Raw genomic sequence first — 278,703 nt, forward strand, 5'->3', positions numbered from 1 at the left:
GTTACAGATTGTTGGACTTCAGTATACGCCATATCTTAGACTGTGAAATGTCTAATCGTTGAGAGATACGTCGTGTGCTGGTACCCGGGCTACGTTGAACAGCATCCATAATATCCTCTTCATCGTCTTCACGTATCGAGCGCTCGACTGATCATGAACGCTAGGTAGAGAACCTGTCTCCCGTAACTTCCGAAATACTCCACTAATGGTTCGCGCATTCGGAATACTCCGAGTGGGATGACATACACGATATTCGTCAACTGCAGCCATAGCATTATCATCACATTTGACATAAATGAACACCATAGCGGCGTATTCCTCTGTCGTAAATTTTAAATGCATCCCTATTTGAAAAACAGACAACAAACTACAACAGTTACTACGTGGTTTCACTTAAATACATTGTCGTTATTATTTTCTTCCACTGAACATTACAGAAAACTAGCTCGTTTCAACGTTAGAAAAAGACTGAAACTATTCACTAATGACTGCCAACCATTACGTAAACGTTTCTACATTCTTAATGAAAAGTAAAGAAATTTGCTTGTATGATAATCTTTGCTTCTCTGGATGTTCTGGGAAACTACTGCAGATACACGTCTGGGACTTGTTTTATTAGATTCACCAGGCCATTAAAAACAAAATAAATGGAAATCGTGCTTTCACCTCGTACAGTTTTGCGATGGCCTCATATTAGCAAAGTTGCTAAATTTCAGGCAAAATCTTTTATTATCCGTAACTCCGTAACTAAGCATTTGTGGACCTATGTTTATGTGAACTTTTTTTCTTTAGATTTGCTTGTAGAATAACATATTAAAATATTTGAATATCTTCGTGAATCTCCCCGTATTCTCAGACATATCGTAAAAGTAGTAGCTTACTCACTCACCATCACTCATCATTGCAAAACTACTGATATGCGAGCGAAGCAGCGGGTGACAGCTAGTACCATATAAAGACATGTTATAATTTAATAGTGTTACCAAAAATCTTGAAAAACTCTTAACCAATTTACTTTCAATTTTTACACGATAGCGTAATAACGTTTCTGACGGACATACGCTACAAATTTTTATAATACGCGTGGTATCTAAGGATATGTACACTACATAAATGGGAATGGCTGTTAGCAAAAATTCTTGATCAATTTACTTCAAATTTTTATACTATACTGTAATAATCATACAGACACACATAGTCTACATATTTCTGTTATATATGGCATTTAAAAATATATATTTTCTAGTAAAAGAGAAACATCATTAGCAAAAATGTCGAAAAGTTCTTGCGCAACTAACGTCATATATTTACACGATACTTTAATAAACGCTCGTACTGATATAGACTACATATTTTAAATATTTGTGGAATGTATTACATATTAGAGCTGTAGAAAACCGTATGTATCCGGTACTGAGTAACGAATACTTTGGCTGATTCGAAGTACCGAATCGTTACTCATAAATACATTTCGTTACTCGTTAAAGTACTCCGCGTTCGGCTCGTATCGCTCGGTTCTGCGCAAACGTTTGCGGAAGATTTAAGGACGCACGCCCCTATGCGCAGTAGTTACTATTTAGAGAATATAGTTATTGTATAAGCCTTGTTGTCGTGCAAATTTAGTTTCATTAATACTGTTTTTGGAAGTAGATATCCTGTGTTAATATTTATTCTGAGGTGAGTAATTTGTATAGACCTTCTTCACGAATTTGACGTGAGTCACTCTATAATTTGGATGGTTACAGTTAAAGAATATTTTCGATCTTACTTCTTGGTCCGTGTTTGCGGGATTAATCCACGATGATCTGCAGTTTCGCCACCTTTAATGCAATCACACGTTTTTTTAAAAATTTTTTACCAGCAAATGTTTCAGTTTAATGGTTACTATTTGTTTTTTGGTCTCGTAATTGGGGTCCTACTTTGAAATAAAGCTCAATATGTTTTTTAGTTGATTGAATCATTGACATTATTTTCACTTCACTAATCAGTTATTTAAAATACATACGTTGTATCTTGCATTTGTAAAACATCGTTTTTAGCTTATACTTGCTTTTAAAGACGAATCTGCTTACGAGTTCGCCAAAAGCTCATTAAAAACTGAATTGGAAACAAATATTCATTCAAGAACACCACTTGAAACAGAGTTGCCCGAGTCTGCATCGATCATTCCTTCTGACAAAGCCGATCATGGTGGCCGTGCGGTTCTAGGCGCTGCAGTCCGGAATCGCGGGACTGCTACGGTCGCAGGTTCGAATCCTGCTTCGGGCATGGATGTGTGTGATGTCCTTAGGTTAGTTAGGTTTAAGTAGTTCTAAGTTCTAGGGGTCTGATGACCTAAGATGTTAAGTCCCATAGTGCTCAGAGCCATTTGAACCTTTTGACAAAGAGGACTCAATTTGGAAAGAATTTGATACTAAGGCAACGTCAAGCTCTACGACATCAGGTGTTACCAGCATAATTTCAATGAGGCAATATATGTAAGGAAAGTTATTAAGTAGGCATGAGTTTCCTTAAAAATGGCGGCAGGCGCCAACACTTCTCTATCCTGAGCTGTCATGCTTAGCACAAAAATATTTATCTGTTATGGCTACTTCAGTAGCGTCAGAAAGAACATTCTCGAAGTCAGGCCAAATATTGTCTGATAGGCGGAGTTCCCTGAAGCCGAAATCCATGTAAAAAATTTTATTTTTAAATTTGAACCAAAGGTTTCTGTAAGACATTTCTCAGTACATTTTCTGTCTGTTGTATAGGCTACATATTATGTTGATTATTGCACCGTTATTTTTCTGCTAGTGCATTTGCAACAAATTGTCTTTAGCTGTCACATTAAATAATTCAAGATTTACTGGTTTTTGTTTTTATTCAGTTGTTAAACCCGCTTCAAACTGATTCAAGTACAAAAAATACACCAAAGTAACAAAATGTAATCTTATGAACGCGACTGGACTCCATACGGGTTATACGATACCGTCGGTAACGAAAGTAACGAGTAACGATACGTTTGTAACGAATATTATTGTCTGTAGTAACGAATACATGAAATGGAAATGAAGTCCCATGCTTCTTTACAGAGCGTAGGGGTACACATTTTCTCGTTACTTTCACAGCTCTATTACATACGATAAAGAAGCTAGTTGGCAATAGCCTCGAAAAGTTGTTCAGAGTTTAATTATTAGTACACTGATATACATTCAAACTCACATCGCATAGACGTATTTTTAAACTATAATGTACAGGTTTTCTGTTAAGACAGATTCCGAGAAATAAAACGCTGTGGTGTGCGGTGAAAATCTGCAGTTTCGTTTTCTTTCTTAGTCAGTTCCAGCTCTCTCTCTCTCTTTCTCTGTTTTGTTTTCTTCCTTTCCGTCGGATTCACAGAAAAAAATGTATTTATGGACTTATGGGCTTAGAATTAGAATATTGCCAACTACAGAATTTGAATCGTCCGAAACGTGTAATGACTGAAGACACGTAAAAGTCACATAGCTCTGAGAACACTGAACTGAAGCAGATTCGACATTAACAACTGATCCAACACACTGAATGTGAGAAGGCGCGTCGTGGTACAAGGGAACAAAATAAACGTTACATTTCATTGCCAATTACGAGAAATAGGACTTGAAGCGCCTGTCCGCTTCAGTCTGGAACTGCGCGACCGCTACGGTCACAGGTTCGAATCCTGCCTCGGGCATGGATGTGTGTGATGTCCTTGGGTTAGTTAGGTTAACGTAGTTCTAAGTTCTAGCGGACTGATAATCTCAGATGCTAAGTCCCATAGGGCTCAGAGCCATTTGAACCATTTGAAGCGCCTGTCATGCCAATGAAAGTGTAAGATGCATACGTCATGAGTATAAAACGTGTTTATGAGCGTCCTACCGTAGATTTAATCTTTGCTGGCACAAATGATTAACACTTTCTTCATGTAGTAGACGTGTCCTATATTTTGAATCCTCTATAGTTGTACTTACATCATCCTCCACCTTCCCCTTCAGTTATTCTTAATAGCAAAATGTTAGTTTAGTATTAACTGTACAATGACCGGAGACACACTCTGTTCCTCTTTTTACCCTTACATCTTGCACCTTAATCACCCGCCGTCTTGGTGCCACTATGAGGGGTGTAATCGTATTTAGGTTTCTTGAAGAATTAGGCCCAGTGTATTTATGAATTTCTTTGTTCTGGAATTGGCCATTCGTGACAGTGTACTTCTCATCTTGACAGACGATATTCAGCCTCCTACGGTTATTCTTTCCCCATGTACCTACAGCATCATCATTTCAAATTTTTTTTTTAATTCACCCTTTTAGATATCTAATTGTTAGCATTTCATGTTTATCTGGACATTCGTTAACCACTTCTCGTAAATAGTAGAAGAAGTCTCTCTTCTGCTCCTAATGACCATGTTCGCTAGGGCCATACTCTCCACTTAGTTTCAGTTTCCTTCCTGCATTGCAAAAAGCTAAAACCAGTTATAGCATTTTATATCACAGAAAACAAAAACAGTTCAAGAAATTGAGAAGGTCCAAAGAATAGCGGCAAGATTCGTAACTGGTACATTTAGCCATCGCGAGAGCGTTACAAATCTTATAGAAAGTTTGAAGTGGGACACACTTGCAGATAGACGACGCGCTAAACAGAAGGGTCTACTCACCAAATTCTGAAATCCAATTTTCACCGAGGATGCAGAGCATATATTATTACCACCAACTTTCAAATCGCGTAATGATCATCATTCAAATATAAGAGAAATTAGAGGTCGTACTGAGGCGTTCAGACAGTCGTTTTTCCCTCACGCGATCCACATGTGGAACAGGGGGGGGGGGGGGAGGGGGGGGGGAGGGGAATATGACTTTTGCGCGAATTGTGCCCTCCGCCACATACCGCTTGATGGCTAGCGGAGTAAATATGTAGACCTCACAAACAGAAATAGGCAGTGCGTTGAATCCATCCTGAACACACTCAGTACCTGTTGTTGTTGTGGTCTTCAGTCCTGAGACTGGTTTGATGCAGCTCTCCATGCTACTCTATCCTGTGCAAGCTTTTTCATCTCCCAGTACCTACTGCAACCGACATCCTTCTGCATCTGCTTAGTGTATTCATCTCTTTGTCTCCCTCTACGATTTTTACCCTCCACGCTGCCCTCCAATACTAAATTGGAGATCCCTTGATGCCTCAGAACATGTCCTACCAACCGATCCCTTCTTCTGGTCAAGTTGTGCCACAAACTTCTCTTCTCCCCAATCCTATTCAATACTTCCTCATTAGTTATGTGATCTACCCATCTAATCTTCAGCATTCTTCTGTAGCACCACATTTCGAAAGCTTCTATTCTCTTCTTGCCCAAACTGTTTATCGTCCATGTTTCAGTTCCATACATGGCTACACTCCATACAAATACTTTCAGAAATGACTTCCTGACACTTAAATCTATACTCGATGTTAACAAATTTCTCTTCTTCAGAAACGCTTTCCTTGCCATTGCCAGTCTACATTTTATATCCTCTCTACTTCGACCATCATCAGTTATTTTGCTCCACAAATAGCAAAACTCCTTTACTACTTTAAGTGTCTCATTTCCTAATCTAATTCCCTCAGCATCACCAGACTTAGACTACATTCCATTATCCTTGTTTTGCTTTTGTTGAGGTTCATCTTATATCCTCCTTTCAAGACACTGTCCATTCCATTCAACTGCTCTTCCAAGTCCTTTGCTGTCTCTGACAGAATTACAATGTCATCGGTGAACCTCAAAGTTTTTACTTCTTCTCCATGAATTTTAATACCTACTCCGAATTTTTCTTTTGTTTCCTTTACTGCTTGCTCAATATACAGATTGAATCGGGGATAGGCTACAACCCTGTCTCACTCCTTTCCCAACCACTGCTTAACTCGACTCTTTTAACTGCCATCTGGTTTCTGTACAAATTGTAAATAGCCTTTCGCTCCCTGTATTTTACCCCTGCCAAATATCGTTGTCATACAAAATATTTTTTTCGCTTTGTGTAGTGTGTGAAAGACGTCCTGGATGTAGATTCCACGCTATTCCAGTGTGATTAATTTGTCTGTTGTCGTCCTACAAGGGTATCGGTGCTATTTACACCCTATCTACCACAGCGACATTTCCTATCGAGCAGCTTTATGGAGCTGATAAGACGACGTCAGCTATGACGCTGAGATAAATGGACAAAGCGCTCGCCCGTCATTAGTCAGGCGCGGTATCTGCGGTAGCTGACAGCCCACGTGACAACCCCTGTCCCTCAGCACGTTACTCGCATTTCGCTGCCTATCGGACTGCATTCATCCTCAACCCCCTACTTGTATATCACGACATAGACTTGACAGCACGTAGCTCCCGTGAATGCGTAAATGACGTTCTTATGCTTCTCTGTTGTGTCACCAAGTCCTCAATTTCGTTACTGAATATATCTGCACAGTGAGGTCAGTGAGATGTCTTAATTGTTTTTTTACTGTAGAGCCAAAGAAACTGGTACACTTGTCTAATATCGGGTAGGGCCCCGCCATCACGTGGAACTGCCGCAACACGACTAATGTCTGAATTAGTGCTGGAGGGAATTAACACCATGAATCCTGCAGGGCTGTCCATAAATCCGTAAGAGAACGAGTCGGTGGGGATCTCTTCTGAATAGTACGTTGCAAGACATCCCAGGTACGCTCTATAATGTTCATGTCTGGGGAGTTTGGTGGGTAGAGGAAGTGTTTAAACTCAGAAGAGTGATCCTGAATTCACTCTGTAGCAATTCTGGACTTGTGAGGTGTCGCATTGTCCTGCTGGAATTGCCCAAGTCCGTCGGAACTAACAATGGACATGAATGCATGCAGGAGATCACACAGGATGCTTAGGTACGTGTCACCTGTCAGAGTCGTTTCTAGAAGTATCAGGGGTCCCGTATCACTCCAACTGCATACGCCCCACACCATTACAGAGCCCCCACCAGCTTGAACAGTCCCCTCCTGACATGCAGGTTCCATGGATTCATGAGGTTGTCTCCACACCCGTACATGTCCATCCGCTCGACACAATTTGAAACGAGACTCGTCCGACCAGGCAACATCAACAGCCCAATGTCGGAGTTGACGGGTCAGCTCGAAAATGCGAGGTTTGAGTGCAGTGAGTTGATAGATTTTCAGAATAATTGTATCACCGTTGATTTGTGTCGTATTTTGTGATGTAATGAACTGTATGTACCATCTCGCCAGTAATAGTCTATAAAGATCGAAGAATAAAATAAAACTCTTACAAAAGTGAGACAGCTATTATTGATGGAAGTACAAACAAGAAGAACCGAGGTGCAAAGCCGTGTGACAACGTTGTGCATTGTCACCCATTAGATTTAGGTGCTTGTATTTAGGAGAGGCATTTAGAAACTCGAGAAAACTCATGAAGTTGTATACAAACCCACTTTCGAAGAATACATGTGTTACGAAATGCTTCCTCTAGCTGAGACTGCAGAAGATCCTGTATGCTCATTAACTGAAATGAATGGGATGGTGTCGGCCTGGGTGGCCGAGCGGTTCTAGCCGCTACAGTCTGGAAGCGCGCGACCGCTGCGGTCGCAGGTTCGAATCCTGCTTCGGGCATGGATGTGTGTGATGTCCTTAGGTTAGTTAGGTTTAAGTAGTTCTAAGTTCTAGGGGACTGATGACCTTAGAAGTTAAGTCCCATAGTGCTCAGAGCCATTTGGCCAATTTTTTTTAATAGGGTGGTGGGGGAAGTGTGTAATACGAAAATAAATAAGAACAAAACAAGAGTGGTAGCATGTGGTAACGACAGCCAAATCCGATTTTACATTGATAGCGCCTTACTTGAACAAGTTTTCCTACTTCTGTAAAAAGTAACCTCTGTAGGAATAAACGCAGAAAAGCAGAGGTAAAAAGCAGAACTGCTCAAGTAAAAACTGCATTCGACTAGAATGGAAAGGATCCTAACTTCAACTACCACCAGCCTTCAAGTCAGGCAAAGATTTATCAAAGCCTCTGTTTGGAGGATGGCATGTTACTTCTGTAAATGTAGGCTTATGGGAGTTGAGGAAGAGAAGAACTAAATGTTTTCGAGATGTCGTATTATAGACCCATATTCAAAATGAATTACATTGAGAAGGGGAGGCCGTTTTAGGAGTGTGTGAGCAGAGAATCTTCTGAAATTCGCTTGTCAAAACAAAAGTGCCGCTTGTTGCCCATCTAATGAGACATCAGGGATTCCTAAGATCTAAGGTACAGAGACCCAGTTATGATGATATATCATACGAATTCGCGACAGTCGGCATTGAGGCGTTAACGTCTGCCCTTTCTTGTTTGCATATTAGCGTGTTTTATACGCACCATGCCATGTTTTTATATTGTCCGTATTTCGAACTGCGACTGTCTATTTTCTGTCCTACAATGCAAAACCAAGTTCTATCGTCGTATTTACCACCGACAAAGACAGAGAGAGATTTATACATACCATACACTGCGAGATTCTTGAGGTGGAGAGCCGCCACTTGTTAAACACCTGGCAATATGTAATGGTCGATGTTCTTTTTCATGACATCACTTCTCATCCACTGAAAATTTGACGGTATTAATTACAGATTATTTGCGCGGTTGTACATCTCAAGCAGGTAAGTAACTAGCCTATAGATTCTGTATTTTGGCATAAAACTAAACTATCTTCCCGATCTGGGAGCACTCTTTTGGACTGAAAATATTTTGTGTAGTTCTACTACTCTGCGTTTCTGAAGTAAATATTTTTAATTTTTTTTTATAATGTGATATAACTAGGTCCTAGCCGCCTTGAATCATCCCAGAGTACGATCGGATGTCTTCTGAAATGCCGTTCTATCCATCAAACATGTTCCAAGATTACGTGTGCTGTAACTTTAACCATCCATGGTGGCCTTTCCGTTGGACGTCGACTGGCTGCACATTGCCTTTCATACAGGTGTAAAACGATCACTTGCCATGAGTCAGGGTGTGAGCGACTAACCACCGGGTGTTTAAAGAATGTGTCCCACCTCTTTACAAAGATAGTCCTTCTCAAAACAAAAAAAAACGTCACACAGATATAATACGGAAAGGAATGATAGTAGATATACGGAATATTTTTCCCGTGTCGCGAACAGTCAGCAGTCAGTAATGTAGTTGGCAGTAACGGTGGTACCATTCGGTAGCTGAACCTGTGTTACCAGTCAATAATAGACTATTTTGATAGGATAAAGCGACTGTTCGAAGCATATTTTACAAGTGTGTTTGGTTTTTTGTATCTCCTTCATTGGGGCTGTTAAAGATTTCGTGATATCGGGTGTTGTATTTAAATTATCAGGTAAAATCGCATCACTCATAGTAGGCCGTATTTTGCCGACAGAGGACATTGTTTAAAATCGAATAATATTCGTGGTAAGTAGCGATTAAAATTCTTGTGAATCAGTTAATTAACAGGTACTGTTGTCAAACGACCGCCGAGTTCTTGTTTTAGCCAGAAATAACTAAATTCTTACGTTACGTCGAACACCTGAAGCGCTAATCTGTAGGTCCAACGGAAGTCAGCATAGTGTATAGCATGTTAAGTGATTTAGTTCTGCGTTTAAGTGTTCAGTCTGTGTTTAAATGTACACTGAAGCGTCAAATTAACTGATAGAGACATGCTTATTCAAATACAGAGACACGGAAACAGGAAGAATGCGGCGCAGTTGTTAGATCGGTTAATGCTGTTCCAATGGCAGGTCCTCAAGATTTAAATTAGTCTCAACGTGGTGCTACCGTCGATGCACGAGCGATAGCACACAGCATCTCCGAGGTAGCGATGAAGTGGGCAGTTTTCCGTACGACAATTTCACGAGTGTACCGTGAATATCAGGAATCCAATAAAACATCAAATCTCAGACATCACCACGGCCGGAGGAAGATATGTCAGAACGAGACCAGCGACGACTGAAGAGAATCGATCAAGGTGACAGAAGTGCAACCCTTCAGCAAATTGCTGCATATTTCAATGTTGCGCCATCAAAAAATGCCAGTATGCGAACCATTCAACGAAACATCATCGACATGGACTTTCGCAGCAGAAGGCCGACTCGTAACCCTTGTTGACTGCACGACACAAAGCTTTACGCCTCGCCTGGGCCCGTCAATACCGACAATGGACTGTTGATGACTGGGAAATTGGTCGGACGAGTCTCGTTTCAAACTGTCTCGAGCTGAGGGATACGTGCGGGTTTGGAGACAACCTCATGAATCCGTGGAACCTGCATGTCAAGAGAGGACTGTTCAAGAATGTCGAAGCTCTGTAATGGAGTGGGGCGTGTACATTTGGAGTGATATGGGCCGCCTGACATCTAGATACGACTCTGATAGGTGACAAGTCCGTAAGCATACTGTCTGATCGCCTGCAGCCATTCATGTCCATTGTGAATTCCAACCGACTTGGACAATTTTAGCAGGACAATACAGCACCTCACACGTCTAGAAGTGCTACAGAGCGGCTCTAGGAACGCGTTACCATTGTAAATTTGGATTTGACTGTCTTTATCACATGCTACCACTCTTGGTTTGTACTTATTTATTTTCGTATTAAACACTTCCCCCACCCGCCTCACAGATCCCAATCATTCTGCCCACTCCGAGCGCATCAACACGCCAGCATTCTATCCTGTGAAGTCAGCGATGCATAGTGCCACTTGGTTACACGTTTCCACTTCGTATGACGGCTCTGCACCGTCTGAGCATTGCGTGACACTGACCTGTACGGCCACACAGAAGAGGGTGCTATTGGGCCTATGTGCACTCCACCTATCTTCCATTTAAATCACATATTATTGTTCCGCTGTTGTACACGTCCCCTTACCGTGGCATGCTGCAGATCATTTTTTCTGGGTGTTTAGCACATTAGAAGCCCTAGTGTAGATTTTCTGAAGGAGTCTGATAGGAAAAATGATTTGGAAACCGTATGTAGATTTCAGATTTCCATACCAGTAATTAATATTACAACGTGGAAGTATTGATTGGCGACTCCATAGTGTCCTGTGCACAACGACCAGATAATGGGTATACTTGAAAGGAGAGACAGCATTGGTCGTATATTTTTGTTTATTACCTCAAAATCGATTTTCGGTCACTTAGTGACCATCTTCAGTGCTAGAAGTTAAAAATTTTTTCACATTACGATCAGAGAGTATAAAACAGAAAATCACAATTACATCTGCATATGAACATACCACTTGTTAGGAACATACCTGTAATATATAACTTAAATTAGTAAGCACTGGTGTCAATAAGCTTACGGCGATCACAGACTGAGGTCGATGTTTACATGCACTTGTTCAGCAGACCTCGGTGTGACGGGGCTTGACACGCCCTCTATGTGACATGTGTCACGTGAAGACATAGTATTACTGGTTTTGCGAGATATTAACGCTAAATAACTCTTGTGCATTTGTGGATCGTGCAGTAATTCAAATTTAAAATGTGCGTATAACACATAGCAGACGAAGGGGGAAGGAAATATCTAAAATACATTGGCGTATTGTTTTTAAAAAAACAAACTTATAAAACATAAAACAGATCGATGATATGTTGTCAGAGTGCAGGACATGTAAAAGAGCAGAAGATAATGAAAAAGAATAATAAATGAATAACATGAAATGAGGTGTAACACAGGTTTTTAAAAAAAAACATAATACCCACCATCTGGCGTGGGAAGTTAGAAGTACAACGTTCGTGATTTACGTAAAATGTTACGTTAAGACTAGGGAGTCAAATATATAAAAAATAATAACAGTACGAAACTGCCATTACTTAATAATTAAAATGCCGTGAATCACAATGTTCATTACAAAAATGTTTGTAGGTGTGAATAAACAATTTTGTTATCATATTTAACCGACATGCTGATGTACGTCTCGTTTGTCCCTTTGGGCAAGCTAGCAGTGTTATAACAGTTATTATAGGCTTCCGCATAAGCACTGGGTCAGAAACCATACATACATGACATAGCCCCATCATTTGGCGTGGGAGGTTAAAATTTTGCCGAGCTGGGCTTGTGCAGCGTATTTTAAATACAAGAAGTTAAAAATCAAGCTGGCGGTCACAAGTCAACATATCCAGTTCAACAAAGAGTGTATTAAGAAAAATGTTACCCCACGGTATGTACAAAGTTACTTTAATAGACGAAGACAAATGTGCGCAGTGACAATGAAAAAATGCGAACTGGTTTTGATGAGAAGTGAAATTAGGAAACTGATTTTTAAAAAAAGTGTTATTCATTCTCAGCTGTTCGAAGCACACGCCAATTTGGATGAACTTGTCTCTCCTTTAACCTTAGATTTGCTACTCTCAAGAGTGAATGAAATTGTGTATAATGCAGTTAGCAAAGTAAGAGCTAAACATGTCAAAAAAATAGCTAAGCTAATGGGACAAGGGAAAAGACAAATGTTAAATGGCGAACATAAATATAACTTCTATCCTAGAGTTAAAAATTTAACAGATATAGTATTTAATCAGGAAGAAAATGAACTTTTGAGTAAGGGTTTAAAGTACAACGTATATAAACAATTGGATAGTAGGGCAATTAAGAATACACTAGTGCAGGTAAAATTCGCGATGGATAGTTGTAAAATAAATAAGGTTGAACAGAATAAAATGGCTGTAGCGGTAGAAAAGCTATTAAAGAACGAGGTAAAAAAGCAAATAACCAAAACAGGAGGGATCATTTGATAGTAAAAAGCTTGAATAATAAATTACAAGAAAGTAATGCAATTGTCACAAAGGCAGACAAAGGGAATTCTGTTATTAATGTTACAAAAGAAATGTATGTAGAAAAAACTTTACAATTTTTTCAAGAAAACGTTATTACATCAATTGCGAGGGACCCAACGAATGAGATTCAAAGAAAGTTAAATGAGAAACTTAAATCACTTTCAAATGTAATAGTCCCTCGTGAGATACAGTATCTCAAGGAAATGAAACCAAAAATTCCTAAGCTACGATCACAATTCAAGGTTCATAAGCAATCTAATCCCATTAGGCCGGTAGTTGATGGGAGGGGGGGCCCGTTGGTGAATATTGCGAAAAAATGCCTAACTATTTTGAATAAGCATTATAAATTTGTGCAACAGTTCTCGATTAAAAATAGTACCCAATTAGTAGAGAAAATAAAAGATATACCTATTACAGACACTATGACGTTTCTTTCGCAGGACATTGTCAATTTATATACGAATATCCCGATTGATGAAACAATACAAATTATTGACGCTAATCTCAGAAACCACAGTAATATGTCCAGCGTGGAAATCAATGAGTTCATAGAACTATTATCATTCTGCTTAAAGTATAACTACTTCACATTTAACGACAAAACTTATGTCCAAAAAGACGGACTCAGCATGGGAAACTCTGTGTCAGGGATTATGCCCGACATCTTTATTAACTATCTTGAACTGAAATTACTAAAAGATTTTCCCACAGTAGCTAAAAAGATCGTATACTACTATAGATATGTAGACGACACGCTATTGCTTATTAATGGCAGTCAATCTGATATTGACGAAGTCGTCAGTACATTTAGTGGTTTACACAACAAAATTGCTTTCACAGTTGAAAAATAACAGAATGGAGTCATTAATTTTTTAGACCTAACCATTAGAAGGGAAAATGGAAAACATACATTCGACATTTACAGAAAATCAACATTCACAGATATCATCTTAGATTATGGTTCACAACACCCTGACCATCACAAAAAAGCGTTTTTCCATTTTGCATTTCATCGTATGTTCCGATTACCATTATCTAATGAAAACCATGAGAAAGAGTTAAACATAGTTAAACAAATTGCAAGAAATAATAATTACCCGTTGAAATACGTCATGAACATTTATGAGATGGTACCCAAAAAATATAGTAGAGATAATTTAAGTCAGAATGAGACAAGCGAAACTAAAAATCAAAAATTTATCACTTTGCCTTTCTATGGTCCCATTAGCAATAAAATTGCCACAATATTCAAGAAGAGGAATATTAATGTAGGTTTCTCGACGACGAACAGACTAGGCGTGCTTTTAAGGAATAACATTCATGAACGCAACGTCTTACATGAATCAGGTGTTTACAAACTTATGTGTGCCACGTGTAATGCAGGTTACATAGGGCAAACCGGACGAAAATTCGAAACAAGGTTCCGTGAGCACGTTGCACTTGAGAGGAAAGATATTGCCGAAAAATCGAATTTCGCAGCCCATCTGGTAGCAACTGGTCATACAACTCCAGATTTGACATCGCAATTGAAGTTGTTGCACAAGGGTAAAAAAGGTCGCTTCCTCGACCTTATGGAGGAGATGGAGATCTTTTGTCATAATAAAGCTCCAGATATCGCGCTACTTAACGAGCAAACGATATCGAGAAGCACACATTTTTGGGAATGATTCTTCGATTTCCTATGAAAGAAGTCAACTTGTGGCCAATTATCACAATTAGCAATTCGTAGTCAGTTGCTTGTTATCCATTATATACAACGCCTCAGTCATAGTTGCTACGAGAACACTTACAATGGCCGCTCTTCCAACTATCTCAACACATAGACATAAATGTTTCGGTTTGTTTTGATAACATTACTAATTTCGGTTTTTAAAAAAGATGTTCCTTTTTTTTTTGTTCCGTAATTTGCAGAACTCATGGACGCGTACTGTACTGAACATAATTTTACTACAGTCGACATCTCGTAGGCGTTGACACAAAGTAATACGAACCGGTTATCACTTTACGTAATTATTTTTAATGTATCTCAACAATTCCTTTGCTGTTTGTATAAGTGCTGGATATCGTGCATAGCCTATGTTTAATTTTTCTAAAGTACGATGTATATTTTTGGTATAAGTGGCACTATTACCTGTCCTTCCTCATGATGGTTTCTCGCTGTTTGATGTATACTACCTGTTCGCACCTTATATTTTCAAATGTATTTCAAATACACAATTAGAATTATAGGTACTTCTTAAGTCTACTTGTATTTCATATGGGTCCCACTACTACTATAAGTATGTAAAATCAGATTAGTTTATTAATATTCAAAACCGGTTGCTTGGCAACTTCATTACTGTTTTATCAACCTGTGAATGTACATTTGGGTTCTGACCCAGTGCTTATGCGGAAGAGATGGGACGAATGATATGTACATTATCACGCCGTTAAATATGATAACAAAATTGATACTCTACACCCTCAAAACTTTTTTTAAATATTATTTAATGGCATATGAATTGTTACTTGGTGGCTTTTTCGGACTATTACTATTTTATATATTTGACTTCACAGTTTCAACGTAATATTTACGTAAATCAAGAACGATGTACTTCTAACCTCCCACGCCAAATGATGGGGCTATGTTTTACAGTAAGCAACTGTGTATATTTGATGTCATGTATGTATGGGTTCTGATCCAGTGCTTATGCGGAAGCCTATAATAACTGTTATAACACTGCTAGCTTGCCCAAAGGGACAAACGAGACGTACATCAGCATGTCGGTTAAATATGATAACAAAATTGTTTATCCACACCTACAAACATTTTTGTAATGAACATTGTGATTCACGGCATTTTAATTATTAAGTAATGGCAGTTTCGTACTGTTATTATTTTTTATATATTTGACTCCCTAGTCTTAACGTAACATTTTACGTAAATCATGAACGTTGTACTTCTAACTTCCCACGCCAGATGGTGGGTATTAATTTTTTTTTAAAAACCTGTGTTACACCTCATTTCATGTTATTCATTTATTATTCTTTTTCATTATCTTCTGCTCTTTTACATGTCCTGCACTCTGACAACATATCATCGATCTGTTTTATGTTTTATAAGTTTGTTTTTTTAAAAACAATACGCCAATGTATTTTAGATATTTCCTTCCCCCTTCGTCTGCTATGTGTTATACGTACATTTTAAATTTGAATTACTGCACGATTCACAAATGCACAAGAGTTATTTAGTGTTAATATCTCGCAAAACCAGTAATACTATGTCTTCACGTGACACATGTCACATAGAGGGCGTGTCAAGCCCCGTCACACCGAGGTCTGCTGAACAAGTGCATGTAAACAGCGACCTCAGTCTATGTGATCGCCGTAAGCTTATTGACACCAGTGCTTACCAATTTAAGTTATATATTACAGGTATGTTCCTAACAAGTGGTATGTTCATATGCAGATGTAATTGTGATTTTCTGTTTTATACTCTCTGATCGTAATGTGAAAATATTTTTAACTTCTAGCACTGAAGATGGTCACTAAGTGACCGAAAATCGATTTTGCGGTAATAAACAAAAATATACGACCAATGCTGTCTCTCCTTTCGAGTATACAACGTGGAAAGTTACAGACGGTAGGATACTAATTGATATTGTTTTCTTTGAGGAAGCTCGAAGGAAGAAAGTAATTGTAAACTTAATAAAAAATACAGTCTCTGACCATGTTACACAGTTAGCTGGGATGAATAAGATATTGCCTTACAGAACAGATACTTCTCAGTGTAAAGCAGCATAATTAATGACTGAAGGACAATTTTTTTTAAGAATAGCTTACATGGAATAAAATATAATGAAATTTATAATTATCCCAATGCTTTAAAATATAATCTGTTCTACGTTATATTCATATTATTATGTAATGTATTTCTAATCAGAAAGAACATTGCGAGCAATGTAAAAAACACTGGGTCACTATGGGTATAGTAGTATCTCGTGAAAGGAAACGGGAAACTTGTCCGTTGGCAAGAACAAGTAACGATGCTGCAGTAGTTGCAAACTACAAAAAATACTCAAAGTTACTAAGAATTACGAAAAGGGAAAGGAACATGAATGTTATATCAGGAGTCCGTATATATATTATTACCAAAAGAGAGACAGGGCAAGAGGCCACATTATAGGACAACATGACAACTCATTTAAGTGGAAGGGATATAAATAAGGTATCACAGTTAGCAGATATGTTCATTAGTCACTTCTAACATGGTAGAAAGTATAGGTAAGAATACTGAAACAGAAAAACCAAGAAAATATGCTGAAAAAGCAACTGACAAACAATTCAATCACACGAATTTCTCACCAACTTCTGATATTAAGAATATTATATAGTCTCTCAAAAATAAAAGCTCACCTGAGCAACATAAATATCCTCAGTAAATCACAATTTGCATTTCAGAGGAATTGCTCAACCTAGAATATCATTTAAGCCTTCACTCACAAAGTTTTGCAAGCATTAAGTAACAAAATAACACCAACTAATATTTTCTGTGACCCATAAGGGCACCTGTTGGTGTTTTTTGCAAACATCTATGGCATTTGACTGTGTGAATCACAGTATTCTCCTACATAACTTTAGGTTTTATACAGTTGATGGTATAGCCAACCAATTAATAATGCCATATCTACCCTGAAGAATGCAGGAAGCTGTACTTAATAATTCACCCAAGGTAGATTCGGGAGAATTTTCTGATTGGGAAGAAATGACTTATGCGTTCCACAAAGCTAAATCTGAGGCCTACTTTTGCTTCTCATATATGTAAATAACCTTTCTTCTCACATACATAACGAAAAATTAGATGTCTCATGTATGACACAAACCTACACGCAGCAACACAAGAATTTAAACTTGAAAAGCCACAGTTTGAAACTCTAAAACCACTTCTGTTCAGGCACATTTGCACATTGAATCATTGCAAATCTTCGGTATTGAAAAACCAGTAAGTTGACATATTTTGCGTACTTTCATTCTGTAATGTCATACGGAATAAGGTCCTGGAGTAACTGAGGTAACTCATCTCTAAGACAGAAAGTCTTCAATGCTCACACCGTCTTCCAAGAATAATATCTCATGTTCATCCACGATCATCTTGTAGACATTTGTTTAACGATTAAGGCAGTTTGAGAACTGCTTAGCGGTATGCTATTTCCATCATGAAATTCGTTGCATACAATCCACTGCAGTTCAAGAAACAATCATTTACGTTGCCAGATGAAAAAAATTGTATTTATTATCCCGCATTACAGTTGACTTCTGCACAAAAAGGGATGCACAATGCTGAAGTCAAAATTTCTGAACATTTACCCAGAGATATGAAATGTCTTATGAACAGCAAATTTAAATTTGAAAATAAACAAAAAAATTTTATCCTTGAGAACAGCTTCTGTTTCGTAGAAGAATTTCTATTTCTATATTGGGTAAAAGCTGTGGGATGGGAATTACAAACTCACATCTTTATCTCAGAAAAAGGAATAAAATTTGTAAAAGATCAGTATGTAGCCATATTTACAAATAAATGTGTAAAGTAAAGGAAAAATGACTCGCTCAGTATCCTTACGATGATGGCGCAGTCTGAAACATTAAATAAATAATTAAACTCTCATTCAGCTGGCTTTAATTATTTTTCTGCACTGTATGTATATACTACATAATATGTATCACTTTCCTTCATAACTCGACGGAAAATTGCTTCGGTGGTCGTATCCTTCTGACTTTGGCATAACCTCTGCACAAGCTACACTTTTCACACCCGCTTAGGCAAAACTGATAATCTGTAGCACTAATAAGGGTTGATGCTTTATTTTGATGTATGATGACTCATTCATTATCGTCTTCCTTTTCTTGTTTAACTTCTTCGCCTTAGAGCAGATTTTAAACTTCGTGTGCTCAACTCTTTGTGGTATTTTTCTTTTAACATGGTTTTCTTTCCGTGACTTCAAATATATGGTTCTACATTACATAGAGAAATGCACTGAATTTAGACTTGATTTTCCTTGTTGTTGTTGCTTATGTTACAGATCGAATTTTTAATTGGATCTCCGGTACCAAAATTGTTTTGAATCGGGAAGGCTTTCCGTCAAGACCCTGTTTAGTTTTTCTTATTGTCTTCTACTTTATAGATAAAGTTAATTTGATGTCATTTCTTCTGATGCACGTATGATTCAACTTTTACAAGTACTACTAATGTTGTACCTGCGTTTTACATGTTGACCATGAGCAAAAAAGCGTTTGAGATGCATGCATTTTGTAATTTAGACCTTATCTGAAATAAAATGTGTGCTGTTCGTGCAACGAGTATGTAGGTTATAGCACAGGCGCACGCCACATCATACTACGGGGTTACGTATTTCACTCGAGACATTGCAGCTTCTTATCAAAATAACTTATGAGCGATCGCAGTTGAACGTATTTAAAAGCATGTCCTGTTTAATTACTGTTTGAAACAAGTTACTGCATTAACAACAACGTGATAAGATTTGAAGAAGCTTAAGTCTTTGCGGGTTATGTCAACAGTTTTCTATAGCACTACATCCCCAAGGCTTCCAGTAAATGCTTCTTTGGTTTATCACGGTCTGTGTTTCACTTCTAAACGAAGTGGTGCTCCACACGTACATTCTCATAGATTTCCGTCTCAGGTTAATAGCTGTGTTGATTTTAATGGACTTACTCTCTCCTTACTATTCCGCTACGTATGTCTTCAAGCGGAATAACTGAAAACACTAATATATTGTCGTCCTGTACTCTATTTTTTCATCAGAACGTCTACTGTGTTTACTTCCTTGTTTGATACATCAACAGGTTGCCTGTCATCCGTTTTAATCCAAGCATCTATAAATTTTACATTGGTTTTGCTGTCTCTTATTTTTCGTAAGTGAAGTATATTATCCATCTTTCAATATACAGTATATCTGTTCTATTTCAAACACCTTCAACACTTTACAGTATTGACTGATTATTCTAGGCTGATAAATTTTATAAAAGCGTTTTGATTTTTCTAAAGTCTAGCTTCGATTACCACACGTAGCATCAGGTCTCAATCTACCGCATCTATTCTCCCAACGACCATTTAATTTTCGATTTCTTAAAATTTTTGCGGAAGTTATTTTGCTCTAGCTTTCTTACGCTTCCATCTATTACCAAGGGACTCATATGCCTTTCATGGCCTGAATATTGTTATATTTGCCTTTCGTCAATCAACTGAAGCATTTCTATTCCACAGAATATCTTCGAATTATAATTGTCCCTCCATTGCTTGCGGTTTGTGGAAGAATAAATATCAATAAAATAAAAGCGAAAGTCGCCGCTAGTTAAATTTATACCTCCTCCTGATTTCTGAACAGTATTCGCTATTGCAAGATAAAATTTACTATAGAACTCAATGAGATGTTCTCGTGCCTCATTCCTATTTCTGAGCCCATATTTAGCCGTAACCCTGCCATCTATTTCTCCCCCTTTTATATACAACCAGTCAGTAGTTTATCAGTTACATTTATGTTCAGAATTACCAATTCAGTTCTTTCATGTGTTATGTCTTGTAATCATGTGACGTAGGAATTGTATCTAAACTACAGCTGTAGGCATTGGTTTGGTACGATTCTTACGAGAATAATGCCACCACCGAACTGATCACAATAATTCCCTTTACGCCATACGTTCCCATCCGTAACCAGTTCTCCCCCATTACGTAGTTTTCTGATGCTGTTGGAAATACACCGTAGTCATGTCAACAGGTATGCTTACCTTCTTTCCTCGTTATTTTCCTTACCCTATTACATCAAGTTTCAGCCTTTGAATTTTTAATCTCAGGTTATTTAGCTTCTCTAACACATTAATGAATGTTATATTCCACAGTGTGACTAGTAGAATACTACCCGTTTACAGAATTTTCACTCTTTTTGTCATGATTACCTTCCCAACAGCACTCCAGATATGTTTCATGTCTCTTGGGGCATGTTGTCCACAGTCTGTATTTTACTGGCCTTTAACACTTCTTTGCTTACCACACACATCAAAAAAAGTTTTGCATCACCCCGGTTCTAGAACTCCTGAAGATAGACGTTGACTGTGGATATCGTACCACAGACACAGTCCCTTTGACTGTTCAGAGATGTCACTAAACCCACCGAAATAAGTAAACAACCATGCATGAGCAGCGCCTATTAGACGGAGGGGGTCCGACAGTCGATCATTTCCAGTCATTCCACCAGGAAGGAGGTACACGGCTGGTGTTGTCTGTAGTTCAACCATGCCTAGACGGTCAATACCGCTGTTGAATCGAGTCCACTCTGTTACTTTGTGCCAGGAAGAGTTCTCAACAAGGGAAGTGTCGAGGCGGCTCTGAGTGAACCAAAGTGATGTTGTTTGTACATGGAGGCGATACAGAGGGACAAGAACTTTCGATGACATGCCTCGCTCACGCCGCCCAAGGGCTACTACTGCAGTGGATTACTGTGACCTACGGATTATGGCTCGGAGCAACCCTGACAGCAACGCCACCATGTTGTATAATGCTTTTCGTGCAGCCACAGGACATCATGTTACGAATCAAACTGTGCGCAATAGGCTGCAAGATGCGCAACTTCACTCCCAACATCCATGGCTAGGTACACACGACACCATACAGCGCGGTACAGTTGGGTCCAACAGCATGCCGAATGGACCGCTCGGGATTGGCATCACGTTCCCTTCACCGATGAGTGTCGCATATGCCTTCAACCAGACAATCGTCGGAGACGTGTTTGGAGGCAACCCGGTCAGTCTGAAAGCCTTAGACATACTGTCCAGCGAATGCAGCAAGGTGGAGGTTTCCTACTGTTTTGGGGTGGCATTATGTGGGGCCGACGTACGCCGCTGGTGGTCAGGGAAGGCGCCGTACGGCTGTGCGATACGTGAATGCCATCCTCCAACCGATATTGCAACAATATCGGCAGCATACTGGCGAGGCATTCGTCTTTTCATGGACGCCATTTCGCGGCCCCTTCGTGCACATCTTGTGAATGACTTCCTTCAGAATAACGACATCGGTCGACTAGATTGGTCAGCATGTTCCCTAGACATGAACCCTATCGAACATGCCTGGGATAGAATGAAAAGGACTGTTTATGGACGACGTGACGCACCAACCACTCTGAGGGTCTACGCCGAATCGCCGTTGAGGAGTGGGACAATCTGGACCAGCAGTGTGTTGACGAACTTGTGGATAGTATGCCACGACGAATTCAGGCAAGCATCAACGCAAGAGGACGTACTACTGGGTATTAGAGGTACCGTACCGGTTTGTACAGCAATCTGGACCACCACCTCTGAAGGTCTCGCTATATGGTGGTAAAAATGCAATTTGTGGTTTTCATGAGCAATAAATAGGGCAGAAATGATATTTATATCGATCTATATTCCAATTTGATGTACAGGTTCCAGACCTCTCGGATCCGAGGTGATGCAAAACTTTTTTTGATGTGTGTATTTCAATAGACTTGAGAGAAGGAAAATTACGAAAATAATCACATTTCTTTCAGCTGCAATGAAATTCTGCAAGAGAGATAGCTACGACTTCCAGAAGTGTGGGCAAAGTGGCAGAAAGGTTAAGAATTTGTTACACTATTAGTAATGACATACGCACGATTTTTCCTCCCTCAAAAGAAAAGTTTGTCGCTCAGAATTTTCGCAACGCCATTTGTCAGTATCCTATAGGATAATCTCCCGGTGATATCCAATAAAAAAAACCTCACGGGTTTCCAACCTCGTCCAGGAGCTAAATTCCCACAAGCAACTGAACCCGCTGACACAATGGTTAGCACATCGGACTCGCATTCGGGAGGACGACGGTTCAGTCCCGTGTCCGGCCATTATGATTTAGGTTTTCCCTGATTTCCCTAAATCGCTTCAAGCAAAAGCCGGGATGGTTACTTTGAAACGGCACGGCCGACTTCCTTCCCCATCGTTCCCTAATCCGATGAGATCGACGACCTTGCAGTTTAGTCTCCTCCCCCAAATCAACCCAACCCAACCCCACAGGCAGTAGGTCGCATATCCTTCGGTCTTGGTGAAGCAGTTCACCGAAAACCCAGCAAGTGTCGAGACCAAAATATATACTAAACACTACGGACCGACGTCAAAAATCCTCAGTCAGCAGTGTCTGGAACAGAAGCTACAAAATGTGTGATACAGACGAAAGATCTTTCTCGAAAGTGCTTCAACAATCGCTAGATGTGGCAATTGATCCTCATCGTAATATTGTATAAATGGCAGGTAGACCCATTATTGTATTATTAGGCGATTTCAGAACGATCATTTCAAACAGGTACTTCTACAAAATAGGAATATTCATTCGGATCCATTTAAAGTGGAACGACCACATAATACTAACCTCAAGTGAGGGATCTGAAACAGATTATTAGCAAGAGCCCTCAGGAAATATAGTTTACTCACAATGGAGGTAACTTACAAAACCCTCGTCCGACCAATACTTCAGTATCGGTAATCAGTCTGGGCTCTGTACCAGATGTGACCGACAGGGAAGAAGACAGAAGAGCGTTTCGTTACAGGTTCGTTTAGTAAACGCGAAAGCCCCACGGACATGCACAGACAAGACAAGCGTTTTGCAACACGGCGTGCTTTATTGTCAGAGCTCCCAGAGCATAAGTTTCTAGAAGAGTCAACCCATATATTACACTGAAGCGCCAAATAAACTCGTATAGTCATGCGTATTCAAATACGGAGATATGTAAACAGGCAGAATACGGAGCTGCAGTTGGCAACGCCTGTATAAGACAGTACGTGTTTGCCGCAGTTGTTAAATCGGTTACCGCTGCTACAATGGCAGGCTATCAAGATCTGATTGAGTTGGAACGTGGTGTTAACGTCGGCGCACGAGCTATGGGACACAACATCTCCAAGGTAGCAATGAAGTGGGGATTTTTCCCGTACGACCATTTCACAAGTGTACCGCGAATATCAAGAATCCAATAAAACATCAGATCTCCGACATCGCTGCGGCCGGAAAAAGATCCTGCAAGAACGGGACCAACGGCGACTGAAGAGAATCTTTCAAAGTGACAGAAGTGCAACTCTTCCGCACATTGCTGCAGGTTTCAGTGCTGGGCCATCAACAAGTGTCAGCGTGTGAACCATTCAACGAAACGCCATCGATATGTGGTTCCGGAGCTGTAGACTTACTCGTGTACTCTTGATGACTGCATGGTACAAAGCTTGACGCCTCTCCTGGACCCGTCAACACCGACACTGGACAGTTGATGACTGGAAACATGTTGCCTTGTCGGACAAGTCTCTTTTCAAATTGTGTCGAGCGGATGTACGTGTGCGGATATTGAGTCAACCACATGGATCTATCCACTCTGCATGTCAGCAGGGGACTGTTCTCGCTGGTGGAAGCTCTATGATGGTCTGTGGCGTGCGCGGTTGGAGTCTAGACATGACTCTGACAGGTGACACGTACGTAAGCAGCCTGTACGATCACCTGCAACCATTCATGTCCATTGTGCGTTCCGACGGACTTGGGCATGTCCAGTAGGACACTGCAACACCCCTCACACCCAGAATAGCTACAGAGAGGCTCCAGGAACTGAGTTTAACCCTTCCTCAGGCCATCAAACTCTCCAGACATGAACATTATTGAGGACGTCTGAGATGCCTTTGCAACGTGCAGTTCAGAAGAGATGTCAACCACTTCGTACTCTTACGGATTTGTGAACAGCCCCGGTGGACTCATGGTGTAAATTCCCTCCAGCACTACCCGAGACATTAGTCGAGTATCACACGTCGTGTTGCGGCTCTTCTGCGTGCTCGCGGGCCCCTACACGGTATTAGGCAGGTGTACCAGTTTCTTCTTCTCTTTCGTGTACTTCATCATACGAATACCTTGCGAAAAGACCATGAAAGTAAAATTAGATACATTCTAGCCCACGTGGTCGGTTACGAGCAATTGTTCTTCAAGGGAATCATTCGTGACTGGATGAGGATAAGGGAGAAGAGATAATGTTACCTGAAGCACGCTCCTTCCCACATATTGACGTGGATTGCAGAGTACGGATGTAGATGCAGAATTCACTGCTGAGGCCCACAAGTATAGCACCTGAAGAACAGAGCGAAAATATGGATTTTTTTAGCTCTATGATGTACCACCGCCCACAGGGAGGGTATTACAGCTCATGAGTGTTATGAAGGACTCGAAAAGTTTCAAAAATTCTGAACATAGAGGGCGAGGCAGCTAGGAAAGCCGTCCTAACTGTACCCATAGCAAGTAAATGCACTGACGGAAAAAAATCGCAGCACCAAAAAGAAGTTGTGCAACATAAAAGAAAGTTGGTAGGCGTGTTTCTACATCTGAAAGATGGTGGCTGTTCAAATTCCACGCGAATCGCATAAGAATGGCGCTAGTAGCACCGCTATGAAGATGCCGATCAGGTTTGCCTTAAATACGAGATGTAACGGTCGTGAGCGTAAGTTACCTCTCAGATTGGACGCAGTGAGTTGATATTAGTCAAGAATGCCATTAGGCGACAAAGATGCCATTATCAGCCTCACTGAGTTTGAACGAGGTCGAGTAATAGGGCTGCGAGAAACTGGATGTTCCTCCTACGATACTGCAGGAAGACTTCGCAGGGATGTAGTGACTGTACGTGATTGCTGGCCGGGGTGCTCACGATGCTGTACGGTCGCAAAAAGATCGTGCTCTTGACGGTCACGTGCCACTGCCGAGAGGAAGATCATCGTTCTTGGTGTATGGCTGTGACGCATCGTACTGCATCTGCAACAGTAAATGTTGGAACCACAGTGACACAATGAACAGTTGAAAATCGGTTACTTGAAGGAAAGCTCCGGGTCAGACGCCCTGCAGCGCGCATTCATCTGGCCCCAAGCAACCACCATTTCCAACTTCAGTGATGTCAAGCGAGAGCTCATTCGAGGACAGGGTGGACGTGTCCCGGGTTTTCTGACGAAAGCACAGTGACGCAACGAACAGTTGCAAATCGGTTTCGTGAAGGAAAGCTCCGGGTCAGACGCCCTGTAGCGCGCATTCATCTGGCCCCAAGCAACCACCATTTCCCACTTCAGTGGTGTCAAGCGAGAGCTCATTCGAGGGCAGGGTGGAGGTGTCCTGGGTTTTCTGACGAAAGTTGGTTCTGTGTCGACGCCAGTGATGACCGTGTTCTGGTTAGGAGGAGGCCAGTTTAGGGCCTGCAAACAACCTGTCTACGTACTAGACACGCTGGAGCTAAACCTTGAGTTAAGGTTTGGGGTGCGATTTCGAATGACAGAGGAGCTCTCTCGTTGTTTTCCCATGAATCCTGACTGCAAATTTGTACATCAGTCTGATGATTCGACCGATTGTGTTGCCATAAAAAGCATTCTGGGGGGCATCTTCAGCTAGATAACACTCGCCTACATGTCGCTGGTCTAACCCAATATGCTCAACATAGTGTCGACATATCGTTTTGGTTTGCTCGATCTCCAGATCTGTCTCCAATCAAGCGCGTGTGGGACATTATCGGATGATTTCATAACTGCGTTAACCGTCTCTTTTTACGCCTGCGCTAGTCTGACAGCCGGCCGCTGTGGCCGAGTGGTTCGATGGCGCTTCAGTCCGGAACCGCGCTGCTGCTACGGTCGCAGGTTCGAATCGTGCCTCGGGCATGGATGTGTCTAATGTCCTTAGGTTAGTTAGGTTTAAGTAATTCTAAGTCTAGGGTACTGATGACCTCAGAAGTTAACTTCCATAGTGCTTAGAGCCTTCTGAGCTAATCTGACAAACCACCCGTGCCACGACACGCTTCACGATATGGACACGGAATTACTCTCGACCGACACCTCTTTTATTAGACGGAGGAGCGATTAGCATAATAAAAGAAGCGACATTCAATAAAGGCGGCCCCCACGAGTCTGCGCAAGGTATGGTTCGGCTGTCGAGACTATAGCAGGTGCGGACATAAATTTTTTTCCGTACTTTGTATGGAACAGTACCAGTGGCGTAACAGCTAACAACAAATATTGATTGGGATGAAGAATGCAGGCAGAGGTGCATCGGAGGATTGGATTCCGTCTCCGAAACATGTAATTACTTGCTAGGGCTACTCCCAAAATCACTGAGGACCTTCTGATCAATTGCATTACATCGTTATCTCTACTAGTAATTCACCGGAGACGAGAAAGCAAATTAATGACCAGCAGTTATCGCCTTTGCCCCGAGGCATCACTACCGCTGTCATTCGCCGCCATCCAACCCCTCCCATCCCCCCCCCCCCCCCTCCCTTTCCAGTCACTGCCATGGCTGTTCTTGGCTGTCTCTTCAGCTGTCTCTTTGCTCATCGTTGCATTCCGCGTTCACCCTCAGTTATCACCTCGACTTTTGTCTCCTTTGCTTTCAGTCTTCACCTCATATTTCTCCATCTTTGCCGTAAACAGCTATCTCCTGAATAAGTTACCATGGTCTACGTTACTCTTCGGTACACTGAATATTTAATTTTCCTCTACGATGTTTCAGTGTCTTGTACCCCACCGCCAAACTATGGTTTAATCTGAGTGCACAGGAATTATGACTGTGCTGTTAATGCACTGCAAGAATTGCACTTCATATAAAATTTGAAGCACGAATGAACAAAAATGTGATGTGACTAATCTTAATGAAATATTAGATAGTAAATACAATTTCCCATAGCGCAACAGGATATGTGAAGAGACCTTTCATTGAATTAACGGAAACCACCTGGGAACCACCATTTAACCCTTTTAATATAACCGGTAGGTCTAGATGCGTGTCTTTTTCTAGAAAAGGCGCGGAGAGTGCAGATGTAATTCTACCATTTATTGCCTAATACCCAGTGATAAGAAGCATGACTCACAAGAATGCATAATCTCTATGTATTCAGCAACTCTGCAACTGAAACTCACCTTCTTTATCTGAAAGATTAAGTATAAGGAAGAAGTTTATAGTATTATTAACTCTAACGTAATATCAATTGCAGTAAGTTATGTATGCATCAGCTGCTAATGTGAACGGATGACCAGTTTCGACAGAACTATGCTGTGATCATCGGATTTTATGTACAACATATTGCGAAAAATTTTTAAGGCATACGATCCTTTGATGACAACATAGCTCTGTTCGAAACACTCATCCAATAAAGTGTTTTTCTTAATGATCTTAGCTGGTGAAGTTCTCTTCAGTTACCATACACCACAGATCGCCCCCAGAATGACCATGTCAGGAATTTATAAAAGATAAATTAGCAAGTGTGGATTGAACATGAGTCAAAACAAGGAGAAATGACATCAAGACAAAAATAGTTTACAGCAAATTTGAAGTCGATGTCACTTATTAGTCAATACGTAGGAATGACAGTTCACAAACTGTAGAAAGAAATGCCCTCCAAAGGACTACGTGGATACACAATACCACACATTCACAGAAACAGAACCTCTGTAATTGGCCTATTTCCAAAAACAGGGGAAACTTAGGAAGGAGTCGAGAAATTTGATCGGGCAGTGAAATCTAGAGCTATTATTTGGAGCGATAAATATGTATTCTAAACATGTATTTTGGTTTTGACACTCTTTGACCTTCCTATTTCTAAGAAAGGATCATTGTTGCAAGTAGCAGAGATAGGTGGTTGGGGAATAAAATACTGAGCAATTTTTGGGGGAGTTCAACCTGTAACACAGTTGGCTTATATGCTCGCTGATTGGCCTATTTCCAAGAACCTGGCATAAGAAGCAGTTGAGAAATGCGATTTTGCAGTAAAAGTTTGGCTTTGAATGGGAGAGCTCAATATGTGTGTCCACATGGAAGCTTTCTAACAGATTAAAAATTGAACTAAATAAGCCCTCGGTCTCAATTTTTTAGTCTTTTTGACCAGGTTTCAACACTTCTATGAGTGCCTTCATCAGAAATTAAATATTCAAATAGGCCTATAACGTAAGTACAAATTTATGGGAAAAAGTTTTTTTTAATATAAAGGTGTAACTACCAACTAACATTACAAAAACGAATCAGTACTTTCATGTCACGTATAAGATAAATATCAAGCCAGAAAGGCTTTAGTCACAAAAATTTTAAAAAGAATACGTGAAAGGCGAGCAACTGTGGGCTGCTCATACCTATAAAGCCACAGGTAGCTACAGAATGAGGCGCCCGAGTTAGTAAGTGTGGGCAGGTGAACATTACACCAAGAGTGCCATCCAGTAGCCACAAATATATGTAGACTAATTAATATTTCAAACACAGACAGACGTAACGTATAAAATAAATAGTAAGTGCATAGGCTTTAGTCACAATTTTGTAGTAGAATGCGTAGAAACAAGCCACTACGGGGTGCTCGCAAATGTCGAGCTACAGGTAGCACCATCCACAAATATTAATCAGTCTATTTATATTGTCTGAAGGCCATCTTGGATTCCACAACAGAACAGCACCAACTGTATCCATAGACAAAAATGAAGCAATACGTAATAGTCTATTCATCTTATTTAACAAATTTCATAGTTTTACTAGATAGTTTATAATTTCAATAATGACTGCGTATTTTTGAAAACTTTTGTCAGACTCCGAAAACAATTATTCTGCGAAATAACTTACACTATGTCTGGAGACGAACTGGACTCGCTAACCAGCATCATGGGAACATTTTGAAGAAGGGGATGCGTCTCCTGTTTGGGTGCACCACTCAACGGATGACAGATATCGGTCTTTCCCAATTATTCGATAATCCCCGAAGTTCATCTACAGCTGTAATGACGCCCGTAATCCCCTAGTAAGTCCGGAGGATGTAATCTCAATGTGTAATACTCGCAATGGAGAATTATATTTGCTGGTAAAAGCGTTATACCAGTGCAAAATTTATCCCACTCCAACAGCGTGAACTTAATAGCGTTACCGCGAATTTCCTTTGCAAGTCGTGAACTGAGATTACCCAACATTAGCTTCTCTCAGGCAACTCCTGATTACGGGGCTCCTCTCCTGCTTTAGTAAGACTATATACAGGTTATAGAGCATATGAGGCAGAGTACTTGAATGTATATACAGGGTTATTACAAATGATTGAAGCGATTTCACAGCTCTACAATAACTTTATTATTTGAGATATTTTCACAATGCTTTTCACACACATACAAAACTCAAAAAGTTTCTTAGGCATTCAGAAATGTTCGATATGTGCCCCTTTAGTGATTCGACAGACATCAAGCCGATAATCAAGTTCCTCCCACACCTGCGCAGCATGTCCCCATCAATGAGTTCGAAAGCATCGTTGATGCGAGCTCGCAGTTCTGGCACGTTTCTTGGTAGAGGAGGTTTAAACACTGAATCTTTCACATAACCCCACAGAAAGAAATCGCATGGGGTTAAGCCGGGAGAGCGTGGAGCCCATGACATGAATTGCTGATCATGATCTCCACCACGACCGATCCATCGGTTTTCCAATCTGCTGTTTAAGAAATGCCGAACATCATGATGAAAGTACGGTGGAGCACCATCCTGTTGAAAGATGAAGTCGACGCTGTCGGTCTCCAGTTGTGGCATGAGCCAATTTTCCAGCATGTCCAGATACACGTGTCCTGCAACGTTTTTTTCGCAGAAGAAAAAGGGGCCGTAAACTTTATACCGTTAGATTGCACAAAACACGTTAACTTTTGGTGAATTGCGAATTTGCCGTACGAATGCGTGAGCATTCTCTACCGCCCAGGTTCGCACATTGTGTCTGTTCACTTCACCATTAAGAAAAAATGTTGCTTCATCACTGAAAACAAGTTTCGCACTGAACGCATCCTCTTCCATGAGCTGTTGCAACCGCGCCGAAAATTCAAAGCGTTTGACTTTCTCATCGGGTGTTAGGGCTTGTAGCATTTGTAAACGGTAAGGCTTCTGCTTTAGCCTTTTCCGTAAGATTTTCCAAACCGTCGGCTGTGGTACGTTTAGCTCCCTACTTGCTTTATTCGTCGACTTCCGCGGGCTACGCGTGAAACTTGCCCGCACGCGTTCAACCGTTTCTTCGCTCACTGCAGGCCGACCCGTTGATTTCCCCTTACAGAGGCATCCAGAATCTTTAAACTGCGCATACCATCGCCGAATGGAGTTAGCAGTTGGTGGATCTTTGTTGAACTTCGTCCTGAAGTGTCGTTGCACTGTTATGACTGAGTGATGTGAGTGCATTTCAAGCACGACATACGCTTTCTCGGCTCCTGTCGCCATTTTGTCTCACTGCGCTCTCGAGCGCTCTGGCGGCAGAAACCTGAAGTGCGGCTTCAGCCGAACAAAACTTTATGAGTTTTTCTACATATCTGTAGTGTGTCGTGACCATATGTCAATGAATGAAGCTACAGTGAATTTATGAAATCGCTTCAATCATTTGTAATAGCCCTGTATATTTCAACACTATTACCAGTGCACATGTTGGCCCCAAATTAATGAATCCTCAAACGAGAAAGTGAAATAATTTGACGCCAACCAGCAGATTGCTCTAATTGTCTTTCTTGTTTAGAACGGCTGTACCTGAAACTCACAGCCTGTATTCTTAGTTTGTAATGTAGCAATGTAATTTGGTGAACAAAGCCTTTTTTTCTGTAAACACAGCTACAAAAATGTTTAATGAATGACATCACCAAACCACCGAAATCTGTTGTAATATATGTTTATGAGCAACTATTTCTGTTGAAGCGACCATCTTCAAGTAACGTAACGATATCAATGACCTGAAAATGATCGCTTTACCTTAAATGGGTGCCTGTAAATAAAAATGCATTGCTACAGCTTGTACTGGGAACACTCTGCCCTCACGAGTGTCTCTGGAGTTTACTTCTGCGTGGAAGATTTGTGTAGAAATGTGGCATTAGTCTGTTGTACCTGCCCTACAAGTGTTGAAGTCGCCACTGTGTTTTCGTGTAGTGTTTGAACGCCTTAACGGTTACGCTATTTGGGCAAGCCTCAATGCCTGACACCGATTTCCATTGTCACTGATTTTTCCTTCCTGTGGGTGGAACCATCAGTAACATAACCTCAGTCAGGCCACAGAGACTTGCTCAGATTCATGACAAACGAGACTGTTCGCGATTAACAGGAAACTCTCCAATCCCGGGGGAGCACAGATTTTCAACTGTCTTTACACCACGTGCTAGGTTCATCACCTCTGGTTTCCACTGATATCATTTCATGTTCTTGTACCAAGTCGATTAATTCAACCCACTTGAATGCATTTAATTTATTCCAAACCATATAAGCTTGATTTCGACACGTCCTCTGTTAAGGATACACTGTTTGACCTGTGACGCATGCACTTTCACATCACGATGACCCCTTCGAAATGACAGCTGAGGTACTGTAGAATAAAGCACGAATTACAGTCAGAAGTTAGTATCTGGAGTTTTGTGAAAAAAATACTGAGTAGAGTACCGGCAACAGTGAAAGAACCTAACACAACTAACTTGAAGGTTGCTTAGAAGAACACAGCGAGTTACTTGGTACATCCCATAGCAGGTGATGCCCCCTCACCTTCATTTAAGATCAGTATGTGATGAAGGACAACGGTTTTGCTAGCAGTACGGTTCTGGTACATTTCAGCCTCAAGAAATATTAATCCTAGGGCCGTGATGCCTGTTAAGCCACACTGCTAGGGTGTATGGTTTGCTTAACAATTCTCGATATCGTCACCACATAGGAGATTTTCTTTTCCTTGTCCGCCTCCACAGCTGAGCACTCAATCAGAAGGCTCGCTACCCACTATAATATAATAGAAAAACTAATTGATTCAGTCAATGATGAACTTGAGGGTGTGTTATGTGACCTCCGACCAAGTCAAATGACTGGGTGCTGTGTGGCATTCATCATCATTTCATCCTCATCGATAAGCAAATCACTGAAGTGATGTCAACTAAGACGACTTACACCAGGTGACCGGCATACCCGACGGATGGCCCTAGCCACACGTACATTTCCTTTTCCTTTTCTTTTTCCTTAAGGTCACATTACCCGCTGGCATATCGGCGATGGTTTATATCATACTGTCACCACAATGTGACAAGACGTTATGTAACCAAGGGGCCGGCTGGAGTGACCGTGCAGTTCTAGGTGCTACAGTCTGGAACCGAACGACCGCTACGGTCGCAGGTTCGAATCCTGCCTCGGGCATGGATGTGTGTGGTGGCCTTAGGTTAGTTAGGTTTAATTAGTTCTAAGTTCTAGGCGACTGATGACCTCAGAAGTTAAGTCGCATAGTGCTCAGAGCCATTTGAACCATTTGTAATCAAGGCCTTACACAGACAAAATCCCACACTCATTCACATTCTGTTCGGGCGTCGGCAATTGAGTATCATGTCACATTCTCTAAAGCTGGAGTTGAAAAGTTTTCGGATGTAAATGAAAGTCGCAGATGGAGTATGCCACCCAAATAGTGAATATTATCAATTCATGCATTCAAAAGACCTAAAACCAGTAGACGTGGCAAGACGCTCATGTTTAATGGCAATTGCGAAATAAAAATTGCATCACACTGATGCTTCTGAGTTCGTTACATTGAATCAAACTAAGAACAGTTGCGTATATCTTTAAATTTATGACACTGACTCTAGATAAAGTGTTAAATCACAATTCCTGCACATTTAGGTAGTTTATTACTCCTCACCAAGCCGACTATCGAAACTATCTTGAGACAGAAGCAAAACCACAAAGACAGACTCACCAACAGAAACACCATTGTGAACCATTCCATAAATTTTCAACAATTGCTACATTTCACGTATTTGTTACAAAATCAATTACAGTTAGTACTACTGCACAGAAAAAATGTTATAACACTTCCCAAGTGGTAATTTAATTATTTAATATTACCACCGGTATTTAATAACAATATTATGTTTTGTGAAATTTGCATCCTACACAAACAGAAAAACGCTTATCTTCCACGAACTCTCTACAGATGTTATGCAGACTTTTTCACTTACAATGACGCCAAGACTTGCCCACAAATTTTCATTAACGTTTTATTACAATCAATTAAGTTATATCAAGTTTTCTTCTTATAATATTCCTATCGTGTATGAAATGCTGTTTCATGTAGCATTGAAGAATGAAGTATACACAGCTTTCCTGTGTTCACCTTACATTATTAAACGCTTACAAATCATCGCACAACGCAGAAATAATATGCATGGTGACAGTAATTCGAACTGATTGAACTTGAAATTCATTAATAAGATTCTAGCAAGGCTGAAAATCCATGGGTCATCAAGATGTGCGGCCGTCACTTTGCGCCTAACACATCGTAAAATACGGGAAAGATATATTTGTGTAGAGACGTGAACATCGACGTCGGAACATCAACTGCATGCCCGAAAAATTTCCCTTACTGGCTGTAATATTCACGGATGAAACGCGTTTGCAACACGCGACCATGTAATGGCGATAGAATCAAAGCTGTGCTCATAGAGTAAATATCAGACCAGAGGCTAAAGAAGTTGGAATGAAGCAAAATATGTATAATTAAATGAAAAGCAAGTGGAAAGGATAGTACATAGGCTCTTAGAAAAACGCAGACGTGTGGCCCATAAACCAGATGTGCACCTGGCACATGCGCCAGAGTCGGTTCACAGTGCAAAACATTTGATGAACTAAATGGAACGAGGGAGTGCTAAAGCCGACAACAGTACTTTTCGGGCTAAATGATTAAATTTGGAGTTTGTACCATACGACACAACCACAGACCTCCTAAGACAAAGGAACAGTAACGACATACCAGACATGTTTTCGGTCGTTTCAAACATGGCAGCTTTGCTACTTACATCTGCGAAAATCTGACCTCGTAATATAAACCAATTTGCTAATATGCGATGCCTACAGACAACGCCAGTAATTTGAATCGTCTCACCAAAACCGCCAGTCATCGACGTCGCATTCACCGCGCGGCAGAGCATATGGAACATATCGACGCCGCACAGAAACAGGAACCAGAGTAGTTTGAAATAAGACACAAAGGAACTATAGTCATTGGTGGAGAGTGGACATTGATTGAAATGAAGGGCGAAAGTTGAAAATTCGTGCCAGACCGGAATTCGAACGCGTATCTCTGGCTTATTATGCAGATGCTCTGACCACAATTTTTATCCCATTTTCTTCGTTACTTTTCGTTGTATTTGTTCGGGACGGACGTCCCTTGGCGCTCGTTCAAGTTCATCGTTGATACACTAACTCAGTTTGTTATTGCTGAGCTACCATGCCGGCGAGCCATCCAGACACAGTGATCAGTGCAACTGCCCAGACTACCTTAGCTCGCCTCCCATTAGAACTAAATTCTCAACTTAACCACACGCTTCTAATGCAGTGCCCCTCGCCCATTATCCTCATTCATCACGGCATTCACCGATTTCCGTAAGAGTTCGAGGCTGGTGAGCATCTGCACTAAAGAGATCATTGCCCGTCTCGCCTTGATTATATTTATGAAGCGTCTGTTTTTTCTGACATGACCAAAAGAACAAACACCACATACACACTGATGGGCCAAAACATTGCGACCACAGCCGCCCACGGGGGGGGGGGGGGGGGGCGGTCTGAATGCCTCCTGCTGTCGTTGCAGGGACGTGTTGCAATAAGGAAAGAATGTAAACCGAAGAGAGATGAATAGGCAATCATTATAGTAAATATACGTGCCGCAAATTTAGAAATCCACTGACATAAGCGATTTAGACAATGAGCATACTGTTGTGAGGCTGCAGCTGGAAACAAGAATCATGGAAACGGCGAAGAAGGTCGCCTGTTGGCGTACTACTTTCTTGAGCACCTACGGAAAGTGGTTGAAGTATGGTGGTATAAAGAGTAGGCCGCATGGTATTTGGACGCCCACGTCTCATCACAAAAAGTAGACGTCGGAGGGTCCCTCACTGTGCAATTCAGGACAGGCAGCGATCTATGGCTGGTGCCGTCACAAGTGTTTCGGAGCACACCTATCAAGGCCCGTTGTTTAACATGTAGTTCCGCATCATACAACCCATAGATGTTGCTGTGTTGACCCAACGACATCGTCTGTTATGATTGCAGTGGGCACAGCATCACTGAATCTTCACCGTTGATCAGTAGAAACGTGTCGCCTGTCGACTGAATCGCATTGCTTGTTACACCGGGTCGATGACTGGATCCTTACACGCCGTCATCCGGGCGAACGGATGCACGAAACACACCGCACACAGACGCAGGCCGGTAATGGCAGAATTATGCTATGGGGTGTATTGAGTTGGGCTTCCATGTCATCTGTAGTGGAAGCAGTGAACTACGTAAGCATTATTGCGGACCACCTGCATCGCTTGGTGCTTAAAGTCTCCCCCTACGGCGATGTCGTCTTCCTGCAGGACAACTGTCCGTATTTCAAGGTCACAATCGTGCTGCAGTGAACTCACATCGGTGTGTTGGCCAGCAAATGTGCCTGAGCTATAGCCATTAGAACACATATTGTGCTCCAGCTGCGTGCCCATAAACAGTCATCCAGTAATTTGCCGGAATTGCTTGTTGACCTGTGCCACATTCTTCTGGAATCATGGCAAGGGCTTGAGGAATTTATGCAGCCAGAATCTCTGTTTCACTGTGTTTGGAAAGTGGAACCACATGCTATTAAACGGTTGGTCACAATGTTTTGGGCAACAGCCTTGCCGGAGTGGATACACCGGTTCCTGTGAGATCACCGAAGTTAAGCGCTGCCGGGCGTGGCCGGCATTTGGATGGGTGTCCACCCAGCCGCCATGCGCTGTTGCCATTTTTCGGGGTGCACTCAGCCTCGTGATGCCAATTGTGGAGTTACTCGACCGAATAATAGCGGCTCTGGTCAAAGAAAACCATCGTAACGACTGGGACGGCGGTGTGCTGACCACACGCCCATCCTATCCGCATCCTCAACTGAGGATGACACGGCGGTCGCATGGTCACGATGGGCCACTTGTTGTCTGAAGACGGAGCGCATAATGGTTTGGTTCATCGATGTATATACTCGTAGTTTGAAATGCTTCGAGACCGCGTGCTCGTGTACCGGCTACATCGCTCATTGGCTAAACGGTCGGAAACATGTGGCCATCCTTTCGCCAAATCACACAGAGGCGACACTTACAAGATACTGACTGAGTATAGCCGACACTGGTACAGAATATTTGCATAGCTTATGAAATTACTAGTTCGCGAAACAAAATGACAGCGTAATTGGAAATCGAAAGCAGGTGGTGACCAGGCACTTTTCAACGTAAAAGTGTTAGAAAACAAAGTAAAAATATTTTGTTTCAGTAAAAACAGTTATCGCAACACACAGTGGCTCATTAATGTTGCACATACCCAAGAGACAAGGTCTTGACTATGAAATATTCGTGTATCGAGTATTTCATTAGTCCAAAGCATTGTACACTACAGCAATCCTTAATTGAGTCAGTTACATTTCAGAGATTAGTCATTGTTCTATTTGGAGACACGACTAGACCTGACCCAACGATCCATCATTTTCTATGACTTTCTATGACAATGATAACGAATAGCCCGCATCTCGTGGTCGTGCGGTAGCATTCTCGCTTCCCACGCCCGGGTTCCCGGGTTCTATTCCCGGCGGGGTCAGGGATTTTCTCTGCCTCGTGATAGCTGGGTGTTGTGTGATGTCCTTAGGTTAGTTAGGTTTAAGTAGTTCTAAGTTCTAGGGGACTGATGACCATAGATGTTAAGTCCCATAGTGCTCAGAGCCATTTCAACCATTTCATTGATAACGAATAGTTGCTATTAGAAGTGTTTTATGTCAATAGAATTCATTCCCTTATCTCGAGGTAACTAGTTTTGGATTAGTGATTAAAATTCTTCTGAGTGTTATGCCGCGTCATTGCTAAAAAAACTAACAACAATAATAAACTAAAACCGACGTTTCGGCCGAATTGCAACGGCCTTCCTTTGGGCACCACTGGTTTTGCATGGGAATGGGTGCTTCTAGTTATTACAGACTTTCGATGTCTGACGTCACTGTTGTAAAACTTTTAATTGGACCTCTAATGTGATTGCGTAGTCATGACGTAAGGGAAGACGGAAGGAAAGAGGTTATTCGTGGATGTCTATGTGGTCAACGATTGGTAGCTGTCCGCCAGTCAGCGTTCGGCTTCTGGTCGGCAAGTTTTCCTCCTGGTGTGGGCGGAAGTGGACTGACAGTTGCTCTACAGCTGTTTGTGCAGATACGTCCGTGTCCCTTGTAGCTTCTGCCCCGCGACCGCTCGCAGCCCGTTGGACTGGGATGGCCGGCAGTCAGGACGCCGGGAGTTTGTAGTCATCTTCTCTGTTGATTTTGTCAGGCTGCTTAATAATTTCGATCGCCTCGCGTATTTTGCGTTCTCGCATCCACGATTCTTTCGCTAGTACTCGGGCTTCCTGGAACCTGATAAGTTGTCCACAGTCACGGTGGTGTTCCGCTATCGCCGATTTATTATGTTGTTGTAATCGTGCATAGCGTTCGTGTTCTGCTACTCGTAAGCTGGCAGGTCTCCCTGTTTATCCTATGTAGGTAGCTCCGCACTCGCACCGTAGTTTGTAAACACCTGCAGTGTTGAGATGGTTGACTACATCCTTGGTGGAACCTATCATTTCGTGGATCCAGTGACTGCTTCGAAAAATCGGTTTGAAACCTCGTCGGCGGAGGACGTTGCCTAGCCGTTCACTGACACCTTTTACATATGGTAAGTGTACCAGTGGAAGCTTCTCTTCTTTGCCTTCTTCTTGTGTTCTGCTCCCTTTGGTTTTAGCTACCTTTCTTATGATACTGTCATAATAGCCGTTGGCAGGAAACGTGTGTTGTAGCTCCTTTAATTCTTCTTTGATGTCATTTTCATCGCTTATCCGGTAGGCTCGGGCAGTTAATGTATGCAGAACAGAATACTTTCGAGCTGGGTGGTGGTGGCTCTCCGCGTGCAGGTACCGATTAGTTTGCGTTGGTTTCCGGTACACTTTGTGTCCCAGTTTACCTTCGGCAGCTCTGTATACTTCCACATCCAGAAATGGCAAGGTACCATTGTTTTCAGTCTCATGCGTGAACTTTATAATTTTGTGCAGGCTATTTAAGTGCTGGAGGAAGCAGTGACGTCAGACATCGATAGTCTGTAACAAATAGAAGCACCCATCTCCGTGCAAAACCAGTCGTGCCCTGAGGAAGGCCGTTGCAATTTGGCCGAAACGTCGGTTGTAGTTTATTATTGTTGTTAGTTTTTTAGCAATGACGCGGCATAACACCCAGAAGAATTTTAATCGGTATGACACTGGCCGCGGAAGCCTACGTTCTTATAATAGATTTGGATTCTCTACCGTCTGTACAACTTTGAACTTAAATGTCTTGTTTTCATGTGTGACCGTACGACAGCAGACGAGTGACGAAGTGTCGTTACCTTGTGTTGCAGCCTACGGGAACCTGGGCGCCGTGCTCAGCTCCCAGGGCCGGGTGGACGAGGCGGAGAAGGCCTTCCGGCTGGCCCTGCAGCATAGGCCCAACATGGCCGACGTCCACTACAACCTGTAAGTACCGCTGCAGCGTCATCCGGTAGCATCTTCGGTATGGCTGTACTCCATTGTCAAGTTTTCTAGATTCCAGTTGTGATTTTTCAACTGGAACTACGTCAACTTGTAAGGTGATTATTTTGAAGTTTACCAGCTTAATAAGTATTACATGCCGTTTCGAGATTGAAACCAGCTGACGTGAACTTCTTGTCACGATATTTATGTTGAGAACCAGACAGCCACATTCAGCTTTACGACTGCACATTGTCGAGTGAGGCTATGATGGTCTTGACGCAGTAAGAGCTTTATTGAACTCTGTGCCCATGTAACTTCTGACAGTGTCACAAACGGTCACAAAAGGACGCAATAGATTAGATGTTCTTCCTACTCCACAGATTCACAGCGAGGAGATTCACAACGATGTAGCAAAAGACTTAACCGTCACAATATCATGGTGGTGAGGTATTTCATGCCCACCATTCCACAGTATTGTAATCTATTCATGAACTTTACATTTTAAAATCTTGAAATAGACATTTATTCTTTTTAATGATATCGTATAACATATTCCGTAATTGTTTTGAATTTTTCAGTAAAACGTAACCCAGAAATTTAAGTCTTAGTAGCAAATGCAGCTTTTCGCGACACATGTCACGGTCATATTTTCAGGTTCAGGATCCTTCTTACACACCCATATACGCTTGAAGAGAGTGTTGTGTATGAAACTCAACGACAACTAACGAAATGTGTGTTTTCTAATTTCTGTTTTGTGTCCATAAAACACCCCTTCTCTCTGAGTACATATTACAGAAATTGCGTTGGTTCTGCCAAGAATGGACTAAAAGATATTTTCAGGTTCTGGACACTAGTTGTACATCTGTATCTATTTAAGTAGGACGTTGTTAATAAAAGCTAATAACAATAAACGAAATTTGCGACATTTTTAATTTTTTTGTGACGGACAAAACGTACGCTCCCTTTGGTAGTACGCTTGATGGAAAATAGTGTTACACGCATACTTTTGTATTACACATATTTTCATTTAAAAGGAATAACAAACTTATCAAAAATTTTAAATTCTTCTGGACCTGCATCGTTGTATATGTCTTGTTTAAGCCAAAACTCTGCTTTGTGTAGGAGTTGTTATTATTGTCACTTTATTTTCATTGCTTGTAGGCCTATATCGGCTCAAATGCCATTTTCAAGCACTCTCCAACATATAGTACGGTATTTAGAGCATATATATGTGAGTTTTCGTAATAAATAATTATTTTGTACATTTGGCGTACGACTTACATCCATAGTACGCTGTTGACGCTCTTGCTGTCAGATATCGTACTTGGTACGTTTCTAAGCAAAGCACAGGTGAAATTGTCACAAAATATGTAAATGTACGATACATTGAGGCGTAAATGATAATTCTTAGGATATGGCAGCAAAGTATATCCAAGGGAAAACCAGTTCACATCACTTCTTTATATTCATCACGTTACTTCACTGAAGATGTGCCGAAATCAGGTTCTCCGTAACAATCACATTATTTGATACTATTTTTACTATTTAGGGGGGAATGTTGTTCCTTGACTATAGTTCGCCTAGGAACATATGGTCTTTCTTGTTCATAGCCTAGTGACGAATTTTAGAATCCCTTGGGGGAATATGCCCTAGAGACTGCCATAAGAACAATCCGGTATTTTCTTATGTTTTTGTTGCTGTGGGGCATGATGTTGTGCTTTGTGCAGTGTTTGCAAATATTACTTCGACATATTTAAGTGCTCAGTTATGTTAAATCTATGTGGAGGATACTGTTAATTCTTCATCATCAGACTTTTATAGTGAGTAAAATTCTGTATATTTTTATCACTAGTTACATAACCTGTGGAAGGTTAAGCGATATATCGTCGTCGTGCGCTATATGGTACCTTGAAGAGGAAATTATGCCACCATGGAATATATGATAGTTCCAAACGAACAGAATTTCTTTAACCTCTTAATTTTACTAGCCTTGAAAATGAAAATATAATTGGTTTCCAGTTGCTTCCAATTCAAAATGAATTTAATCTGTAACTGATTTTCAATAACATCTCTATTTGATGTCTCTTATTGACCACAGTATTGTAATGCAACAATTAGATTATTAAATACACTAATGACAAGATTTTCTCGATTGCTGTGTTTCTAAATTTCATCAGACTATTTGTTCCTTTAAATACTTTTGTTCCCTGGAACATGTTGCACGTTTGTAAACACCTTATGTTGATTTTATCAGAAAGAGACTCCACTACTCAAAAATGAATGTACCACCATGTAAACATAGAATGAGAACATATACTCTAACACACCAAAAAACTACCCACCAGAAAAAAATTACTCGAATGGGAGGGAAATAAGTAGATCGGATATACATGTACAGACAAACAAAAAATTACAATTTCAGAAAAATAGGGTGATTTATTTAAGAGAAAGAGCTTCACAAATTGAGCAAGTCATTAACTCGTTGGTCCACCTGTGGCCATTATGCAAGCAGTTATCTGACTTGACACTGACAGAGTTGTGGGATGTGCTCCTGAGTGATAGCATGGCAAAGTCTAATTGGTGCGATAGTTCGTCAGAATCCAGAACTGGTTTGAGGACTCTGCCCATATTGCCTCACACATTCTCATTTGGGGAGAGGTAAGGTGACATTGCTGGCCAAGGAGTTCATGGCAAGCACGAAGACAGGCAGTAGAAGCACTCGCTGAGTGCGGGTGGGCATAACCTTGCTGAAATGTAAGCCCAGGATGGCTTCTCGTGAAGGGCAACAGAAGGGGGCTTGGAATGACGTCGATGTACCACTGTTATATAAGGGTGCCGCGGATGACAATCAAAGGGGTCCTGCTGTGGAAAGAAGTGGTACACCAGACCATCGCTACTGGTTGTTGGGCCATTTGGCGGGCAGCTGGCAGATTGGTATTGCACCGCTGTCTGGGGCATCTCCGGACGTTTCTTCCCTAGTCATCTGGATTCATTTCGAAGCGGGGCCGATCGTGCCAAGTGGCTCTGTTAATCAAGACTCGTATCTAGCCTATGTAGGCTCTACTATCAGTCACTGAGGTGCCGCAGTGGAAGACACTAGCCCCCAGTTCAAATCCATGTCTGACTATCCGTGATCTCTGTGCATTGGTTAAGGACAGTGCCGCGATACTGTCCTAAAGGAAACGGTAGCAATGTCGTTCCCCAATTCGACCTTCTGATACCTATCTAATGACGTCGAATGGGCGCTTCGGGCGCTTCACCGTAATCTTGCTAGTCTCGTTTCTTCCTGCATGACGTCATCAAGTTCTCAGTGCTGAGTCTTAATTTGTCTGCTGGGTGGAAAACTCTTCTGATTGAATCTTATGCGTGAGTATAGAAACCTTCCGGTAGATGTTCGTCTGTTTCAAATGGAATTAAATGCGGTTCTAGTCGAAGTGTCACTCGGTGGCTCAGTGATAACCAGTAAAACACCTCATATCAACATCAAGAATGTAATGAACATTGATTACAAAACACTCCACGCGTCAAGAAGGAAAATAATAACGTGGAATATACTCGTATTTTCCCATATGAACTCTACGTCATATACGATTGAGACGAATCAGTTATTGAACACAAGCAGCACTTAAAAAAAGATAGGGGAAAAATTCTAAACAGTAAGTGGAATATTGGTTCTGTTAATACACTTTAATAACAAGAAGAAAAATGTAAATGAACACAACAAATTGCTTACCCATGGCACGAAGAAAACTTTCATTTCATGCAGAAGTACTACTTCAATTCCCTAGTTTCCAATACAGGAATAAGATTCTATTTTTAAGTTTTTAGGAAGTAAAATATTATGTCGATCTTAAAAAAATTTGTTCCCACTGAAGAAGATGCAAGTTTTGGTTTTAAGAGGAAGAAGGAGTATTTCAGCCAGTTTCAAAGTGGATAATTTCGTTTTGTACAATTTTTGTAACAGTCGTAGTTGATAATACTTTTAATATTAGACTTGAGATAAAAAGTTAAGGTAAAATGAAATATCAACAAATAATTATTTATGTAGTTAACCCAGAGTGTAACTATTTAAATTTAAAATTCCTAAAACTATACCTGAATTTTAAATATGTCAATACATGTCACTTGCTTATTCAGGTACAATTTTAACAATTTCAAATTTTAAGTATTTTTATCTTATTATCAATAGAAATGCAGTGGTACCCGAAATAAAAGCAACAAACTGAACTTTCTAGAAGCTGCGTTTATTTTGCCACAAAACGGTAGATGTAGGCCATAGTAGAGTAGAAACAATGTAACGAATACAGAACGTAAACAACTACAATACGCATAACGCTAGACAAAAACTTTCATCCTTTTTTTTCCAACTTAACGAATTTACACACATGTTCTGACAACTGGTTAATGTGCTCAGTATCGGGTGTGACCACCTCTGGCAACAATAGAGGCCTAACAACGACGGGGAATGTTTTGAATGATGCCATTAATCTCACGTTGAGGCAATAACGCCCGTTCTTCCTGCAAAGCTGCTCGCAAGTTTTGGAGAGTGACTGGTGGATGCGGACGTGATGCAACCCGTATCCCGAGCGCATTCCATACGTGCTCTGTGGGAATCAAATCGGGAAAGCGATCAGGCCACGCCGTGCATGCAATATCTTTCGTTTCCAAGAAAATATCGACAACCCGTGCTCTATGGGGTCGAGCAGTATCGTTCATCAGTACGAGGTCTGGGTCCACACCTCCTCGCAACAGCCGCACATTAGGTCCCAAGATGTCGTCACGATACTTGACAGCGATTAAGGATACAGGGCACTTTTCCGGCACAATATTATGTAAAAATCAACACTTATTTTTTCAGGCACTGTTTATAATATATATGTTTTACAGATTTTTTGTTGATATCTTGTAATGGAGCAAACTTTCAAAACGAATTGGAAGTATTTTGAATGTGTTTTCAACCTGCTTAGTACTATTAAAAAAAATTATACGGAAACTAATGCATTTTTTTTCCAAACTGCTTCCGCAAATGGAAGTGCCATTAAATCCAATTTTATACATTTGCGGGAGACCAAAGTTTTACCAGATAAGCATGACATGATGGCTGAAGTACTAGACCTATTTAATTATACCTATTATGTATATTACAAGGATAAAAGAATCACATCTTACTTTTTTAATTTTATGATTTTTTCCTAATAAAAGTGTTATTTTTCTATAATTTAGTTGATTCTGCAATAAAGCTTAGGTCTACTACGTACGTGTGGACTATTGCAAGTTACAGAAAAAATTACAACAATGCTTTACAAACTTTAGGAAATATTTGTAGCTGAATTCTGAACAATACAAATTGCGGGAAATAGCAAATGAAGATATGAGTCCAATTAAACTGTGCCTCAGAACATTCCTGAAGCATAGTCTTAATCCTACAGCATTCCTTCATCTTCAAGCTTCCTCTTGGCAATCCTTTTGGCACTTCGTGCCTCTTTGGTAACTTGAAGAGCGAATCTTTTAGCTTCATGCACCCGTTGTCTGCCACAAGCAAGCAACTGATCTTCCATATTAGAGCCACATTTTATGTCTAAAGGACTTCCAACCTTCCTATCACTCCATTATTGGAACATATTACTGCGTCTAGTACACCAACTTTTAATGTATTTAATCCTACAAAAGCATTCTTGGGTAATCTTTCCCATATGAAATGGTTGAAACTTTCATTTGTATTCTCCCCCATGAAGACATTTACTAAGCAAAACAGGGTCACTTAGGTATCTAAAAATTGGTTTTATTTCATTCATAACAGGCTCAGAAAGAGAATGATTATGATGGTATATCTGACCACTTTCTTTTGCTTTTTGGTAACCACACCAAGAATCTGCTCCTTTAGGGTTAAGTCCGTGAACAGGGTGGTCATCTGTGGACAACTGATGAAAGTAGGTGACCCATACATCTTTTCCCATTCCTGTAACATCATTCAGAGGTGTAATTCGTCTAATAGCCAATCCATAACAACTCTGAAGAAGGTCTATTTCAGTTCTGTCAATCTGCATCGGCCAGACAGATTTTCCATCGGATAGCAACTTTCCTTTCATTTCTCTTCGTAGCTTCCCCAACCTAGTGCCAATCCTCTTTTGCACATGTCCACAAGTCTCCAGCTTTTTCATCAAGGTATCACCAGAAACACTGAACTCATTAATTTTATTGAAAGCTTTAGAATCCCCATCGCCTAGGCACTTCGTATATCCAACTTGGTATAGTTCGTATTTATTGCGCACTAAAGAATATGTACTTCCACAAATACATGTAGCAGTCGGGCCACAAACATTGAGTAACATGTGAATGAACTGCTTCAGTGAGACAAAAGTAAATTCTAGCAAAGAGATCATTTACGGTCACTAGAAACCTGCACTATTTTAATATATACAATGTATCATACGTACAATCGCTGGAAAGTTCACAGCTCTTTTCGAAATAATACTGGTTCGTGTAACAGAAATAAAGGGGGCGTGGCGGCATACATGACCATAACTTTACAATTTGGTATATACTGGTCATTTTTCATTTGAAAACCAAAAATGTATATATCAGTGTATATACAGAATTTAATAAAGTAGTAGAAAATTTCGATTTTTCTATCATTTATAAGTATCCTATATTCGCCTTGTGGATTCATCCAAACAATTTCATGGAGAAGGTATTCAACGGGTCAACATAATCCCTGCCGACACCATTAGGGATCCTCCTCGATATTTTTCTGTTACCACAATGTTTGTATCCATAAACCGTGTTCATCGTTCTCTCCAGATGCGAATCCATTGAGAATCACTCTAGAGACTAAATCGGGACTAAACTGTGAAAAGAGAATTGGCCCACCGTTTCACCGACCAGGTGGCATGGTGACTGCTCCACTATAGACGTTCCCATCTGTGAAGAAACTCTAGAGGTAAAGAGACAGCAGCCCTCTAACAATGAAGACCACTTTGCTGAAGCCTTCTGTACACCGTTTGTCTCGATGCGAGATGTCCAATGTATGCTGCGAGATCAGATGCCAGTTGCCTTGCAGCACTATCGTGGTACCGTCGTGCGCTTATAGCCAAATAATGGTCCTCTCTCTCTGATATCACACACGGTCGGCTCTGCCCTGGTCTTCCGGATACTGTTTCGGTATCTACAAACTGTCGCTATTTCCGAGAAGCAACAGAACGATTCACATTAAGTCGTCGGGCAACATTAGCTTGGGACTGTCCTGCTTCCTTTCTTCCTACGGTCCTTCACCGCAGAGGGTCTGGTACGCGTATTCTCCATGCCATACTGCACCATCTGTAACTGTGTATGTGGACTATCCCACAAACACTACCCCGTTTGGTAGCTGCCCTGACGTCATCGTTGGCGTGGTTGTCCATTGACTGGAATGTCATCGTCCTAGCAGAACACGATCATACGGACATCTGTTGACAGTTTGTCAGATTATATCGTGAATTAGACGCAGGACGGGAAAATAGTTGTTTGTTGCTTTAATTTTGGACACCCAGTCAAGTTATTTATTGATGCTCTATTTTTAGATTTGTAATTAATTGTTAAATGTGATGGTAGAAAGTTACGTGTGTCTATTTGCAAACAAGACTGTTAAAATAAAGCTTTTATAATATTTATGCAGTTTCAGTGTCTGACGTGATAAATGTGCTGCCTATTATTGAGATTTTAGTTATTTCAGGAAAATAGAAACATACTTGAAGTAAGCTAGCTGAACAGTGCATAATCTTGAAAGCGCCCACATGATCTGAAAGAAGTGGTGTGACTCACACACACACACACACACACACACACACACACACACACACACACTCAGTACCAACAACAACAAAAGTGGTAGTAAATTGACAGACAAGGAATCCAAAAATCTCAGGATCCACCCTCGATGTGACTATCATGTTTCTTTGAACCTTTTCACATCTTTCACTTCTGGCAGTGTTCCTTATTGTGAAAACTGCAGAGTTGTACAATGGTTCGACATCCATCTCAGACTGTATCCCAATGTAACTGACTGTAAGTAGGCAGACACTGCCAGTTCTGGCTCAACAGTTGTTGATATCAGCATCAGCATTCCATCAATCACTCACATCGGTAAGAGCATCCCTGAGATCACAATATCAGTGGAATTTTTCCTGGAATTCTCTTTCCCTCCCTTAATTTCGTGGAATTTCCTCCCCATTCCCCTTCCCCCTTCACCTGTGGTCAGTGGCGTTATATGTCTGTGCCCCCATCATCATGCTCTCAGCCACCCACTGTGGGGTTCTGGGGCAACTGCGTTTGAGCCACCGGCATGCAAGATCAGTCTTCCACCCCTCAAGGAGCTGTAATTTTTACAATGCTTTTTGCATATCATGTTGTTGATAGGGTGAAGGGGCCCCACTTCTTTTGTGAAATATGTTTTCCATTCTACCTCAATGGTCTGAAGTGAGAGGATTAGGATGTGTGTATTTGGTGTAGTTTTTATTATTATTAAAACTGTAATAGTTTCATTATTTGCTGTAATGAGAAGCTGAATTAAAAATTATAACTTTTATTATTATTCCAACTATGTGTGTTTCATCATTTGCTGTAGTGGGAAGCCGAAATAAGTGTGGCGAGGTAATTTACTTCGACAGTATCTAATAATTACATCATAGCATAGTCTCAAAAGGCAGAAAATGTTAGTTGATCAGCAGCAAATCTGGAAACTGGGAAAATGTGAGGCAACTGGTAGTATTGGTTATATAGCTGGAAAACTTGTAGGACACCAAATCTAGAAATTTGCCAACTGGATATACAGTTGGAAATAGGTGGGAAGCCAAATCCAGAAATGGATAAAATAGGCCATAAAACTGGGAAATATCTAGGATGCAAAATCAAGAAATCGGCAAACTGGCTGGAAAATTTGCAAAACAATAGGATGTCAAACACAGAAATTAGTAAATTTGGCCAATTGGTATGCTGAAATATCCAGAAATTGGAAAATTGACTGTAAAATTTGTATATTAGTAGGACACAAAAGTCGAAAATTGGCAGGATAGGCCATGATACAGAAGTATTAGCCAAAAGTAACTGAACGATTCGACGCAGATGTGTATGTGCTTGCTGCGTAAATGTGTTCATTTTTGCAGAAAAAGATGTGTGCAATGGAAATGTGTATTTACATAGCTGGCAGATATACAGAAAAATAAAGTGTTCAATTCTTTTTGGCTAGTGCATCTGCGTTTTGGCCTGTCCTACTAATTTTGCCATTGGCGGCCGAGGACTTCCGGCATAAGAAGTCAGCCTCATTCTGCCAACGGCCTTGTCAAAGAGAGTGGAGGAGCGGGTAGAGGTTCAGGGCACTCTCTTGTCCTAGGGGTGGGAAATTGCCCCTAAAGGCGGAAGAATCAGCAATGATCAACGACATGAGAATGCAGAAGGCAATGGAAACCACTGCATTAAAGACACGTAACGTGTATCCACATGTCGGACATGTGGCCTGTAATTGAAGAAGTGTCATGATGATCTCTCCATTGGCGAAAGATTCCGGAATAGTCCCCCATTCGGATCTCCGGGAGGGGACTGCCAAGGGGGAGGTTACTATGAGAAAAAGATTGAATAATCAACGAAAGGATAACGTTCTACGAGTCGGGGCGTGGAATGTCAAAAGCTTGAACGTGGTAGGGAAACGAGAAAATATGAAAAGGGAAATTCAAAGGCTCAATCTAGATATAGTAGGGGTAAGTGAAGTGGAAGGAAGACAAGGATTTCTAGTCAGATGAGTATCGGGTAATATCAACAGTAGCAGAAAATGGTATAACAGGTGTAGGCTTCGTTATGAATAGGAAGGTAGGGCAGAGGGTGTGTTACTGTGAACAGTTCAGTGACCGGGTTGTTCTAATCAGAATCGACAGCAGACCAACACCGACAACGATAGTTCAGGTATACATGCCGACGTCGCAAGCTGAAGATGAACAGATAGAGAAAGTGTATGAGGATATTGAAAGGATAATGCACTGTGTAAAGGGGGACGAAAATCTAATAGTCATGGGCGACTGGAATGCAGTTGTAGGGGAAGGAGTAGAAGAAAAGGTTACAGGAGAATATGGGCTTGGGACAAGGAATGAAAGAGGTGAAAGACTAATTGAGTTCTGTAACAACTTTCAGCTAGTAATAGCGAATACCCTGTTCAAGAATAACAAGAGGAGAAGGTATACTTGGAAAAGGCCGGGAGATACGGGAAGATTTCAATTAGATTACATCATGGTCAGACAGAGGTTCCGAAATCAGATACTGGATTGTAAGGCGTACCCAGGAGCAGATACAGACTCAGATCACAATATAGTAGTGATGAAGAGTAGGCTGAAGTTCAAGACATTAGTCAGGAAGAATCAATACGCAAAGAAGTGGGATACGGAAGTACTAAGGAATGAGGAATGAGGAGATACGTTTGAAGTTCTCTAACGCTATACATACAGCAATAAGGAATAGCGCAGTAGGCAGTACAGTTGAAGAGGAATGGACATCTCTAAAAAGGGCCATCACAGAAGTTGGGAAGGAAAACATAGGTACAAAGAAGGTAGCTGCGAAGAAACCATGGGTAACAGAAGAAATACTTCAGTTGATTGACGAAAGGAGGAAGTACAAACATGTTCCGGGAAAATCAGGAATACAGAAATACAAGTCGCTGAGGAATGAATTAAATAGGAAGTGCAGGGAAGCTAAGACGAAATGGCTGCAGGAAAAATGTGAAGACATCGAAAAAGATATGATTGTCGGAAGGACAGACTCAGCATACAGGAAAGTCAAAACAACCTTTGGTGACATTAAAAGCAACGGTGGTAACATTAAGAGTGCAACGGGAATTTCACTGTTAAATGCAGAGGAGAGAGCAGATAGGTGGAAAGAATACATTGAAAGCCTCTATGAGGGTGAAGATTTGTCTGATGTGATAGAAGAAGAAACAGGAGTCGATTTAGAAGAGATAGGGGACCCAGTATTAGAATCGGAATTTAAAAGAGCTTGGAGGACTTACGGTCAAATAAGGCAGAAGGGATAGATAACATTCCATCAGAATTTCTAAAATCATTGGGGGAAGTGGCAACAAAACGACTATTCACGTTGGTGTGTAGAATATATGAGTCTGGCGACATACCATCTGACTTTCGGAAAAGCATCATCCACACAATTACGAAGACGGCAAGAGCTGACAAGTGCGAGAATTATCGCACAATCAGCTTAACAGCTCATGCATCGAAGCTGCTTACAAGAATAATATACAGAAGAATGGAAAAGAAAACTGACAATGCGCTAGGTGGCGATCAGTTTGGCTTTAGGAAAAGTAAATGGACGAGAGAGGCAATTCTGACGTTACGGCTAATAATGGAAGCAAGGCTAAAGAAAAATCAAGACACTTTCATAGGATTTGTTGACCTGGAAAAAGCGTTCGACAATATAAAATGGTGCAAGCTGTTCGAGATTCTGAAAAAAGTAGGGGTAAGCTATAGGGAGAGATGGGTCATATACAATATGTACAACAACCAAGAGGAAATAATAAGAGTGGACGATCAAGAACGAAGTGCTCGTATTAAGAAGGGTGTAAGACAAGGCTGTAGCCTTTCGCCGCTACACATCAATCTGTACATCGAGGAAGCAATGATGGAAATAAAAGATAGGTTCAGGAGTGGAATTAAAATACAAGGTGAAAGGATATCAATGATACGATTCGCTGATGACATTGCTATCCTGAGTGAAGGTGAAGAAGAATTAAATGATCTGCTGAACGGAATGAACAGTCTAATGAGTACACAGTATGGTTTGAAAGTAAATCGGAGAAAGACGAAGGTAATGAGAAGTAGTAGAAATGAGAACAGCGAGAAACTTAACATCAGGATTGATGGTCACGAAGTCAATGAAGTTAAGGAATTCTGTTACCTAGGCAGTAAAATTACCAATGATGGACGGAGCAAGGAGGACATCAAAAGCAGACTCGCTATGGCAAAAAAGGCATTTCTGGCCAAGAGAAGTCTACTAATATCAAATACCGGCCTTAATTTGAGGAAGAAATTTCTGAGGATGTACGTCTGGAGTACAGCATTGTATGGTAGTGAAACATGGACTGTGGGAAAACCGGAACAGAAGAGAATCGAAGCATTTGAGATGTGGTGCTATAGAAGAATGTTTAAAATTAGGTGGACTGATAAGGTAAGGAATGAGGAGGTTCTATGCAGAATCAGAGAGGAAAGGAATATGTGGAAAACACTGATAAGGAGAAGGAAAAGGTTGATAGGACATCTGTTAAGACATGAGGGAATGACTTCCATAGTACTAGAGGGAGCTGTAGAAGAGAAAAACTGTAGAGGAAGACAGAGATTGGAATACGTCAAGCGAATAATTTAGGACGTAGGTTGCAAGTGCTACTCTCAGATGAAGAGGTTAGCACAGGAAAGGAATTCGTGGCGGGCCGCATCAAACCAGTCAGTAGACTGATGACCAAAAAAAAAAACTAATTTTGCCAATTTATGTATTTGGTGTCTTACCAACTTGCAAATTTTAGAGCTAGTTTGCCAATTTCTGAATTCGATGTAGTATGTATTTGCCAATGGTAAAATATTTGTTTTGCATTTCAGCAATATGTCAGTTTTAGAGCCAGTTTCTAGATTTGGAATCCTACCAATTTGCAACTTATATGGCCTATTTTACCAGTTTCTGGATTTGACATCCTATCAGTTTCCCAATTATACGTCCAATTTGCCAGTTTGTAGATTTAGTGTCCTACCAATTTTCAATTTTGCAGCCAGTTTTAGTGACTTGCGCGAGTTGGGATCCTACCAATTTGTCAGTTGTACTGCCAGTAAGATCAATTTCCCAGCTATATACAAATATCTGGATTTGGTGCCACTGAGCAAATGTTTTGAATCATTTTACAGACTACCCAATGATATCATTTTATAATGTGAGACTTCCTTATGTGTAGTTTTAACTCTCCTCCTCGCTACAGCGAATGATGAAACTCACGTAAATGGAATAATAATGAAAATTAATTTGTTATAACAAGACTTCTTCCTTTAAACAACATAAAGTGCAGACAGCATATGATGGCACTCATGCAGTTGAATTACAATTAAATTTTCTCGAAGGGAAGGAGGGGAGGAGCTGAGCTTGCAATGCCATGGGTTGAAACGTCTATGCCCCAGGGCCCCAAATCGATTAGCTGAGAGTATGATGATGTCGACACACACGCACGCGCACACACACACATTATATATATATGGCCACAGATGAACGGCGGAATAGGGATGGAGCTCCATGTTACAGAGGGGGGGAGGGAATTCTTGGAAAAAAATCCGCTGACATTGTGATTCCAAGAATGCTGATAATGAAATCATGGCTGCAGGAATTTTGATGCTAACAAAAGCAGCTTTGGACCCAGATCCAGCAATGCCCACGTACTGGTGTGTAAAAGGTAAGAGTGTGCCATCTCGAATAATACCACACGTAGTGTTAGACCAGCCTGCGGGTTACCGACAGCTTTCCTTTACTTCACCATACTTTATTGCTGTCCTAGTGCATTTGGTTTCATATCTAGATTGAGACTCGCTGTATTAAGTTAGCCATCCATTGTTGGTCTGTATCACAGGCAAACAGTACAGTGTCATAAGAGAAACAAGGGAAGTTCAAGTATGATCCACAAAAACGTATACCTTCTGCCCTTATCCTGTAGGGAATATCTGTGATAACTGTCTGTCTCATCTTTCAGTTCTAATTTCCTCCGTATCTTGATGAAATCTAATAGAAGCAGTAACATGGTATATGTATATCTGGTACGTTGACTAATACGTTGACTAATTTCTTGTTTTCGCACGGCAACAGGGCATCTGATAACGCTCGCACTTTTTAGATCTTACTGCGTCACATCTCCTTATTTCAGTACGACAAAGTTTTTCCGTCCCCCCACCACCCCACCCCACCCACCCACCTGGCCCATTTCCCTCCACAAAACCACTCCCATCGATTCTTTGTAGAACCGGACTCCTACATTACAACACCATAACACCATATCTCATGAACTATCTGTCGTTCAAGAACATAAGTACAGTCGACGGTATATGTTGATACTGTCCGCAAATGTGTTGCGAATAGAAATAGTAGTTAAGAAATTATAAATTAGAACGTCAAGCCTGATGCTGAAATCTTACTGCATGAACAGCTAAAATGTTGTAGAGATTAACTTTTCTCGTTTCATTATTTTGTTGGGGGTGTCACCGACCAAAGGTTTCGAAAAACTTGGAAGTTTTGTGTAAACTTTGTTGAACGTTGCTAAGTGCTCTCATTCTGAAATACTGCATGAATATGGTCTGGGTAATTTGCTCACCGTTACTATCACGGCATCAAGATATATACATAGTTTCCAAAATTAACGCTTGTCTTACTGTGTTGAAGTTTTGCTTGAGATTATACCTCTTAATGGGTAGATTAAGGCAGCCTTTTTGATTTTTAACTTTGGTCAATAATTAAATTTGTGTAGCAGTCTTCTTTTGAAAACCAATTTATTTGACAAGATCAGTATATTAACATAGTCAGTGGCTTGATATTTTCGGCAGTATGTATTGTCGTCCTGCGTCTATAAAAGCAGGCAGTGGTAGTTACATCATACAATGCTTACACTACTCTATCACATGAAACTGTGTTAACATAGCGATATTGGCAAATAAATTGATTCTCAAAAGAAGATTACAATACAGAATTATAAATCTCCTTCTGCACTGAATTATTATGTTACGTAAGCATAATAGTTTTACACACTGAAATCCAAATTTTTGGTGGCAAACTGCCACAATACTTTGTGATAGTAGCTGTTACGTATGCTGGTATGTGATGTAAATACAACTGAAAAAGAAGGCTGTAGGCTGTGACCACTGAAAGACAGTATCACAGGTTGCCCGCAAAAACTGCATATTGAGACTGTCTAAGTGTTTTTCATTGTAATTTATCGACGTCATGACGGAGGTACGGTTCTCTGAAACTCATACGGAAAGAATAATGTATGGGATTTTATATCCGGCCGTTGTGGCCGTGCGGTTCCAGGCGCTTCAGTCTGCTGACTTAGAATTCATTCGTACTTCATGTAGTACGAAAATTTGTTATTTCCTGTCCAATATATTGCTAAACTAGAGAGCATAGTGTCACAGTAAGTTTCTACAATGAAATTTGTTACCGTAGTGAAGAATACGCTCGTTACTTTCTGATCTATAACGAGTACTACTTTAGGAACTCGTCGGAGCCACATTCATGGTACCCATGAACTAAGCTTGTTCTCCCAATAGAACACTCGCTGAAATGATATTCAATACAGCAGCATATGTGAAACTTCAGCCGGCCTGGGTGGCCGAGCGGTTCTAGGCGCTACAGTCTGGAACCGTGCGACCGCTACGGTCGCAGGTTCGAATCCTGCCTCGGGCAGTTCTAAGTTCTAGGGGACTGAGGACCCCAGATGTTAAGTCCCATAGTGCTCAGAGCCATTTGAACCATTTTTGAATTTGCTATAGTAATTTATATTATGTAATTGTGAGTTACATACATGGCTACAAGTCTGAGTAGCGTCACACCGTATTTTAATGCCGTAGACTCCAGTAACATCTCACCCAAGTTCCTACAGCTTATAGCTGCGCGTCTTGAGAACACGCTCGATAGAATTGTAGCCGTTGAGGTGATAACGTATGATCCTTGAATATTACGTTAGAATCTAGATGTCAGTCCGACAGCGCAGTGTAACTTGTGCACACAATGCTAGGAGCTACGTCTCGGCCCGCTGGAGCTGCTGGAGAGCTGCCACGAAGCGCTGGAACTGCAAACAGTGGGCAGTGGCAGGGCGGGCCTGGACAATGGCCATTAGAGTAATGAGGAGCGGGTAAACAGGACGAGCGGCGGCTCGGAGAGCGACTCCCCTCAGGTCTCACGGGGTGCCCGCTCTCTGCCTATTGCCAGGCATTCGCAGATGCGCATTCCGGGTATCAAAGCAGTAGTGAACGACCGAAATAGGCGATCTGTCCATTTTTGGAGCCTATAATAATTGTAAGACTTGTATATGTCTAATGTCTATTGTCAAACTACAATTTATGAAAGATGTTTATATTTTATTAATAGGATTAAGTAGGAATAATTAACATTTGTCATGTTGGAAATAATTTTGGTAGCAGGGAATGTCTGCACCAAAGTATTGTTGGCAAGAGAGACCACAAATTGATATAATTTTAAAAAGGGCGGGAGAGACCGCGTATGGATACATTTTAAGGAAAGAGCGGGAAAGACCGCACATTGATACATTTTGTAATGGTAGTAGGAATGTCTGCACCAGAAAGCATTGTTGGCAGGAGAGACCGCACTTTAGCGTTCGTAGGAAGTCAGTAGTAAGAGAGATGCGAAGCGGGTCGGTAGCAGGTCTGAAGCGAGAGGTTGAGAGGAGCCGTGTGCCTGCCAGCCACCAGCTATGATTTACAAGAGATTATAAACGGATGTACAGAGACATCAACTAACTATTATCATAAGAGGAACTAACATTATTGAATTATTTTCTTTGCGAAACTCAAGACTACTGAAGGTATGTTTGCGCAATGGTAGTTGTAAGATTATTGTAAGAAGTAAGTCCCATTTGAACGTTTGTAAAATGATTTCATTATCAACAGTAAATATTTGAAGCGCTTTCAGAATATAATTAATTTTTTCCAGCAATGTTGCATTACTGATTATAATCCATCCCAGAAACCGTCAACGTAAAACTTTGCAAAAGTTTTATTGTTGTCAAGAAAGAGTGTAACTATGAATTTCGCAACTTCAGTCAAATTAATTACAGAATAACGTCAGCTTTGCTGTTAAAGAATAACGTCAGCTTTGGTAATAAATACAGCCACTTACTATGACAGCCCACCAGCAGCTAATGGAGTATGGAAACCAGAGTATGTATATTCATGTCGCAGTTCGATTTAGCAGTCAGGTGGCGATCCAGTAACAGTAGAAAAGGTAAGGAACAGTTGTGGGTTATTGCGGGTAACGACTGAGGGCCACGACGACGACACATTCTCTGTTTCGTGGAAATAATCAGAAAATCACTTTTAATAAGCAGCAATTCAATTTATATGCAAAGATTGAGAAAGTGAAAAATTTTTAAAGGGAAGATTTCATTTTTTATTACTAATAAAGAGATAGAAATCCTAAGGGAAGGTTATATAGGTTATTGTAGAAGGGAAAGTTGACGTAACACAAAATAGATATAAAGGAGACGGGAAGGTTTCACAATTCCAAACCCTAATTCGTCGCAGAAGTACCAGAAAAAACACATGTCACAAGATACAGCGAAACATGAATTGAATTCAATAACTGCAGAGCATAACACAGTTCGTTAATCGTTTTAAAAGCGGGAAAAAGTAAAAGAAACTCTAGCGGGATACTGAGCCCTTAATGTGACAGGTCGGCTATGAGTATCTTCACCAGCACCAGATGCAGCAGCTCTATGACGCTAGGGGCGTATGTCCACCCAGTGAAGATAGCGGTGAAATACCTTGGCCTGTGTGTCGCCTTTAAACTGCGATGGGTAGCACAAATAAATGAAGTAGTAATAAGGCATGAGAGAAATGATAACGTGCTAAGAATGGCAGCAGGCGTAACATGAACGTTTATTCTGGCCTAGTATGGTCGCATATGGACTATGAAAGTTCAGTATGTTATCAAAAGTATCCGGACACCTGGCTGAAAATGACTTATCGGTTCGTGGTGCCCTCCATTGATAACGCTTGAATTCAAAATTGAGTTGGCCCACCCTTAGCCTTGATGACAGCTTCCGCTCTCACAGGCCTACGTTCAGTCAGGTACTGGAGGTTTGTTGGGGAATGCCAGCCCATTCTTCACTTAGTGTTGCACTGAGGAGAGGTATCGATGTGGGTTGGTGAGGCTTGGCATGAAGTCGGCGTTCTAAGACCTCCCAAAGGTGTTCTACAGGATTCAGGACAGGACTCTGTGCGGGCCAGTTCATTACAGAGATCTTATTGTCGTGTAACCACTCGGCCATAAGGCGTGTATTATCAGCAGGGGGTCCATCGTGTTGAAAGATGCAATCGCCATCCCCGAATTGCTCTTCAACAGTCGGAAGCAAGAACGTGCAGAAAACATCAATGTAGTCATGTGCTGTGATAGCGCCACGCAAAACTACAAGGGGTGCAAGCCCCCTCCGTGAAAAACATGACCACACCATAACACCACCTTCTCCGAATTCTACTGTTGGCACTACACACGCTGGCAGATGTTTACCGGACATTCACCATACCCACACCCTGCCATCGGATCGCCACGTTGTGTTCCGTGATTCGTCACTAGCCGGCCTGTGTGGCCGAGCGGTTCTAGGCGCTTCAGTCTGGAACCGCGCCACCGCTACGGTCGCAGGTTCGAATCCTGCCTCGGGCATGGATGTGTGTGATGTCCTTAGGTTAGTTAGGTTTAAGTAGTTCTAAGTTCTAGGGGACTGATGACCTCTGCTGTTAAGTCCCATAGTGATCAGAGCCATTTGAACCATTTTATTCGTCACTCCACACATCGTTTTTCCACTGTTTAACAGTCCAATGTTTACGCTCATTACACCAAGCGAGGCGTCGTTTGGTATTTGCCGGTGTGATGTGTGGCTCATGAGCAGCTACTCAACCATGAAATGCAAGTTTTCTCACCTCCCGCCTAACTGTCATAGTACTTGAAGTGGATCTCGATGCAGTTCGGAATTCCTGTGTGATGGTGTGCACAGATGTCTGCCTATTACACAATACGACCCTGTTCGACTGTCGGCGGTCTCTGTCAATCAAAAGACGAAGTCAGCCTCTACGCTTTTGTGCTGTATGTGACCCTTCGCAAACAGGCGTATGACAAGTGACACGCAATCAACAAATGAAGATTTTCAGTTCTTCATGTAAGTGCATTTGGTGTCCCTTATTCTTTCTATGTAAGATATGAAGATCAGTCACAATATCATGGAATGGGTGGCCTGTGTCTTTTATGTGGGTAGATATAGCTGATCTATTGTAATTGTTAGTGTGGTAAACATTTATGTGTTCATTATATCTTGTTTGGAAGTCTCTCTCAGTTTGGCTTATATAGAGGGATCTGCAGGTGTTACATACCATTTTATAGATGCCCGATTGTGAGTGTATATCCGTCTGTGTGTATATATTGTGTCTCTGTCTGTGCTGTAGTTTGTTGTGTGTTGTAAAGGCAATGTTAGTGTCGTGTGGTCTGAGAATGTTTGCTATTTTGTATGAGAGTTTGCCTGTGAAAGGTATACAAGTCGTGGGTTTCTTTTTCATTTCATATATGGAAGGTGGTTTATTATTGTTTCTCCTTTTTTGCGTAAGGTTATCAACTAATATCTGTGGATCCCTCTACATAGGCCAAACTGGGAGAGACTTCCAAACAAGATATAATGAACACACAAATGCTTATCACACTAACAACTACAATAGATCAGCTATAGCCACCCACATAAAAGACACAGGCCACCCATTCCATGATATTGCGAATGATCTTCATATATTACATAAAAATAATAAGGGACACCAAATAGACTTATATAAAGAATTGGACATCTTCATTCATGGCACAGCACATGGGGATTAATTATTAAATGATAAGATTGAAAGTAATAGTGTGAACTTCTTCAAAACCTTCTCTAACATTGAATGTTTATTTCATTGGCAGAATAGTTGTCATTAAGTATCCATGTAACATTCTCCATATTGCCAAGACATGTAGATAAATGTCCTTATCTTCACTACAGGTACATATTATTGCATTTGAAATTGTAGGTAGTTTAGCTTAGATTTTATAACTCTCTGGAAAGATGTGAACAGTCTTTGAAATTGTAAGAAGTTTATCTTGAATTTTAAAACTCTTTGGAAAGATGTAAACAGATGTTTGTGAAAATGCTAAGTTGTGACTTACCTGTTATTGTGCTCTGTGTGCCAGAAAATGAAATCGCCAATAGTAATGTAAGTAAACGCATTAATATAGTATTAAACATGCTATTCATATAATGTACACACTGTAACAGATTTATCCTTCCACGCAGGTTTATTTTTCGATTCTTAACACCACTGGCACTCGCAGCTAATGTACCTAACCTCTCAGCTGATGTATAAGAAACTGTATAATGTACCTGATGATGGCAGCATGCTGCCAAAATGGATTGTGTTAGTAAAATGTTTGTAAAAAGCGACTGCAGCAGTACAAATTTTTCCACATAATCTTAAAATACATTCGCAGACCTCCAACAACATCCATATAACATGGATAAATTTAAATTTAACATACCAAATGAGGCAAAGAGGTTAATATACAGTTACAAATCATGAAGATGAAGCTCCTAAAACTACAGCTAACTTACAGTTCAACAAGGAATACGAACAACTAAACATCACTCCCAGATACATCAAGATTAATATTGGCAGCAACACCTCTACAACAGGCCAAAATGCGAAACAAAAAGGTGAGAAATACTGGCTACAGTCTGAAATGAAGCTTCTTCACAAAAAGAAAGACCTGCTAGACAGGAATCTTATAAACATACGCCTACAATTAGCTAATTATTTTAACAACTATACTGTGTTAATAATTATTCCTGTAACTAATGAATATATGAAGATCACTCGTAAACAGTCCCAAAAATCGAAAAATTAGAAAATGAGCATTTACACAGGCATAACAAAGGTAATAATGCAATGGACACACTTAATTTTTACGATATAGTTATCAGTCAGACAGAGATAATATTCACTGACAGAGAAAACAACTTGCTAAACAAAGGGCTCACATATAATGTACAACCTGAACTAAACCTCAAAATCACAAAGTATATTATTGTTGCAACAAGAAATGCCACAGAGATAGCAAAGTTAAACAATAACGAACAGACAGTTATAGCTCAGAAGGCTAGGAAAGCCATGAACAATGAACTAAACAAAAAGAAACAAGTTATAAAGCTCACCAAGAAGACAGAAAAACACTCAGAGATATAAACAGGAAGCTAAGTAAACATAACGCTATAATAACTAAAGCAGACAAAGGCGATACATTATGTACATTGAAAGAATCAAAATACAAAAGTAAATCATTACATTTTTTTTCTGAAAATGGCATCAATGAAATACAAAAAGACCCAGCAAAAGCATTCCAGACAAAACTCAAATCACATCTAAAAACACACACTTCCTGCTAACTGATAGTGAAAAGAAATATAGCACTATCATGAATCCTTGGGCACCAAAGCTAAGATCACAACCAAAGATACATAAAGAAGGGTGTCCATTTCGACCAACTGTGAACTCAAGAAAGAGCCCAGATTACAAAATTACGAACTTAACCAGATTCTAACAAAGATATACACATACACTAAAAAACCATCAGCAGCTAATAGACCAAATTAAAAACATCAAGATTCATCATTCAGCCAAACTTGTATCATCTGACATTACAAACCTATACAGTAACATTCCCATGCCCGAAACTGTCAAAATTATCATAAAACATCAAGAACTATCATTGGCCGAAATTATTGAATTCATAGACCTCCTTGATCTGGTACTAAACTACAACTATTTTACATTTAATAATAAAATCTACATGCAACATAGTGGTCTTGCAATGGCCTCAGACATAGAACTTACAATTGTCAACATATATATTAACCATCTTGGGCAAGAAACTCTTGCTAAAAAGTAAAGCTTTATGGATAAAACCATTTACTATAAACGTTATGTTGATGATACATTACTCCTGGTAGATGATGACACAAATGATTATAACAACATACTTGACACACTTAATAAACAAGATAGATATATACAATTCACAATGGAATATGAGAGCAATGGTATCATCAATTTCCTTGATCTAAACATCGGTAAAGAAAACAACTCACACATCTTCAAAGTTTACAGTAAGGCAGATGCAACAGATACCACCATACACAGCTCATCCCATACCTGCACAACAAACAAACTTGCTGCATACATAGCACTAGGTAACAGAGCCAACAATATACCAGTGGATAAGTATGCACATCTAGATGAGCTCAACATAATAAAACAAACAAATTCAGCAAATGGCTATGATGAATTATCAATTGATAACCCTATGCAAAAAAGAAAAAACAATAATAAATCACCTTCCATAGATAAAATTAACAAGAAACTCGCAGTTTGCATACCTTTCACAGGCAAACTACTCTACAACACAGCAATCATTTTCAGACCACACGACATTGACATTGCCTTTACAACACACTGATACACAATATATACACACAGATGGATATCCACTCAGAATCAGCCATCTATAAAATAGTATGTAATACCTTCAGATCCCTCTATGTAGGGCAAACTGGGAGAGACTTCCAAACAGGATATAATGAACATATAAATACTTACCACACTAACAATTACAATACATCAGCAATAGCCAACCTTATAAAAGACACAGGCCACCCATTCCATGATATTTTGAATGACCATATAGTACATAAAGAGAAAAAGGGACATCAAATGGATGTATATGAAGAACTGGAAATCTTCATTCATGGCACAGCGAATGGAGATGTATTATTAAATGATGTGCTTGAAATTAATAATGTGAACTTCTTCAAAAACTTCTCCAACATTAAATGTTTATTTCATTGACAGAATAGTTTTCACTAAGTATCCATGTAATATTCTCCATAGTGCCAATATATCTAGATAAGAGTCTTTATTTTCAGAACAGGTATAATTATTGTGTTTGAAATTGTAGGTAGTTTAGCTTATATTTTATAACTCTCTGTAAAGATGTAAACAGTCTTTAAAATTGTAAGTAGTTTATCTTAAATTTTAAAACTCTTTGGAAAGATGTAAACAGATGTTTGTGAAAATGCTAAGTTGTGATTACTGTTCTTTGTGTGCCAGAAAATGAAATCGCCAACAGAAATATTTGTAAACATATTAATATATTACCTAATCATACTATTCACATAATTTACACACTGTAACAGATTTATCCTTCCACGCAGGTTTTTTCGATTCTTAACCCCACTGGACACAAAGCTAATGTACATAACCTATCAGCTGATGTATAAGAAACTGTATAATGCACCTGATGATGGCACCATGCTGCCGAAATGCATTGTGCTAGTAAAATATTAGTAAAAAGCGACTGCAGCAGTACAGATTATTCCACATAATCTTATAATACAGTCGTAGACTTCAAACAACTTCCATATAACATGGATAAATTTAAACTGAAAGGTTATGCCGAAATGCAAACTGTCGACGCACTGCTGAGTTCTGGATACTATTCATCGAATGAGGCCAAGACGTGTGAATGTAATGCAACGAAATCTTGAGATCTGCGTCATCTTCTGTGGTCTGTGCAATTTTTCTGAAGAAAGACACTACTGGCCAGCCATAACGACAGCCTCTCCCTTGCTTCCTTGGTACAAGACACTACAGTGGCGACATGGATGAGATACCACAGTGGCGACGAGGGTGGGATACTAGAAATGTTGCACTCCGCTGGTTGCAGTACGTAGATGTCGAGGAGATTATTGATGCTGCAAGACATTAGCTCCGACATCACTCAACAGAGTCGTACACTGCAGGCATACAGGCGCTCCTAGTAAGGTGGCGTTGAACAGATATTAAGTTGCAAAATAGGGGAACAATTGGGAATACTGGAATCATAAATGAAACCAACCTACTCTCAGAAAAAAATCCGTTGCATTAGTTACTAATCGCCCGTCGTATGACGATCTATTAGTCATGGCCTATACAGCCTGTTAGTATGAAACAGATAGGTGAGGGTAAGTTCGTGCGGTCCTACAGCCAGTATGCTTTGTGACCGCACTACTTACACTACTGACCATTAAAATTGCTACACCACGAAGATGACGTGCTACAGACGCGAAATTTAACCGACGGGAGACGATGCTGTGACATGGAAAGATCAGCTTTTCAGAGCATTCACACAAGGTTGGCGCCGGTGGCGACACCTACAACGTGCTGACAGCAGACCGGCGTTGCCTGGTGAAACGTTGTTGTGATGCCTCGTGTAAGGAGGAGAAATGCGAACCATTACGCTTGCAACTTTGATAAAGGTCGGAATCAGCCTATCGCGATTGCGGTTTATCATATCGCAACATTGCTGCTCGCGTTGGTCGACATCCAATGACTGTTAGGAGAATATGGAATCGGTGGCTTCAGGAACGGCGTGCTGGATCCCAACCGCCTCGTATCACTAGCAGTGGAGATGACAGGCATCTTATCTGCATGGCTGTAACGGATTGTGCAGCCACGTCTCGATCCATGAGTCAACAGTTGGGGACGTTTGCTAGACAACAACCATCTGCACGAACAGTTCGACGACGCTTGCAGCAGGATGGACTATCAGCTCGGAGAGTATGGCTGCGGTTACCCTTGGCGCTTGCATTACAGACAGGAGCGCCTGCGATGGTGTACGAACCTGGGTGCACGAATGGCGAAACATTATTTTTTCGGATGAATCCATGTTCTGTTTACAGCATCATGATGGTCGCAACCGTGTTTGGCGACATCGCGGTGAACACACATTGGAAGCGTGTGTTGGTCATCGCCATACTGGCGTGTATCCCGGCTGGATGGTATGGGGTGCCAATGGTTACACGTCTCGGTCACCTCTTGTTCGCATTGACGGCACTTTGAACAGTGGACGTTACATTTCAGATGTGTTATGACCCGTGGCTCTACCCTTCATTCGATCCCTGCGAAACCCTACATTTCAGCAGGATAATGCAGGACCGCATGTTTCAGGTCCTGTACCGGCCTTTCTGGATACAGAAAATGTTCAACTGCTGCCGTGGCCAGCACATTCTCCAGATCTCTCACCAATTGAAAACGTCTGGTCAATGGTGGCCGAGCAACTGTGTCGTCACAATACGCCAGTATCTACTCTTGATGAACTGTGGTATCGTGTTGGAGCTGCATTTGCAGCTGTACCTGCACACGCCATCCAAACTCTGTTCGACTCAATGCCCATGCGTATCAAGGCCGTTATTACAGCCAAAGGTGGTTGTTCTGGCTACTGATTTCTCAGGATCTATGCACCCAAATTGCGTGAAAATGAAATCACACGTCAGTTCGAGTATAATATATTTGTCCCATGAATACCCGTTTATCATCTGCATTTCTTCTTGGTGTAGCAATTTTAATGTCGAGTAGTTTATTTAGCATGCGGATAGAGCCGCCACGTCGAGTGGCGCATCGCTGGCGCCAGCTGACTGGCGAGCGCTGGCGTAGCTTCCCAGCAGTGGCGGCCTGCCCACAGCAGAAAGGCGGCAGCGGCGGATAGGTAGGGCGCCGGCTGACTGATGGCGACCCCAAAACGGCGACTTCGGAAAGCGATAGCTCAGGCCGCACGGCGTGGTGCGCCTGAAGCCGGCCTCCCGGCGCGGCGTCGCTCGCCCTTTTTCCTGTCTCTGCGCCGGCAGAGATATTCCTGTTGTCAAGGACACTGCGTCCCGGTCTCTCCCCAGTACGCCACACGCCAGTACAGCGCAGCTAGCTCTGCACTGGAGCACAATGGTGTTCCGTTAGTCCCGCACTCCAAAATACACCACACTTCCCTAACATTAATTCCATTTCTACATTCTAACAATCCTGAAGAAAATAATGTGCCAAAAAAAAAAACAACAAACAACACTGCTATGTCACGATTACTTTAGTCCTTATGAACTGCCTGCTTGATACTGATTTACTATGGTGGCCAGGAAGATCCCCAGATCTGTCCCCAATGGAAATTGTATTGGACGAGGTTGAATGTCAATTCCGTCCCATTTCAGTATCCAGGATATCAAAACCATTTCCAACAGTTGTGGTCCAGCTTGCCTTATGAGAGGCTTCAATGAGTGAGACCCTTCCCAACACAATCAGTGCATGGTTCCAGCTCATAAGGAATGTAACGTCTTGCTGACAAGTGTTCTCATACTGCCAAATTCTTTATCGCTATGACTCGACGGTGGTTTGCTGTAATAACATCAAATAGCCGCTCAGTTGATGAAAATGACTAATAGGGAAAAGACTGTAATATTCAATCACTGTAAAGAACAACATATAACACAGACCGACACAACAACTACGGGAAGCAACATTATCGTGACGTAGTGGCTGTCGGTATTGGAACAGCTCAGCCTTACTGCTCTTCCGCGCATTCAGTGTTCCATTACACGAGGTCCATAACAGTCAACTCTTTTCGTTAGTAAACGTAAACATATGGCTGCGTACCTGTGTTAACGTTATACTGACACTTCCAGCCGGCCAACGTGGCCGTGCGGTTAAAGGCGCTGCAGTCTGGAACCGCAAGACCGCTACGGTCGCAGGTTCGAATCCTGCCTCGGGCATGGATGTTTGTGATGTCCTTAGGTTAGTTAGGTTTAACTAGTTCTAAGTTCTAGGGGACTAATGACCTCAGCAGTTGAGTCCCATAGTGCTCACAGCCATTTGAACCATTTTTTTCTGACACTTCCAAAAAACAAACCACAGAGAAAATTTAGGAATTTTACGCTAAGGACAACACACACACCCATGTAAAAGGGAGAATTCGAACCTCCGACGGGAAAGCCGCGAGAACCGTGGCAAGGCGCCTAGACCGCGCGGCTACCCCTCTCGGCAAACGCAAGAGAGAATGAGGAGATACTGACTGCGTTCTTGAGGGCTAACAGTAATATGGCCGTTACTGATATCAGAACAAGTACCGTGAGCCAATGGAACAAGTTTTTCCCAAAGAAACCATAGAACAAAGTATACAGGGCGAGTCAGGAGGAAACGTACATGTTTTCATGGGTGATAGTATTAGTGTTTCTGATCAAAAGCTTCATACGGACGTATGCCCTATTCCGAATGGTTTCCCAGATAGAACTCATTTAATATCAATTTTGTGCATTTTTCTTGAATAACTCGAAAACCTCACCCTAAAGCAAGAAAGTGTCGCAGTACAAAATTAAACTGTATTAAATTTCCTACAAAACAAGTCCTATTAATCTTTTCTCCAGAACTAATTGTGTTTGCGGAGGGAGCACGTGAATGTTGAAAAACTCGCTCGACGCGCATACGCTGTGGCTTACGTAGTTTTTGTAGCCCAATTTGGGCTAGTTTCCCGATTTGATAGACCACAAGTGCACCGTATCAAACTGTTCGTCTCAACTGGCTACATCAGTACGCTACATTAAATTGGCCTACAAAAACCATGTAAGCTACAGAGCGCGCGCATCGAGCGAGATTTTCAACATTCTCGCGCTCTCTTCGCACAAACCATTAGTTCTATAGAAAAAAATTAATAGGACTTTTTCTGTATGAAATATAATGTAGTTCAATTACGTACAGCGACACATTTTCGCGGGAGGGTGAGGTTTTCGAGTTATTCAAGAAAAAAACTAGAAAAGTGATATTAAATGTGTTCTATTTCGGAAACCATTCGGAATAAGGCATACATCCACATGAAGTTTTTGTTCAGAATCACTAATACTATCACCCCTCAAAGCACGTACCTTTCCTCCTGACTCACCCTGTAAAGTTTTACAAAAAAATGACGATTTCAAAGACTTAATTGATCTCATACAGATATGATTTTATGTATACGCACTGAAGCGGTGACTGTAAATTTGGGCCAACGCCAGGAATCGAATTCAGGTCTCCTGTGTACTAGGCAGGTGCGTCAGCGGCTAAGCCACTTTGGCACGGCGGTTCACCCAACTGCACGAATTACCCTCGCATGCTTCCCTCTTCAATTCCCGGCCTTGGTACAGACTTTCACTGGCTGCTTCAGTCTATGCGCATAAAATGTAAACATTTATACTAGTGTGAATATATCTTAGTGCAATAGAGGTACAAAGATAACTGAGGGTAATAAATCAAACGAAACGCTATTCTGTAGTAAGTCACCGGAGCCACAGAATTCTCACACCAAATTTTCATATTGAACTAACTCCATAATTTTGTCGGTAGATCAGAGCTGGACATATTTGTCACAGGGAGCTATCCACGATCATAATTTATGTATAACTGCCTTGTTTTCTACCTGTCAATCGCTGTTTTTATTTCAGACAGATAGGATAGAAGCCTATTTCGTTAATAGAATTCAGTTCCATCCTGTACTAAATGCAGATCTCTGTGTTTACTAATGACGGCTATTACATATGTCTCTAAGAATTTATGTTGTGTGTAAATAAATACGTCTTAATTACCACCCCTTTCTTAATATATACGCACTTCCCCTACTAAAAAGAAGTGCATAAACTAGTAATTACGTAATGGAAACCAGGAGACTCAGTATTATTTAAATAATCGAACTCCCTTGCATAAAACTGCACCTGATTACTTTACAAATGAATTAACGATTGGAAAACAAAACCTGACGTTGACGAAATAAGGAGAAGTTTAGGAAATTACTGAAATTATGCTTAAAGTTTGTTGTAAGTCACTAAGTGCTCTCATTATGAAACATACCGTCTGCATAATTGGTTGCAAATAGTATTAGTAGCAAAGAAATAATGAATTAGTTAGTCATGACTCATGTTTATATTTTACTACGCGCTATTGTAATTAGAAGCTAGTTTTCATGCATTTACATGTCTAGGAATTCCTATCTTCTGAACTACGTGTCGTACAGGGTATAATTTTGCAAGTACATTCAGTGGCATGTGGGTCCGTGAATTGTGTTGTGAATAGTATCGGTAGTAAGGAATTAATAAAAATAGGAAGACATGTCTGATGGTGAAGTTTTTTACTGCATGAACAGGAAAAACGGAGTAACAAATAAACTTCTTCCATTTCAACATTTTGTGAGCGGTGTTAACGAGAGAACTTTTGTAAAGGCTTGAAACTATGTGCAGAGTTTATTGGAAGTAGATAAGTCCTTTCTTTCTAAAAAAAACTGTATGAATAGAATCCGATTATTTCCGCGCAGTCCGCTGCGTTGCCTCAAGACAAACACATAGGTTTTGACTGTAGTACTTTTCTGTTTATGTTAAGCGTTTAACATGAAACTATACGTCGTAATGAGTAGATTACGAGAGTTTTGGAAATTTTTAAATTCGACCAATAATTACGTAAAGAATTAAAAGTCAAATATTTGCTGCCCCTGGCACCCGTTAGATAGGCAGCCTACAAGTGGTGTTGGTGTCCGGGTTCCACACTTCGGGACATTCGTTCAGTAATACACACTCATGCTCATAAATAAAGGATTATTGCCGAGTGTGGTGCCACACAACGTGGCACTATACACAATTGGAGCTTATAGCATAGGCACATAGGGAGCACAGGCGACACAGATCTGTAAGTCCACGGTATTTGTGATAAGTTGAGAAAACCGTCCCGAAACACATGTGCTACAAAACGGCACTGTTTCCTGTTCGTGTACCCCGTCATCAATATGGGGTATAATCACCACGCACACGTACACAGGCCGCACAACCGGTTGGCATACTCTGTAACAGGTGGTTGAGCAGTTGCTGGGTTATAGCCTCCCATTCTTGCAGCAGTGGCTGTCAGAGCTCCTGAAGTGTCGTAGGGGTTTGAAGACGTGCAGCGATATGTCGACCGAGAGCATCTCGATGGGGTTTAGGTCTGGAGAACAGGCAGGCCACTCCATTCGCCTGGTATCTTCAGTTTCAAGGTACTCCTCCACGATGGCAGCTCCGTGGGGCCGTGCGTTATCATCCATCAGGAGGAAGGTGGGACCCTCTGCACCCTTGAAAAGGCGGATATACCGGTGCAAAATGACGTCCCGATACACCTGACTTGTTACAATTCCTCTGTGAAAGACATGCAGGGGTTTACGTGCACCAATCATAATCCCACCCCACACCATCAAACCACGACCTCCATAAAAGTCCCTTTCAAGGATATTAAGGGGTTGGTATCTGGTGCCTGGTTCGCGCCAGCTCAAAACCCTGCGAGAATCACTGTTCAGACGATACCTGGACTCGTCCGTGAACCTAGCCTGGGACCACTGTTCCAATGACCATGTACTGTGTTCTTGAGACCAGGCTTTACGGGCTCTCCTGTGACCAAGGGTCAGTGGAATGCACCTTGTAGGTCTCCGGGCGAATAAACTATGTCTGTTCAGTCGTCTGTACACTGTATGTCTGGAGGCAACTTTTCCAGTGGCTGCGGTCCGAGCAAGGCTACCAGCAGTATTCCGTGGGCGTCTGAGATATCGGTCTTGTTGTGGTGTTGTACACTGTGGACATCCTGTACTGTAGTGCCTGGACACGTTTCCTGTCTGCTGGAATTGTTGCCATCACCTTGAGATCACACTTTGTGGCACACGAAGGGCCTGTGCTACGACCTGCTGTGTTTGACTAGCCTCCAGTCGCCCTAGCATTCTACCCCTCATAACGCAATCAATATGTGTTCTTGAGCCATTTTCGACACACAGTCACCATTAGCACGTCTGAAAACGTCTGCACACTTACTCGCTGCACCGTACGTTGACATGCCACCGTGCGACGACCGCATGTCAGATGCACCGCATGGTCATACCCTGAGGTGATTTATACCCGCGAACCGCCCACCAGAGCGTTGTTTCACCATGAATTAGCATTATCCTTAATTTATGAGCATGAGTGTAGATAACTGTTCGGATTCCTGTTCTTTTTTGTGCAATATCTCCTCATTACAGTATTATTAATATCGTCTTCCTTCCAGCTCACTCGTCTCAATAACACAGTGCTGATTTCCACCGCTTTGAGTCGTGCTCAAATTTCCCTTAAATTTTTTTGCTTGATGATATGAGACAATGTGTTTCTAAATACAAGTTATTGGCTATAAAATTAATATGATGTGGAACACGCCACTTTCGTCAGTTTTTTGAAAGGAAAATGTTGTTCGAAGAGTACCAACTTTTAGTGGAGCGTAACACATCAGAGACTATATCAGGTGCTCCTGACGTTGGATCAGCAGCACTCACAGTGCGATTGACTGTTTGAGAAACCTTAGAGGCAACAGCTAGAGAACTCCTCTCTACTGTATAACTCATCTGTAACACCGCAGAGCGGAGCGAGAAAACGCCGTTAGAAGGCGTCGTTTACCGCCGAACCGCCAAGCAAAGCTCTCGAGCAGTTAAAGTGGAATTGTTAATAACTTTCGGCCATTCTCTAAAGCACAGCGGACAAACTAAGTTCGCCCTGGCGCGTTCATTACGAAGCGACCGTTGGCGCGTTTTTGTAATTCGGGTGAAGTTGCTGAATGAAGCTAGAACAGGTGTAATTTAAAACTTTTGCGGCTGTGCAGTGTTTAGTAGTGAAATGGAGCGAAAGGAATTTAAAGAGAGAGAGAGTTCGGGAAAATTAGTAGGAAAGTAAGAGAACCGAGAATGGGAAATGTCAGAGACAGAGGTAAATAAATAGGGCAAGAGAAGAAGTTTGTGAAGGTACAAGAGGAAATTCTTACAGCGAGGTTGGAGAGAGAGAGAGAGAGAGCGAGAGAGAGAGAGAGAGAGAGAGAGAGAGAGAGAGAGAGAGAGAGAGGCCTTACAAGGAAGAGAGAAAGCATCAAAGCATTTAAGGTCTGACAATGTTTCTGAAAATTGCATTACCAAATAGGAGACATAAGACAGAATGTCCACGAGTTAAGTACTCGTAAATGTTACAACATAAATTATTATTACCACAAAACTGTTTATAATTTGGAACACAGTCCGGTGAGGGATTTTAGGCTGATAAACAATGCACTTGAATGGATCGAAAGAGTGTTTTGTAAGTTATTGTACTTCTCTCGTGAGTGAATTACATTTCGCCGGCCGCTGTGACCGAGTGCTTCTAGGCGCTTCATTCCGGAACCACGCTGCTGCTGCGGTCGCAGGTTCGAATCCGGCCTCAGGCATGTATGTGTGTGATGTCCTTAGGTTAGTTAGGTTAATTAGTTCTAAGTCTAGGGCACTGATGACCTCAGATGTTAAGTCCCATAATGCTTACAGCCATTTGAATCATTTGAATTACATTTCTATGAGGTCTCTGCAATGAATCACTGCCAACAACCGGTTTTTCTTACAGTTAGTTTTCTGTGGTCCTTCCACATCATGTTATTTGCTGATAGCATAAATTCTGTAATCATTAATGATCGCAAATCAAGCCCCCAGGGTGACACAGAAATTATCTTTACATCTGTCGCTTTCATCCCCTTAAGATCAACCTAATGGACGTCCGTCTGCTAAGAATTCGTGACTCCAGTCACAAATGTAAACAGATATTCGGTGCACTAAGCGAAAGCGTCAAACTGTATCGAATGCCTTATGGAAGTCGAGAAACACGGTATCAACTTTAGCATCTTTGTCTAGAGGCGTCCTGCATTTCATGGACGATAAGAGCCGTCTGTGTTTCGTAGGATCTCTGTTTACGGATTCCATGTTAATTTTTACAGAGAAGATTTCATTCTCCTAACATATCATAGCTTTTGAGCACAAAATATTTTCCGCTAAACTGCAACAGACTGATGCCAACATTTTTGGCTTATATAACGGCGACCGTCCTTGGAAATGACTGCGACCTGCATTTGTTTCGAAGGGTTTGGTACTTAATTCCTCCCGTGACCTACGATAAGCTGTTTCCTTTTTCACATAATATTTGTAGGAATGGATAATGTGTGTACCAAAACAAGTGATTCATTGTAATAAACCATGCATCGTTATTTATTACAATGCAGTCACGGAAATCTGATGTGCGAATGAAGCTAATCATGTCTGCAAAACCTCGAAGGTATTTCATCTAGTTAAGATGCCTTTCTACTACTGAGCAAATATCGTTGGTATTCTCATTAGAAAATTTAAACATCGCTGTATGATTTTCGATGGTGAAACAATATTGGAAGATCGAACTCAGGATTTCGGCTTACGCTTCGTCATCTTTCGTTTCGGTGTCAGTGTGGTCACAGATAGACTGAATAAATCATTTACTCTTACTCATTTACTAATAATTAGCTTACTATTTTCAGGAGGATCGATTCGCCATGTGTTAATTTCACATTCATTGAGCGCTTCTATAGCCCGCGACAGAGTTTAGCCTCTGGGCCGGGGATGCACAGTAAACAGTTTCACAACTATCAAGTCTGCACTCAGTCGGTTTCCGCGTTCCGTACGGTAGAAACGTTCGTAATTTTTGAACGTTCTGTCGTGTTTTTCCTGCGATTTACTGATTTCTGTGGTATTATGTGTGTTCTGTGAGATTTTTCATAATGGGTGAAACACCTAGAAGGAGATAGGGGTTTTCACAAACAGGCAGAGGATCTTACATTAAAAGCGTACTCGCTCTGGAAACGTGAGGCAGATTCAGGCGGGTCGGTCTGCAACGTTGCCATGATGCAGGAACGCACTGCAGGGGTCTGTAGATATACTGGCATACGAACTGTCAGACTAATTGTGCAGGAAACCAAGCTGTCTCAGTAGACAACTGGAAATGTGGGATTACGGTCTCCAGGAAGTAAACACAGAGTACCAAAGCGGGTACAGCAATCGACGACATCGATCAAGATTTTTAAGTCGGTTTTAGAATTTTGTGAAAGTGGTGAGTTCTCCACAACAGCGTAACTGCTCATCGTTAGACGTGAAGCTATTGCGTTCGAAGGAAGTGAAAGATCAATCCAAAGAACACCGAAGAATATCGAATTTAAATATGTAACTCTAATGACGGAGCCGGCCGTTGTGGCCGAGCGGTTCTAGGCGCTTAAGTCTGGAACCGCGCATCCGCTGCGGTCGCAGGTTCGCATCCTGCCTCGGGCATGGATGTGTGTGATGTCCCTAGGTTAGTTTAAGTAGTTCTAAGTACTAGGGGATTATAAATCAAAATCACTGCATAGATTTTGTTTGGCAAACAGCACAGGAACAAGTTGGCTTGAAAGTTCCAATAAGCAGAAAGTAGGCGACTTATAACATGTCACGCTGATTCCACTACTACTGGATTTGTGACTCAAAGTAAACTTGTATTCCGACGAAAATCGAAAACTAACTCTGACTGCTACTTCAAAATGAATTTAGAAACATTTCGAGAAAGGTCTCAGAATCAGCTGTTGCCTTATTTGCCTTCGAGCACCGTCATTGCTGTGGACAATGTTATTCTCGACAGGCCTCCCGCTAAAAACAAAAAAAGTGATTTTCTTCCGTGGCTGTGAAATAATAATACAGGGTGATTCAAAAAGAATACCACAACTTTAAAAACGTGTATTTAATGAAAGAAACATAATATAACCTTCTGTTATACATCATTACAAAGAGTATTTAAGAAGGTTTTTTTTCACTCAAAAACAAGTTCAGAGATGTTCAATATGGCCTCCTCCTGACACACGAGCAATATCAACCCGATACTCCAACTCGTTCCACACTCTCTGTAGCATATCAGGCGTAACAGTTTGGATAGCTGCTGTTATTTCTCGTTTCAAATCATCAATGGTGGCTGGGAGAGGTGGCCGAAACACCATATCCTTAACATACCCCCATAAGAAAAAATCGCAGGGGGTAAGATCAGGGCTTCTTGGAGGCCAGTGATGAAGTGCTCTGTCACGGGCTGCCTGGCGGCCGATCCATCGCCTCGGGTAGTTGACGTTCAGGTAGTTATGGACAGATAAGTGCCAATGTGGTGGCGCTCCATCCTGCTGAAATATGAATTGTAGTGCTTCTTGTTCGAGCTGAGGGAACAGCCAATTCTCTAACATCTCCAGATACTGTAGTCCAGTTACAGTAGCACCTTCGAAGAAAAAGGGATCAAAAACTTTATTGGCTGAAATGGCACAGAAAACGTTCACCTTAGGCGAGTCACGTTCATACTGAGTTGTTTCCCGCGGATTCTCAGTGCCCCATAGACAGACATTGTGATGGTTGACTTTCCCGTTAGTGTGGAAAGTTGCTTCATCACTAAACACAATCTTTGAAACGAAAGATTCATCTGTTTCCATTTGAGCAAGGATAAAATCACAGAAATCGATTCTTTTAATCTTATCAGCTGCAGACGATAAGGTTTCATAACTAACCTTTTTCGTAGGACTCTCCATACAGTTGATTGTGGAATTTGCAGCTCTCTGCTAGCTCTGCGAGTCGATTTTCCTGGGCTGCGAACAAATGCTTGCTGGATGTGTGCTACATTTTCATCACTCGTTCTCGGCCGTCCAGAACTTTTCCCTTTGCACAAACACTCATTCTCTGTAAACTGTTTATACCAACGTTTAATACATCACCTATCAGGAGGTTTAACACCATACTTCGTTCGAAATGCACGCTGAACAACTGTCGTCGATTCACTTCTGCCGTACTCAGTAACACAAAAAGCTTTCTGTTGAGCGGTCGCCATCTTAGCATCAACTGACGCTCACGCCTAGTCAGCAGCGCCTCAAGCGAACAAATGTACAACCAAATGAAACTTAATAGCTCCCTTAATTCGCCGACAGATAGTGCTTAGCTCTGCCTTTTGTCGTTGCAGAGTTTTAAATTCCTAAAGTTGTGGTATTCTTTTTGAATCACCCTGTATATGACACACTGTAAAATCAACATGAGCAGAGCTTTCAGAGCTCGTTACTATTCAAAAGGCAGCGGTAAAAAATACGAAACTGATTGCCGGGATCTGCAATATGGTCACAGGATGATACGAGTACATCCTTATCATTGTCATTATAATCCAATACAGCTGGTGTGGGAACAGATGAAGACATATGTGGCAGAGAGAAGCACTAGGTTTAAAGTAGCTGACACTGAGAGACTCATCCATTACACAATAGACAGAACCATCGTGCTTACTAAGGAGTATGCGTACGTCACATTGACAAACTGCAAGACGAATGCCGGAAAGAAGTCGTCATAGGCGCTACGAAGGATTCGTTAACTGCCAGTCTGACACCCACAACTAGCGACTGCAGTTCCGAAGGCAGTGACAGTGAGACATCTGAATGAAAATTTATGTGAATGGGGTTTTGTTGTAATTTTCATGGAACGTTTATTATTTTTTTTCAGGCTTTCTCTGCAGAGGAAATTAGTTGAGAGCATAACCTGTTCTACAATGGAAATTTTATTTTACGTATTTTGCTATTCAAACTACAATACAATGTAGTTTAAAATGCTACTCATCCTGCTTTGAGTATTCCAGAATTGATTCCTTCATCGTTTCATTAATAAGGTAAGAGTCAACCAAAGGTGTATTCCGTTCCTTAAGATGAAGTTTATTATAGAATCCATTCTGCAGTGAGAGAATCTAGATCACTGATTTTTCTTCATGTCATTATGGCTGGGATAGATTGAATACATTTTCCATTCCGTACTGTGTGTCTTATACTTATTAGGTACACTTCATAAATTTATCACAAAACTGCTTATAGTGCACATTGAACCCTACCGTTCCGAGGTAGGTTAAACTTCGCTGTTGCAGCTATCCCTAACGTAGTTGCTGTCTATGGACATTCAGTCGAGTTGACAACGCAGTATCCGTTGTGAGCTGCTGAGGCAGAGGCTTTTAACGCTGCCGAGGTCAATACTGCTGCTCTCGTTACGTTCCTTTCGGATTCTTTAATTTATTATTGTCAACAAGACTTTGACTCTCTTAAACTTGGGAGGAAGCGCTCATTGCTTTCGTAACTACTTTCCAAAATGGTTATTGTACCATGACAGATCCTTCCCAGATAGGAAGAGTGTAGTATTTTGACTTTATGTCTATTGTCTTGAGCTGTATCAGGTGACTCATTCATTTGAGAATGGATAGCAGGCTGCACTGTTAATTGACTTTAAACGTAGGCATTAGCTCTAAGCACAATGGGACTTAACATCTGAGGTCATCAATCTCCTAGACTTAGAACTACTGAAACCTAACTAACCTAAGGACATTACACACAGCTATGCCCGAGGCAGGATTAGAACCTGCGACCATAGCAACAGTGCGGTTACGGACTGAAGCGCCTAGAACATCTCGGCCACAGCGCCCGGCCGTAAGCATTATATCCTAGGATTTTGTAATAGGGATTTTGTAACAATGTGACTGGTTTCACGCAAAGCCCTTTCTAATGATGTTTGATTGGATATTAGGTTGTCTACATTAATTTCACCAGTTTTTCTTTCACAGCCAGAGCTTCGCAATCCTTACTCTCAAATATCTGCAAATGGTAGTGTTACACCAAAATGGATCTTTGTCGTCTTGCGTTAGCTTACGTGTATCTGTACGTCTATAGTACGATGTATGATGTCTCTGAACTTTAACTTCCTATGTTGGACACTAAGGAGACGTTCTGAGTTCAAAACGTACCTGTGTAACAGTTTTACAGGGCACAAACTCTTTTTAGCTGGATTTTTTAAAATATGCGCTTAGTGTCTGTTGATAAGTGTAGTTGGCCCCTTAGGGTGAAAGGGATAGAATCGATTGTAACCAATCAATACTTTTTGCATTTATTGATAAGATGACTCAATAGCATCATACTGATACATATTTGACTTGTTTCGACTAATCGGCTAAAATTATTGCATTCGTAAATGGAATGATTCTAAAACAACATTTTACCGACAGCTACAAATTATTAAAAAAGAATCATATACAATGACACTTAAACGAGTTTAGCATCATAATTTACAACAAGATCAGCATAAGAAAATAAGCTGGTGCAAGAGAACCTCGGAATCATAATAAGTCTAAATGATCAAATATTTACCATAAACAACAATTAACAACAATAGCTTCCCATTTAAAGAAACATAGGTTTTCTGTCATTAGAAGACCTTGCTATGAACATGCACCTTGTTACCCGAACTCGAGTACACATCCGCAAATATAAAGCGTGAGAAAATATGACAGAAATTAATCTGAAACAGAGCAGTGTTCGAGACAGAAAACAACCATGCCTTTTTTGTGTCAATAACATTCATGTCAAGATGTCACTGGGTCAAAGATAGCACCTATTTTTGGCGTCAAGTGGACCCTTGACTTTTTCATTGCAATTCTTGAACTGTCCATCCACTAGCACCAATACAGGGACGTACCGCCGAGCACATGACATAATTGATGAAGTCTCTGATTATGTTCTCCACTCAGCTGCAAATCACCGGACATCAATGCGTCGACATCTCAACTAAGATCCCAAGCCCGAGATTATCTTCAAGACACCCACCAGTACCTAGAAACAACCAAGAATTGTGTGGGAGCCCAGACGACGGAAGCAGTTGTTATCGACTCTGCTGTCAGCTGCTCTTAGTATTACCTCTTCCATTGAAAGGATGACGCCTACTAGCATTCACAAGGAGTAGAAAATGGAGTTCTTACCCTCCCTTGCTTTTCTTCTCAGGTCGTCAAGTGCCGTATTTTGAAACTATCTCAAGCAATTGCAAATGGTTCAAATGGCTCTGAGCACTATGGGACTTTAACATCTGAGGTCATCAGTCCTCTAGAACTTAGAACTACTTAAACCTAACTTACCTAAGGACATCACACATGTCCATGCCCGAGGCAGGATTCGAACCTGAGACCGTAGCGGTCGCACGTTTCTATACTGAAGCGCCTAGAACCGCTCGGCCACACCGGCCGTCTTCAAGCAATTGCCTCTTTCCAATTTGTGGCTGTCCTGACCTCTGTGAAGAGAAGACCACAGATCCAGTAGAAAACATGGCCCATTGAGTCTTTACATCGATGGAAGATTATGTCACACAGTTTTGTATACCCTCGGGGAATCAGTAAAAAGAAGAATCCTCCGGCATCCGATGCAGTCCCATTTTGCTACCACCAGACGAATCCATACTGCTGTGACAAAGACTCTACACAATGTTCTTGTCGACGCCTTCCACCATCAGTACAGAATCACTCGTTAAAGTGGGACAATTTTGAAGAATGTCAAACGATTGTAACGATATATCAGTACTTTGGTCGTATGTAAAATCAGTAAGTTGGTCAAAATGATCTATTCGTTCTCTCAGCGACAACATTGGCACGGAAACGGAAGATAACAGAGAGAAGGCTGAAATACTGAATTCGGAAGTTGTTTCACAGCAGAAGATCGCTCCTTTCAATCGTCGTATGAATATCGAAATGGCAGATATTGAGACAACCGATCGCGGAATTGAAAAGCAGCTACAGTCGTTTAGTAGTGGAAAGGCGTCAGGACCAGATAAGATACCTATGACATTCTATAAAGATTATGCGAAGGAACTTGCTCCACTTCTAGCAGTAATTTATCGTAGATCGCTTGAGCAACGAAAGCTACCTAACGATTGGAAAAAAGCGCAGGTCATTCCCGTTTCTAAGAAAGATCGTAAGAAAAAAAATTTGTAAATTTGTGGTAAGATCTTATGGGACCAAACTGCTTAGGTCACCGGCCCCTAAGCTTACACACTACTTAATCTAACTTAAATTAACTTACGCTAAGGGCAACACACACACCCATGCCCGAAGGAGGACTCGAACCTCCGACGGGGAGGAGCCACACGGGCAGTGACAAGACGCCCGAGACCGCGCGGCTACCCCGCTCAGCGGCCGTAAGACAGATCCACACAATTACAGACCTATATCGTTGACGTAAGTCTGTTTTATAGTTATGAATCATATTTTACGCTCATGAAATATGACGTTTTTGGAAGATGAATTTCTCCTCTATAAAAATTAATGTGAATTTTGCAAACAGAAATCCTGCGAAACTCAGCTCGCTCTGTTCCTTCATCAGATCCCCAGCGCAGTGGATAACGGCGCTCAGGTTGATGCCGTGTTCCTTGATTTCAGTGAGGCATTTGACACCGCCCCGAATTGCCGTTTAATGAAAAAAATACGAGCTTACGTAGTATCGGAGCAGACTTGCGATTGGTTAAAAGACCTTCTTGCAGATAGAACCTAACATGTCGCTCTTAACGGAAACAAAATTGATAGATGTAACTGGAAGTGTGATATGATCGTTTCTGCTTACAATATACTTACGAGGGTTGGAACTTTAATAGTGGCAACTATTTATTTACAGCTCGTACAACGTAGATATGAGTTTCAAAGTTTTAATGATCTTCAAAGTAGTCACCAGCATTGTGTAGAACCCATTGCCAGCGATGTGAAAGTCGTCGGATACTCTCAGCAGTGCCAGTTGTGTTGACAGTTCGAGCGGCGCGGTCTATTGCCCGACGAATTTGTAGCAGTTCTGAAGGGAACGCCCTGAAGTGTTTCCTTCAGTTTAGAAATCGAGTTGAACTCACGAGGGCTTAAGTCAGGTTAGTGCAGTAGGTGATATAGCACTTAGCAACCCTATCAATCAAACAAATCAGTAACAGCTTGCACCGTACGTGCTTGAACATTGTTCTGTTCCAAACATGAACAGAATAGAGACAGAAGTGATGACACTTTCTGTTGGACCTGACCATTATTTTGCTGGACAATTCTCAGTTACGTACAGTGCAAGGTGTTACTGATTTTTTTTGACTGATGGAGCTGCTAAGTGCTATACCACCTTCTGCACTCTCCTGACTTAAGCCCTCGTAAGTTCAACTCGATTTTTAAATTGAAGGAATCACTTCACGGCATTCGCTTCATAACTGCTACAAATTCGTCGGGCAATAAACCGCACCGCGCGAACTGTTAACACAACTGGCACTACTTTGAGTATCCTACGACTTCCAGATCGCTGGCAACAGGTTATACACAATGCTGGTGACTACTCTGAAGGTTAGTAAAACTTTGGAACACTTATCTATTTTGTACGACCTGTAAATAAATAGTTGCCACTATTAAAGTTCCAACCCTCGTATACAAACATGATCTAGTAGAAAGCGTCGGATGCTCCCTAAGGCTATTCGCAGCTGATGCAGTTGCGTATACCAAAGTAGCAACGCCAGAAGACAGTAAGAATTTGCAGAACGACCTGCAGGGAATTGATGATTGGTACAGGCTCTGGCAGTTGACCCTGAAAGTAAACAAATGTAACATATTGCGCATACACGGGAAACAAAATCCACTACTGTACAGCTACACTATCGATGACAAACAGCTGGATACAGCTTCTGCTGTCAAGTATCTAATAAGGGAACCTCCCCATCGCACCCCCCTCAGATTTAGTTATAAGTTGGCACAGTGAATAGGCCTTGATAAACTGAACACAAATTAATCGAGAAAACAGGAAGAAGTTGTGTGGAACTATGAAAAAATAAGCAAAATATACAAACTGAGTAGTCCACGGGCAAGATGGGCAACATCAAGGATAAGGTGAGCTCAGGAGCGCCGTGGTCCCGCGGTTAGCGCGAGCAGCTGCGGAACGAGAGGTCGTTGGTTCAAGTCTTCCCTCGCGTGAAAAGTTTATTATCTTTATTTTCGCAAAGTTATGATCTGTCCGTTCGTTCATTGACGTCTCTGTTCAATGTAATAAGTTTAGTGTCTGTGTTTTGCAACCGCACCACAAAAACGTGCGATTAGTAGACGAAAGAACGTGCCTCTCCAATGGGAACCGAAAACATTTGATCGCAAGGTCACAGGTCAACCGATTCCTCCACAAGAAAACACGTCTGATATATTCTATATGACACTGGTGACGGCATGTGCGTCACATGAAAGGAATATGTTGTCGACCCACCTAACTTGTACACTTGGCGAATGGGTAAAAAGATTCTTCTACCTTGCCCGATTTAGGTTTTCTTGTGGATGTGATAATCACTCCCAAAAAAGTGATGAAATCATAAGAGTTTGTCACATAAACTGAAAATAAAAAATTAAATTTTTCACTCGAGGGCTGACATGAACCAGAGACAACACGTTCCACAGCTGCTCACACTAACCACGGGACCACAGCGCTCCTTACCTCAGCTTAACCTTAATGTTGCCTATCTTGCCCATGGACTACTCAGTTTGTATATTTTGCTTAAGTTTTCATAGTTCCACACAACTTCTTCCTCTTTTCTCGATTGATCTGTGTTCAGCTTTTCAAGGCCTGTCCACTGTGTCTACTTATAACTAAATCTGAGGGGGGTGCGATGGGGAGCTCCCTTGTAAGCGTAACTATCCAGAGTGACCACATAAAACAGATAGTAGGGAAAGCAGACACCAGGCTCAGATTCATAGGAAGAGTCTCAAGGAAATGTAGCTCACCCACGAAATAAGTGGCTTATAAGGCGCTTGTTAGTACCCGCCAAGGTAGCCGAGAGCGCTAACGCGCTGCATCCTGGACTCGGATAGGCGCGCCGGCCCCGGATCAAATTCGCCCGGCGGATTAACGACGAGGGCCGATGTGGTGGTCAGCCTGGTTGTGGTTTTTAGGCGGTTTTCCACATCCCGCTAGGAAAATACCGGGCTGTACCCCACGTTTCGCCTTAGTTACACGGCTCGCAGACATCTGAACACATTCGCACAATTCCATGGCTTACACTCGACGCAGACAGTTGGGGTACACTAATTCTTTCCCGGGGGGTACGGGGTGGCGGCAGTAAGGGCATCCGGCCACCCCTTAAACATTAACATGCCAAAACCGATTAACGATGGCTGACCTTGCGGGACAAGGCTCAAGGGATAGCTAGATAAGGCGCCTATTCGTCCGATTCATGAATATTGTTCATCTATCTGGATCAGGTAGGACTGATAGAGGAGATCGAGGAGATCCAACGAAGAGCGACGCATTTCGTGACAGGATTGCTTAGCTGGAGAGAGAGCGTTACAGAGATGCTAAACAAACTCCACTGGCAGACGTTACAAGAGAGACGTTGTGCATCACGGAGAGATTTACTTTTGAAATTTCGGTACAACACTTTTCAAGAGGAGTCGGACAACATATTACTTCCCTAAGCCCCACGCCCCCCCCCCCCCCCCCAAACATATATTTCGCGTATTGATCACGAGGAGAACATTCGAAAAATTAGAGGTAATACAGAGGTTTACCCACAATCATTATTCCCACGCATTATTCGCGAGTGGAACAGCGTTGGAATGAACAGATAGTGGTACCGGAAGTACCTTCAGCCACACACCATTAGGTGGCTTGTGGAGTATGATGTAGTAGTATTGTATAGTTGTGAATGTGTCACTTTCCAGGCTTTCCTTTTTGTATAAATGTAGATGTAATTTTGAGAAACTTTAGGGCCAGTAGCAACTTGTGCTGCAATTAAGGGGAAGGAGAAGAGGAGGGAAGATTGTAACAGGCGGATAGTGAATGGCAGGGCTGCAGGCAGGTGGGCCGGCCGCGGTGGCAGAGCGGTTCTAGGCGCTCCAGTCTGGAGCCGCCCTGCTGCTACGGTCGCAGGTTCGAATCCTGCCTCGGGCATGGGTGTGTGTGATGACCTTAGGTTAGTTAGGTTTAAGTAGGTCTAAGTTCTAGAGGACTGATGACCACAGCAGTTAAGTCCCATAGTGCTCAGAGCCATTTGAACCATTTTGCATGGAAGTGGCGTGACAAGGTGCTGCTGCGAAGTGGACGCTTGGTCGCACGACTGCTGAGAGATATGGGTGGCCAAGTGCCGATAGCGCGAGGCGAAGGATGGGGGTGGATCGTCCCACTAGAAGAGCAGACGACCGGTTACCGTCGTGGCCTGCAGTCACACAACACTAGTGGTCTAATGGCTAGGCGAGTAAAACCAGACTGGTCGCTTTGTCAAATGTTATTCTTTCTCAGAAATCCATAAACACTTAATTGACTGTTCGCCATAGGCTGTCTATGACCATCTCTTAAAGGGTGGAGATGCTTCTACTCTTAAGGGGACTGGTTCGTGAACACAAACGTAAATCTTGAAAAAAATTGTCAGTTTTCTAAATATTGTACCTGAACGAACAAGAGCTTTATGTAACTCTTTCCATCTTCCAACAAATATTTTGGAAACAAATTGATGTATGAACCACAACTTTCGGTCCCATACTTTTCTGAATTGTATTTGTGTTGCAAGTGAAATAACGCACTTTAATTATTTACGCACAGGATAAGTACATATATCTCAAAAATAGAGTGAATGCTTGATTTTTTCTCGATGTTCCTTTCACTGTTACGTTTAACGTACACTTTTAAAAAGATGTTGTCATAAAATATGGTTCAAAATTTTTTTAATAATGATTATCAAAATTCTCAGTAATGAAGTCATAGTTTATCGTTAGAAAAGTTTTTAATTTTCAAATTATGGTCTACTTAATAGTCATAAGCACTCCGTCTTCACGCCATAAGTGGCCCATCGGGACTATCTGACCGTCGTGTCATCCTTAGTTGAAGATCGGATAGGAGGGGCGTGTGGTCGGCACACCGTTCTCCCGGTCGTTACGATGGTTTTCTTTGAACGGAGCCGCTACTATTCGGTCGAGTAGCTCCTCAGTTGGCATCACGAGGCTGAGTGCACCCCGAAAAATGGCAACAGCGCATGGCGGCGTGGATGGTCACCCATCCAAGTGCCGCCCACACCCGACAGCTCTTAACTCCGGTGATCTCACAGGAACCGGTGTATCCACTGTGGCAAGGCCGGCTCAAGTATGTTTTAACTCACTATATAAAATTTCAACCCCCTATCTTCAATTCTTTTAACCAATGTGCACCCGAACACAAAAAAACTGAACTTCTGGGAAATTCTAATTAAAGTTAAAGCTTACTTCTCTATCAAACCTAAGGTGCATATTCCTTGTGTTGTTTCCCCATCCCTTTCGTTTTCAGACTTATTAATATTATTATTATTATTGCTTCTTTGGTGGCTTCCAATACTGATTTCTCTGTTTTTACGGTTAAACGTAATTGCAGTTACTTACACATTTAGTCCACCACGCACTCCCATCAATTCCATAACCACAAGTCTTGATACTGCACTATCACAGAAACATAAAGAGCATCCAGCACTCCTATTTTCGAAGTATTTAGTACCACCAGAACAGTTTTTGGTATCTGTTCCGATATACAGTTGTTACAACACTCATTTAGGTTTGAGTCGTATCATGTAATTACATCTCTAATTATCTAGTGTCACAAAGACATTAGGGACTGAAAATTCATAAAGAAACAAACAAATGAGAATAAAATTGTGTTTTCAACAGAGGTGTATCCATGACTTGAGGGTGTTTTCATATGTGCGCAAACAACAAAATTCTTTTAATTTTACGATTTTCTTCTGTAAAGTTTCATCGAAGTGAACTTTTTCTACTTCAGAAAACTACAGACAGTCTTGTAAGACAAAAATTAATAAAACCATTGTTGACACTTATTCACGTGCTTGTCCCCATAATGCGCCTTTTAAACACCGATTTTACTATTTTTTTCTTAGGTCACTTTCTTCTCTGCCTGTTTGCTCAGTACAAATTTTGCAATTGATTTTAAAGTAACTCCGCATGAGCTAGAAACCTGACATTTCAAACATGGCTTAGAACTGGTCTACAATGCAATAGCAACCACCTTTCTTGTGGATCTATCGGTAGGGATGGGAGCCAGGGTGAAAGAGTTTGTCCTACATGAACGCGGCATTATCGGAATGCGTTTCAGATGGTATCCTTCCGCGTGGACGTGGCTGAGCAGGTAGAGGGGTCTGGAGGAGATGGATATTGCGAGGGGGGAGGGGCAGGCGAACACAGACAATGGGGAGGAGGGGCTGGACAAAGACATATGGTTAGAGAAGATGGAGAGACAGAGAGGGGATAAGTGAAGATGAACAGACGGGGATGGAACAGGAGGAGATGGACAGTGTAACAGCTCAGTAGGAGATGGATAGAAAATGGGGAATGGGCATATGGATATCTACACCTACATCTACATGGATAATCACAATTAAGTGCTTGGCACAGGGTTCGTGGAACCACCTTCACAATTCTCTATTATTCCAATCCCGTATAGCACGCGGAAAAACGAACACCTATATCTTTCCATACGAGCTCTGATTTCCCTTGTTTTATGGTGGTGGTCATTCCGCCCTATGTAGGTCGGTGTCAACCAAATATTTTCGCATTCGGAGGAGAAAGTTGGGGATTGTAATTTCGTGAGAAGATTCCGTCGCAACGAAAAACGCCTTTCTTTTAATGATTTCCAGCCCAAATTCTGTATCATTTCTGAGACACTCTCCCCATATTTCGCGATAATACATAACGTGCTGCCTTTCTTTGAACTTTTTCGATGTACTCCGTCAGTCCTATCTGGTAAGGATCCCACACCGTGCCGCAGTATTCTAAAGAGGTTGGACAAGCGTAGTGTAGGCAGTCTCCTTAGTAGGTCTGTTACATTTTCTAAGTGTCCTGCCAATAAAACGCAGTCTTTGCTTAGCCTTCCCCACAATATTATCTATGTGATCCTTCCGACTTAAGTTGTTCGTAATTGTAATACCTAGGTATTTAGTTGAATTTAATGCTTTTAGATTAGACTGATTTATCGTGTAACCGAAGTTTAACGAGTTGCTTTTAGCACTCATGTGGATGACCTCACACTTCGGTATTTAGGGTGAGGTGCAAGAGGACATGGACAGACAGAGGTAGGGGGAGAAGGAGATATGTATGCAATACACAGAGTGTTTCTGTAAGAGCGTACACACGACATAGAGTATGCTCTACTGAAGAATTTGATGTAGGAAATCTGGGCTCGGAGAAGCCAGCTTAAGGAGATGTGGAAGTAAACTTGTCTACTTTGTCTAGCATCACTATTTTCCAGCTTATTTATAACGTACATGTGTACAAGTTTATAGATGCTGTGCTGTTCATTTACGTGTACATTCTATATTTGCAGCAAGGAAACAAGGATGACGAGCATGATTACCAGGAAGTCATGATGCAGGTTTTGTTTACATTACTTGTCCATAAGTTGGTTCTGCTGCATCGTATTTACATTGTCCCATGACACAACGTACTGTGAGTCAACAACAGATCCATTCATTAGTCAGTGCTGTTCACAGACTTACAGTACAGTACGATGAAGTACTATCGGTACAGTTTCACAGAACTCACTGATATGCTGCTTGTGCATGGGAAAGTACGTTGGAATGCTCTCGCTGTTGAAAGGCTTTACAGGGAACAATTTCCTTACAGGCATCATCCGCCAAGACGAGTGTTTACTTCTCTCGATCGACGAATGCGGGGGACTGGGTAATTGGAAAGAAGAAGCGACGGACCTGATACCATGAGGACAACTCGCACTCCCGATTTTGAAGAGGAGGTGTTGGAACGTGTTAAAGCGGACCCCATTATAACTACTCGTCGTATTGCACGTGAAATAGGTGAACCGTGAATTTGTTTTCAAAACCTTTAAGAATTTACTTTACCTACTAGCGATTCATCAAGAACATTAACACATTTAACCACACTATGTGAACGTGGAAGTAGTTGCCAATAGGTAACTGATGAAACAAATTAATTTTTTTTCAATAAATGGAAATGTTATTTCTAAAAGCCCTTTTTTTAACAAATTTAAAATTATGATCAGAAAGCACCCCGTAAATATCAAGTTACAATTTATTCAGAGGCAGAATTAACGATTTTTTTAGTATGAGCTTTCGGGCTGAGAACCCTGCCGCTCCCTTTTAACACGCCCGTAGTCACGACCGCTCACAACAACCTCTGAAAGACTGCACTGGTGCAAATCAGCAACACACCAGATTACTTTAAACTAAAAATTTTAACAACTCACACAACACAACTATACACCCCGTAAGAGGGATGGAGATGGTGCAAAACACATTAAAAATTATTTTCCACCTAAAGTGCAACTTCTTTTTAAAAGAACTCTTACGGTGGAAGGGTGGAAACTTTATATACTAAAATGACCATTTAAATAAAATGCATGAAATGCAGTTTTACATAAAATATACCAACACGCTCTATATTACACATATACCACCTCGCAAGAAGATAGGTAAGATAAAAACATTTCAGGAATTCGGCCTTTACATCTTAAGGAATAAATTCGTTAACACCGAATCCGACAAACATGACAGAGGCAGCTATTAACGTACGGCAGACCGACAGACAGACAGACGGACACTAACTGCCTAATAAATGCGGACGAGAGACAGGCGAGCAAACTGGGGACGAGAGACTGACCAAGAAAACAAGTAGAATTGAACAAGTAATGAAAACAACATATCACGAATCACTTAACTTCAAAGAAAAAACTGCGATGTCTGGCGAAGTCCTGGCGCTGCACCCCTAAAATGCTCTCCCAAAGCGTCCGGTGCCAGCCGCTTCAGCGGACGCAGGAAGTCGCGCCGATCTCCTGTCTCGCGGCGTCGCAGCTCGCACCGGCCAGACCGATGTCGTGGGTTGACTCCTGTTGCTCTCGTGTCGGCCGCGAAGCCACTACCCCTCGCTATACGGCGTGGGCCACTGGTCCTCGATGCAACCGCCAATGCCCATTGCCTGAACAAACTCGAGCAGACTGGCGGCCTAATACATACTAGCACTCCGGACGACAGACAGACACTGAATGCCCAACACTGACCCGGCTGACCAACTGACCAGACTCGCCTCGCTGACAGACTGACCCCTGGCGAGTTTTTTTTTTTTTTTTCTTTGTTGTGATTTCATGCCCCTGCCCCATATGGGCAGGGGAGGGCTGTCAGCAGCAATCAGCCGAGTGACATGATAACTAAAACAAGAATAAATTAATACATACATAAGGAGATAAAAAAGGGGAACATAAAACAGAGTAAGGGGAGAAAATGGAGGTAAAAATACACTGTCATGTAGAAGTTCATTGGGAACAGTTAAAAAAGGCACCAGAAAGTTAAAAAACACAGTTGGCGATTCTTAAAACACAGAGAAGACACTGGACGCGCATGCACAGGTTAAAAGTTGGCCACAGTATTAAAAACACTCCGAAACAACACACTTAAAACCCACTTGGAGCACACACGACGAAGAATAAAACTACCAGGCGGGACCTGCCGAGGGAAAGGTCAGAGAGGATGGAAAAGGAGGGGAGAGCATGGGGCAGCTGGGGAAGCGGCGGGATGAAGAGAGGAGGGGCAACCGTGGGTTCACGAAGAGGCAGGAGACACGTGGGGCGGGAGAGGAAAAGGGAAGACAGGGCAGGAGGGAGTGCAGAGACACTGAAAGAAGGCACAAGAGATGGACGGGGAGTAGGAGGGGAAATCCGCTCAGAAGGAGGGAGGGGGAGGAGAGGGAGCCCTGAGGAGGAGGCGGGAAGAGGGGGTTAGAGTTGGTAGGAAGGGTAGATGTCAGGGCGAAGCTCATCATCCGGGAGTTGTAGACGGTGGAAGTTGTGTTGGGAAAGGAGATGGAGGGTGTGGAGATGGAGAGAGGGAGGGACACAACGGCAAAGGCGCGGCAACTGGTTGGGAGTGGAGAGGAAGGGAGACACCAGGGGGTGAGGGGGATCAAGGCGGCGGACAATATATAGCGTGCGGATGTGTTCAAGGAAAAAGAGAAGGTGGGGGAAGGGGATGAGGTCATAGAGGATGCGCGTGGGGGACGGAAGGCGGATGCCGAAGGCGAGGCGGAGTGCATGGCGTTCGAGGATTTGGAGGGCTTTATAGAACTGGGGAGGGGCGGAAATCCAAGCGATACTGGCATAACAAAGGATGGGGCGGATCATGGATTTGTAGGTGTGAAGGATGGTGGAAGGATGCAGACCCCACGTCCAGCCGGACAGGAGTTTCAGGAGGTGGAGGCGGTTGTGAGCCTTGTTTTGGATGGTAAGGAGATGGGGAGTCCAGGTGAGGTGGCGGTCGAGTTTGAGGCCAAGGTATTTGAGGGTAGGAGTGAGGTGGATAGGACGGCCGTAAATGGTGAGGTAGAAATCATGGAGGCGGAAGGAGCGGATGGTGCGGCCTATGATGATCGCCTGGGTCTTGGAAGGATTAACACGGAGGAACCACTGGTTGCACCAAACGGTGAATTGGTCAAGGTGGGTTTGGAGGGTACGTTGGGACCGTTTAAGGGTAGGATAAAGGGCTAGGAAGGCGGTGTCATCAGGGAACTGGAGAAGATGAACAGGAGGGGGAGGTTTGGGCATATCAGCAGTGTACAGGAGATAGAGGAGAGGGGAAAGGACAGAACCTTGGGGCACGCCGGCAGAGGGGTAGAAAGTACGGGAGTTGGAATTGTGGATAGTCATATAGGAGGGACGATGGGAGAGGAAGGAAGCATCGAGACGGACGAAGTTGATGGGGAGAGCATAGGTCTGGAGTTTGAAAAGGTGCCCGGGATGCCAGACACGGTCATAGGCGTTCTGGAGATCAAGGGAAACAAAGACAGCAGAGCGACGGGAGTTAAGTTGGAGGGAAAGAAGATGGGTAAGGTTAAGGAGCTGGCCGTCAGCGGAGAAGGAAGGCCGGAAGCCACATTGAGTAAGAGGAAGGAGGCGGTGCTGGGTAAGGTGGCGGTGGATACGGCGAGAGAGGATGGCCTCAAAGACCTTACTGAACACGGAGGTGAGGCAGATGGGACGATAGGAAGAGGTAGCAGAGGGGGTTTGTTAGGCTTAGGGAACAGCAGGACACGGGAAGTCTTCCACAGGTCAGGGTAAAATCCAGTGGAGAGGAGGACATTGTACAGGGTAGCAAGGACAGACAGGAAGGATGGAGGGGAGTCCTTGAGGTGACGGTAGGTGACGCCATCAAGACCAGGGGCGGTGTTTCGTTTGGAGTGAAGGACGAGTGTGATGTCTTGCATGGTGATGGGAGTGTTGATGTCAGAGGTGGGTAGCCGATCCAAGTACTGGAAGCTAGGGGCGAGCAGGAGGACAGAGGTGTCAGTGCGGTCAAGGACAGTGGCGAAGAGGGAGTAATCAAAATGGGGATCGTCAGGAATGGAGAAGACCTCGGACAGGTAGGAAGCAAAATGGTTAGCCTTACTGAGGTTGTCAGTAAAGGGTCGATCGTCATGGAGGATAGGGTAATGCGGGGTGGGATGGCTACCAGTAAGGCGATGGAAGGCTGACCAGTACTTGGAGGAGTTGACAGGGAGGGTGGAGTTGAGGCGTGTGCATGTCTGACGCCAGTCCCGGCATTTCTTTGCTGTAAGGAGGTTCCGGATATTTCGCTGTAATTGCCAGTGGCGGGTGAGAGTATCCTGGTCACGAGTGCGGAGGAAGGAGCAGTAGAGCCTGCGGGATTCACGCAGAAGAAGGACGGCCTGTGGAGGAAGCGTAGGGTGGTGAGGGTGGATGAGTTTGGTAGGGACATGAGCCTCCACAGCGTCAGTGATGGTCTTCTGAAGGAAGGAAGAGGCATGGGTGATGTCATCGGGGTGGTGGAAAGTGAGGGGATGGCTTTCGACCTGTAAGGCAATGGATTCCCGGTAGGCATCCCAATTGGCACGGTGGTAGTCATGGACAGATTTTGGAGGGGCAGGTGGGCGGGTGGCTGCATTGGCAGGACGGGTAGAGGAGATGGTGAGAAGGACAGGGAGATGGTCACTACCGACGGGATCGAGGACATCGACGGCAATGTGACCAAGGTGGTTGGGGGAAGTGATGATAACATCGGGGGTGGAGTTACTTTCAGGATGGGTGGGCTGTGGGAGAGGAACAAGGTCACCATGGAGGGTGGCAAGGAACTGATGCCACTGCCGAAGGGTAGCAGGGTCACGGCTGTGGATGTGGAGGTCAGCGGCGATCACATAGGTGGAGAAGGTACGGTCAACATGGGAAATGAAGTCAAAGGGGAGAGGAGCTGCGGGGCGAATATAGATAGTGGCACAGGTGATGGTGAGGGAGGGAAAAAAGTGGCTGAGGAGAAGGTGTTCAGGTGGGTCATTGAGGAGGGGTTGTGGCCGGACAGGGAGATGCCTGAGGTGGCCGATAGCGACCCCACCTCAAGCTAGGGGAAGGGGATTGTCAGTGCGGTGAAGGAGATAAGGGGAGATGCGGACCACATGGTGGGGTTGGAGGTAGGTTTCATTAAGGATGAAGGAGTCAACCTGGTGCTGGGAGAGGGTATGCATGAAGAGGTATTTGTTTGCAGGGAGGGAGCGAATGTTGAGGTAGAGGAGACGATACTGTGGACGAGCCATGGGGTGGGGTGTGGGAAGGGTGTGGGAAAGGGAGAGAGGGGCTTAAACAAGGGTGTCTAGGCGGGTGAAGGTAAAGTGGGCCTGGTTGTGGGAGTATGTGGCGTAGGTGTTTAAGTGGAAAACAGAGCGGGCAGCGAGGGAAATCTGCTGGAGTGTGTGGGGGCGCTGGAAGGGGTGGATGTTCTGCAGGACGACGGTGAGGAACCGGATGATGTCTTCTGCTGTAGGGGGAGGGCGGAGGGAATTGTTAGGGTGGATAGGTGGGTCAATGGGGCGAACGGGGACAGTGAGTTCAGGGTTGGTGGGAGGGGGCTTGGCTTTGCATTTGGAGGAATAGGTGGGGTGAGGTTCATTGCAGGTGTTGCAGGATGGGGGGGAGGCGAGGTTGGGACACTGTTTGAGGAAGTGGGAGGCTTTACAATGGGGGCAAGTGGGTGGGTTCTTGCAGTTTTGGGTGAGATGGTCATCGTACAGAAGACAACGCTGGCAGCGGTAGGATTGAGGAGGGGAACGGGACGGGTCAACAGGGTGGCGGCGGTTGAAAATCAGGGCTCCTTGCGTGAGGAGGTGGTCGATGGAGGAGGCGGACTCTGTAAAGATACGCATGAGGAAAGTAGGGCCAGAGGAGTTGTAAATACGGCGGGCAGAGCGGACTTCCAAGGAGGGGTGGGCATTCAGTGCTGCCAACACCTCAGCCTCCGTGACCACAGGGCTGAGTTTTGTGATGACGGCAGTGAGGGTCGGCGGACGACGAGGCGGTTGGGGTTGACGAGGAGAGGAGGATGTAAGGAATGGGGTGAGGGATGCGTGGGGCCCAAAGGTGATGCGGAAAAGGCGCCGGAGGAGATCAGTATGGAAGGACGGAGAGGGAGACTTGATGAGGACAGAGTCTCTGCGAGGGATAAGTTGGGTGATGGGTGCACTGGGGATGTACTTCCGGATTTCAAGGATGAGGGTGCGGGCATCCAGGAATTTCAGATCAGGATTGGCTAGGACAAAGGTACACAGGGAGGGGGCTGGAGAGGAGGGAGGTGGGGTGTTATCCATAGCGGGGTCAGTGGGAGGTGGGGCAGGCAGTGGCTTTTTGGAGGAAGGAGTAGAGGAGAGGTCGCCACTGGGCCGTTTGGAAGATTTTTTGGTGGGTGTTGCCTGGGATGAGGGATGAGGGACTGGATGGATGGGGAGGTGGTGGGAGGCAGGGCCCTCCTGTGAGGCAGTAGCACCGGATGAGAGGGTAGGGCGCTCTGTGGCGGCGACTGTGGCGCGGCGGGCGGAGAGTCTGGCAGGGGAAGCAGCGGTAGTCGCAGGGGGGAGAGCAGGAAAGTCGTCTCGGCGGGCGACAGGAGGGGGAGGGTGGTTGGGAGCAGGGACAGAGGCAGGAGCGGGAGAAGCAGCAGGGGCAGCAGCAGGGATAGGAGCAGGAGTGACGTACAGGTGGGGATACATCGATGGGGAGGAGACTGTGAGTAGGGGAGGTGCATGAGACGGGTGAATCCCAGAGGAAGCACTCCATGACGTTACAGTGAGGGCAGGTGAAGGAGAGGTGTAAATGATGGTGGTAGTTGGGGCGTCCATGATCGATGATCGCAGGCGGTAGCGAACACCGAGAGACGGCGGCAGCGTCGAGCACCGAGAGACGGCGGCAGAAGAAGCGGCGAGCACCAAGAGACGGCGACAGCGGCGGCGGCGGCGGCGGCTGAAGAAGCGGTGACCAGGTGGCGGCGGCAGAAGAGGAAGCGGCGACCACCGACAGACGGCGACCAAGCGGTGGCGGCGGCTGCGGCGGCGGCGGCAAGCACCGGGCGGCGGCGAACAGACGACGGCGGCGGCGGCGGCAGGCAGCAGTGACGGCGCGCAGACGGGCAACAACGCGACACTCACGGTTGGGGCTCTTCCACGTCGAAGATACACCCTGAGAGTAGCCCAGGCAGTGCGAGTCCTCGATGAGGAAATGAGGGAATCCAACCCTCGAATGCCCCTGGCGAGCTCATAGCGCCCCTTAAATGCACATGAACAGGCAACTTTTCTCCTTTCCCACCAGAGGGAGACACAAAGCTGCGATTGCCACAGCGGCACCACCACCAGAAACGGAAGGCTACTGCATTACACTACGCGCTGCGGCGCGCTCTTCAAAACAGCAAATTTTACCATGGCTCAATGAGAGCTGCAAGTTCTAGCTTGTCGCAAGAACACCACGAACGTCAACTGCACCCATCCCATCCAAATGTTTTGATCGACCAGATTTCCTCCAAATCATGCTGGCTATTGATCGTGATGGTATTTCGAACAGCAAGAGCATCCATTTGTGGGGTGAGAAAAACCCACACGCTGTAGTGGAGAACGCCATCAAGTACGTTTTGGTGTGAATATCTGGGCCGGCATTGTAGGCAACATCTCACTGGGCCGTATCTCCCACCTGGCCGCCTGAGTGGCCATATCTTCCACCTGACCGTCTGAATGGCCATTTATACTTGAGGTTCGTGCAAAGAGTCCTACTTGAGTAGTTGGAGCACGCACCCTTGACTGTCCGTGACAGGATGTGGATACAACATGACGGTGCACCGAATCACCTCAGTGTGGATGTCCACAGTCATCACAATGCTGTACCTCCGGTCGCTGGACTGGAAGTTGAGGACCTATTCCATGGCCTGCGAAATCACCTGGTCTGAATCCCCTTAATTATTTGCTATGGGGATATCTGAAGTAGCTTATGTATGACATCGCAGTGAATACGGAGATGGAACTAGTTGCCACAACGTCAACTGCCTGTAATGTGATTCGAAACACACCAGCGATGTTTGTGAAGGTGGATCAGAACCTTGTTCGCCAATGTCATGCTTGCACTGAGGCTGATGACCATCACATTCAGCACATTTTGTATGATACAGTACGTATGGTACGTTCATTGTGTCAATGATGATATTTACAGCAAACTGTAACTAACATAAACAAAAAATTTCACAGCAGTGTGGTTTTATTCCTATTATCTCCTTAAGCTGGCTTCAAAATGGTTCAAATGCCTCTAAGCACTATGGGACTTAACATCTGAGGTCATCAGTCCCCTAGACTTAGTACTACTTAAACCTAACTAACCTAAGGACATCACACACACCCATGCCCGACGCAGGATTCGATCCTGCGACCGTAGCAGCAGCACGGCTCCGGACTAAAGCGCCTAGAACCGCTCGGCCACAAAGGCCGGCTTAAGCTGGCTTCTCCGACCCCAAGTTCCCTACCTCAAATTCTTCAGCGGAAAAATCTCTACGTCCTATTATATTTTTGCACGCTCTTACGGAAACACCCTGTATATGACATCTCTACAATGGCGAAGCTGCAGGTGTAAAGCTGCTATTGAAACAAAAATCTGTTAAAAGTAATATAAAATTAAAGAAGGTTGCTTCTTTATTTTGTTTTTTAGGCCAATAACAATTAAACACATTGATATGTTTCTGATTGGCAGGCATATTTCACTGTTCTACTTAGGATATCAGCACGTGAGAACATACTGAAGTAAACCTGTAATTTAACACGTCCCTCACGTAATCTCATGAATATCGTTAAACTCCAATGAAAAATTCCATACCTGCAACACTGAAGACAGAAACAAGTTATTTAATTAAAAATAAATTTTAAATGTACCACTTTTTAATCGGTGTGCAAGGTATAAAATAATGTCTCTTAGTCCCGTATAGAATTCTAATCCGTTACAGACAGTCCCAAAAATCCGTTCTTGTGAGTTTTTTATAGCTGTGAAAAAACCTGTAAGATTTAAAACGGAATCATGTGACAGATGCTACACATCACTGAAGAATGAGTGAGTCACTTCCTTACTGTTACCTTATGGGAGGTATTAATATATATGGAGCTAGGAGAAACTATTTAATACACGTTAGTCCACTTTAAAAGCGTGGTGTATTAAATACCTATTTTTGATTAGATAATTATTAATTTTTCTGTTTTTTTTTCCCAACGCGTCTTGGAGTTACAAACTCTGTTTTTATGGTCTTCATCCACATTTTCGGGCTCAACATCTGATTCATCTAATCACCTAACAGTAAATAATGAAGCAGAGAAAAGAGTCTCAGGAGTTATAAGGCAACCAATAAAATATTTTCATTGTTTACTTTCATTTGAGTAAAAGAACACGCCGTTAACATCGCTTCAGTTCACTAAATAGTACGAACAACTTGTTAAAAGTTTTGTTCTTGCATTTTAGGCATGACCCATAATCAGATTATCAGAAACAAATTTGATACGGTGTATCGTTTCAAGTGGTCCTCTAACTACATCAGTGGTTAAGGTACAGTTGCAGCTTGACGTAATATTTGGTGTAACGTCTATTTCTGATGCATTGATGATAGGCCATGCCCGAAACGCGTCAAAAACATTCTTGTAGCAAATGGTTTCACCTGAAGCGAGTTAACAGCGTACTCAGTTCATTGCCCTGTTGCGACCTAGTGTCGCAAGTTACAGTAATATACTTTCATTTGGTCACAAAATATCAGTCCTTAGCATCGGCGAAAAGAAAGAAGATTAAGATATAACGTCCCGTTAACGACGATGTCACTAGAGAAGGAGGAGTAGCCCTGTTTGGGCAAGTATATGGGAACAACTGTGTTGTACCCTTTGGAAGGAACCATACCATTGATCACATTAAGAAATTTACAGAGACGTTGTAGAACTTAAATATGGATGGGTGGAAGGCAATATTACTCCAGAATATGTTGATTGCTGGAAAACCGCTACATTTGCACTTGCATATAAAATGATGGAACATGTTAATTTACCGTATAAAATAAGAAAAATTGCGTAGTCTGTTTTTCAAGGAAATATGTGCTTCTTAAAACTGTTATCTTTAATTTTTCTGACAATGCGTTTCTCTAGTATAGTTAACAACTGTTTGCTTAATTTAAACTAGGTGATACACAGAAGCAGATATAGTTGACAATTATATCAACGAGGCCCTTGTTCTAGAACTGTGGAACATGTGACGGTCAACGATTCGGAGTCCTTTTAGGCTAGGTGGTGTACCTCCTGTCTCTCCAATGGATACGCAGGGAATGAAATCAGATCGCGTACAAAGTAAAGGGCCTTCTAATGTTAAAATCTTAACAGTAAATTTCTGAAGCAATCGTAACAATGTTACAGAATTTTCTCCCCTCCAGGAAAGAGTGGTACTCGGAACCTAGAGATGGATGTAACCTGAACTATAAGGATCTGAAATATTGAATATGTAAAGTATTTCGAAACGGCGTGTTAGATGCCATAGATGATGGAATATTCATTACATTATACAAAAGAACTTTATGTATAGATGCCGAACCTGCGTGTGACTGAGACAGTATATGGACACGAGTAACCGACCTGGGTGAACTCACGTTAATAGTCGCCCACCCAATTCTGCTTTACTAGTTGTACAGTCATTCAAGGAAAGGCTACTCTCAGTACCGTGGAAGTACCCAGACCATGCAACATTAGATGGAGGCGACTTTAACATCCGATTCTATTGACTCATTGCAGGAGGTATGAACAAATTTTCCGAAAACTGTAGAAACAGGGATTATTGACCATGATGTCATCATGGCGACGACGGTTACTGAAGTTAATAAATCGATCAAGAAGGCGAGGAGAGTATCTCTGCTACAAAGAGCAGATAAGCAGTTGTTAGCATCCTACTTTGACAGTGAATTGACGTAATTTATTTCCGGTATGATGGACACAAAGGAATTAGGTGCAAAGTCGGAACGGATTGTAAATCACTCTCTGGAGAGACGAGTAAGTGGATTAAGGACTGAAAAGACCGACCGTTGTTTAATAACAACGTCGGAAAACGCAGATTAAGCACCGATAGTTGCTCTCTCGGTCCGAAAAAGATCACGGAAATGTCGACAGGCAAAAGTTAATAGAAGTTTGCGGGTCTATAAAAAGGTTAGCGCACGAAGCATTGAACAACTTCCACCGTCATAACTTAGCGACAGCTCTAGTCGAGAACCCAAGAAAATGCAGGTCGTACGTAAAATCACTAAGCGGGTCAAAGGCTTTTATCCAGTCACTCGTCAACCAGTCTGGTATGGCAGCAGAAGACCGCAAAAGGTAAGCTGAAGTGTTTAAAAAAGTCGTCCACATAGACTCCCGTGTGCAGATAGTTAACCCTGGTATAGAGATGCAACTTCAAGAGTTGAAAATAAATGAGCTGTTAGATCCGTATGGAATCCCAGTTCAGTTTCACAGAGAGTCATCTTCGACATTAGCCCTTTACTTATATTGCATTTATCCCAAATATCTCTCGCCCACTACAAAGTTCCAAGCGATTGGAAAAAAAGCATAGATGACTCTTGTGTATGAGAATGATAAAAAAAGGTTTCACAAAATTGCTCACCCATATCCTTAACACCAGTTTGCTGCAGAATTCTGCAGCGTATTCTAACTTCGAATGTAATAAAGTTTGCATCATTAATCAGCGCATATTTAGAACCCATAGATCATGCGAATCTCAACTTGTCGTTTTCCCGCACGACCTCCTACGAACTGTGGATTGAGGGCAACATGCAGACACCATATTCGTAAATTTTAGAGTTTTATACAGTGCCGCACACCAGATTTTAACGAAGTTTCGAGAGTATTGAATAGCTCGCAGTTATGTGAGTGGTTCAATGACTTGTTAAGTAATACGAGGTGCATTCAAGTTCTAAGGCCTCCGATTTTTTTTCTCTGGACTGGAAAGAGATAGAAACATGCGCATTGTTTTAAAATGAGGCCGCGTTCATAGTCAATAACTGCCAGAGATGGGAGCACCGTAAGGCAGATGGAATTTTACCGCCAGCGACGAGAATGAGAATTGTTTTAAATACTTAAAATGGCGACGTTTTGCTTACTTGAATAGCGTGCAATCATGCGCTTTCTGAATTTGTGTGGTGTGAAACCAATTGAAATTCATCGACAGTTGAAAGGAGACATGTGGTGATGGAGTTATGGATGTGTCGAAAGTGCGTTCGTGGGGACAGTTTAATGAAGGCAGAACATCGTGTGACAACAAACTGAAATAACCTCGGGCTCGCACAAGCCGGTCTGACGACATGATCGAGAAAGTGGAGAGAATTGTTTTGGGGGATCGCCGAATGACTGTTGAACAGATCGCCACCAGAGTTGGCATTTCTGTGGGTTCTATGTACACAATCCTGAATGGCGACCTGAAAATGCGAAAAGTGTCATCCAGGTGGGTGCCACGAATGCTGACGGACGACCACATGGCTGCCCGTGTGGCATGTTGCCAAGCAATGTTGACGCGCAACGACAGCATGAATGGGACTTTCTTTTCGTCGGTTGTGACAATGGATGAGACGTGGATGCCATTTTTCAATCCAGAAACAAAGTGCCAGTCAGCTCGATGGAAGCACACAGATTCACCGCCACCAAAAAAATTTCGGGTAACCGCCAGTGCTGAAAAAATGATGGTGTCCATGTTCTGGGACAGCGAGGGCGTAATCCTTACCCATTGCGTTCGAAAGGGCACTATGGTAACAGGTGCATCCTACGAAAATGTTTTGAAGAACAAATTCCTTCCTGCACTGCAACAAAAACGTCCAGGAAGGGCTGTTTCACCAAGACAACGCACCCGCACATCGAGCTAACGTTACGCAACAGTTTCTTCGTGATAACAACTTTGAAGTGATTCATCATGCTCCCTACTCACCTGACATGGCTCCTAGTGACTTTTGGCTTTTTCCAGCAATGAAAGACACTCTCCATGGCCGCACATTCACCAGCCGTGCTGCTATTGCCTCAGCGATTTTCCAGTGGTAAAAACAGACTCCTAAAGAAGCCTTCGCCGCTGCCATGGAATCATGGCGTCAGAGTTGTGAAAAATGTGTACGTCTGCAGGGCGATTACGTCGAGACGTAACGCCAGTTTCATCGATTTCGAGTGAGTAGTTCCTTAGAAAAAAAATCGGAGGCCTTAGAACTTGAATGCACCTCGTAGATACCAGTTCGTTGCCCTGGACACCAACTTTGATACATTTTGTCTATCGCCTGAGGATGTATTGCCGAACCCTTTGTAGGTCGCTCATAGGACCTGACGTGATTGGGTCTCCGTTTGTGTGGATACACGGAAGCCCTGTTGTACGAGGCGCCCTTGGAGTCACCACAGTGTCTTGTGGCACGAACACAAGTAGCAGCTGAAATCATCCGCGGTAAGCCGGGAGTCTTTTTAAAGGATCGACAAGGCATCATCAGGTGATACATTTATTAATATATTGAGGACCTTGTCTAAGTGAATTCATTATGTGATTACTCACAGGGATGTATATCGTCTCCTCCTAGCCTAGCCTTCGCCGTCCAAATTATCAACGTCCTGATCCACATTTCAGAGATGCTAGCACGCAAAGGAAGCGTTTCAGAACATAAGTTTAATAGCTCAATATGCTAACACGGTAGCGGTCTATCAACTACCACGCCTTGTAACATACGTTTTGATACGCTCTGTATAAATAAAAGTAAATAGGGTGAGCAACAGTCTGCAACCGTTTGCCGATGGCGTTGCAGTGTAGTTTTGAAGGAAAAGCAATACTGTTTAAAGTTTGAATACAGTACTAGTGGCATAGCACTTGACACAGTCACCTTAATTAAAAATCTAGACGTAACGCCGAAAAACGATATGAAATGAAACGAGCACGTATACTTCTCGAGTGTGTGGAGTCTGCAGCAGGACGGATTGTCGGAAGAGACCGAAGCTATTCAGAGGCGTGTTGTCAGTTTTCTTATCGATAGGCTGGATCAGGACGTGAATTTTACCGAAATGCTTCGTGAACTCAATGGGAATCCCCGGAGGGAAGGCGACGTTCTTTTCGGGAAACACTATTGAGAAAATGTAGAGCACTCGCATATGCACCTGCCTACTGAACTACTCTACTGCCACCAACGTAGGTGTCGCGTAAAGTTCCGAAGACAAGAGAAATTGAGGCTCGCCTGGAAACGGTATTCCTCGCTCCATTTGTAAGGGGAACAGGAAAGGAAATGATTAGTAGTTCTACAAGGCAATCTCCACCATACACAGTATGGTGGTTTTGGGGGTATGAAAGCGTAGATGTCAACATATAATGCGGTTTTAGGAGAACGAAAATCTCCACTATAAAAATGAAAGTGATGTCAAACACATCTTGCGAAACTGACCTCGCTCTGACGTAGATGCGACCCGGAGTACCGCAGTCATCGTTGCTCATGTTAATGCAATGTTCCTCGATTTCAGGAAGGTATTTCATGCAGTTCCACATGGTTGTTTAGCGAAGAAAATACGAACTTACCGATTATCGGACAAGATCTGTGACAGGATTCAAGACTTATTTGCAAATATAACTCAGTACATGGCTCTTAATAGAACAAAAAATATGTAAAGTTAATTTCAGGAGTGTTCCACAGAAGAGTAAGAGGACCGTTATTGTTTACACGCTGGCATAAATAACACTGCAAGATTTGGCGATGTTCTTAGTTCTTTTGTAATCAATCTATGACTTATGTATCGCAGGGTGTATTATGAAACTGTCTCGCAAGCTGACTTTTTTCAATCTCGTTGGACCGAGGGAAATACATAAATAATTAATAACCCTAAAAAATATCCAAGTGGCCAACGTTACAAGCCTTCTCCGGAATCCAGCATTCCGCCTCTGCGAGGCAATCCCGACTTTGCTGTTTCGTTTTTTTTTTTTTTTTTTTTTTTGCTTCGGAATAAAAGCGGACTGAAACCCTAGTAATACCTTCTTCTTGTCGAACACTAGACTTTTCTTCAACCTCGTCCTCTTCATCGTATTGCTTGGAACTCAGTAGATAGTTACAGCAATTTTAAAAGCCATGCCGTCCTTCGTTGCCTTTATAGGTGTCACCATTTCACATGAATCCCATGTTTGTCTCCTTTGGGCTCTCTCGTGTACGCTTTCGCTATGCAGGAAAATTAAATTATTTTTATTATTGAACAACAATATTTATTCCTCACAAAAGGATGATTACATTTAATATTAATATGCCTTGCAGATAGCAGTCGGACACTCGAAAAATGTCTCAGGATCAATCCGTGAGTGATGGTACTTAATTAAGGATTTACTACTGTGGTGTCACCGCCAGACACCACACTTGCCGGCCAAAGTGGCCGTGCGGTTAAAGGCGCTGCAGTCTGGAACCGCAAGACCGCTACGGTCGCAGGTTCGAATCCTGCCTCGGGCTTGGATGTTTGTGATGTCCTTAGGTTAGTTAGGTTTAACTAGTTCTAAGTTCTAGGGGACTAATGACCTCAGCAGTTGAGTCCCATAGTGCTCAGAGCGATTTGAACCATTTGAACACCACACTTGCTAGGTGGTAGCATTTAAATCGTTCGCGGTCCGTTAGTATACGTCGGACCCGCGTGTCGCCACTATCAGTGATTGCAGACCGAGCGCCGCCACACGGCAGGTCTAGAGAGACTTCCTAGCACTCGCCCCAGTTGTACAACCGACTTTGCTAGCGATGCTACACTGACAAATACGCTCTCATTTGCCGAGACAATAGTTAGCATAGCCTTCAGCTACGTCATTTGCTACGACCTAGCAGGCGCCATTATCAGTTGCTATTGATCTTGTGATTAATGTACAGTCAAGAGCGACGTTCACCATTTATGAATTAAAGTTATGTCCTCCGCCACCTACGTGCGTTTTTTCTAAATTCTAATTTCTTTGTCCTGCGCCAGACCTCACGCCAGCCTGCGTGAGCTAAAACGCGTGCCTTTCGGCTTTCTCTTGTAACCCGGTGTTGGCTCTCCTGCCAACCCACAACAACTACAATTATTAATGGTCCTTACAGGACGGATTACAGTATCAAATGTTCCAAAAAGCCGCTCGCGAAACTGTGGTTTTAAGTGGGTCGTGTCTCAGGTTCTGTTCACCGCAGACATAAGTGGGCCAGTTGTTTTGGATAACCATTGGCCTAGCGACTATTCGTATACCAATCGGAAGGACGGAAATACTTAGCTGTCCTACAGTATAGTGTCAAAATTTAAACGTTACACACTTCCTCTAGCCCATGAAAACTAAGCGAAGCGGATGGTCTTTTACCGTTAGTTGCCGTCTAGGGCTTAAGTGGCTTACAAAAGCTCCATTTGTCCATAGATGGTCTCTGAGAAAACTAGAAGTACCATTTGTGAGGGTGACCAGTTCGGTAATTTCTATTCAGGGCAAATCGTCCAAGTGTGTTCTTACTTAAGGTGATGTTCCTCTTCATTACCTGTTACAGAGATCCAGAGGTTCAAAGTTACCGTATTTGCGCGGGTTAAATATGTACATAATATTCAGTCAGATTTGTAAATGTAGTTTTAACTCGCGCAGTGGACATATGCCAAGGGTTCTAAGTCTTTATGACTCGCTGATTCTATATAATATGTACTACACGCCTATATAGACAGTCTTGAAGTACATAAATAATGTGGCAAAACTTTTTTCTGGCCAACATAATTCATCTTTTTTTATTAAGAGTATACTCCTATCAGAGCACAAACAAGGCGAATATGCTTGTCTTTAAAATACTCTGATTGAAAAGTAGGGAATCAACTGGAATGAGATTTTCATTCTGCAGCGGAGTGTGCGCTGATATGAAACTTCCTGGCAGATTAAAACTGTATGCCGGACCGAGACTCGAACTCCAGACTCGAACTCGGTCCCGAGTTCGGGTCTCGGTTCGCACACAGTTTTAATCTCCCAGGAAGTTTCAGGGAATCAGCTGGTTCAATCCTCATTCCGCTTACCTGGCCATAAATTTTGTCATGCGATCACATTCGCACTTTTTTGTGCTAAAAAAAGAGTAGCAGAGAGAGAGTGATGGTTGAAGGGAGAGGGTGCTGTGCCAATACGGGGGAACGAGAGAGGAGGCAGTTATGATCAGTGACAGGCAGTGGCAGTACAAGAGAAATAGAGGTGGATGGAGGTAGTAGCAGTGGGAGCAAAAGAGAGAGGAGACAGTGGAAATGAAAGGAGACTTGAGAAAATAGATAGGCTTATGGGTAGTCCGGATCCCCACACACGGGAGACCTTCAACACGAAACAAATGGCCTGGTTTTGTCCCATAGTCTACTGTCACGTGTTGACGTATCTCGTCTAGGGGTGAAAACCATCCCCAACAACATGTGTAGAGAGAAGAGAGTGGTCGTTGAAGAAAAAGATATCAGAGTCTAAGCGAGAAGGAGAGGTACAGTGGCAATGAGTACGAAAAATATGGGAGAAAGATAATGTCAGGGTAACAGAGAGACAGTGAAAATGGCAGAGTAGGAGACAGTGGTAAGAAACAGCGAGACAAAGAGATGAAGACAATGACAGAGACAAACAGGAGGAAGTTCCAGTGGGAGAAAAAGCTGGAGAAAGACATAGATAGACAATGGCAATATGAGTGATTTGCTGATTACGATGGCTTCACTGCGAAGTGTGTGGGAGGGGGGAGGGGGAGAAGGGAGGGGCTGGTTAAAACGGTTTGGAATATGTTACAAAAGTGCAAATATAGTATGAAGGCACTTGTATTTCCAATTTCCTGTTAGAGTGTTTTCAAGAGGAGCATATTCACCTTTCCGTGCTGCAACAGGAACAGTTTTCAGCGGTTTATTTGTTACTACTCATCGTTTATTATACATTCTAAGACAAAAATCCACGCACAACGAAGAAATTACAGGAATTGGACGGAAATAGATGGATGTGACGTAAATGTAAGGACAAAGAAATGGTTAAAGTTTCAGAAAATTTGGATGATTTATTCAAGAGAAGAGCTTCACAAACTGAAAAATGCAGTAACGTATTGGTCCACCCCTGGCCCTTATGGAAGCAGCTATTCGGCGTGGCATTGATTGACAGAGTTGAAGGATGTCCTCCTGAGGCATATTGTGCCAAATTCTATCCACCTAGCACGCTAGATTGTCAAAATCCCAAGATTGATGGATGGCCCTGCCCTTCGTGCTCCAAACGTTCTCTATCGGGGAGAGCTCCAGCGCCATTATTCGTTTGGTAGACTTTGTCAAGCACGAAGTTAAGCAAAGAGGAAGTCTTTCCGTGCGCCAATGGGCATTATCCTGCTGAAATGTAAGCCAAGGTTGGCTTGCATTGAAGGGCAACAAAACGGGGCGAGGTATATCGTAGGATTATAGCCGCGCTGAAAGGGTACGCGGATGACAATTAAAGGGGTCCTGCTGTGAAAAGGAATGACACCACGAACCCTTACTCCCAGCCGTATAGCGGGCGACGGTCAGTGATGAGTCACGCTTTGAACTCAGTCCCGATGACCAGTGAACACCTGTCTCGAGACGCCCTGGACAGTGGCAGGATACCAACATGACTGTTGACCGCCATAAGGCCTGGTAAATAGGAGTGATGGTCTGGGTTGCCATTTATTTTCATAATAGGAACCCTTTGGCTGTCATCTGCAGTACATTTACATCACAGCGGTATGTCGACGATATCCTACGCTCCGTTTTTCGAAATCGTTCAAATTGCTCTGAGCACTATGGGACTTAACTTCTGAGGTCATCAGTCCCCTAGAACTTAGAACTACTTAAACCTAACTAACCTCAGGACATCACACACATCCATGCCCGTGGCAGAATTCGAACCTGCGACCGTAGCGGTCGCCCGGTTCCAGGCTGTAGCGCCTAAAACCCCTCGGCCACCCCGGTCGGCACGCCCCGTTTTGATGCCCTTTATGGTAAGCCATCCTGGGCTTGCATTTCAGCAATATAAAACCCGCTACCAGACAGCGTTTCTACAGCTTGTCTTCGTGCTTGCCAAACCCTGCCTAGACCAGCAAGGTCATTGGATCTCTCCTCAACTGAGAACGTCTGGAAAATTATGGGCAGGCCCCTCTAGCCATCTCAGGGTTTTAATGATCTAGTGCTCCACTTGGACAGAATTTGCCATGGTAAACATTAGAAGGACATCCAATAACCCTATCAGTCAACGCCAAGGCGAATAACTGCTTGCATTAGGGCCAGAGGTGAACGAATTTGTGAAGTTCTTTCTCTTGAAGAAATCATCCATCTCCTTTTTTTTTTTTTTCTTCAAGTGAATTACTTCCTTCCACATACGTTTCACGAAATAACCACGACGCGAAAATCGGAGGCTGACTGACAATCATCACGCGCCATTGGCTAACGGAGCAAGGGAGGAGAGATCAGCCAGTGGTGCGAGACGTCAGACGTACTCTCCGCCACGCACCGTAAGGTTCCTTGTGACGTATGGATGTAGATGTGATAGTAATAATGTCGTGTGACTAAGGCCACCCGTCGGCTAGACCGTTCGCCTGGTGCAAGTCTTTCGATTTGACCGCACTTCTGCGACTTGCGCGTTTATGGGGATGAAATGATGATGATTAGGACAACGCAACACCCTGTCCCGGAGCGGAGAAAATCTGCGACTCAGCCGGGAATCGAACCCGGGCCCTTAGGATTGACATTCCGTCGCGCTGACCACTCAGCTACCGGGGGCAGACGATGTAGATATTGGAAATGTTCATGTGAAACATGTTGGGCGTAAAGAGAAAAATTAAATGTCTTATTGAAAATCAGCTTTATCGGTAGTCGTAAATATATTCCATAATACGTTTTCAAGGCAGTCCAGCTCATCTTCAGTACCATCCATTATTTTATATTATTATTTAGTCAGAATTATATTTAGTCAGAATTGCATTGTATTTCATATGATTTGGTGTTTGCTGCTGCGTGTTATGGAAATGAGAAGTAGAAACGTTTTTGTGTTCTTGAACACTACTGTAGAAATGTTGTAACTTCACATTGGTGTGCACCTCATTTCAAATACTCGAGCGGAATCACTTGTTGGTCTAGAATAAATATTCACTCCGCAGCGGAATGTACGCTGATTCTAAACTTTCTACCAGATTAGAACTGTCTCACGGACCGTTTCTCGAACCCGGAATCTATGCTATTGACGTTAAGTTGTTCACTCATGGCACACTGTCATTGGTAGTAGAGAGATAATGGCGGAAGTAAAGCTGCTAGGAAGGGTCGTTCCTGCACTGCTCAGTCCATAGAGCAATTATCCTCCAAAGGCAAAGTGTCTCTGTCGAGTACTTTTCAAAAATACTCTATTAATCTACCAAGAAGTTTCAACGCCTATTAGTATTGTCTCAGCTGCACTTTAATTCAGTAGGTGTGTTGGTAGGAAAGGAAAGCTTTTTCTTATATATCGTGATACATATTTCATAACAGGGTGCGTCAGATGTCAATTTGATTTTTGGTAGAGTTTTCATTATCTACCTTATTAATTTATTTCCGATAAGTCTGTAAATTGGAAAACTGTGTAGACAATACACATCTTCGTTTAAATGGTTTATCGCCAACGAGTGACTGAAATTTGGCGTATGTTTGTATGAGATGAAATGGTTAGCTGACTTTAGTTCCTGTTAAGGAGATCAACTTGAAGGACGTCTATGAACTGCTATCACAGCCGTAAAGACTAAGGAAACTGGAAATGTAATATGGTACTCGTCGATTGGCTATTAAAGGGGTATGATACTGATAGTACAGCTTCGTCAAAGAATGACTACGTTACATTTTACATATAAGTATTAAATACGACAAATATTTGTGCAGTGTCCAGTAAATCTGAGCTAACTGCGTTCGTGTCCTGCTCCAGTTGAACATTATTCACAGTGTGATACAGAGGTCATTCAAAACTTGTCGAACATCCTATTGCAGCTTCATAAGGCCAAGTATCACAATAAGTGAAATTTTGTAGGATAAACAGTTGGTATCTGGGAAGCGTCACTCTTTGTATAATTAATTTGATTACTGTAACCACACGAATACAGTCATGGAAATACTTTGAGTTACGTCATTTCACTGATTGAAATCCGCTGGAAGCGACAGCTTGGAGTGCTTTCTTCCTCTATGACGTAGATGTTGTTTGGTTTGTGGGGTGCTCAATTACGCGGTTACCAGCGCCCGGCTTTTTCCCACGATAGTTCATTTACGTGTAAGGTTATTTTGAAGTCTCATGAGTAATATAGTGTAAGGTTATGGTTAGGTGGTTTCTTATTCTACGACTGAACGCAGCTGGGTAAGCTGTAATGACGTTGTTTAATATTGCGATTTTGTAACGGAAATACACGCTTTTACACAGTTTACAACGTGACAATGTTAAGACAGTTGTCAAAATGACGCATCTTGGCCTCTGAAAGTGAGTTAATTCTATACACAACAATATTAAATTGTAACTCTCAGTAAGTTAAATAATCCTAAACACAACAATATTAAATTTTAACTAGAACTTTCTTTAGAAAATTTTTCTTACGATTATGTTATGATGTTGGCCAGTACTATGATAAGGAGGAGGATATTGGTGTTTAACGTCCCGTCGACAACGAGGTCATTAGAGACGGAGCGCAAGCTCGGGTGAGGGAAGGATGGGGAAGGAAATCGGCCGTGCCCTTTCAAAGGAACCATCCCGGCATTTGCCTGAAGCGATTTAGGGAAATCACGGAAAACCTAAATCAGGATGGCCGGAGACGGGATTGAACCGTCGTCCTCCCTAATGCGAGTCCAGTGTGCTAACCACTGCGCCACCTCGCTCGTTACTATGATAAATCATCCTGTTCAAAGTTCGGTACCATTTTTAGGATGCCAGTCAAGTGTATGGAGGATGGTTACTGTTGTGACAAGTCGAGCAAAATATTACTCAAGGTCGCTCGAGTTTACAGCGGACGCAAGCTGGTGAACCAACAAGTTTACGCTTCTGCATGCTGTATTTACCTCAGCTGCGATGAGCTGTCGTCTGTTTCCAACAGAAACTCTCCCTAAATTTCTCGATATGCACATGAACTCATCCCTGGTCTCAGGCTATGGCGATATACACGCGCATGGCTGGAGCAGCGTACATATCATAATGCCCTCTCAGTTCTCGCAAGGACAATTAACTGTTCAAAAAATGTTAAAATGTTTGTGAAATCTTATGGGACTTAACTGAGAAGGTCATCAGTCCCTAAGGTTACACACTACTTAAACTAAATTATCCTAAGGACAAACACACACACCCATGCCCGAGGGAGGACTCGAAACTCCGCCGGGACCAGCCACACAGTCCATGACAGCAGCGCCCAAGACCGCTCTGCTAATCCCGCGCGGCGGACAATTAACTAACTGGCTGTTTCATTTCTCCACAGTTGGAGCTCAACGACGCTACGGATAACTTATAGCTGGAGGTCAGCCGCTGTGAATGCAGTTTTCACACAAATTTCTCCTCTGCGTCATACAGAGTGTTACGTGCTCCATTCTGCACTTGACGCCAGTTCAGAGAAGAGTCCTCGAAAATTTCACTCTCGTCTTTCTCGTAGCCGAACTCTCTCCCCAACTGGGTCCTTTCGTTCTTCATGTCGAGGCTTTTTTCGACCTATTGGAGCATTCCTCTTATTTTTGGGACTTTCTCTCTACCAATCGCAAGGGTTCTATCATTAAACTGCGTCGATATCTCGGCTCTTTATTCCTCTCCAGTGCGTTTCCGCCAATTGGACGTTTTGTGCCTGCTCCAGAAGTTATATGTGTCTATCACGTGTGTACCACTTGCAGTTCACGTGACTGAATGTGTCACTGGTTTTGTTTGTATCCCTTTGACATTCCGAAATGCAGTTTTATAAAGCTTCTTTCTGTCCTACTTCTGGTGACCCCGTTACTCCCCTGCAGTACGTGTCACCTGTCCTGTCACTAGCCCCCACTGCAGGACACGCCCCCTTAATAGCTTTCCGTAGTGCCTCCTGTGGGGCCGCCTCTTCATCTGCCAGTGCTGGCTTTCAGACAAATCGTTTCCACTTGCTGCTTGTTTCACCTGCTGCTTATTGGCATGCATTATATAGGAGTGGTGTGTTAATACCGTCGATTGAGTGTCATCCCTTTTACAGTACGTAGTTATAGGCAGATCTGTTAATTACCGCCAAAGTAAGTTAGCTGTCATATTCACCTGCCTGTTACGAAGTATAAAACTCTTATATAAGGTGCGAAAATGACCTTCATTTATTCTGCCACCTTACAATACTAAAGGTTGAAAATAAATGTAAGAGACAATTGGAGGAGAACTGTCATAGGTCCTCTTTTCTATGTACTATTTTTTTTCTTACTGTTTCTTTCATTTTTCGTATAGTCTGTTCCTCTTAGATTAAGTTGTAATATGTTGCAAAAAACTCTAGCAGAAATGTTACTTTTCGTACTGGTACTGTATTCTCAAAGTGCACTATATCTACATATTTTGATTCAGTGCATATAATTTCACTGTTGTAACTTCAGTTGTAGTTGACATTAATGGTACCATTTGTCAGTCTATCTAAATGGCAGACTATTAAGTTCTTGCAAACATTAATAAGTATATAAGTGAATAAATTAATGTTACTGGAAGGAGTCGAAAGTGGCAAATTTGTAAAGGTATATACTCTTCATAACTGGAGATGTTGGGTGTAAATGCTTCTCAATGACGATGAGATTGACTCAGGAGAAGATGTTATGTTGGGTCATATGGAACTAGTCAGTCGAATAATGACATTAAAAAATGTTTACGTTAGGATAATGTAAGTTTTGTATTTGATGCTTGTAGTGACTAATCTGTTATGAATATATTTCCAACCAAACATTACAACGGTTGCGCCTTAGGGGTACGGATGAAAAGGCCTGATTTTTGACGATGAAATTATTGGAAACTTAAATAAGAAAACGATTATTAGGCAGTTCTTGTAGCACAGTAAGTGATAAAACCTAATCATGTATACCCCAACCAAGGATTATTCTTGAAACTTCCTGGCAGATTAAAACTGTGTGACGGACCGAGACTCGAACTCGTGACCTTTGCCTTTCGCCGGCAAGTGCTCTACTGTATTCTCAAAGTGCTCTATATCTACATATTTTGATTCAATGCACTTGCCCGTGAAAGGCAAAGGTCACGAGTTCGAGTCTCGGTCTGGCACACAGTTTTAATCTGCGAGGAAGTTTCATATCAGCACACTCCTCTGTAAAGTGAAAATTTCATTCAAGGATTATTCTTGTTCGGTACAAAAACAGTCAACCTGAAAGGGAAGAGATTTCTGTAGGCGGGTGAGCTGAAACAGCTTTTACAAAAACAAACACTGAGACCTAATTGACACTTCAAGAATTAAGAACCTTTGCCACATAATTCACTGTCGTGGTGGCAGCTAGCGGGAGAACCCATCAAATGGTTCAAATGGCTCTGAGCACTATGGGACTCAACTGCTGAGGTCATTAGTCCCCTAGAACTTAGAACTAGTTAAACCTAACTAACCTAAGGACATCACAAACGTCCAAGCCCGAGGCAGGATTCGAACCTGCGACCGTAGCGGTCTTGCGGTTCCAGACTGCAGCGCCTTTAACTGCACGGCCACTTCGGCCGGAGAACCCATCACTAACCCTTCCTTCTCCTTCCTAACTGTAATAAAGGAAACCTATAGAGTTAAACAGCGTCATGGGAGAACCCATCACTATCCTCCTTTCTCCTTCCTAACTGTAATAAAGGAATCCTAGAGAGTTAAACAGCGTCATAATCAACAAGGGAAAATTGTACACGAAAAAAATTTATGTTTCATCAGGTCCATAAAATTAGTCCTTAGTGGATTTGTTATTCAAGTAACACTCGTTTCTGGCACATAGTCTCAGGTGCCAGAATAGGGGTCTGTACTTACATAATCCACACCTATCATAAAAATGAATGTGTATACATGTACGTATTAATTTACTTATACCGATGTTAAATAAGGCTGGCACACTTATCACTCACTGTCTGTATAGAATTGCTGACAGGTAAGAACCACATACTTAAGACTAGAGCGGGGATGGCGTGAGAAAGTACTGCAGCCCATGAGGGTCGAAATTGGAGACTTTATTCGTCCAGTAATAGAGAATGAGAGCACTTACGTACTTGCAACAAATTTTACACTTATTTCAAGCCTTCACAAAACTTATTCTCTCTGAAAAACCCACAAAAAATGATGAAAGGAAAATAGTTCATCGCTCACTATATTTTCACTGTTCATGCAGTAAAACTGCTTCATCACGCACTACACTTTAATTTATTACTTTATTACTGCTAACAGTACTCAGGACAAATTTCGCAGACAGTATTCGCATATACCCCCCAATGTACCTGAAAAACTATATCATTGTACGACACATAGTTCAGGAGATTCGATGTCATAAGCGCTGAGATACATGAAGAAGTGCTGCATCGCGAATGACGTTTGAATTTATTACATCTGTGCTACATTATTCATACAGTATTCACGTACGCCGTTTAATGAGCCTGCAAAATTATATCATTTTATGACACATACGTTAGGGCATATGACGTCATAAACACTGAGAAGCATAAAGAAACTGTCATATCATGTATGACGTTTTAATTTATTACGTCTGTACTACCAACTCTATTCGCAACACAGTTCGCTGACAGTATTAAAATATGACACTGAATGTACCTACAAAATTTTGTCACTATAGGTGCCCGCCCGGTAGGTGGTGCGGTCTAACACACGGCTTTCTGGGCGGGCAGGAGCGCCTTGTTCAAAATAGTTCAAATGGCTCTGAGCATTATGGGACTTAACATCGGAGGTCATCAGTCCCCTAGAACTTAGGACTACTTAAAGCTAACTAACCTAAGGACATCACACACATCCATGCCCGAGGAAGAATTCGAACCTGCGACCGTAGCAGTCGCGCGGCTCCGGACTGAAGCGCCTAGAACCGCTCGGCCACCACGGCCGGCCGAGCGCCTGGTCCCCGGTACGAATCCGCCCGGCGGGTTTGTGTCGACGTCCGGTGAACCGGCCAGTCTGTGGACGGTTTTTAGGCGGTTTTCCATCTACCCCGGCGAATGCGTGCTGGTTTCCCTTATTCCGCCTCAGTTACACCATGGCGGCGATTGCTGCACAAACAAGTTCTCCACGTATGCTTACACTACCATTACTCTACTACGCAAACATAGGGGTTACACTCGTCTGGTGTGAGACGTTCCCTGTGGGGGACGGGGGGGGGGGGTCCACCAGTGGCCGAATCGCACAGTAACCCTGGGTTCGGTGAGGGGTGGCGGAGGGGTGAAGTGGACTGCGGTAGTCGTCGTGGGGTTGTGGACCACGGCGGCTGCGGCGGGGACGGAGCCTCTTCGTCGTTTCTAAGTCCCCAGTTAACATACAATACAATACAATGTCACTAAATGGCACACTTCTCAGGATATGTGTCACACAGGCTGAGCTGAGTGTAATCGAAGCTGCAGAACGAATTCGCCGGAGATAAAGGTGAAACATGTGTACAAATACGTGTGAAGCATGTTATGTATATGTGAAATATATGTGATATATGTGTACTTAGGCAAAAGTCATGTCTGAAACGTCCTCCTAAGCCCCTGGTCGGTTTTTGCCCAATGTGGTACACATACTACTTTTCTGGAATGAAATAGAGTAGGTGTAAGAACCATCGAACTTTTGTAGGAGTGGGGGTGACAACGTAGAGAGAGAAGGGGGGAGGGAGACATGAACAGACTGAGAGATTGAAGGAGGAAATGGACAAAATTTGGAGGAGGAAGAGATGGTGACTGGGATGGGGAAAGGGACAGAGAAATGGAAAATAGACGGTGGACGGAGAGAGGTGGAGGAGGACATAGAGTAAGGGAAGGTGGAGGAGGATGTGGCTAGACAGAAGAAAAGGAGGATATAAACAGAGAAAGGGAATAGTAGATGGACAGGGAGAGAGTTGAGGAGGAGAGGTACGGAGATAGGAGGAGGGGGGGATATGGACAGGGAGAGGGGGAGGAATAGATGGACAGAGATGGGGAGGAGGAGATAAAGGCAGAGAGGAGGAGGTACAGGGACTGGAGGAGATGGTCTGAGAGTGGGTGGGTGGAGAAGATGGAAAGAGGTGCGCAAAACTATAGGCCTATATCTCTGACATCGATCTGTTGTAGAATTTTAGGACATATTTTTTGCTCGCGTATCATGTCATTTCTGGAAACCCAGAATCTACTCTGTAGGAATCACCATGGATTCCGGAAACAGCGACCGTGTGTGACCGAACTCGCTTTATTTGTTCATGAGACCCAAAAAATATTAGATACAGGCTTCCAGGTGGATGCCTTTTTCCTTGACTTACGGAAGGCGCTCGATACAGTTCCGCACTGTCGCCTGATAAACAAAGTAAGAGCCTAAGAGCCTACGGAATATCAGACCAGCTGTGTGGCTGGATTGAAGTGTTTTTAGCAAACAGAACACAGCTCGTTGTTCTCAATGGAGAGACGTCTAACACGTTAAAGAAACCTCTGGTGTGCCACAGAGGAGTTTTATGGGACCATTGCTTTTCACAATAATTATATATATATATATATATATATATATATATATATATATATATATATATATATATATATATATTTAAACTAGTAGATATTGTCGGAAGTTCCATGCGGCTTTTCGCGGATGATGCTGTAGTATACAGAGAAATTGCAGCATTAGAAAATTGCAGAGAAATGCAGGAAGATCTACAGCGGATAGGCACTTGGTGCAGGGAGTGGCAATTGACTCTTAACATAGACAAATATAATGTATTGAGAATACATAGAAAGAAGGATCCTTTATTGTATGATTATATGATAGCGGAACAAACACTGGTAGCAGTTACTTCTGTAAAACGTCTGGGAGTGTGTGTATGGAACGATTTGAAGTGAAATGATCATATAAAATTAATTGTTGGTAAGGCGGGTGCTAGGTTGAGATTCATTGGGAGAGCCCTTAGAAAATGTAGTTCATCAACAAAGGAGGTGGCTTACAAAACACTCGTTTGAGCTATAGTTGAGCATTGCTCATCAGTGTGGGATCCGTACCAAGTCGTGTTCACAGAGGAGATAGAGAAGATCCAAAGGAGAGCGGCGCGTTTCGTCACAGGGTTATTTGGTAAGCGTGATAGCGTTACGGAGATGTTTAGCAAACTCAAGTGGCAGACTTTGTGAGAGAGGCGCTCTGCATCGCGGTGTAGCTTGCTGTCCAGGTTTCGAGAGGGTGCGTTTCTGGATGAGGTATCGAATACATTGCTTCCCCCAACTTATTCCTCCCGAGGAGATCACGAATGTAAAATTAGAGAGATTAGCTCTCGCACGGAGGCTTTCCGGCAGTTGTTCTTCCCGCGAACCATACGCGACTGGAACAGGAAAGGGAGGTAATGACAGTGGCACGTAAAGTGCCCTCCGCTACACACCGCTGGGTGACTTGCGGAGTATAAATGTAGATGTAGATGAACCGATGGACAGAGGGGGCAAGATCTGATGGACAGAGAGAGTGGAAAGGAGTAGATGGACAAAAGGAGGGATAGGCGGAGTTTTACAGTAGTAAAAGGGGGGGGCGGGGGGGGGGGGGGGAGATGGACGACAGAAGTGGGAGAAAGAAGTGAACAGAGAGTATGACCGAGGAGATGAACAATAGAGGGAGAAGGAGGAGGCCAGCTACTGAAACTGGTATAAATACATACCCAGGTAACGCCGGGTACTTTGTTGGTAATTTTAATGAATTTTTCGTCACACAAGATTTTCATTCGACCTCTCCACGATCAGTGAAACAGATGCCAGGGATTGCAGTAGTAGGGAGAACTCTGCCAGAATGGAGCCTTGCGGCTGTACACGTCAGTAGGCAGCGCCGGCATCCTCTGGAAGAGACACGGCCCAACATACAGCTTTTGCCTGCCGGCGATAGACTCGTCGATGGCGGTGTCCATGGCGGCCACGGCCAGCGCCACGGCCGTTCGACAGGCGGCTGACGGCGGCTCGGCACCAGCAGCGCCAGCGCCGGCCAAATTGAGTGGAAGCGCCGCGCCTGCTAATTGGATTGGTCGCCGCACTAACGCGCAGGCTATAGAGCGAGGGGGAGGGGCTCGGTCGGGGGAGGGTTGAGAATTTGGGCGGAGCGGGGAGGGCGGTGGTGGTATGAGGGCGAGCCGAGATTGCTAGCTGGCCCTGCGCGTCTATTAAGCGCAACCCGGTCCTGCAGTACCGCAGCAACGGTACACAGGAGCCCGGACACGTGATTAATTCCATTTCGGTGATACCGACGCTTTACACGATGTACGCTGTGAGCTATTTTTGCGGTCACGGACATCATGTTTAATGTCGATCTGATTGATCCGCTAAAATGTGTTGTGTGTTTGTGTGTGTGTGTGTGTGTGTGTGTGTGTGTGTGTGTGTGTGTGTGTGTGTGTGAGGTGTGTGTGTGTGTGAGAGAGAGAGAGAGAGAGAGAGAGAGAGAGAGAGAGGGAGAGAGAGAAGGGCGCAGACAGAGAGAGAGAGAGAGAGAGAGAGATACAGATACAGACAGAGAAGGAGAGTGACAGGAAGAGAGGTAGCTACAGAGCTACAGCAGGAAACAGGTTCGAAACCAGAAGTCATTTTGAATTCTTCCATTTTGGGGTGTCACAGCTGTGTCGATAAAATATTGGCTGTGTCCTCGGAGTCTTTCGCGGCGGCATGTCTGAATAAAATCTCCTGCGTTTTCAAGCCGCGCCCATCCCAATAAAATTCTCGAGCTTTCGATGGCTGTCTCCGACATTGTCGTTAGGAATAGAAACCACTGACTGCCGGTTCTGGCACGGTTTACCGCTTATAAAGGTACGATTTTACTGATAAGATAAGGAATCAGGATCCCGGCGGAGGTTGGAGTCCTCCCTCGGGCACGGGTGTAACAAGAAGAAGGGACAGAATCTGTTATGTCATCTTAGAATAACTCCCATGGTACTATATAGGATGAAAACTGTTGAGTAAGATAGAGATTGGAATACATCCAGCAAATAATGGAGAACTTAGACTGCTAATGTTAATCTGAGAGGAATTCGTAGCGAGTCGCATCAAACCAGTCAGACGATTGATGACCCAAAGACAGGCACGATTGCAACATCTTGTACCATTCGGAGAAGTCCGAAGAGGATTCCCGGCAGGGTCAGGGATTTTCTCTGCCTCGTGATGACTGGGTGTTGTGTGATGTCCTTAGGTTAGTTAGGTTTAAGTAGTTCTAAGTTCTAGGGGACTGATGATCATAGCTGTTAAGTCCCATAGTGCTCAGAGCCAAGTCCGAAGAGGCGCATGCGCCGAAGGTGAGTTGCAGCTCCTAGCGGCTCTAGCCCGCCAAGGAACCGAATGACTGCAAGTGGGGAAAGAGGCCACGTTTGTACGCCTGACGATTATGGCGGGGATAGCCATCGAAAGTGTGAGATTTTTACTCGAACTGACGCGACTTGGAAACCGGGAAGATTTTATTCAATATACTGGCTCTTTATTGCTCCTGTAGTATTAAATTTATCGTGATACGTTTCGGCTGGAACTCCCATTTTCAAGAACTATTTCCTATTACGTTTTCAAGTGCATCTCTGAAAATCTTTTAACAGGAGTACAACAAGTAACAAAGTGAGACAATAAGCCCAACACATGATAGAAACATGAAGCTCTTTCGACAGTGGATTGCTCAAATTAAACAGTGAAACGTTTTCATGAAAATACAAGAAAAATTGCCATTTTTAAACACGGCAAGAATTGCATCTCATACTGTAAAAACATTAACAAATATAAAAAAATGGCTCTGAGCGCTATGCGACTTAATTTCTGAGGTCATCAGTCGCCTAGAACTTAGACGTAATTAAACGTAACCAACCTAAAGACATCACACACATCCATGCCCGAGGCAGAATTCGAACCTGCAACCGTAGCGGTCGCTCGGCTCCAGGCTGTAGCGCCTAGAACCGCACAGCCACTCCGGCCGGCCAAATATAAAAAAAGAAACACAATTACCGGTAGAGGAGGGCGTATGCAGATTGACGGTTACAGCCGGTTTCTGCAATGCCATTTGTCAATAAAAAATCAGTAATAAGTGCAGGAGGTACGTTTGCTTATCCATGAAGACCTTTCTATATCATCATTCCATATTCTCAACTTTTATTTCGTTTCCACGTGGCTTGTTTGCCAATTCTTCATCCGCTGCTCTTTTCATACGGTTATTTTTCCCATGCCATCCTTCGTTAGTGTCCTTCTCTGTTTCATTCCCTACCAAATATCCAGTTAATCTTTGCTGATAGACATCTGCTGCAGTCGCTACTAGAAACACATCAAGGTAGACAACGCTGCGCAGCTACTAGAGACGCTGTAAAATCCGTTACAAGAGGAGCGCATAAATACAGTACGGAAAAATTAGTGAGTGATGTGGAACACGATGTATACGAGAGACCAGACTTGGATTATAAGTAATTAAATAAGTTGGATAAACCAAAAAGACGGAACGGACGAATGTAAGTGATAACACACGACGAATGTATTGATCCTTATGAAAGTATTTGCTTTAAACCTGTGGCAGACATTTTTAATAATCCTGAAAATATAACTGTAGAATTAATGAAAAATATTTACTTACTACTTTAGGAGTGTTAGAGGCGGCAATAAAATAACAGAACAATGAAAAGATCATAAGTACCAGAGGACACAAACATAGAGCTGATAAAGAATGTAGGATATTTATTCAAATTCCTCCTTTTCATCTATTAAGTACCTACTGGCTTACAATGAAGTTAGTTAACGCAAGATATCTCTCCTATATTTAAGAAAGGAGAAAGAAATAAACCCACAAACTACAGAGGTATAAATATATTAAATTCATTCTACAAACCACCCGCTGGAATATTAAATAACCAATCAAAGCCAATAGCAGACACACAGTTGCAAGAAGAACAGAAAGGTTTTCAAAATGAGAGACGTTAAATTGACAATGCATTTACTGAGAAACAGATAGTAGAGAAAAGAACGGAATATAATTTTCCAAACTACATTGCATTTGTGGATTTAGAGAAGGTAAACAGGCACGAATTATGGAATGTAATGGTTAAACAGAGCTAGTCTCAACGCATAATAATAGATATAAAGAGTCAATATAATGGCATTTGCTTCAGGCTCAATTTATCTAATTACTGTGGGGGAAACACAGTTATCAATCAGGGAGTAAGATAAGAGTGTGTCTTATCACCCACGCTTTTTATCATTTGTATGGACGACACATTGCATATTCGGAAGGATCAAGCACCATCTAGAATTTAGTTGGGATGGACCTTTATAAATGTGCTAGCATATGCTGATGACTTAATGATTACGCAAAACACTGAAGAGTTATTTACTTACCAAATAAGACTTGTTAAGAACATAGTCTTAAATTTTCTATCTAAAAATCACTAACCGTTCCATTCCTGCTCACACGCCTAATAAGAGCAAATATTATTTTGGATGACAAAAATTTTAGAACCGGTTCAACATTTTAATTATTCTGGCTCTGATATCTCGTATAACTACGGTAGAGATATAAACAAGAAATTAAGAGGACACCAGACAACGTGTGGAACTATTCGAAGAACACTGAAAACAGCGTCGAAAGGAACAGCTGAAGTTACACCAGCTGTTGGCAGTGACGGTTATTTCACATGGGAGTGAAACGTGAACAACAGAATGACCACAGCCATATACAAGCCACCAGAATTGAGATTCCTAAGGCATTAAAAGGTCACACTCGCCTTTGTAAAATATGAAATCAGAATATGTGGAATCAGTTGCAAATATTTGCAATACGGGATAAAATGGACGAATATAGAAGCAAGAGGGATAAGCATTTAGAAAAAATGGACAACACAAGATTCCAAAAGTGGCACTGTCATATAGACCAAGTGGCTGAAGAAACCCAGCAAGACTGAGGCAAAGATGAAATGAGGTCGGAACAGATCGAAGTGTCTAATCCCTGAAAGTATGATAAACACACGAAGCAGTCACCCGCCCCTTCGTTCAGCGTACGTCTGTTATGGTATAATCAAACGTCATAGAACTAGCATGAGTAGTTCAAAACAGCAGAAAATATGCAAAAGTATTAAATGTGGAAAAATTTAAAAATTTAAAATTTACGTAACTGCAGAAGGTAAGCATCATGGATTAATGTTGGCGCATTATTATATACCATTGATACAAAACTAGATGTCCAGTTACAATCTCTAAATCGACTACTGCCTGTTTTCTGCATGATCAGCTTTCTGTGGCACAATATTGGTGAGCAAAATAAATGACCATATTTGAGATAATGTGAATGTCATCGATGTGGGAAATAAGACAGTACCTTATGTCGTGAGATCTACAAAATTTCATTGCCTGTGGTGGCCACCTAAAACGCTGAACATTCCTTGCTACTCTACACTACTACAATTTTATTTATCAGACTGCTGAACGTGTATGGTGCTTCAAAACTGTGAGTCAGCGATATCTTCCCAGAAACTGTTGAAAAGTCGAGAATCTTCAATCTACAACGGTTTAATAACGTTCTATCGGCGAGAATATTTTATATTGAAACTGTATTTGGATAATCACTTCAAACTTGCCTCAGTCCCTATTACTTCCATTGCAGAGTGAAAATCTCATTCTGGAAACATCCCCCAGGCTGTGGCTAAGCCATGTCTCCGCAGTATCCTTTCTTTCAGGCGTGCTAGTTCTGCAAGGTTCGCAGGAGAGCTTCTGTAAAGTTTGGAAGGTAGGAGACGAGATACTGGCAGAAGTAAAGCTGTGAGCACCGGGCGTGAGTCGTGCTTCAGTAGCTCAGATGGTAGAGCACTTGCCCGCGAAAGGCAAAAGTCCCGAGTTCGAGTCTCGGTCGGGCACACAGTTTTAATCTACCAGGTAGTTTCATATCGGCGCACACTCCGCTGCAGAGTGAAAATCTCATTCTGGTGTTTATATAAGACGTTTTAGTTGGAGTACTATGTTTTTGGTAACCAAAAAATGCCTGTATAAGATGTTTTCATCCAAGATATCTTCGAAGCAGTCCATAGCGACAACAAGGCAGCATGTGAGCGCGAGCTTGTGGCTGCTCACCAGAGGCCTTATGTGGCCAATGCCTACTTGCCAAAGGGCATGCCCAGTTAGCCTATCATTGATGCCGAGGCCGCCGACCGCTAAGTCCTCCGCCTCAGAACCGATGTCGACATTGTAGAATACTAAATTACACTATGTGACGAAAAGTGTGCGGTCATGGTGTCGAAACCGCCGACCGCTAAGTTCTCCACTAAGTTCTCCACCTCAGAACCGATGTCGACATTGTAGAATACTAAATTACACCATGTGATCAAAAGTATCCGGACACCTAGCTGAAAATGGCTGAAAAGTTCGTGGCGCCCTCCATCGGTAATGCTGGAATTCAATATCGTGTTGACTCATCCTTAGTCTTGATGACAGCTTCCACTCTCGCAGGAATACGTTCAATCAGGTGGTGGAACGTTTCTTGGGGAATGGCAGCCCATTCTTCACGGAGTGCATCGGTGAGGCCTGGCACAAAGTCGGCGCTCACAAACCATCCTAAAAATGTTCTATAGGATTCAGGTCAGGACTCTGTACAAGCCAGTCCATTACAAAGGTGTGATTGTCGTGTAACCACTCCGACACAGGCCGTGCGTTATGAACACGTGCTCAATCGTGTTGAAAGATGCATAAGTCATCCCCGAATTGCTCGTCAACAGCGGAAAGCAAGAAGTTGCTTAAAAAATCAACGTCCTGTGGTAGTTCAACGCAAAACAACAAGGGGTGCAAGCCCCCTCCATGAAAAACACGACGACACCATAACACCGCCGCCTCCGAATTTTACTTTTGGCACAACACATGCTGACAGATGACGTTCACCACGCATTCGCCAAACCCACACCCTGCCATCGGATGCCACATTGTGTACCGTGATTCTTCGCTTCGCACAACGTTTTTCCACTCTCCAATCGTCCAATTTTTACGCTCCTGACACCAAGCGAGGCATCGTTTGCCACTTACCGGAGTGATGTGTGGCTAATGAGCAGCCGCTCGACCATGAAATCCAATTTTTCTTACCTCCAACCCAACTGTCGTAGTTCTTGCAGTGGGTCCTCATGCAATTTGGAATTTCTGTATGATGGTGTGGATACATGTCTGCCTATTAAACATCACGACCCTCTTCAACAGTCGGCGGTCTCTGTCAGTCAACAGGCGAAGTCAGCCTGTACGCTTTCGTGCTGTTCGTGTCCCTTCACGTTTCCACTTCACTATAACATGTGAAACGGTGGACCTAGGATTGTTTAGGAGTGTGGGAATCTCGCGTACAGACGTATGTCACAAGTGACACCCAATCGCCTGACCACGTTCGAAGTCGGTGAGTTCCGTGGAACGCCCCATTCTGCTCTCTCACGATGTCTAATGTCTAATTAGGTCGCTGATATAGAGTACCTGGCAGTGGGTGGCAGCACAATCCACCCAATATGAAAACATATGTTTGTGAGGGTTTCCGGCTAATTTTGATCACATAGTGTTGTACATTTCTCCAACAGATTAATGTCAGTAGCAGAGACCTGTTCATCTGCACATCTTACAGGCGACCATTCTTGAAAAAGTGTGGACTTTTGCCTTTATCCGTGAGTGGAATTTTTCATTGGCTTAATGAATGAAATTATGTGTGTGAGAGAGAAAGATGTTTCCCTAAATCTATCTAGACTGGAAACAATATCACACCTCATCCTGCTCCCTTACTGAGCGATTTCAACTGATTTTCATATCAGCGCTCACACCATTTTCTTACACACTCTTTTAAACCATACAGCAATCGACCCACACTCATTTATTTTACGATGATTCCTGGTCTTAACAACAAATGGCTTCGTAGACAAAAAGTACTACTGACCAATGTCCCGGTTGGAGACCTCGTTCACTTGATATGTGCGATAAGCAATAATATCTCTACTATTAAAAGCTTCAAGACCTGCAACAGCCTTTACTGTATCTCCAGGATATTGCACAACTGCATCAGTTACGCAACCATTGCCATGTTGCGGTATATCATTCTGGGTAAGTGCAAAATTCAGAACACACCCGCAGAACACCGACGGGCCTTGCTGAACAACTTGCGCTCCCACCTTATTACTACACCATCCTGCGTGTTTTCACATGTACATTGGCTCATTACAGTACATTTGTCACTTGTCACTGTCTTCGTTTCGTTGGATTCACGAACATCAGCTGCAAATGAAATCTCTTTAGTGTTCTTTGACACTTCGCTATATTATGTAACATTTCGAAATAATTTATCACTTGTTGCTTTAGCCTTCTTATGCTAAATTTTACACAGTTCAGCATGTGCTTCACAGCACATTTTCCGTTTTGATTAACTCTTTCGTCACTCTGTATTTGATTTGTTGATGACTTCCTAACGTAATCTTTGCAAGCTTTTTCCACACCTCACATCCTTACGTGTGCCTTACCTGTGATATACGACCTGTACAATACTCTTGAGTCATGAGTGGAGAGCTGTCATGAAAATATGTGCCACCATAACCTAATCTATGATTAGACAGAGCGTTCTTTCAGTGTGTATATTCAGGACTTACTCTGCCTATCATTTTCGTGGTACCATTGAGGTTGACTCATGCGTTTCATGAGTCTCCTAGCAATAGGTCAAATGCGGTGGTCTCACTTATATGGTTTCAAATTCCATAAGCCTGATTCACTTGGGTTCTTAGGACTTTTGGGTTACAGTGAAGGTAAGTGAAATGTGTATGATCCACTGAATACACTACCAACATAACTGTTCTCGTAGTAGCACCAGACTGCCGGGTCAGTCTTGTTTTCTGCTAGATGCCTCATCGTCAAATCACCTATGGACAGCAGATTGGAGCAGTATGAAATGTAATTAACGGGTGAAGTATATAGTAGGGGAGGCTAAATTTCCTGGCTGAGTACAGTTCAGCTGCAAGTGGAGCAACGAATACAATCTTTCATACAACGCTATAATGTATTATCCTTATCAATTCAGCTTGACAAAGAAGTCAAATAAATTTGAAGAACCTGTTGAAGGATACTATCCTATTTGGTAGCCCATACCAAAGTATAATATCGGTGCTTAAAGATGGATCGGTAGCAGTAGAGTGAAGATGATGTTGCGAGCTCCTATTAACATCTCCATTTCCAGTGCTCGACGTAAAATGAGCAATAGCTCTACAGCCACCACCATATAAGGGGTGAACAAAATAAATAAATATCATGTACCCTAACAAAGGCAATACAACATAAATCGTCTGTTCCCGCTGTGGATGAAGTAAGCTGCGTTGCCTATCTTCAGGCGAGTAAAATATTTTGTGGTTCATTCTTATTTTACCCACCCTGTAACTTACACAGAATTCGAGAGAATAAATGTTGATAGGAGGAATATGAACGAAATAACCTATCCCTCCCTCCATACATTCGTTTGATGAAGATATGGAAGAGCTAGTTTTAGTGCAAAATACCTTTTATACCTGTAGTAGGTACCGGAATACATTTGTAGATGTATGCAAGATGCCAAATACGACATTAAAATAACATTTCCCATCACTGTGAAAATAGCAATGGTCAGTGACTGGCACTGTGACTCAGTTGAAAATTCAATTTAAATTATTGAACACAGTCTAGCTCCTTGGCTGATGATATACATCGTCAAGCGAATTTGTACCACTTCAATAAAAATGGATCTCTGTATCTCTTTAAGATTACTCGCACGCTTTTTCTTCATTTGGATCTGCTTGCAGGGCCGTACGCTGTCAAACCATGTATGCCCACAATGGTAATTTCAGAAAATGTGATCATTCCTTCTGTGAATAACTACACTCTCGGTCCCATATAACTCTATGAACTCGCCTTGAATAATTTCGGTGCATGTATGCCATCTACTTGTAACCTGCAATGAAAAATAGTGATATTACTATGAAGATAACATTTCATTTGTGTAACAGGTAAAGTTCGACGAAATTGACGAGCAAGGTACCAGTATTATAACAGGATATATCGTCTGTATCCAGTCATCGGGACCTTAACCTGGGTTGCGAAACTGATTTCGTGAACCTTTACACACGGAGAACCAGAACTCCACCGCCAGTATTACCGCAGTTGTTCAGGGACCCATGGCCTGCGGTGGCTCTTCACTGAGCGAGAATTGTATTACGACATTTCTTATTTGCTACGCCATTTACAATTTATGTGGAAATGCCATCACAAGAGTGAACAAGTCCGTAATCAGCAATCGCCAAAACGTACGATGAAAAACACAATTCACGGATGCAAAAGTACTGTGACATAGTTGATCTCATGGAAGGAATAAATCAGAGTGGCGTGTTTGATTAGCTCTTTCTTTGCATTCAGTGAACCTGTAGAGGAATATATAGACCATTTTAGGAGCAATAAACCCATCCATACTGCTGTATATTACTGTTCACGTACAACAAACTTTACTGGAAAGAAGCAAACCCGAAACAGAGCCACGCAGTACTGAATGCAGACTGTCGTCGGTGAGTAAATGTACATTACTGTTGCCAACAGCTAGTACTTTGAGGGAATAGAAACATTTTGTTTCGAAACAACCCACGCTGAAAATTGGACTGTTGTGTCACTATTTTTTCTCAATACAGACGGAAGGGTAACTCTGAGTTTGAAATGAAACGAAGTGTAATGAATCTGTAATAAGGAAACGAAGAGATCAAAGAAATTACCAGTAAAATTAGTGAAGCCTTGAAGATTGTTCGACAGAGAGTAGAAAACATGGAAATCTGAGGGTGAGAGATCAGGTGAATAAGGTGGGTGTGAAATGACTTCCCAATCGAGCTCCTGTATCGTATTTTTTGTTAGTCTAATAAAATGCGGGCGGGCGTTTTTGTGGAACAGCATCACTTTACGAAGTCTTCTTGGTCGTTGTTCTTGCACTGTCTCTGCAAGACGTCTCAGTTGTTGACGCTAAAAATCAGGAGTGATGGTTACACCTCGGGGGCAAATAACTCGTAGTACTCCACGCCGTCGCTCTTCCATCAGATACATAACTTTATGTTTTACAAATACGGAGAAGTTTTCGTATGGGGAGTTTCTCCTTTGTTTTGGCTTAACCATTCCTTTCTTTGGCTTATGGTAGCATAAACACACTCTTTCTCGTCACCGGTAACGATATATGACAGGAAAAGTCAATGATATTCAGGAACTTGTTGATGAAGAGCAAGCAGAGATGCACTTATGGCCACCCGCTGATTTTTGTGATTTTGGTTTACAGCATGCGGTACCCACACCCCCAATTTTTTAACCTTCCTCACTTCATCCATATCTTTCACTATCGCGGAATGGTCAAAGTTCGTCACATTTCCCTGTTCTGCAGTTTACTGAGGTGGATCATGGTGGATTAATGAGTTTAAACGATCTCCATCAAACCCAGAAGGAGTGTGGAGAGTCACTAATGTCAAAACGATCCTTCTTAGAACAAGAAAACCATTTTCTTGCCGTACTCTGTCCAATGGCATTATTCTCATGCACGGTGTATATGTTTCTGGCTTCCTCCGCTGCTGCCAACCTCTGGTGAATTAAAACAGTAGAAAATGACGGAAATGTTCCGATCTCTTCAATTGGTTATCGATTTTCTAACGTTCATAGCTCGACTCACTCTCTGCAAATGACAAAATGACGATGTGTAAACTTAAAAAGCAACAGCGCACTACAAATACTGGCCACTGAAATTGCTGCACCAAGAAGATATGCAGATGATAAACGGGTATTCATTGGACAAATATATTATACTAGAACTGACATGTGATTACATTTTCACGCAATTTGGGTGCATAGATCCTGAGAAATCAGTACCCAGAACAACCACCTCTGGCCATAATAACGGCCTTGATACGCCTGGGCATTGAGTCAAACAGAGCTTGGATGGCGTCTACAGGTACAGCTGCCCATGCAGCTTCTTCAACACGATATCACAGTTCATCAAGAGTAGTGACTGGCGTATTCTGACGAGCCAGTTGCTCGGCCACCATTGCCAGATGTTTTCAATTGGTGAGAGATCTGGAGAATGTGCTGGCTAGGGCAGCAGTCGAACATTTTCGGTATCCAGAAAGGCCTGTACAGGACTTGCAACATGAGGTCGTGCATTATCCGGCTGAAATGCAGGGTTTTGCACGGATCGAATGAACGGTAGAGCCACGGGTCGTAACACATCTGAAATGGTTCCAATGGTTCAAATGGCTCTGAGCACTACGGGACTTAACATCTCTGGTCATCAGTCCCCTAGAACTTAGAACTACTTAAACCTAACTAACCTAAGGACATCACACACATCCACGCCCGAGGCAGGATTCGAGCCTGCGACCGTAGCGGTCGCGCGGTTCCAGACTGAAGCGCATAGAACCGCTCGGCCACACCGGCCGGCTCATCTGAAATGAAACGTCCACTGTTCAAAGTGCCGTTAATGCGCACAAGAGGTGAACGAGACGTGTAACCAATGGCACTCCATACCATAACATTGGATGATACGCCACTATGGCGATGACGAATACACGCATCCAATGTGCGTTCACCGCGATGTCGCTAAACGCGGTTGCTGTAAACAGAACCTGGATTCATCCGAAAAAATGACGTTTTGCCATTCGTGCACCCAGGTTCGTCGTTGAGTACAGCATCGCAGGCACTCCTGTCTGTGATGCAGCGTCAAGGATAACCGCAGCCATGGTCTCCGAGCTGATAGTCCGTGCTGCTGCAAACGTCGTCGAACTGTTGCTACAGATGGTTGTTGTCTTTCAAACATCCCCATCTTCTGACTCAGGGATCGAGACGTGGCTGCACGATCCGCTACAGCCATGCGTATAAGATGCCTTTCATCTCGGCTGCTATTGATACGATGCCGTTGGGACCCAGCATGGTGTTCCGCATTACCCTCCCGAACCCGTCGATTCCATATTCTGCTAACAGTCATTGTACCAACGCGAGCAGCAATGTCGCGAAACGATAAACCGCAATCGCGATAGGCTTCAATCCGACCTTTATCAACGTCGGAAAGGTGATGGTACGCATTTCTCCTCCTTACACGACGCATCACAACAACGTTTCAACAGGCAACGCCGGTCAACTGCTGTATGTGTATGAGAAATCGGTTGGAAACTTTCCTCATGTCAGCACGTTGTAGGTGTCACCACCGGCGCCAACCTTGTGTGAATGCTCTGAAAAGCTAATCATTTGCATATCAGAGTATCTTCTTCCTGTCGGTTAAATTTCGCGTCTGTAGCACGTCACCTTCGTGGTGTAGCAATTTTAATGGCCATTAGTGTAGAAAATGACAATCGATAAATAAACCCACAGCAACCGGAGCACCAACATGCAGAACAAAAACGCTACGAACTTGTGTACCAATACTAAATACCACAAAAATGCAGGTCCCATCAATAGAAATCCCAAAACATCTCCCAGACCGAGTTTATGTTAAAATATACCTGGAGTGTCGATTTATCTTTTTGAAATTGTATATTTCAGTTTCATAAAGTACGTTCAAGAGTCATGCTTTAGGCACCCTATGCCATGTTCTTTAGTACTTATGTATACTACTGATGTGGCATTCATTCCAAAGCCAGTTTAGCTCCTGTAATCGCTTGCTAATGCTCGTTATATGTGATGGCAAAAATTTAATCATGTTTCTCCAAAAGAAACATTTGACGCAGTCTGATCGTTTACATTTACATGCCGTTGATTTTTGGAATTTATTAGTTTCTACAGGTGCATCTACTTCCTTACTCCGCAATCCACCTGACGGTGTTTGGCGGAGTGTACCTTGATTACCTCTATCGGTTCTCCCTTCTATTCCAGTTTCGTATTGTCGTCGAAAGAAACATTGTCGGTATGCCTCTGTGTGGGCTCTAAGCTCTCTGATATTATCCTCATGGTCTCTTCGCGAGATGTACGTAGGAGCGAGCAATATACTGCTTGACTCCTCGGTCAAGGTATGTTCTCGAAACTTCAACAAAAGCCCGTACCGAGCTACTGAGCGTCTCTCTTGTAGAGTTTTCCACTGGAGTTTATCTATCATCTTCGTAAGGCTTTCGCGATTTCTAAATGATCCTGTAGCGAAGTGCGCTGCTCTCCGTTGGATCCTCTATCTCTTCTATCAACCCCATCTGGTACGGATCTCACACCGGTGAGGAGTATTCAAGCAGTGGGCAAACAAGTGTACTGTAAACTTCTTCCTTGACTGCATTTCTTTAGTATTCTTCCAATGAATCTCAGTCTTGTATCTGCTTTACTGACGATTAATTTTATGTGGTCCTTCCATTTTAAATCACTCCTAATGCCTACTTCCAAATAATTTATGGAATTAACTGCTTCCAGTTACTGACGTGCTATATTGCAAATATTTGTTAAAGGATCTTTCTTTCTATGTATTCGCTGCACATTACACTTGTCTACATTGAGATTCAATTGCCATTCCGTGCACCATGCGTCAATTCGTTGCAGATCCTCCTGCATTTCAGTACAGTTTTCCATTGTTACAACCTCTCGATACACTACAGCATCAGCCGCAAAAAGCCTCAGTGAACATCCGATGTTATTTACAAGGTCATTTATATATATATATTGTGAATAGCAACGGTGCTACGACGCTTGCCTGCGGTGCACTTGAAATCACTCTCACTTCGGAAGACTTCTCTCCATTGAGAATGACATGTTGCGTTTAGGTGTCACTTCAGTTTACAGTCTGAATGCTACGCTATTTTAACACCAGATTTTCCTAAGTAATTCAACAGTTCTGTTTCCTGTGTTGACAGGGGCGTGCTGCTGCAGGGCCGCGAGCGCTACGAGGAGGCGATGCAGAGCCTGCGGCTGGCCATCCAGTACCGACCCACGCTGGCAGGTGGGTCGCCGCGTCCTGCCTACACTTACCGTCATTTACGGACTATAAGACCCACCTTAATTTTTAAGCAATATTTTAAATAAAATTTTTGCCGTTTTTATTATTAGATTGCAAAACCAGACTAAAAAAGAAAATTATGATCATAACATGTACGCTTTTACGGCCGTCGTCAGTTTTAACTAATGAAGACATGATTAGACGCCTCTGCAGGGAGGATATGCCTGTTTTGGTACGACGACTGGAGGGTCTACATAAGAAGAAAGCTCAACAACTTCGAACGCTCACTTTTTTGCTACGTTGTCATGAGACCGGGACAATTCTAAGGTTTTTTAAGGTGAGAAGACTGTTTCACTCGGCGTAGGCTAACCGTATGTACTCGGGCATGGAGGTGGCGATGCTACGGGAGTGGAATCATCAAACACGTCGAGGACTGGCGGTAACTAGAAGCCGACTGTTAAATCTCGATTTATTTATTAGTAATGCAATGCAGTTTTGTGATTGGCAGAAGGTGGACAGGCTAACATTTAGATCTATGGAACTGAGTGCAGAAGTGTCCTATAATAGGTAGAAGAAGAAGTTCGAGAATATACAGAAGGGCAGGCACGAAACATCAGTTACAGATGATTCCCGTGTGGTTATTAATTTGTTGGGAAGGAAATTACCTAAGGAAAAAATTTGTGTTTTCTCTAAAGGAGGAAATTTTGCAATTACTCTATCAAAGGCTCCCGCGGAGGATATTTTAGCTAATATAGAGGCGGTGATTCATCGGTTATCACCACATTCTGCTGATGAAATCAGGATGGAAACGGCCAAGATACTACGTAAAACTAAGTCACCTATCAGTAATTTGTCTCGAGGAGAAAAGAACGTGTTACGGGAGATTAATGCGGACAGGAATGTTATTGCACTTACTGCTAATAAGGGTAATGCTAGCCGACCGCTGTGGCCGAGCCGTTCTAGGCACGTCAGTCGGGAACCGCGCTGCTGCTGCTGCGGCGGTCGAAGGTTCGAATCCTGCCTCGGCCAAGGATGTGTGTGATGCCCTTAGGTTAGTTAGGTTTAAGTAGTTCTAAGTTCTAGGGGACTGATGACCTCAGATGTTAAGTACCATGGTGCTTACAGCCATTTGAAACTTTTGAAGGGTAATGCTACCGTTGTGATGAAGAGTGAGAACCACCATAGGAAGATCAGTTAACTTTTGGATTGTAACATTTATTAGAAGCTTCAAAAATATCCTGCAACGGAAGTGTTAGGAGCTACCAATCCATCAAAAAAAAAGTCTTACCATTCCTACAGAGGATAAAAAATATGTATGCAAAACGGAAGCTTACCCTCCTAGAGTATATGGACTACCGAAGATACGTATGCCTAACGTCCCATTGAGACCGACTGCGAGTGCTATTGAGTCGCCTACTCAGGAGTTCGCTAGATATCTCTCCTCCTTGATACAACCGCATATTGGTAAAACTGATTATCACTTTAAAAATCCTATCCACTTTATCAAAAAATTAAAGGAGATTACTGTCAGCCCATGTGATATCCTCGTCAGTTTTGATGTGGTATCCCTGTCTATCTGTTAACGAAGCTCTTTCATATATAGCTGATATGTTTCCCACTGATATGGTAGCTCTGTTTTCACATTGCCTGTCCACGACTTATTTCCAGTATGATAGTGAATTTTACGAACAAACCGAAGGAGTGGCCATGGGCAGCTGTTGCTAATCCATTCATGGAATTTTCTGAACAGCAGGCGCTGCAGTCTGCCAGTAAAAGCCCTTTAAAGTGGTATCGGTATGTGGATGACACTTTTGTCGTATGGAATCACGGTCAAGAGGAATTGTATGGTTTCTTGGTGCACCTAAGTAGTATTAATCGAAAGATACAATTTATTATGGAGAAAGAGACTAGTGGACAACTCAATTTTTTGGATGTATCAGTTAAACGGGCTGAGGAGTATAGGGCATAAAGGGTATAGAATAGGTATGCACACGGACCGTTACCTCCATAAGGGTTCGAACCATCATCCCAGGCGGAAGAAAGGTGTCATTAAAACATTGGGGACAGAGCTAATAAGATCTGTGAGCCAGTTTATTTCGAAGATGAGCTAAATCATTTAAGAAAACTGGATACGCTGACAACGAGATAGGTCGGGCACTGCATTCCAGAAGAAATGTGTCTGGCAATATTCAGCAACAACAACTGTCAGCTGGAAAAGTTTTTCTTCCATTTATTTGCAATATTACGGACCGTACTGGGAAAGTTCTGGCCAAGTTACAAGTGGAAACAATCGTTAGACCTACCAAGAAGATCAGTAAGATCGACGAAAGACGCTCGGCACCCCTTAGCAACTTCTGGGGTTTATAAAATTCCGTGTAGCTGTGGGAAGGTTTATATTGGAACAACGAAAAGAAAATACCCGGTCAACCGAACACAAGAGGATCTGCTGACTGGGACATACCGACAAATCAGCTGCAGTGGAACACGTTTTTAAAGAGGGTGATCATGAAATAAAATTTACTGATACGAGCGTGGTAGTCAGAACATTGCATTATTATGAACGCATGTAAAGAGAAGCTATAGAGATTCAGAAACACCACCATAATTTTAATAGAGAAGGGGAAGGTTTGAAGTAAGATAAGATATGGCGGTCGACTTCGCACCAATGAAGTGACAATCGATTACCTTCAATCCTGAATAATGACGTTAGCCAGAGATAGACTTACAGTCCGCCCCACGTCACGTATGGTGATGTCCTGTAAGCGCTCTATGGAAACGGGACCTCCACGGCCTGGTAGCCAGTCGTTGACTCACCACGGAAGATGTTTTGACACTGTACCACACAACCGGCTTGTGGAATATCGTCTCAGTTATGTGACTGGATTTGTGATTTCCGTCAGAGAGATCACAGTTCGTAGTAACTGACGGAAAGTCATCGATTAAAACAGAAGTGATACCTGGCATTCCCCAAGGTAGTGTAATAGCCCTTTTGCTGTTTCTTGTCTATATAAACGACTTGGTAGAAAGTCTGAGCAGCGTCTTACATTGTTTGCGGATGACTCTGTCGTTTATCGACTAATAAAGTCATCAGAAGATTAAAAAAAAATTGCAAAACGATTTAGAAAAGATATCTGAATGGTGCGAAAATTGGCAGTTGACCCTAAATAACGAAAAGTGTGAGGTCATCCACATGAGTGCTAAAAGGAACTCGTTAAACTTCGGTTACACGATAAATCAGTCTAATGTAAAAGCCGTAAATTCAACTAAATACCTAGGTATTACAATTACGAATAACTTAAGCTGGAAGGAACACATACAAAATTTTGTGGGTAAGGCTAACCAAAGACCGCGTTTTATTGGTAAGACACTTGGAAAACAAAACAGATCTACTAAGGAGACTGCCTACACTACGATTGTCCGTCCTCTTTTAGAGTACTGCTGCCCAGCGTGGTACCCTTACCAGATAGGACTGACGGATTACATCGAAAAAGTTCAAAGAAGGGCAGCACGTTTTGTATTATCGCGAAATATGGGAGAGAGAGTCATATAAATGATACAGGGTTTGGGCTATATATCCTTAAAAGAAAGGCATTTTTCGTTGCGACTGAACTTTCTCACAAAATTCCAATCACCGACTTTCTCCTCCGAATGCGAAAATATTTTGGTGATACCGACCTACACAGGGAGAAACGATCACCACGATAAAATAATGGAAATAAGAGCTCGTACGGTAAAATATAGGTGTTCGTTCTTTCCGCGCTATATACGAGGTTGGAATAATAGAGAATTGTGAAGGTGGTTCGATAAACCCTCTGCCAGGCGCTTAAATGTGATTTGCAGTGTATCCATGTAAATGTAGATGTTGCCCGCAGTTGACAACGAAACGTCAGGAAGAAGAAGTTTTACAGGTCGACCACGACCTCTCATCCCGGAAGTTTTAACTAAAGAAGATTCTTAGTTCATAAAACCGAACTGACCTTCAAAATACGTAAAAAATTGTCATCTGAACTTTCTTCTTCTTCCACTTCGTCGTCATCGATGTCCTTTTCGTATGTAAGACGGCCTTCTCTGCCTTCGAGAGCGTTACTTGTGCCGCACTTCTTGAAAGATTTACTATATTTGAAACATTTTTCTAATAAGTCAAGTGCCATTTTGACAGTGGCCTTGAATTGAATACGTGATCTTCTAGTTTTGACCATACAGCATTCAGTCCTCTATTTGCACGTTTAGTCTTCCTAACTTTTCTCATTTCTTGTTTACTAACCTGCCAAAACCCTTTTTTTCTTTTGGTGGGCGGCCGCAATGCCTTACACCTGCTCTGTTTTCGTGTTCTTCTTCATATGCTGTTACTTTCAATTTATAGCCCGCATCATAGGAATGCCTTTTATTTTTTCCATTAAGAAACTAGCTACTGAGAAAAATATTGTATTGTTATCGATAACGCAAATCAGTTTCAGCTCAAGTTCACTGGCACCATAGACTGCCACACATCACAGGCTAGATAGAGTTCTGATGGCGGGGCGGGATGGAGAGTGTTATAAGCTTGTGAATCCCCGCAACTAATGTTCGTGGCATCGGTGCGTTACTGCTGCCGGTTGAATCCAATGTTGCCAGTTAGAGACAGGTTTCCCGCGGCAATGAATGTATTGACATTTTTCAAATCGTCGGGAATTTTGAGTCAAATATTGGGCTTTTTTGTGTTAATTTCGAGTATTAGACGCACCTTAATTTTGGAGGTAATGTAGCGAAGAAAAATTGCTTCTTATAGTCTGTAAAATACGGTACCGCTCCGTAGCCTCTTGTACGGAGCATCTCCCAATAAAGTGACCTGCAGAGTAGCTCAACGACACTGGCATATTACCTATAAAGACGCAAGGCCATCAAACCCAAGCTATATCGATCCTTAACAATTACTGGTTCCCACTTTTACTCTGATCCCTTAGTGCCATTTTTCGAATAAATAACGTACTGAATAGTCTCATATAGAGGGTTTTTCAGGAGGAATAATAACACCGAATAGCTACCTCTCGCAACGAGCTTTGATTTTATGCCTTGGGATCTACTTGTGAATAATCACAGGGATGGTCAGTTGTAAAGACCAGCTCTGTCATTGTTTGTGGTTTGGCCGGCTCACGCACTTGCACTGGAGACACCCGTATGCCATTCGTTTATTCATAGACACTTTAATTAATGATGAGCCGAGTATGAATCAACAAAATAAATTTAGCGTAAAGAATAGTGCCTTTTGGATGAAATTATTTTTTGTGAACAGCATGCCAGTGTATTTACATGTTAATGTCTTATGCAGTTCGATAACACCATTTTAACAATTGTGAGGTGGTAGACTGTAATTGTAAGTAAATGAGCTCAGCATCCTCATAATTAGAACAATTTCAGACTTTACGGTATATTGATAATTTTTACTTATGGACCGTCTGACAGAAACTAAATAAAACACAATTTTAGTGCCATACACGTTTCGCCCTTGTTTTCTGCAAGGCATCTTCAGTGGCAGGTTGCTTTGACGATTTTCTACATATCACGCACCACGCTACCTGCCATTGATGATGCCTTGCAGAAAATAAAGGCGAAACGCGTATGACACTCAAATTGTGTTTTATTCAGTTGCTGTCAGACTGTCCATAAGTAAAAATTATCAATATACCGTTATATTACAAGCAACTGAGGAAGACAGGACTACAAAAGTTGAAGATGTCAATTTCAGACATCTTGTATATGACGGAGATTGGGAATAGGCGGTGAATTTGTTGCGTATGAATTATTGTAAAATCTTTTATACAAATTTCTATTTTATTAAAAATTTCAGTTATCTTCCTAGCTGTCATACCAGCAGACAAATTACTTATTAACTGTTTTCTGACTAACTTTACAATCTGACAATCGAATGGTAATCTTGTCTAAACAGTCTGCAATCACATGTGAGGGGCGGGGTTTGGAAGGATGTAACATTCGATTCCAATCATACGTACTCCAAAAAGAAACATGCAACAGTTCAACTATTGCTGGATCATTAACGGATCATGAGGACATTCAGAGAGAGTTAGCCTGAGATATGCGGATGTCCAATTGGTTGTATCAAGTTTTCTTCAGTAACACATGACAGGGGTTAGCATATATTGGATGATTCTTATTGACGTTTGCAAGCCCCAGAAGAGCCGTAGTTCACACGGAGACAAGTAATTTGGTACAAGACAAATAGGCCCGCAAATTCGGGAGATACCTCGAAAACATATGGCAAGTGTTGAACATGTGACGTCACCAGGTGACGTACCTCCATGCACTTGCAACGATTGGGACCATCGATCTGTAGTACCTGATCATTCCAATCCAAGTAACTAATTGAAGTCGGTGTGGTCCCGGACCTAGGTGCGCTGTTTCGGCAGGAATAATTTTATTTGCATTGCGTTAGACAATTTTTTATTTACATTGAGGTAAGATTGAGGTAAAATTATTCCTTTATTTACCAGTGTCGCGGTTTCCGCTGGTTTATTGCAACGTGCAGGACAGCAAAAACCTAAGGTATTGCGTCATTATGAGTACAGGCTTCCGAACGGCGTCGCTGTGAGGACAATAAATGTGTAACTTCTGTGTTCACGATGGTTCATATTTACAAAAGTTGTAGAAATTTGCATCGTTTGCGTGGCTGAAGTATTGCCGCGCCTCTCTCAACCATCACTTCATGTGCGCGCTCGAAAATATCCACCGTGCTTGGGATCGCCGCTGAAAGTGCGCGACGACCTACGTCACCTGGTAACGTACATATTCAATATTTGTCACCCACTTTTGGGTTATTTCCCTATGTTTGCGGCCCCATGTGTCTCATATTAAAGCACTTGTCCCATAGTCATCTACGTAGTTTCGGGATTTTTTAAACCTCAATAAGAATCAGCTTGTATGTTTGAAATACATTTACGGCTGAACTGTTTGATACACAAATCGAAATAGTTATTTACTTACGGTGACCACAATACCAACATTGCTTACGTAAGCTTCAATCATGCTCCTGATACTGGCGCGTGCTTAAAATGGGCCACATGGCGGCAGTGTGTCAAAACTTTCTATCACTCGACATTGTTGTCGAGGTCTTCAATCCGACGAATGATTTCATGTAGCTCTCCATGCTACTCTATCCTGTGCAAGCCTCTCATCTCTCAGTAACTGCTGCAACCTACACCCTTCTGAATTATGTTACTGTATTCATCTCTTGGTCTCTCCCTATGATTTTCGATATTAACAAATGTCTCTTCTCCAGAAACGCTTTTCTTGCCAATGCCTTCATTTTATATCCTCTCTAATTTGGCCATCATCAGTAATTTTGCCGCCCAAATAGCAAAGCTCATCTACTGTTTCCTAATATAATTCCCTCAGAGCCACGAGATTTAATTTTACTACATTCCATTATCCTTGTTTTACTTCTGTTGATGTTCATCTCATATCTTACGTTCAAGGCCGGGTCCTTTCCGTTCAGCTGACCTTCCAAGTCCTTTGCTGACAGAATTACAGTGACATCGGCAAACGTCAGAGCTTTTATTTCTCCTCCGTGAAATTTAATTCCTACTCCAAATTTTCCGTTGGGTATCCTTTACAGCTTTTTCAATGTACAGATTGAATAACGTCGGGAAGAAGCTACAGCCCCGACTCACTCCCTCTTATGCCCCTCAACTCTTATAACTGTGCAAGTTGTAAATAGCTATTCGCTCACTGTATTTTGACCTTGCTACCTTCAAAATTTCAAACAGAGTATTCCACTAAACATTGTCGAAAGCTTTGTCTAAGTCTACAAATGCTATTAACGTAGATTTGGATTTCCTTAACCTGTCTTCTAACGTAAGTCGCATGTGAAGTATTGCCTGGTGTGCTCTTACATTTCTCCGAAATCCAGACTGATCCTTCCTGAGGTAGGTTTTGTGGTGTCACCGCCAGACACCACACTTGCTAGGTGGTAGCCTTTAAATCGGCCGCGGTCCGTTAGTATACGTCGGACCCGCGTGTCGCCACTATCAGTGATTGCAGACCGAGCGCCGCCACACGGCAGGTCTAGAGAGACGTCCTAGCACTCGCCCCTGTTGTACAGCCGACTTTGCTAGCGATGGTTCACTGACAAATTACGCTCTCAATTGCCGAGACGATAGTTAGCATAGCCTTCAGCTACGTCATTTGCTACGACCTAGCAAGGCGCCATTACCAGTTACTATTGATGCTGTAAAACATGTACCGTCAAGAGCGATGTTCACCATTTATGGATTAAAGTTAAGTATTCCAGCAGTTACGTACGTTTTTTGTTAGTCTCATTTCCTTGACCTGTTCCAGACCTCACGCCAGCCTGCGTGAGCTAAAACGCGTGCCTTTCGGCTTCCTCTCATAGTGGGTTGGCTGTCTTGCCAATCCACAACAGGTTTCAATCAGTTTTCCTTTCTTCTGCAAATAATTCGTGTTATTAATTTGCAAAGATGATTTATTAGACTTACAGTTCGGTAATTTTTACACCTGTCAGTAGCCTTCGTATTAGGAACTAGAATTATTAAATTCTTCTTCAAATCTGACGAAAAGTTTTTGTAATGGCTGGCTATCAGTGGTTGTTACGGAATGTCATCCACTCCTGGGGCCTTGTTTCGACGTAGGACTTTCAGTGTTCCGTCAAATTCTTCTCGCAGTATCGTATATCTCATCTCCTCTTCATCTACGTCATCTTCCGTTTGTAAATTAATGCCTCCATCTCTCTTGTGTAGATTCTCTAAGTACTCCTTCCACCTTTCAGCTTTCCCTTCTTTGCTTAGGATTGGATTCCCATCTGAGCTCTTGATATTCATACACCCGCTTCTCTTTTCCAAAAGGACTCTTGAATGTTCCTGTAGGCCATATTTATCTTTCCCTAGTGAAATACGCTTCTAAATCCATGTATCTCAAGGCATTCCTGCTTAGCTCTTTTGCACTTCCTGTCAATCTCATTTTTTTAGACATTGGTGTTTCCTTTCGCCTGCTTCATTTGCTGCATTTTTATACTTTTTCATTTCATGGATTTCTACGAGGGCTTTTCTTTATACCAATTTGATCTTCTGCTGTCTTCAGTGTTTCATCTCTTGAAGCTACCCAGTCGCCTTCTGCTGTATTCTCTTCCCCTGTTCTAGTCAACCGTTGCCTAATGCTCGTTCTGAAGCACCCTCTGCCTATTTCAATTTATCCATGTTCCTTATCGTTAATTTCATACCTTTTCTCAATTCCTCTGGTGTTAATCTATGTGAAACCTTCAGGTATCTCCATGTTTCTTAACATGTATACGTTTTTCTTTCATTATTCTTAAACCAAGTATTAGAAATAATTAAATTCTGTTCTGTGCAAAATTCTACCAGGTGACTTCCTCTTTCAGTCCTGTCAATAGTCCACATACACCTACTATTTTTCTTCTCTTCGTTTTCCAGCTGTCGTCTTCCAATCCGCCATCACAATTAAATTTTCATCTCCTTATCTATCTAAATAATTTCCCTTACCTAATCCTACATTTCTTCAATCTTTTCTTGATGTGTTGACACACAAACTTGTCCTGTGGTAGGTATGGTCTTTGTGTATATCTTGGCTACGATAAAGCATTCATTATGCTTTTCATACTAGTTTATCTGCATTCCAGTTTTCTTGTTTTCATAAAACCCAGTCCTGCATTATCTCCATTTAATTTTGTGTATATAACATTCTATTCACCTGACTGGAAATCCTGTTCCTCTTGCCACAGGACTTCAGTAACTCCGATTAAATCTAATTTCAGCCTATCCATTTCTCTTTTTAAATTTTCTAACCTACCTGCTCGATTAAGGGATCTAACATTCCACCCTCCTCTCTGTAGAACGCCAGTTTGTGTCTCTTGATGACAACATCCTCCTGGGTAGTTCCCGTTCCGAGATCGGAATGGGAGACTATTTTATCTCATGATTATTTTACCCGAGAAGACTCCATCATAATTTAACCACACAGTAGGAAGTGAATGCCCAGGGTTTCTAATTCCTGCTTGCTTTCAGTCGTTCGCAGTACCAGATCATCAAGGCCCTTTTGGTTAATGTTACAAGTCCAGATCAGTCAGTCATCCAGACTGTTGCCCCTGCAGTTATTCAAAAGCCTACTGTTCCTCTTCAGGAACCACACGTTTTTCTGGGATCTGAACAGATACCCCTTCGTTGTCGTTGCACCTAAGGTATGGCTGTCTGTATCGCTGGGTCATGCTAGACACTTCACCGATGGCAAGGTCCATGGTTCACACAACAGTTTACAAAATCTAATGTATTTTATGTACACAATCCCCCAGTGTAAAATTGAAATCTGTGTGAACAGATCCGGGTAATTCTTCTGGTAAAAATGATACTACATTAAGTTCAGAAGCTCAGGTAAATGGCGGTAAAGTTACAAATGAGCGATAATTTCTTAGTATTTTCGAGTTCAAACCTGCTTCTGTGCGTCAGTGAACCTAGTGAACAATGAAGTCGGTATGCACTTCAGCTAAAACTATCTAACACCTGGTAGCTGGACGCACCGTTCATAATTCACAGAAATTAAATTTCATTAAAATCTGATTCAAATACATGGATAATTTGAAAACCATTATCCTCCTATAAACAGAGTGAAGTAAACGGCTGAAATACTAATCACAGGGCTAATAAAGCAGGTACAAAGCGCGGCACTAAAGCTACCGAGGCATGAACAAATCCCAGTTTAAGACTTGCTCTTACTCGCAAAACAGGCGCCGAAACTGGTCAAATCAATTGCTTCATCGGAACTAAACTTCATCACGGAACAATTCTATCTAATTACGCGAGAAAATTTAACATAATTCTGAATTATAAACGCTTTGTTCTAAAACTCACAGCGGAGCTTGCCAAAAGCGTTCGTTACTCGTGAAGTTCAGAACGCTAGTGTCGCATCCGCTGTGTGTCCCCATGAGCCTCAAACTCTCTGTGGGTGGGGAGGAAAGGCATTCTGCCACTACTTGTGGTTTACACATGTGTAGGTGACTATTTATTCCCCGTCTCTCTCAACCTCTCTTGAGACTGAAAGAAATGGCATTGATACCCCACACTCACGGAACTACAGTGTTTACTTGCTCAGATGGAAAGCCTTTGAAAGATGCTTACAATCCTGTTTATTTAGTCCACTCTCATACGGTAGGGAATGGAATGAAGCAGGACGGACGACAAGTGGTTAGGAAAGAAAGATACGTGGAAACATTTGCGATCAAGTTACAGCAGTCCAAAAATTATAAGTAACTAATTTCTGCCAACAAATCGCAGCAAAATTTGCACACTGGCACCATGAAAGCAATAAATATTGTCCCCTTTCTGTATGTTTCAGGAAGTCACCACCTAATTCGAATCAAACATTCCATTTAGCATGTGTTCGATTATTATTGTACTGTAGTTGTTCAAACAAGTTAAATGATTAATAGTCATCAAAGACTTGCTGCTCCGGTAGATTCCGTGTAATGATTTAGTTCAAAGTTGATGTAACTCTTCAGGCATTCCCGGCGATCTAATGACATCCTGGGTTGTCTGGTGTTCTGCCGGATATCAGCGTCGTACTTGAAGCAGTCTCAGGTCACACCTGATGAAGATTACGAGCTACGTTACCGAAATATCGTGCAAGTGCGATGCTGGTTCAAAGTTAATTTTCGTAATTCAGTACATTTTCGAATTATCTTAGCAGCACCATGTTAGCTCTTCGGAGGTCTTCTTGAAGTTCTTTAATGACGTCAGCACTCTCCGTTATCCCAATGATAAATTCGTCTCTTGTGTGTTCCTTTTCCTATGTTCCACAAAGGCAAAAATCAAAAGGAAGAAAGTTGAGGAATCTTGGTGGCCAAGAAACGTTATCATTTCTACCGATCCATCTCCCAGGGAATGTTAGGTTCAGATGAGGTGTGATCTGGTGCAGGGGGCCCCTCATGATGGAACAACATAACCACCAAAGGAACCTCTTCCAGTAACAATGGGGGCTTGTTTTGAAGAAAGTTAGAAAACGTGTCTCCACAAAGGCATGAAGGTTTTCCTCACAACACCGTTGTTAGTTTCAAGTGTTATTGATACAGCCAGAGTGAAAGTGGATTCATCAGTAAATATTATAAATGGAACTAATCGATGAGTTCCAATCAGCCTAGGACAGATTTCCAATCATTTTCCTGCATCATGTTCTGGGTGTTAAGCCTGCAGTGTCCGCCACATTCATGTATGTGGAACGTTGTTCATACACGCATAAATTCAATGTGTGCATGCTGAAAGACTACGGTGTTCCAACTGAATAAGGTGTTCTACTTCATCTACACTTTTTTCGTTTGCAAGTTAAGACGGCACATGTCTGCTAAGCGCCGCACTAGTCCCCTACTGTATAGTAAAAACATGAGTAACAAATACTTTGTGGTCAGCAAATCGTCTACCACGTTTTCTAAAAAAAAGCGTCATCGTCGATTATATTAAGAAACACCTGTACAAATACCAGAATTTGTAAATACACTCAAAGACAAAAAAAGACACATCGCGAAAGAATTACTCGAATGGGACGGAAGTCGGTAGGTGTGATGCAGATGTAGAGATAAACATATGATAACAATTTCAGAAAAAATGGGACATTTATTCAGGAGAAAGTGTTTCATAAATCGAGCAAATCAATAACGCTTTGACCATCTCTTTCCCTTAAGCAAGCAGTTATTCGGCTTGGCATTGATGGATAGAGTTGTTGGGTGTCCTCTTGAAGGATATCGCGCTACATTCTGTCAAATTGGTGCGTTAGCTTGTCAAAATTACGAGCTGGTTGAGGGGCCCTACCATAATCCCCCAAACGGTCTTAAATGGGTAAAGATCCGGCGACACTGGTAACCAAGGTAGGGTTTGGGAAGCACGAAGACAAGCAGTAGAAACTCTCGTCCTGCGTGTCGGGAATTATTTTGCTGAAATGTAAGGCAACAAAGAGAGACACAGAATATCGTCGCCGTACTTCTGTGCTGTAAGAATGCCTTGGATGACAACCAACGTGGTCCAGCTACCAAAAGAAATGGCACGGCAGAGCGTTCGTTCTGATCGTTAGGCCGTATGTGGGTGAAAGATTGGTATGCCACCACTGTCCAAGGCGTCGGCAAACACGTCTTCGTTGGTTACTAGAGCCAGGTTTCTCATTGACTGGAGTAGAACTGTCTTCAGAGATGAGCCCTGCTTCGATCTGAGCCCCGATGACCAGTGAAGACACCCAGACAGAGGTGGGGTATTAACCTGACTGTCCAATCGCCATACGGCACGACTATGAGCGGTGATAGTCTCTAGTGCCATTTCCTTTCACTGATGGACCCCTTTGGTTGCCACCCGCGGCCCTTTACAGAAAAGCAGTACATCGACGATATTCCACGCCCCGTTGTGTTGCCCTTCATGACAAGCCATCCTGGGCTTACATTTCAAGAAGATAACACCTGCTGGCACATACATGGCCCTCGTTTCTACCGCTTGTCTGCCTAGGCGTGCAAGGTCGCCAGACCCCTCCCCAATTGAGAAGATCTGGAGCATTACAGGCAGGGCTGTCTATCCATCTCATGATTTTGACAATCTAACCCGTCAGTTGGACAGAATTTGGCATGATATCCATCTGGAGGACGTCCGACAACAAAATTAATCAATGCCAAGCCGAATGACTGCTCGCGTAAGGGCCAGAGGTGGACCAACGCGTTACTGTCTTGCTCAGTTTGTGAAGCTCTTTCTCTTAAATAAGTCATCCAATATTTCTGAAATTTTCACGTTTGTTTATCTACAGACATACATCATATCTGTGCTCCTTGCCGTCGTTGGATAAGCAGCTGCCAGCAGAAAGTCGTATACTCCTAGCTCACTTATTTGTTACATAATTTAATTCTTAATTTCTTGGCGTGTTTCTGGTACTTGCATTGTTTAATTCATAAATTTCGGGCGTATTATAGTATTTGAGAGTTGTAGCATCGCATTTTAGGACCTGAATAGTGCAAAATCGCGTAGTCTCCTTCCGCCGCCGAGCAGTGTCTCAGCAGTGCGCAAGTAGCAGCATTACTGCATTTATTAGGAAATTTTGTGTCGATTTGTTTGTGCTCTCTGTAGATTAGTTCAGACGTTCTTTGCACAACAGTTTTTAGCATGGATAGGGACTGCAACTGCTGTGTTCGGATGCAGGCTGAGTTGGCATCTCTTCGCTCCCAGCTTCAGGAATTGTTGGCTTCGGTCACACAGCTTGAGGCTGTTGCCAATGGGCATCACTATGGGGGTCTGGATGGGGCTTTGTCGGGGACGGCCAGCTCGTCCCACGCTTCCCCCGATCGGACAACGACTGTGGCTGCCCGGGATACTGCCCACATTGAGGCTGATCCCTCACCTGTGGTAGAGTGGGAGGTCGTCTCGAGGTGTGGCAGGGGGCGAAATACATTCCAGAGGGCTGAACGGAAGGCCTCTCCAGTTTGTCTGACGAGCCGGTTTCAGGCTCTGTCTCAGGCTGATACTGATCTCCGGCCGGACGTGGCTGTTTGTCCCGTTCCAGAGGTTGCCCCTCAGTCTGCAAGATCCGGGCGGTCGCAGAGGGTGGGCTTACTGGTAGTTGGGAGCTCCAACGTCAGGCGCGTAATGGGGCCCCTTAGGGATATGACAGCAAGAGAGGGGAAGAAAACCAATGTGCACTCCGTGTGCACACCGGGGGGTGTCATTCCAGATGTGGAAAGGGTCCTTCCGTATGCCATGAAAGGTACAGGATGCACCCATCTGCAGGTGGTCGCCCATGTCGGCACAAATTATGTGTGTCGCTATGGATCGGAGGAAATCCTCTCTGGCTTCCGGCGGCTATCTGATTTGGTGAAGACTGCCAGTCTTGCTAGCGGGATGAAAGCAGAGCTCACCATCTGCAGCATCGTCGACAGGACTGACTGCGGACCTTTGGTACAGAGCCGAGTGGAGGGTCTGAATCAGAGGCTGAGACGGCTCTGCGACCGTGTAGGTTGCAGATTCCTCGACTTGCGCCATAGGGTGGTGGGGTTTCGGGTTCCGCTGGACAGGTCAAGAGTCCACTACACGCAACAAGCGGCTACACGGGTAGCAGGGGTTGTGTGGTGTGGACTGGGCGGTTTTGTAGGTTAGATGGCCTCGGGCAAGTACAGAAAGGGCAACAGCCTCAAAGGGTGCGGGGCAAAGTCAGGTCATGCGGGGACCAAGCAGCAGTCGGTATTATAATTGTAAACTGTCGAAGCTGCATTGGTAAAGTACCGGAACTTCAAGCGCTGATAGAAAGCACCGAAGCTGAAATCGTTATAGGTACAGAAAGCTGGCTGAAGCCAGAGATAAATTTTGCCGAAATTTTTACAAAGGCACAGACGGTGTTTAGAAAGGATTGATTGCATGCAACCGGTGGTGGCGTGTTTGTCGCTGTTAGTATCAGTTTATCCTGTAGTGAAGTAGAAGTGGATAGTTCCTGTGAATTATTATGGGTGGAGGTTACATTCAACAACCGAGCTAGGTTAATTATTGGCTCCTTTTACCTACCTCCCAACTCACCAGCATTAGTGGCAGAACAACTGAGAGAAACTTTGGAATACATTTCACATAAATTTTCTCAGCATGTTATAGTCTTAGGTGGAGATTTCAATTTACCAGATACAGACTGGGACACTCAGATGTTTAGGACGGGTGGTAGAGACAGAGCATCGAGTGATATTATACTGAGTGCACTATCCGAAAATTAGCTCGAACAATTAAACAGAGAACCGACTCGTGGAGATAACATCTTGGACCTACTGATAACAAACAGACCCGAACTTTTCGACTCTGTAAGTGCAGAACTGGGAATCAGTGATCATAAGGCCGTTGCAGCATCCCTGAATATGCAAGTTAATAGGAATATAAAAAAGGGAGAAAGGTTTATCTGTTTAGTAAGAGTAATAGAAGGCAGATTTCAGATTACCTAACAGATCAAAACGAAAATTTCTGTTCCGACACTGACAATGTTGAGTGTTTATAGAAAAAGTTCAAGGTAATCGTAAAATGCGTTTTAGACAGGTACGTGCCGAATAAACTGTGAGGGACGGGAAAAACCCACCGTGGTTCAACAACAAAGTTAGGAAACTACTGCGAAAGCAAAGAGAGCTTCACTCCAAGTTTAAACGCAGCCAAAACCTCTCGGACAAACAGAAGTTAACGATGTCAAAGTTTGCGTAAGGAGGGCTATGCGTGAAGCGATCAGTGAATTCGAAAGTAAAATTCTATGTACCGACTTGACAGAAAATTCTAGGAAGTTCTGGTCTTACGTTAAATCAGTAAGTGGCTCGAAACAGCATATCCAGACACTCCGGGATGATGATGGCATTGAAACAGAGGATGACACGCGTAAAGCTGAAATACTAAACACCTTTTTCCAAAGCTGTTTCGCAGAGGAAGACCGCACTGCAGTTCCTTCTCTAAATCCTCGCACAGACGAAAAAATGGCTGACATCGACATAAGTGTCCAAGTAATAGAAAAGCAACTGGAATCATTCAACACAGGAGAGTCCACTGCACCTGACGGGATACCAATTCTATTCTACACAGAGTACGCGAAAGAACTTGCCCCCCTTCTAACAGCCGTGTACCGCAAGTCTCTAGAGGGGCGGAAGGTTCCAAATGATTGGAAAAGAGCACAGGTAGTCCCAGTCTCCAAGACGGGTCGTCGAGCAGATGCGCAAAACTATAGACCTATATCTCTCACGTCGATCTGTTGTAGAATTTTAGAACATGTTTTTTGCTCGAGTATCATGTCGTTTTTGGAAACCCAGAATCTACTCTGTGGGAATCAACATGGATTCCGGAAACAGCGATTGTGTGAGTCCCAACTCGCTTTATTTGTTCATGAGACCGAGAAAATATTAGATACAGGCTCCCAGGTAGATGCTATTTTCCTTGACTTCCGGAAGGCGTCCGATACAGTTCCACACTGTCGCCTGATAAACAAAGTAAGAGCCTACGGAATATCAGACCAGCTGTGTGGCTGGATTGAAGAGTTTTTAGCAAACAGAACACAGCATGTTGTTATCAATGGAGAGACGTCTACAGACGTTAAAGTAACCTCTGGCGAGCCACAGGGGAGTGTTATGGGACCATTGCTTTTCACAATATATATAAATGACCTAGTAGATAGTGTCGGAAGTTCCATGCGGCTTTTCGCGGATGATGCTGTAGTATACAGAGAAGTTGCAGCATTAGAAAACTGTAGCGAAATGCAGGAAGATCTGCAGCGCATAGGCACTTGGTGCAGGGAGTGGCAACTGACCTTTAACATAGACAAATGTAATGTATTGCGAATACATAGAAACAAGGATCCATTATTGTATGATTATATGATAGCGGAACAAACACTGGTAGCAGTTACTTCTGTAAAATATCGGGGAGTATGCGTGCGGAACTATTTGAAATGGAATGATCACATAAAATTAATTGTTGGTAAGGCGGATACCAGGTTGAGATTCATTGGGAGAGTCCTATGAAAATGTAGTCCATCAACAAAAGAGGTGGCTTACAAAACACTCGTTCGACCTATACTTGAGTATTGCTCATCAGTGTGGGATCCGTACCAGATCGGGTTGACGGAGGAGATAGAGAAGATCCAAAGAAGAGCGGCGCTTTTCGTCACAGGGTTATTTGGTAACCGTGATAGCGTTACGGAGATGTTTTGTAAACTCAAGTCACAGACCCTGCAAGAGAGGCGCTCTGGATCGCGGTGCAGCTTGCTCACCAGGTTTCGAGAGGGTGCCTTTCTGGATGAGGTATCGAATGTATTGCTTCCCCCTACCTATACCTCCCGAGGAGATCACGAATGTAAAATTAGAGAGATTAGCTCTCGCATAGAGGCTTTCAGACAGTCGTTCTTCCCGCGATCCATACGCGACTGGAACAGAAAAGGGAGGTAATGACAGTGGCACGTAAAGTGCCCTCCGCCACACACCGTTGGGTGGCTTTCCGAGTATAAATGTAGATGTACCGATTTTAGTCCCATTCGGATGATACCTTCGTGGTGGGTGTCTGTGGTTTCTTTCTTTCTTTCTTTCTCCTTTTTTTCTTAGAGTGTAGTTAATACGTACGTTAATAAGAAACGTCCAACAATTAACGATCATTAATCAGTGTTGAAAAATTGGCTTATTTAAACTCGTGCACAATTTCAAAACTCAAATACAAAATGTCAGTAGATAAATAAGTGCATAGCAACTGGAGTACGAACAAGCGATATGAAAACTTATTTCTGTAACCAGCTTTATCTGAATAAACAATAATATCTGGACACATTTAAATGAATTGTTTTATCCTAATTAGTCTATATTACCATCTAGCAAAATTCTTACTTTTTCTGTAGAAGCATCCGCTTCATTTAATCTCCAATTATTCACTTATAATGGTCTATTATGGAACTAATTCATTAAACTCATTGTGCCAAGAATTGATCCATTGTTCATGTTTGCCCCGAGGCTGTCCATTAAAATGGGGTTTGGGGTAATAATTTTGTCTGTTGTCACTTTCAGTCGATTCATAGGGCACAATAAAGAAAGAAAGTTGCAGCGTATGGCGTTGCCATCAGGCGCAGTTTGGGGGGTTATGTACGTAATCTTTCACAGCAATAAAAATGTTCTTCCTCCAGCTTGTCAACCGCATTAAAATGAAAGGGATCGAAATACACTGTTGTTGCAAATAAAGAAACACGCCATTCTTCCAATTCGCACGTTATGACGAAGCCACGGACTTTGAAAGTCATAGCAGTAATGAACTAAGTCTCAATATACTTAAATGTATTTTTCTTGCTATTACAGTATTAAATCACTGTATCCCGTCATCGAAGCCATTTTTCTATAAAATTCTACTAATAGAAGATCTCTTCATACTGGTAAAAAAGTTAATATTTTGATGTATACTGCGTGGGCCTTCTGTCAGAATATGCCATTTTCTAGTACTACTGGATCAGCTAACTTCAGTTCTAATACATTTATTTGACTCCCTGCTTCAACAATCCCTTGATAAGGGAATATATGTTAGCTGTGAATGATGAAGAGCGGAATATCGCAGGAAAGGAAGTCGTTCACAGGTAAAAGAAGTCCACTAGGCCAAACAGAAATCTGAATTTGAGGGGTAATTTTCTTTGATGAACAGCATTGTATTGTAGGGGCTCTTTCAATGCAGTGAAAACCAGAAAAGAAGGTAATCGAAGCATCTGACATGTGCTACGGAAGGATATTTAAATTTAGGTGAGCAGAATAAGGAGTGAGGAGGCTATGTGAAAAATCGTCGAAGGAGGAAACATACACTATCCATCAAAAGCATCTGGACACATTTAGTGGACATTAATGTGGCGTGTGCCAACCCTTCCCCTTATGACGGGTTGAACTCCGTTGAGGACACTTTCAATGAGGAGTCTGAAAGTTCGTGGAGAAATCCCTACCCATTTTTCCTCAAGAGCCGAGACCAGAGATGGTGGTGACGTTGGACGCTGAGATCTGGAGCAAAGTAGATATTCTAACTCATCCCAAAGGTGCTCCACGGGTTTCTGGACGGGCCTCATGGCAGGGTCAGTCCATTTCAGGAGTTATCGTCCACAAATCACTGCCTCACAAATGCTGCTTTCTGACAGGGAGCGTGCATTGTCAAACTGACAGAAGCAGTCATCCTCTCCAAACTATTCCTTTACTGCACGCAGTACACAATGCTGTACAATCTGTTCATATCCATCCACGTTCTCCCGGCGTTCACCAAACCCAAACCCTTCTATCTAATTGCCCAAGCGTATAGCTTGATTCATCAGTCCAAATCACTCGGTGAGCCGTGTGTGGCTCTCGCTTGTGCCATCTCTTATTTTACATCCAGTTTTTTTCGTGTTGCCACCACATTATGTTAGTTTCAATTACTGTTGCATCTAAGGTGCTGCTTTGTCTGCCTGTCACTGGCAGCAGCAGCGCCTATCGATATAGCCCTCACGTGTTATCTTTGCTGGACTATTATTACTTCCTGGTTGTCGTCTGTCGTGGAGTGAGTTGGAACGTGCCAGTCGTGGAGTTCGAACGCGACACTAGTTCAGTCGGGTTGGAGCAGCAGTGAGGCTTGGATATCCATGGCTCTCCCGACCATTGCCGTCATGCACCGCTTGAGCCGGGGACGGTCGTCTTGGGTAGTCGGTCGGTCGTCCTACCGAACGACGAGAATTAGCTCGCCGATCGTTTATGGGTTGGCTATGAGTGTGTATCATCGATTCCTTATAAGTCTTCGTCATTGCACAACCACTGCTAAGTGTTGTTCAAGTCTTCGTCCAAGGGTTTGTCACACTGTGTGTGTTGGTGGTGTCATTTCCACTGACAACTTTTTTTAAAGTCGGCGTACTGGCAGTGAGTCAGTCTATTGGAGCGGATCAGCGAGCAAGTCTCCGCGCGTCGCAGTCGGCCGGGCCCGCTGGCGGTCTCTATGCAGTGTCTGAGCATGTGGAGGCTGTTCCGAGTGATACTAGGTTCATGGCTCACCGACAAACGACATGAAAGTTGAGTGGTGTGATTTCATTACCGAAGCCACGTCTGTTCATATTGCGTCCTTGGTTGGTGGTTCGCTGTTGGCGGTATTCCTGGGAGCAACAGCGAGTATTCGACTATGTGAACATTTAGCCGCTATGTGGTGGAATTTACTATATTTGTTGGTTTGAAATTCAAGTGCACCAGCGGAATTTTCTGCTTTGTGGCCGTTACTGTTCCGGTTACCTACGCTGGTCGCTGATGTAAATTCAGACAGTGACCTTTATTCACCTGTTGTCACTGTCCAACATGGTGTGTAGTTTTTGACAGCTTAATGTATTTTTGGTTGTGGCTGGCTATGTCTGTAACGTTTTGGCTGTGGAATTCTCGTGTAGTGGTCGATGCTTACAAGGTAACATCCCCATCGCACCCCCCTCAGATTTAGTTATAAGTTGGCACAGTGGATAGGCCTTGAAAAACTGAACACAGGTCAACCGATTCCTCCACAGGAAAACACGTCTGATATGTTCTATACGACACTGGTGACGGCATGTGCGTCACGACAGAAATATGTTGTCTACCCACCTAACTTGTACACTTGGCGAATGGGTAAAAAGATTCTTCCACCTTGCCCGATTTAGGTTTTCTTGTGGATGTGATAATCACTCCCAAAAATTGATGAAAATACAAGCGTTTGTTACATAAACTGAAAATAAAATGTTAAACTTTTCACCCGAGGGTAGGTCTGAACCAAGGACCTCTCGTTCCGCAACTGCTGACGCTAACCACGAGACCACGGCGCTCCTGCGCTTACGTGAACCTTGATGTTGCCTATCATACGCATGGACTACTCAGTTTGTATATTTTGCTTATTTTTTCATAGCTCCACACAACTTCTTCCTGTTTTCTCGATTGATCTGTGTTCAGTTTTTCAAGGCCTATCCACTGTGCCAACTTATAACTAAATCTGAGGGGGGTGCGATGGGGAAGTTCCCTTGTTAGCAAGTAGTCTTGTCGGTGGGTCCCTGACTGTCTCTTGGTTGTGTTGCCGCTGGATCGAGTATAGTTGGGCAGACTTCTTGTCTCACCTAAGCGAACGTTAAGTTTTCAAGGGCACACCGAATCCCCTGGAAACTTCTGAGAGCTGTTGTCTATATTGCCTTTCTTGTTGGCGTTTAATTGTGTATTTTTAATTACTCCTAGCCGATGGCCGGAATTTGTATGCTTCTAATTGTGACTTTAAAATCAAAAGCCTCCAGCCGTTTTAAAAATAAGTATTTTTTTTTTTAAATTGGGCAAGTGTAACTTTGTCTGAAGATAAAGCTTGGGTAGCCGATCGGAGTGGACGAGCGCTTCTAGGCGCTACAATGCGGAACCGCGCGACTGCTACGGTCGCAGGTTTGAATCCTACCTGGGGCATGGATGTGTGTGATGTCCTTAGGTTGGTTAGGTTTAACTAGTTCTAAGTTCTAGGGGACTGATGACCTCAGATGTTAAGTCCCATAGTGCTCAGAGCCATTTGAACCATTTTTTAAGCCTTGTGTCTGTTGAAAATTTATTGCTTTGTGTTAAAGCATTGGCCTTCAGCCGCTTTAAGTTTTAAGGTTCTTCCTTATCAAGTATTACATTCTTTCAAGGTAAAGCTGTGAGCTTTCTGCCTGCTGAAAATTTATCGTAGTTGTATTGTTCTTAAAATGATGGGCCTTCAGCCGCTTTCAAATTTTGGATTCTTACTTATCAAGTTTTATATCACTTGGGCTCAAATACTGTTTAAGGTTACAAGCTTTGGGCCTTCTGCCTTGGAAAATTGGTCGCAGTTTTTTTTCTTTTTCTTTTTTTTTTAAACAAAGGCTTTCAGCCGTTTTGGGGTAAGGTTTCTTATTGGCCACAAAGATTGGGGGTTCTGACTATTGAAAGGTTATTGTAGTTATGTTGCTTTAAATTTATCGGTCTTCAGCCGCTTTTAAAACACTTAATCTATCTGACTAGTCAAGTCTTACATCGCTTGACCTTAAATACTATTTAATGTTAAAGCCTAGAGCCTTCTGTCTCAAAAAAAATAAAATTATATCAGTTGTATTTAATTCATGGGCCTTCAGCCGTTTTAGAATTAAATACGTTTTCTGTCGATAGTTAAGCTTAGAAGTTTCGGTGTAATGTTTGGACAACTAAATAAAGTGTTATGTCTGGAGTATAGCTGACAGCCGCTCATGCTGGCCCCCTTCCACAATTCCTACTACTTGTCCTGTCCTGCGGGTTTAGCAGTGCGTATCACTCGGGTTTTCTATCTTGTTCCTGAGGCTTCTTTACAGTTATTACTTATGGTTATGATTAGTTGCATATACATATAGATACAAGATCAGTATGAGAGCAGTGGACACATTAAGAAACATGGAATGTAAGCAGGAAAATGTAGGAAGAAGTAATTTTTGGTTGATCTGGATGTAATAGTATGTGTTGGGGAGTTAACATTGGGAAACAGTACTTGCGACTGTAGCGGTGTACGGCTCTCAATCGCGAAGCGAGAAATTTTCATGAAAAATTGCATGGGTTTATTCTGCTGTCTCTCAGGCATAAAGAGGGAATTATTAATTTGTTGTGGTTTTAATGTAATTTTTTCGAAAGATAAGTAAACTGGAGCTGCTGTTAGCCACTTATATCATTCGTAAATTCCACTATATACAAAACGTAACTGGCTGGCAGTACTTTTAACAGAAGCTTCTGCCGAATGTAACGCTTCTCTTAACGAAACCTATTCTTTTAAATTCTTATAGGTTAGTTCCTGACGTTCATGTGGTTCGTTACCGGGTCTTCCAACTTAGCACTTAAGTGCGTTAGCATCGCTCGTTTTCGGTCGGAAATATTCGAAGCAACATGAAGATTTCGGACTGGGTACGTGTACGCTGTATGTATCTTTCTCGTACGACCATGACCTTCGAAACTCCGTTAGAGAAAGCAGAAGCACTGAACTTGCACCAGCGGATGGTCGTGAGAGGAAGCACTCTCATTTAGCGATCGTTACATCTAATCTAAAGCTTCTCGAGCATTTTGCTCTCTCTCTTCACGAAATATCAATGCGCAATATACGTACGTTAAATGAAACAGTCCGTAGTCCGTCATCGTTCTCGCTGGAATGAACATGACTTCTCTTTTTCCAGTCTTCTCACTGATTTGATGCAAAAGCCATGGCACCCTCTCCTGTGGCAAAGTATCGTGTGGAAGCTCACTGAATTCAATGGAAGGACGGCACAACCATGCTTTGCCGCAGTTACAGCACAGTGCAAAAATCTGTACATTACCTTGCCTTTTCTATCGCACTTCTTGGTGACGCCGTGTTTCGGCTTTAACACAAAGGCAACTGGGGTAAAGAAAATAGAATTAATCGTAATTACGTTACTGTGCTGTAACGAGCCACTGGAGAGTAACTGTCCTTCATTTCAAAATTAATCAAAAATGCACTACCGTCCATAAGTTTGGAAACACCAAGTGATTATGGACAATGGAAAAGAAGTACATTATAAAACTACATTTTATTTTTTTGTGAATGTTCGTAAACTAAAGCAGTACACAGGTAAATGCAACAGTTAAATTTTGGATTCCTCAAGACAACCACCCTTTGTTTTAACCACTTCCTTGCATACTCTCGGAATGCGATGGGCTGATGTTGCCAGAGTTTCAGCTGGAATCAGTCTCCATTCTCGATGCAGGACCTCCCAAAAGAGTGTCCCACTGATGATTCTCCGTTATCGGGTCCTGTGGTCTAACTCATCCCTCGGTAGCTTTATTGGGTTACAGTCAGAGGACTCATAAAGCCATTCCATGTTTTTCAAAATTTTCTGAAACTCCAGAGATGGCACTTAGTTCTAACACAAACGGAATGAATGTTTCGGGTCGTTGTCTTCTGCAAGACAAACCCCTTTCAGTCAGACGCAAACCAGATGTCTTGCAACGTAGTTGGAGAATGGGATGATAGTTATTTTGGTTCATTTTTCCATTTACTTTCACCAAATCTCCGACTTTATTTTCTCCAACAGATCCCCATACCATCACATTATCCCCTTCATATTTCGAAGTTGGAATTACGGTGTAGGAATTGAAGGCGTTTCCTTTCAGATATTTCAGTGAATAACATTCTTCCCCAATCCCCTGCTGTCCAATGTTGGTGTGTCTTAGCGCAATAGAGCTTTTTCTTCTTGCTAATAGGGCGCATCAATGATTTCCTTACTTCTGCGTAACCCTGGAAATCGTTTTCTGCAAGGTGCTGTGTCACAGTTGATTCACTCACTGGTGTATCGGTAGTTTAGCTCAGCAGTAAATTCACGCAATATTGAATCTGTAATGTTTATTGTTCACTACCAAATACTTTTCCTGTCGCTATGATTTCTCTGGGTGCTCCTAAGCGAAAACGATAATTATAGGAGCCTGCATCTCAAAGCCTGTGTATTATCTTGACTGATGACGGAAATCTTCATTCATTTGTTATTTGTCAGGCACTGTTGCCTTCTTGGTGCAAAGTGATCGTCTTTAACTGTGAATCATAAGTAGTGTGGCACATTGAGGCCATTTTCAGTTACTTGCGCCGGGTGCACTACCTTCTTTCACGACGTGTCCTACCATCACACAAACGGAACTACAGCTGAAGTTAACTGTAAACAACGTACCTTTACTGTCTATTGGCGCCATCTGGTGAGATTAGTATAACTGCTGGGACAGATAAAGTCAGTTTATATAAAACTGAGCAATGCCAAAATGTACCAGCACGTATGTCTATGTAGATAAAACTAAACTCCGTCCGAACAGGCCTTGTAAGGCCTAACCGTACCGACCAGCCACCGTGTCATCCTCAGCCCACAGGCGTCAATGGATGGGGATATGGATGGCATGTGGTCAGCACACCGCTCTTCCAGCCATGTCAGTTTACGAGACCAGAGCCGCTACTTCACAATCAAGTAGTTCCTCAGTTTGCCTGACAAGGGCTGAGTGCATCACGCTTACCAACAGCGCTCGACAGACCGGATGGTCACCTATCCAAGTGCTAGCCCAGACCGACATTGCTTAACTTCGATTATCTGACGGGAAACGGTTACCGCTGCAGCAAGGCCGTTCGCCACGTGTATATAGATAGCTATCTTTAAATTCTGTAAGTCGTTATTTGAGCATACTATTCTGTATGATAACCAATAACGCACATAAATAACTTCCGTCTTGCTCCGTTGTAATACGCAACATGGTGTTTCCAAATTAATGTAGCTTGATGCATTCATGAACAGCCTCCGAAATAATGACAGCGTTGTTTGCCTCACCCAATATATTCACTGCTGTTATGTGCAGTGATGCCTACCCTATGCAATTTCAGAATTGCAGTATGTTTACTAGTGTGACTAGTGGCAGCTGTCGAGTCTGTTAAAAAGTATAGCTTGCTGTTTGTGCCATTTCCTCCCTCTTTTACATTAGTAAGATATAACTTGTTGACAAAGGAAATTTAATGTAGTTGTCTTACTGCTCAATGAAAGGAAACACAGTTAAATCGTGAAAGCAGCAGTGATTCATGAGACAGTATTACTTCCTAACGAGTCGCGGATGGAAATTAATTCTAGAATATACCGCCGAGTATGGCGTGCTAGTGTTATCGTGAAGTACGTTGTACGTGAAACTCTGACGACAAGCAAATGTAACCTAAATTATTCTGTGTTGCAGAGTCCATAATTCAAAAGCTGTCATATACGAACTAGATGTCAAGTTGTATCTTACTCATTTGCACAATGTACAAGTGGCTTCATTTCTGTGGTATTACAGAACACAGTAGACGTACTGTATAAACTTTAAAATCACTACAAAAATAAATTACGCGATTTACAAAATTAAATGATCGTACTCGTTATGTTAGTGAGGCTTTCCTCCTCATCTAAATTGGAAAATAAATAAGATTCTCTATGGAAGTATTGTAGAGCCTATAACACCTTATGGCTGTGAGTGCTCGAAACTTACTGAAAAAAAAAAGATTAAGAATTGTGGTTAGTTAATTAGTTACTTGCTCCATATATCCTTTTAAAGATTCTCTTATCAGAATGATATGCAACGAATCAGTTTACTTGTTACGTATACACGATTAGCGTTAACATTAATGAGCACTTTTTTTTGTCCTCTTCACGCAACTACTCACTTCAGAGGATATGAACAATGATTAGAGTCAATATTAATGAACGCATTAGTTTTTTAGTCCTACTCGCACAACAACACTTAAAAGCAAGGTTTGTTTTAGGCTGCTAGTTTTAAATAGAAATGCGTATTTGGATTAGAAGGAGTTATTCAGGAACAATGTTTTTAGGTTAGATTTAAAACTTACGTTAAAACCTGGAAGACATTCAACTCTATTGGGTATTTGGACTATCTTGGAAGATCGTGCAGAATACCTAGGTAGGACAACGTAAGCTATACGACGAAAATGACCTAGGCCCGAGAAAAAAAGACAGGTAGAACAGTACAATGGCAGCTCGTTTGGTACGGACGTATAAGACGAATGACAAATGGCAGATGGCCAAAGAAGACACTAATGTGACATCTGCAGACAGGAAAGAGAAGGAAGAGCGAGGATTGCCTTGTGAGATGGAGTAAAGGAAGTTATGAAAAGAAGAGATATAGTAAGAGACGAGTAAACACGGGAAAATAGCAGCCTATAGCTGCAAATATGTGAGATGCGGCGGCAACAGTAGGGACACTACAGGAAGAAGAAGATTCTTAACATAAATACACTCTTTTCGAAAGTATTGATATTCTATGGATGACCCATAACGTTATCTCTGTTAACTACACAGTGCTTGATTTGTGACGGTACGTACTAGTACTCCATGCCAGTACGTCTGACAGCAGGAATTTTGTTGCGGTTGAAACAGTGTAAAACTATGCCTTCTTTGTGCGAGACTGCAGCGTACTTTATCTAAGGGTACGCAGCGGCGAGCAGTTGAAGATGGCTGTGGCCTATGCAGCCCGTATGGCTGACACAGACACTTTGCCCAAAAGACATTAAGGACAATACGCACGGCGAAAATGATGTTGAGTCACTTGCAGTCTACTTTCAGTTGAACAAACAATATCTAATTAAAATACTTCGTGAGTATAACTTTCCTGTTGTGAGATCTTTGATGGGGATTGTGAAAACAGAACAAAGTATCCCACGAATTTGTTTCCGTTGGCAACTGTTATCAAGACAATTTCAGTGTCCACTAGTGAATGTGAGAGAGGGTTTTCCCTAATGAATCTGATCTTTACTGGCGATAGAGCATATGTTTAACAAAACTCTTTCTCCACTAATTTTCTGAAGCTGATTCACTCATCAATGACTCGTTTTGATTCTTCAAAGTACGTGGAATCCCGATTGCTCCATTGAAGGCACCCCGCTATGGACACCAAGAGCAAGGAAAGGCTGGAAAGAGTGGGGGAGAGGGAGAGAGAGAGAGAGAAGAGAGAGAGAGAGAGAGAGAGAGAGAGAGAGAGAGAGAGAGAGAGAGAGAGAGACAGAGGAAGGCCATAGAATGAATACCTTTGGAGAGTAAGATAAAAAATTTAAGTTTTGGAGATTAAGAAGAAAGATATAAGTATTTTGCCTTTTCAATTATCCTATAGTTCAAATTTACGTGTGTTCACATTACTGTAATTTCCTTTTTGTGACAAATCGTAAATAGAGAAATAATATTTAACTTAATTAATAAAATGTGTAATAAAAGATAGTTGGGTTACATGAGAATTTAACTTTTCGCCAGAAAAAATGTTGTGTTCACACTTCTAAAATGCTCAGAAAAACGATAAAATAACGTTTTAAGAAGTCTAAATTTCAAAAACACCCCCCGAGAATGGCAGTATCAAACCCTCACTTCTTACAAATCAAACGCTATGGCTACATGTATAATCGCCGGCCGGGGTGGCCGTGCGGTTCTAGGTGCTGCAGTCTGGAACAAAGCGACCGCTATGGTCGCAGGTTCGAATCCTGCCTCGGGCATGGATGTGTGTGATGTCCTTAGGTTAGTTAGGTTTAATTAGTTCTAAGTTCTAGGCGACTGATGACCTCAGTAGCTAAGTCGCATGGTGCTCAGAGCCATTTGAACCATTTTTTACATGTATAATCATCGCTATGTTTGCGGAAAATGGCTGCTAAGCGATGGTTCTTCATAATGGGCTACCGAAGCAGCTCCACAGGGTTGTCATCGATTAGGGACAGTCGCCCACTGCCTCTTTAGCATGCGCACATTGATGGAAGGTTCTCATTTTCCTTACTTAGTGTTTGGGTGGTCACACCAGTAAAGACTTAATAACTATAATTTTTTTTTCTTTTTACAACTTAAAATATCATCACAAAAGAATAGCATTAGATAGTTGTCTCTTATTTCTTGGTGTGTCTTTGATTGCGTCATCGTGCTGTGTTGTTTTAATCACTTTAGGGCAGGCTGTTCCAACCGAGCTCCAGGGAGCCGGAGCGCTCCGGGGCGCTCACTGTTGCAGCTCGGAGCCCGCGTGGAGGGGGAAAGCGAACTCACTGCCCCCTGGCCGCATGCAGCCGCAACTGACGCAATAATCCGTGTTCTATGACAGCTATGACTAGCTGCGGGAGCCCTGTACCTCTAGTGGAGGATACCTTTCTATTCATTGAGAGGGATGGTCGTCCGCAGTGTCTTGTATGTCATAAAGTATTTAATTCTGCGAAGAGGTACAATATACAACGACTTTATACACGTCTTCTCGCAGCGCACTACTATCAGGTGGAAGGTGTTGCACGCAGAGAACTGGTAGTCAGGCTTAAGGACGACATACTAGGAGACGTAAGTTTAAAAACGGTTTCGTAATACGGAGGTTATCAAAACATGCAACATAGTTCGTGTTCTGTAATGCGTCTATTATTTTCAGGTGAATGAGAGCGGAGAAAACACTACAGAATCTGCAATTCAGGCAAGCTACAGGGTCGCTCACATCATTGCGACGAGTGGCAAGCCTTTTTCGGTGGGACCACTCGTAAAATCGTGCATGGTAGCAGTTGCAGACTGTTTGTTTCCAAGGGAGGTGCAGGCAATTGAAGGGGTTTGCCTGTCGAAGCAGACAATGTGTTCAGCACTCCTTTTTCAGTTTCCCATGATGACTTGTCATCGTCACTTCAATTGGAAATTATTGATTTGCAAAATTCAACTTTGTTGAAAGACAGGTACTGCAACACGTTGGATTTATCACGATGGTATCGTTCATTACAGCAAAAAACGTTTCCAAAGCTTCACAGCAATGCCGCTCAGATCACGTGCATGTTTAGATCTACGTATTGTTGTGAGAAGCTTTTCTCAGCAATAAAAAGAGTAAAAAGTAAGGAACGATCGTTTCTTCAGGATGCAACAATGAAGGCTATCCTCCGCACTAAAGCTGCGAACACTTTGACGCCTGATATTTCCGATCTTGGGATGAAAAGAAAATGTCAAGCTACAGAGGTCCAATAAATTTAGTATGCAATTTCTTGTGAAACAGTTGTTTCTTATTTATTTCCTGAACATCGTATTTTCTGGTGTAGCATGTCTCCACGTCTTAGCGGCTAAGAGTATGAGGTTGTCGATTTTGTAAGACGCAGCTGGCACATCAAAACGCTTGCCTTTGCCGCCTCTCTCAGCCAGCCGTGCCGCGTGCCGGCGTGCCGGCCCACTTGCATGTTCACAGCGAGCGACACGGCTCCCTGGAGCAGGGAGCGCTCCGCGGCTCACAACGAAGCCGACGAGCTGGAACAGCCTGCTTTAGGGAGTAAATAAAACTATATATATATATATATATATATATATATATATATATATATATATATATATACTGAAGAGCCAATGAAACTGGTACACCTGCCTAATATCGTGTAGGGCCCCGCGAGCACGCAGAAATACCGCAACACGACGTGGCGTGGACTCGACTAATGTCTGAAGTAGAGCTGGAGGGAACTAGCACCATCAATCCTGCAGGGCTGCTCATAAACCCGTAGGACTGCGACGGGATGGAGATCTCTTCTGCAAGGCATCCCAGATATGCTAAATATTGTTCATGTCTGGGGAGTTTGGTGGTCAGTGGAAGTGTTTAAACTCAGAAGAGTGTTCCTGAAGTCACTGTGTAGCAATTCTGGAAGTGTGAAGTGTCGCATTATCCTGTTGGAACTGCCCATGTCTTCGGAATGCACAGTGGACATGAATGGATGCAGATGATCAGACAGCATGCTTACGTATGTGTCACCTGTGAGAGTCGTACCTAGACGAATCAGGGGCCCCATATCACGCCAACTGCTCACGCCAAACACCATAACAGAGCCTCCACCAGCTTGAACAGGCCTCCTCCTGACATGCAGGGTCCATGGATTCATAAGGTCGTCTCCGTAGTCGATACAATTTGAAACGTGACTCGTCCGATCAGACCACATGTTTCCAGGGATCAAGAGTCCAATGTAGGTGTTGACGGACCCAGGTGGGGCGTAAAGCTTTGTGTCACGCAGTCATCGAGGGAATACGAGTTGGCCTTTGACTCAGAAAGCCCATATCCATAATGTTTCGTTGAATGATTTGCACGTTGACACTTGTTTATGGCCCAGCATTGAAATATGCACCAATTTGCGAAAGAGTAGCACTTCTGTCACATTGAATGACTATCTCCAGTCGTCGTTGGTCCTATTCTTGCAGAATATTTTTCCGACCCCACCGATGTCGGAGATTCGATGTTTTACCGGATTTCTGATATACATAGTGCATCCGTGAAATGGTCACACGGGAAGATTCCCACTTCATCGCTACATCGAAGATGCTGTGTCCCATAGCCCGTGCGCCGACTATAACATCATGTTCAAACTCACTTAAATTTTGATAACCTGCCATTGTATCAGTAGTAACCGATCTAACAACTGCGCCAGACACTTGTTGTCTTGTGTAGGTGTTGCCGACCACATCTCCGTATTCTGTCTGCTTAGATATCTCTGTATTTGAATTCACATACCTGTACCAGTTTCTTTGGCTACTACCGAAGCAAGGTACTTCACGTTTTATGTGTTAAATGTTGCACAGTCTTGCCCTAAGATGACAATCTTCTCACAGTATCAGGAAGACTTTGCTGGTCATTAGTACTGGTTCATACTATAATCGTTATGTGCGATGCTTTCTCAGTATCACAGTGTTTATCTGCGCTACCTACTTGATATACCAGTACCTGGTCACCTGAAGGTGCATACAACTCATACAGTTTCTTGATATTATTTGTCTAAAGCTAGTAGGTCACTGTAAATATTATTTTCACTTTAGGGCTCCACTAGGACACACGATATACAACAAGCAGAATGTCGGAAATTTCATTTAGCCTTCAATTCTGCCCATATTACTTTCATTGACCCAGAATGGACTTATTATCCAAACTCAGGTTCTGGAGTTTTCTGACTGGTCAACTACTCAGGCGCCAATATTCCTCCTAAAACTTTAGTTCTTGTATTTCATATTCTCGTATCAGTGCTTCTTTCATTGTTTTTTTTATTTTTTTATTTTTTTTATTTTTATTTTTTTTATTTTACTTTTGCGATCCATTGAAGTGTTCCCAGTTTTACCTTCGCTGCGGGTTTCATAGAATATAAACTCTAGTTAAACTGAGTAATTGTATTCGTTCAGTATGTCCACAGAATTTTGCCTCTTTTTTTCTGTTTTATGTATTCTGAGAGTTTCTCCTTCTTTTCAGTTTGAAAGCTGTTTTATAGTTGTGCCAATTTCATAATCCGTCTTAATTAAGCAACTCTGTTAAATTGTTTCACCTCAATATTTAAACCTAGACGAGCTGTCGATTTTACCGTGTTTTACTATTAAGAACAAAGGCTACTCTCTTATTACCTTTTCTTCACCCACCTGTGTTTATTTATTTTTTCATGAGTTTGCAGTCGATTTCGATGCAGCTATGGCCTTATCTCCAGGCTCTTTAGTATTGTTATCAATCTAATATATCACAGTTAATCCAGTTATTCCCCTCGGCATCGTCTAGTATAGCTAACTACTTTCCGTGTTTGGTTTTAAAAATTTGTTTATGTTCATTCTGAATGCCCTGGCGTAAAATACCATGTTGTCTGCAGAGTCTAAGCATCCCCTCCTAATATTAGTTCTTCCCAATTTGATTATTTTAATTTTAAATTTAATCACTCCTGGATACCGTCCCGGTGGATAACCGAGACTGCATCACCAAGTGCACTTTCCTGCCGATTCCAGAATACAGCCTCAAGGACTGCGTGCTTCTTCGTGGAAACGGAAAATAGCTCAGAGGGAGAGAGATAGAGAGGGATGATAATTTTACTATATCAATAGTCTGGTGTGGGATGGGTGAACTGCCTTTAAATTTTTATTAATCATGGTCTTTCCTTTTACGCTTGTCAAAAATTATTCTGTTTTTTATTAAGTGCGAGTGCAAATTCGAGTATAACTGATCTTCAGTCAGCTGGAAGCATACGACATATATTATGTAGTAACAGGAGCATGTGTTCTACATAAAATACTAGAAGCAAAGACAAAGGTGTACTTACAAATCTCAAATTCAAATATTCACACAGGCATAAATGCATCCATATGTCCTGAATACATGGTAAGATGCACACTGCCCAACTCATACGACACATAAATAAGCCTAAGTCCAGAGCAAAAACAAGGCAGAAACTTATTTTCTCACCTTCATATCGTCCGCTTGACAGTTGTACACCTTAATACTGACAGCTGGTTCACTGTATGTCCTTACGTTTCTTACACAGTTTTAGTTGTTCTTCTTAAGTTTACTAATATGCAAATGCACTTCCGCTCCTCGCGCAACATTTTCGTGGTTCAAGTTCACACAAGGTTAGGTCAGGCAGAAGCTAGCTCCAATTTGACCTTTTTTTAAATGAAAAAATGAGCACTGCTGGTGCTATATCGTGCAACAGCTCTGTTATATTTTAGCATACTTACATCATACGGTTACCATCATCAATGCTTTCTGCACCATGTATTTATTGTTAGGAGCATGTTTCTATCGAGATTCTGTTGGTTTTATTGGTCTGTGAGACCCTTTTGAACACACAGTAATATCTTTTAGCCTAATAGTGAAGAATGTTCAAATCGGCGCTCATTTTTGTTAAACGCACATGACAAATTACTTGGGGGGAGGGCGGGGGCGTTCTGTATAGACTTTGTTTACTATCTGTGCACTGCTACGGTCATACTAAAAAAAAATGGCTCTGAGCACTATGGGACTTAACTTCTAACGTCATCAGTCCCCTAGAACTTTGAACTACTTAAACCTAACTAACCTAAGGACATCACACACATCCATGCCCGAGGCAGGATTCGAACCTGCGACCGTAGCAGTCGCGCGGTTCCAGACTGTAGCGCCTAGAACCGCTCGGCCACTCTGGCCGGCTACGGTCATACTGCCTTTGGAGTAGTCTCCATAGCGTCCACTTGCCACATTTATACCCATCTCTCAAAACGGGATTTTACGAACTTGAGAACTTGTTAATGTCGTGATTTTATGTTCATTTGTGTACTGTATGACCTGGGCATCGTTTTACTTGCTGGGAGCCCGACTAGCTGCGCCTGTGCCTGTGTGCATTTCAGCAGTTGATATATGTTATTCTCACCGACAGTTTCTGGGGTATTTTAGAAACACATTCTTAAGTTATGCTCGACATTTTAATCGCGGTAAATAAATAAATAAACTAATTAGTGACAGCCGAAAGAGAAGAAGACTGTATTAACTAAAATGATTTTAAAATAAATGAAACATTTAATCAGTAAACTGCAATGTTCCTATCACAATTAATGTACGGTAACTAACTTCAGATGCTGTTTGCGATCAGCTTAAGATTGTTCACAAAATGATAAACGGTAAATATGCATTGGAAAGCATTATTAACTGTAGTCACGTAGTAGCATGCATTACATGATTACATATAATGATGCTTTCCAAAGCAAGTTCACCGCTTTTTCACATTTGTACGATCTGAATATGACTGCAGACAGCAACCGAAACTAGTTACCGTACTTCAATTGTGATAGGAAAACTGCAGTCTAGGCATAAACGTTTCTTTTATTATAAAAAAAATTAATAAACCACATTAAGACCGCCGCCACGTCAGGCTTCACCAAGACGCCTTTGTTTAATACCGTATTAATGCAAACGAAGAGAGAAATGAAACGAACACCCTTCAAGTAAACGAATTAAACACGACTTGAGCCAGTATTAAACTGAGCAGAGGATAATCACTCTCTACCACCGAGTATGTTTCTTTATCCACAGATCGAAGATGAGTGATGGAATTTGATTATGTGTTGCGTAGTTTTCTCCGATTGACTGCCTGTACCTTGTGATTTTATATCGCATTGTATGGAGAGACCACAGAAGTCTCCGGTTTGGAAAGTATTTGTGTGGCTCTTGGGACCTCTGCATGACAATGCATACGGTCAGGGATTTGCAAGAAAGCCACAATACAAGTCCAACGACGGTCAACTGGTGCTTTGTAGCGAAGGATAAGAGGGAGGAGCTCAGTGAGATTCCCCTGTCATACAGGCACTCCCGCTTGCCGTGAGAGTTTGGGGGGTTGCCGCGGAGCCTGGCGGTGACCCAGATCTGGCAGGCCCAGGCATCGCCGCGCTTCGCTCCGCCTCGCCTCTCGCCAATCGAAGCCGGCAGCAACAGCGGCGGCTGGCGCGGCGCTGCCGTCAGTTCAGTGTTTCGCTGAGTGTCAATATTTGCCCCGGGCACCCGCTGACACGCCTCCCCCAGGGACCCATTCGCTGTGCTCACACGCGCTACGCCCGACTTGCTCCTCGCTGAGGAAAGGGAACGGCGACTGCACGAATGGGCAACACACTCTTCCACCGTTATGGCTCATTTTCCGTTCGGTACTTCGTCTACGTTATGAGTTTATAGCCTACTTCCTTACCGATTATTTCTTTCGCTATGCTAAAATTATTCTCTAAGTTTCCTTTTTCTCCCTATATATTCTCGTCATTTTGTACCACTTTGTAGAAAAATGTGAAAGGTTCACAGTATGTCATGAAGTAAGGTCTTTCCTGAGCCGCGCGTGTCTCATGTTCCCGTCATCATGTATTTTACTCCCTGTTTTTAATGTACTTCCAACTCACTACGTTAATTTAAATTACTGGTGTCACTGAGTTGCTGTTTTGCCTGACCGTGAGCGGCGCTATCAGCGCGTATCAGTATTTCCCCCTCGTAATGTCTTTCCTCGACTGCGGTTACTTCCCGGTCGTTGTCGGTCGTGAGCCAGTTCTGGTCGCGAGTTCAGGTCTGCCAGTCAGTTGGAATGCGTCTGGAGCGCAGTCTGGACCGCAGTCTGGACCTGCCAGTCGGGGAGTTGCAATGCGGCACTAGTGCAATCGGGTTGGAGCTGTGAGGATTGCGTCGACATGGCTCGCCCGACCATTGCCACCAGGCATCACTTGAGCCGGACCACGGTCTTCGTGGATCGTCGGTTGATCGTCCTACCGGACGACGCGTTTTGGTTCGCAGATCGTTCATGAGTCGGCAGTGTGTGTGTGCATCGAGTCCCGATTTGTCTTCGTGCTTGCTTAGCTACTGTTGGATATCGTCAGGTCTTCGTGCAAGTGTTCGTCCGATTGTGTGTGTAGTTGGCGTGATTTCCACTGACGACTATTTTAGATGTCGGCATTCTCAGATGAGTCGGTCGGTTGGTGCGGACCAGGGAGGATATCTCCGTGCGGTGCAATCGGCTGGGTCCGCTGGCAGTCCCTGCACAGTGTCGGAGCTTGTATGGAGCTGTCCGATCGCTACGAGCTTCATGGCTCACCGACCCAGGACGTCATAGTTGAGTAGTGGTTTCAACTATCCAAGCCATGTCCATTTAGGTTGTGTGGTTCGTTTCGGTGACTCGCTGTTGTGGAGGTTTACTTGTGAGCAACACCGAGTGTTTCCATTGCTGAATTTTTGCCGCCATGCGGTGCAGTTAACTATATTGGTTGACTACAATTCAAGTGCACGAGCGGAATTCTCTGCCTTGTGGGCGTTAGTGTTCCGATTACCTGTCCTGGGCACTAAGGTAATTTCAGGCAGAGACCAGTCCTCACCATTGTGGATAATAATATTCGTAACTTTTGTGTTTGAGTTCTCATGTACCGATTGGTGGCAAGCAAGTCGTTTTGTCGGTCGGTCCGTGGCTGTCCCCTGGTTGGGTTACCGACGGATCAAGTGTAGTTGGGCTCACTACCTGTCTCACCTAAGTGAACGAGGGCACAGCAACCCCCTGGAGGCTTCTGAGTGCCGATGTCTTTTATTACCTTTCTCACAGGTGTCTAATTGTCTGTTTATAATCTATCATAGCCAGTGATTTAAAAATTCTTGGTTTAACTATGTTTTTTGTAAATTAAAGGCCTTCAGCGGCGTATAAGTAAGTTTGAATTCCGGCAAGTGGATATTTGTTGAAAGGTTATTGTCGTTTTCTTTTCTTTTAGTGTGGTTTCAGCCACTTAAAACTTAACGCTTATGCTTATAGTTTTTTTAAAAGTCTTGTGAAATTATTTGTGGGCCTTCAGCCGCTTGGAACCTTATTCTTAAAATTACCTTTCAAGCTTAAACATTGCGGCCTTCTGCCCTTGAAGGTTTATGGTATTTTTTAATTTTGGAAAATCAGTGTGGGCCTTCAGCCGCTTAAAATCTTGAAAATTTTAAAATCTTGAAAATCCGCATGGCGGAGGGTACCCTGTACTACTATCAGTCAGTTCCGATCTCGTTCAACTTGCAAATGGAGCGAGCGAAAACCCACTCCTTATTTGCCACGTAGGAGCCTTAATTTCTCTTAACTTGTCTTCGCGGGCCATACGCGAAATGCTGGTGGCAGGAGAATCGTTCTGCAGCCACCTTTCAATACCGGTTCTCTAATTTTTCTCATTAGTGTTTCGTGAAAAGAACTTCGTGTACCACTCATAGTTACAGATTGAGTTCATGAAGCGTCTCTGTAATATCTGCCTGTTGTTCGAATTTACCGGTAACAATTCTAGCAGCGTACGTCTGAAATGTTTCAATATCTTATTTTAATCCTACGTCGTGGGAATCCTAAGCACTCCGCCGGTTGCCAAGAACGGGTCGCACTTGTGTTGTATATGCTGTTTCCTTTACGTGTGAACCACATTTTCCCAATAAATCGAAGTGGACCATTCGCGTTCCATAGCACCATTCTTATACGCTCATTCCATTTCATATCGCTTTGTGACGTTACGTCCAGATTTAATCGACTAACGTTGTATCCGAACATCACATGTTGTTTTCCCTACTCATCCGCATAACTTTTATTTCTCTGCATTCGGAGCAGGCTGCCACTCATCACACCAGCTAGAAACTCTGGCGAAATGATCTTGTATCCTGAACTGAACGACGACATTTTCCCATGCGTCACAGCGCCGTAAGCAAGCAGCTGCAGATCGGTGTTCACTCCTTTCATCAGATCATTTACGTATACAGAGAGTTTGAGTGGTCCTATCACCCTTCCTGGGGCACCCTGGATGACACCTTTGTCTTTGATGAACACTCGCCGTCGAGGGCAACGTACAGTCCTCTATTACTTAAGGAGTCTTCGGGGCACTCAGATATCTGTGAACCTATTCAGAATGCTCACACCTCCGTTAATGGTCCTCAGTGCCGTACCGTGTCAAACGACGCTACGCCTGAAAGCTCCTTCGGCGTGGGTGATTTCTGAAGGCAAAATTGAAGCTTCCAGTTTTCGTTTTTCTTTTTTCTCTACCGCCACACCAGACAGATTGATAAGCGATTGGGCAGAAGCCTTCGAATCGCTTAGATATATTACGTACGACCAGTGTTTTCTCGAGTTCTCAGCAATATCTTCTGCTGATAAGCGTTATGGTTACGTCTCCACCTATTTCGGAGGCCAAGTGTGAACATGTTTCCCCTACTTGGTTTGCTACTTTGCCAAGGGATCATAGTCATAGGCACCTACAGGCAACACCTTGACATCCGATTGTAGCAACCTGTCTGCAGGCTCTTGGGACTATTTCATAGGTCGTCTCGATACAAGTTTATTTTTAAAATTCTAAATAAAGGTGGGTGATTGTCACCGAGGGTACTGACGAACTGGGCCTTAGAGGGATACTTAGCAGTTTTGTTCACACATGTGTCAGTGCCACCCCTCTCGACACCCCCTGTGATCACAGCACAGAAGGACGCGAAACATTAGGGCTGAAAAGGCACAAGCACCATTTACTGCTTCGTATCACGTTCCAATTTCGTCGTATCGCTTTGAACCATCCCTGGTGGTTCCACGCTACGTACCAGAGGAAACCTCGGTGTCGCTCTGGACTCCAAAGGGGTGCCATGGCGTTCACTGTTGTTGCTGTGCTGGCCCACAATACGGGATTGGCTTGAATCAGCAGGTGGTGTCAGCAGCCATAATGTTGTCAAGGGCATTGTGCTGTTGCTCATCGCACTGCGAACTGTCGTTTTCGACCGCGAAATGTCTAAAGCCTTTTCGTGTCGATTCTGGACGGCGGTGTGTCTGAAGCGTTTTCCTCGGCTATTCATAAGAAAACCAAGTGGTTGCAGCGTCTGCAGTCGCAGCTTTGATCTCCATTGCAGAGGTGCCAAAGTGAAAGGTGAAAGGTGGGTGTGACGACCTTCCAATCGTTTGACACGTCTGCAGTGGTTTGGGCAGAATGGTGGTGAAATGTGAATCCAGCGTAATAGCATTAACCCATTTTACACGTCACATGAAATTCTGAACTGTGACCTTTTTTTTGCACCTGTCGACAACTTGCTGTATGAAGCGTACTGCAGCCCGAGGGTGACGTCGCCATGCGGAATACTCTTGCGCAACAGCTGACATAAGCCAAACTTCAGACATCTGTATCGCAGTGGGAGACAATTACTGAATGAGATAGTGACCTTTTACTTTTGTTGCGCCGTGTAGAATGGTCTGACACAGCTGCAACATTTCCGCTGTCATCTTGGTTAGACGGGTTTTATAAACGTCTGTGAGTAGGCGAGACACGAAGTGGGCAGCGATCTTCAGAATACGGTGAAAGCCGACGAAAAATTATGCAGTGCTGATTTTCACTTTTCCCACTATCGCCTCGACTGTAATAAGGTGCTCTCTTGTGATTCACAGTTCTTCATAGGGAGATGCCATGTGGCTTAATTATGCATGTAGTGCTACTCTATCTATTTTATTTACATTTTTATAGTACTGCCCAGGTGTAATAACATAATGATTAGATAACTGAAATTAGCAGTTCACTTCAGCCTGTGAGAAGCTGTATTTTTCCGTTTATTCGGTACAGCAGCCTAGCAGAGAGAGATGACACATGTACGCAAGCATTTGAGCTTATCCACAGCAATAAATTTGTAAATTTAAGTGGTCTCCAGGGCCGATGCAGCCTCCACCCTCGGGTTTCCCGAAGCTTGAGGCTGGCCGCGTTAACACGATGGGAGGTAACGCATTGGATAGCTGGAAAGCGCTCGTGCAAAGACACGATGCCTTTGTGGAGGAATGTCTCCTTTACGTAAAAAAACTGTGGTTGGAAGTTTTTTGTGGGACTCGTAAGACAATACTCTGGAACGTGGCTAGGAGGATGGTTAGCTTCTTCCCATGCTCCCACCCACAAAATAAACAGAAACTCGCATTCATGCTGGTGCTCTGTCGAACTCTTGATTTTCATTGCAGCTGTTGTGTCGTCCGAACAAGACACAGCCAGGCATTGACAGCCTTTTTGTGTTATATTACATGTAGTGTAGCAGACTTCATTATTCGACAGGTCACAAAGATGAGTAAGTCTTTATAACTCATTTGTGTAACTTTGTTACTTAGTTTTTGGAGCGTTGTAGAACCCTCGTTCTGCTATCCTGTTACCTGACCCTGGGGCATAGTTGTGTAATAGTGGCAGGGAGAAATAGTGTTAGTGGTGTACTGCACCAGAAACCGTTTCACGAACTCACAAACTCGGCCTACGGTGACAACAGTGGCAACTCGGGTACCCCAGCAGTAGCGACGAGGGTTTACAAAACTGGAGACGAGGGTTTACAAAACTGGCGGCGAGGGTTTATGAACTGGCGACAAGGTTTTACGAAAGGAGCGATGGTCGCAGCCTTGGCAGAAATGGGCTAGAGATTGGACGGCGCTCAGAATCATTAATGTCATTGGTGGACAACTTGGAGATTTTCCAAAACTTGAGAGAGAAATCAGAATTTCTGTTTAGACACACTCTGGCTTCTGGCCCCAGGTACGACAGTCTTGCTGGCAGCCTCGTGAGACATCCAGTCGCTAATATCTACAGCCAGCGCACGCAGAGCCAAGTACTGAAAGATTCTTTGGTGAGATTCAGCTAGAAAATCCTTTACCGTTTAACAGTTCACAGCGCGCTGTGTTTTGTTAACTTTGCGGAGTTAGTCGCTTTGGTAATTTGATGACCGGGCTCAGTTGTTTGAAATGGTTCAAATGGCTCTGAGCACTATGGGACTTAACATCTGAAGTCATCAGTCCCCTAGAACTTAGAACTACTTAAACCTAACTAACCCAAGGACATCACACACATCAATGCCCGAGGCAGGATTCGAACCTGCGACCGTAGCATTCCCGCGGTTCCGGACTGAAGCGCCTAGAACCGCTCGGTCACCGAGGCCGGCTCAGTTGTTTGAGCTACAGGGTGCACTTTGACTCTGTCAATGGTGTTTGTTCTTACAGGTTTACTTTTCATTAGCGCTTTCTTATGTGCTCTTCACTTGACCACTGGTAGTATTCATTATGCAATCCCAAAATTGGTACCACGATCGGAATTAGAAACAATTGTCTCTCTAACTCTGCATTCATTGTTATCTTTTTGAATTTTCCCCCACTTTAAAGCACGTTAACAGAAATAAATTAGATTTCTTATAAGTTTGCATTTTCATTGAATAGTTATGTGTCTCCCTTAACTGAAATGGGGTGTCGTGTGGTGGGTGACCTGTGTACTTCATATATGATTATTAACTTTTGAATGCTAAATTCGAAATTAATAACACGTTATCAGTTTCAGGGCTTCTTTAATTAAATTTTAAAAGTAAATTTGAATGATTGCATAAGGGGCTTCACTCAATTTTCCTATCATGTTGTATACACTGCTACAACTACAACCTCACAATTAAGAACATTCGAGCAAACTGAAAACAGCTCCAACACCTAACCGCTGTGTCCTATGATGACACATATATAACTGCGGAAAAAAATTTATGATGTAACTTAATATTTTCGAGTTGATGCTTAAAATATCTCGAAAAAGTTTAAGTTACGTCATTGATATTTTGTTTGCAGGTATATGGCAGCAGGACTAGCGCCCACTCCACCGTACCGCAGCACGCTATTAAAAAAGCCAACGAAAATCGGCAACCCAGTTATAAAGCGGAATATCGTGCAGCAACTCGTATTTTGCATTCCAAGGCCAACAGTGTTGGAAGAATCCATGCTGAGTTGGTGGAAGAGTGCAGCACAAATGTATCGTGTACTTTCGAACTGTTAATTAAAACATAAAAGCAGACTGGGAATGCGCCCGCATCTCGTGGTCGTGCGGTAGCGTTCTCGCTTCCCGCGCCCGGGTTCCCGGGTTCGATTCCCGGCGGGGTCAGGGATTTTCTCTGCCTCGTGATGGCTGGGTGTTGTGTGCTTTCCTTAGATTAGTTAGGTTTAAGTAGTTCTAAGTTCTAGGGGACTGATGACCATAGATGTTAAGTCCCATAGTGTCAGAGCCATTTGAACCATAGACTGGGAATGCAAGAAATGCGTTCTTGGAGAAATTTCTTAATGTACAATATGAATACAAGTTTTAGGGAGTCTTTCTTGATGGTATTGGTCTGCAGTGTAGCCTTGTATGGAAGTGAAACGTGAAGATAAGCATTTCTGACAAGAATAGATAATTTTTAAATGTTGTGTTACAGAAGAAAGCTGAAAATTTGATGGGTAGATCGCACAACTGATGAGGAGGTATTTAACAGGTATAGGGAGAAAAGAAATTTGTACCTCAAGTTGACTGAAAAGATGGGATCGGTTGATAGGACGCATTCTGAGGAATAAAGGAATGGTCAGTATGGTATGGGAGGGAAGTTGGGCGGATAAAAATTTTGGAGGGAGACCAAGAGTTGAGTAGAGTAAACAGACTCAAGTACATGTGGGTTGCATCAGCTACTCGAAGATGAAGAGGCTTGCATAGGATAGAGTAGCGTGGAGTACTTCACCAGACGAGTCTTGCGATTGAAGGCCTCCAAGCCACGGTTACATCATTACGTCAATCCTTCGTATTTGCTGGGGATAGGCCATTTTACTTTCGTTACGAACGCACAGTATTCAGAACCGTCAGGTACTCCTTCTGTCTATGTTCACTGCTGATTTCGTAATGGTTGTGTTTGCCTCTGTACTTAATCTGCGATGTTTCCGCCAGACAGAGCACTTAGATCTGTCTCCTATATCAGGCATTCCGTAAATATCGACGGCGTGCTTGAAGAAACACTCGGTCAGGCGTGCGCTTTGTGTGAGTTCCAATATGATCCTTTGAGCTGGTTGCGAATCCTGTCAGCTACCTATTTTATTCACCTGGAATGCGGAGCTAAAAATGTCATTCGTCGCGTTTGACGCGTGTCTATCGATTAACGCCGTTGGCTGAACTGCTGAAGAATAACAGATATACCACGTCCCGCATGAAATAATATGACTCCATATAAGTTTTTACGCTGTCAATACTCTGTGGAACAGTTAATCCTGTTCAGATATCAGCACAGCCTCAAGAGTTACGTATTGAATGGATGTCACAAGAGAAATTTCTAAGTACAGCGTCATTCAAAATGCTCTAGACCGACTGCAGACCTGTTCATATTGAAGCAAGGTATTGTATGATTACATGTATAGAAACAGACACTCAAGAGGTTATTCTGAGTCACGTTAACACTTGTTCGGTGTGTGAACCTTAGGTTACACGGAAAATATTCGCCCCGAAGTGTCCACACCGATGTCAGTCACAGCTGATCTGACACGTCCACCTTTACATCCTGCCTTAAACTGCTGTCCCCACTCGTAAATGCATCATCAGGTAATTGTAGCCTTCTTAAATGTGGTCCTTAATTTCTTTCGCATAGCAGTGCGGATTCACTCTTGAAGAGCTCTATCATGAAAAATGCCTGCTCTGTTAGTCTGGCAGCCATGTTGTTGGAGATAGCTTTCACAGAGAAAAACATCTTCAACTGCTGTAACTACAGATTTAATCGTACAGTACCTAAACACAGTACAAACATTTTTACAGTTACTTGAAAGCGTCTATATCATTTTGAGTAACCTTGTACTACGCACGGCAGCAGCGTAGTAGTTCGAAGGCTACGCACAGAGAAACACAACCAATCAGAAATGAGCAATGAATTTGAATAGGACTCGCTATCGCCAAAATGACTCTTGTCTCAGTTTGGTTCTGAACATATTATTGTAACATTTTGCTACATTATTGGTCAGTATGTTATCCCAAAAGAATATGGGAGATTTCTTAACTGCCTGTATATGACATTTGATCTAAAGTGTTTTTTGATGGAACAACGCACAATTTATGGTCCGCATTTAAAATGATTTTTCGACGATGATGAACTGGAAACCTCTTGCGATAAAGCCCCCAGAACTGCCATATAGGCAATCGTTTACAACATACTTTGGTACACATTATGCCACGTTCCAGGGTGCGTGAAACTTCGTACTCATATACTGAAGTAACTGCTTGGAAGAAGCAAGCGGAAAGGAATACCAAATAATGGCCAACGTCATCACGGAAACAGTTCCAGGGGGGAGTGGTTCAAAATGGCTCTGAGCATTATGGGATTTAATATCTGTGGTCGTCAGTTCCCTAGAACTTAGAACTACTTAAACCTAACTAACCTAACGACATCAATCACATCCATGTCCGAGGCAGGATTCGAACCTGCGACCATAGCGGTCGCCGGTTCCAGACTGAAGCGCCTAGAACCGCTCGGCCACAACGGCCGGCTAGGGGGGGAGGGGGCTGGGGAGTCCAATGATTGGTTGTCTGGGAATGAGGTAATGCTTAGTGTTGCGTTGTTGTTGTTGTTGTTGTTGTTGTTGTTGTCTGTAGTGTTAAATCCAGCCGTGCATACCACTCATTGTGTGGTGGACGCAACCAACGATCAACCTGCTTCACGTTTTGATCTAAATGCAGCTTATTTATCATCTAGTAAATAATAGTACCTTCGGGTGGACATGTAAATAAGCATATTCGCACATGGCAAGACGGAATAGAATGCATGTAGCTGCTTCTTGGTATAACAGTAATGTGCTAACAGTATTACGAATCTAAATTTTTGCCTTTTAAATTTTGACGGAATCGAGATTTTAATCTTTAACAATTTCTGTTCTTATTTACTTTACTACTTCAATAGAGAATAGCGAAAATTAGACTGGCGATAAATCTAATACCGGAACTAGGACCACGGAGTTAAGGAATTTTGCTATCTTGTAAGCAAATTAACGCCTGACGGACGAAGCAAGAAGGACAGAAAAAGCTGTATACTACACCCAGACAGGGAACTCCTGGTCAAGAAAAGTCTGTTAGTATCAAACATCGGCCTTAATCTGGGGATGAAATTTCTGGGAGCGCAGAATTGTATGGGAGTGAATCAGGAACTATGAGAAAGTCGGAGAAAAAGATAATGAATGCTTTTGAGACGACCCAAGAAGAGTATTAGTGCAAGTCCTAGAGCTCATGTAGATCAGCATTAATTGCAGGGTTTATGACAGCTCCGCGGACAAACCGAAATTGACAATTAACCCCGAAATCGTAATGGCTATTGCCAAGACTGCATGTAGAATCCCTTTCCATTAAATCAAAAAGTGAGCAAAGTGCACGTGTAACCACGAACCGCTTTAGAGGCATAATAAATCCCAGTGCAAACTACCTGAAAATTAAAAATATTCGCACTGCAACGTTGTAATAGTACAAGCAGGTTCTGGCGAAGACAGTTTGAAAATAATTGCGAAAGCCAGAAATGTCGAGACGCTAACAAGCATACCTCTGAAATTACGGCGTTCACTTAGTACTATAAGTGATGTGCCTACACCGGATGCAAAACTACCTTTGATCTCAATACACAAGCAAAATCAGGACTTTGGAAATTGAAACTAAGGTGTAACTGAAGGCTCACTGGTGAAAAGATAGGTCTGTTATGTGGCAGGGTCAGTTCAAGAATTAGTAATCTGTTGTTTACCGTGCGAAGACTGAGGATTAACTATGGAGCACTATCAGTCGAATGGTGCAAAAATCTCTAAAATACTGCGACATAACCGCTTAACCAAATTTTGCCACGAAACATAAGTTTGTGCACACTCTTCCACGTGCGATTAGAAGACAGAAGTACTCGAACATTGGAAGTGAATGTGCCACGTAATAAAATGCTTCTGCACAGGCAAATCGTGAAAAACGATTGTGACCACTAACCCTCTTGTAGCAGGACAGGAGATTAACAATCAATTTAGCTAACAACGCAGAATACGCGAAGGGGTACAAAATGAACATACCGCCATCTATGCGCCGTCGAAATTGGCGGCGGGCATTACAGTGGCTGGAAAATTGAAGTGAACGTACCAGAAAGAGGACTAAAGGAAACGTGGAAGAGTGATGGAAACAAAATATTATGCTAACAAGCATTAAAATGGTTCGTGGTACGTTGTTATTACGTGCCTAATTGGGATGGCCTTGTACTCTCCATCTCTAACCATTGTGAACAGAACATGTCCTCATATATCAATTCATGTGCTGCTCAAACCAATAATCCCCGACGAATGTGAGGAATACTAATGAATATAGATACGATAGGTAGAATTCTAATGATCTGATAGCTCTAAGTGTAAATGCTAAATAAGAGAATGGTTTGTTACGAGAAAAGTATTTCTGTCAAATCCTGGTACGTGATAACGAAATCAGTATCGGGGCAAGTAAGAATGGAAGGCATACAGAAACAAATGGTTAACCCCTTTCTGTTATAACCCATATGTTCCCTCAAGTTCTATGTACAGGGACTGACACTAAAGTGGGGAAATCAGCAAAAGCTGTTACTCCTGATATTCAGCAATGTGCCGAGAATCTGAAACTGCTGTCAGAGGGCATCATATCACCTGTAGGCATGCAACAGAAGGTATAAGACGTGCATAAAAATCTTGAAAATAATCTTCGTCTATGTGGACTACACGAAACTGAATGTAACCCTGCCCTACTTTCCTCGCTTTGCACTGCTAAACGGAAGCGCATGGTGGAATTCAGTTCAATGTGAGCAACCTACCAACGAACGTACCAAAAATCTTCGATCTTATGTGGCACATTATCATCAGGACACAAGAGGTTCTTTACCGGGAACCAACTTACAAAGGCCTTGCAGAAACTCGTGGCTTCTACCAATGTTCGCCGAAAAGTTATGTTTGCTGGACATCCTGTATATATGTAAATATTGCAAATAAATGCTATTCACTGCACGAGAGAAAAAACTGAAATGTGTAAATCAGCAAGAGTGGGACAAGAACATTGTGTGTACTGAAGAACTGTACATAAAGAACAGTTAGACTTCTCTGTTTCTATATAACGCAGCTACGATATTTGCAGGCGATCCAAACGCGAAAGCAGCGACGTTGCTTTTTCAGAAATTTTGTCAAGTAACGAAAGTACTTCTGACACTCAAGCTGCACCAGTGACACTTATATTCTCACATGGTAAAATAATACTAACGAGCATTTACATGTAATATTCACAGAGCACTGAATCGCACATCGGACGGCAGGAAAATGCAGTTCTTGACGCTCAGGGTTCGCCACATTTTATGATAGCAATTGACGGTAATGCAAAATCCATACTGTGGCGCACTCTTGTGACAGATTAACGTGGCGCACAAATACAAGAAGCAATTGAATGCGTTCATTTTGCACTCTGCCCAGCCACATATCAAAACAGTTCTGGTGCTGTAGCCGATATTGACGGGTCGTCGCCAAATCGATCTGCTGCTAACAAAATGAGCGCTTGGTGATACTTTCCGCATGCTACTGGTAGCGACCACAATGTGATTGTGATGAATCTTTTAGATCCTGGTTTACAACGGAGGAATATGGAGCAGAGATAAAATGACCGTAGCGACATTTTTAAAAATGGTAACTTGGAGAATGAAGGTGGGAATTTGACCATAATATCACTGGTTGTGGTGGCAGAGGACTCAAGAGCCAGGCTGGTAAGAAACACGAATGACATACATGCTCAGACGAGTGAAAATAGATATCACAGAAAGTAGAACTGCCTAACTTCTGCTCAAAGACAGCCTTTCGGCTTCACGGCATTCTACCCTGCGACTTGGAGGATTCCCGGTGTGCCACAGTCAAGTATGAAAAGTGTATCTTTCACGCATACTATATATATATCTCTGAAAGAAGTAAGAAAGCTGCCAATGTTATGCACAAGACGGCATCAGTAGGCACCATTGACTTCAACATCGCATTTCAACTGCTTACTCTATTGTGATGAAATCGTCACTGCTGTCGTCGGATTTACAGCCAGTATCTGGGCACTCAAAATTCGATACAGTTGACAAAAGTCCATCCTGAGGTGTACACAGAGGACGGTGCTGTTGCGGCTCACACAGACGCTTAGGGACAAAACCGATGGAGACGCTTGTAGCCACACTATGCATGTGCCCGATAGATGTTATTGTTAGACACAGAGGTTCGCTTTACTGGTTCCGCGAAGGGAATCTTTCCAACGTGAGAAATATTACTGACAGGAAATAACAACAAAATTAGAGCTAAGACATTACTGGCAGGAAATAACAACAAAATTAGGGCTAAAATAGTAAAATGTGCATGAGTGGCGAGACAATGTTACAGCAGGTTGCATGGCACATTTTAAAACATCAAGGAGAGGATGCTTAAGAGCCGCCATGTAAATCCACGTAGAGAAATGATTTACGACCTGAAGGGCCATGGCACATACCCTGAACACCTATATATGACAAAGAAATTCCCGTCAAATGTGGCGACACACAGCGTTGTCCCCATGGCTATGGTTAGGAAATTCCAGTATGTTAACTGCTGCCATGGGAGTATAAATGATCGACAAAGATACATCGTTTACAGGTTTTATGTGCTCTTCCTTTTTTATGTTTAGTTTCACCATATATTCAAAATACTTGAAGTACATTACAAATATTGAAACAAATACTTAATGACAGTTGCATAAAACTTTCTATACCTATTTGGAAATTACGACAAGAGGCAGGCTCTAGTGGTGGGTGCCCAGAATCTAAACAGTTATACATAAATAAGTCTAATTACTCCCCTTTGGACAATCTATATACTAACAGCTGCCGTCACACACAGTAATCGAGCAAAAAAGATCATGCATTTGTTGCCTTGAAATAGGAATATGACTACAGTAACTTGAGGACAGGGAAGGGTGATTCCCAAGAACTATCATAGATTTCATTCATCGCGGTGGTACAACTGTGCGTATTAAAAGATTAGAATGAAACTAATGACAACCAGCTGCTTGCAACATGATGTTAAATTGTTTTCATTCCTATTTTATGAAATCGTCTTTGCTTCTAAATTATGGTCGAAAGCACCACAAAAAATGTTTCGCAAAATATTATGGATGTAAAAATGCTTTCGCGACAATTTCCAATGTTTTCATATATGGTGATAATACAAACGTGTGTATTAAATAATTACGTACAAAACATTTCAACATACGATTCTAGTTTTATGGTGTTAATGTGCATTACATCATTGTTTCTGAAAATGTCTGTGTTTGGATAATCCGTTAAAAAGCTTGTATCCTGTGGGTGAATGAGTCTGATAGTCACAGTCATTTACTTTACAAAAATGTACTGTATGTCATTAAGGTTTTAGATTTGAATCGTAATTTTACAGGCTCAGAAATTTGAGCTCCATAAATAAATGTCACAAAATGTCTTACGAGCATTCAACCAGATCTAGGCTGTGCAGCCAAGCCATAGTTCCTTCTTCTTCCGATACTTTGGCTAGAATAACTTTGAGATGCAAGTGTGGTTCTTAACTGAGACATAATTTATTCCGAAATTCAAAGTACTTTAAGTTCATAGTTTATGTCGTGACTTGGGTACGTCTGCAGTGGTAACTCTTATAAGAGCGTGTAATTAGTTGTTCAAAAACCAGCATGTCATTTGACTTCTATATACGAAAGAAAAATGACGCACACTAACCACTTAGCGATATCCCAGCTAGTGTGATTGTGACATGCCGATCAATCCACCAACTAGCTATAGCAAAGTTCGATACGTATATATGTATAAGGGACCGTTTGAAGCTCACTTGGGAGCTAAAATCTTCCACATTAATTTGATGCAGAAATTATGACGTCTGTATTGGACAGTACTTCATTTTAGTTAGGAAACAAGTAACGCAGTCCGTGTCAAACTATTTGCGAAGCGTGCTAACATAGACCCCGAATTCGTAGAACAATACGCTTTTTGTCATTGTCTTACTGTCATATCTAACTTCTGTTTGCCAGTTCATCGATCAGTTTGTTTATATTTACATGTGCAGTGGGTTGTCTTATATTTTCAAACGCGGCTGCTGCTTAAGTACGCTGTCGTTTCCACGCAGTGCGCTGATCGTTTATCCATCCAGATGTCGCCTTTCACACGTTCCCCGTCACTTGTAACTCGCGCCGTTACAAGAGAAACCTACACATAATGGTTGCTGGGAAAATCATTTGTCTTCTACATGTGTGGAGAACTGGATCCTTTTGCTCAAGACTCTCCGGTGAAGTTTAGGCATGGCCACTTGACAACAGTGATAGATTATCACAGAGACAGTGAGAGTCGAAAATACGTATGACATTCATTAGTAGCCGGCTAAAGTCAACAAATAACTCTAAAACTGTTGAAAGATGAAGCGAGCGTAATGGACATTCTTATCGTGCACACTGTAGTTCATCTCAGATGCTTTCCTGTCTTGAAATACAGGATACGCAGTTTTACGGGTTAACGTGCACTGCCGGTGCAAAGTTACCTGGTTTGAAAACGTTGCCCTCCCGAAAACATCCACACATCACTCCCAAAGACCTGTGCCTACCGAAAAGCTGTATACGCCAAAATTGCATACTTAATTCTTTATCTGTTATGGATATCTAACACTGCGACTTTGATGAATAAGTTTTTCAGAAATGGATGCTACTAGTCGCTTTACGTGATGGTCGAACTTTTATTTTCCCATTATCGGTTTGAAGTAGCCGAAGTGGGTCGTCATCAAGTGGTAAGAGTTCTTAGTAACCGTTCGTTCTGAAGCTGTGACAAGACAGAGAAAATTCGAAATAAGTGAGTACAGAATTTGGCGTGGATTCTGAATTTATTTACATCAAGAAATCATAAAGTAGATTTGCTACATTTCTTATAGTTATTTCAATCCATATAATTACTCTTGGTGGACAAATAGCACAATGTTCGACACTGCATACGTAATGCCACAGGTAACAACCCTTAGTTATTTGACAGGATTAAAACACACAAGAAAGTTTGACTAGACTTTCGTTGATGGGTTTTGCATTGGACTATACATTCTCTCTGAACATCACTTGTAGTTTCAAGAATTGCACATTGATTTTGAATGGCAGTATATGGAGGGTGGTCAGAAAGAGTCTGTAAAACTCGTAAGGGTGTTGCAGAAATTTGGAAATTTGTGGTAAGGTCTTGTGGGACCAAACTACCTAGGTATTAGGTCCCTAAGAGTACACACAACTTAATCTAACTTAAACTAACTTACGCTATCGACAACACACACACCTATGCCCGGGGGAGGACTCGAACCTCCGACGTTGGGTGCCGCATTCACCGTGACAGGAGGCCCTAGACCGCCGGTGTTGCAGATTAGGCTGTACTGATAAATAACAGTTTAGAAAAAAATTCGATACGTTACGCCGTTTCTGAGTTAACTACCATTGAAGCTAGCCAATCACGTTGTTGTGCTCATAAATTCAAGCACCCTGCCAGGTACAGTTAGTGTCAGTTGTTGCTATAGCGTATATGATGGGGCACGAGACTATTCAGTCTTTGGTTGGAGTTCAATCCCTACTGCCGCCCCAAGTGAATTTTTGTTTCGCTCTCCTGTTCAGTTTTTGGAAACCAAACGAAGGACACTGTGTTTGGCGGGACGTCTGAATTTGCGCATACAACGGCCTGATTGCGTAACTTCAATGCTAATTAACTCGAAAATGGCGCAACGTTTCGAATTTATTTCTTTAGAGTTATTTATCAGGACAACACACCCTGCAACACCCCTACTTGGGTTTCAGACTGTTACTGCCCAACCTATACATTCAGCTATGAGTTTTATGAAGCTCACAACGCCTCCAAAAGCAGACGAGACATTTTTAAATTCTCTCACTTTCCTACCAAAAAAAAAAAAAAAACTGGTAAATTTAATGTAATTAATTTCTGTACTGGAGTACGTTTTCGTTGGAGACACGGTTTTCGAGTTATTCAAGAACAACGCGTTTGAAGGTCCCTTTTGTACATTTTTCTTGAATAATCCGAAAACTACGGACTCTAGCGAAAATGTATCTCTATACAAAATTAAACTAAATTCCCTAGATAAAGGTCTTTTTCAATTTTTCCGTGGGACTAATATTTTGTGCGTATCAAGGAAGAGAATGTGAAAATCTTGCTCGTAATATTTAGATGCAACTGAACCATCCTTTATATACAGGGTGTTTCTGTTGTACAACTTCATATAAAACGCTAAGGAAAGGTATACCACAGGTGGTCCGGCAACTGTCATCGTAAGAAACCTGTACAAGAGCAGAAATGATTAGTAAACAAGTTAACATAGTGAACCCAACATTTACTTAACTTTTTAAACGTAGGAATTTTACAGCCAACCGATTGAAAATAACTGTTTGGTACAATTGACCTAGATTTCGACACCTACTAAGGGTGTCTTCATTAGAATGTAATTTTTAAGAATTCTATAAGTAATTCGTAGGAAAATAACAAAAAGACAACTTAACTAGGATTAAAGTTGTCATGACGTTCAAAGGTTACTTACGTCAGGAATTAGAGCAGCTCTGTTCAAGTCAAAATTAGAATAAAACACATTCCAACATTGCCACGTATGCCTAGACAGGAATCACATCTGACTGATCGGCCAAGTGACTTTCCTTACTGCCACGAAAACAATAGAAGGTTGCGCCGCCTATCTGGCGCAGACAGTGACATGTGCCCATCTGAAACACTATAACAGAAGTAACTGAAAAAACGACAGTTAATTATAAAACCAACTTACAAGCGAAGAGAGCTTAATGTATTATTTAAATATGAAGTCAAACAGATGAAATACAAGGGCCATCTATTGGGCTTCAAAAAATTTACTATTATGTAAAGGGAAGACAGGTAAAACGTATTTTTGAAATTGTACAGTAGTCAAACAGATTAAGTATAAGTGCCATCTATTACACTCTGCAGAAATTACTATTATGTAAAGGACAGAATAATTTAACAATTTATGCAAGCAGCTGTACCATCCGAAAAATATCTGCATGAAAGTAACTATAGTAGTGCACATCAGAGATTCGAAACAATGTTTCGGAATTAGAGGCAGAAAAATATAGTAAAAAACGGAGAAAAACAAATTCTGCGAGTAGTGGATTAAAACCACTGACAAAATTTTTCGTTACGCAATTGCAACTGTTCATTGAGGATGAGGCCATCGTTCTTAGAGATATCCTTGAAAATCTCCAGCTCTTCGACTAGGTCCGCTCTATGACCATCCTTTTCTCTATCTGAAGCGGAAATTTCTTCAACGTTTTTATGTTTGTGACCGGAAATTAGAAGACGATCAGCAGAAGTGGAATTATGTGTATTAGTGTCTCATTTCCCAATAAATTTCCTTTCTACCTCCCACGAAAATATCTCCTAGTTTGTCCTACATAATAAACGAAACATCTGTCATAATTGATTTTATGCACTCCTCAATTGTGTATAGGAGCAACTGTTGATTTGAGATTGTAAATTATATTTGTATGCAAATTATTGTTAGTGGTGAAGGTAACTTTGCACCCGTATTTCTGAGTAAGAAGATAAAGAATTTTATAAGAAACAGGGCCTAGAAATCGAATCGAGAAAACATTTTTGTGCTCGTTTCTGTCAGAAACATCGCTGATACCTAGCGTGGTCGAATTAGCGTCAATTTAGCTCTGAAGATCTTGTCAACCATCGAGAATATCTCTCCTAGCGATCTGATGAAAATATCGGCTAGGACGCTTGCCATTGGATTACCAATTGTCAGGCTGTCAGGCTAATGGTATAGTTTACCTTCGAAAACAAAATTATGGTATTTTACTGCTATTCCTAGCAAACAAATTAAGTCAGTGATTTTCTCGTCAGTAATATCTTTTTTAGAGGTACATAGGTGTTTTCTTTTTTCAACGATGTCAATGGTTGTTTGAACAGGTATGGTAGTATAAAGGTCCAGAATATGTAACGACAACAAATTAGTTTCTTGATCACACTGCAGATCTTTGATTTTACTGACTAGGTTTCGGCTGTTGACGACAGAAAAATTAATTTGAAAAACAATGAATTTTTTTTTTATTCGACCGTGAAGTAACCTTGCTAACTCACGATATGCACTGTACCTACAATTCGCGATCGGACGTATCGGTTGCTGATTTTTATGTACTTTGTATTGGGAACGCAGTTTTTTAACCTATGTATTCATATTAATAGGCTGTTTTTTATGAAATAGTTTAAGCAACCGCGCAGCGCTGTTAGTGGCAAGCCTGAAAGTGTCTAGTACAATTGACATAGGTTTTGACATCCCAATTGCACCAAAGAGTTATCTGCAACTGGTTGTCTACAAAATTCCTATGTTTAAAAATTGTATACGTTTGCTGAGGAACAGACATGTTCAAAACTGTAAGACTTCTACCGGCCCATGTATCGAAAGCTGTGTCAAAGTACAAAGACATAAGAAGAAAATTGTCAAACACAGGTATGGACAATAAATTCAAAGAGTATTGTGTAGAAAATGGACTTTGCCAAGTTACCTTAAATCATATCTTAGCATGAGACAGTGCATGAAGGATCCCAAAACTTTTCAGAACCTGGTTCAAAACATTATTTCCGTCATAATTAGTGCTTTACACAAGAAAAAGAACAGATAACAGAGAGGTCTATGTTTTGCATCTTGAACTAACTAAAATTTTTCGCTTGCATGTTAATTTTCAAATTGATGCATAGTGGGATTTTATTAATGAAGGATTTAATAACCATACGAACCGTAGTGCAAAAAGATACGATAAGAAACTGTCAAAATTCCTATTGAATTAGTGTGTAAAGTACTGAATATAAATTTTTCAATAGAACAACACTGAAATAGATTTGAACCAGAAGAATCTGCCTTGTTGGAAAAGGGGTTCAATGCAAAGAAATGCCTAGCGTGTCAGAAAGTACGATTGTAGATCTTAAAATAAGCCTTGAACGCTTCGAAATGGAGGCTTCTCAACAAACGAGAATAGCTCATGATGCATGTAATATTTTTGAGAAACATGCAATTAAAAACTCTTCTAAACATAATTGTGATAAAAAATGATTAAAAATATTAATGTCAAGGTGAAAAACAATGCCCTTACCACGAAGTCTGAAAATGCTGTAATCGTTGCTACCCAGAACGAATATGTGTTGAAAACATTACAATTTTTGGAAGAGAAAAATGTTTCGGAGCTGGATAAGGATCTGACCTCCCTGACACAAAAAGAAATTAGGCTTTTCATTATCACCGCTACGCATTTGTTTCAATCATTTCATAAAAAACAGCTTATTCACATGAATTCACATACCCCAAAATTGCGTTCCTGGTTCGGAGTACATAAAAGTCAGCATACGATACATCCGATGGTGAACAGTATGAACAGTGCATAAAATACACTCCTGGAAATTGAAATAAGAACACCGTGAATTCATTGTCCCAGGAAGGGGAAACTTTATTGACACATTCCTGGGGTCCGATACATCACATGATCACACTGACAGAACCACAGGCACATAGGCACAGGCAACAGAGCATGCACAATGTCGGCACTAGTACAGTGTATATCCACCTTTCGCAGCAATGCAGGCTGCTATTCTCCCATGGAGACGATCGTAGAGATGCTAGATGTAGTCCTGTGGAACGGCTTGCCATGCCATTTCCACCTGGCGCCTCAGTTGGACCAGCGTTCGCGCTGGACGTGCAGACCGCGTGAGACGACGCTTCATCCAGTCCCAAACATGCTCAATGGGAGACAGATCCGGAGATCTTGCTGGCCAGGGTAGTTGACTTATACCTTCTAGAGCACGTTGGGTGGCACGGGATACATGCGGACGTGCATTGTCCTGTTGGAACAGCAAGTTCCCTTGCCGGTCTAGGAATGGTAGAACGATGGGTTCGATGACGGTTTGGATGTACCGTGCACTATTCAGTGTCCCCTCGACGATCACCAGTGGTGTACGGCCAGTGTAGGAGATTGCTCCCCACACCATGATGCCGGGTGTTGGCCCTGTGTGCCTCGGTCGTATGCAGTCCTGATTGTGGCGCTCACCTGCACGGCGCCAAACACGCATACGACCATCATTGGCACCAAGGAAGAAGCGACTCTCATCGCTGAAGACGACACGTCTCCATTCGTCCCTCCATTCACGCCTGTCGCGACACCACTGGAGGCGGGCTGCACGATGTTGGGGCGTGAGCGGAAGACGGCCTAACGGTGTGCGGGACCGTAGCCCAGCTTCATGGAGACGGTTGCGAATGGTCCTCGCCGATACCCCAGGAGCAACAGTGTCCCTAATTTGCTGGGAAGTGGCGGTGCGGTCCCCTACGGCACTGCGTAGGATCCTACGGTCTTGGCGTGCATCCGTGCGTCGCTGCGGTCCGGTCCCAGGTCGACGGGCACGTGCACCTTCCGCCGACCACTGGCGACAACATCGATGTACTGTGGAGACCTCACGCCCCACGTGTTGAGCAATTCGGCGGTACGTCCACCCGGCCTCCCGCATGCCCACTATACGCCCTCGCTCAAAGTCCGTCAACTGCACATACGGTTCACGTCCACGCTGTCGCGGCATGCTACCAGTGTTAAAGACTGCGATGGCGCTCCGTATGCCACGGCAAACTGGCTGACACTGACGGCGGCGGTGCACAAATGCTGCGCAGCTAGCGCCATTCGACGGCCAACACCGCGGTTTCTGGTGTGTCCGCTGTGCCGTGCGTGTGATCATTGCTTGTACAGCCCTCTCACAGTGTCCGGAGCAAGTATGGTGGGTCTGACACACCGGTGTCAATGTGTTCTTTTTTCCATTTCCAGGAGTGTAACTTAGCAAGGGTTCTTCAAAATAAAATAAAATAAAATCCTTTGTTTTTCAAATTAATTATTCTGTCGTCAGTAGTCAAATTCTAGTCAGTAAAATCAAATATCTGCAGTGTGATCAAGGTACTAATTTGTTTTCGTTAATTATTATGGACCTTTATACTAACTTACCTGTTGAAACAACCATTGACATCGCTGGAAAAGAACCTCTGTACTTTTAAAAAAGATATTTCTGACGAGAAAATCAGTGACTTAATTTGTTTGCTAGGAATAGTAGTAAAATACAATTATTTTGTTTTCAAAGGCAAACTGTAGGCCTACCATTAGCTTCACGGCCTGGCAATTGGTAACCCACTGCCAGGCACACTAGAAGATATTTTATCAATTCGCTAGGAGAGAAATTCTTCAGTAATTTTTCTGTTGCTGATATGAGTATTTCATCATATGCTCGATACGTGGACGACATTTTGATTTTATACAGTGGTTTCCGGGAAAGAATAAGCATTTGTTTGAAATTTTCAGTAGTTATTATTAAAAAGACAGCTTCACTTGTAAATTAGAAAATAATGATCGTCAGCTTAATTTATTGGACCTCAGTATTGCTATTGACAACGACAGGCTTTCTTTCGGTGTTTTTGAAAATTAACTGATACAGATCAAATTGTGTCCGCTAATTCGGTGCATCCTCATTCCCATAAAAAAGCTTCACTTCCATTCAGGCATTCATCGTGCAGTTTCCGACCCTTTGGCAACTCTTAAGCTCAATGAAGAGATGAATATAGCAAGAACTATTTCAGTTAACAGCGGCTATGAGCCCTCGATAGTTGACAAGATCTTCAAATATAAAACTGACGCTAAGTGACCACGTTAGGTATCACTGCTGTTTCTGACAGTAATGAGCACAAAAACGTTTTCTCGACTCTATTTCTACGCAATGTTTCTTATAAAATTCGTCATCTTCTTATTAAGAAATACGGGTGCAATCTTACCTTCTACACTAACAATAATTTGCATACAAATCTTATTCACGGTTTCAAGTCAACAGTTGCTCCTGTACACAATTCAAGACTGTATAAAATCACTTATGGTCCGTGTCCCATTTATTTTGTAGGACAAACTGGACGATCTTTTAGTGTGAGGTAGAAAGAAAATTTATTGGGAAAAAGGAGCACTAATGTACATAATTCCACTCTAGCTGATCATCTGCCAATTTCCAGTCACAAACCGGAAAACGTTGAAGAAACTTCTATTTTAGGTACAGGAAAGGAAGATCATAGACTGGACATACTCGAAGAGCTGGAGGTTTTCAAGCACATTTCTAAGGACTATAGCCTCATCCTCAATGAACAGTTTAAATTATGTCAAATTTTTTTGAACCGTTTAATCCACTTCTCGCAGAATTTGGTTCTCTATATTTTTCTGCCTCCAGTTCCGCAACATCATTTTCTTCGAATCTCAGATATGTATTACAATAATTACCTTCATCGTAGAATTTGGTTCTCTATATTTTTTAGTATATTTTTCTGCCTCTAGTTCCGCAACGTCATTTTCTCAGAATCTCAGATATGTACTATTATAATTACCTTCATGTAGATATTTTTTGGGTTGTAGAGCTGTTTGTAAAAACATTTGTACTAGTCTGTCTTTTACATAATAGTAATTTCTATAAAAGCTATTAGACGACTCTCATACTTCATCATTTGACCACTGTGTAATTGCAAAAATACTTTAAGCTCTCTTCCCTTTACGTAATAGTAATTTCTGTAAAGCCTAATAGATGGCTCTTATATTTCATCTGTTTGACTGCTGTCTAATTTCAATAATACATTAAGCTCTCTTCACTTGTAATTTGGTTTTATAATTAACTTTCGTTTTTCCAATTATTTCGGTTACAATGTTTCAGATGGGCACATGTTACTGTGCGCGCCCGATAGACGCCACTACCATTTATTGTTTTCGTGGCACTGGGCTACTTATGCCTAGCCAGGCATAAGTGACCGGGGTGGAAAGTATTTTGTTTTAATTTTGACTTGAATGTAGTTGCTCTAAATTCCGACCGTTGCTGTTTCGGAATGTAATTTTACATAAGTAACTTTTGTAAGTGATGGAAATCGTCATCTTAGTTAAGGAGGCATTTTTGCCATACTTTATTCTCTACGTATTATTTATAGGGCTCTTCAAAATCACATTCCGATGAAGACACACTTAGTAGGTGCCGAATCCTAGATCAATTGTGCCAAACGGTTATTTGCAACCAATTGGCTATAAAATTCCTATGTTTAAAAGCTGTATACGGTTGCTGGGAAATAGGCATATTCAAAGCCGTAAGATTTGCTTAACTTGTATTTCTCAAAGCAAAAGAAGGCTCATTACAAATAATGCAGGAAGAAAGTAAGCCCAGCTCATACAATAACAACAAGGATTAAGCTCTCTGAACTAAAGCAGGGACGACGGAATCAGATCCACGACTAGGCAGCGTCCGGATAGGTTCACGTAGCGGGTATGCTTAAAGCGCGAGTAGGTGTCTGGATGCCACTGGTTCTGGTATACTGCAGCAGCAGAGAACGCCAGTATTTTAGAGCCACTGGAGGTGTGGCTCAGTGGGTGTGCAACATTGGGTCCGCTGGATCCCACACGACCGTTATCAGCATCAGATGGAAACGTGAAATTCCGTTGCCACCTTAAGACACCCATAAGTCATATCGATACGTGGTGTCACAGTTTCGAAGTCTTTGCATCAAATATGTAACGGTAATAGACCATGTCTTGCGGAGCAACTTCTATTTCAGAGCAAATATTCACCGACGCTTCTTGGTCACATAGGATGTAGTTTAGTATTGGATTTGGCGTGTGTACTGCCTATAATCAAGTCATCTGCACAGCATGGAAAAGAACTGCCAACCAAAATCAAAGTTCGTGATTCACTCTTAAAATATCTACTTACAAGGGGAGGCCACAATATTTGGAACGCGGATTTACTGTAAACTTCGTACACTCGTAGTACTCCATGAGGTCAACAAAATGTGTAAGCCGTAGCGCGTACTTCTCAAGAGTTATGGAGAGAATCGCAAGATTCGGTCGTCAGATATTTAATTGTGCGTGGCCAGTTTTACAATGAAGCGGCGGCAACCGAGTGGTTAGCGTTCAAGCCCCGTAATCGCTGGATCCATGAGTCGAGTCCCGTTCGTCAGCTTCTTTTTTTTATTTTCAACACAGTCATTTTTTTACTATTTATATTACAATTGATATACTGAGAAAAATACGTGTAATCGGATGAACATCTATTAAATTTACAATGTTATTTGGCAGTCTACAAATTTTTCTTACCACAAATAATGTAATATTCGTAACTATCGACTAGTGAACGACCAAACGCATAAAGTGACACTTTGTATCAGTGACAGCGATATATACTCAGGGGATGTCCTTGTAATCTGAGCTATTTTCTCCCTGATCCACTTCCAACTATTCATGTGACCACTTCAAGTATATCTATAAATTATTGTATCAAGTAGATGGCATTGTTGACATAAATTTGTTTCACAGAGTGCGATTGCGTGAAGTCTTTCATTGGTGCTAACTATGTTGTTAACTGTCTTGTACCATGACGTTTTTGTATTAGGCGTGAGCACATTACAACTAATGTTATTCAAAATCTCAGTCCACTCATGTTTGGAAACTGTCGTTCTATTTTGTTCCTTCCTTCACTTTTCTTTCGTTCCCACTCTGTGGCTCTTGAAGTTAAGTGTCGTAACTGCCTGAGTTCGACACTTACATAACTAAACTCAACATAGAAAATCCTCACATGCTGTAAACGACTGTTGATATTCTCACGTTTAACGGGGGAAGCAGGCTTCGAGGTTTAATGATCTCGAAAAGTTGGCTGGTTATGCTTTCTCGCGAGTCTCGTATTAAATTAACTTGCCTTTTGATAAAAAAAAATGCAGAGGCTTTATCCGTTATTTCAGTTAATCCTAGTCCACAATTTTTAGGATCTAAAGTGGCTACTTTAGCAGGTACTCTGAACACTTCACCTCTCCACAAAAACTTGGTGATTTTGGACATTATTCTCCTCGTAGTATAATAAGCTTTAGCATGAGTTGATATACTTTGTTCTTTAAACTTGGTTCATATATCGAGTTAAATTCTCTATAATTTCAGCTTGCACTTTATCTGCGGCAACTTTCCAATTTAAAGCCGTCATTTTCATGGGGCATGCTGTCAGGGTGATCCCAAGTGTTTTATGTTGTCGGACTAATTTTGTCCACTCGACGCTGATATTATCAAAACCTCTGTGATTTAATAACTTACTTTTTTTCGTTACTTTTTTTTTGTTTGCATGGGCTCCAGATGCTCTACAATACGAATCAGTCACTGTTGCTAGCGTGGTTACCTCGTCATTATTCCTCACAGTGACCCCTATATCGTCAGCATAGGTTGTTACAACTGTTTTATTTCCTGATAATGTTAAGAGTTGTAATCTAGCATGGGCATTGCGGAGGAAAGGTCCCAGCGAATCGCCAAAGAGCAATATGGACAGAGGACTTCCTTGAGGCCTACATTGTCGACAATTCACCGCTATTTTGGCATTTATTCCAGTTGCTATGTTCTTAATCGACTGTATAACCTTATCGTTGAAACCTATTTCGTTCAATGTCTGTTGGAGATATTCATGATTTACTACATCGAACGCTTTATAAAAATCTAAAACAATATAAAGCACACTTTATGTTTGTTATACAAGTTATTGCAATGATATCCCTGAATTCTGCTAGATTTTGAATAATGGTTCTGCCTTGCGCACAGTTCTGATTTTCACTAATAATTTTTTCAGCCAGGCACGAAATTCTCTTGTTTACTATTCTAGCTATTAATTTATAATCAGAATTCAGCAGTAAAATTGGATTAAATTATTTAAATCTTTGTTTCCATTATTTTTTGGCACCAGAGCAATTTTACTCTTCTTAAACTCAGCCGGAATCGTTTTACCCTGAATAACCTCATTTACAATGTCCTTGATTTTCGCACCTAGTATTGCCCACGATGTTGGTGTGACATAAGTGAACTCACCAATGGAGGGGTATTTGATTTCCCACATATCCTTTAATTCTAAACCAGTTATTAGTAGTTTTAGTTCACTTGAAAAATTAAAATTAGGCAACTGATCTTTTCTATTTAAAACACAATTAAAATCACCTCCAAGTAATAACTGTCTTGGAGTTTTCCTTAACAAGTATATCAGGTCATCTTTGAAGAAACGTGCCCTGACAGCTCGATGAGAACTTCCTGAAGGGGCGTAGAAGTTGATGATAGTCACATCTTAGATATTTACTCCTATTCCCCTTCCGGATTCCGGTCGTTCCACCTGGCTTACTGTAATCCCTTCCCTCACCAAAACAGCTGTTCCAGCACTTGTTTCGGGAAACACATTTACGTAAGTGCCAAAACCGGGAATTACTGAATCCCAAATTAGAACTTCTTGTAACAGGTCAATATCAGTAGCGGATTCGTACAAAAATTCCGTAAGGGCCGATAGTTTCAAACTGGAAGTAATTTTACTTATGTTTATAGTGGTGACAGCATAAGACTGCGTCATTGTGCTGTCACTATTTAGTTGTTTTGATGAACTAATTTAGTTTCCTGTGGTTCAGGGTTCAGTTAAGCTATAACAGTTTTCTCTGAAGGCTGGACATGGAATAACACTTCAATCAGTTTATTAGTTACTGTCCCGTTTTTTTCTACTTCTGATGTTTTCTCTTGTGCCGCAAGCAGATTGATTTCCAGGTAAACTTTCTGATTTTTCCTCTAGCGATTCGTGTAGGACCGTTTCAGACCGAACATTCTTTGGGCTTGGGTCGCTCCTACCGGATTTTCCCTTCCCTTGGTTACGAGCTACATTCTCATTTGGTTGCGTCGGTATTTTACTTCGCGGTTTATCTGTAGCAGGAGCAGACGCTTTCGCAATTTCGGTTGCCGGCGGGTGTTGACCATGATTTCAGTGGGCCACCACTTCCTCGTTCTTTATTAATATTACTTACTTCCTGATCGGGGGAAACAAATGGAGACTGCAGTTTTGCAATCTCTCCCTGAATTCGTTTATTAACAGATAGCTGCTGATCTCTGCAATTGGCTACTGCACCTGTTGTTTATTGCAAATTAATACTGACTATATCCCCTTCATTTTCTGGTACCGTATGTGTAGTACCTTTCCGTTCATCAGTTTCCATTCGCATTTTGCCTTGCCTTCCTCAGCCTCCTCATTGCACTGTTTTTGCTTGCGAAGTGAGGGAGTGGGACATGACAGCTCGTCCTCTGAACAACTATCAGTTGTCTCCAGAGGTCGCTTTTCAGTTTCACGAGTAGTGAAAGCAGCGTTTCCCTTCGTTGCTAACGGGGGAAATTGAATGTTATCGTGAAGGGAGATATCAGCTTGGTCCGCTGCGTTAACATCCTCAACCAGTTCAAAAAATTGTTCAAATGGGTCTGAACTCTATGGGACTTAAGTTCTGAGGTCATCAGTCCCCTAGAATTTAGAACTACTGAAACCTAACTAACCTTAGGACATCATACACATCCATGCCCGAGGCAGGATTCGAACCTGCGACCGTAGCGGTCGCGCGGTTCCAAACTGTAGTGCCTAGAACCACTCGGCCACTCCGGCCGGCCTCAACCAGTTGATCCGGGCAATTATTTGGTAACAGATCATTTCAGGTAAGCTTCTGACGCTGTGTCAAATTACTTTTAAGAACAACAGTTCGCCACCGACATTCCTGTCTGAAGTGGCCTGTTTCGTTACATATACAACATGTAGCTTCCTGATCTGTATAAACAATTTGCGGCTTATACCCACAAAGAGTTACGTGAGATGGAATATTCGTCTTAACGTCCATCTCTACACAGCGGAACCCGTTGAACCACTGCAGTTTGAAACGAGGCGAGCTTCTTTCATTTGCAATTGATTTAAGGTCTCCGTAGTTTGAAAGAGCTTCCTTAATCTTATCATTTTCAATTTCAATGGGAAGATTAAATACACGAACGGTTTCGTAACGAATGTCTGCTCTATAGATGAAAACCTTACGTTTATAGCCATTTCCATGCGCAAGATCTACTTCATTGCCCCACTTTCGCAATACTTTATCAACAGTCGCAACACTGATTAAGTTGACAAAAACACAGTATTTTTCCTCATCCAGTTGTCAAGTATGGACGGTTTCAGAATTGAGACCAATTGCCTGTGTAATCCCGTCATCTATTTCCAGGGATGTCGGCTGAACAGGACGAGATTCCTTGTCAAAAGTAAATACCAGAGTATTCTTCATGAGGTTTGTAGCCATGGTTAATCCAGCGACGCAATTTCGGTTAAACAACCGAAATTCCAATTAGCAGCAGCAAGACCAGAAAGAGCGATCAGATCACAAGGAATAGGAACGAACACGGAGATTAACGGACGGACAGCACTCGGCGAAGCACAAGTACAGCGATGTAAACAAGGAAGTGCAGCCCAGCAGTTAACAGCGGCCACTCGATAGCGCGGCTGAAACAGAACCACGACTCGGCTGCCGCCGCTTCATGCTAAAAATGGCCACGCACAGGTATATATTATACGACCGAAATTATCTTGCGGTTTTCTCAATAACGCTTGAGAAGTACGCGTTTACACATTTTGTTGTCCTAATGGAACACTATGAGTGTACGAAGTTTGCTGTAAATCCGCGCGCAGTCCGGAACCGCGCGACTGCTGCGGTCGCAGGTTCGAATCCTGCCTCAGGCATGGATGTGTGTGATGTCCTTAGGTTAGTTAGGTTTAAGTAGTTCTAAGTTCTAGGGGACTGATGACCACAGATGTTAAGTCCCATAGTGCTCAGAGCCATTTGAACCATTTTTTTGTAAATCCGCGTTCCAAATGTCGTGGACTCCCCCTGTTAGAGATACTCATCCTTAAGGTTTTCTTGTTGAATTTCTATTTAAAAGGTGGTAGTATGCAGCATACCTGATCACTAAACCCTGTTATTTCAATTAAATCTCGTCGTCCTAGATGCGGTTAACAGTAAAGAAAGTTGAACGTCGCTGCGAAGTGCCAATGAACAAAATTGGTTCCCCATGACGTGCTATGTAACTCATGGAAGTTTAATACGAAGGATTTGAAACTCCCTGTCATATTTCTTCTTTCTCTGTATCTTCACGGAGCTGGTATGTCAACTGGCAGATTTGGCAGTTTTAGCGGTAGATGGTGGCCAGATGCTCTTTCTCTCTCCTCCACACTCCCCCCCCCCCCCCCCTACCTACCATAGCGCAGAAGTCCTGTACCCCAACTTTCGTCATCTGTTGTTATCCCATGAGAATATATACATACATTTTAGAAATGGTAGCATAGCGCCTCAGGGTCTTAACCACGCTGGGACGCAGTGGCGACTCTGCTGGCAGAGACGCCAATACAACACATTGCTCTCACTGGAGGCTGCCGGACCTGGCATCTATCTGAGTGTGGCAGCACTGGCAGTAGAGCTGCTGCTGGGAGGTTCTGCCGGCAGGTCTCCCAGCGTTGCTGCGCTGCCAGTCAAATGCACGGTGGATGGCTGATAGCTGATGGTTGATCCCGAACCAGGACGCCATTAGGAGCCGCGAAGCGCTAGCTGTCACTCTCACACGTAGTTTTCTTCGAATTCTGCAAGTGAGCTGTAGGTACTTTGGACACCGAATCTTCTATCTGCAAGATTCAGATGAGACCAACAGTTTGAGACACTTCATCTCAGTACTGTTCAGACTGCAAACTGAAAAAAAAAGGTTTTGGGAAAAAATTCTAGAAATTTTCGGAACAAAACAATCGACTTTGGAAGACAAAAAAGAGCCGAGTGTTTCAAAAACTTTTATTTCATTTTACTTCAATTAAGTGAATATAAATATTTCGCAACTGAAGAGCTCACAATTAACAAAATACGCTCCACAAGTTTTTTCACTGCAAGTACAGATCGTCATCCTCTGTCTTAAGACCTGAAGAATTCGTCATTCTTTACAGAAGAAAACAAGAAATCTCAGGGGTTCCTGTGGTCGCGAAATGAACCACTGGAATCTCGTTAACTCTGGAACAGGTGCATTCATAACGAAGAGTGAATGTGTATGTCTCAATCATATGTCATTCGTTCAGATCGTTCCGTGTATAAGAGAGCAAGAACAAACAGAAAATCCGCACGAACTGGAAACATCAGCTGTATCTCGTGCGGCTGCGTTACAAACAAAGAAAATAAGGTGAAAAGAAGATGACGATGACCCACTAATTAAGGTGCTTGGTGCAACTATACAGCAAAGGGAATTCCGCGAGCGGAGAGCAGAAGATAAAATTTATACTGCCTCCATTCAACCCACATCGAGCTATTTCCAAAGAAAACTGAAAGACCGCTGAAATTGAGATCGTGGGCGTCATAAATGAAGCCCACTTCGAAGAATACGACGCTCCACGTTACAGTCACATTCAAACTACTTACAACAGCGCACTTGCAGGACAATAGCCTCATGGAGATTACGTCCCTCAGTTTCCACACAAACTGCTCCCGGTGCTCCACTCCATTCAAAAGAACTTCACAGAACAGACAAAGCTCATTACCATAGGAGACATGGAAGTTTCCCTCAAAACCTATTTCCAGGTCGAAACAATGCAGCTATGTCTCCTGTTTCAGCAGTGTAGCAGAACAATTATTTTAAGAAATTAGGTGTGTAAACAAATGAGACAATTCGCCTACTTTTTGTCTCAGATGACTGTAGTATAGATTTAAGTTTATTGTAAAATACCTTTGAAATACGAACTAAATAATCAGATCTGTGTGTACGTTATAGTTATAAGTGAAATTGTAAAAATTACTGTGAAAATCAAATAATTAGCTGCTGATTAGACCTTAACGTCACACAAAAACTTTCTGCCAGAAGGCTTTCCTTCAAACAGTGTTCTTTTTTCTTCTTTTTCTTATCACATTTCCAGTAACTCGTTTAATAAACGTACTGAAATTCTCAAGTAGTTGTAAAATTAACCATCACTGAATAGTGTGTGAAATATCGAGTCCACGTTACAATCAGCAGTGAAGCAATGGATGCAGGACATCGTTTTCTCCATTCACATTTTATTTCGACGTCGCACACAAAGCGTAGATACCAGCTCGCCTGTATTCATTTCAAAACTAAACGCAGGCTGTAAGCGTGTCTCTGGAACCTTTATTGGTATCTTCTATCGGCAGACTTGAGCCCTGCCTGCTGATCTGTCAGCGGACCTGCCTGGGTGTCCCAGTTTGGCAGGGACGTAGCTGAGTGCCTGCCCAGTATTCAGCTAGTCGGATGTGGAAAACCACTTAAAAACAAAATACAGGTTTAGCTTATCCATTACAGATATTTTTGAACCGGTGACTGTTCATTCAATGAAAATACATAAAACTGCAGTCACTTTTTTGAAATAGTTCTTTATTCAATCCATGAACCGGTTTTCGAACCTTTTCAGGCTCATCTTCAAGTCGTTTCCCAGAAGTTACATAGCTATTTCAAGTATTAGTTAAAAACAGTCTCGGTTGCGATTTTTGTTTTTTACTTTTCAACGACGCGTTTCGCCTTATTTAGGCATCTTCAAGTTATCTTAATTTGGTATTTCTTAGAAGAATCCTTTAGTCAGTGTAGCCAAAGGGCATCGTCGAATATATCAGGCCAACATTGCCTTCGTTAAACTCAGTAAAAAAAAAAAGTATAATGCTGGCTGCTGGCTCTGTGATAAGATGGATTACGATTTAATTTATTCCCATGAGTATTGTTTCTCTGTCTATTTGGATACGAAATTTATTTTTGCACTTAATGCGACAGTACTGCGCATGCATTAAAGCATGTTCCATCTTGTTGTCACAGAGCCAGCACCCAGTATTATGCCTGCGAGAGCTATGTAACTTTGGAAAACAATCTGAAGATGAGCCTGAAAAGGTTCTAAAACCTTTTCATGAAATGAACAAGTAACTATTTTAAAAAAGTGACTGGATGCAGTGTTATGTATTTACATTTAACATGCAGGTTGGCCGGCACAGCAGTCTTCGTCGTTAACCTGCTGTATGGATTCGATTCCGGGAAATTCCCCGCATCCCGGAAGCGGCGTCCTAGTGTGCACAGCTACCCGCTTACACTCAAAGACAACGAAAAAAGGAACTATCACAACAGCACGGAAATAGGTAGATGTGAGTTTTGCCTTTGGGCAAACGAATAATTACAGTTTCAGAAAAATTGGATGATTTATTCAAGACAAAGAGTTTCATAAACGGAGCAAGTCAATAACGCTCTGGTCCACCTGTGGCCCTACTGCAAGCATTTATTCGACTTGGCATTGATTGATAATTGTTGGATGTCCCCGTGGGGAATATCGTGCCAAATTCTGTCCAAATGGCGCGTTACATGATCAAAATCCCGAGATGGGTCGATGGTGTAGCCTATAATGCTCCAAACTTTGTCACTTGGGAAGAAATATGGCGGGTTTGTTGGCCAAAGTAATCTCATTCACTGAAGTAGAATTATCTTCAGTGATGGGTCATGCTTCGAACTGAGCACTGATGACCAGATAAGACGTGTCAGGTGGCGCTCTGCACAGCTGTGGGGTATCAGTCTACCTCTCGTATGCCAAATGGCGGAGAGCCAGGAGTGGTGATGGTCTTTGGTGCCATTTCATTTCATAGTAGAACCACTCTGGTTGTCATCCGTGGCACACAACAGTACCTCGACAATGTTCCATTGCCGTTTTGTTGAAGCAAACAGGGTATTGTTGGAAAGGTAGGCCTCTATGTTACACGAGTAAGAGTTTCATTACTAAAGAAGTGACGTATATGCATGTTAAAGCAAACTATCCATTTTACGAGGTCTAAGCGTTTGAGACCACTCCCTTAATCACATCTATAGTATTCCACAGTGCTGGAACATGTTTAAAAGTATGTATCATTTCTTTTATTCTGTAAATTGCTGTTATTGGTCACACACTGAATGAAGCATCATAGGTAAGATTTCAAAGTGAGAAAATGTGTAAACTACAGTGGAACTAATGCACTGACAGTCTAATAAAATAAAAACTCTATTCTGCAGGAAGGTACACCTCCGAGCAATTCCGTTCCTTTGGAAGTTCAGTAATAGTTCAGTTTGTTGACACGCAAAAGATACGATAAAATGCCTTCCGTCTTCCCTCACTGCACACGTTTATCGGCTAGCAGAGGACGCCTTGGGTAACTGTTTTGCAAATGCGAACATTAAAAATGCCACGCCCGGGTTCCTGGGTTCGATCCCCGGCGGGGTCAGGGATTTTCTCTGCCTCGTGATGGCTGGGTGTTGTGTGATGTCCTTGGGTTAGTTAGGTTTAAGTAGTTCTAGGGGACTGATGACCTAAGATGTTAAGTCCCATAGTGCTCAGAGCCATTTGAACCATTAAAAATGTGATTACGAGTTGAAAAATGAAAATGTGACGAACATGAATACCAGTAAGCATATAAACACTGGTTTCGGAGTTACAGCTTCATTTGCTGTCGTACAGATACAATACAAGTGGGATTAATTCGATCAGGAAAGCATACTTTTCACATCACTTCCTTCTCTTCTTGGGTATTCGAAATGCATCAACAAAAAACAAGTTACATTAATGAGGCCAAATGTATCGTATTACTAGAGCAAATACACATTTAAGAATAGAAAAATGTTCGAAATTGCCTTCTTGAGACGATGTCATTCATGCAAGCACTGTAATTTTAGTAGTTAAAAAGGACAAGAAGCAATCGAAATGGTAGCCTGGGAATGTTTTAGCCTGTTTAATAGTGTCGCAGGCTCCGATCACACTGGCTACAAAACAAAGTAAACCGTCAGTTATATAATGGCATCTCTCTTCTTTTAGCCTTCCTGCGTGGGTTTAACAGTATAATACTCATGTCACAAGACATCCTGGAAACCTGACGTCATTTCGACGTCACACGCAGTATCGACAATCGATGGGGCAGGTGGCATATTTAGTTTGCCATCTTTAGCTGTTGCGTATTATAACACGCAGTATGTCGTTTCGAGGCCACAGTGCACTGAAAATGTTTCACAAACATGTCACCCTTATAATTAAATCTCAGTGAACAACGCATCACTGATATAAGCCTTGATGAGATTCTTTGATAACCAAGGCACGATAGAAAAGTCACATGACTAAGTACTTCCGTATGCTTCTGTTAAAGACTGAACACCACTCCTCATTCTATAAATGCTTTAACTGATGACTAATTAGCTCTCACCATACTTATACACTCCTGGAAATGGAAAAAAGAACACATTGACACCGGTGTGTCAGACCCACCATACTTGCTCCGGACACTGCGAGAGGGCTGTACAAGCAATGATCACACGCACGGCACAGCGGACACACCAGGAACCGCGGTGTTGGCCGTCGAATGGCGCTAGCTGCGCAGCATTTGTGCACCGCCGCCGTCAGTGTCAGCCAGTTTGCCGTGGCATACGGAGCTCCATCGCAGTCTTTAACACTGGTAGCATGCCGCGACAGCGTGGACGTGAACCGTATGTGCAGTTGACGGACTTTGAGCGAGGGCGTATAGTGGGCATGCGGGAGGCCGGGTGGACGTACCGCCGAATTGCTCAACACGTGGGGCGTGAGGTCTCCACAGTACATCGATGTTGTCGCCAGTGGTCGGCGGAAGGCGCACGTGCCCGTCGACCTGGGACCGGACCGCAGCGACGCACGGATGCACGCCAAGACCGTAGGATCCTACGCAGTGCCGTAGGGGACCGCACCGCCACTTCCCAGCAAATTAGGGACACTGTTGCTCCTGGGCTATCGGCGAGGACCATTCGCAACCGTCTCCATGAAGCTGGGCTACGGTCCCGCACACCGTTAGGCCGTCTTCCGCTCACGCCCCAACATCGTGCAGCCCGCCTCCAGTGGTGTCGCGACAGGCGTGAATGGAGCGACGAATGGAGACGCGTCGTCTTCAGCGATGAGAGTCGCTTCTTCCTTGGTGCCAATGATGGTCGTATGCGTGTTTGGCGCCGTGCAGGTGAGCGCCACAATCAGGACTGCACACGACCGAGGCACACAGGGCCAACACCCGGCATCATGGTGTGGGGAGCGATCTCCTACACTGGCCGTACACCACTGGTGATCGTCGAGGGGACACTGAATAGTGCACGGTACATCCAAACCGTCATCGAACCCATCGTTCTACCATTCCTAGACCGGCAATGGAACTTGCTGTTCCAACAGGACAATGCACGTCCGCATGTATCCCGTGTCACCCAACGTGCTCTAGAAGGTGTAAGTCAACTACCCTGGCCAGCAAGATCTCCGGGTCTGTCCCCCATTGAGCATGTTTGGGACTGAATGAAGGGTCGTCTCACGCGGTCTGCACGTCCAGCACGAACGCTGGTCCAACTGAGGCGCCAGGTGGAAATGGCATGGCAAGCCGTTCCACAGGACTACATCCAGCATCTCTACGATCGTCTCCATGGGAGAATAGCAGCCTGCATTGCTGCGAAAGGTGGATATACACTGTACTATCGCCGACATTGTGCATGCTCTGTTGCCTGTGTCTATGTGCCGGTGGTTCTGTCAGTGTGATCATGTGATGTATCTGACCCCAGGAATGTGTCAATAAAGTTTCCCCTACCTGGGACAATGAATTCACGGTGTTCTTATTTCAATTTCCAGGAGTGTATCATTTCATTGTAAGCTAATCATTTTTGCTGCAGCTTTTATAGAATTGGAAATAAACATACTGTTTTGCTGTAAAGAAAGAAATGTGACCATGGCTTACTGAGTCGAATGATCTAGGTTCACATCCCACTACATGTTTTTTTTTTCATCTTCATGTTGTTAACTCATTCTGGGACTTTCTTATGAATGTAATACTAGTATGTTCTATAAGGTACGATGTTATTTAACGTTTCCGTCTGATTAAGAGACAAACGATTAAATAAGTATTTGGCTTAAAATGAAATGAATACCATTAGCTGCACACAGTCGTTGATATAAGTCAACGGAGACAGTAAAAAATGTGTGCCCCGACCGGGACTCGAACCCGCGATTTCCTGCTTACATGGCAAACGCTCTATCCATCTTTTTTTTATCTCATTTTGTCTGATATTGTTCGTTCAAATTTTTTATTACAGAGTGTAGCTAAACCCTCTAACCGAACACGCTGAGCTACCGTGCCGACATCCATCTGAGCCACCGAGGACATAGACGATAGTGCGGCTGCAGGGACATATCTCTGGCACGCCTCCCGTGAGACCCACATTCGCAACTTAATGTCCCGCACTATATTCATAGTGCCCCTGCCCATCATATATATATGTATGTATATTATTTGGCTGTTTATTTCCCAATATGTGCCGATTTCCGAATGGACAGTTAGGCAGGAAGCTAAGAGGATAACTTTTAATTGCTGCGACTGGAGGAGCAGCAATAAAATTCATATCTTTTCTTCACACAAATATATGGTTCTGTATTTCCGAGTATGTGGCGATTTTCGAAGGTGAGGTTAGGGAGGAATCTAAGAGGACAACATTAATTGCTGCGACTGAACGAACCGCAATACAGTTCAAGTTCTTTCTTGTCAGAAGTATTTGGCTCTTTATTTCCGAATACGTGACGATTCCCTAGTGTATGGTTAAGCAGGATACTAAGATCACAGGTTAAACTGCTGGGAATGAAACTATGAGCAATGGGATCCACATTCTTCCTTGTCATAAATATTTCGCAGGTGACACTAATCTCTCAAAACATCCTGAAAACCTATGACAGTTCCACTTGGTATATTTATGTCTCTGACGACATGTGTGAGCTGATACCCATCTGATAGGGGCCCACGTGGAACGCTGACGATACTCGGTACACTTCCTGCAGTTGTCGATATTGCGCTTAACGTGAAAACAACGTCACATTTGCACGAATTTTTTTTTAAAGTGAGTGTTATCAGGTTTAACATAACCGCAAAAATACTATAGCTTAACTTTGTCAGCTCTTTCTAACAAGGGAACCTCCCCATCGCACCCCCTTCAGATTTGGTTATAAGTTGGCACAGTGGATAGGCCTTGAAAAACTGAACGCAGATCAATCGAGAAAGCAGGAAGAAGTTGTGCGGAACTATGAAAAAAATAAGCAAAATATACAAACTGTGTAGTCCTTTCGCAAGGTTGGCAACATGAAGGACGAGGTAGGTCCCGTGGTTAGCGTGAGCAGCTGCGGAACGAGAGGAGCTCGGTTCGAGTCTTCCCTCTAATAAAGAGCTTAATTTTTTATTTTCAGACAATTTTAGTGTGGGAGTAGACGTGGTTACCATTCCTCCAGGTTGTACACCTCTTGTGCAACCGTTAGATGTATTTGGTTTTCGGCAAGTGAAATACTTTGTGAAATGATTCTATGACTTTGCGAAGCTGCACAGGTACAAGAGCAGTATTTTTTACGTGATCGTGCGTCAATTATCAAAGTTCAGGCACTCACACATAATCAACTTCTCTCTCCAAAATTCCAGGACATGTTCAGGTTTGCTTGGACATATGCAGGATTTGACGGTCTACACACGGAAAAATTTGAAAACGGTAAAAACATATGTTTTGACAGAGCACAGGGAAAACTGGGCGACTGTGAAACTGTTGCACTCTTTGTTGCAGTTTATGTGACAAACTCTTATGTTTTCATCACTTTTCTGGGAGTGATTATCACATTCACAAGAAAACCAAAATCGGGCAAGGTAGAAGAATCTTTTTACCCATTCGCCAAGTGTACAAGTTAGGTGGGTCGACAACGTACTCCTGTGACGCACATGCCGTCACCATTATCGTATAGAATATATCAGACGTGTTTTCCTGTGGAGGAATCGGTTGACCTATGACCTTGCAATCAAATGTTTTCGGTTCCCATTGGAGAGGCACGTCCTTTCGTCTACTAATCGCACGGTTTTCCGGTGCGGTCGCAAAACATAGACATTATTTACAGTGAACAGAGACGTCAATGAACGAACGGACAGATCATAACTTTGCGAAAAAAAAGGAAGTAATCTTTTCACTCGAGGTAAGACTTGAACCAATGACCTGTCGTTCCACAGCTGCTCACGGTAGCAACGGGTCCACGGCGCTGCGGGGCTCACACTAACCTTGATGTAGCCTATCTTGCACAGTTTGTATATTTTGCTTATTTTTTTCTTAGTTCCACACAACTTCTTCCTGTTTTCTCGATTGATCTGTGTTCATTTTTTCAAGGCGTATCCACTAAATCTGAGGGGGGTTCGATGGAGAGGTTCCCTTGTAAGGATAACGGAAAGCTATATGGCCGAAATACTACAACAAGAAGAGGAAACAGAATTTCTGCGGTTGCACTCCCGAAATTAAAATTTTGTCACGGTCGTTACAACTGTGAGTGTGGGGACTGAATCTTTGAACACGATATATATAGTACCAAATTGCGAGACCACAACGTTTCTCTAAAACTATATCTTTAATGTGTGTCAATAAAATGTGCTGTGCGCAGATATTGAAGTAGTGTCCTCACACGGTATCTCACGGAAATATCTCTTATTGTCGGCAGTGGCTCACCTGCACCTGGCGCAGCTGCTGGAGCGGCAGGGCCGCTGCGCGGAGGCGGAGGAGCAGTACCGCCGCTGCTGGGAGGCGGACGGGTCGCGGGTTCGAGACCCGCGGGCGCACGAGGCGGCGCGCATCCAGGCCATGCTGCAGCTGGGCCGCCTCCGCGCCGACCAGGGCCGCCTCACGGAGGCCGTCGCCGCCTTCCAGGCCGCCGTCCGACACCGGCCGCCGCACTTCGCCCCGCAGGTACAGTACAGTGGCGGCGGTCTACACTACTGGCGATTAAAATTCCTACACCACGAAGATGACGCGCTACAGACGCGAAATTTAACCGACAGGAAGAAGATACTGTGATATGTAAATGATTTGCTTTTCAGAGCATTCACACAAGGTTAGCGCCGGTGGCGACACCCACAACATGCTGACATGACAAAAGTTGCAACTGATTTCTTATACACAAACACCAGTTGACCGCCGTTGCCTGGTGAAACGTTGTTGTGATGCCTCGTGTAAGGAGGAGAAATGCGTACCTTCACGTTTCCGACTTTGATAAAGGTCGGATTGTAGCCTATCGCAATTGCGTTTTATCGTATCGCGACATTGCTACTCGCGTTCGTCGTGATCCAATGACTGTTGGCAGAATATGGAATCGGTGGGTTCAGGAGGGTAATACGGAACGCCGTGCTGGATCCCAAAGGCCTCGTATCACTAGCAGTCGGGATGACAGACGTCTTATCCGCATAGCTGTAACGGATCGTGCTGCCATGTCTCGATCCCTGAGTCAACAGATGGGGACGTTTGCAAGACAACAACCATCTGCACGAACAGTTTGACGACGTTTACAACATCATGGAATGTAAGCTCGGAGACCATGGCTGCGGTTACCCTTGATGCTGCATCACAGTCAGGAGCGCCTGCGATGGTGTACTCAACGACGAACCTGGGTGCATAAATGGCAAAACGTCATTTTTTCGGAAGAATCCAGGTTGTGTTTACAACATCATGATGGTCTCATGCGTATTTGACGACATCGCGGTGAACGCACATTGGAAACGTGTATTCGTCATCGCCAACCGGCGTGATGGTGTGGGGTGCCATTGGTTATACGTCTCGGTCACCTCTTGTTCGCATTGGCTGCACTTTGAACAGTGGACGTTACTTTTCAGATGTGTAACGACTCGTGGCTCTACCCTTCATTCGATCTCTGCGAAACCCTACATTTCAGCAGGATAATGCACGACCCCATGTTGCAGGTCCTGTACGGGCGTTTCTGGATACAGAAGAAGTTCGACTGCTGCCCTGACCAGCACATTCTTCAGATCTCTCACCATTTGTAACCTTCTGGTCAATGGTGGCCGAGCAAGTGGCTCGTCACAATGCGCCAGTCACTACTCCTGATGAACTGTGGTATCGTGTTGAAGCTGCATGGACAGCTGTACCTGTACATTCCATCCAAGCTCTGTTTGACTTAATGTCCAGGCGTAACAAGGCCGTTATTACGGCCAGAGGTGGTTGTTCTGGGTACTGATTTCTCAGGATCTATGCCCCCAAATTGCGTGAAAATGTAATCACATGTCAGCTCTAGTATAGTATATTTGTCCAATGAATACCCGTTTATCATCTGCATTTCTTCTTTGTGTAGCAATTTTAATGGCCAGTACTGTACCTAATGTCGCGTCTCGCTTGAGCTGTTCAAGTGACTGAACGTCCGACGAATTAGGGCGGTATGAGCAACAAGGCTAGTGTTCTGTATTGAATGTCGTTTCTATTGTTGCTTGTCATCGCAGTAATGGGAGGCGTATCAGCTGTTTGAAGCGTGTGCGAGAAATACAAGTTGAGACCAAAGTCCTTGGACACCTTCATAAGTTGGAAGATTAAAGGTTGGCTCTGAGCACTACGGGACTTAACATCTATGATCATCAGTCCCCTAGAACTTAGCACTACTTAAACCTAACTAACCTAAGGACATCACACAACACCCAGTCATCACGAGGCAGAGAAAATTCCTGACCCCGCCGGGAATCGAACCCGGGAACCGGAAGATTGAAGGGAAAATTGAAATGTGATGATGGGAACATAGGTTTGATGTGCTGCTGCAACTTTTGGAGTGAATGTCGTTCATGGCCGCCATCTTGAAATCCGCCATTTTGTATTCAAGTCATTTTTTTTTATGGGAAGGGGGTGGATGAGCTCTGGAATTTAGTGGTGTAATTTGTTTATGTCTATCTTGTACAGATTAGAGGTTATTAATGATCAAAGTTGGGAAATTACCTTCTTACCGTTTACTACAACACATGTTCTACGTGTTGTCCATCCCGTGCAATGCACAACTGTAGTCGCCGCAACCACTCTGACTGCACACGGAGGAGAGTGTCTTCTGCAATTTCATCACAGGCGAGTTGTATGCGTTCCTCCAGCTGTCTCAAATCACGGATGCTCGCAGCATACACTACCTGCTTAAGATGTCCCCATAGATAAAAATCAAGGGGCGTGAAGTCAGGGGATATAGGCGGCCACTCCACAGGACCACGGCAACCAATCCACTTCCCTGGCAGTTGTTCCTCCAACCATTCACGGACACCAATGCCATAATGTGGAGGGGCTCCATCGTGCTGAAAATAAGATGAAAAAATGAGCGGTCAGTGTGGAAGGGAACACAAGGTCCTGCAGCAGCATCAGATAGTGTGGTGCAGTTAAGGTGTTGTAAATGAAAAATCACCCAATGATGCGGGTGTCCCAGATGCCACACCACACCGTCACATTCGCTGGACTATGTTCTCGAATTGGGGCAACCCAGTTCGGATTTGTGGCACTCCAGTATCGACAATTATGTCGATTATCCTCCCTCTTCGAAGTGAAATACGCCTCATCGTTGAACAGTATGCTTCGCAAACGAAGGATGCAGTTTGTGTTGTTCAGTATCCCACAGGCAGAACTCCAACCGGCGATCAGTGTCATCCTCGTTAAAGCCGGCAGGAGTGGCCGTGCGGTTCTAGGCGCTACAGTCTGGAACCGAGCGACCGCTACGGTCGCAGGTTCGAATCCCGCCTCGGGCATGGATGTGTGTGATGTCCTTAGGTTAGTTAGGTTTAATTAATTCTAAGTTCTAGGCGACTGATGACCTCAGAAATTAAGTCGCATAGTGCTCAGAGCAATTTGAATCATCCTCGTCAAGTCGATGTTGCATCTGCAGATTGTAAGGATGCCATTTGGGTGTGCAATATCCAGACAACGGAGGTTTGGCTTATTCCACATGCTAGGGCCACACGACGGGTACTTTGTTTAGGACTTTTCACAAACGACGCAAGAACCGCAGTTGTTGTTTCCTCATTGGCGGCAGTTCTTGGTCGCCCACTACGTGCCCTATCGTAAACAGAGCCCGTCTCCCGGAATTTGGTGATCACGTGAGCCACCGTGCTGTGCGATACCGGTTCTCTGTCTGGGTGCCGTCTGTTGTAGTCAGCTGCTATTGTTCGGTAGCTGCGTTCCCCAGACATAAGGATGATTTCGATCTTCCGTTCACGTGTCAGACCCATTTTAGATCACCTGAAACAAGGAGAGGCATGAGTCGGTATCAAGGTAAATTTGAACATTAATAACTACTAAACTGTTCAAGATAGACAAAAAAAAATTACACCACTCAATTCCAGAGCTCAAGCGAGTGTTATCTGATGTGTCATACACCCCCCCCCCCCTTCCCATTAAAAAAAATGACTTGAATCCCAAATGGCGGATTTCAAGATGGCGGCCATGAATGACATTCACTCCAAAAGTTGCAGCCCCACGTCAAACCTATGTTCCCATCATCACATTTCAATTTTCCCTTGAATCTTCCAACTTAAGAAGTTGTACGAGGACTTTTGAGTCTCCCTGTATTGGCAATAAAGCTTACAGCCAGTGCTGTACTGGCATTTTTGTGGAGCATGCTTAAATATTTGGCAGAAATAGCAGATCACTGTGAGACATAAAACAGAAAAGTAATAATAACATATTTACACAGAGGTGACAAAAATTATGGGATAGCTATACACATGTATATAGATGGCGGAAGTACCACGTACGCTAGATATAAAAGTGCACTGTATCGGTGGAACTTTCATTGAAACTCAACTGATTCATGTGGAAGGTTTCCGACATGATTATGGCCACAGGGTGGGAATTAAGATACTTTGAAAGTGGAATGGTAGTTGGAGCTAGACGCATGGACGTTCCATTTCGGGAAATGTTAGGCAGTTCAGTACATCGCGATCCACAGTGTCAAGATTTTGGCGGGAATACTGCATTTTAGGCATTATCTCTCACCACGGACACCGCAGTGACCGACGGCCTTCACGTAACGACCGAGAGCAGCGGCATTTGCGTAGAAGTGTCATTGTTAACCGACAGGCAGCAGTGCCTGAAAGAACTTCATAAGTCAAAGAGGGATGTCGCCCAACGTATCATTTAGGACAGTGTCGCGAACTTTTGCGTTAATGGGCTGTGGAAACAGCGAGTGCCTTTGCTAAGAGTACGAGATCGCCTGCAGCGCCGTTCATGGGCTGGAGACCATATCGGTTGAAACCTAAACGACTGGAAAACTGTGCCCTGGTCACTTAGGTACAGATTTCAGTTGGTAAGAGATGTGATTATAGGGTTCGACTATGCTTCAAATTCTTCGAAACCATGGACCCAAGCCGTTAACAAGGCATTGTGCAAGCTGGTGGTGGCTCCATAATGATATGGGTTGGTTTACGTGGAATGGACTGGGTCGTCTGGATGTTGGGAACTTGCAGACTATTTGCAGCCTTTCATAGATTTCATGTTCCCAAACAACGATGGAACTCTAGTGCTCCATAAATCTGTTCACGATTCGCTCAAAAACATTAAGGAGAATTCGAGCAAATGATTTTGCACCCAGATCCTTAGACCGACCGGAATAAACCCCATCGAACATTTATGGGACATTTTCGAAAGGTCAGTTCATGCACAAAATTGTACAAGCAATACTTTCAAAATTACAGGCGGTTGTAGAGGCGGCGTGTCTCAATATTTCTGCAGGGGACTTCCGACTTGTTGAGTCTTTGTCACGTGGATTTACTGCGCCATCCCATGACTTTCGTCCCCTCAATGTATATGATGAAGCATCTCGCATTTTGTCGTATCCCCGATAAAATCTCCCCGAGCTTTCACAAATCTTAATGTTTAAGTACCTTTGAAAAGCAATTTGACAGGCAGTGGCCGTTTCCTCAGATATATTACTGTCTCTTTAAGTTATTTTTACAGTTATAGTTCTACTTACTGGGAGTCAATGCGAAATTTGTACAGGATTTAGTGTCTCTTTCCAATCCGTTCACTGACTCACAGGTGGATGAATGACTGCTCCTACATCTATGTTGAAGCTCTTATTTTCCTAATTTTATACACTGGAAGATGATACTTAAAATTTGTTAGGCTGTCCGTCGGGAGATGTATTCCTATGGTGTCTTTCTTCGACTGTTCCGCAAGAACATATTTTCAGTAGTGGTGTTGAAAGCAATACCTTTCGAACGTCAGAAACCTGCTAATCAACCTGAATTGTCTAATAGTGATTCATAACTTATGTGAAAAGAGCGAGCTGAGTTTCTGAGGTTCGACGTTTTCTGAACTCATTCTGATGTCCACCGAGATGCTAAAGCAGCCTTTACAACGATTGAACTCAGAACACGTTGTAGTGCTCTATTGAAAAATGATATACAAGGCCTGTTTTGTCGACCAGTACACGTACTTTTTTGTAGATCCTTGCTATCTGTGCTCGTTTGCTTCCCCAGGGAACATTTCTATGCTCAGAGAATCTGCGGTAGACTGTTGTCAAGAGTGGAACTATTTCACTAGCCGCTCCGTTGCACTCAGCAGGTAAGCTTAACGAGACAGGACCGATCTATGGAAACGAAATACTGTGTGACACAGTTTTCGGAGACTGCCGCTGAAATGTTACATAAAGAGACGTCGCAAACTGCAAGAAAACAGCGTCCCGATGGGAAAACGCAGCGGAACCGCAAACAATTCCGTCACTCACTAGAACAGTGGCACAAAATCGAGACGCCAGTACCGAATATGGATTTCATTCACGACCAGCAAAGAGAAAATTCAAGATGCAGAGGTTGTTAAAGTGTGTATACCTGTGTGAGCCTACCGGTTTCTGGTCCATCACGAGTATTTTGCTTGCAAGCGTGGACGAAAGTTTAGTACTGGAGTCACAATACATGTACCTACTAATGTAATTTGTGGTTCGCAGGGAACTCAGGACATAACTGGTGTTTTTAAGTCGCCTAAGCACCAAACCGATCTTCTGGGTGTAGACCACAACAAAAACAACAACAACGACGACGACCACAACACGTTTTACACGACTATTACAATTTTCTCGCAGGTAATTAGCCGTCTGAAGATTGTATTTATATCCTGAAATCTGAGTTGTGTCTACGATTTTTATCCGCATCAAAATTTATATTCTCCATGAACAGTTGTGGATGCTCCCAAGTAGTGTATCATAGCATGTTACGGGTGGGGCCCTGAAAGTATTACACTACGTTTTTTCTCTTTCAACAATTCTTTATTGAATTATGATGGGAATTACACCTACGAAAGAATGGTATTGTATTTACACACCCTATTTTCCGACGTAGTATGCATTTTATGGCTTTCCTACAGCGTGAAACAAGGGCATGTATGTTCTGTCGGTACCAATACTTATCCTGGTGACGGACCCAGTGCTTCACTATATGAGTCACCTCATCATCATCCTCAAAATGTCTTCTACGAAGGCACCGTTTAATGGCCGAAACAAGTGGAAGTCCGAGGGGGCTGTAACATGTCAGGTGTGACAGCCGTGTATGGTCTCTCCGATCGCTGCAAATCGTGGAACTCCGCCAAACCGCCTTCTGATGACCTCAGCCACCGTGCCCAGCGACTCACTGTAATTCTGCCGACAGCAGATGCTCCATAGACTCACACAAGGATGTGTGAATATTCCCCAGCCTTGGTTACTCTGCAGTGAGAAATTCAATGACGGCACATTGCTTATAATGTACATCACCCACAGACATCATTTTGAAACTGACCTGGAGCTACGCTGTCTGTCGGATGTGAGGGAAACTTGGCGCGCTCACTCAGGAGAACTCAAATAATACATTTGTAACGTTTCGAATTCGTAGCATTGTTTTCGGCTGAGAAAAAAAATGCGTTACATTACACTCTGAGTAACCCTTGTAGTTCAAGGTAAGTGTGCTGTGAGAAAACCTTTGAAGGAAACTGTAACGTTTCATTTACCACACTGAAAGAACTGCTGCACAGAGGATTTATTATTTTAATAACTTCGGGATTTTACGTATATTTTGAGACTCTCCCGACAGATTTCCCCGACTGGTAGAAATGATGCTGGAAGTCAGCGACGCAAGTGGCTGTATATGGCTGAGTTTCTGCCAGCCATAACAGTTAGAGGTGCAGGCAGAGTTGCTGAACTATTCTTACTATTTTGTGGAAAAACTGGGTGACCAGTACGCTTATCCACATAGTGCTCCTTATGCTGAGTGGCTGAAAGGTCTGGATGTTTCATCGTCGTCGGTAGCTTGGATCTCGAAAAATTTGCGATTTGGTCGTCAGCCATCCTGTATACAGATGTAGTCGTGGACTGTCTGAGAAAGGGTGTTATCTAATTATTTCATATTCTTACATTATAGAATTAGTGATCAGCAGCTACTCTGTCCGTACGGATAACTTAGACAAATTCGGAAATGAGTTTGCTTGAGGAGGTGGGAAATCCCGATCAGACATTATCCAGTTGTGTAGGGTATCGTGGCTTAGTATGAGTAATGTTATCAACAGCAACTGGACTCATATCAGGTCGTTGAGCCATTACATGGCTGTCTGGCAAAATACAGATAAACTATATTTATATGTGATTTCTTCCCTGGCTCTTCATCCTTATTGCAAAGCTGAGTTTCTGGTAATGCGTACTTGTATGGAGTAGTAAGAGCCTGTTGGAGATTGTATTGACTGTTATCGGTATTCTTCTGATTTCACTCTCGTTTCTTACTTTTTTAGATATCCTTTCTTTCTGACCCACGTTGTTCATACGTTTCTTAGAGCTCCGTACCTCAGTCGGTAAAAACGGAAACCTTACAGGAGCACTATATTGTCAGTCTGTCTGTCTCTCGGCCTGTCTGTCCAACTGCTAAAAATCCTTATTCTCAGGAACGGGTAGACATATCAAGTCGGATATTAACTCGTATACTGAGCTCTGTGGTCTCTTTGTGGTGCAAAAAGTCAAGCTTCTAAGTCAGTATAATTGAAAGATAGTGCCACTTACGTCGAACATTTTGATACTCGCAAACCTACGGATTATTTCTTGCTGATTAATAATCATGAAATTTGGCAGGAAGTAAGGTTTAACAGTACAATTAAAGGAAAGAATCTGAAAATTGTTTATCTGTTATTAAGTCACTCAAAAAATATTTCGTCTGTCGTATGTCATCCCACTTCCAACTTTTGAATTAAAACATTCTCGGAAGTTTTGGAACGCCCAGAACTGATATCTTGCGATTAGCAATGTCGATAACACGCAAAATTTTTCGAAATTCTCGGTTTCCGGGATCGATGAACTTTATATGAATGTGATTAAGTTTGTACGGAATCCTCACAGCTCGAGGCCAATTTTGTTATCTCTCTTACCCAGATAGCCTTCTACGCTCAGCGTCTTCGTTAACAAAGATATTTTGTCTTTTGTTTCAAACTTTTATATTACTGCTGATGTTTTGTTATTTCTGCCTCCCACATAATCGTACACTTCTTTTCCTAGAAATACCATAATAATTGTTCTGTTTGCGTATCCTCTTTCACTGGCCTGGATTGTCCAAGAAAGGCTAACCTTTGGTCTACGTCTCATATTTTAAGAATGTTTTTCATTTGTTTTCATTTTCTAACTCTCGTTTTTCACGTTGCATTCATTATTACTCTAACTATTCTTCTTTGATGTATCTCTAGTTTTTCCAGTTTGTAAGTATGGCTTTAGCTACTCGTCTGATTATTAACATTCAAGCTTTACTTCTCTGGTACTGAGCTTTATTTTTGTATTTCTAGACTGGAACTTCCTGACTTGTATGTTTTTAGTTGAAAGATACACTTTTTTCTTCTATTAATTCTTAAATTCATTGCGGATCCTTCCCACCCATTTCTCTCCTTATTCCTCCTACATACATCAATTTAGTAACTCTATCCATTTTACCTATTTCTGAAATTGTATTTTATTGCTTTTTGTGTTTGTCATGAATGTACTTTGAAAGGTAATATTTTGTAACTACTTCTGCTTACTATATCCGTTTATTGTTGCGTTCTACACTAATGGCCATTAAAATTGCTACACCAAGAAGAAATGCAGATGATAAACGGGTATTCATTGGACAAATATATTATACTATAACTGACATGTGATTATATTTTCACGCAATTTGAGTGCATAGATCCTGAGAAATCAGTACCCAGAACAACCACCTCTGGCTGTAATAACGGCCTTGATACGCCTGGGCATTGAGTCAAACAGAGCTTGGATGCCGTAAACAGGTACAGCTGCCCATGCAGCTTCAACACGATACCACAGTTCAAGGGTAGTGACTGGCGTATTGTGACAAACCAGTTGCTCGACCGCCATTGACCAGACGTTTTCAATTGGTGAGAGATCTGGAGAATGTGCTGGCCAGGGCAGCAGTCGAACATTTTCTGTATCGAGAAAGACCCGTACATGACTGCAACATGCGGTCGTGCATTATCCTGCTGAAATGTAGGGTTTCGCAGGGGTCGAACAAAGGGTAGAGCCACGGGTCGTAACACACCTGAAATGTCACGTCCACTGTCTAAAGTGCCGGCAATGCGAACAAGAGGTGATCGAGACGTGCGACCAACGGCACCCCATACCATCACGCCGGGTGATACGCCAGTATGGCGATGACGAATATACGCTTCCAATGTGCTTTCACCGCAATGTCGCCAAACACGGATGCAACCATCATGATGCTGTAAACACAACCTGGATTCTTCCGAAAAAATGACGATTGCCATTCGTGCACCTAGGTTCTTCGTTGAGTACACCATCGCAGGCGCTCCTGTCTGCGATGCAGTGTCAAGGGTAACCGCAGCCATGGTCTCCGAGCTGAGAGTCCATGCTGCTGCAAACGTCGTCGAATTGTTCGTGCAGATGTCTGTTGTCTTGCAAACGTCCCCATCTGTTGACTCAGGGATCGAGACGTTGCTGCACGATCCGTTACAGCCATGCGGATAAGATGCCTGCCATCTCTACTGCTAGTGATACGAGGCCATTGAGATGCAGCACAGCGTTCCGTATTATCCTCCTGAACCCACCGATTCCATATTCTGCTAACAGTCATTGGATCTTGACCTGCGCGAGCAACAGTGTCTCAATGCGATAAACCGCAATCGCGACAGGCAAGAATCCGACCTTTATTAAAGTCGGAAATGTGATGGCACGCATATCACCTCCTTACACGAGGCATCACAACAACGTTTCACCAGGCAACGCCCGTCAACTGCTGTTTGTGCATGAGAAATCGGTTGGAAACTTTCCCCGTGTCAGCTCGTTGTAAGTGTCGCCACCGGCGCCAACCTTGTGTGAATGCTCTGAAACGTTAATCATTTGCATATCACAGCATCTTCTTCCTGTCGGTTAAATTTCGCGTCTGTAGCATGTTATCTTAGCAATTTTAATGGCCAGTAGTGTAGTTTCAGTTTATCGTCTCGTATCGACCTTTCATTACTTAAATTTCAATTTAATTTTTTTATATTTGTCCTATAAATGTGTTTGATTTCCCCGGTGGCTACATTGGGCGAATCTCAAGTAAATAAATAAGTATTCAAAGGGCCAGCGTTCACAGTTTACGTGGTGCAACGTATTTTTATGGCTCCTGTCGGCACAGCAACCACAAAGCTACGTGCGACCCTTCTCGTCAAAGTGATTCTTGAAGCGGCGCACGTCGGCTGTGCCCTATAAAGCTACTGCCCGTTATAGATTGCCTTCTGCCCCAGTTACTGCCTACAACGATAAAACGGCGAGCCGATAAACGTACCCCATAATGAAAGGAATTTAAAAAGTGCCTGCCGGAATAAATAGGCAAAGCCAAGGAGATCAAAATACACGCAGCTTAATGGTCAGCCTTTGGACGGATCTGGAGCCACTTGAAAAGTCTCTGTACACTTATGAGTCAGCGATGTCTCAGATACGTATCAAAACAGGGGATTAATGTAGATGTGAGTTTGATGGAGCAGCAAACGAATAAATATAACAGAGTTATGAGATTAGTTTGGAACGATTAGTTACTCACAAGTAATTATTCTATGAAACCACTGTTTCTTCTACTTTCAATTTTAACTTTTTATTATTTAATTTATTTATTTTACATCTGCGTTTCCAAACTTTGGGGAACAGGACGGGCTGATTTAGGACTTCCAGTAATGTATGACCATACATTAACTGGTTTTATTGGAAAAATCTGCGAGAAGCTTTGTAATATGAGTGCCCATCGTACTGTGTTCAAGCCATAGGGAGAATATATTCGTAGATTCATCAAGAGGCGACCAACTGCTGCCGGTGGGATTTAAACGCATTGTACAAGTGCATGAGTTGTTTTAGTACTGTCAGAATTGTGATATCGTACACGCTCTTCATTCGTTGTGCATCGCTGTGTAATCACAATTTTGGTGATCTTTTAGCTCCAGAACAGCAAACATATTATGTAAGAAACGAAAAGGAATTGATGATTTGTGAAACCTTTCGAAAATGAATAAAACGGGGAATCACTTCATACAATCATTTTTAATTTATGTAAGGGATTTCATACAGAGCCTCATCATTTCCGAATGGCAGCTGATGGTATAAGGTAGAACAAGGTGGAAACCTAAATAATTTTGTCCGTAAGTTATGATCAGGCTGAGATTTCGTAAGGGATACGGAACAAGGCAACCCTCCTTCAAAAGACATTTAGTATAGAAAAGAATGTAAAATATGTAATTAGCAAGTATCTGGTGGTCAAGATACACATCCAAAGATTTGTAGATATTTATGTATAAAAAAATGAAATATGTTTGTGGATGAATTTATATGCACCTGCATACTCTGCAGCGGTAGTCTTAGTTTCAGATTTCTTTGAGATAAAAATACATTCCTATGAACCATAATATGGAGCACCTGGCTCACATTCTTAACTTCGAGAAAGAAATACCAGGAAATTTTGTACATCACTAACGTCCACAGAAATTGCGATGAAATGGCAAGGGAATAGGACATAGCAGAAGAAGATTAACTGCAGAAAAACTCGAGAATTTTCAGTCAAGCCTGCTAAACGTGTGGTCTACTAAATAGAAAAATGTTAGCGATGAGATGGGAGTGGACATCAGCAGCTTCCCTAAGAGCTGGTTGGAGGCGAAAAGAAGTAATAATGGTGTCAAATCCGTTGCTTCGAGGCTGCTTAACAGATTGCCGAGAGTGTGTACGACATTTAATTCTATCTACACATATAAAAATTTCATCACCCTTCCGAAAACTCCTGCAGGTAGCCGTGAACTATGGATATTGCATCACAGACACAGTCCCTTTGACCGTTAAGAGATGTCACTAAACCCGCCCGAAGATGTGGATAACCATGCATGAGCAGCGCCTATTAGGCGGAGGGGGTCCGACAGCCGATCAGTTCCTGTCATTCCACCAGGAAGGAGGTACACGGCTCGTGTTGTCCGTGGTTCAACCATGCCTAGACGGTCAACACCGCGGTTCGATCGCGTCCGCATTGTTGCTTTGTGCCAGAAAGGCTCTCAACAAGGGAAGTGTCCAAGCGTCTCAAAGTGAACCAAAGCGATGTTGTTCGGACATGGAGGAGGCACAGAGAGAGAGGAACCGTCGATGAAATGCCTCGCTCATGCCGCCCAAGGGTACTATTGCAATGGATGACTGCTACCTACGGATTATGGCTCGAAGGAACCCCGACAGCAACGACACTATATTGAATAATACTTTTCGTGCAGCTACAGGACTTTGTGTGACTACTCAAACTGTGTGCAATTGGCTGCATGATGATCAACTTCACTCCCGACTTCGTCGGCGGGGCCCACCTATGTAACTACGGCGCCAGGCAGCGCGGGACAGATGGGCCCAACAACATACTGAATGGACTGCTCAGGACTGGAATCACGTTCTCTTTACGGACGAGTGTCGCATATGCCTTCAACCAGAGAATCGTCGGAGACGTGATTAGAGGCAAACTAGCCAGGCTGAAAGCATTAGACGCACTGTCCACCGAGTGCAGCAAGATGAAGGTTCCTTCTGTTTTCGGGTTGCATTATGTGGGGCCGACGTACGCCGCTGATGGTCATGGAAATCACCGTAACGGCTGTACGATACGTGAATGCAATGCTCCGCCCCATAGTGCAACAATATCGGCAGCATATTGGTGAGGCATTCGTCTTCATGGACGACAATTCGCGCCCCTCTCGTGCACATCTTGGGAATGACTTCCTTCAGGATAACGAGACATTGCTCGACTAGAGTGGCCAGCATGTTCTCCAGACATGAACCCTATCGAACATGCCTGGCATAGATTGAAAAGGGTGTTGATGGACGACTTGACGCACCAATCACTCCGAAGGACCTACGCCGAATCGCCGTTGGGTAGTGGGACAATCTGGGTCAACAGTGCGTTGATGAACTTGTGGATGGTATGCCTCGTCGAAGACAGGCATGTATCAGTGCAAAAGTACGTGCTACTGCGTATTCGAGGTACCGGTGTTTACAACAATCTGAACCACCACCTTCGAAGGCCTCTCTGTATGGTCGTACAACATTGAAATAAAAAGGGTGTAAATGATATATATGTTGATCCCTATTCCTAATTTCTCTACAGGTTCCGGAACTCTCAGAAACGAGGTGATGCAAAACTTTTTTTGATGTGTGTATAATCGAATACCTATAACAACCCTAAGAATAGGTCCAGACATCTTTTCACTACCTAAGTTATATATATATATATATATATATATATATATATATATATATATATATATACACTCCTGGAAATGGAAAAAAGAACACATTGACACCGGTGTGTCAGACCCACCATACTTGCTCCGGACACTGCGAGAGGGCTGTACAAGCAATGATCACACGCACGGCACAGCGGACACACCAGGAACCGCGGTGTTGGCCGTCGAATGGCGCTAGCTGCGCAGCATTTGTGCACCGCCGCCGTCAGTGTCAGCCAGTTTGCCGTGGCATACGGAGCTCCATCGCAGTCTTTAACACTGGTAGCATGCCGCGACAGCGTGGACGTGAACCGTATGCGCAGTTGACGGACTTTGAGCGAGGGGGTATAGTGGGCATGCAGGAGGCCGGGTGGACGTACCGCCGAATTGCTCAACACGTGGGGCGTGAGGTCTCCACAGTACATCGCTGTTGTCGCCAGTGGTCGGCGGAAGGTGCACGTGCCCGTCGACCTGGGACCGGACCGCAGCGACGCACGGATGCACGCCAAGACCGTAGGATCCTACACAGTGCCGTAGGGGACCGCACCGCCACTTCCCAGCAAATTAGGGACACTGTTGCTCCTGGGGTATCGGCGAGGACCATTCGCAACCGTCTCCATGAAGCTGGGCTACAGTCCCGCACACCGTTAGGCCGTCTTCCGCTCACGCCCCAACATCGTGCAGCCCGCCTCCAGTGGTGTCGCGACAGGCGTGAATGGAGGGACGAATGGAGACTTGTCGTCTTCAGCGATGAGAGTCGCTTCTGCCTTGGTGCCAATGATGGTCGTATGCGTGTTTGGCGCCGTGCAGGTGAGCGCCACAATCAGGACTGCATACGACCGAGAAACACAGGGCCAACACCCGGCATCATGGTGTTGGGAGCGATCTCCTACACTGGCCGTACACCACTGGTGATCGTCGAGGGGACACTGAATAGTGCACGGTACATCCAAACCGTCATCGAACCCATCGTTCTACCATTCCTAGACCGGCAAGGGAACTTGCTGTTCCAACAGGACAATGCACGTCCGCATGTATCCCGTGCCACCCAACGTGCTCTAGAAGGTGTAAGTCAACTACCTTGGCCAGCAAGATCTCCGGATCTGTCCCCCATTGAGCATGTTTGGGACTGGATGAAGCGTCGTCTCACGCGGTCTGCACGTCCAGCAAGAACTCTGGTCCAACTGAGGCGCCAGGTGGAAATGGCATGGCAAGCCGTTCCACAGGACTACATCCAGCATCTCTACGATCGTCTCCATGGGAGAATAGCAGCCTGCATTGCTGCGAAAGGTGGATATACACTGTACTAGTGCCGACATTGTGCATGCTCTGTTGCCTGTGTCTATGTGCCTGTGGTTCTGTCAGTGTGATCAAGTGATGTATCTGACCCCAGGAATGTGTCAATAAAGTTTCCCCTTCCTGGGACAATGAATTCACGGTGTTCTTATTTCAATTTCCAGGAGTGTATATATGTATGTATGTATGAATCCGCGCTTTACACACATACACACACAATAAAAGTATTCAGAGTGATGTATACATGACTATGGGCATTACACACTCAACATTTATCCACCCACGAATTAATTATGACTCATGAATGTTGAACCACAAATATTAACTTTACCAGTACGTCTTCCACCCCACAATTCCTTAAAGAATCGAACTCCCATCCATAAAACAGCTTCAAAACTCTGATTATTTTACAAATGAGTTAATGTATCACGTTGTTGTCGTTGTACACGCACAAAATTTATGTTTGAAGAAGCTAAATCCTAATCCTGCTGGTTTTATTACTTTCTGATTACACTCATATCTGAAGTAGTTGTCATACGATGATGCAATTTTGCACATACGTTAAATGCTATGTGTGGATACTGTTTACAGAAGGTGTTCAGAATAGGGTTAATAGCGAACAATTAAAAAATTGAAACGTCGTTCGTAGTGCTGATATCTAACCGCATGAATACTGAAAATTTAATAAGCGTTAACGTTTCTTCCTTTCATTCTGTTCATTGTGTCCGGGTGTGTGTTTGCGAGGAAAAAAAATTCGAAAAGGTTAGGAAGTAACTTAGTGTTGTCACTCTCGATTGGTGGATGAATATAGTCTGGAAGATTTGTACACTGAGTTATGCTGCTTCAAGAAATGTACACAGTTATTAGTGTCTCCATGTTCTGATGGTGCTCTTTCAGCAACTGTATGTCCACTTAATGAAATGCCACTCCAATTGCTAATGAGAACTTCATTGATTCTAAGTTTTTTCGGCATTTAAATTAGACCTGAAATTTCTATTACAAACGCATAATGTGTTAGGTACACAGGAGACGAAAAACAAGGGTTAGATATGCGCAGTAAACTACAACCTATATTGTGTTGCATAGAAGCAACGTTAAATTTTGTTGAAATGAAAGTGGTGGCTTTAAAAATTATGTGTCAATTGAATTCGTGAGAAAAACTAGAGCGCCATGATTGTAAAATCTGTATAATTCGATACATTATAAGCATTAAAACGCATTACCTTTAATAAAAGTTCCAAATTCCGCACTTTAACAATGAAAGGTTAAAATCCTTTAGATTTAAGAGAAGCGTAATGCAGTTATAGTTGACGGGGCGTCCAAGTCGAGTAAAAAATTACGTACAGTATTAAACAAAAGATAAACATCAGGGATACTAGAGGGCTTTAGCGTAGCTTGGACGCATCGTGGACTGCTTACATGAACAAATTTACAAACATCTGCTAAGGTTGGAACTTTGAGGATGGTAATTTTTTATTTGCAATTTATACCATATATATATAACGATTAAGATTTTATATGATTTAAAATTTCAAGATCCTTCAAAGAAGTCACTAATATTTTGTACAACCGCTTGCCAGCGACATGTAAGTAGTAGGATAACATTAGGAGAGCCAGTTGTGTTGAAAATTTTCAAATGTGTGAATTCCTGAGGGACCAAACTGCTGAGGTCAACGGTCCCTAGATTTACACACTACTTGGACTAACTTATGCTAAGAACAACACACACCCACACTTCCGGCTGGAGTGGCCGCTATAACTGCCCACGTTGTGTTTTGCCGACTCCACTGTAGCTTGAATGGATTTTTAAATTTCTTTTATATGTCCGACTTCTAATTTCACCACACAATTCTCCACGGTGGAGCAGTTATTGCCCGATGACGACACGCAATATAGTTTGTTAAAGCGGAGTTCGCAGTTATTAATTATTATATTTAGATTAAAGTTCAGTCTTGATCACGTTATGTCTGTTTTAATTAGTAACCGGTTTCGGTTTTTTCTATAAAACCATCATCAGACCTGTGAATAAATTTTAAGAAATACTAGATACCAATCTTCAAATGAATGAAAAAGTCTAATGATGTCCAAATTTTTTAACAAAATAAAATAAAATTAGTTATACCCATTGGCTCCCTTGGGTTGGTAGGTGGAGCTCTCCTTGCTGCTGTGCAGTCAACTGATGGTTATGAGTGCTGAGCACGAGCTTAAATATGCAAAGGCTCCGCCTACTTCCTGTCACACTACTTCATAACTGCCAATCAGCGTTCATAATATGACGCCATCGTCAAAGTATAAAAGTAAGAAATACACTGATAACATAAAATTGTTTCATTTAAATATCTGATTAACAGATAATAGTTGTGTCTACAACTTATTTATATTTTGGATAAAAACAGTGAATTACGATGTGTGATAGCTGTGCCCTCTATGGACAACCTTAATATTATTACAGTGCCAGTTACATCAAAGATGTAAAATCCTTGGCGTTGTGGTATATATCGATTATACCAAGTCGCCTACATCACAATTACATCTTTGTTGGATGCTGCAGAATCGTCTTGTTTTAACTGTAGTTTTTATGGCAATGTTCTTTATAGCATTAAGTTAGCAGCCAATAGTACGTTCCACATTATGTATATCTGAATAACTGATGAGACTGCTGATGCAGCATATTTTACATATATTGCTTTTGCCATGGGTATAATTAATCTTATATTTTTAAAAAACAAAAGAGTAGATGCTTTTATTATAAAATTTCGTCAAAAAGGTCTTAATAATATTTTTCGCGAAAATCTAATTGTTCATTGAGCAGCATTGATGATTTGGTTTTCAAATGAGCATATGTCTCGATTTCTTCTAGGATATTCATAAGTAAGCTTTTATTTGCATAATGAAGAACTTGTAAATTCTGTTGTACTGTCCCCTCAGCATGATTATTGAATGTTATATGATGACCAAAAACAGACTTTTTTTGTGAGGTACCTGACGTATATTCTTTGTACCTTACTGCAAAATTTCGACCTGTTTGGCCGATATATATTTTCTCACAGTCTCTACATTGGATCTTGTACATTCCTGATCTGGTAGATTTTCCATTATCTTTATTTACGGTATGTCTTAATTTTTGTTGTAAAGTATTATCAGTTGTAAATGCTATTGTTATTCCAGAATTTTTGAATAAGTTAGTGATTCTATCTGATATGTTTCCCATATATGTCATCTTCATATATTTTGGATTACTTATTAGTGGAGTACTTTGTGATTGTTGTACTTTATTAAAAATGATATCTACCTGTCGTGTGTCGAAAGAGTTGGTTTTTGCAATTTGTTTTAAGATGGTCATTTCCTTTTTGATCTCATTAGCTTCTAGCGGTAATTTTAGTATTCGGTGTATCATAGACTTAAATGCTACATCATGTCATCCTGACAAGTATAAAAAATCATTTTTTATACTTAAATGCTACATCATGTCATCCTGACAAGTATAAAAAAGCATTTTTTAAGTCTACGCAGTGCCGTAGGGGACCGCACCGCCACTTCCCAGCAAATTAGGGACACTGTTGCTCCTGGGCTATCGGCGAGGACCATTCGCAACCGTCTCCATGAAGCTGGGCTACGGTCCCGCACACCGTTAGGCCGTCTTCCGCTCACGCCCCAACATCGTGCAGCCCGCCTCCAGTGGTGTCGCGACAGGCGTCAATGGAGGGACGAATGGAGACGTGTCGTTTTCAGCGATGAGAGTCGCTTCTGCCTTGGTGCCAATGATGGTCGTATGCGTGTTTGGCGCCGTGCAGGTGAGCGCCACAATCAAGACTGCATACGACGAGGCACACAGGGCCAACACCCGGCATCATGGTGTGGGGAGCGATCTCCTACACTGGCCGTACACCACTGGTGATCGTCGAGGGGACACTGAATAGTGCACGGTACATCCAAACCGTCATCGAACCCATCGTTCTACCATTCCCAGACCGGCAAGAGAACTTGCTGTTCCAACAGGACAATGCACGTCCGCATGTATCCAGTGCCACCCAACGTGCTCTAGAAGGTGTAAGTCAACTACCCTGGCCAGCAAGATCTCCAGATCTGTTCCCCATTGAGCATGTTTGGGACTGGATGAAGCGTCGTCTCACGCGGTCTGCACGTCCAGCACGAACGCTGGTCCAACTGAGGCGCCAGGTGGAAATGGCATGGCAAGCCGTTCCACAGGACTACATCCAGCATCTCTACGATCGTCTCCATGGGAGAATTGCAGCCTGCATTGCTGCGAAAGGTGGATATACACTGTACTAGTGCCGACATTGTGCATGCTCTGTTGCCTGTGTCTATGTGCCTGTGGTTCTGTCAGTGTGATCAAGTGATGTATCTGACCCCAGGAATGTGTCAATAAAGTTTCCCCTTCCTGGGACAATGAATTGACCCTGTTCTTATTTCAATTTCCAGGAGTGTATTAAGGTTGTCCATAGAGGGCACAGCTATCACACATCGTAATTCACTGTTTTTATCCAAAATATAAATAAGTTGTAGACACAACTATTATCTGTTAATCAGATATTTAAATGAATCAATTTTATGTTATCAGTGTTTTCTTACCTTTATACTTTGACGATGGCGTCATATTATGAACGCTGAGTGGCAGTTATGAAGTAGTGTGACAGGAAGTAGGCGGAGCCTCTGCATATTTAAGCTCGTGGTCAGCACTCATAACCATCAGTTGACTGCACAGCAGCAAGGAGAGCTCCACCTACCAACCCAAGGGAGCCAATGGGTATAACTAATTTTATTTTATTTTGTTAAAAAATTTGGACATCATTAGACTTTTTCATTCATTTGAAGATTGGTATCTAGTATTTCTTAAAATTTATTCACAGGTCTGATGATGGTTTTATAGAAAAAACCGAAACCGGTTACTCATTAAAACAGACATAACGTGATCAAGACTGAACTTTAATCTAAATATAACAATTAATTGATCACTGTATTCCAAAAATGTTTACCAAAATTGTGCAGTTATTAATTATGTTTTTAGATTTAATTTTATTACTCGTACCTTTAACAGCGCGTCGTCGAAATAAGTATGAAATGCTAATGTCTTTGCAATGCATAATGTCTACTATTGAGTTAAAGTTCTTACCTATTTTGCCATTTTAGAGAAGAGTAACCTTAAGCGCTTCTGCTTCTATAGTCTCAGATCAAATGTTCACTAATTTCAATTTACTTCCTATCTCAGTTCAGTATTTAACACAAATTATATATCAATGTCATTTCAGAGATATTACGTCGGTTCCACACTGACGGAATAACGTGTAATTGTCATTGAACATCACATTTATTAATAATCCTTTTCCTTATGACGTAAATGTTAATGAATGATCGCTGTCTAGGAGGAAAGAGGGATTGATCCTAATCATGAGATAATAGCTTTTAATGACCCCGCAATCGTTAATTAAGTAAAAAGTCACGTTCAAGGATGATATGCGAACAACTCTCGTTACGTCCGTTTCCACGTATCTGTCAAAACTAATCCTGTCGCCCACAATTCAAATTAACACTGGTGTTAACCCCTTTTGTTGGAACATCGAATCGTAACCATTATGTGAAATTTTGTTATAGTCCCCGAATTAATTCCTTTCAGATACGCGCACGACCGAACAGCAGAACGGAACACAAACGACTTGTTTTAACAACCGAACAAGGTAATGACGTTACATTACGACAATGTCCGCCCAATGAACATCTCTTTGACTTTATCTTCTCTACTCTGCTTAATTAAATTATTCCTAATTACAATTTATTCAGCTATTTAACGAAGACATCTAGCAAAAAACAAAAAAAACAAAAAATTATCCCAACGTAAAAGATCCGTTATACCGCGCAATCCGTAACATGGCGCCTCTAACCACGCGGCCACTCCGCGCGGGCAGTTGTGTTAATAGTTCGACTGGAGCGGTCATTTGCCCGACGAATCTCTGTAACAGTTGTGAAGCGAATACCACAAACTGCTTCCTTCAATTCAGGATCAAGTTGAGGAGTGTGGTGCGTGGTACAGCACTTCCATGTCCCACAGATCGAACAAATCAGTCAAAACTTGCACCACATGTGTCCGAGCATTTCCCTGCAAAATGATTCTCTTCTTTCCCTGTGCTGTTCACTCTTGGAACACAGCCTGCGACCTGCTTGGAGAAATAAGAGGCGACGCTTTCTGCAGGACTCGCTCATCATTTTGCAGGACAGTGCTGAGTCGCGTATGTCGCGAGTTGTGACTGATACGTCCGAGCGTTGTGGACTGGTAAGTTTTTACCATCCACCACACTCACTTGTGTCTTCAGCTTGATTGCTCAATTGAAGGAAGCACTGAATGACATTTTCTTGGAAACTGTTACAGAGATTCGTCGGTCAGTAGACCACTCCAATCGAACTATCAATATATCTGGCGCTGTTAACAGCGTCCTACGACGTCCACGTCGCTGGCAAAAGATCATATACGATGCAAGTAACTGTAATCAAAGACAGTAAAACTTTGAAACATTTATCTATTTTGTGTAAAATGTGAAGAAGTAGTTGCCACTATTATACGAGGGTGGGTCAAATGAAAACCTTAAATATTTTTTTGAATGTTATTTATTGTGCAGAAGTGGTACAAAGCTGTATCAATTTTCAACATAATCTCCCCCACGCACAATGCAAGTCCTCCAGCGCTTACAAAGTGCACAAATTCCCTTAGAAAAAAATTCTTTTGGTAGTCCGCGCAACCACTCATGCACCGGGTGGCGTACCTCTTCATCAGAACGGAACTTCTTTCCTCCCATTGAGTCTTTGAGTGGTCCAAACATATGGAAATCACTTGGGGCAAGGTCTGGTGAGTATGGTGGATGAGGAAGACATTCAAAATGCAGGTCTGTGATTGTTACAACTGTTGTACGGGCAGTGTTGGTCCTTGAATTGTCATGTTGAAAAAGGACACCTGCTTACAGCAATCTACGTCACTTCGATTTGATAGCAGGCCTTAGATGAGTTTTTAGGGGATCTGTGTATGACGCACTCGTGACAGTGGTTCCTCTAGGCATGTAATGCTCCAAAATGACGCCTTTTTCGTCCCAAAAGAGAGTCAGATAACCTTCCCTGCTGATTGTTCTGTTCTAAACTTCTTTGGTTTTGGTGATAAGGAATGGCGCCATTCCTTGCTCGCTCTCTTCGTTTCCGGTTGGTGGAAGTGATCCCAGGTTTCGTCCCCAGGTAACGATTCTTGCAAGGAAGCCATCACCTTCTCGTTTAAAGCGCCGAAGTAGTTCTTCACAAGCATCAACACGTCGTTCTCTCATTTCAGGAGTCAGCTGCTGTGGCACCCATCTTGCAGAAACTTTGTGAATCTGGAGCACATCATGCACAGTGTGGTGTGCTGACCCATGACTAATCTGTAAACATGCTGCCATGTCATTGTGTCACTCGGCGGTTTTCCGTCACTATGGCTTCAACTGCTGCAATGTTCTTTGGAGTCACAACTCGTTGTGGCTGACCCGGACGAGGACCATCTTCCACTGAACTCACACTGAAAGTGTTGTTAATAAAACTTCTCTATTTAAACTAGACTGAACTGCATGTGACTGCTTTAGTCTTTAATAAAACTTGCATCTGACTGCGTATTTAACTGAACTGAACTTTATCTGACTGCATGAAAATATTGTTGGACAATTAATACTCAAAATATACATCTGACTGCATGAAAATTTAGTGGTAAAAATAAATGAAAGTCACCAACCTGCATCTGACTGCGTCTGTGGACTTAGCTCGTGCACTCCTTCCCGTTTAGCCGATAATAAAACATATATTCAACTCAGCCGTAGTACAATGTCATAAAATTGTCATTCTAGATAACTTTACTCATTTTGGCCCTGTTTGTTACTTAATAAAAATTTTGTCCTGATCTGAATAATTTGCCAACTGTGCAATGGCATATAGATTATTTTACTCTGATAAATGAAATCATTAGCTTTACTCATGGGAACTTTACTTTAATGTACCTTTTGGTTCAATGCAAGCACAGGATGCGGAGAACGGCGTAAGGTGTGAGATGAAACTCTAATTTTATCTAAAAAATATTTATTGTTCAAACTTTTAAGGCACATGTGAAAAACTAAAAAAAAAACTTCTATAGCATGGATTTACGAGAAAGTTTCACAAAACGCTTATCGCATCAACAATGGGATTTCTGTCTAGCTTTTAGACATTATTTAACCAAAGAAAACCGATTTTATTAATTATTCTTTCTAGTTTCCCCAGGTATGTGCCGAGTTTCGCTCAATATATAGCTTTTTATTATGCTGTCTCTGCGCATCTCCTCACCACTACTCAAACTTTTACCGCGTCAAAGATCTTACTACTCGAAGATGTACTACTCGTCCTACCTTGCGGATGGGAACTATCGACATTTTTCACTGGCTCCATCCTGATCGAATCTCAGCACATACCTTTCAACACATTTGCGAACTTCCTACTCCATTCGTAGACTTGCTGCTGTGACAAACACGCATCACCGTACTGAACCTTCATTCGTCGATGAATTTCTATAGGTTTCACACCTTCACTACGCAAAAACCAAATAACAGAACGCTGTTCTTCCCTGGTGCAAGTCGCAAAAGTGGGGCAGCCATCTTTATACTGATACTGCGACGGTATGTGCGCATCTGCACTATGCTGCCACCTACAGGCTATTCTGCAAGCTGTCTGTAGCACGCTTGCCAACTTAGAGGATAATGGCGCGAAATTTCGATTTGGTAATACAAATTTAAGGTTTTCGTTTGACTCACCCTCGTAGTTCCAACCTTCGTAAACAGGGTGCAATTTGTCTTTTGCAGTGTGTGGCTCACCCTCGTAGTTTCAACCTTCGTAAACTGGGTGCAATTTCACTTTTGCAGTGTGTGGCTAAAGTCAGTCCAAATATTGCTCATCACGTCTTCCATGCGACGCGACAGCCACGAAAAATAAGCAGAGTTCCAACAGCGGGAGCACCGCAGTGGCCTGCACTGACTGCTTCCGCCAAGCAATAGCGATTCTCAGTCGCTGCAGGAATACTGATTATTCTTTGTGTTTTACTGTCCCTGTTAATATATATACCGATAAAATGAATCGCACTAGCCCAACTTAACCACTTCTAGACAACGATCGGCGCAGTTATACCAGAAGACCCAGTCCATTCCATGTAAATACCACTCACACCATTATGGAGCCATCACCAGCTCGCGCAATGCCGTGTTGACAACTTCGGCCCACATTTTCGGGGGTCAGCGCCACCTCGAACTCTACCATCACCTCTTATACAGGATGAAAAGTATTTAAACCGACATCCTCTGGGAGGTTGTAGGGGACATCAAAACAAATACTTTTCCCTAATGTCATTTTTTCCTGTGAGGATTATTTAAGCCAGTAGAGGCCATATTACGCTCTTCAGTTGTTAGAGGCCGTATAACGCTCTTCAGTTGTAGACAACTGCTGTTCACCAGCGTAGTAGTGCATTATTTCTGTTTACTAATGGAGCGCTACACCTGGAGTGAGTACACTGATATGGTTGGTGCGTACTACGTAGCGCACCAAAAAGGACGATCTGCACAGCGGGTTCATCAACAACAATTACCTAATCGCCGTATTCCGTATCATACGACCTTTGCTGCTTTGTACCAACATCTGCGTGAGACCGGGTCATTTTGCAGATTACCAGGACAGGAACGCCGTCGCACAGTAAGAACGCTGCAATTTGAGGAAGCTGTCTGGCAGCATGTAGAGCGGGATCCGTCAATCAGCACTCGTGCAATTGCACGTAACATGGGGACGAATCAGAAAAATGTAAGAACAGTCCTTGGAGAGCAATTATTACGTCCATTTCACATACAGCGTGTCCACAACCTGGAACCACTTGATTATTCACCCAGAGCACAGTTTTCGCAGTGGTACCTGGTACAGTGTGAAATGCATCCTACATTTCCATCCTCTGTGTTGTTTACCGATGCAGCAACGTTCGGGCGTGATGGAGTCTTCAACATGCACTATTCACATGTTTGAAGTGAGAATAACCCACATGTCACAGTTACCGGCGCTCATCAGGTGCGGTTCTTCGTTAATGTGTGGGTCGGTGTTGTTGGGGACTGTTTAACTGGTCCGTATCTGCTAGCATTTGAGATGTGGTGCTATAGAAGAATGTTGAAAATTAGGTGGACTGATAAGGTAAGGAATGAGGAGGTTCTACGCAGAATCGGGGAGGAAGGGAATATGTGGAAAACACTGATAAGGAGAAGGGACAGGATGACAGGACATCTGCTAAGACATGAGGGAATGACTTCCATGGTACTAGAGGGAGCTGTAGAGGGCAAAAACTGTAGAGGAAGACAGAGACTGGAATACGTCAAGCAAATAATTGAGGACGTAGGTTGCAAGTGCTACTCTGAGATGAGGAGGTTAGCACAGGAAAGGAATTCGTGGCGGGCCACATCTAACCAGTCAGTAGACTGATGAAAAAAAAAAAAAAAATCTGCTACCTACGCCATTAAATACCTAGGCCATTAAATGGCAAGCGCTATCACAATTTTCTCGCCAGAGCATTGCCAGAATTGCTGGAAGACGTCCCACTCCCTACAAGACAACGCATGTGGTTCCAACATGACAGGGTGCTGGCACATTTCAGTCGTCGTGTGCGTCGATTCCGGGACCGACGGTTCCCAGAAACGTGGATTGTCAGAGGTGGTCCTGTACCATGGCCTGTTCGATCCTCAGACATGTCCCCTCTGGACATTTTGTGTGGGGAGAGATGCGCAACCTTATTTACGCAACTCCTTTTGCATTAGAAGAGGATTTGGCTGTCTGGATAGTAGCAGGAGCAGCAGCAGCAGCAGGAACAATTCAGGGTACTCCTGGGGTTTTTGCCCGTGTCAGACAGAACGTGATCCAATGGTGTAACCTTTGTTTACGTGTCAATGGAGGCATTTTTGAAAATCTACTGTAATTGAAATTGGGTTGTGTTAATGTTTTGATCATAAAAAAGTGGAAAAGTGTTTGTTGGTTTATTTAATTTCCCGCCGGTTTAAATACTCCTCATAGAGAAAAATGACATTAGGGAAAAATATTTGTTTTGATGTCCCCTACAATCTCCCTATAGGTATTGAGAACGTAACGGGCTAGCGGTAATTCTGTTTCTAAGAGAAGCAAAAACTTTTGCCGAATGTAACGCTTCTCTTAAAGTAAAGTTTTCTTTTAAATTCATACTGGTAAGTTCCTGAAGCTCATGTGGTTCATTAACGACACTTTCAACGTGGTACTTCGGCGTATTATCGTCGCTCATTTTCGGTCGGGAAATATTCGAAACAATATGAAAAATTTCGGGACTAGTTATGTGAGCGCTTTGTGATTGTATCTTTCTTGTACGACTACTAGCCGAGAAAATCTGTTAGAGAAAGCAGAGGGATTGAAATTGCGCCAGCAGATGTTCGTCAGAGGAAACACTCTCATTTAGCGTTCGTTACATCGAATCTAGAGCCTCTCGTGCATTTTCCGCTCTCTCTTGACGAAAGGATGCTGTGCGATGTACGTACACTAAATGAAACAATCCGTAATCCCTAACCGCTCTTATTAGAATAAAGGGAACTGTTCTCTTTTTCCAATCTCTTCACTGATTTGATGGAACCGCCATGGCATTCTTTTCTGTGGCGAACTATTAACCTTATAGTTCTTGATTTTTTTATAGTTCTTGATTTTTTTAATGTGTATTACAATATCTGTATTCCAGTGCAATTTTTGACCTCTTCGGCTGCGATACAATGGAAAGAATCTTATTCTCCATTTCCTATGGTCATGTACACTCCTCTAGTCAAATGTTTTCAACGTATTCGTTTCCTCGACAATTCTATGGGTAATTTTCTCTTTCTTTATCTGCCCAGTCCAGTTAATATTCGTTAAGGCTGGGCCAACACCGTACTGAATTCCAGCATTATCGGCGGAGGACGCCGCGAACTTGTAAGTCATTTTCACTTTTGATCACCTAGTGTACCAATTGAAATCGGTACTCATCTGATCAGGCCACGGTTTTCCAATGGTCTAGGGTCCAACAGATACGGTCACGAAAACAGAAGAGGCACTGTAGGCGATGTCATACTATCAGCTAAGGTACTGGCGTCGTCCTTCTGCTGTCTCAGCCCAGTAACGCCAAATTTCGCCAGACTGTTCCAAACGATATTCTCCGTACGTCCCACATCGATTTTTGCGATTATTTGACGCAGTTTTGCTTGTCTGTCAGCATCGGCAACTTTATGCATACGGCGTTACTCTCGGTCGTTAAGTGAAGGCCGTCGACCACTGCGTATTCCGTGGTGAGTGGTAATGGCTGAAATTTTCTATTTTCGGCACACTTTTCACCTGAAGTCTCGGAATATTTCCAAAATAGAATCTTCCATGCGGCTAGCCCAACTACCATTCCGTCTTCAGAGTCTGTCAATTCCCATTGTGTGGCCATAATCACGTCGGAAACCTTTTCACCCGATTCACCTCAGCACTAATGACTGCTCTGCTAACGCTTTGCCATGATATACCTTTTGTACTAGATACTATCTTCATCAGTATGAGTGCATACCGCTATCCCAGGACTTCTGTCGGTGTAAGGGTGCGCCTAGTTACTCGGCACCCTATCTAACTGGTAAGCTCTGAAGTGTCGAGACAGGCGTTAGAGTTAAACTCCGCCTCGCTTGTGTAATATTCAAATCTAGTGGCAATCTGGGTGAACGCATACGAAATCGACGATACTGTAATTGGTCAACATACGTTCCACATTGTGAAAACCGACGTAAATTCTGCATGAAATTTAGCACTGTGCAACTGACAGAAATGCTATTACGCAAATTAAATCCCACGTAGATCATAACTGCAATACTGCATCGCTCCAATAGGTATGGCTTCCATACCTAACACCGTATTCACAATGGGCCCATACAGTGTGGGCAAGTGGATATAAAGTGACATGTTTATTTAAGAATTGATGCAGAAATCTCAATCCACGATGGCACATACGCAAATAATAATATAACAGAAGCTGTTGGCACAGCACTTTCAACAATTAAATCGTTCTGGTTACCTCTCCTATTCGGCAGTGATCTCTTGTAATTATTATTATGGAAAATATAATTCCTGGTTGAAGAAGTTTTATTTGCATACATCGTATGAAATACAAATATTAACAAATAGTTTCGACAGACTTTAATTGTCAGCTTTATATCTTAACACACACCCGTTTTGTGCCGCTCTATGGTTCAAATGGCTCTGAGCACTATGGGACTTAACTTCTGAGGTCATCAGTGCCCCAGAACTTCGAAATACCTAAACCTAACTAACTTAAGGACATCACACACATCCATGTCCGAGGCAGGATTCGAACGTGCGACCGTAGCGGTGGCGCGGTTCCAGGCTGTAGTATCTGGAAGCGCTCGGCCACTCCGGCCGGCTGCCGCTCTATGTGATGCAATATAATCTAGTCTTGATTACGGAGTAGATAACAGTGCAGCACATCTAGTCTTGTTTTCGCGACTAGGACAGTGCACCACTTAGGGGAGCCTGAAATTATGTAGGTTAAGGATTTGATGATGGCAGTTCTACTTTGCGTAAACTAGTTTCCACATTTGAAACTCTGCGATCTGGGCAAATAAAACTTCTTCCACCAGAATTTTTTTTTTTTTTTCATAATGAAATAATCAGTCACTATCGCCTACTGTAGCACCCGTAATCAGAGTAGTTTCTACATTAACTGAATTTTCTGTTAGTAGGACATGATTTTTTTGTTTTTGTTTTTTGAGACATCGGCCTTCTGAATGGTTTGATGTGGCCCAACACGAATTCCCCGCCGGTGGCAACCTCTCCATCTCAGAGTAGCAGTTGCACCCTACATCCTCAATTATTTGCTAAACGTATTCCATTCTCCTGCTCCATCTACAGTTTTTACCCTCTGCAGCTCTCTCTCTAGTACTATGGAAGTCGTTCCCTGATGTCTTAACAGATGTCCTATCATTCTGTACCTTCTTCGTGTCAGTGTTGTCTGCATATTCCTTTTCTCTGCGATTCAGTGTGGAACCTCCTCATTCCTTACTTTATCAGTTTACCTAATTCTCAACATTCGTCTGTATCACCACATCTCAAATGCTTCGATTCTCCTCTGTTCCGGTTTTCCTGCGTTCCATATTTCACTACCATACATTGCTGTGCTCCAAGCGTACATTTCTTCCTCAAATGAAGGCGTATGTTTGATATTAGTGGACTTCTCTTGGCCAGGAATGCCCTTTTTGCAAGTGATGGTGTGCTTCTGATGTCCTCCTTATTTCGTCTGTCATGGGTTATTTTACCAGCAGAATTCCTTAACTTCACCTACTTCGTGATCCTCTTCTTAATGCTAAGTTCCTCGCTATTCTTACTTCTGCTACTTCTCATTACTTTCGTCTTTCTTTGATGTTCTCTCAATTCATATTCTGTGCTCCTTAGACTGTTTACTCCTTTCAGCAGACGACGTGACTCTTCTTCACTTACACTGAGGATATAAATGTCATCAGCGAATGTTATCACTGACATCCTTTCACGTTGAATTTCAATCCCACTCTTTAACCTTTCTTTTATTTCAGTCACTGATTCTTCGATGTACAGATTGAACAAAATGGGCGAAAGACTACATCCCCATCTTACGCCGCTCCACTCTTATTATTCGCTCTTGTCTCTTGCACAATTTTGTGTTGTCTCGTTGTCACTGTAGTCTTGCACCATGGAAGCAAGGAGAGGATTGTTTGGTGGCTGGTTTCCTCTTCCTTAATACAAACTGCACGCTTGTATTAACAGGGTTCTTTATTTTTAAGACTAAGAAAGCAACCTAAGCTGGTTGTTGTGGTGAAAGCTCTTCCATAATAGTCCACGTTAGCCTTACTACTCATGAAGTACAAGTCCCGCTATGTACATTGCTTAGCTCGCTATGTGCTCCCTGCGACTGCAAGTGACTGGGTTGCGACTGAAGACTCCCCTCATTGACTCACTGGATGACTGACTCGGCCCTCCAGTCCGTGGTGGCGATATAAATACTGGCAGTCGAGTGGGCGTTGGCGATGAGTTTCTTGCGAGTTTATCTATGGCCTCTCTCTTGAGAGGCTCACTTCCACCAGCGTTTATTATCGATCTCCTTGCAACCTCTTTGGTGCCCTGAGTGCTGGCGCCAGCTTACTCCAGCACAAAAATGTTGTACATTATCCATCTCTTGCTATAACTTACCCCTATTTTCCTCAGAATTTTCGATATCTTGCTCCATTTCATATTGTCGAACACTTTTTCCAGGTCGAAAAGTCCTATGAACATGTCTTGGTTTTTCTTTAGTCTTGCTTGTATTATCAAGCATAACGTCAGAACTGCCTCTCTGGTGCCTTCACCTATCTTAAAACCTACCTGATCATCTAACAAACCCTCAATTTACTTTTCCATTCTTCTACATATTATCCTTGTCAGGAGCCTTTATGCATGAACTGTCAAGGTGATAGTGCGATAATTCTCGCACTTGTTATCTCTTGCAGTCTTCAGGATTGAGTGGTTGATAATTTTCTGAAAGTCGTATAGTACATTTCCAGACTCATACGTTCTACACACCAAGGTAAATGCCCATTTTGTTGCCACTTTCCCCAGTGATTACAGTAATCCTGATGGTAAGTCTGCCACTGCCGTTCTGAATTCTGATTCTAGTACTGGACCCCTAGCTATTCCATATTGACTTCTGTTTCTCCTTCTATCACATCAGTTAAGTCTTCCCCCTAAATTTTATTGCTCATGAAAACCACACATTGCATGTTGTACCACCATACAGAGAGATCTTCAGAGGTGGTGTTCCTGATTGCTGTACACACTGGTACCTCTAATACCCAATAGCACGTCATCTTGAACTGATGCATGCCTGAAATCGTCGTGGCATACTATCCACAAGTTCATCAACGCACTGTTGGTCCAGATTGCCCCCCTCCTCAATGGCGATTCAGTGTAGATTCCACAGAGTGGTTGGTGGGTCATGTCGTCCATAAACAGCCCTTTTCAATCTATCCCAGACATATCCGATCGGGTTCCTGTCTGGAGAACATGATGGCCACTCTAGTCGAGCGATGTCATTATCTTGAAGGAAGTGATTCACAAGATGTGCACGATGGGGGCGACAATTGTCGTCCATGAAGACGAATTCCTCCACAACATGCTGCCAATATGGTTGCACTATCAGTCGGAGGATGGCATTCACGTATGATACAGCTGTTACGGCGCCTTCCATGACCCCCAGTGGCGTAGACAGCCACACATAATGGCACCCCAAAACAGAAGGGAACCCTCACAATTCTGCATTCGCTGGACAGTGTGTCTAAGGCGTTCAGCCAGACAGGGTTGCCTCCAAACACGTCTCCGACGATTTTCTGGTTGAAGGCATATGCGACACTCATCGGTGAAGAGAACGTGATGCCAATCCTGAGTGGTCCATTCAGCATGTTGTTGGTCTCATCAGTACCACGCTGCATGGTGTCATGGTTGCAAAGATGGACCTCGCCATGGATGTCAGGAGTGAAGTTGATTATCATGCAGCCTGTTGTGCACATTTTAAGTCGTAACACGACGTCCTGTGGCTGCACGAGAAGCATTATTCAATATGGTGGCGTTGCTGTCAGGGTTCCTCCGAGCCATAATCCGTAGGTAGGAATCATACACTGCAGTAGTAGCCCTTGGGCGGCCTGAGCGAGGTATGTCATCGACAGTTCCTGTCTCTCTGTGTCTCCTCCATCTTCGAACAACATCACTTTGGTTCGAGACGCCTGGACACTCGTTGAGAGCCCTTCCTGGCACAAAGTAACAATGCGGACTCGATGGAACCGCGGTATTGACCACCTAGGCATGGTTGAACTACAGACAAGATGAGCCGTGTACCTCCTTCTTGGCCGAATGACTGGAACTGATCGGCTGTCAGACCCACTACGTGTAATAGGCGCTACTCATGCATGGTTGTTCAAATCTTTGGGCGGGTTTAGTGACATCTCTCTACAGTCAGTGGGACTGCGTCTGTGATACAATATTCTCACTCAATGTCTATCTTCAGGAGTTCTGGGAACCAGGGTGTGAACAATCACCTGTTCTGGTGTTAGCACTTCAGATTTATCACTTTTGCGTACATCTACTAAATTTTCTAAGTTCTGAAACTTATCGTACAACAGTTGACTAGTGGTCTTGTTTGTTGCACCCAGGCCGTGTTTTTCTGCCCTCAAATTAATCCCATGTAATGTTTTGGGTACCAATGAACTATCTCAGCTGTACTGAACACTATCTGTTTACAGTGTGAGTCATTCCTTCATCAATTAAACAGGAATTACACCTGGGGGAAAATAATCCTCCGTAAGGTTGCGTCACTTTCTGAATAACCTGAGTTTATAACAAAATACAACCTACTCAATATCATATACAAATCGGAAAAAGTTTTGCTCAAATTGTAAAAGAGGAAAGAATTATATGTATTTGCTCACAAATGCGACAGTTTATAGAGAAAGAGTAACAGTTCGCAAGTTGCTGACAAACAGATTTTTAACAACAGTTCCGTATATCAGTACTTTGTGTGTGTGTGTGTGTGTGTGTGTGTGTGTGACTGAGTAAGAGAGAGAGAGAGAGAGAGAGAGAGACAGAGAGAAAAAACATTTATTTACCGCCCTATTAATCTGTTTGTAAGGCCTTCTCAACTTCAGAGAGTACGCTTACGAATAATTATGTTAATACGTTGTTTACTTCCTTTCCTAACTTTACACCGTTTTGCACTGAAATCTGATGTAATATCTTCTGTAGAATTTACATTTTTCCACCCCTTCTCATCTGCAATTCGGGAATTGACATACTCCAGTGTGGCACAGCGGGAGGTCGTTGCCACATACTCTTCTATTTGCGAGTGTCACACTGCGATGTCGCCGTGCAAAATGAAGGGACCGATCTGTGGCACGGATCTAGACGGGAGGGAAAGTTAAATGAGTATTCCTTGACGGTGCCATGATATTCCTACAGCGCTCCGGATCGGGGGATTATCTCGCCTCCGCGGAGAGGGTTAAAAGCTTTTTCGTGTAGCATTATATCTCTTTCGCCAGTGGCACCTGTCACTGTGTCCCCAGGGTACTCCACTCGCGAAAACAGTTGTGGAACTTTATCTTCACTGGCAGCTTCTTGTTATAGTCTGCCACGCCCACCAGCGCTTCAGCTGAATATAACAGTTTCATAATTTCAAGTGCTCATCAAATGTGTACGACATACATGTGAGTAATAAGTATAATATACTGGATGAAACCCTACATATTTTACTCATACCGCTGTTTATGATGACAGCGCCTTCGTCATTACGCTTTCCCAGAATCACTCTGGGTTCTATCAAAGCTTTCTTTTGTTACTGCAGGCCCACAAGTCTCGTAGTTGTTCTAAAAATCATTGCGTTAGTGTTGGAACTAATTTCGGATTTTCTCAGTTCCATTAGGAAGCATCATCATTATCATAAAGCACTTGCAGAATTAGGTACGCTACCATTCTGTGACTGTCTGTTCAATCTACCAGTAATATGGTCTTCGAAAACCTCTTCCTTCTTGGGGTTGATACTGATGCATTTTACGTGGTAAGCTATTCTCTAGAATCCTAATAACATGATGCAGCGTGTACACTGGTGTGCCTATATCGTGTACCATTTCCTCTGTACAGCGTTATTCCCTTGTATTATCGCTTCTGTCTTTGACTCTCAAAGTTACACCCCTCGGGGAACATAGGAAACTCATCTGAGCGCTGTTTATTGTGGCTTCATCATTTAAGTGATGAGTCCAAAATTCACTCGTATAGTAGCCGGTGTGGACATTCCATTGTAAAATATTGTATTTATTTCTCTTCTCATTCGCTTAGCAAAGCTACTTTATAATTTTTCGCTTAATTTATTATACTCTGTTAATTTCTTCTTTGCGTCTATTTAGTTTGTAAACTGCGAAATGTGGCTACCGAAATATCCAGGGCTTGTTTTCCGTACTGGTTCAAAATGGTTCAAATGGCTCTGAGCACTATGGGACTCAACTGCTGTGGTCGTAAGTCCCCTAGAACTTAGAACTACTTAAACCTAACTAACCTAAGGACAACACACAACACCCAGCCATCACGAGGCAGAGAAAAATCCCTGACCCCGCCGGGAATCGAACCCGGGAACCCGGGCGTGGGAAGCGAGAACGCTACCGCACGACCACGAGATGCGGGCTTTTCCGTACTGGAATATCGCCTGCTGAGAGTACAGATAACTTGCGATCGACAATTAATTCCTGTTGGATTTTTAAATTTGTGAAAGTCCAACCGTCCTATGGGCGTTGATCGACGACTGCCAGTACAATGGAAATGGGTCCTACGAGACATGAGCCAACGACTGGAAATACTTGGTTAATAATAGGACCAAAGATGACGTATATGTAGCGGTGAAACTAGTTGTCTGAATAATAAATACTCTGAAAATAAGGCTGTGATATTCCATTTCCATTATTCTTCAAGTTATAGTTTCACCAATGCCATTTACCAATAATAAAGTTCTGGCTTAATAGGAAGAGCTTCCGAAATAGGTAGCCGTGCTCGGATGTCGGAATAAAAAGCCGTGCAGGAGAGTTAGTGGTTTGCATGCATTGACAACACACAGTGGATATGTGCAAGGGAACGCATCCCTCATTCGTTTGACGATATTGGTCAAGTACCTCTTTCATCCAATCTCGGAGGAAGTCCGAGACCACTGGTTCCAATGTTATCACTCCCACCTCCTTGGTTAACAATTGAAACATGCATGTTTCCACCAGCTGGTGTTCGGGCAAAACATGATATCCTTATAACGTCACAATACATATGATTTTGTTTTCTGTTCTTCCGATTTGTCGTTTGTGAGCTACAGAAAAGTAGTGACAACGGTGTGAAAATCGGTTTGGGTGAAAAATGGTAAACTATTTTCCATATACAGGGTGTAAATTTTAGGTTGACAAACCAGAATAACTCGGAAAATAAGCTTCACACGAAAAAATGTGTAGAATCCAAAGCTGATTATTTTCGGGGGGGACGTCTGCTGGCGCTAAAATACCCCGCCACCCCAGCCCCTGTGGGTGGGGCAGCAGGCAACTTAAAAATTTCAAATGGGAACCTCCAGTTTTTACTGCAGAGTCAGATTCTACATAAAAAACTACGTACATTTTGTCTTAAACATTTGTTTTGATTCTTGGTAGTTGGCTTGGAAGTTTTGCGTGGAAAACGGTTACGGATAAATACAAAATACTCATTTAATTCATAAATTTTGATTCGTTAAAACTAAAACTCTCCCCCTCTCCCCATAGGGTGGGGTTTGAAAGAGAGAAATTAGAGTTTTACAAATGCTGACCGAAATATTATTTTTTTTCCAAGAATGAAATCAAAGCAAACGGTTATTCAGTTTAAACACTGTTTTAGTCTCCAAAATTTTCATATTGTACCTTGTGAGAATGTGTCTAAATACGTATGTAGATCATTGGGCGTCATTTTCGCTGTCAGCCATTATTCTGCAAATAATAATATTTCTTAGCTATGTTTGCTTTTTCAGTTTTTGTACCAGTTGAGACTCCCATCCTTTCCTGGGGTATTAGGTTAATATAAGAAATCATCAACGAACACTAGAAACAGAAAATTTTCCAAGTGCAATTTCTTTCATAAAACGCGCTTTCAGCGCTGTTATGTTCTCGTTACAGTGTTCCATGGCTCTAGACTTGTTCCAAGCGTCGAATCATGGAGGAAATGTTTTAAACGTGGATTACTAAACAGAGCGTCGTCTTTGTGTCAAGTATTGCTTCTTTCAGGAGCACACAACTGACTTCTCCGGTTTTAAAGATGCTGCTGAAATGTCGTTGTTACTCCAAGCGTCCAAGAACGCTAAATGAAACGTTTCCCAAGTGATACTCGGACGAGTAAATATTAAAATAATAAAATTAAAAATTCTTACACTGCACAGAAGAATGAACAAACAATGAAAGGAAGAAAGAAAAAAACGTCATAGTTGATGTACACCGCGCCGTACTTCATATGAAAGATCAGCCATATTTATCACTTGCAAAACCGAAAGAACTGTTGACTTTATCATCACTTTATCCCATACAGCACAGGGAGTATTAGAATAAGATTTGCAACATCTGATCCCAAGAACGGAGTTGTGTGGAAAAGAGAAGTTAGTCCTGAGAGATATTTTCATTAATTTAATTTTGTTATTCTCTTGGAAGAAATCCAAACAAAAGGCATATTAGCTTTCTTGGGTACAGTTCTACTAATTAATATATTTCTATGCTCCTTATGAACGACACATCTAATGAAAACTTATTATTGGTACTTAGAGCCCTCGGTAACCTCGTAAGACGCTTAAAGCGCTATTAGTATTTGTTGCATAATTTTCCTCGTTATCTTCTGTAGTGATGAAATGGGTATCATAGTTCTATGGCATTAAAATACCATCTCAATGTTTTTAATACAAATTGTACAAAAAGATATTCACAATTTTCTGTTTCTCCCAACAAATGTGAGATTTGCCGCTTGGAACGTTATGCAGCTCCGCTCGTCATATGAAATTTATTTATAAAAATCCGTGTACAAGTTTGGTCACTTCACATCTTATTTTTTGGCAATATATTTCCGCAGCAAACCTGACACAGTCTCCTTCATTACAACAGTTGTTTTCAGCAAATGACTAGTCAGTGCAACTGTGATTCAAATTTTCCCTTCCGGAATCTACACATCTACATCTACATCTTGAAGCCGCAAGCCAGTTTACGGCGTGTGGCGGAGGACACTTCTGGAATTTCTGTCGTTTACCAGCTTTCTTGTTTCATCCGTGAATGGTTGTGGAGAACGACATTCAGCTTACCTCCGCATGAGGTCTTATTTGTCAGTTTTCCTCGGTTTGGTCGGTTTGTGAGAAGAAGCTGTGTATTGCCCGACTCTTCTCTGTAAGTATGCTCTCAATATTTAACAGTAAATCTCTCTGCAATGTAAACCGTTCTCTTACAATTCCTGCCACTAGAATTTGGAGCATCTTCGTAACGCTCTCGCGGAAACTTAATAATAATCTGATGAATCTCATCGCTTTTCGTTCGAACTTCTCTGTCTCATACACGAATGGCTGGCTCTAAGCACTATGGGACTTAACATCTGGGGTCATCAGTCCCCTAGACTTAGAACTACTTAAACCTAACTAACCTAAGGACATCTCACACATCCATGCCCGAGGCAGGATTCGAACATGCGACCGTAGCAGCAGCACGGTTCCGGACTGAAGCGCCTAGAACTGCTCGGCCACAGTGGTCGGGCATACACGAATCAAGCGCGGTAACGCTGCCAGACTGTGTGGAAGAATCTGAGTATTGTGTATTTTGTGCGTCATACATTTGATGGACGAATTATGTTTCTTTTCAGTAATTCTTAGACTGCAGTTTGCTTTTCCTATAATTAGTTTTATTTGGTCGTTGCTGTTTCAGTCTCTGCGGGTCGATTAATTTTCGGTTCGTTTGTGGCCAATTATGTATTCGACCAGTAAAGCATATATCCGCTTATTTACCCACGATATATTACATTCTGTTTACCGTCAACTGGCAGTTCTTGCCGATCTTTCTGTATGTTGCTAGTCTTCCGACGTTGCAGCCTTATCGTAGACACGAGCATCGACTCCGAACAAGCTCAAGAGCTTCTGATGCTATATATTTAATCTTTTGTGTATAAGATGATCCTGAAGCCCTTCAGCAAAATTTCGGAGGTTGTTCAGGGATATTTTCAGTTTATTTTGGAGTTTGGGATCGGTAGTCACCGGTGGCACGTCACAGAGGAACTTCACTTCGCTTGTTTTCTTACCCCCATCCGTCGCTATAGTACTCCTCGCCACTCCGCCGCTGCCCAAGGTAGCAATTGGTACTACTCTGTTACATCATGGGTTTGTTTTTCCAGCAATGATAGCTGTAGGTTGACAGCAACACAAAGCAGTACGGATAGGTCTACTGACCACGAGTTTTTCTGATATTCTTCTCGTCTTGGGTTCACTAAATTCAATGAATCAGCTCCATAAAAACGCAATAAAGAGATGTTCCTGCAGCGACAACAACGAAAATCGTTGTCTAACGGTGTTGAATAATTCTGTGTTGTCCGTATTGGTCACTACATGTGGCAAACGTATCCATTGTTTGAACGTATCGTCATGGAAACAATGATAATCGGTGTATCGAACCGAGTAACTAGTAATAATTACTGACTGTTAACCAAGGGTATACTCGAATTCAGTAGTTTTTTATGATGAATGATAGTAAATAAGTACGCTATTGTACGTACAATAATGTCATCAGCTCTCGCATGCCTGCTTGTTCGGGTAAGCTCCTCCAACTACCCCAACTCGAGGCGACGTGGTACTCATACGGTGTTGCCGTGGAGCGGTGCAGGCGGACGGGTATGGGCACGTGCGTGCATCTACCCATCGTTCCGTCGAAGCAGCTATAAATTATACAGTGCGTACTTTCAACAAATTTAATAATTAATAATTTTTAGTTTCCATGCCTCATTTTGTAAAAACAGAGACCTTATAGGATTGCTTTTTCTCCGCCCTTCTGTCCGTGTGTGTCCTCATCTCTTAAGACCTCATTTCCTCTGCAACAATTTGGGGTATCAAGCACAAATTTGTTCAGAAATGGCTCTGAGCAGTATGGGACTTAACATCGGAGGTCATCAGTCCCCTAGAACTTAGAACTACTTAAACGTAACTAACCTAAGGACATCACACACATCCATGCCCGAGGCAGGATTCGAACCTGCGACCGTAGCATTCGGGGGGTTCCAGACTATAGCGCCTGCAACCGCTCGGCCACAGCGTGCGGCCCACAATTTACTAACTACTATAGTCCTTTGGCAGTGTAAAAACTGTAAGCTTCTAACAGGGGGAGGCCGCAACGTTGGGATCATTGATTTACCTCAAACGTGTACAGCTTTAGCGGGCCACTAAACAACGTAATTTACCAGTAGTAAGGTACACTTCTCTGGTAATTCGGAGAAAATAGGAAGAGAAGATTTACGGGCCTTCCATGCACCTAATGTATCTGTGCGAGCGGGACGACGGTAAGACGTCATTGTACTCGGAGTTTAGCATTCGCACGTTCCAATAGCGTTGAGGAGAAGGCGACGGTTCGATTCCTGTAAGCACTTATATTTTAATCTGCATTCTTTTCTTCATCGTTGGTCACCTTATTTCATTTATATATATATATATATATATATATACAGGACTATTACAAATGATTGAAGCGATTTCATAAATTCACTGTAGCTCCATTCTTTGACATATGGTCACGACACACTACAGATACGTAGAAAAACTCATAAAGTTTTGTTCGGCTGAAGCCGCACTTCAGGTATCTGGCGCCAGAGCGCTCGAGAGCGCAGTGAGACAAAATGGCGACAGGAGCCGAGAAAACGCATGTCGTGCTTGAAATGCACTCACATCAGTCAGTCATAACAGTGTAACGACACTTCAGGACGAAGTTCAACAAAGATCCACCAACTGCTAACTCCATTCGGCGATGGTATGCGCAATTTAAAGCTTCTGGATGCCTCCGTAAGGGGAAATCAATGGGTCGGCCTGCAGTGAGCGAAGAAACGGTTGAACGCGTGTGGGCAAGTTTCACGCGTAGCCCGCGGAAGTCGACGAAAAAAGCAAGCAGGGTGCTAAACGTACCACAGTCGACGGTTTGGAAAATCTTACGGAAAAGGCTAAAGCAGAAACCTTACCGTTTACAATTGCTACAAGCCCTGACACCCGATGACAAAGTCAAACGCTTTGAATATTCGGCGCGGTTGCAACAGCTCAAGGAAGAGGATGCGTTCAGTGCGAAACTTGTTTTCAGTGATGAAGCAACATTTTTCTTATGGTGAAGTGAACAGACACAATGTGCGAATCTGGGCGGTAGAGAATCCTCACGCATTCGTGCAGCAAATTCGCAATTCACCAAAAGTTAACGTGTTTTGTGCAATCTCACGGTTTAAAGTTTACGGCCCCTTTTTCTTCTACGAAAAAAACGTTAAAGGACACGTGTATCTGGACATGCTGGAAAATGGGCTCATGCCACAACTGGAGACCGACAACGCCGACTTCATGTTTCAACAGGACGGTGCTCCACCGTACTTCCATCATGATGTTCGGCATTTCTTAAACAGGAGATTGGAAAACCGATGGATCGGTCGTGGTGGACATCATGATCAGCAATTCATGTCATAGCCTCCACGCTCTCCTGACATAACCCCATACGATTTCTTTCGGTGGGGTTATGTGAAAGATTCAGTGTTTAAACCTCCTCTATCAAGAAACGTGCCAGAACTGCGAGCTCGCATCAACGATGCTTTCGAACTCATTGATGGGGACATGCTGCGCCGAGTGTGGGAGGAACTTGATTATCGGCTTGATGTCTGCCGAATCACTAAAGGGGCACATATCGAACATTTGTGAATGCCTAAAAAAACTTTTTGAGTTTTTGTATGTGTGTGCCAAGCATTGTGAAAATATCTCAAATAATAAAGTTATTGTAGAGCTGTGAAATCGCTTCAATCATTTGTAATAAAAATATAATAAAAAAACACGTGCATATCCATGAAGCTGTAGTGAATTTCGTATGTTACTTGACTATCTACTATTTGTAATTAAATTTTCGAGGACGAGGGACAGGCTTGAAACCCCAAGTCAGACCTCGTTAAATGATAATAAATAAACATTTACGTGTGCAACGATAAGAATGCAGTGGGAATGTATTCACATCTACTGGACGGAAACTATGAAAACAAACACTCCAAACCGACATTTTACGTAAGTCACATCCAATGCAAATCTGTAACGCAACCATCTGTGTGCCGTGCTTATAATTATGTATTATTTATATTTTAGGACAATTAATCTGTAAAAAAACGCACATGTTGTAAAGAAAGCTTGAAAAACGTCTGAAGATAAATCGTAATGATTCAGAACAGGTAACGGTACTTTTTGAATAAAGGAACTGAAAATAAATCTGTGGCTGGTTGCTGTCTCAACACCATTAACGTTTGTCCTCAAATAACAGCCACGGTCTCCAACCATGTCATCATATGACAAAATTGCACTAACAACAATTCATTCATAGTATACAGTAAAAATAGAAAGTAGCAGATCTGCTGCTAGGGTCTACATAATACGCCCTCACTTGCTCGTTGCCCGTGAAAACATACAAATTAACTGTAAAAACAGCGTTCTCCAAACTCAGTTTTCACGCTTTAGCACTGACTGTTCGTAATGACCAAATAATGGTACAATCCCCGTTTACAACATAACTATTGAGCAGTGTTTCATAAAATTACAATCATTAGGAGAATCCTGCTGATTTTTTGTAATATTCAACCAGATATCACTTTTCAAGAAAAGCAGCGAGCGGCAGACGGGATAACACCCAAACTTTGAGATGTCAGACACTAAGATCGGTGCCAAACATTGTATGTCGATAGAGTACGAACCAAAACACCGATTTAGTGCATGCTGTGTGCTGTCGTCCAGTTGAACGTGCGTTAATCATACTTAAAATTATCACACGAGCTACGAATCACAGGAAAGATGGGTGACTGTGTTCTAGATTCACGTGAGTGAGAACGTAGCGCCTTCAGACCCCACTGTTGATATTTTTCAACGGTTTATGCGTGAAACTGACATATGGGAGAACATTTTCCTGTCGTGTAAAAGGACTTTTCGGGGTTTGTAGCAGTATTGTTTTGGCTGACTGCTTTCACTTCATTAGTTGAACATTATACACTTATTACTGATTTTATTATTTGGTTTATTATTAATTATTATTATTAATATTCCTTCCGCAAGTGTGATGCAAGTATTTCTTTATTTTTCTGTTATCTTCTGCGAAACTACAAATGTACTGAATAGGTTTGCTACTCTCAAAGAAACATCCCTTTTACATGTTATAAATACATTGTCCCTTATAACACCTTCATGCTTAATACAGATAAAAGAACTTTTTAGTCATAAGGGCTTGAACACAGGACACAAAGTACGGGAAACTAACGCTGTACCAGCTTCCTTACAGAAGCAACATACGTTCACTGACAGTTACGGTTCTGATGTGCTCCGCAGTTCTGGCGTTACTTTTATTTAACGTTTACGCCCGTTCTAGTGGACGACAGCACATAGTACGAACTAAATCGATATTTTGGTTGATACTCAATAGGCATACAACGTTTGGTACCGCACTAAGCGTCTGACATCTGGAGATCTGGCTGTAAGTTTTCTTTTATTTGCTTATTGAATTTAATACTTTGAGTCTATGTATCCTGAAACTAGAAGAGTCAACATCTTTCCACCTTTGTTCTTTGTAACGGATAACGGGTTGTTCCACCAATAACCGCCATCCTTGGATTATGGGTTCCGGAATAGTAGCTCGGTAATATACAGGGTGTTACAAAAAGGTACGGCCAAACTATCAGGCAACATTCCTCACACACAGATAAATAAAAGATGTTATGTGGACATGTGTCCGGGAACGCTTAATTTCCATGTTAGAGCTCATTTTAGTTTCGTCAGTATGTACTGTACTTCGTCGATTCACCGCCAGTTGGCCCAATTGAAGGAAGGTAATGTTGACTTCGGTGCTTGTGTTGACATGCGACTCATTGCTCTACAGTACTAGCATCAAGCACATCAGTACGTAGCATCAACAGGTTAGTGTTCATCACGAACGTGGTTTTGCAGTCAGTGCAATATTTACAAATGCGGAGTTGTCAGATGCCCATTTGATGTATGGATTAGCAGGGGCCAATAGCCGTGGCGCGGTACGTTTGTATCGAGACAGATTTCCAGAATGAAGGTGTCCCGACTGGAAGACGTTCGAAGCAATTGATCGGCATCTTAGGGAGCACGGATCATTCCAGCCTATGACTCGCGACTGGGGAAGACCTAGAACGACGTGATCACCTACAATGGACGAGGCAATTCTTCGTGCAGTTGACGATAAGAGAAGCTGCTGCTGTACAAGGTAACGTTGACCACGTCACTCTATGGAGAGTGCTACGAGAGAACCAGTTGTTTCCGTACCATGTACAACGTGTGCAGGCACTATCAGCAGCTGATTGGCCTCTACGGGTACACTTCTGCGAATGGTTCATCCAACAATGTGCCAATACTCATTTCAGTGCAAATGTTCTCTTTACGGAAGAGACTTCATTCCAACGTGATCAAATCGTAAATTTTCACAATCAACATGTGTGGGCCGACGAGAATCCGCACGCAGTTGTGCAATCACGTCATCAACACAGATTTCTGTGAACGTTTGGGCAGGCATTGTTGGTGATGTCTTGATTGGGCCCCAGGTTCTTCCACCTAAGCTCAATGGAGCACGTTATCATGATTTCATACGGGATACTCTACCTGTGCTGCTAGAACATGTGTCTTTACAAGTTCGACACAACATGTGGTTCATGCACGATGGAGCTCCTGCACATTTCAGTCGAAGTGTTCGTACGCTTCTCAACAACAGATTCGGTGACCGATGGATTGGTAGAGGCGGACCAATTCCATGGCCTCCACGCTCTCCTGATCTCAACCCTCTTGACTTTCATTTATGGGGGCATTTGAAAGCTCTTGTCTACGCAACGTCGGTACCAAATGTAGAGACTCTTCGTGCTCGTATTGTGGACGGCTGTGATACAATACGCCATTCTCCAGGGCTGCATCAGCGCATCAGGGATTCCATGCGACGGAGGGTGGATGCATGTATCCTCGCTAACGGAGGATATTTTGAACATTTCCTGCAACAAAGTGTTTGAAGTCATGCTGGTACGTTGTGTTGCTGTGTGTTTCCATTCCATGATTAATAAAATGAGCTCCAACAAGGAAACTAAGCGTTTCCGGACACATATCCACATAACATATTTTCTTTCTCTGTGTGTGAGGAATGTTTCCTGAAAGTTTGGCCATACCTTTTCGTAACACCCTCTATAGACACTCGTATGGTTTCCGCCGATCAGACTAGACGAATCATGGGGTTTTCCTCAGAATGAGGAGAAGAGTCGAACTCCTTCGTCTAACCGTACTCTTGTTGCTCATACTGCAGTGACTTTGTTGTCGGAAGTACGTTTGGCTCTTAATTGTTTTCCTGCTTATATCAACTGAAATCTGCAAGCGTACAGCAGTTTTTTCGATCACTGACTGGCGTCACAAATCAACAAGCGCACTGTGGCGTTCGCTCTGCACCGAATTACCATCTGTTAGCGAGAAAGCGGCAGCACGTGGGGTCGACCCCTGCACACTCCGCTCCAAGTAATAGCCACAGGAGCGGCGGCCGCTCGCTAGGTGCGCTGTGGTGCAGTTATAATGTGCTGCGCGCCAGCCCATTTGCGTTGCTCCTGTTTGCCGACGTAATGGTAATTTCTGTGTACTCTGCAAACGGTAAATGATAACTGGCGCGCAGTGTTTACTCGCCTGATGACAAAACGGTTCGCATTACTACAGTTTTCTGTTACATGGTTCTGATGCAAGTTTCCTGGGGCAGAACGTTTTGCGCTCTACGCTGTTATTGTCAATTCTAAAACCAATCCCTACTCAGTAATAAGTCACTGGAGCTAAAATATTGTGGTAATGTTAATGTTGTACCACAGTTTCGAGCTACTGTCACTTTGTTGACTTAGGTAACGCCGTGTGAGGTTCTAATGTAAATTACTGGACTCGCGTTATACACTGCTGGCCACCGTAAATGCAACACCCTGAAGGAAGCATCCGAATCAAGTGAAATTTACACCACGAGTTTGCAGCGATGAAATATGCAACTGATAACAATTTCAGCGCAGACGCACATCATGCACGCCTGTGACGCCACCTCATAGCGCCATTTAAGGCTTGGCGATTTCGACGAGTGTACATTCGGCACGTGTGTTTACCTTGTGGTTGTTTCACAAGACGATCAGTTATGCCTCGTAGACAACAGCGAACATCTTTTGATCAAGTATGCGAGTTCGACAGAGGAAGGATACTGGCTTACCGAGATTGTGGATTATCATACAGAGAAATCGCTAGTCGTGTTGCACGAAACCAAACAACTGTAATGCGGATATGTGACCGTTGGATGCAGGAGGGTGCGACGGAACGACATGGTCGATCGCATTCACCTCGGTGCACCACTGCACATGCTGATAGGCAAATTGTGCGCATGGCAGTGACGGATCGCTCAGTGACATCCCGAACCATAGCACAGCACATTGCATCTGTAACGCATCATGCAGTGTCTGTGCGTACCATTCGACGCCGTTTACAGCAGAGTGGTCTGCCCGCAAGATCTCCATTGCTTCGTCTACCATTGACGCAGAACCACAGACGTCTCCGTCGCCAATGGTGTGATGACAGACGGATGTGGACGGCAGAATGAAATGACGTTGTCTTTACTGACGAGGCACGCTTCTGTCTGCAGCACCACGATGGTCCGATTCAAGTGTGGAGACACCGTGGAGGGAGGATGCTGGACAGCTGCATTATGCACCGCCACACTGGTCTTGCACCGGGTATTATGGTATGGAGCGGTATTGGATATTACTCTCGCACGCCTCTAGTACGCATTTCCGGTACTTTAAATAGCCGGCGCTACATATCCGAGGTGCTGGAGCCAGTTGTCCTTCCTTACTTTCAGGGCTCGGCCACAGCCATATTTCAACAGGATAATGCGCGACCACACGTGGCTCGCATTGTCCAAAGGTTCTTCGTCAATAACCAGATTTAATTGCTTCCCTGGCCGGCTCGCTCTCCGGATCTTTCGCCGATAGAAAACATGTGGTCCATGGTTGCTCAACGAGTGACCCAGATTACATCCCCAGCTGCCACACCAGATGATCTTTGGCAACGTGTGGAAGCTGCTTGGGCTGCTGTACCCCAGGAACACATCCAACGTCTCTTTGACTCAATGCCGAGACGTGTGGCAGCGGTGATCTCCAACAATGGCGGCTACTTTGGCTACTGATTCTGGCAGGAACCACATGTCACAGACGTCTGTAAACGTAATCATTTGCTACTTGGTCAACATTTTATCTACAAAATAAATTTTGCTGTGCTACCTCTTGTCTTTCTTGGTGTTGCATTTACGGTGGCCAGCAGTGTAGATGTTCTGGTGTCACGTCTCGATGCGATCTTCACGATTTATGTTCAGTTTTTTTGATGAGGAGGCAGTTTTAAAATCGAGACCAGGGATCGGTAGGCATTTTCGTCCAAATAGGACAGAACTTAACATAGTGCTCAAGTACAACTTTGCCTAGTGCTGCCATCTTACTCTTGTTTGAAAAGATGCAATAAATTTTGTGTCAGTAGTAGTTCGACAAATGTAGCAACAGAATATCGTTAACAGCGGTTGCGAAAAGTGAGTCGATATTATTGAGGTTAGGAGCAACCTCGTTTTGCTAGTCATAGTACGCTGAAGTGCACTTACACGCATGATGCGTTTAGGAAAAACAAGGTCCGCCCCGGTAGCTGAGTGGTCAGCGTGACAGACTGTCAATCCTAAGGGCCCGGGTTCGATTCCCGGCTGGGTCGGAAATTTTCTCCGCTCAGGGACTGGGTGTTGTGTTGTCCTAATCATCATCATCATCTCATCCTCATCGACGCGCAGGTCGCCGAAGTGGCGTCAAATCGAAAGACCTGCACCAGGCGAACGGTCTACCCGACGGGAGGCCCTAGCCACACGACATTTCCATTTATTAGGAATAATATATAGTATTGCAAAAGCCGATGAAGGTCACTGTCGTAACGGGTTGCGTAATGCTTGTTATATCTACGATAATGATGGAAGCTGAGGAAATGAATTAAAATTTGTGGTATGGCTGGAACTTGAATCCACGTCTCCTCGCTTTCTAGGCAGGTGTTCTAGCCATTATACCACACAACGTTACTGCTAACACAGATGCACGGACTGCTTTCTCCGACACCTAACAAAAACTTCAATTCACATCTTCCGTTTATTTTCCCCTCCTTAGATCGTCTCTATTGCCGAATCTCTTCGGTATTGGAATAGTCCCACAGCGTTGGACGTAATGGGTAAATCCTGCCAGTACCTCAGGTATAGGGGATCTATAGGTCTGATATAATCTGAGACATTTGAGTTACACCATTATAAAAAAAAAAAATGGTTCAATTGGCTCGAAGCCCTATGGGACTTAACATCTGAGGTCATCAGTCCCCCATACTTAGATCTACTTAAACCTAACCAACCTAAGGACATCACACACATCCATGCGCGAGGCAGTTTTCGAACGTGCGACCGTAGCAGCAGCGCTGGTCTGGACTGAAGCGCCTAGAACCGCTCGGCCACACCGGCCGGCTTCATCTTTATCTACGACCATCATTATTGTAGGTAAAGAAGAGACTCAAGTGTTTCAAGGAAAATTTAATTATATCAGCACGTTATATCGTTTGGGGATGGAAGATTTCTAAACTCGTACCAGATCGCTGTTATCCCACCAAGGCACACATCACATTACCGTCTTGCAGCTCTATGGCCACGAAGACCGTTGAGGTTGAAACCAGGTATTTGCACTTACGGAGACAGCCTGAAGTGATAGCAACTAGCAAGTATTTGACGACATTGTTCGAGACGCCTATAGGTGACAAGATACTGATGCTAATCCCATGGTTTCAGAAAACAACGCTTTAGAAGAAGATCACATAGAGATGCACATTTTTCATGTGTTCAACTGAAACTGCGCTTGTACTCTGCTATCTACTGCCTAAAAGATCGAAATATGACATAGTTAACGTGCAGAATGACTCGTTTTTTACCTAATCACATTTTGCTTGCCAGAGAAATTTGAAGAGTGATTATGTTGTATTTAGCATTCATGCGTGTTATCAGCGCGATGGTATAAAACTCGACGCCAAATTTCTGATATTCCAACGTGCGAGAAGCAGCAATGACAAATTTATAACGATGTGTATCACCTGAAAAAGAGTCAAGCAATTATTTGTTATCCCACAACACTGAACATCGGTAGCAGAGTATCGCGCTCATGCAGATTTCCTGCATATAGTCGATAAGAAGTCAAACAAAAATTTGCTCTCTTGTTTCCTCTCCGTTGCCTAAAACTAATGGACAGAAACAAATTACGGCATAGCCATAGGTAAACAAGTTGTATTTATTCTATGACCTCCATTAGTTGCTATTTAGCTATGACTCCTCAAACCTTACACCCAGAAAATTTTGCGAGCTTACGCTTGCACATTGAGGTGTTGTTACTGGCATAGAGCGTTTTTTTTTTTTTTTTTTTTTTTTTTTTCGAACACACAAGCGGTTTCAAATTAATTTTTCGCTTTGCAGCGTTTGTTGTTTAATTTATTTGCCATCAGTTTCGAATCCTTTTATGGAATCATCTTTAGGCACTTAGGTACAGTTGTCGCAGTGACTGCCACAAGTATATCTTCTTGCTATTCCACTGCGTTCTTTAATCAGCGTACGCTGTATAGTGGTGTGAGAGGACACCAAGAAGCATCGCTTTGCTTACGATCGTGGCGTCACGTTGTTGTGGAAGGATAATTGAGTGCTGCGATCTTTTCGGAGCCACACAGGCCACGCCGCATAACTATACGTTGCGCCCATACGCAGAACTGCCTACACTACCAAGGCCAAGGGATAATGCGATTGCCAGAGGAGGTCCTCGATACTAAGACGATTGGTTTGAAAATATTTACGTGCGACTCTCAGAAAATATTCAATGGATTGTTTCTAATGAACAAAAGAGTCATATATACGACATGAACCATCTAGAAGATAACTTAGTAAAGTAGCAAGTTGGTCTTCGTGGACATGACGTCTACATTAGGTAGCGGCGTAATATCCATATAATACGAGACGAGACATGATGTAGTGGCGTAATATCCATAGGATACGAGGAAAATATTGCTAAACACTGTGGAACAGTCTGCTTCACGGATGTTGGAAAGGTAATGCGTTTTTGATGGATGAATATTACTAAATCGATGCGGCGGAAGAAAGAGAGAGCTTGGACGTGTGGCGCGCCATTCGAGTCACGTGGGTCGTCATTCACAACGTGAGGCAGAGGAAGGGGTAGCTTTAATCTTTGAAAGGTCTTTGGACCCGGATCTCGGCAAAAAGGGTGAAAGGTACGGTCCCCGTTGAAAGAGCAGCTTTCTTTCACAAAGCGCCCCATTAGCTTCCGTACTCCGTATATTAAACGTTGTTCGATAATGCGCTCTTTTTCGTGTGTTACCAACAACAGCTTTCCAATACTCAGGTGAGGGGTCTCATTATAATTGTACAGCGATCATTCTACGTTCCTATGGATTTACGACACGATGTTTCGAGAATTATTGACCTCGCTGGTCTCTCATAATGAGATTTATTGCTGACTAGTGTCAAACACAGCGTCAATTTGCAAAGATGCTAACAGAACTGAGTCGAAACAAGGCCCCGGGTGTAGCTAACATTCCATTAGAGCTACCATCTGGTGAGCAAGATGTATGAGACAGGCGAAATACCGTCAGACTTCAAGAAGAATGTGATAATTCCAATCCCAAAGATAGCAGGTGTTGACAGATGTGAAAATTACTAAACTATATCAGTTTAATAAGTCACAGCTGCAAAATACTAACGCGAATTCTTTACAGACGAATGGAAAAACTACTAGAAGCCGACCTTGGGGAATATCAGCTTGGATTCCGTAAAAATATTGGAACACGTGAGGCAATACTGACCTTACGACTTATCTTAGAAGAAAGATTAAGGAAAGGCAAACCTTCGTTTCCAGCATTTGTAGACTTAGAGAAAGCTTTTGACAATGTTGAATGGAATATTCTCTTTCAAATTCTAAAGGTGGCAGGGGCAAAATACAGGGAGCGAAAGGCTATTTACAAAAAAATGGTTCAAATGGCTCTCAGCACAATGGGACTGAACATCTGAGGTCATCAGTCCCCTAGAACTTAGAACTACTTAAACCTAACTAACCTAAAGACATCACACACAACCATTTCCGAGGCAGGATTCGAACCTGCGACCGTAGAAGTCGCACGGTGCCGAACTGAAGCGCCTAGCACCGCTCGGCCACCGTGGCCGGCTGGCTATTTACAGTTTGTACTGAAACCACATGGCAGTTCTAAAAGTCGAGGGGCATGAAAGGGAAGCAGTGGTTGGGAAGGGAGTGGGATAGGGTTATAGCCTATCTCCGGTGTTATTCAATCTGTATAATGAGCAAGCCGTGAAGGAAACAAAAGAAAAATTCGGAGTAGGTATTAAAATCCACGGAGAAGAAATAAAAACTTTGAGGTTCGCCGATGACATTGTAATTCTGTCAGAGACAGCAAAGGACTTGGAAGAGCAGTTGAACGGAATGGACAGTGTCTTGAAAGGAGGATACAAGATGAACATCAACAAAAGCAAAACGAAGATAGTGGAATGTAGTCAAATTAGGTCGGGTGATGCTGAGGGAATTAGATTAGGAAATGAGACACTTAAAGTAGTAAAGGAGTTTTGCTATTTGGGGAGCAAAATAACTGATGATGGTCGAAGTAGAGAGGATATAAAATGTAGATTGGCAATGGCAAGGAAAGCGTTTCTGAAGAAGAGGAATTTGTTAATATCGAGTATAGATTTAAGTGTCAGGAAGTCGTTTCTCAAAGTATTTGTGTGGAGTGTAGCCTTGTATGGAAGTGAAACATGGACGATAAATAGCTTGGACAGGAAGAGAATAGTAGCTTTCGAAATGTGGTGCTGCAGAAGAATGCTGAAGATTAGATAGGTAGATCACATAACTAATGAGGAGGTATTGAATAGAATTGGGGAGAAGAGGAGCTTGTGGCACAACTTGACCAGAAGAAGGGACCGGTTGGTAGGACATATTCTGAGGCATCAAGGGATCACAAATTTAGCATTGGAGGGCAGCGTGGAGGGTAAAAGTCGTAGAGGGAGACCAAGAGATGAATACACTAAACAGATTCAGAAAGATGTAGGTTGCAATAAGTACTGGGAGATGAAGCAGGTTACACAGGATAGAGTAGCATGGAGAGCTGCATCAAACCAGTCTCAGAAATGAAGACCATAACAACAACAACCTGATTCTTGAACGGATGACAGATAGCTGAGTGTAGTGTGCGGTTCAAATGATGTATGAAATGTTTAAACATGGATTCTTCATGTCTGTTCTATGCGTCTAAGCTGGGACGGTTCACATGATTAAATCTTAGATAAACAATTCTAATGAATACTATGTTTACAATTAGACACATATAATCTTCATACATATGTTCCGCAACCAGTCACAATTTTTAAAGGTTACTGAACTGACTTGATGAATAGATTTGCGACTCGATTCGAGCCACTAGTACACATCATTCCGCAACAAGGTTTGAATGTTTTTGATGTCACTAAGATAATTAACTAGAGAATCGCTCACATGAATTAAGTCACTAGCATAACAGCGACAATAAACACTTACGCATTCGTTTGGGAAAGAAATGAACCGTTCTTTTTTCCTTAATTTCCATGTAGGGAGGGTGCCATCTGATTCTAACGAAGACACTGCCAACTCATCAACTAGCGATAATCGGTTTCATAATCTCGAAAAGAGTCGCAAATAAATTTATACTATTTGATGAATAGTTTTTAAACAGTGTGAGAGGTTGCGATTCATACTTATCTCCTACATTATAATACAGTTGCGGAAAAACAATCAGGCACTACGATTAGTCTCTATTAGAGTTGGCTGTAAACTCAACTACAACCTAGTATAAAGACGTCGCTAAAATCAGTGCTACTAATCCTATTTTGTGGGACATCTATCTTCCAGAATGTACACTACTGGCCATTAAAATTGCTACACCACGAAGTTGACGTGCTACAGACGCGAAATTTAACCGACAGGAAGAAGATGCTGTGAGCTTTTCAGAGCATTCACACAAGGTTGGCGCCGGTGGTGACACCTACAACGTGCTGACATGAGGAAAATTTCCAACCGACTTCTCAAACAAAAACAGCAGTTGATTGGTGTTGGCTGGTGAAACGTTGTTGTGATGCCTCGTGTAAGGAGGAGAAATGCGTACCATCACGTTTCCGACTTTGATTGCGGTTTATCGTATCGCGACATTTCTGCTCCCGTTGGTCGAGATCCAATGACTATCAGTAGAATATGGAATCGGTGGGTTCAGGAGGGTAATACGGAACGCCGTGCTGGATCCCACCGGTCTCGTATCACTAGCAGTCGAGAAGACAGACATCTTATCCGCATGGCTGTAACGTATCGTGCAGCCACGTGTCGATCCCTCAGTCAACTGATGGGGGACTATCAGCTCGGAGACCATGGCTGCGGTTACCCTTGACGCTGCATCACAGACAGGAGCGCCTGCGATGGTGTACTCATCGACGAATCTGGGTGCACGAATGGCAAAACGTCATTTTTTCGGATGAATCTAAGTTCTGTTTACAGCATCATGATGGTCGCATCCGTGTTTGGCGACATCGCGGTAAACGCACAATGGAAGCGTGTATTCGTCATCGCCATACTGGCGTATCACCCGGCGTCATGGTATGGGGTGCCATTGGTTACACGTCTCGGGCACCTCTTGTTCGCATTGACGGCACTTTGAACAGTGGACGTTACATTTCAGATATGCTACGACCCGTGGCTCTACGCTTCATTCGATCCTGCGAAACCCTATATTCCAGCAGGATAATGCGCGACCGCATGTTGCAGATCCTGTACGGGGCTTTCTGGATACAGAAAATCCCTGGCCACCACAATCTCCAGCTTTCTTACCAATTGCAAACGTCTGGTCAATGGTTGCCGAGAAACTGGGTCGTCACAATACGCCAGGCTCTACTCTTGATGAACTGTGGTATCGTGTTGAAGCTGCATGGGCAACTGTACATGTACACGCCATCCAAGCTCTGTTTGGCTCAATGCCCAGGCGTATCAAGGCTGTTATTACGGCCAGAGGTGATTGTTTTGGGTACTGCTTTATCAGGATCTATGCACCAAAATTGCGTGAAATTGTGATCACATGTCAGTGCTAGTATAATATATTTGTCCAATGAATACCATTTTATCATCTGCATTTCTTCTTGGTGTAGCAATTTTAATGGCTAGTAGTGTAGATTTTATGATCAAAAGTATTCGGGCACTGCTATGTAATTTGGAAATGAGCAGTAGATGTAGCGAGACGTGAAACCGCCAGTGAAAGTAGAGACGGGGAGTATAGTGTTGTCAGTACAGTAGTAGTAACAGGAGAATGCATCGCTAAGAGAAGACCAGTGATTTGGAACGTAGAAAAGTCATTGGACGTCACCTAAGTAACAAATCCATCAGGTATATTTCATTTCTTCGAAAGCTGTTTAAGTTAATTTTGAGTGATTGTGGAGTGGAAACGCGAAGGAACAACCACAGATGTATCAAAACAAGGCAGACCTTATATACTGACGCCCAGGGACCGTCGGCCACTGCGGAGGATAGCTGTGAAAAATCGCGTGTAATTAATGAAAGGACTCATGAATTCCAAAGTGCTACAAGCTGTCCACCTAACACGATCACTGTCTGTAGTGAATTAAAAATAATGGCGTACAATGGTCGATCGGCTCCTCATAATCTACATATTTCTGTAGTCAATGCTGTGGCTTGAGTTTGTGTCAGGAGCGTGTCCACTGCGTAATGGATGAATGGAAATGAGTGGTTTTCAGTGACGAATCACGTTCTAACTTGCGGAAAGGTTTCTCGAAAGCCTGGAAACGTTACCTGCTTTCATGTGTGGTGCAAAAACTGAAATGCAGAGGAGGTGCTGTTTTGGTAGGGGCATGTTTCTCTAGGATTGCTCCTCTTACTGCGCTTAAGAAGAGGCTACACACAAATGGATGCAAACACGTTTTTCAGAATTTTGTACTTCCTGCAGTTGAAGGACATTTTGGAGGGGATAATTTTGTATCAGCAGGACAATGCAAAGTATCCTAAAGCAGTGAGACAATGGCTTGTGGACTATAACAGTCCTGAAATGGACTGGCCCGAGTCCGTAAAGAGTCCCCTACCAGAAGCCAATGGAAGCACCTTTTCGATGAGTCAGAACGTAGACTGCGCTTCAGAATCCTGGGTCCAAACCACTACCTTCTCTGGTCTCGCCTCTTAAGGAGGAAACTGCTGCTATTCCTCCACAAATATCTCATTTAAAATGTCCGCAGGAGATTTCAATCCGTTATGAATGTGAAAGGTGGTCACACCACATATTAACGTCCACTAATACGCTCCCTGATACTTGTGATCAATTACTGTTTAAAAATTTTTTATGTTGGTAATATGGCTTAAATTACAACGGATCGTCGACGGGAAATAATATAAGTTTTGAATTCAACATATATAGACCCACAAAACATCTGAGAGCACAACTGTGAACAGTAGTTTTTTCATCTATGCTAGTGAACTTCTGAAGTTCTAAAACTACGATAAGCCCGTGTAAGTACACCAGCACACTAGAACCGATAGAGATGCGACACTACAATTACACAAGAGGAGGAAGAAAAAGTAACTTTTAACTTCCTACTGACGACGAATTCATGAGACATAGAGGAAACCTTGGATTGGGAAAACTCGGGGAAGGAAATAGAAGTTTCCCTTTCATAGAAATCATCCCGGCATTCGTGTCAGTCGGTTTATGGCGGATACTGAAAAGCTAAAACTAGAAATATGTACAAGGATATGTACCGCCTTCCATTCCAACGCTTAGTGTTTCATCATACAGCCATCTCGTTGGGTCAAAAGGCCACAGGAAATCATAAGTGGAACTAACACTATCTAAACACGGAGAAACACGTAAGGGATCCGGAGCGTTAACGCCATCTGAAACATGCATCCACAGTTCACAGAGTCTCGCGCATTGCTAATGTTACACTACACACAAGAGAGCAACGTAGATCAGAATACTTAATAAGCGTGTGATTAGTGCGACGTACCTATTTCATCCTTCGGTGCTTGTCTTCTCGCTCTTGCCACCGTAACCAATACTTCACTATTGTAATAGTTTATTTAAATAGCTGTATGGTCGCGGAGCATTCACAAAATGAGGGCCGGAAACATGTCATTAAGATCGACATATATTTTACTAATATAACACATTAAAGTTGGCTGTTCACGGACTGTTTCGATAGCGGAATGATCTTGTGTTGTAATTACTACTTCAGTCACAGTGATCCATTGACGGTACATTGAAACTTATGGTCCAGCCTCTCAGTGGCACTGTTCGTTTACTAGCATCTCAATCCTTAAAATCCTCTATTCGTATAATTACTTCTGTTTGATGGTTGGCGCAGCTTCTTGTAATTACCATTAGTTCAGCAGCACTATGCAAACAATCACTTTAACGAGTGTACGAGTAAATGTTTCGCCACGAGACTGGCTCTGCATAACGCTACATTCAAGTTGCACGCACCTTTCTGAATTAGAATGTTTGTTGAATTGAAGGCAAGTCCACCTTTGTTGATTCCGTAACCGTCGCGACGCGGCCGATTATTAACGGAACACACATATCATAATAAGCTACAAATACTTCTGTTGATGAGCATTGATATAGAACATACAACTGCTGTGGTGAAGGTTTTAATAGTTTCCAGCAATGCAAAAGTTTGCGTTCAGCAATACTCCTGCCTCCCACAGCAAAAACTCACGTACTGGAGTCCAAAAATTACACTCCGACCTATGGAGAGATGGGAATATCGATACTAAAATACGCTTACAAACTTGTGGATCACAAATTGTTTATAATCTATTAACAGAGGGTAATGACAATCAATTATTGTAACAAAAGAAAATTATTAAGCATTACATTTTCTCCTGGCTACAACATAGTTACAAAGGGGAAAACTCAACTTGTATGAAGCACCGTTTGTCGTAACTACAAATAATCGGTTGGTGTGTAAGTTAGTAGCGTTTTTCTTTTTCATCCCAATATTCCGGTTGCTCCGGGTTAATTTATCGATTGTCATTTACATTAGTAGTTCACTGTTCCTGTTTAAATTTACATATTGTCATTCTGTTATTTGGAGATGGTGAGTGGAGTTTTTCAACCTAGAAAATGGAGTCCCAAGAGACGAAATCGGAACATTTCCGACATGTTCTTCTGTTTGACTTCAACCATGGGGTGAGGGCAGCGAATGCTGCCAGGAACATTTGTCCCTCGAATGGAGATAATGCCACAGGACAGAGTACGTCAAGAAAATGGTTTTCGCATATTAAGGAGGATCTTTTTGACATTTGGGATTCTCCCACGGTCAGGGGTACCTACGGTGTTTGATGAAGATCGCTTAAACGCCTTAATCCACGTCACTGTACTCGAGAACTGGCAAATGTGACGACATATGATCATTCTACCACCGTGCGATACTTGCATCCACTGTGGAAGGTTCAAAAATTAGGTGATGGATACAGCATTAAAATAAAGCACTCCGTCTTCAGGCCACGAATGGCCTACCGGGACTATCCGACCGCCGTGTCATCCCCCGAGGAGAATGCGGATAGAAGGTGCGTGGGGTCAGCACACCGCTCTCCCGGTCGTTAAGATGGTTTTCTTGACCGAAGCCGCTACTATTCGGTCGAGTAGCCCCTCAATTGGCATCACGAAGCTGAGGGCACCCCGAAATATGGCAATAGCGCATGGCGGCTGGTGGTTACCCGTCCAAGTGCCGGCTACGCGCAACAGCGCTTAACTTCAGTGATCTGACGGGAACCGGTGTAGCCACTGTGGCAAGGCCGTTGCCTGATGGATACTGCATCCTCTAAGCCAAAATCACGAAAATCAACGAGTGGCCATATGTGCTTCTCTCACTGCACGTCATCATTGGCTCGTGAACAACACAGGCCCTTCCTATCCCGTATCGTTACTGGTGACGAGATATGGTATCTTTATGCTAACATAAGGGAAAGAAAAGAATGGTGGAGCCCAAACAAAGTAACAACTCTCCATACAGAGACTTGGACGCATCCACAAAAGATAACGTTAAGCACCTGGCGGTACAGTGACGATGTTTTGTACTATGAATTGCTTTCCTGAGGTGTAACCACCACTGCTAACATTTAATGTCAGCAACTGAGACGTCTTGGAGACCCAATCCTAGAACAACTACTAAGAAGACTGCGTAACGTGATGTTGCTCCAAGACAACGCCCTCCCGCCTTCTGCTAGACCGACAAAATACGCTATACAGGAGTTGGATTGGGAGGTCATTCCGCATTAACCTTGTTTACCTCATCTTATACCCTCAGATTTTCACCTTTTCCGCTCTCTGTCGAACAACCTCCCACGACCTTCCTTTCCGGATGAAAATTCTCTCCGATCTTGGGTGGACGAGTTCTTCGCCTCAAAACCACGAGATCTCTACAGTTGAGGAATCGTAAAGTTACCCCAGCTTTGGCATATTGTTGTAAATAGTGAAGGAGCATATATTTTGATGATTAAAGTCCCTATTATGTCTATCTTTGTGTTTATTAAACTTGCAGAAAAAACGCTGCAGACTTATGTATCAATCAAATATACAACCTCACGTCATCCGTGTTCAACCGATAGAAAAAAAAAATGTGTGTGAAATCTTATGGGACTTAACTGCTAAGGTCATCAGTCCCTAAGCTTACACACTACTTAACCCAAATCATCCTAAGGACAAACACACACACCCAAGCCCGAGGGAGGACTCGAACCTTCGTGGGGACCTGCCGCACAGACCATGACTGCAGCGCCTAAGACCGCTCGGTTAATCCCGCGCGGCTGTCAATAGAAAAAACAAATTAAAACAGTTATGTGTGCCAGTCACATTTATTTTCCCCCGCGACGCATTTCGAGTGCATACACGCTCATCTTGAGATGGATCAGTGTAAATACAACGACCTGCACTCATGAGTGATATTTGGAGATGCAAATGTGTGACTATAACGACCTACTATGTGCTAAATCTTCGATATGATGCGTAATGAAAACAACTGATAATAACCAGAAAATGAAATACCCTTGTAAGCCACTGCTCCATCTGAATATGGGGATACGAACCCACATAACTCGTAGTGGAAGAAAGTAAGTTACTGACATAATTACTTCAATTTGTCTTCTAATCGAAATGTTACTGAAGCACGTCGAGCTACGGCTATGAAACGCAGCTGATCATCAGAAGTAACTAATAAATTAAACTTGCTGAAGCCACTACATTGCACAACAAATAGCAAAGCCACTGGTCAAGTTAGTTCAGCTTAATTCTCTAAGCAGAACATTCGAAACTCGAATACCTTAGACTCATATGATTATCTGCTTCCAGTGCATGTTTCCTTTCACTCCCTCTACCACACTGCAAACATAGGGCAGGAAAAAGTCGTAGCATAGCACAAACGGCGTTTGCTCACACAAAATCACACATCTGGGAACACAGTCTTCCTGCTTAAGGGACTACTTTCCTCGTGCTCAGCGCCGTTTAGCTGAAGTCCATAACAGAGCATTCTCAGCGTATGGTTATCTGACAAGCTCACCAAAAACTGATGTCCGTTACATTACTTTATCGTCGAGGTACCGTTTTAATCTACTCTCTATATTTTAAATTCCTCCCAGCCTCCCCATGAACCACACACCTTGCCGTTGGTGTGGTGGTTTAGCGATTCAGATAACCATACCGTGGGTGCAACCACCTCGGAAGGGTATCTCTTGAGAGGCCAGACAACTGTATGTTACCTGAAGAGGGGCAGCAGCCTTTTCAGCAGTATCGGGGGCAACAGTATGGATGATTGACTTATCGGTCATTGTGACATCATTGCTGTGTTGTTGCTGCGGACTGCTGAAAGCAAGGGCTAACAACAGCCGTAATTTTTACCGAGAGGATGTCGTCATCAGCAAAAACAAAACTGGTCCTCAAGTATCGGAACGTGGAATGTTAGGTCCCTTAATAGGACAAGAATGTTAGAGAATGTAAAAAGGGAAATAGATAAGCTGTATTTAGATATAGTAGGAATTAGTGAAGTTCGGTGGCAGTAGGAACAAGATTTCTGGTAACGTGAACCCCTACTATGGGTTGCGCAGGAGTAGGTTTAATAATGAATAAGAGAACAGGAATACGGGTAAACTACTATGAACAAAACAGTGAACTCATAATCGCAGCCCAAACCGACCACAGTAATACAAGCCACCTAGCTTTGCAGATGATAAAGAGACTGAAGAAATGTAAGATGAGATAAAAGAGGATACGAAAATATTAGCGGTTATGGAATCGAATTCAACCGTAGGAAAAGGATGAGAAGGAAAAATTGTTGGTGAATATAACCTGGGGGGGGGGGGGGGGGGGCGGCGAGGAGGGGGGGGGGGGTAGGTATGAAAGAGGAAGCCGCCTAGTAGATTATGTCACAGAGCATAGTTTAATCATTGCTAACACCTGGTTTAAGAATCATAAATGAAGGTTCTACACGTAGAAAAGACCTTGAAACACTGGAAGGTTTTAGATTGATTATACCCTCCTGGAAATTGAAATAAGAACACCGTGAATTCATTGTCCCAGGAAGGGGAAACTTTATTGACACATTCCTGGGGTCAGATACATCACATGATCACACTGACAGAACCACAGGCACATAGACACAGGCAACAGAGCATGCACAATGTCGGCACTAGTACAGTGTATATCCACCTTTCGCAGCAATGCAGGCTGCTATTCTCCCATGGAGACGATCATAGAGATGCTGGATGTAGTCCTGTGGAACGGCTTGCCATGCCATTTCCACCTGGCGCCTCAGTTGGACCAGCGTTCGTGCTGGACGTGCAGACCGCGTGAGACGACGCTTCATCCAGTCCCAAACATACTCAATGGGGGACAGATCCGGAGATCTTGCTGGCCAGGGTAGTTGACTTACACCTTCTAGAGCACGTTGGGTGGCACGGGATACATGCGGACGTGCATTGTCCTGTTGGAACAGCAAGTTCCCTTGCCGGTCTAGGAATGGTAGAACGATGGGTTCGATGACGGTTAGGATGTACCGTGCACTATTCAGTGTCCCCTCGACGATCACCAGTTGTGTACGGCCACTGTAGGAGATCGCTCCCCACACCATGATGCCGGGTGTTGGCCCTGCGTGCCTCGGTCGTATGCAGTCCTGATTGTGGCGCTCACCTGCACGGCGCCAAACACGCATACGACCATCATTGGCACTAAGGCAGAAGCGACTCTCATCGCTGAAGACGACACGTCTCCATTCGTCCCTCCATTCACGCCTGTCGCGACACCACTGGAGGCGCGCTGCACGATGTTGGGGCGTGAGCGGAAGACGGCCTAATGGTGTGCGGGACCGTAGCCCAGCTTCATGGAGACGGTTGCGAATGGTCCTCGCCTATGCCCCAGGAGCAACAGTGTCCCTAATTTGCTGGGAAGTGGCGGTGCGGTCCCCTACGGCACTGCGTAGGATCCTACGGTCTTGGCGTGCATCCGTGCGTCGCTGCGGTCCGGTCCCAGGTCGACGGGCACGTGCACCTTCCGCCGACCACTGGCGACAACATCGATGTACTGTGGAGACCTCACGCCCCACGTGTTGAGCAATTCGGCGGTACGTCCACCCGGCCTCCCGCATGCCCACTATACGCCCTCGCTCAAAGTCCGTCAACTGCACATACGGTTCACGTCCACGCTGTCGCGGCATGCTACCACTGTTAAAGACTGCGATGGAGCTCCGTATGCCACGGCAAACTGGCTGACACTGACGGCGGCGGTGCACAAATGCTGCGCAGCTAGCGCCATTCGACGGCCAACACCGCGGTTCCTGGTGTGTCCGCTGTGCCGTGCGTGTGATCATTGCTTGTACAGCCCTCTCGCAGTGTCCGGAGCAAGTATGGTGGGTCTGACACACCGGTGTCAATGTGTTCTTTTTTCCATTTCCAGGAGTGTATAATGGTAAAAAAGCGATTTCGGAACCCGATTTTAAATTGTAAGTCATATCCAGGGGCAGATGTGCGTTCTGACAATAATTTAATGGTTACGAACTGTACATTAAAACAGAATAAATTGCAAAGAGCGAGAAATTAATGGTTTAGGACCTGGATGTGTTGAAAAAACCAGAGGACGTTGAGGGTTTCAGAGGGAGCGTTGGATAACGACTGACTAGAACAGACGAGAGGAGTACACAAGAAGATAGAATTGTAGCTTTAAGAGATGAAATAGTGAAGGCAACAGAGGATCAAAGAGGTAAAGAGACCTAGTAGAAACCCTTGGATAACACAGGAGATATTGAATTTAACTGAAGCAAGGAGACAACACAAAAAGGCAGCAAATGAAGCAAGGAAAAGAAATACAATAAAAAAAATGAGATTCTCAGGAAGTGCAAAATGGATAAGCAGGAATAGCTACAGGACAAATGTAAGATATAAAAGCGTATAACACTAGGGAAAAGATAGATATTATCTACAAGAAAATTAAAGAGGCCTATGGAGAAAAGGAAAGCAGGTACATGAACATCAAGAGCCAACTTAGAAAACCAATCCCAAGCAAAGAATGGAAAGCTGAAAAGTGTAAGGAGTATTTAGAAGGTCTGTACAGGGCAGATGAACTTGCAAGGCAATATTACAGAAATGGAAGACGACGTAGGTGAAGACGAGGTGAAAGACATGATGCTGCGAGAAGGCGGCCATGGTGTCCAAGCGGTTCTAGGCGCTTCAGTCCGGAACCGTGCGACAGCTACGGTCGCAGGTTCGAATCCTGCCTCGTGCATAGATGTGTGTGATGTCCTTAGGTTAGTTAGGTTTAAGTAGTTCTACGTTCTAGAGGACTGATAACCTCAGGTGTTAAGTCCCATAGTGCTCAGAGCCATTTGAACCATTTTGATACTGCGAGAAGAATTTGACAGACCACTGAAACACCTAAGTCGAAATAAGGCCCCGCTAGTAGGCGACACTCGGTCTGACCTACTGATGGCCATGAGAGAGCCAGCCAGCCATGACAATACTCTTCCACCTGATATGTGAGATACATGAAACAGGCGAAAAACCTCCGACTTCAAGAAGACTGTAATAATGCCAGTTCCAAAGAAATCACGTACTGACAGATGTGAATATTGCCAAACTGTCAGTTATATCAGTCAAGGTTGCAAAGTACTAGGGAAGATCAGTTTGGATTCCGGATAAATGTGGACACACACGGAGCAATACTGACCCCCATGACTTATCTTAGAAAATGAGTTAAGGAAACGCAAATTTACGTTTGTAGCATTTGTAGACTTAGAGAATGCTTTTGAAAATGTTCGCTGGAATACTCTCTTCAAAATTCTATATTTAGCCTGAATTGAAGTAAAAGAAAAATTACTGTCAGCTACGATTTCACTTCTAGTCTTGCTTCCCTTGCACGCTATTGGAAGTACCTTACAAGGGAACCTCCCCATCGCACCCCGCTCAGATTTAGTTATAAGTTGGCACAGTGGATAGGCCTTGAAAAACTGAACACAGATCAATCGAGAAAACAGGAAGAAGTTGTGTTGAACTGTGAAAAAATAAGCAAAATATACAAACTGAGTAGTCCAATTGATCTGTGTTCAGTTTATCAAGGCCTATCCACTGTGCCAACTTATAACTAAATCTGAGGGGGATGCGATGGGGTGGTTTCCTTGTTAGTAGCATCATTGCTACTGGTATACTGTAATTATTTTCCAGACAATGTTACGGGCAAAACTTCTGTGCATGAATGTCAAAGTTAGCCATTAGGTCACAAACTAATGACGAAAATAAACAGCATCAAGAGGGAAAATGAACAGTCACAGTAAACAATCACAAAATATCCAGGTATGAATAACGACGGTCCCTTAGAGTAAGTTAAGCACAGAGAAATACTGGCAGAGAGATCGTCATCAGAATGTGATACCCCTTGGAAGCCTGTCATTGCTGTGTAACCCAGTCACCTCAAGGTCACTTAACATAATTACGTACACTCTGTCCTGAGTCAATAATTCGTGTTTTTACAGCTTAATTGCACAGGTAAGGCCAGAATATTCTAGCCACAATGAAGGACCGTAACTATAGTATCTACAATAATAATCGCCCGTTCTTTTTAAAATTCTGTTTAAAGTGCCCACCTACCAATTGATTACACATAGATGTAAAAACAACGGTAATTATTGTAGAAACAGCTTTATTCGATATCAAAAGTTAGATTTAAAGTATAAGTAGTGATAAAAATTAAGGAAGTTACGCAAGACAGTAATCTCTGCCAATAAATCAAGCTATATTATTAATTGCCCAAGAATCTAAAAGAGAAATGTAAAACCAAAATTTATGAAGCTGCGATTAACGTCTAGCACTTAAATAATAACACACAGTAACGACGCAATGAAATAAAAAGTAATTTAAAAAATAATTAAAAAAGATAGTAAAAATATTAGCGATCGTGCAAAATTAGAAAATAAAATTTCTGTCATTCCACAATAAGGTTTAGAATAAAATGCACGATACAGGAAACTAGTATGTTCTACAATATACTGTTCGATTCCTGAAGTCACCATAAAATTTTTCAAGACTATCGTTGCACTCTACGAAACGAAATAAGTATCAAAAACATAATTGCTTCTCGAGACGCTGGGCCAGTGACAAAGAAGAAGAGTGTTAACGAAATATAACTGTCTTTAATGGGTCCTTAACTATGATGTTTTCCAAAGATATAACATTGTCTGAAAAAATGAAGTACGTACGAAGAATGTTTGAAGTATTCAAGAAGCACTTTTTGAAAGTAAATTTTACGTCAGTAAGCCCTCGTAATAGAAAATGATGGAAACTGTAAAATAGCAATGGTACAATTTTGGGGCACAGTATGTTCCAAGTAGCTATTGTAGCGGGAAAATATCTTGAATATTACGGTAAAAGAACTCTGAGTTATATGTAAAACTTAAATTCTATGATTTAAAGAAGAACACCGTACCAACTACGTAACTGGTGTTGTGTTTCATTATATAAATAATTGATGCTGCTGTTAAAGGCTTTATAAAACCATAGATAATGGTGAATGGAATTAAGTTAGAGTGCTATATTTGAAACTGGAAACTTGTCGACACAGAGCTATTCTTCTGTTTTGTTATTATGGTGTGAATGAGAATGATGGGTTTGCATCCCACACCTTTATTGCCTGATTTCCTCATCTAAATGCTACCTCCGCTTTTAGTGACATTCAAATGGCTCTGAGCACTATGGGACTTAACATCTGAGGTCATCAGTCCCCTACAACTTAGAACTACTTAAACCTAACTAACCTAAGGACATCACATACATCCATGCGCGAGGCAGGAGTCGAACCTGCGACCGTAGCGGTTGCGCGGTTCCAGAACAAAACGCCTAGAACCGCTCGGTCACAGCGGCCGGCCTTAGAGACATTGTGCTGATATTTGCGACCTCCGCCGTTCGGCTGGTATACGCTTTTCCGTAACTGTACTATTCTGTCATAGACAAATATGTGTAACTTTACTGAAATAAAAGTGAATACACATTTTCAATGTAGCACTTTGTGACACTGGCAAATTCGCAGTTGCTGCATCTTCCTGACGAACAAAGGAAAAATTTTCAGCGTCAATCCCTAATCTTCACATGCTGTATAACTGCTGTTTTTCTTTATTATGAGCGCACATAACGCTTCCCTTAGTGTGTAAGTGAAAATTTGGAATAATAGATACAGTGTAGCTATTCCACACAGCGAAAAATTTTTTTCTCTTCGTGTGTGTTTGTTGCTTGTAATCATAAACAGATCAAATAGGGATGTAAGCAAAGTTCTTATGTAATTATGACAGTACATACGATCCTCATTTTATACAGATATCACAGAGGAGCATTTTTCTGTGGAAAAAAGCTGAAAGAGAGACAAATGTTTATCTGTACGCCTACGTTATAATTGCATCCGTAGTCTAGTGCGGCGCGTACGAGATAGCTCAGCGCATTCGGTCAGAGGATTATTTCTTTTTAAATATTTAGTGAAATATTCAACGATGAATTTGAAAGGGTGTCATGTAACGTCCGTCGAGACCAAATGACGAGAACAACGACGAACAAAGTGAAGAAGAAAAATAATTAAAAAGGGTAGGGCCTTTGGTTGGTAATCAAAATGTCCTCCTGAAGGATTAGAACAGCGCCGCGGCCTACGTTTTGAATAAAAATCATCAGGAATGGTGGCCGAAGACTACCGGCATAAAATGAACACTCTAATGAGTATAGTATACGGATTGAGAGTAAATCGAATAAAGGCGAAAATAATAAGAAATAGCTGAAAGCCAGAAAGGAATTACAGGCATTGGCTGCGAGCGGGCATTGATTGAATTCAGTGGGGAAAGTTGAATATTTGTGCCGGATCAGTATTCATGCCCGGGTCTCCTGCTCCTAGTCGGGCATAAATTTTTAACTTTCACCATTGAGTTCAGTCAATGCCCGCCCGCAGCCAATGTCTTAATTCATAATGGCTGCTGGATCATAAAATGGTGTTTGTTCTTTCCGACATGTCCGAATGAACAGACACAACTTACATATCAAGCACACCGAGAATGGAATACATCCAGCAAATAACTGAGTACGTATGATGTAAGTGCTGCTCTGAGATGATGAAAAGGTTGCCGCAGGAGAAGAATTCTTGGCGGTGGCATCTAACCAACCAGAAGACTTTCTAGAGACTTGGTCCCCTCAGGACCACAGTATAATGTAGTGATCGGAAATACTTATTAGGACCACTAAAAAAATAGATTTGTTTCACCTGTAAGATGTGTAGGAACTCTATAGATGTATTACATGTGGGCTTATAACCAACTCCGGTTATTCTGCTAATAACAGACCTTTCTTACATCTTTTATAAGGAACACCGCCATCTTGGTGAAAATTAATAATTATGTAATTTCCTGGGAGATTAAAACTGTGTGCTGGACCGAGACTCGAATTCGGGACCTTTGCGGGCAAGTGCTCCATCAGTCCCGAGTTCGAGTTTCGGTCTGGCACACGGTTTTAATCTGCCAGGAAGTTTCATATCAGCGCACACTCCACAGCAGAGTGAAAATCTCTTCCTGGATTAATAATTATAACTGGAGCAAACCAACATAAAATTTAACGTGTTCAAATACATTCTACCGTAACTATCGAATAACACTCTTTGACTTCATCTATTAGAAACGGTTGATGAAAAGCTACGACCGCAAAATGATTGAGTTTCTTTCTAAAATAGCTTTTTGTGCTACCAGTCACAATTTACCTTTTATTTGTCTTTCGCTCGATGCGTTTAAGTAAATGTTTCCCATTGTTGGTACGTTTTTCATATGTTAGGCAATTTATTCGCGATGTTTTACGATTTGTCAGATGCTGCATTGCTCTGTCCTGTTAGGTTTCCTTGTAGTCCACTTTTGGAGAAGCTCACACATATCAAACTGCATATGCACATATCATACAGCACACGACAAAAGCAGCAAACGTAAGAAAAAAGTGCTTGCTGTTTTCAACGGGTACTGTGCATAGTAAAATTTTTGTAATGTTTAAAATGTGTGAGTTTCTGCATAAACTAACCACAAGAAAACGTAGAGGTAACAGAAAAACGCAGTACCTCACAATGCGAAAAACGTCATGAATAACGTGCATTATACACGAATAACGAACTGAACAGCAGGAGTCGTTTCCAGAAACGCATCGTGGAAAAGACGCGTGAATAGAAAATCTGATTGATAGCGGAAAAAGTTAATTTATAAACAAACCTGTCCTCTAATTTCTTCATTCTACTATATAAGGAATACACAAAAGTACGTCATGTAAATTCTGGCAATTACTAATTAATAACTTATTTGCGACAAGAAATATACTTCCGTTCAATCAAGCTGTTCTTATGTTTTGACCGTAAAATTATGTTAAAATCAAAAACCCGTGGGTTTCACGCTCAGCATTTCCTCAATATGTTGTCATTCGAGTATGTAAGAGAAGATTCAGACTATTGTTTATTGATATAGATATCAGATGATATACGCTTTTTCATAAGTTAGTGCAGGACTAATGTCTAGACAAAACTTGCAGTCTTGCGTAGTGTAACACCAAGCCGCTGAGTGTGCGTACTCGTAAAACTAGACCCTTTGCGAAGACTTTCCCTAGTGTCACAGTGATAGGAATCATCATTCTTCCGGTTCCGGAGTTTCCGATGAAGTCCAAGAAACCTCTACAACCGTTTCACTCCTGTAGCAAATGCCCTGGAAATGATACATGGCAACCATTCGAAGTTACTCCTAAACTGCTCTTAGAAAAATCTGCTCTTCACTTAAATGTAGTGGAGGGTGAAATATAGTTATGATACAGCACCAAGGCTCCACAAATTTGTAAGATGTTGCTTTCGTCCAACAGTGTGGTTCTGAAGAAAGGCCAAGAAAGATATCGCTGGGTGGTAGAATTTTTAACATGTTTCGATAGAGCTATTTGAAAACATGAAAAGTTATGCATTTAATCGCAAAGTGTAATTTGGTGCACCCTCACACCATTACTACTGTCACCATGTAAGAAGAGAAAGGATTTTAAAACTATACAGATAATGTGTTCGGACGAGAGAAGATTCATAAGGCAAGACCTCAAACAGATAAAAAACGTGCATCGCTCCCGCTCGAAGAGACATCGCTACTGCCAACCTGCAGAACGTTGCACATACGGTAAACTGCGGAGAAGTTACGACACACCCGTCTTATTTTATATGCCTAAGGAGCAGAGTTCTGTCATACAACAGATGAGAACGAAAGCTAAGTCAGCCGTACAAATGGTGTCTGTGACGTGTGTGTGTGAACTGCAGGGGTACTAGTTTTGCCGTCGGGATGAATACGTAGTATAGTCACCACCTGTCGCATTGTCTGGCGATTGATTATCGACATATAGGTATAGATAATGATAGATGCGCAGAGGTAGCCTTCGCCACAGGGAAAATTATTTAGTGCAGGGGTGGCCAAGAATTTAGTCTACAATCCGTGATCTGGCTCGCATACCATAGCCCTCAGCTTGGGTGCACATTTTTCCCATCTCCACGCCACACTGAACACTGAGACGCAAGAATGGGGGAAACTCAGATTGTGCGATATTCAGATCGCAATGCTGTTGCACTGCATACGGCTTGGTTGCTTATTTCGTATTTCTCGACAGCACTGATCAAAAACTAAATAATTTTGGTGTGCTGCAGACAATATAGTTTTTGGTATAAACTGTTTTCCTTATGGACAGATTTTAACACCCAGGGTGTGATGTAATAGAGACTTATTTACATTTATAATCAATAACAGACCTTTCATACACGTAATTATGCTGGTCGAGATACTCTACTACTTTTGCAACTTCGTTATGGACACATGGAAAGTCTACCTGACGAAAATGACGTAGACTTCACGAGCAGTTTTAACGCAAAAGACTTTGTGTTTAAACCTGAAATTACACTGCAGATCAGTCGGTTGCACCTAACCATGCATAGAGGCGCTTTCAGCTGAAACGACAAACAGCCTCGGAAACATATCGAAAACAGGTATAAAACTGGCTGTATTCTAAAAGCATTTAGTAAACTATCCCTGAAATTCTTTCAAGGCCACAATGAGTTTTCCAAATCTCGCATTTTCTGTAGGTTTAGTGAGCTTAGGGGAACTAGATCGTGCAGGTCAGAATTTACAATGTGGTTTTCTTTGTAAATGCATCCCCATCGATTAAGAAATAAGTTGTCTGTCACTTTGCAGTGCCTTAATGTAGGCAGCGTGCAGTGCAGTCCATTTAAAATGCGAGGTCTGCGGGTCCATTCTGAATGTTCTAATTTTCGTTCCTGCCCTCCTTCATAAATTCAACAAGAGACGGTTTTGAAGAGAAAAATGGTTTCAAGAGTGCCCTTTGGCTTAATCAACGTTCTAGTAATACTTAAAGCCTCCACACTCTTCAGTTCATCGAAAACTGTTGCAACTTACAATAGAATAATGCATGCGACATCAGAAATTTTAAGGTTCGTACAACCTGTTTCCTAGCGTGCATCACATCTGGTTCATTATGTACAAAACAATAAATGCCATATGCCGAATGTTGCCTTTTTTGCTCTTCCATTGTCAGATACACTGAAGCGCCAATGAAACTGGTATAGGTGTTCATATTCAAATACAGAGATATGTAAACAGGCAGAATACGGCGCTGCGCTCAGCAACGCCTATATAAGACAACAAGTGTCTTTTGCAGTTGCTAGATCGGTTACTGCTACTACAATAGCAGGTTATCAAGATTTGAATTTGATCGTGGTGTTATAGACGGCGCACGAGCGATGGGACACAGTATCTCAGAGTAGCGATGAAGTGAGGATCTAACCGTACGACCATTACACGAGTGTACTGTGAATATCAGCAACCCGGTAAAACATCAAATCTCCGACATCGCTGCGGCCGTAAAAAAAAATCCTGCAAGAACGGGACGGACCAACGACGACTGAACAGAAGCGTACAACGCGACAGAAGTGCAACCCTTCCGCCAATTGCTGCAGATTTCTGTACCCTGTCATCAACAAGTGTCATTCACGAAACTTCATCGATATGGGTTTTCGGAGCCGAGTACCTACTCGTGTACCCTCTGTACCCTCGAAGACTGTATGACACAAAGCTTTACGCCCGCCTGGGCCCGTGAACACCGACATTGGACACATGTTGTCTGGCTGGACGAGTCTCGTTTAAAATAGTATCGAGCTGATGGACGTGTACGCGTATGGAGACAACCTCATGAATCCATGGATCCTGCGTGTCAGCAGGGGACTGTTGAAACTGGTGGAAACAAGCTCATGAATACATTGACCCTGCATGTCGGCAGGGGACTTTTCACGTTGGTGGAGGCTCTGTAATGGTGTGGGGCGTAGGCAGCTGGAGTGATACGGGACCCGTCATATGTCTGGATGCGTCTCTGAAGTACGTAAGCATCCCGTCTGACGACCGGCATCCATTCATGTCCATTGTGCATTCCGACGCACTTGAGAAATTGTAGCAGGACAGTAGGACACTCCGTACGTCCAGAATTGCTAGGGAGTGGCACCAGGAACACTTTTCTGAGTTTAAACACTGGCCACCAAACTCCCCAGACATGAGCATTATTGAGCATAAATGGCTCTGGGCACTATAGGACTTAACATTTGAGGTCATCAGTCCCCTAGAACTTAGAACTATTTAAACCTAACTAACCTAAACACATCACACACATCCATGCCCAAGGCAGGATTCGAACCTGCGACCGTAGCAGCCGCGCGGTTCCAGACTGAAGCGCCTAGAACCGCTCGGCCACCGCGGCCAGCTATTGACCATATCTGGGTTGACTTGCAACGTGCGTTCAGAAGAGATCTCCACCCCCTCGTGCTCTTTATGGACGATTTATGGACAGCCCTGCAGGATTCATGGTGTCAGTTCCCTGCAGCACTACTTCAGACATTAGTCGAGGCCATGCCGCGTCTTGTTGCGGCACTTCTGCGTGCTCTTTCTTTGAACATCTCATTGTATTGATATCTCACGAATTTGCAGCACACGCTGATTGTTCAACAGAATAGATTTTGAGAGTTCTCATTCCTTTCTTATATCATTCCCATTCGTTTTTAATGGCTTATGATGATAGATAGCTAAAGTGCCTCTCTCTTGGTGCAAACAGCTTCCTGTGAACGTCCTTCACACCATGAACAAGAAGCGAAGAGTAAACAGTGCTGACTCGATAATTCTGCCGAACTCAGGATAGTTGTGCCGACCGAAAAATGCCTCGCCGCAATGGTAAATGAAATCTCGCGGTGTTCTCGGTACTTCCGAGAAAGACTGAGCAAAGTCGAGACAGATCAAGCGCTCTCGGTGCGAGCAACCGACTCATGTGCGTTCGGCACGGTACGGCCGGCCCTGATTTACCGAGTCATTCGCATCTGGAAAGGGTTAATGCGGCGGTAAAATTGACAGTACAGGAGCACATTCATAGAGAGGTACTCACTTTGTGTAAAATGGAGGTCTATTAGGCGTCCAGAGACAGAAAGAGTAATGGAAGTTCAAGAGAAAAGGAACACCCAAGAGAACGATGGTATTCTTTGATACAAGGAATAAGAAAAGCCACGTCAGTCCTCGTGAAAGACATGCGTGGGACAGTACAATTCTGTAATGAGTTTACCACACACATCAGACAGTCAGAACGCAGTCGCTTCTCGCAGCAGTTGGGAAGTGGTGGTGTTACAGAAAGCCACTCTCCGTAATGAGCATCGGATGAAGCCATTTTAACTCAATAGCGTTGTGTAATTGCTTACTGCACGGCAGCCGCTGGCATTATCGTGGTGTTGCGCAATCAGGTTCGCACCCAACCTGATCCCCTTGCATTAGTGCGCCACAGAGCACAGTTCTAATCCACCTCTGTTACTAAAACTGGCCTTGCAAGCTCATGCGTTAATTAAGCTCTCCACTGCTGTCTGCTAAGTAAATTCGCTATTTATCTACTACATCTCTGTCTGAATCTACATTCAGCCAACCTCCTAATGTGGAATGGCAGAGGCTGTTCCTAGTGCCACTACGATTCCATTTGCTTCAACTGCGAATAGTACACTGTAGGAACTACTGATAAGCTTCCGTTTTGGTCATCAGACTGGTTTGATGCGGCCCGCCACGAATTCTGTTCCTGTGCTAACCTCTTCATCTCAGAGTAGCACTTGCAACCTACGTCCTCAATTATTTGCTTGACGTATTCCAATCTCTGTCTTCCTCTACAGTTTTTGCCCTCTACAGCTCCCTCTAGTACCATGGAAATTATTCCCTCATGTCTTAACAGATGTCCTATCATCCTGTACCTTCTCCTTATCAGTGTTTTCCACATATTCCTTTCCTCTCCGATTCTGCATAGAACCTCATCATTCCTTACCTTATAAGTCCACCTAATTTTCGTCTATAGCACCACATCTCAAATGCTTCGATTCTCTTCTGTTCCGGTTTTCCCACAGTCCATGTTTCACCACCATACAATGCTGTACTCCAGACGTACATCCTCAGAAATTTCTTCCTCAAATTATGGCCGGTATTTGATATTAGTAGACTCCGTACAAGCTTCAATTTTTCCAATTATCCCATAGTAGTCATTTCTAGAGATGTATGTGGAGAAGGGTAATACACTTTCTGAATTAAATTTTCGTTCTGTAGCAGAATGTATGCTGATATGAAATTCCAGATTACAACTGTGTGCCAGATCGAGACTCGAACTTCGGGTCTTGTAACGTACTACTATCTTTACGACGTTTCTCATCAAGCCATATACGTTATCTCGCATTTCTAGCTGCTTCTCTCACACAAATAAGGATAAAAATTCTGAAATTCAGGGTCACCACCAGCCCAAGTCCTTCCTAACTATTTAGAAAAAAACGGAACTGGAAAGTTAATAGTTTAATTACTTTAATCATTTAATTACAAGTACGCAAATTTCTTTAAGTAACCAGATAAATAGGACTCCATGTCGTGTATCAAGCAACTTGATTAATGCATGACTGGAAATCGGAGTAAGTGGGTAAGATCAACACCACAGAATTTATCTTTCACGTAGATTATTTATTGTATCCAAGTATTTGGTTGCACATCCTAACTACACAAACTGGTGCCTGACTAGAAACATTTAAGTAAGAATTACTTGAGAATGTAACAGAGCACAATTTACTTACAATAAGAACAAACACAGGAAACGGGGGTGGGAGACAATGATACTATCATCTCCTTTGCACTAATATCATAAAAATATCTCGGTAAGATTCTCATTACGATTCTACGCATGCTATATTCTGGACAGAGGTTTAACCAATGCACGAGGTTGTGCGATAATTATTCAACATACTAACTGCTCTGCTGCTTGCAAACGGCCGAACTAGAGCACGTGGTGCATTCCGAATGAAACTGTTGTGCTGCTTTGTAGAAAGCGCAAGAAAGATCAGATATTCTTGCAGAAATTGTAGCTCATTAAACAAGCAAACTGTTAAAATAAAGCCTATTGCGGTGCCGTGGTGGACCAGAAGGGTCATTGCTTACCAAACACGTGGCACAAAAACGACACACAAAGACAAAAGCAACTTCAACAAAATATAAGATAAAAATCATTAAAATTATGATTCGAGACAGTATTACACTCCCTTATGGTTGAAGTGATCCTAAGAAGCTTTTCCTAATCAGATTTGCCGTTTGAAATTCTACTTCATCGTTGTTCAAAATGAGCGAAGTAACTTCCACACTTTTAACTCAGTCACCCAAAAATCGCCTATTTAAAACAATATAATTATGGCAATTGGGAAAAAGCCTCGCTTCACACGCTTCAGTTAAGCTGAAGTTCTTATGTATTTCAACAGTTAATCATAACGAAGTCCTAACTCTACCTACTTCCTATCACCTGATCCGTACTCACCAAGCGTTCACCGAAGAGTACCCCTTTCTCTTTCGAGATTACCTAGTTCCCCGTGTAGCGGAAGCTACCAGAGAGGTAGCCTCCGTCACCAAAATCACACACAAAAACAGCCTTAGACACAGCCTTCGACTAACATGGGTAAACCTCTCTGTTCAGGTATTGGAAACCTAAGTTGGTCATCCTGTGCTCTCCTCGAAACGAGAAGCAACAACGTCTGCTCCCAGCAGACGTTGACCAACTCAGCGTTTCCCACAAAACAAAACCGAAACCCCACATTAAAACACACATATAATATTCAATAGGCCTTATTTGAGTGCTCAGTCTTTCTGGAAGAGTTCATGAATTGAGCTAAAATGAATAAGTTGTATCGAATTCGACAAGCGTCTTACGAAACGACTTCACAGAGACGTTTTAAGCTCTACCAACTGAGCTTCCCAAGCATGACTCATGACGCGTCTCCAAGGGTTTACTTCCGACAGTACCTCGTCTCCTACCTTCCATCCTTCAAAGAAGCTCTCCTGCGAAACTTTATTTCAGGAGTGCTAGTGCCACAAATTTTGCAGGAGTACATCTGTAAAGTCTGGAAGGTAGGAGACAACGTACAGAAGTAAACCTGTGGGGACAGGTCATGAATCCTGCTTGGGTAGCTCAGCTGGTTAGTCAATTATTCAAAAACACTCTTAATCGCATTTATTATTATTATACCGCCAACCGGTTTCAAGCCGACGTAGGGGTCATCTTCTGGGCGTTTACACCATTGGTCGACTGCTGGCAGTGTCACTCCTATCTACATAACGGCAGCTGGTTAGTCCTCCACCTACAGGAGGTGATAGGTCGTAGACTTCAGTCGGACTTCGGTTATTACTTATCCACAGGACACGTATTTGAAGTACGTTACGACACTTGCGTGATGGAGGGATAGTACTGTTTAACGCCCGAGTGACGGGCAGCTGACCTTTGTATGAGCAATATTTGGAAACAATGGACCAGTCGACACACTTTCCTCACAGATCATCTATTGGAAGTCCTGATGCCGGTCTCTCACGTCCTTGCCGGTGTTGGTAGCGCACGTCGCTACACAGTTATCCTCTGTCTCCACATTCATCATCAAATACAGCCATGTGTTCTTGGATCTGCCCACAACACACTCGACGAAAGCAAAATATTTTTACACCACCCTTTAGCTGGCGGTGCTGCGTAGAAACCAAGTACCTAACTGTCCATTGTCCACGAGAATGGAAAACCAGTTCTGCCAAGCACCGTACATGCTATGTGGTATCAAGGCACCAACAAAAAATATTCGACGGCACACCGGCTCCTCTCGCTATCGGATTAACGGTCCCCCGCCCCCCCCCCCGTTTGCCCTGGCTGTCACCACCTGGACATCGATGAACATCGCTTCACGTACTTGTCGTCGTCCGGCATTTGGCTACTGTCACAGCTGAGGAGATTATCCTGTTACCTCCGCGTCACTTCTGACATGACTGCCTTTCGGA

The 278,703-nt window shown here is 42.7% G+C and overlaps 1 long non-coding RNA gene across 1 annotated transcript; it reads left to right on the forward strand.

Annotated features, from left to right (window-relative positions):
- Positions 1 to 39,188: 39,188 nt before the first annotated feature.
- LOC124802907 lies at positions 39,189 to 203,525 on the forward strand. The gene is made up of 3 exons (XR_007017163.1): positions 39,189 to 39,304; positions 128,853 to 128,938; positions 203,415 to 203,525. It is a non-coding gene; the product is annotated as an uncharacterized LOC124802907 (long non-coding RNA).
- Positions 203,526 to 278,703: the final 75,178 nt, after the last annotated feature.

Source organism: Schistocerca piceifrons, chromosome 6 (genome assembly GCF_021461385.2).
Source record: "Schistocerca piceifrons isolate TAMUIC-IGC-003096 chromosome 6, iqSchPice1.1, whole genome shotgun sequence".
Taxonomy (NCBI): Eukaryota; Metazoa; Arthropoda; class Insecta; order Orthoptera; family Acrididae; genus Schistocerca; species Schistocerca piceifrons.